General features: G+C 40.9%; 5 protein-coding genes across 15 annotated transcripts; 4 read left to right on the forward strand and 1 right to left on the reverse strand.

Moving 5' to 3' along the window:
• Window positions 1-59911: 59911 nt before the first annotated feature.
• Window positions 59912-77071, forward strand: CSRP2 (cysteine and glycine rich protein 2). Its single transcript, XM_033162460.1, has 6 exons — window positions 59912-60053; window positions 70139-70257; window positions 73146-73314; window positions 75033-75162; window positions 75525-75618; window positions 76061-77071. The coding sequence occupies exons 2-6, from the start codon at window positions 70146-70148 to the stop codon at window positions 76135-76137; spliced, it is 582 nt and encodes a 193-aa protein (XP_033018351.1). The 5' UTR covers window positions 59912-60053; window positions 70139-70145; the 3' UTR covers window positions 76138-77071.
• A 3476-nt stretch (window positions 77072-80547) lies between these two features.
• On the reverse strand, window positions 80548-127176 carry ZDHHC17 (zinc finger DHHC-type palmitoyltransferase 17). 2 transcript variants are annotated; one of them, XM_033163112.1, is made up of 17 exons: window positions 127054-127176; window positions 115935-116038; window positions 113427-113549; window positions 111563-111640; window positions 109839-109983; window positions 106978-107042; window positions 105383-105545; window positions 96625-96750; window positions 96123-96265; window positions 94049-94149; window positions 89973-90097; window positions 88831-88893; window positions 86872-86965; window positions 85925-86008; window positions 85622-85779; window positions 83756-83850; window positions 80548-81808 (listed from the first exon to the last, which is right to left on the reverse strand). In XM_033163112.1, exons 1-17 carry the CDS (start codon window positions 127114-127116, stop codon window positions 81670-81672), a joined length of 1869 nt encoding a protein of 622 aa, XP_033019003.1. In that variant the 5' UTR covers window positions 127117-127176; the 3' UTR covers window positions 80548-81669. The 2 variants fall into 2 exon arrangements, with proteins under 2 accessions (XP_033019003.1, XP_033019002.1); XM_033163111.1 differs by having other exon boundaries at window positions 88828-88893.
• A 22223-nt stretch (window positions 127177-149399) lies between these two features.
• On the forward strand, window positions 149400-217156 carry OSBPL8 (oxysterol binding protein like 8). Of its 5 annotated transcripts, none has more exons than XM_033162698.1 (24): window positions 149400-149556; window positions 162979-163066; window positions 167738-167774; window positions 172949-173086; window positions 188490-188560; window positions 190493-190588; window positions 192404-192505; window positions 193596-193799; window positions 196113-196197; window positions 196998-197166; window positions 200876-201101; window positions 202034-202218; window positions 202895-202976; window positions 204579-204677; window positions 205903-205999; window positions 206268-206366; window positions 207592-207689; window positions 208979-209068; window positions 209561-209697; window positions 209974-210159; window positions 210463-210550; window positions 211251-211350; window positions 211624-211726; window positions 212878-217156. In XM_033162698.1, the coding sequence occupies exons 2-24, from the start codon at window positions 163025-163027 to the stop codon at window positions 213011-213013; spliced, it is 2670 nt and encodes an 889-aa protein (XP_033018589.1). In that variant the 5' UTR covers window positions 149400-149556; window positions 162979-163024; the 3' UTR covers window positions 213014-217156. The 5 variants fall into 5 exon arrangements, with proteins under 5 accessions (XP_033018589.1, XP_033018592.1, XP_033018593.1 ...); XM_033162701.1 differs by lacking the exon at window positions 149400-149556 and adding an exon at window positions 165614-165670; XM_033162702.1 differs by lacking the exons at window positions 149400-149556; window positions 167738-167774.
• Window positions 217157-253357: 36201 nt separating this feature from the next.
• On the forward strand, window positions 253358-278609 carry NAP1L1 (nucleosome assembly protein 1 like 1). Of its 4 annotated transcripts, none has more exons than XM_033161489.1 (15): window positions 253358-253484; window positions 262850-262888; window positions 264662-264786; window positions 265405-265507; window positions 270970-271111; window positions 271288-271368; window positions 272308-272436; window positions 273408-273479; window positions 274455-274594; window positions 276404-276549; window positions 276654-276673; window positions 277035-277157; window positions 277704-277736; window positions 277873-277923; window positions 278045-278609. In XM_033161489.1, exons 2-15 carry the CDS (start codon window positions 262872-262874, stop codon window positions 278078-278080), a joined length of 1218 nt encoding a protein of 405 aa, XP_033017380.1. In that variant the 5' UTR covers window positions 253358-253484; window positions 262850-262871; the 3' UTR covers window positions 278081-278609. The 4 variants fall into 4 exon arrangements, with proteins under 4 accessions (XP_033017380.1, XP_033017381.1, XP_033017382.1 ...); XM_033161490.1 differs by having other exon boundaries at window positions 272311-272436; XM_033161491.1 differs by having other exon boundaries at window positions 264698-264786.
• A 4777-nt stretch (window positions 278610-283386) lies between these two features.
• Window positions 283387-286763, forward strand: PHLDA1 (pleckstrin homology like domain family A member 1). 3 transcript variants are annotated; one of them, XM_033161478.1, is made up of 2 exons: window positions 283387-284180; window positions 285704-286763. In XM_033161478.1, exons 1-2 carry the CDS (start codon window positions 283873-283875, stop codon window positions 285828-285830), a joined length of 435 nt encoding a protein of 144 aa, XP_033017369.1. In that variant the 5' UTR covers window positions 283387-283872; the 3' UTR covers window positions 285831-286763. The 3 variants fall into 3 exon arrangements, with proteins under 3 accessions (XP_033017369.1, XP_033017368.1, XP_033017367.1); XM_033161477.1 differs by having other exon boundaries at window positions 283389-284176; XM_033161476.1 differs by having other exon boundaries at window positions 283395-284411.
• Window positions 286764-288358: the final 1595 nt, after the last annotated feature.

Consider the following 288358-nt stretch of genomic DNA (forward strand, 5'->3'; position numbering starts at 1 on the left):
CTTTTACAAACACACTATCCTGCTTAAGTATGCAGGCTAGGCCAAGGGGGACCTCTTAAGTAAAAAAAGAAAAGAAAAAAGTGTAGGAGCCGGTGCTTCTTTGCTACAACATTGAAGTATTGCAACTTCAGAAAAACAGACTTTTGTGGAGTACTTGAATGTTATTGATGTACAGTTTCCCGTGCGCTTGTTAAAAGCGGAGACGTCTGATAACTTACAGTAGGAGTGAATGTATTCATGTGAAATACTTTAAGACCAAAACAACTGTGAAGTTTAAAATATTTCAGTGGGGTTTGTATTAGTGAACTTCATAGTTTCTCTGTGTCCTCGTTTTCTGCACAAAACATACCAGCTAATTATCAATTGGCACAAAGGCCTGTCCCCAGCACTGTAGGGGGTGTAATAGGTTTCTTCAAGAATAAGGAGTCTCTGAAGTGTGTATGGTAGAAATTCATCCCTAGTTTAAATATACAGTGGTACCTCAGTTCTCGAGCTTAATCCGTTCCGCGAGTGTTCGACTCCCGAAACTGTTTGAAAACTAAGGCGCTTCCTGCAGTCAAGCGGAAACCGCATGGGACGTTCGGCTTCCCAAAAACATTCACAAACCGGAACACTTTCAGGTTTGCTGCGTCCAGGAGCCAATTTGTTCAGGAGCCAAGCCGTTCGAGAACCAAGGTACCACTGTAGTGCAATTCTATACATACAGCGGTACCTCTGGTTATGGATTTAATTCGTTTCGGGATGCTATGCGCACCCAGAAAAATCTGTAACTAGAGACAACGCTTCTGGGCGCGAGGCACGATAGAGCGCTTCAGAGCACCTCACATGTGCACAGTGCACAAAGCACTTCTGTGCATGCGCGAGCGGCGGAACCTGGAAGTATACACTTCGGGTTTGCCGCAGCTGTAACCTGAAGATTCCGTAACCTGGAGGTTACGCAACACGAGGTACCACTTATCTACTTGGAAATATGCCCCAATGAATAGAATGGGATTTACTGCCAGGTAAGTATAGGATTGCAGTCACAATCCCATATATATACAGTGGTACCTCAATTTTCAAGCGACTCAGAAGCCAAGCGTTTCGGAAGCCGAACACTGAAAACCCAGAAGTAATTGGTTCCATTTTCGAATGCGCCTCAGAAGTCGAATGGTTTCTGCTGCATTTTTTTTTCTCCATTGACTTTGCCGACCGCCCTTTGTGCCTCGGTTGTCAAAGGTTTTGGGAGTCGAACAGTCTTCCGGAACAGATTATGTTCAACAACCGAGATACCACTGTATTTTTTCTTATTGAGCCAGGGTTCAATATATGGCAATGCATGGAGAGCGCCTGTTCTGTATTTCTGCCACTGGCTCTGAAGCTTGCAAGAAATTGTCGTTAGTCGGGCTGATTTGCCTATAATGTGGACTTGTATGAATTACACAATAACAGATCTAGTTTTCATCAGGATAATCCTTTGAGCATGGTATTTATGGCATGAGTGGCTGCTGAGGAAAGATTGGATTTATGACAGAAAGAAATAGAGGATCTGTAGCCCAGCATGGAAATAGAAAAATTATAGAGTGATCAGTGAAAGGGTTAACCGTGGGCCACTCTTCATTTACTTACACTATAGAAAGGAAACAAGTCAGTTTAGAGTCTGCTGCTGGAAATGGTTTAACTTTTACAAATTAACTGGGCAGTGCATACTTTTGCATTTATTTCACCAGTTTCATAGACTTAACGTGACACTCATTACTGATTTTAAAAGAAAATTCATCATGATGTTTTTCATTTTTTAATCAAGTAAATAGATAGTGTGGCTGGCTCTTCTTTTTTTTTACCTAGGGATGACTTTGTAGCCATGATGTACGTTTCTTGAGGTCAGAAAAGTTTCCTGAACTTTTCGTTTCACCAGGTTTAAGAAAGGACAATGGTTTTGTGTGACAATATATTTTGGTTCATTTAGTTTTGAATAATGAATGTGTTATGAAAATTAATTAATTAATTATAGAGCTGCAAAATAATTTGGAAATATTGTATCTTTATGTTAGAATAGACCATTAACAGCCTTACAAGGAGTGTAGCGCAACTTAATGTTTCTTAAATCTCTTTAGTTCAATCACAATAAGAGATAGAAGAACATGAAGGAAGAGGACCTTAAAAAATCTTTTTACACTACAGAATTTTCATGTTTTTGTGACTTTTACCCAATGCATTGTTTTATTCACCCACATTCAAGTTTTCCCAAGTGTGGTGTAATCTTCTGTTTAGTAACAACTGTTGCCAAGCATAACTGCGGCAGGTGCCTGACTTACTGGTGTACTCAAGTCTGTACCGCTTTTGCTCAAAGGATACTGTTTCTCTTAACAGAAAGATAGCTGATGTGCCTGCTCTTAATTAGTAACCCCTCCTCCATAGGCATTACATGTGGCAACAAAGGGGTGGTTTTCAGTGATTAAGGCCGACGAAAAACTCTTGATTCTAAAACATTAAAACGAGAATATGTCTTGTTTTTCCATGATCAATAGAACTATACATTCAGTAGCCAATACAGTAGTACCTCAGAAGCTGAACGCCTTGTGACTCAAAACGTTTTGGCTCCCAAACCCGCAAACCCAGAAGTGAGTGTTCTGGTTTGTGAACATTCTTTGGAATCCGAACGCCCGACATGGGTTGTACAGCCAATCGGAAGCCGCGCCTTGGTTTCTGAATCTTTTAGAAGTTGAACAGAGTTCTGGGATGGATTCTGTTCAACTTCCGAGGTATGACCACTTGCTTTCTTGAGCATCTTTTTGCTGTGTTGGTGACGGGATAGGAAGCAGGGGGGGGGGTGAATTCCTTCTATTGCCACAGCTTCTTTTGAGCATCCTTGTTTGAACATCCAGCATCACAGAACTACTGGGGGGGGAAAGCTATCTGTAAAGGCACGAACATCTGCAAACCGCTGCCACTTTATCCCTAGGCTGGAAGTTTAAGACTGTAGGCTGCACTAGGCTTGCAGCTACCTCTGCCAGCTGCATTTGCAAGCGAGGGGTGGGGAGGAGAGTGAGGCTAAAGATACTCTGGTTGCGTGAACTGGAGAATCGGCTAGAGTCAAATTTTCTGTGCACCAGCATGAAGTGAGACCTGTTGCATATAGCTAGCGAGAGGGGAATCAGATTTGGTGGCAGCCAAAGTGGGTGTGTGAACAGGCCACAAGGTTTGCTTCTCGGGCCGACCTTTTTACTATTAAAAGACTGGTTGTAAACAGAAGCAAGTGTGAAACTGCAGCTTTGGGTGGTGAAAGCAGGAGCCTGCAGGTCTGGCGACCCAGAATGCAGTGTTTGTCTTATGACTCATGTAACTCCTGTTTCACGGAATCTGTGGCAAAGCTGCTTCAACCGAGGCAAGCATTTCATTTGCACTGACGCAAAGTGCTCATGCACTGACTTGTGCAGCATTTCAGGGCTTGTGAAAAACCTTAACTCTGGTACTATGGCACTAACCCGTTCGCAGGGGGGAGAGTGTGTGTATAACTTATACTTGAATAATATACCACGTTTACATATCTCAGTTCCTTTTGTAAAAGGTGCTATTTCTGTATTTAAAAAGCTGTATTGTTTTTGATAATGTAAAGCTGCTTCATGTTTATAACATTGCACTGCTAGTTTATTATCTTGGTATTAACGTCTCAATTGCTTGTGGGTCTTCACTGGTTAGAAATTACGCTCTGCCTGTCTTAGGTTCTTTGCTACACTCTGCATTCAAAACTATTAAGAGCACACACTATTTGAACGGGGGGGGGGAAGCATATTTTTATACTTAAATTAGATAACTCCTAATCTTTGTAAAATAATAAACATAAAGCCAAAAGTAAAAGGGACTGCTTCTTTTTGTTTCTTGCAAAAGTGCCAGCCACTATGTATTTAATAATTCCTCAGCTCTGAACACAGTTGATCACAGCGATCCCATGCATTTCTTCCCTCTGACAGCCAAATGAGATGTACCGGTAGTTCAAGGTGTCCATTATAAGGTCTCCTGACATTTCTCCCCACCACAACCACTTTTTTTATTAAAAGTATCTTACATAGGCATCCACTACTTTATTGGCCTAAATTGTACCTTCCCCCATATTTTCTGCAGAGAAGCAAACAGCAATGGGGCGGGGAGGAACATGCAATCCTGCTCACCTTGAATCGGGTTAGTAATGGTGCTGCTGCTTAGCTTAATGGGAAGTGGAGGGGTCAGTGCAGTGCAAATGCACAGGCAGGAGCACCCAGTTGGCTCTGCTGGCAGATTTGCACTAGGCTACCATTGCCTAGTCCCCCCCCCTTCTATCTCCCATTAAGCAGTGGCAACCAACTGCAGGTCAGGAGAGTGGAGATGCCCAACCATGCCGTCCACTACTGAATTCAGGCTTACAAAACGGCATGGAATGATGGATTTAAAAGTGCAACCCACCCTTAGTACTGTATCTTTAGTCCAATTTATGTGCCCCTATAGTGCCCCCCCCCCCCGGCAAATACAAATGTTACTAGGCTCCTAGTAGCTGTTCATTCCCTGGTTAGAAGATTATCTAGATCAGGTATTGGCAAGGTTTTCTGGCCATGGGCCGGATCAAGCCCGTGGAGATAATCCGTGGGCCGGACATGGGCAGCGTGATGTCGGAAATCACGCCTGAAGCGGTTTTTGGCGTCTGGACATGCACAGACATGGTTTCTGGTATCTGCGCATGTGCAGATAAAATTTCCAGCACCCCTCAGCAAGTCGCCGCGCTGCGCTTCTTTAGCGCAGCGCATGGGGCTTGCCAAGTGGGTGGCTCAGTTTGTGGGCCGGTAAAACGGCCTTCGTAGGCTGCAGGTTGCCGACCTCTGATCTAGATTTTATCACGCAGCCATGGATGGAATGCTTGCAGAAAACCTAAGGGCAAATTCCAAGTTGGGTTATTAACTATTCTTATTTTATTTTTTTTGTTTATAATCCAGGAACTGGGATTCACTGTGGCTCAAAAACATGGATAATATAATACACAGAAAGCTAAAAACATAAAAGAGAACAGCGAAAAAGTAATGATATAAAAATTATCAATTCTTGTAAACGAATCTAGTACAGTGGAACCTTGGTTCTCGAACTTAATCCGTTCCGGGAGTCTGTTCAACTCCTGAAACTGTTTGAAAACCAAGGCGCAGCTTCCAATTGGCTACAGGAGCTTCCTGCACTGAAGCAGAAGCCGCATTGGATGTTCGGCTTCCGAAAAATGTTCACAAACCGCAACACTTATTTTTGGGTTTGTGGCGTTCAGGAGCCAAGGTACCACTGTACATAAACAGCACAGTGCTATTAAAAGTTCTTTTTAGCACTGCCTCCTGGTGGAGTACAGAGTCAGGTTTAAGGTGCTGGTTTTGACCTTTAAAGCCCTATGCTGCCTAGGACCCTCATACCTACTGGACCGCCTCTCCATGGAGGACCTTAAGGTCCATAAATAACAACAGTTTGCAAGCCCCAAGGAGGTTAGATTGGCCTCAACCAGGGTCACAGCCTTTTCAGCTCTGGCCCCAGCCTGGTGGAACACCCTACCGCAGGAGATCGGGGCCCTGCGGGATTTGTCATCTTTCCACAGGGCCTGCAAGACGGAGCTGTTCCACGTGGCCTTTGGGTTGGACTCAGTCTAACCCCCCCCCCTTTTATGGAATCCCTTATATGGGGTTTTGTATATAAATTTTCCCTCGGCTCTTTTTGCTGGCCCATGAATAGTTGACCCCAGTGAATATTTGACGTTTTCTCCCCTTATGGCTTTGATCTATGGGCTACCACTAAAACGAGGCTGCATTTTAAACTATTCAAATTTATATTTCAATCAACTGTTTGTTTGGGTTTTGGTTTTTGTTTTTAATGTTTTTGCTGTATTTATATTCGGTGTTAGCTGCCCTGAGCCCGGTCTTGGCCACGGAGGGTGGGGTATAAATAAAAATATTATTAGGTCCGTTCCCTAAAGCATGCTGAAATTTAAAAAAAAATCACCTGCCAGCAATGAGGGAGCTAGTCTGGCCTCTTGAGGAAGGGCATCCCAAAGCCTGGAGAGCAGCCACCGAGAAGGCCCTCTCCCACATCCCCACCTGTGATGGTGAAAGGGCAGAGATACGGGCCTCCTCTGAAGATCTCTCAGCCCAGGCAGGTTCCTATATAATAATATGGTCTTTCAGGTAGCCTGGGCCTAAGCCAGGTGGCTTCATAACCAGCCCTTTGAATTGTGCCTGGAAATATACTGCTACATGCCACCCCCAAGCTCCACAGCAGTGTGATATTCCAGGGAGTTCCAGGCACACTTGACAGCAAGTCTTGTGTTTCCTTTTGGACAATGAGGCACAGTGGAGACTGTGGTGTCTTTATGATATATGGTTGGTTTACATGTTTATACAACCCAAGAGGGCCCCTGATTGTCCCATAAGGACAGCAGCATCCTTGCCCTGCCACTTGCGTTGCTCCCTCAAGCCACATCTCTTGCTAACCTATTCCCCGGCTTTTTGTAACTGGGAGAGGCCAGATTCCCTTTTAATCCTCTTGTTAACAACCCTTTGCCCCCAGGCTAACTCATCAAAGGAAATCATCTTACATGTTAATTTCCTAGGCCTAGAAGTGTCTAATACACAATTTAGGAAGCTTGCCTATGGAATTAGTCTTTCTCGCATACTAATTTAGGAATTAGAAATGTCTAGTACACACTAGCCTTGATTACATTCCAAGACTTGGGGGTCTCATACATAGCTTTAACACAAGCCTTAATTAAATTCTAGCATCTACAAGTCCTATAGCAATATATATCCAAGGACAGTCAAGTTTTTGCCAGCACCACAGGCTGGGTTACATAATGATCCTAAAAGAAACCTAGGCAAAGAACACATAAGACTTGTCAAAGAAGCGCAGCACATTTTCTTTGAACAAAGTTTCTTAACCCGTAGGCTGCATACTCACAATATATTTAAAGCACGTTACTTCCTCCGAAGAATCCTGGGTAATGTAGTTTTACTCTTACAGTGTTACAATTCTCAGCAACCTTAGCAAACTACAACTCCCAGGATTCCTTGGGAGAAGTCATGTGCTGTAAACATTTGGTTTAGTTTAGCCTGCAGTTACCCTACATGTATGTTGACAAATCTAATACCTGACAAGAAAAGCTCCCTAAAGTGTGAAACTGCAACATTGTCATTGTTTTGAGGCCTGTGTTAATTGTGTGTGTATGCTCTAGATATTGGGCTCTGGAGAAAAATGAGTATTTAGATCAAATGAGACATGAGGCTTCCAAGAGTTCTGTTCTCTTTTTCTTGTACCACTCCCCATTCAAAGAATTTGTCTTGGTTCACCACATGATGGCAGTAGTGCTTGTGTGACAAACTGGAAAACTAAACATGCATATTTTTAAAAGGGCTGAGAAACATCTTAGTTTGGGTATTTCTGGGTGACCCTCTATAATTTTTAGCAACATCTCCTTTGGCTATCCTGCAGCTCTAAGCCTCAGACCAATTGCAATCATTTCTTTGTGCATACTTTATTTCCTGATTTTTTTTAAAAAAAATTATTTTTAATAATAAAATGAAAACCAAAAGTAGACCATGCTGGTCCATAAGAAAAAAAACCCTCTAAAATCTTTGTTTGTATGGTACTTTGAAAACCACTTAGAAGCCAATCTTAGCATTGAACAGCAAATAAATACCAGTGTGGTGTAGTGGTTAAGAGCGGTAGACTTGTAATCTGGAGAACCAGGTTCCTGTCTCCACTCCTCCACATGCAGCTGCTGGGTGGCCTTGGGCTAGTCACACTTCTTTGAAGTCTCTCAGCCCCACTCACCTCACAGAGTGTTTGTTGTGGGTGGAGGAAGGGAAAGGAGAATGTTAGCCGCTTTGAGACTCCTTCGGGTAGTGATAAAGCGGGATATCAAATCCAAACTCTTCCTCCTCCTCCTCCTACCAACCAAAACATCACAAAATTGGGACAAGCTTTTGAGCTCTTTTTTAAAACAAACAGATACAGTGACTAGTAAGATACAGTTACAGGTAGGTAGCTGTGATGGTCTGCCATAGTCAAAACAAAATAAAATAAAAAATAAAAAATCCTTCCAGTAACACCTTAGAGACCAACTAAGTTTGTTCTTGGTATGAGCTTATGTGTGCTTAGTTGGTCTCTTAAGAGCTTAGTTGGTCTCTAAGGTGCTACTGAAAGGATTTATTTATTTATTTAGTAAGATACAGGTTAACAACAGTAGCAGATATGGGTACAATGGTACCTCGGGTTACAAACTTAATTCATTCCAGAGGTCTATTCTTAACCCAAAACTGTTCTTAACCTGAGGCATGCTTTCACTAATGGGGCCTCCCGCTGTGCCATCGGCACACAATTTCCATTCTCATTCTGGGGCAAAGTTCGTAACCCGAGGTACTACTTTCGGGTTAGCAGAGTTTGTAACCCAAAGCGTTTGTAACCCGAGGTGTTTGTAACCCGATGTACCAATGTATTAACATTAGCATTATCACACATGCAATGTTGTGTGGAGCATGCTGTCCGTTCGTTTTCTTCAATTCTCTCAAAACGTCCTGTCTACGGGCTGTGTTTTTGTTGCAATGACAACGTGCCAGGTGACATCAATGGAACTTCTGTACTGTTTTTGCTAGGGGTTCCAACTTGAATACAATATAGGGGGGCAGGTAAGCCCCCGCCTTGCATAATCAAATCACATGACACTGCATGCACGCTATTTGAATCGCAATGCCCATCAACTTTTTTTTGGGGGGGGGGGTTGTTCCTATGGGTTTGGCATTCCTACAGCTGGGGATATACCCCCTCCAGTTTTGCACAGGCTATGTGACCTAGAGTGCTTGCAATGGTTTGAATTCAGCTGTAGTAAAAGCCAGTGCGAGATTATCATTTCTCTAACCCACCAAAACATAGTTTGCTTGAAACTGCTCCCACAAAGAAATCTGAAACCAAGAGTTTTTTGTGAAGTGGGGGAGGGGGGAACTACTTAATAGTCTAGTCTGGACTTTAGCAGCACCAAATTGCTTCTCTTAATGCAATTTCCAGGAGAACTTTTGTGCAATCTTTACAGAAAGTAGCATATTCGTGCTTGCCTGTGCTTGGAAACGTATCAGCTAATTTCATTCGAATGAACTGAATGTAGCACAATGCTTCTGCATCTCTTATTTTCATTCCCCATTTTATTGGCCCATTGATTCCATATAATAACATCCCTTGGTGCTGTAGGTGAAGCCATGGGCTGTGTCAGCAATAACCCATAAATCAATTTGAGAACTGATGAAGACATTGGAAACCTCTAAAGTCCCACACATTATGACAGGGTCATCAAATTTATAACAAAGCAGTGCAGCTGCTCACACAGGAATCAAAACTTGAATGGCTATAATTAAGCACCAACTTAATAGTCAACTGTCTCCTTTTGCATAAATTGCTAAATGTTGGAAAATGTTAGAAAATACATTTCACATAAGAACTTTGATCGTAAATATGCCTGACTTTTAGAGTCCCTTCTTGACCAACATGTACTTCCTTTAAACATGATCAAAGCACCCAAGAAGAATAAACTGTAAGAAAGGATTTCTAAGTCTTTACATATCTAGAAGAACTTGAGATTGCTTGCTAAAGTTCTATGCTGCAGTAAATATATTAATTAATTTGAGTATTTTATGCTGATAGTCAAATATATATGTAGGGGTTTACAAAATACAACAATAAAACAGCATCCAATAAACCTGACAAATCAAATCAATAAACCAGCCACAGTAAACTGCAGTAGAATCAGCACAACCAACAGGACGAAAAACAACAACAACAGGGAAGAGGCTACCACAAAGGAGGCCCTATATTTCCTTCCTCCACTGTGGGGATCCTACATACAATTTATTACATGCATATTATATCTCTCCAGAATTGCAGTAAGCTTGCCCTCTGTAATGTTGGGCTTTCTTGTGTTTGCAATTATGGAGGGATATAATTTCTTGAGGATCATTTTTCTAAATATTCTGAGCCCAGTGCTGGATTGAATCACATTCAGGTGTCTCAAATTCTGCTGTACTGGAGGATCACTTTGCTGTCATAACTAATGTGAAAGATGCATTCCAATGCTCTAATCCAGCAAAGGAGGAATGAATAAAACACCTGCCTTATACTGAGTCAGACCATCTCACTTAGCATTGTCTACACAGGGCACTGGCCTCTGGTTCCTCCCCCAGTTAGCTAAAGCTAGAAAAATAGCTTTTGTATGCTGATTCCTTTGTTGCGTATGCATGTCCAGATGCTCATCTGCATTGCAAGGTGTGTTTGGAGTTGAATCATCAATGCACAATAAAATACAAGGAATGGGGGACACACATTTTCAGAGGCAGTGGAATACAGATAGGAATGCACATCTCCAAGCAGTATAAACGGAGAAATCGAGCAAATTCCACTCAGGCATTTTTCCAGATTCTGAACAAATAGGTGCACTAATGTGAATGTCACAGTGTTACCCTATCTCTAAACCCTTGCAGCATAAATTCTGTCTCCGCCATGCTAAAATATTCCAACAAGCTTCAGTTTCTCTGATTGCGAACATACCAGCAGCAAGAACAGGCCACAAATGATTACTTCTCATTGTTCCACTCTGTAAGAAACTTGCAATTTTTCATGTTTTGTGAACAATTGAAAATTCAATATGCTTTAAAAAAAAAAAAACTTTCTCCTGACATATATTCTATGAGACTATCAGTCTCCAAAGAACTGCAATAAATAGGCTCAGCATGGAGCAGCCGATTTGTGTTTAGAATTTGGAGCAGCCATAAGATAATGCATTCAGGCTTCCAAATGTGTAAAGATTTATCATAGTTTCCCCAGAGCACTTTGGGGGTTGGGTTACAAGGAGAATATAGAGAAGGTTTGGAATGTATTTGTGCTACAAGGTGGGCCAAGTTTCTGTCCTCTCTGCTTAAAGCTGCAATTATTTATCAGGTCCACTGATCCAATTTTAGTTGTTTAATAATGTGATGCACCATAATCAAGCAGTTACAGCCATAAGCTTTTCCTCTGAGCGAAAAGTTGAATGCCTCAGAGGTTTGTTTGTTTGCTCGTAGCAAATGTTTACGACCCACTCTTCATCTATATGGAGACCAGGGCAGGGTACAAAACATAACAGAAAAATAACCCACTGATTCATAAAACATAACACTACATATAAAATGGACGGACCATCAAACAAACAGGGCAGCTACAAACAACAGACCAAGTTAAACAATGATAGTTGATGCTGCTTACTCTATGAAAAGATCACAGAAGAAGAATAAAATTCTTGCTTCTCTGGCAGTCCTCAGTTATAGAGCTTTTGGAAATTTGTCAAGGGTTTCACCCAACTAGTTGTAGTCTAGCAATATATGGAGCCCCACAGGTCCTCAACACATATAGCTGAGTATCCGAGCCAGAGCACATGATTTATCATAAGTCAGCTATGGGCAAACAAAATCATGTGCTATGCTCAGATTTGGGTTATGATGGTCTTCTGCCAGCACACGGATGTGTTTCCCCCTGACTACTTTGGCACCAAACATATTCAATTCAAATCAATGAAGGGGTTTTACTCATTGGGGACATCATCCACTGATAACATATCCTCAATGAGCAAGGTTGAAGAGGACCGGATCTGTGGAGAACTCCTCTGTTTATACTCAGCCCATTCATTTCAATGGATCTTGTACACCAAATGTTTTCATACTGCCTTAAGGTATGTCGGGTCTGCAAATGGAGAGGAGTGGGAACTGGTTTCTTTCAACTGTTTGCTCTGAATATAAAACATATTAAGTAAAGAATGTCAGGTGACCTCAGTGTGCCTATTAAAAAAAAATCTTTTCTACATATTGTATGGATTATGGCCCACCCATAATACTTCTGAAAATGAAAGCTGATTGAAAATGGTAGTTCCAGAAAACTACAACAGTGCACTCTGCAATTTCTTAACATGAACATTCGAAAATCCATTTGAAGGTATAAAAATGAGACGTTGCCAGCTCTAACCCACCTTTCTCATAACCCTGTGTGTCCACAGAGAATGCCTGTTGGATCAAACAATTTTCAGCTGGCATTAATCACATCTTATTCAGGCGGTTTCTCTCCTTCCCCTTTTACCTTCACAACAACTAGTGAGAGGTAGGCTAGATTAAAGGATGATGACTGGTTTAGGATCACTCAGTGACTTTTCTGACCTTAACATGGACTAGAGAGCTTGGGTCGCCTCAGTCCTAATTCAACTCTCCAACCACTATACCATAATTGCAAGGTATTCATCACCTCCTATCTCTGGTCACCTAACCAACCAGGAGTCTTCCTTATTCTGGAAATTCTTCACTGTCGAAGGGCCTTCCGTTTGTTGAGAGCAGGGCTTGGTTTGAGCCCCACAAGCATGTGAGTGTCTTCTGCTCACTTCCTTTAGCACAAACGTGGAGTAAATGCAATCATAGTCTTGCTCATTTTGCTTAGGGAGTATGAAACAATAGCTCTCAACAAGATTTCAATAGCTCTCAACGATATTTCTTATTGCTTCCTTGTGCTGAAACAGTCTACTAGCAGCATATTAAACTAAACCATGCTGAAACACCAAGGCCAAAGTCCAACAGCTGACTTTTAAAACAATTCTTGCCAATATTCTCACAGATTCAGCACTAGATAAATGCACACATTTTAAACTTATTTTCTTTTAATGGTTGTTCCTGGTTCTAAATGGGATTTTGCTGCTAGCCAGGGAAATTAAATGCTGCAGGATGCATGAATCATTCCTTACAGAAATGATTTCTAGCAAATCATGTTGAGGCTTGGAGAGGATAACTTTTCCCTTGTGTCCTGTATTTTTCTTTTAAATGATCCAGGTAATTGATTGTTTTAATTAATGGCTGCAATTACTAACGAAATTAGGATAAAATATGGGAACGTGCAAGAGATTGGTGGAGCAAGTAGCACAAAGCGTCACAGATATGCAGCCGGCCCAGAGCCAATGGTGCCCTTCTGCATTCTGAGGGTTTTCTGCTAGGTGCAGCATGTGTGAGCTTCATTAACTATGAACCCCCAAAATTGGGATCCCCTCCAAACCTGTGTCAAAGTTTTATAGTCGTTTTGCAGCAAAATTAACCCCCTGCATACCTATGGATCATAGGTATCAGCCAAAACCCCAACATTGCACAATTCACTCAAAAAACTTTGGCACAGGTTTGGAGGGGGATCCCAAATTTTGGGGTCTCAGCCTTCCCTGCCAGTATAGAGTCATTCTCAGCTTATTCTATGGCATGGAGGCTAGGAATTGCACTGTAACTAGCCTCCAGGCCATAGGAAGGGCATGGAGATATCTACTCACACCTAATCAGCACATCTCCCTTGCTAAGAAAAAGCATGACTGGCTAGCCACCATAACTTTGCCTGGACATTTTTAAGGTTATCACCCACACCTTGAATTGTGCCTAAAAGCTGACATCCACATTTCTCTACAGATAAGGGGCAGGTGGGAACTTTCCAATATATATTTTATATAGCTTATGAAAGTTCATATGGAGAGAAGTGCTAGCTAAAATATCCTGGAGCCAGGCCATAAAAGGCTTTATAAATCAAAAGTAGCACCACAAATCGTGCCGAGCAGATAATCAGTAACCACCGCAGTTGCCACAAAGGTGGCCTTTCACAGCAGCCCTGACCTAAAGACATAAAGCAGCTGAAACATTTCCAATTGCTTTTTCTCCCTAGAGGGGCAAGGGGAAAGGGAAAGAATCCTTCATCTCTTTGGATCAGGCTGCTGCAATCACAAAAGCAAAGTCAGAACGAAGGTGGCAGCAGCCTGGATATGTTATCACTGTCTCCTTACCTGTTACTGTAGATGATGACGATGATGACGATGATTTCTATACCACCCTATCTATACCTGTAGATATCAGGGTGGTTAACAACATAAAATTTCAATATAAAAAACAAAACAAAATACACAATAAAAATATGAACAAAAACAAACCAACACAGGAGTACCTTGATTCTCAAACTTAATCCGTTCTGGAAGTCCGCTCTAAAACCAAAGCGTTCCAAAACCAAGGTGTGCTTTCCCATAGGATTAATCCATTCCAGACTTTTAAAAACAACCCCTAAAACAACAATTTAACATGAATTTTACTATCCAACAAGACCATTGATCCATAAAATGAAAGCAATAATCAACGTACTGTACTATAAAATAAACAAGACAGTATTATAGATGATAAAAATTAAAATTACTTTTTTTCCTTACCTGCACTGATGATAGTCGTTGTTTGGATGGGGGCTTTTATCCATTTCCACAGTCACACAATTAATCAATCAGTAGCTGAACTGGGTTCCACACAGTCACAAAAACAAATTAACCGAAAAAGCTCAAAAACAAACAAATAGCAAAAACAAAAGCGCCAAGCTTAATCTGTTCTGGAAATCCATTTGACTTCCAAAATGCTCAAAAACCAAGGTGCAGCTTCTGATAGGTGCAGGCACCCCGGAAACAATAGCCGACAGCCACATCGGATGTTCGGTTTCCGAAAAACGTTCGAAAACCGGAACACTCACTTCCAGGTTTTCGGTGTTTGGGAACCAAGGCGTTTGAGTACCAAGGCATTTGAGAACCAAGATACCACTGTAATCCCTCCTGCAACCAGTGCTATTCTTCTAGAAAAAGAGGTGTCAGAACTCACCATGAATGCCTCCCTTGTTCTCTTATAATGACAATGACACCCACCTGAGAGGAGCCAGAACTGAGTTCTGGTGAACTCCAACTGAAAAAAAAAGCCCTGTCCACAACCCATTTAAAAGGGCATTGGGTGTCAATTAGCCAAAGGCCTAGTTAAAGACGCATGTCTTTGCTTGGCGCCTAAAGGTATATAATGAAGGTGTCAACCGAACCTCTCTGGGGGAGCCACTGCAGAAAAGCCACTTTTGAACCAACTTGCATCATCGAAGTAATTTTCAGTCTCATGTTGTTGGGCTTAGCAGACAAAGTGAGCCTGAGTAGCTGGAGCAGTTCACACTCTGGGAAAAAAGGCATGAATGATGGCAGCAAGACCCCCCTGGCACAACCTGTAGACGATGGTACCCTGTATCCATCTCTTGCAGGATGTGTCCAAAACTTTCCACACCAAACCAGTTATGAAAACCAAGGTCTGCTGATGAGATGAGCGACAGAAAAGACAAAAGAAGTCACCAACTGGAATCAGGCTTTTGCTTTTTTCCCCTGGTGTTGCAGCCTCCTAAATGCAGACTGTTCCTGGAACTTTAATCACAAAGCGTATAAAATCAAAACAAGCTCTTTTGTCACCAGGCGGATATTCATCAGCATTACTTTGTTATGTAAAGTGCCTCAGGCAGTGGTGAAGATTGATCTTGCTGCCTTTATGTGGCTGTTAACTGTGGTGTTCTTCCCCCTGCTGTCAGGCAAAACAAACAGGGGCGGGGTGGGGGTGGGGGTGGGAAAGAACCACACACCGAGAGAGAGAGAGAAAGTCTGGTAAAACAAGCCTCTGGTGTCATTGGGAGCCACTGGCATGGATAGTTACAACAAAGAGTTACTCTGCTTAGCTCTGCTTCTCCGACAAGCTTCTGACACAATAATCCATCCTTAATTCATGGATGTTGAGCACAACCACCCTTTTGCCTCCGGAGCTACAGGCAAGTTATCAAAACATGATCCTGCAAACACATTTCCCCCCCCTGGTGGCATTGTCCTCTGAGTCCTTGTAGCACCACCAGGGGGCTGAATGTGGCACTCGCTTGCTGTTCAGCTTTGCTTCTGCACTAGCAGAGAAGTTAAATGTATTTTCTTTATCATTCAGAGGAAATGCGTACACTATTACAGTGAGGGGAGCAGCCTTGCAAACCTGATCCTTTAAAATGGCTTCGGCATGGTGAGAAGACAAATAAAAGTTTGTTATTTTGTACTTTTTATAGCACATATTTTTGGATGCTCAATATGACAAACAGGTCTTCCCACCTCCATTTTGCTCATAATGCAACAACTATGAAATTAACTATCAATTTTCCTTAAGTTTAGATTTTTACTCTCTTGCGGTGGTTATATTTTTAGAGATCCTTGATCATCTATCAAGTCATATGAAAAACTATCTAGCACTACTAACACATTTACCAAAAACATATACATTAATTAGATAATAATGTATTGCAGTGTAAATCTATGTCTATGGCTATTGATGTTTGATTATTTTTGAAAAATACTTTCTAAATGTCATAAAGAATTCTTAGCTATAAATAATATACCAGGCACCTGATTTTAAACAACATGGTGCTGAGTTTCCATTTGACAGAAAACATTATCGAATTTTAAATGTATCACACTTCGCTGAAATGCAGTTCAATTTTTAAATGTAATCTAAAACATCTCGATTACATTAGACATTGGCATGGAGGCAAATTCTGTCTCCTAAGAATATTTAATTAGAGTAAATCACATTCCATCTCAGAAATGGAACAAAAACACACCTGGGGAATGGAGGAGACTGTTTCATGAGTGATACAGGAGAAGGAAGCGAGAAGGCAGAATTAGCTACCAATGGCTACTATTCAAAGTGGCTATGGTTTCCCCCAGTTCTCAGAGATACTTTGCCTTTTAATACCAGTTGCTGGGAATCACAAGTGGAGCAGGTACTACTAAACTGAAGTCCTTCTGGGCTTCCAATAGGCATCTGGTTGGCCACTGTGAAAACAGTGGGCCTCTGGCTTGATCCAGCAGAATTATTCGTATGTTCTTATCTCTTTAAACTAAGCATCAGATGCTCTTATATGTGTCGATTTCCAAGTGAGAAGGCTTTCTCTGTTGTGATATGACCTCGGAGAGACTCACTGGTCATTCCAGCACCAGATGAACACTTTTTTAATCTCCCAGGTTTCAAAACAATAAGCTGTGAGTGTACTATTTTGAACCTCTCTTTATTTTTCTCTCTGCTGGGAATGTTAAGGCTGCAGGCTGTTTTATGATATTGGTGGGTTTTTAAAAATTGTATTTTATCATGTTATGCTTCTGAGCGGTTATTGAGCGGCCTTCTATAAATATAGTAAATGAAATAATGAAATAAATCATGACCATTTTCTGATGTCTGCTGAAAGCTGCTTAGGGGATAAATCCCGGAACTGAAAATATATACAGTATATATTAAGCCCAAAGAGATACAGTTAAGGATTTGATATCAAGACACATTAATTGCACATGTGCCATGGGATTTAAATATATCATGGCATCCAATGGTACAGTACAAGCAAAACACTGAACATAGTTTGTAAAAAGGCAAGGAGAGCGTTAAAAGGAATAAAGGCGTTATTTTTCAACAGTTTTTCAAGACTTCACAAGCTAGTTAAACAAACAGATAAAAGAGACCTAGAAAGGAAGCATATCCTATCACCAAAGAGCCATTTTAAATAGTAAAAATATACATCTGGTAAGAAAAGAAGGAAATGCGTATTTTGTACATTCTGTAAACTTCTGTGCTAGTGTGAAAGTTGATATCAGAACAGAGAAGTCCCATATATCCTGCAAATGATAACAATTCAAACAAACAATCTGAAAGCCACCCGCACGCTCCTCCCTACTCTTATGAACACTGACATGAATGCCTTCAGAAATGTAGAAGCAGTTTGTCTTTGGAGATTTATAGAGTGGGTCTATATTATATTTATATTATGTAATTTCTTCTGTAACAACCAATCTGTATTGCAAAGGCACATAATTTGCATGGGCGAATTTACAACTCTGTTGTGTCTTTCAAACTCCGCTCCCTTTGTTCTTTAAATACATGGTTCCAACATTTTTTATTTATTTACATTTCTACCCCACCATTCCTCCAATCAGGTAGCTAACATGGCGTCCATATTGTTGAACCAGAACTCCCATCAGCCCCCATATGACCCCAGTAAGTCAGGGATATGAGGAGTAGTAGTCCCACAACATGTTTTAGATTATGTTTGCAATATTTTTTTAGCGACAAGGTCATAGCTGTCAACTTTCCCTTTTTTGCGGGAAATTCCCTTATTCCAGTGCCGTTTCCCAATGCAAAAAAAAAGTAAGGTTGACAGCTATGGATAAGGTTATCTTTTTTGAAAAGTGCTTTGAGGTTCTCTACAATCAAGCGGTATATAAAATTTATGAAACAAACCAACCAACCACAGCTGTAGGGCACCGTGTTGGCTGTCCCCGCACTATCTTCTGACAATGTTGTTGGTTGCTGTGGGAGAGACCAAAGAATGCAGTGCACATTCTAAACCAATATATGCGTAGGTTTTCTATTTGCGCTGCAGATCAAACCAGTCATGTGAAAGCAACTTTGGCCTGTGGGTGGTGTCTGAATGGACTATGCATTGTAGTAATGCTACAGTATGTAGGGAAAAGAACCAGTGGAAATGCAAGAGAGGAATAAACAGAAGCTAGGATTTATTTCAGAGACAGGAGGAAGCAAGAAGGACAACTCAGGTAGGTATACAATGTAAAGTTAAGCCACAGAACAGGAATGAACAGGATCCAGTAATGGCATTAGACTTAGTAACAGCATTAAAAGTCTCTTTGATGTGTGTCTCGCTACACAGTCCTGGGATGTGCAGATCTGTGCCTCAGGCTCTGTCACACAAACCCTGGTTGTATACAGCCGTGAGGGAGCAGAAGGTGACTGCCGTTCTCTCCATGGTTCCTTTCTACTGCCCTTTCTTCTGTAATCTCCTTATTCTCTCTGTCTATGCTAATATTCAACTCTCCTGGGAATCACCTCCCAGTCTCCTCAGACCCATCCCTTCTGGGCAGCTGGAAAAGGGTAGAAAAGGTTTCTGCTATAGTTATCCCACAGAGAGGCTGCACCAAACAGGATTACACTTACAAATGAGCTATGCTAATTTGAAATAAATGAGTTCTATGTGATGATATCTCAGATATCACCACCGTTTTGTACATGTGTAGGGAATGAGAAACCAAGGTAGGGTTTCAGGAAAATGTTACTGGAATGAAATTCTCCCTCTCTCTCTCTCTCTCACACACACACACAGGGCAAGTGTGTTTGTGTACACACACACTTATCCTAAATTCCACTGAAATCAATAGGAGTTTCAACAAAATATGTTTAGAATTGTCGTGCTACTTTTCAAGCAAGGGGTAGGGCCAGTAATGTCAAAAGCAGTTTTGTCAGAATATAGGCACTGGAAAAATATATTCCGCAATCGCAAATCAAGGCTCACAATCTGCCCAGTGGGGCATATATGACGTGTGCATTTCTCCAGCAGTAACCCAACATTAATACCACCGCATGGCAAAGCACTTTTGAAATTGAGGGGGGAATTAAAAACTTATTGTGGGTGGTGGGGCTGCTGTTCAAGGAATCAAGCCTAAATCCCACTGAGCGCTCCCAGGCTTTCCGACTGCTAAAGCAGCTCTCTGGATTGTGGCCATGGAGTTTTACAAGACTGAAAGCCTGCTTCGGGTCTCTTTCCGCCACTTGTTCCATTTTTATTTTTATTTTGGAAGAAAGGACAAACCCTCCTTTTTGTCTTGTCTGCCTCACAGAACTCCACTCAGTGAGTCAGAAACCTGTTACCATCATATGTAATGCTTCCTGCAGCTTGAAAGGTTTTTAAGGCCTTCTTCCTGCCTTTTATATCTGGCAGCATGATTTTAACAGAGCTGCCTTTGTTGGCTTCTTTCCTTATCTTACTCATGCACAGGTATTCTCTACCTCCATCAACAGAACTGGGTGTTTCTTGTACCAAAAAGAATGCTGGCGTTCCCTTCACCTCCACTTGCCTTCTGCCACACAGTTCAAGGAATCTTTTCAGTCAGGCTGGCACCTGAGCGATTCTGTTCACACCTGTCTCCCTGGATGCTCTGGCCTCATTTTAACCAGCAGGCTTGTTTTTCAAAAGAGTTTCCATCTTAATCACCTTGCAGGTATTTTTATTTTACCACTGCAATAAAACAACAACCACAGCCCTGTAAATAAGCCCACAGGGGCTAAAAGCCCAATTCACACAACTACTCTAACGCCCCCTTATAGCCATACCGCCTAACAGAGCAAGGTTTAAGAAAGGTGCAGAGGAGGGAGAAGGAGGCATCCGAGAGTCACAATTTTCAGCTTTGTGATGAGGATTGAAGGAGAGAAGAGTCTCAATTCCTAAACTGGCTAGTAGCATTTTTTATGGGCATATCTGAACTTAATAATCAGCACAACAGCAATATGTTATTGCTGTCTGATAGCTGTTGGGGTACTGAAAGTTTCTAAAGTTATGATTGCAAGAGAGAATTTGTTATCTAAAATGTGGATCTTCTTCCTGGTATCCAGGCAGGTAAGTGAGGAGAGAGATTAGCCTGTCTTTGGGGCCTTTCTGGCAGGAGCCCCAAGGCATTCCAACTTCTTGTCTGTTTGCTGTAGGGAGGGAAGAGAAGGCAGGAGAGATGTTTCATTAACATTTTATTTCCTGGCTTTCAAAATAAGTCCTCTGTCTGATGCTTTTTGTTTGTTTGATTAAATATAAATTCAAAAAGTAATAACGGGAAAGAACGACAATGTTGTGCAGTGCGCATTTTACACAAATGAGACAGCATTCAATGGATTTAGCAAGAGCTGACTTCCTGACTTCCTTTTTTTGCCTCTTGAACCTGAAATGAAGCTTCCTTCTTAGGTGTAGGCTACCATTCTTACCTGGTGCGCCTTCGTTACATATCTTTAGGTGCTAAGCAAAAGCATTCCTTAACTCCCAGGCCTTTGGCTAATTAAACAACCTAAGGCCTTTTGAGCTGGAGGAGGGAGAGATAATTGTTTTTATTTGTTACAATGGTATGCATTTCTGTGTGTTTGTATTGTAAACTGCCCTGAGATCCTCAGATAAAGAGTAGTATAGAAATTTAACAATAAAAATAGCAAAAGCTGCCTTTTAGGGGTACCATCTCCTCACTCCTGCTGTATCTGTGGATCCTCGTAAAGATGCCGACAGGACATGGAAGTACAACAACCATGGCATGTGAAGGTTGTTTTGCACTTGCGGTAATCCTTGGATAAGGATTATAGGCCAGGCCTGTACAGCAGGGATGTGGAACCTGTGTCTCTCAAGCTCTTGTTGGACTACAACTCCCATAGGCCATGCTGGCTGAGTCTGAGAGGACTTGGGAGTCTAAGAACCTCTGGACAGCCACGTGTTTCTCATTCCTGTTATCCAGAACCCTGTACAGTGGTACCTCGGGTTAAGAACTTACCGTAATTCGTTCTTAACCTGAAACTGTTCTTAACCTGAGGTACTATTTCTGGGTTAGCGGAGTCTGTAACCTGAAGTGTTTGTAACCTGAAGTGTCTGTAAACCGAGGTACTACTGTACTAGCCAGAAACAGACTTAGCACCAGTGTTGCAGTTCATTAAGGCTCAGGATTTGAATATATCTGTCCTCTGCTTCCAAAGTGATTTACAGTGGTGCCTCGCAAGATGAAATTAATTCGTTCCGCGTGTCGTTTCGTATTGTGAAATTTTCGTCTTGCGAAACGTGATTTCCCATAGGAATACATTGTGCGGGGGGGGACGGGACCGCAAAACGTTTTCATCTTGCGAAGCACGACCATAGAGAAATTTGTCTTGCGGGTCACCTGAAAAACCGCAAAACCCTCTCGTCTAGCGAGTTTTTCGTTGCGCAAGGCATTCGTCTTGCGAGGTACCACTGTAAAGTCATGTCTGAAACCCATGGCATAAACAACACACATAAATCATAAATCAGTCACATAAATCTGAGCAGGATTGAAGCCGGGATTATTTCTACACAAGAAAACAATAATATTTCCAAGATGAACATTTTAATATGAATCAAACGTATTTCAACTAAAATATGCTGTATTAGGATACATGTACATGCAAATATAGGCATAGACATGTACACATATATAGAGTTCAGTATGTTATATGACAATGATACTTGCTAGACTGATAAGTGAAAATCACTTCCAGAATTGTGTCAGTTTGTAATTCTGCATGATTGATGACTCAGTTATAAAGAGGACGTCTCTAGTTTACGCTAATCAGTCAGCACAGCACAGCTTCAACTCATTCCATTTTATTTTAAGCACAGTGAAATGCCCTCTTAAAGAAAAGCTCATAGGGAGCTGTTTCATGGTTATATACTTTTGACATTTATTAACTTGAAGCCAATTCATAGGTCACTTTTTTCCGACGCTGAGATTAACGTTCACCTCATTAAAAGCACCATGTGAAATGTTCCTTGAGAAAAGCCCCACAATCATCTGTTTCACTCCCACCATGCACTGGGAATCCAATATGGATATTGATTTCTCAAGGTGTATACCTGTATTGAGAACAGCCAGCTATGCAGCTAAGTAGAGCTTAAGATTTCTGAAAAAAATACTTTTCCCTGTCAGAAAAAAACACTGAATTTTCAGAGCATTTCACAAAACATGCAAACTGCATTTTAAGATTTATCGCAAGTATCAAACCAGAACAAAACCCATGAATTAGAAAGACCCTAAAATGAAAAACTTGAAAATAAATAGGGCTTTTTACCGCAACTTTATAAGGAGACAAACTTACTGGCGGTACTGCTAGTTAAAATTGCTGAAGGATAAGTACTGGTGATACAGCCTCCAGTGATATTTCCTTTAAAAGAGGGTAGCTCTTTTTTTTAAATCTTGCTCCCATATCTTTAACAGCACCCTAACATACAAAAATTAAAAAAGAGAATGAAACTATGCAGAAACCTTCATCAACTAACTTTCTCTGTTTCTGGCTGCTATTAAATGCCCAGGAACAGGGCCAGTAAAAACCTGGCAAACCTAGTTAAATTGCAGTTGCTGTTAAGATAAAAAACAAATCCTTTCCTTACCCAGTCTATAGCCTAAAAACATAAAGAATGCTTCCTACATGAAAAGTTTATGGGTCCAAGCAAAATATTCCAAATGTTTGGATAATGGCTGCTATAATCCCACTACATATTCCCTATCATGGTTTTTAATATGTTGTGGGAATCTGTGTTAATCAAAACTTCTACCTGTTTCACCATGTTTACTATTATAAAGTTAAAGAGATGTTTGGGGAGATGGAAAATTCAGTTAGTCAGTTCGGTTAATTGTGTCTAGCAAAGAGCCATCACGCACATAAAAATAGTAAGAACAATAATACTACTGCTCATAGTGATTTACATTTCTACTCCCCGACCTTTAGTAGGAGATGGATAATTTTTTATTTTATTTTTTAGTCTTTAATGTATTTTTATTAAAGATTTTCTTGATTTACAAAAGTATGTGCAATGTCTCTCTCTCTTACCCCCCCCCCTGTAACTTTTTTTTACAAATCGGTTTCATTTGTCGAGACATTAGAAAGAAAAGGGGGGAAGAGGTGGAGGGGGAAGGAGATGGAGAATTGAGAATTACATATTACACATGAATGGCATATTACCAAGCTAACTAGTACTGTATAACATATTCAATACAGTGGTACCTCAGGTTAAGAACTTAATTCGTTCTGGAGGTCCATTCTTAACCTGAAACTGTTCTTAACCCGAGGTACCACTTTAGCTAATGGGACCTCCTGCTGCTGCTGTGCCGCCGCTGCGCGATTTCTGTTCTCATCCTGGGGTAAAGTTCTTAACCTCAGGTACTATTTCTGGGTTAGTGGAGTCTGTAACCTGAAGCATCTGTAACCTGAAGCGCCTGTAACCCGAGGTACCACTGTATAGGTATTTCACATATCTAACAGGACTCGAAAAGTTCAACACTGGAGGCAAGTACCCTGGAAAAATATGGCTTAATTCAACCCCCTTGGCTGGTGCATGGTAAAAACAGTTCTCCAGGGCTATCTGGAAAATGTAAAGGGTGGCCAGATCCAGCTGTCCAGTACTGCTCAGAGCACTGCTGTTGCCACTTACCATCACTGCCGATTATCTCCACCAAAGCCTAACACTGGAATGCTGGGAGAGGCCCCATGAGAGGACACTTTGCCCAGGACTCCCTCAAACCTGGAGCCAACTGCATTTGTATTACACTGCAATTATTGACACATTTTTCTACCTAAATGTTTCTGATGTTCTCCAGAAACAGAGGGCTGTGTGCCTTCTGCTCTGTTTGTTGTATACTGTAGCTTAGCATTCACATGCAGCATAGCCAGATATCCTCCAGGGCATTAGTGAATAATAATTAAGCGTTTTAAAGAAAAGGTGTGTGTGAAAGAATAGTACATGTGGAAACCATCAATGCAAGCCTTCCCACAATTTGGCTACCTTTACTAGAATAATACTGAAAGATACTTCTCTTCTGAGCAGACTATGCCCCTCTTACTTTCCACCCACCATATTTTAATACTAAAGAGCTGCTCAATAATTCCTGCAAATGGTGTGTGTGCCATCTGCATCAGTAGAGGCCTGCCCCCTGCAACACTGTTCTCCCAATTGAAATTTCAAGGAAAGTTGGTTAAACTCCCCACTGTCCACAGCTCAAATCCACACCCTTTCCTGCCTCCCCCCCACTTGTATTTTTCTTCCATTTGTACTTAAAGAGACTCCTGGAGATACCGGTATTTCCATCAACATCCTGTTCTCTGGCCAATTTGTTGTCTGCACCACTCAGCCAAACTGAATCCAAAACTATATTGCTAAGGCCAAGACAGTCCCTCCCATCCATCTCCAGGCAGAAAAAGCACTTGTTTGTAGCATAAATGGTTTTTTTACTTAAATCGTTTTGGAAAAGCCTTATTCTGAGATGGTGGAGGGAAAGATGCCTGAAGGATTGCACCCAGATGATGAGCAGAGGGTTCAATCCTGCTGAGTTTCATGTGGTGTGTGGTTTGTGTTCTCCTGCCGGGTACAGGCACATACAGCCAAAGCTTGCTATTTCTGCACAGCATGCCACCACCTGACAGCTCCATGAAGTCCAAACTGGAGCAGTCTGGGGCTGTCTTCATTCGACTTGGCCAAAGCCCAAATCCATCCAAATCAACCCAATTTGGTTCAGGATTTGGCCGAATCCAGTGCCCACACCCCTTTAAGAATTCTGGGCACTGTTGTTTACCCCTCACAGAACTACAACTCCCAGCAACTCTGAACAAGCCATCTTGCAATCCTGTACGTATGCATTGGAATTCAGCAAGGCCTGCTTCTGAGTAGTGTATGGTTATTGTGATGTCTCTAGAAATTGTGACATCTGTTGTAAACTATTAGGTATTTATACAACTGAAATGTTTAAGTGTTCACTAGCCTTTCTTTGCATAGGTGGAGGACAGGGAGAGAACCAGAACAGCAGGAGGCCACAATAATTTTTTCTGCCAGGAGAGAAGCAACTGTGGCAGCAGAGACCACTTCTGAACCCAAGTAAGACACCTTGCAGTTTAATTAGGTGCTGAGTACAACTGCCAACTGCTTAGGTGGCTACAGTATCTTTGCAAGGGAGGAGGTTGGGGAGAAAACCAGAATAACTGAGCCACATCTCTGTGAGATCCTATAGCAGGGGTAGGCAACCTAAGGCCCTGGGTCCGGATCCGGCCCAATCGCCTTCTAAATCCAGCCCGCGGATGGTCCGGGAATCATGGTGTTTTTACATGAGTAGAATGTGTCCTTTTATTTAAAATGCATCTCTGGGTTATTTGTGGGGCATAGGAATTTGTTCATCCCCCCCCAAAAAAGAGTCTGGCCCCCCACAAGGTCTGAGGGACAGTGGACCGGCCCCCTGCTGGAAAAGTTTGCTGACCCCTGTCCTAGAGCACTGCCAGGTCTACTGATTGCCCGCCACCACTGGTTTGCATGCATGTTTATGTCCATGTGTATGTCTATACTGATAATTATTCATTTACTCCAACCATTTGGGTTTGGGCCCTCAGGCAGAAAAAGGCTGGAAAATTTCAGCTTTGAACATTTCAATAAAAAGACATCACAATCTCTTTGGCTGTTGCAGGGATTCCTTGTTTTGCACATATGCAGTTCCTTTGAAAGGCTCTTTCTATTCATATACCGTAGGAACAGTAGGGAGTTGTTTGTATATGAATCTGTTATGCTAATGATGTAACTTTCACTAGATATTCTGCACTAATGGAAGATTTCTGTAAACTGCAGTGAAACAACAAGCCACACCATTCATAATTCCATGGTCAAAAGTACTGATGCGCACATTTATAACATCACATTAAGACCTCAGTGTTTGTTTGTTTGTTTGTTTGTTTGTTTGTTTGTTTGTTTGCTTGTTTACTAAAAACCCAACAACCTGGAGACAGCCCTCACACCTGTAAAAAGCACAAGCCTCCATTTTGTCTGTTACAATAACTAAGGACTGGTAACATTTGCTCTTGAACCATTCGGGTGATTCCCCCTCCCCAGAAAAAGTGCATAAATACCTGCATGTCTATCCAGGACAGAAAAGGACAGTGAAGGGTAAATAATTGAGGGAATGAGAGAAGGGAAAGCACTTCCAGATACATTTTGTCAAGTTCTGCCTGTTGGTGTGGATGTCAAACAGATGATTAGGAATAAATATTTAAAACTGTGGTTGGGTGGGTGGGTGGTTGGGTGGGGAGCAAATGTTTCAAAACTAATATGCCAATCACATGCATATTGAAAACGAATATCTGGACAATTCGTTTTCATTATAAAGCCTCCATGCACACTGTGTGAGAAAAGGTACCTCAAATATGAAGAAGTTATACTGCCTGTGCAACCTATCCTGCAAGGCTGAATGAGCCCAGGCTGAAACCCGCTAGAGTTTATAGGCTACAGCCTGAATTTTCTTTATTCGCTATACAGCAAAATTCAATTAATTAATTAATTAATTATGCAGTAAGATAATCCCTGATACATTGTGGGACTGCACTGTAAGCGGTCTTTCTGAAGCTCTATGTCCTGTGCAAGAGAACTGCATTAAGCAGTTTTTCTACTGGATCTAAACCTATAGTGACAGGTGTTATTTGGCACTCCAGCATTTCTTGTCATCCCAAACACATTTGTTTGATTGGAGCTTTGTACTGTGGCGCTGGAGGAATGACCTGCCCGCCTTTTGATGGGAAAAGTGATCAAAATACGCAACTTAATACTGTAAGGACAAATGGCAAAAAATAATTTAACAGAAATGGTGCTTTTCAAGGATGGACTTTCTTGAATAATCTTTTTAAAGGATTTTGAGGATTTACAGCAGGCTATTTCACAAATTACACCTTCAACCTCTATTTCACACAAAAAAGGTCCCTTTCATTAGAGGATTTAATGACTGCTAAGATTCATTAGCAAAGGTAATTTTGGCCTAATTAGCCCTCTAATGTATCTGTTATCCCTTGCAGGAATATGCCCTTAGAAATTAGTAAAATGGCTTATAATTTATGTTAATCACCTTAATCTGATTTGTCTTTAATTATACATGCAGTGGGGGATCTAATAAGAAAATGAAGGGTATTCTGGAAAGGTCCAAAACTTATGTAAATTAGAATAGAAGCAGTATTTTATTTCTTCTTAAAAGGGAATGTGTGGGATGTGCGTTTTAAGCGAAGAATAGTAGTTCAGTTGCGGAAATGTAAAGCAACTTTGTTACAATGACTTTGCTGTGTTGAGTTTGGCTTATAAATATTATAATCATACTTAAGAATTGGAATTTTTTACAGTATGATCATTCAGCCCACTTTATGTACGTTATCTGGTAATCTTTGTTAGGGCGCCAACAAGTTGGCGTGCTGAAGTGCAGCAGTCAGTCAGATAAGCCAAGGTCGAACAGTCCGGGTCAGAAGCCAGCTGAAGTCAGGTATCAGTATGGGGTCAGGAGAAGCCGAAGTCAGAACAGTCCAAGTCAGGAAGCAGCCAAGTCAGTCAGAGAAAAGCCAGGAGCCAGGAACAAGCCGAGGGTCAGGAACAAGCCAGGAGTCAGGAACAAGCCGAGGGTCAGGAACAAGCCAGGAATCAGGAACAGAACGAGCAAGAGCAACCACGCACTCAGCATATCAGTTGCAGGTGCTAGTGAAGGGAGGAGCTAGCCTTTCTTAAGTAGTTGTCCTGCAACCACGTCTCTTACGAGTTGCAGCTGCCTCTAATTGTTCCCTGCGTCTCTCAGCTCTACGCTCTACAGCTGAGAAGGGAGGAGGGGAAGGGCTGTTTCTCTCCTCACAAGGGCCTGATTCTGGCTCGACTTCCTCCTCCTCCTGTTCTGGTCTTTCTCCCTCTCCATCTGACTCTTCCTCTTCCGAGGAGTGCCGCCACCAGTCTTCTCCAGGTACGAACTCCTCCATTTCCCCAGGTTCTTCCGTGGTTGCAGCCTCACCAGGGGGGGATTGCCACCACTCCTCCTCATCTGGCTCAACCCTGACAATCTTGTTGTAAAGGGATGAAAGTTCCCCAAGTGCGTAATTAACATTCTGTTTTAGCATTTGAGTAGTAGGAAGTTCTGGAAAATTTAGCAGTTTGTGACGTAAATAGTTACCATCAGTTCTATAAACTAGACCTCACAGACAGATATGTTTCATACTGCCATTGGAGTATGAATGGAGGTCATTATCAAAACTCTGCTACGAGCACTTCCCCCAGGCGAAAAATTTATTCCAGGAAAAGAAAATTGCATTAAATATGGAACTGTAACATCTGGCTAGTTTATGGAGTCAAAGAAGTCATAGGTACACATATATAGATCATCTACTTTTATTTATGGTAAGGCTCCTGTGTCCTTTTCTGCAGAAATTCAGCAAGCCATTTTTCAGTTGTGCCAAGAAAAGCATCATTTGCCGAACTGCTTCTTGTGATATAGACACTAAAGATACAGAATCCCTACCTGGTAAAAAGTACACATGTACACTGATTTATTATTAAATGTCTATCCCACCCTTCCCTCCCAAAGGAGCCCAAGTGGCAACCTTGCAGTCAGGATTGGTGACTTTGGTGGGGTGTACATGAATGTTGAAATGAGTACACAGCTAGAAGGTAGAGCCAAAACAAGAGAGACTCACGGCAAGAACCAGGGGCGTAGCTAGGTAAATTGGTACCCGGGGGCAAAAAAAAAATTGTCACCCCCCCCCAGGCATGCGAAGGTCAGGTAGTACCCGGTGCAGAAAATTTCTTGTCAACCCCCCCCCCATTTATTCCCCCCCCCCCGCAAAAATGGTTTTACGTTATTTCATATTTTCTTACAAAGGAATAACAAATAATAATAATAATAATAATAATAATAATAATAATAATAATAATCTTTTATTTATATCCCACCCTCCCCGGCCAAAGTCGGGCTCAGGGTGGCTAACATCAGATACTGGTACATAACATTGGTATAAAATCAAACAATAATTAAATTACCTCCTAAAAACATCTCAAAGTCTAATTAGATGGCTTTCCACAGGGTTAGGGTTGGGAACAGTAAGTGTTCTCTGAACTGAAATTTCAGCCTTCATGACATAGGAAAACAGCCAAGTGAACAGCTATTTTGGTGGAGGAGGGTCAAGATATTAACCAAAATGCATGAAATTTCTTATATAGCTATATAATTCCTTTTTTTTTATAAGAATTTATTGACCTTTTTCTTATAACAACATATACCCACACCCACACCTACAATTAAACAAATACAAAACAAATACATTGATAAAACAAATACAAACAGTGTCAAGTTTTCTTGTTGCATCTTTTCTTTAAAAAGAAAATTTCTATTTCCATATCTTGACCATTGACTTCCCCTGCCCTTTCTCCTTCGAGTTCATATCCTTAATCTATTTTATAACCATTTCTCCTGAAATTCAAATTCAATTATATAGTTACACACAATTATATATTCAACATTTAACTAACAATGCATCATCATAGTAATATCTCATCATAATTCTTCTTCCATTGAAATCTTCACCAATCATTTATATCATATCTATCTCTTCTATCCTTTAAACTGCTGCTAATAACATAGTAACTCAAAATATCTCCTTTCATATTCAAACAAAAAATAAAACAGAAAGATTGTTGACAGTATTCACCCTCCGATTTCAAAATTCCATGACAGGCTACTTCAAATTTTACTTAGTGTTTCACCCCACACCCCCTCTGTCCATTATTCTTCTCCTGGTGGCATCAACACTGAATTTCCCTGTGGCTTCCCTCTCCAAGCGTCCACAGATCCAGGCACAGTCCAAAACTCTCCTTGCCACGAGCTCCAGGATGTCCATCTTGTCGTCTCTCAGCTTCTCCGGTTCTTTGTAGCATTCCTTTTCTTCTTGTAAAAACCATAATTCTCTGTCCCTGGCCCCCGAGCTCACACCTCGGGGACTGGATATAACAAATCTTACCGTCGCCTTGGGACTGCCACCCCCAAAAGGCGAGTTTCTTCTCCGAAGTAGCTCACTCATTTCTCTCCATCTTCCCAGACATCCTCTCAGCTCTTTGGCAAGACTTTCTTCCAAAGTGTTAAAAGTTTTAATAGCCTCCTCTGTGGGCAATTGGTTCTCTTTCAGACCCCCACACAAGACTTTGACTTTCCTGTACAGCAGTTCCACCTTCAAAGCAGTGAGCCTCTGTTCGTCCGTTAGTCCAGAGTTCAGTACCAGTTCAAGGACGAAGCCCAGCATACTGGTAGAGGGGGAGGAAGTGGGTATCAAATTTCTACTCCTGCCTCTCTGTTCATCGCCATTTTCCTAAACTGGAGCGCAGATACCGCAACTTTAAATGGAGATATTTTCCACTAATTTACTTCCCAAGAAAAAAGTTTGCCAGTCTCATGTATCAATTTTAAGCACATTGTAGCAGTCCTGTAGCAGCAGTTGCTCAAATTGGTTAGCTTCTTTAACTCGAAGGGAAGAAGGCAGGCTGCCTTTCTCCTTCCCCCCGGATCGTTCCAAAAGCTCGATTTCTGGTCAAATTAGTTACTCACGACCACCGGGTTCCTTTGGCTCCATTCTTCAAAGGTAGAACTAAGACGCTCACCGCGGGCTTTGTCGCCGCATTTGCATCCCGGTTGGGGCATATCCCCGTAAGCCCGGCTCCGTTGTCCCTTCACCCCCACTCCCCCTTTACAGGGGGGGCAAGGGAAGGGTTCGGAGCCTCCGTGGGCGCAGCCGGGGAGCCCAGGGTGCGGGACGCTCTTCCCGCACCCCAACCGGAGCCCCGCTTTGCGGTTGCGGGGCTCCTAACCCCCGGGATGGATCGGGCGCCTCGCAGCCGAAGCAGCCCCGACCACCCGCTATGGCGTCGCCAGCCGGAAGTCATAGCTATATAATTCCTAGTATAGTAAAATAAGACCTTCGGAGCAGGCATTTTCAAAAATTCAAAAAAAAAATCAATCCCCCCCCCAAAAATGTTCCTTGATAATTTGTCACCCCCTCCATTATGGAACCAGGGGTGGACCGCCCCCCTCGCCCCCCCTTGCTTACGCCCCTGGCAAGAACAAACTGCCCTCACCTGGGCAGGGAATCACTGTCAACCTTTTCCAGCTCCAACTGCTGGCTTTTGCTCCATGCTGAGTTTTGACGTGCGTTTCAAAGGGCTTTTCCTTCTGCTGCTCCCTTTGCCATTGTATTCCTTTCTCAGTTATTTCCATTAAGTGCAGTCCACAGAAGGTCAAGGAAAGCCAAAGGCAAGCAGGAACCGATGGCTGCCAAACCAGAGTAAACGGTTCATGCTCTGAGGAGGGGCCACTTGCTTTTTATTCTTTGCAGAACCATTTGAACTGGGTATGGGGAATGTAGACAGAGGACTGCACTTTGGATGACATCTGCTAATCTCTTCAAGAGAGTGAAATATGCAACAGGAACTGCAGTAAGTTTGCAATCCATCAGTAATTTTTCTTTGCTTACTTTGTTGTCGTCATGATGTGCCATTGCACACTTGCCAATTTGGCATTAGACAATGCTGTTCCTTTGATTACCACCAAAACAAACAGAATCGTCATATTTGAATAATATTTCTTACATACACAAGAATTTGTTTCAGTTACAGGTAGGTAGCCGTGTTAGTCTGCCACAGTCAAAACAAAATAATAATAAAAATTCCTTCCAGTAGCCTTAGAGATCAACTAAGTTTGTTCTTGGTATGAGCTTTCATGTGCATGCACACTTCTTCAGATACCTCGAAAGCAGACGAAGCTTATACCAAGAACAAACTTAGTTGGTCTCTAAGGTGCTACTGGAAGGAATTTTTTATTTTATTTTGTTAAGAATTTGTTTATAAGTGAATAATTGCAATGCTGCTCTAGTGTTCTATGTGTGTTAAACATAACACAGAGAACAGCAGATATATTTTTCTAAAAACAATAAAACAATACAAAGTCAACACATGTGGCAGAGACCCATTCAATCAGCTGGGAAAGCCCATCAGAACCAAAATGTCTTCAGTTGTTTTCAGAAACCATTGCACCTGTTGTATCTCAACAGAAATGCTATTCCACAGAACTAATAATGTACAAATAATGAATGAAGTTTTAACAAACATTATTTTCATTTATTCATTTCTTTATTTTTCGGGCCTTTATAAGGAGAAGGTGGTGGTAGTAGCGGTAATTTTATTCTTTGTACCCCACCCATCTGACTTGGTTGCCCCAGCCACACATTGAGCCTGCAACCTTTGGCACACTTGGAAGTTAATTCCATTGAATGGAATGAGATTTACACTTAGCCCTGTGTAACCATGTGTAGGCTTATGCAGTGCAGTTGAAATAGAATATCGGCCAGTGGGCTCCCCAAGTGTCTACAGGTGGCAGTCTTTGTGGAGCTGCAGTCAGGTTTCCAGTTGACAGAAGAACCCCAAGAAACCAAGGTGACTTTGTTGTTGTTGTTCAGTCGTTCAGTCGTGTCCGACTCTTCGTGACCCCATGGACCAGAGCACGCCAGGCATGCCTATCCTTCACTGCCTCTCGCAGTTTGGCCATGCTTTCCCAAAGAAAGTCTAGTAAGGAATTTGTATAGTTCTGAAAGCTAATCACATCTCCTGAGGCCGTTCACATGCTGGATTGTCCCAGAAGTTCCACTGTGCAAACTTAAGCACCACAGATTTATGAAAAATCAGAATACAAGCACAGCTGTGGTAGATGTGAGTAACTGTAGATGGCATTTGGCATTGCTGTTAGCGGTTGTTATTGTTCTCAGTATTACTAGGTTTTACCAGATAGGCTGTGGAAAACTTGTGCCTTTGGGAATCCATTTACTTGGAGCCTTTGTCTAGGCAACATGACCATTAGTGGCGAATTCTCCTTCACTCCTTTATTAACAGCAGTACTATTAATAAAGTCCAATATTATGCATGTCGTGGTGATGTCATAGGGGAAATCTGTGAAAAGCCAGTATTTGCATGGCCAGCAACAGTGTTAACAAAAGGCAGTGCTGTGTGGCAGTAGGGCTGTAGCATCTCATAACTTGGCAAATGTGAACCAATTAAACGTCCCTTTACCCTGTGAGGTACATCTATAAGCAGTTTAGCTCTCTAAGTAAATTAATCCCAATGGCTAATCTGTTAATCCTGGTGCTCGCCAGTCATTTTCTGCTAAGCACATTGCTCTCCAATCTAACACCAGTATTAGTGGCACATCAGAGAGAGGACAGATTCAATATTGCCTGCAGGGGCTTGGAAAAGATCCTTACATGCAGAAATTCTTGAGGGGAGGGAGCAGGGCTCCAGAGCCAAAGAGTATTAGCAGTTAGGCTGGGCTTCCAAGCTGGCAGCAAGCACAGGCCTTGGATTCAATACTGGTGAATACCAAAGAGAAGACAGGGTTCCAGAATGGTGCGATAAGAACAAATATTGTCTAGGAACCATTGCATTATTTTATTATGTCTTTTGGGCATCAGATGTGTATAATCTACATGTTATCTTAGCAAATGTAAATGTTAAATATGTGTTTCTCAGTCACTCCATGATGGAGATAATTCCTTCTTCTTCTTTGGCAATCACTTGTAGCCAAGTAAGATTGTCTTCCATGAAAACAGTCTTAAACGTGAGTCTGTGACTGTGGAGGCCAATTCTGGATCCACTTGTCCTTCCACAGTGGGGTCATAGGTTTCCGGGTGGGAATTGATCACGGTGAGGGTTTGCCAGATGTGCCTTCCTCTTAGCTCGTTTCTTCTTTTCGTTCTGAGTTTGTGCTTCTTCAAAGTCTGCAACACCTTTGTTAAAGGCTGTTCTTCAGTTGGAGCACTCGCTCGCAGGCCAGTGGTTCCAAGTAATCAGTGCTTATACTAAATTTTTTTAGATTGTGCAGTGGAATTCCCCCCCTACTCTTCCCATGCATACCCCACATTCTTCCCAAATCTGCTGCTGAGGCTTGGGAGGAACCCAGAACAGTTTAACATGGGAGAGGAGAAGAAGTTCCATTATGCAGCCAAATGTCCTTGGCTGATGGGATGAGTTACTTGAAAACCTCACAATGTTTTGTTTTGTTGTTTAAATTATTTGTATTGTTCCTTTCTATTATTTGTAGCATCTCTCACTCCCCTGATTGGTTCAACACTAACACTTATTCCAACCTGGTATAAGGCAATTTACTTTGAAAGATCCTGATGAGCAACACTTTGGTTTTAAGAAATACATATCGGCAGCATGAGCGAGCCAATATTAAACAGTTTTAATGCCCTATATAAGTGTGTCCATAAATCTCCCATTAAAATAAATGGGATTTATACGTGTTTGGGATAGATTATGGTTGGCACACAGGCAGTAGTTTCACTTGTTTTATTTTATTTCCTTAATGGGATTATATGCAATTTAATCAACAAATACCTCTAAGCAGCTTACATAAAACAATATAAAATATTCATTAAAAATACCAATAAAAGCAAACATGAAAAGCAAACATTTGTGCTAAACTTTACTTGCTTAACAAAGCATTTGTTAGCGGGAGCCAAAACAAAACAAAACAGAGAAGCTGTCTACCTAATATTCATAGGCACGGAGCTCAAGAGAGCAGGTGCTGCCACGCTGAAGGATTGATTCCTTGCAAGTGTGGAACTGTATGTGACACTTGTTTTAGGCATTATGTTTGAAAAGAAGGAAAACAGATGCAGAAGCCACTTGGGTCTCCTCTTCCCACTTCCCATGCAGCTTTTAAAGCACTATTATAATAAGCTGTACTTGGTAGGTGTCAGACTACTTTAGACTGGGGTGGAAATAATTTCACAGGGATTTCTGTCTATCTTGCCTTTAGTGCTTCACACAAGAAGTTGATAGTGGACATTCAAGGGGAATTATGCAATTAGCACTTCTCTTTTGAGTTAAGCTGAAGTCTCTCTCTGTGTTAAAACAAACAAACAAACAAACAAACAAACAAACAAACAAACAAACCCCAAAGCAATCTAATTCTTCACTGAACAGAGGAGGAATAGTATTTGCTTTATCACTACAACAGAGGAGGAATTTTAGCATTTCTAGATACAGGAGGGAGGCGGGAATTCCCCTCGAACACTCCTGATGTCAACCGCTCCTGTCAGTAATTTGATTAATGTGGAACCTACAAAGGCAACAATGTAGCCCGGAAATCTTTATTAGCTGTCACTTGCTACCTCAAAGTTAATGATTGTTAATGATTTATTAACAATTGTTCCAACCCCAAAATGAGTTCCTCTAGCAATTGGATGAAATTATATAGGAAATTACTATGCTGTGGCACATCAGATAATTGATTCCCCAAGCGTACATTTAGAGATGTAAATTGCACAGGAAAAAGCAGCATAACCATTACCAGAACTAATGACTCCTGGAACTTGTGATCTTGTTTACCTTTCATTTTGTGCTTCTGGAACAGACCCATGTAACAGCCATGAAAGGCGGCATTATGTGGAGCAACATCTGATGAAGGCCATCAGTTTAGCTCGGGTCCATCTCCTGACTAGGAGAGAATAGTCTTTTCATGCTACCTGGCAGATGTCAGGACAAGATGCATAATTGCAGGGGCACTTTAAAAAGAACATTTCTGCTCTAATAAAAACTACAGAATGGGATGGGCTATTCATCAGGTCGTTTTTGCCTACATATTAAGCAACAATACTGCACAAAGATCAAAGTCTATTATCTGGATTGTTGTGTTCTCTACATATTGCTATGAGTTTGGGGGACAGGGCTGAATGCTTCCCCCCACCCTTCTAATTCCTGGATCCAGCACTGATTCAATTGCTGGAATAGTCAGGCCAGCCTGGTAATAGCCTGCTAAAGTTGGATCATTAAGGGAAACAAAGGAATGACTCTGTGCCAGAGGGCAAATTAATGGGTCTCCATCCCTCAACTGTCAGTTAGAAAGACAAAAGGCCAGAGTTTGCTGCAATGTGAGCTAGAAGCTGGGGGGGGGGACAGGACTACACAACAACAAGCAAATGATCAGAGAGCCGTGGCTGATTTCTGCTTGAATCAAAGGAAGAATGAACTGGGAGAAGCAGGAACCTCTTTGGGTGTTAATACTGTGAACTCCTCCATCGTAGGCTCAGGTTATATACAAAGGTAAAGGTACCCCTGAAAGTTAGGTCCAGTCGCCGACAAATCTGGGGTTGCGCGCTCATCTCGCTCTATAGGCCAAGGGAGCCAGCGTTTGTCTGCAGACAGCTTCCAGGTAATGTGGCCAGCATGACTAAACCACTTCCGGTGAACCAGAACAGTGCACGGAAACGCCATTTACCTTCCCGCCAGAGCAGTACCTATTTATCTACTTGCACTTGACATGCTTTCGAACTGCTAGGTGGGCAGGAGCCGGGATTGAGCAACGGTAGTTCACCCCGTTGCAGGGATTCGAACTGACGACCTTCCAATTGGCAAGCCCTAGGCTCTGTGGTTTAGACCACAGTGCCACCCGCGTGGTGTGTGTGTGTGTGTAAATAAACCATGTATCATAAAGACACCACACTCTCCGCTGTGCCTCATTCCCAAAAGGAAACACAGACCCTGGGTAAGCACCTGGAACCCCTGGAATTTCACACAGCTCTGAGATTGGGGTGGGTTATTGCCCTTTTAGATGTTTAGCTTCCATTACATGTAATGAACTAGTCCATGATGAATGCTGGCAGAATGTTTTTTCCCCATCTAGCTGTGCAGAATGTTTCCCCCCCATCTAGCTGTTGAAATCTGTAAGGGCTAGCAGAACATAGGTAGCTTACAAAGCTGCCTGAACCCGCCTGCACATGTCTGTCTGCACTGGAGGTTCAGCTGTGTGTTCCTCCTCCATCTGAGGTACCATTGATGGTCATGAGGGACAGAGTCTTTCTGGTAGTTGCACCCAGCTTGTAGAACACCTGACTATGAGAATTCACTAGCCTCTTCTCTATATGTCCTCAAGTGCAACTTGTGCTTTTTTAGATGTGCCTTTCTGTGATGAAAGCAACTATTTGTATTTGTGGTTATGATGTTATCTTGTTGTTTTTAATACTTGCTATTGCCACTCATGCTGCTGTTCCACAACAATATACAACCTTGTGCAGACTTACCTGGGAGTAAGTCCACTAAAGTTAGACTTCTTTCTGAGTAAACATGTATGGAATGCTGCTATGTTTTTATGTTTGTCAACTTTCCTTTGGCTTTTAACATTATTAACCACCCTCGGTGGTCCCATGGTAGCAGACTAAACATATTTTAATAAATGAAAATAAAATATCTAAATATTATATAAAGTGCTACATAAATTGGAGAAAAATTAAGAAATATGAAAAACTGCAATATGTAAATCCAAAATAAGAAGAAACATATAAAGGTTTTCATCATGCAATTGGATCTTGTTTAGCAAAATTGGTTCCTGAACTGAAAGGTGAGTCCCACAGGGGAAAAAATCTTCAGATTATTCCACCGCTTCCAGCAAGCATTGTTAAAACATGTCAGCTGTAGTTTTAGCAAAGGCTGCCTGGCTCTGGTATTTATAAGAGCTTCAAGGGAAACTTGCTGGAAGTGAATAAAAGGCATATGAAAAAGAATCACAGCTAAAGAAACTGAACTTAACTGAACTTTTAAACACTGATCAGCCGAGGAACTACCGTAATTTGTGCTGCAATCCTATCAACATTTAATTTGTAGATGGCAGGTGCAACAATTCTGCTCTGAAGTAGGCCCTTTTGAGTTCCATTGTTATTATTTTCTCCAAGGAGCTCAGTGGGATATATGGTTCTCCCACACTACCCTAATTTTATCCCCACCACAACCCTTTGGGTTTGGTTAGACTGATGATGATTACTCCAAGGGCACCCAGTAAGTTCCTTGGGTGTCTTCTGTCCTAATCCAGCACTCTTAACTGGTACATCAGTAAACATCTTAGAAGCCTGTTTTGGCATTAAGCAGCATATCAATTAATAATAAATAATAACCACACTGCTTTGACTTTCTACCAAACTCCAGAATTAGTTGTAGGCATCGTGACCATGGAGTCAGATTCCTCATCTTCAGGGGATGAGGGCAAGGACTCTGAAGCAGAAGGGGAGAGGTCAGCCCTAGAAATATGTCCACCAGAGGAGCCATTGGTGCTGTTGTCATGGGCCTGATACAGCATTGTATTCCTCAGACTTGGAAGACTCCAGTGCCAAAGGCCCAGTCAGACCAGAGTTTCTCCTGCCCTGTCACAGTAGGTGATGACAGAGAAGGCTGAAAAGCAGAATGTTGCAGGAAAGGTGGTGCCAACAGTTAGGCTGCACCTACTGCTACTTATCTTGTAAGGGGTCAGTTTCAGCTTGCTCCTTGCTGGAGCTCTGCTTTTGCATGTTTCATAATATGGTGCAGCACCTTGTCTCTTGCCTGCTCCTTGCCTTATGCCCAGTTTGAGTCCAACCTTGCCTCAAGTCAATGCTTGCCTTGTGACGGTAAGTTCTATCCCTGACCTGGAGCCCATCAAGGGTGTGCAGGAGGAATCAGAAAAAATGCCTCAATAATGCCTCCATAAAAATAGAAGATCACAAAAGCTAACCAGTTTGTGCGAGTTCCCTAGCTCTAGGCCAAATTACAACCCATGTCCAATTGCATATAAATATAGTTTATTACAGAAGTGCAGTTGGATGGATCAGGTAGCAAATGGAAAAGCTTCATAGTAAATCACAGCAAATGTAAACTTCTAGGCAAGGAGTGGGGAACCTTTGCCCCTCTAAAATGCTGCTGAATCCCATAATCCCTGACCCTTCTTTAAAGTGAGGAAAAAATACCCTTTTCTATAGTGGTTGCTGACCCTACGGGCCTGTTCACAAGTTCACACTATTCTATTTTTTGCTAATACTCTCTTATTACAATAAGCATGCTTGAATTATTAACAGGTAGTATTCTTTGATTGCTTAAAGTGCTATTTTTGGGGACATGCCCAGGTCTCAATGTCGAAAGAGACCAGAGGGAGTGTCAGGGTTGTATGTGGGAACTTCAGGCTTGCATGTCGTCTTGCGCGATCCATAACACTTTCCCTAGCATAGTATTCACTGCCACACGTTGGGTCATCATTTCCCTGTCTCCCTCCATAAAGATCTGTTTCATCAGCTGTACACTGCAGATTTTAAAAAATCCTCCCACCTCCAACCAACGAACAGCAGTGGCTGGACAAGGAGGAGGAGGGAGGCGATTATTGAATATACTCAGCTGATGAGTGCAGAAAGCTGGAAGCCACCCTGAAAATTAAGCCCAATGTCAGCTCAATTCCCTTTTATTACCATGCTCCTTCCCAAGTATAGGCGTGTCTGCTTAACACACAGCATCATTCCATTTCCTCTGCTCTGTTTTTCTAGCTCAGTTTTCCCCACTTGGCTGACATAGCCTGGACATTTACTTTTGTGTGTGCATCAGCTCAAATATTTGATTGTTTTTGTAACTTGGAACAATATATTTGCGCTAAGATAACTGTTCCCTCATTTGAAACTGTTGCCTTCTTAATTTGTATTATATATTTTCTTTAAAAAAAAAAGTTGTAGAAAAATTGTATCTGAAGAAGACAGAACTTTGAAGAAATCCCACTGTTTTTCCAACTTTCATTTTCAGAGTCTGCTCAGTGGGAATGGGAGGGATCAATTCAAGAAAATGTGAACAGATCATCACTAAACTGGAAATCACACACAATTCCCTCAATATCAGGAAGCAGCACCAAGCTTGGAATATAGCTGAAATTCATAAAATGAGTGACATCCAGATTGATCACTGGGATAAAGTTCAAGGAAACAAGCTTAATTGGAGTCTGCTTTGTGAAAACTAAATAAAACTGACAGTCCTGAAATGACAACTTCAGACAAACAGCAACAGTTGTTGCACCAGTGAAGAATACAAAAAAGTAGGTTGGCCAATGAACTGGGCTATATCCTGCACTCCATGCTCAGTTTATTAGTAGAAATAGTTTCTAGGTCAATTCACATGGCAGAAGTGCTTGGGATATGGAAACTGTACTAGGGGTCAGGAAGCTGCGTTCCTAGTGGCACTTCCAAACCTATTTCACATCCCCTTTGGCAATTAGGATTAATATCTGTTCAGGAAACTGAAGCCATACTCAGACTATATGCACTGAAAATAATGAGCTTAAATTAAGCCCATTGACTTTACTGGTCCTGTTAAGAGTAGGACTAACATTGAGCATCACCCACATTTTGAAATAGAGTTTACTGGAATAGACTTATTCCTAATTATTGTGTGTTTGTGTTTAATATGAAGTCTGTATATTGTTTTATTATCTATCTCAGGGGTAGGCAACCTAAGGCCCGTGGGCTGGATGCGGCCCAATCACCTTCTCAATCTGGTCTGCGGACCGCCCGGGAATCAGCGTGTTTTTACATGAGTAGAATGTGTCCTTTTATTTAAAATGCATATCTGGGTTATTTGTGGGGCATAGGAATTGGTTCATTTCCCCCCCTCCCCCCAAAAATATAGTCCGGCCCACAACATGGTCTGAGGGACAGTGGACTGGCCCACGGCTGAAAAGGGTTGCTGACCCCTGATCTACTGGTATCTGGCTAAGATTGATTCAAGGGCCCTGCAGAATCTTCTTCACCACCCTCTTTCACTACTTGCTTTGCAAATTGTACGGGGAGTCCTGTCCACAGGAAACAAAAGCTATAAAATTTCCTTCTGGCCTAGAGCAATAGGGTCTGAGATGTCTGGAAATAACTTAAATGTGTATCTGATACTGAAAGAGTAGCAAGATTGACAGTTGCTACTCCCGAAATAATGAATACTGGCATTGCAAGGAAACTGGTACATTATTACATGGTTCCTGAAGACACCGTGCACATAAACCTTCCAAGACCCCAGCTAATAAAAGTACACCTAATACTGTTTGTGGGAGGGAGTGTTCAGAATAGTCAAAGCCCTGGCGTATCATAGCAAATCTAAAGTCAACAGAAAGTCAGAAACAGAACAAAGGAAATTCATAAATAGCTGCGTCTAGTGCCAAAAAAATTTTTAAAAATGGAAGACTTTATCTATTTTCCCAAAAGTACAGTGCTCTGTATTTTGAGCAGCAATGGAAAGTATCTCATTTTTGCCAACAATAATAGACACCTTTAATCAAATATAATCCCTTCCCTATGACTTACGATATATGGCTACTTAAGACAAAATACAGCAGGCATGTCTACGTTCTATAACCTTAATTACCTATATAGTCATATTTAAAACATAATAATTCATGATTATGCTTCATCTGTGTTTTGCATTATACATTTATTTGTCCAGATAGTATTCGGTATTTTTTTTATAACTGAAATGGAAACAGGGACTTTCAGTCCCTTTAAAGAAGCAGGGGGGGAAATGAACTGTTGCAAGCAGATGTGAACAATGTAGTGACTTGCTCTGAAATATTTGAAATTGTAAATGAATCTCTCCCTTTCAGTTCCTTAGAAAAAAGAGAGTCATTCAAAACTGTGAAAGAGAAGAAAAAGGATATGGGCTACATGGTGAACTGAGTCAGCATTCAGCAGAGGAATAAGAGGGCATGAACCTAAGGTAAGAATAGTTCCCAGCTCTGAGGAGAGAAAAAAACATTGGAACAAAGGCTGAATTGCTTTCAGAATGGAAATTGCCACAGGTCCTCATAGGTTATCACTGCAGTGACCCTGGGGTTTGTGGCTATCATTGCTAGAAGTGTCATTTGTAACCTATGTGCTAGATCTGGGGTTCATAGTCCTATGTGGACATTAATGCTCCTGCGTTACTCAACACAGCAGCAAGGAGTTACTGAGTAACCCTGACCCCGATCCTTTGTGTGAAGAGTGCAACCATCTGTTGTGATGGGGCTTCAGTGCAGACTGCTGTATGTGGCAAAGGCTTTTACATAAATGGGAAGCATGACAGGGGCGTACCCAGGATCAAAACTGGGGGGGGGGGCAAGCCATGGTCGCTCAGGTTGTGACATTTCAGCACGGAAAAGCTGCCTCAACCGATCCTCATGAGGCTTGGTTTCCAGACCGTTCATCATCCTGGTCACCCTCCTCTGCTCACCTTCCAGCTGCTCAATATCCTTCTTCAACTAGCCTGCACTGACTGGCAGCAGCTCTCCCAGGTTTCAGATGGGGGGGGGGACACACATTCCCAGCCCCCCCCCCCCCGGAGATGCCGCCCAGGACAGAAGACCTGCATGCAAAGCAGGTGGTCCAATCCTGTGCTATGGAGACCCCTAGGCTGCCTTGAAGGATGTGGGGATGGTCTCCCTTTGGAAATGGGGCTGCAGGAAGAAGGATATGAAATGCCGACGTGAATCTGCCGAGAGAAGATGCAGTCCAGTTGCAGGTGGAACAGAAGGTGCCTCCAAGTTCTGACAGAGAAGCATCATCTCTCAGGAGGGGCCAGGTCCAGGTGGGGGTGGGGGTTGCCACGGTGACAAGAACCTGCCTTTCTTTGTGACATCTCTTGCTTTTCCCTTAAAAGCCACTGACCTGCAGGCAGCCATTGTGGGTTAGTGAGGAGAGGAGAGAGGAGAGAGGTGGTGGTGGTGGTGGTTGTAGACGAGGAGAGGTGTTGATTTGCTTGGTACTTTTATTTTTATTTTTATTTTTATTTATTACTTTTATTTTATTCATTTTATTTTATTAATTTTTTTTAATTAATTTTTTCACTTTTTTATTTTAACGCTTTTATTTTACATTTTATTTTATTTTTTGTTCTTTATTTTCATTATTTCATTTTAACTTTTTCATTTAACTTTTTTATTTTACTTTTGGTTCTTTATTTTCATATTTTCATATTTTTATTTTTATTCTGTGTGCATTTGTGCACATTTTGTATATATTTTGTTTATAGAGGTTTAGTTAGGGGTAAGTGTAGGGTTAGGGTGGGGGGTTAGGCTTACGCTTAGGGCTGGGTTTGGGGTGGGGGTGGTGGTTGGGTCAGAATTAGGCTTGGGTGGGGATTTTAGATAGTTAGATAGTTTATAGGAGGGTGGGAATTTCCCGTAAAGAAGATGTGCAGGCTGTAAGTAGCATTCCTTTGCTTTCTCTTGGTCTCCTGGGGGCGGGGGGGGGGCAGTCCTGGGGTCCCATGCACAGCTTTAGCTCTCTAGTCCACCAGGGACCTTCATGGCTGAGTGGGGATTCGAACCCTGCTCTCCCATGTCCTCCTAGTCCAGCCCTCCAACCACTACACCTCTGCCTGGCTCGATTGTGCATCTCTCCAACTGCCCTACAACATCGGCCTTCTGCCCCTTCCTGGGGGTCTCTCTGGCTCCAAGGAAGACTCCACCACCTTCCTCATGTTCTGCTCCTCTTCTGGGACACCGTGATGCTTAGAGGACACTCCTAGGGGTCTCTTCCCTCTCTAGGAAGGGCAGGGCTGTCCTAAGAAGATGAGGCATAGCAGCCCTTTAACAGCGGGCAATGCTTGTCTTTCCTCAGGCTACAGCTCTTGAACCCATAGCACTTGGGACCTCCTTTCTCTCTCTGCCATCCCTTCGTGCTCTGGGCCGCCTCTTTCCATCTCTGGTGATGCCCTTTCAGGTCACACAACTGCAGAGATATGGCAGGAATTGGTCCAGTTGCCCCTCCTCACACACAACCCCCCCCCCAAGAATTGGGGCTGATGTCTTCTGAGACGCTCTCTCTGCTCGTCTCTTCTAGGCTCAGGTGCTTAAGACGCCTGATGGGCCGCAGCAACAGGGTGGCCCCCCTGCAAGGCCCAGAGCAGCCTGTGCCATCAGGTGAGCAAGTGGCCCTCCTTTTGGGGACAAAGGAGGGCAGGAATGGGCTAGGGGGCTGCTAGTAAAAAGATGCACAGAGCCAGATGGCTGGATCCGACCCAAGGTCCATTAGGGCCAATGTCTGGAAACCCAACCCCCCCACCCAGCAACCACCCCAGAAGGGGGCTGGGCTGCGGGGCAAGGCAGGGGGCAGTTGTCAGCGGGAGGGGCACCTTCCCTAGGGAGCCATGTTCTGGGGGCAGGAGGTCAGGATTGGTGTCCCTCCCCTGTGGTAGGACTTGGAATCCAGGAGAAAACTCTTGGAAAAGCCTTGCCAGGGGCTCGGGGATAAACTCACCTGTCCCCATGTCCTTCTCTTTGCAGATGTGCTGGGATTCTCCATCCCTTCCCTAGAGGTGAGTATTGGATAAAACGAGAGCAGGGAGTGGATCCCTCAGACCTGCCCCCCCCCACTGCCCGGGCTCTTTGCCCCCCACTCTGCACTCTCAGCTGCAGAGGAGCCCTCCCCCCACAAGGAACTGACAGCCTGGCTTTTAAATTTCAGCTGCTGGACGAAGACCAGATCTATCTGCTGGAGATCATCCAGGATTGTCAGGCAGCTCGGCTCAGGGGGCTCCGAACCCTGAAGTACTCCAAGGAGGAGACAGCCAAAGCCATTCTGGTGAGTGATGGGTGGTGTGAGGGACCCCCATGGGGAGGGAGGGGCAGAGAGGGGCTGGCGTTTGGGGTTGGAGCTGTCCTCTGGAGACTCCCGGAAGGAGCTGACTTTCCTCCTCTGCTCTCTTCCAGAAGATCCTTGGCCACTTGGAGTGCTTCAGGGATCGCCCCTGAGCCTGGCCCTGGCCTTCGAGGCGCTCCTCCAGCTAAGGTGAGGGCGGTCTTTGGGGTGGGCAGGATTGCAGGGGGTGGGGGGCAGAACTCCAGGGGGAGCTCTGGGTGGGCAAGAGCAAGCAGGAGGGAGAAGGGGGCAAGGGAGGAGGCAGTGTCTAACCCCTTCCCTTTCTCTCTCCAGTTTTATGAGACCCCATTTCAGCCACGCTACTATCAGTGCTATCCTGCACAAGACAATTGAAGCTGTACTGGGGGGACAGGAGGAGGACAAAGAGGTATGTCCTCTGCACTGACTTCCCTTTGCTCATCTCTTTCATCTTCTCACACCCTTACAAGATTTAACCCAGCACTCAACCTCTCTTCTCTCTTTTCCCGCAGGAACTGAAGAGGCCATTCGAGAGTCTGCTGCGGGGTCTGCTCCTAGAAGCCCCTAATCCTGGCACCCTCCTCCAGCTTCTTACTGTAAGTGTCCTGATGGCATCAGGAGTGGTTTTAGGGTTGCCCCCCGTCCCTTACCCAACTGACGGTCCCATTTCTTGCCTCCTGCAGGACCTCAGATATTACACCTTTTGGGGAAGCGAGGACGAAAGGAAGTTAGCGGGCAGCAGCATATCCCTGCTGCTGGCCGTTTCACGAAGATTTCCCAAACTCCGAGTAAGTATCTTGCCTTTCTGTATTCATTTCTTTGGTTGCTTCCATCCCCCCAAGAGTACACCCCCAGCAACTTTTAATGCAGAAGATGCAGTGTGTATTCCTGGGTGCCAGGATGAGGCCAGAGGCTTTTTCTGCCCCCTTTCCTGGTGCTGCCCTTCCCCATCTGCCCAGGAGGCTGCAGGGCCCAGGGAGGTCCTCTGGGGCAAGGGATTGGGCCCAAACCATAGGGAGACCTGTCCTTCCTGGTGTGGAGTGAGGTTCGTGGTGTCATCTGACTCAGATTTTTCTTTCCTCTGCAGCATACAATAATTCGGCCGGAGCTAGCATGTTTCCGAAAGAATCTAAAAGAAGGTAAGCCCCACACCTTGGGGACAGTGAACCTCCTTGTCCCTTGTTTGCCCAAGACACACTTCCCATGTCTTCTTGCTGGGAATCCTGCAGGTCCTGCTCCCTGCCTGGCAGGCCTTTCCCACCTGGCCTTGGAGGGCAGCGCCCAGACTGACTCCAGCTACAAAAAGCAGACAGGACTGAACAGAGTTTCTCTCTTTTTTTCATTTTCTTCCATCCAGATGACATAATCATCGAAGACATAATCATCGAATCATCGGGGTATAAATAAAATTATTATTATTATTATTATTATTATTATTAAGGAAGCGGTTTTGAAAAATAAAGGCGGGAGAGGAGGGCACTGATTTTGACACCGAAGAGGACTCTTTAAAAATATTTTTAAAAATAGGGAGGGAGGGGACGCAGTTCAACTGGGGTGGGGAAGCCTGTGCCTGTGCCTGCAAACGGGGAGCCCCATGGCAAGGACTTGGGGGGTGTCAAGGACAAAAAGGTGCTGGAGGAAGGGTTCCCCCCCCCCCGGGTTGCCATGTGAGAGATCTCAAACTCTCTTAGAAACCAAGGCTGAGGGAGGGAAAGAGGCGGCAGCCGGCATGGCCAGGAAGCCAGCGCGGGGGGGGGCTTCTTCCCCCAAGGCTGAGGCGAGCGGGTGAGACCTCCAGCAGCAGCAGGTCCGCCGCTCTCCACCGACTCTGGTGGGGCTGACTCCCTGCGCCCCCAGTGGCAGCTTCAGGAACTGCAGGGCTATTTCCCAGCTCTGTTCAGCTGTCGGCTCTACCCTGGAGTCCCGGTCTACTCGGCTCTTCCCTGGAGTTCCGGTCTACTCCAAACGGACGCCGATCATTTTTGCTTCTGGGGGGGGGTAGCTTGCTTCTAGGGGGGCATCTGCCCCCCCATGGGTACGCCCATGAAGCATGAGCAACTGGAGTTCTGGGTCACATCGATGCCTTTACACATACAACTGTACGCAGAAAGTCTGTCACTAAAAACCATCAAGCTCTTCATACAAAGATTAAAGGGCAGGTGTATCTTGGCATGTCCCCCCTCTCCAGTTTTGAGTAACAGGATCATTAAGGCCTGGCTACTGATATACTTTGGTTTCTGTGGGTGCCCTTCCAAATGGTTAGCCTTACTCCGTCTTGCACAGTGAGAAGAGTGACCATCAAGTGCTTCGGGTAGTTGTTACTAAGGGTACAGTTGAGATTACTCTCAACATTATCTTAAACAAGAAGTGTCAACTTAACCGCTGAATCTTGTAGACAATCAGGATTTTTTTTTTTCCTGTCCAGGAAATGAGGGGGGAAATTCTTCTTACAAACTAAAAAAAGAAGAAGGGGGGAATCTAGTATTCATTTGGGAACAACCTCCAACTGAACCCGGAAAGAAGCACTCTAACTACACAGTTGAGAATTGATCTGGCTAAGGTAGGTAATTGAACTTGGAATGTACAAAGCGCAGCAGCAAATTTGTTGTTGTTCAGTCGTTCAGTCGTGTCCGACTCTTCGTGACCCCATGGACCAGAGCACGCCAGGCACGCCTATCCTTCACTGCCTCCCGCAGTTTGGCCAAACTCATGTTAGTAGCTTCGAGAACACTGTCCAACCATCTCATCCTCTGTCGTCCCCTTCTCCTTGTGCCCTCCATCTTTCCCAACATCAGGGTCTTTTCTAGGGAGTCTTCTCTTCTCATGAGGTGGCCAAAGTACTGGAGCCTCAACTTCAGGATCTGTCCTTCTAGTGAGTACTCAGGGCTGATTTCTTTGAGAATGGATAGGTTTGATCTTCTTGCAGTCCATGGGACTCTCAAGAGTCTCCTCCAGCACCATAATTCAAAAGCATCAATTCTTCGGCGATCAGCCTTCTTTATGGTCCAGCTCTCACTTCCATACATTACTACTGGGAAAACCATAGCTTTAACTATACGGACCTTTGTCGGCAAGGTGATGTCTTTGCTTTTTAAGATGTTGTCTAGGTTTGTCATTGCTTTTCTCCCAAGAAGCAGGCGTCTTCTAATTTCGTGACTGCTGTCACCATCTGCAGTGATCATGGAACCCAAGAAAGTGAAATCTCTCACTGCCTCCATTTCTTCCCCTTCTATTTGCCAGGAGGTGATGGGACCAGTGGCCATGATCTTAGTTTTTTTGATGTTGAGCTTCAGACCATATTTAGCGCTCTCCTCTTTCACCCTCATTAAAAGGTTCTTTAATTCCTCCTCACTTTCTGCCATCAGGGTAGTATCATCAGCATATCTGAGGTTGTTGATATTTTTTCCGGCAATCTTAATTCCGGTTTGGGATTCATCCAGTCCAGCCTTTCGCATGATGAATTCTGCATATAAGTTAAATAAGCAGGAAGACAATATACAGCCTTGTCGTACTCCTTTCCCAATTTTGAACCAATCAGTTGTTCCATATCCAGTTCTAACTGTAGCTTCTTGTCCCACATAAAGATTTATCAGGAGACAAATGAGGTGATCTGGCACTCCCATTTCTTTAAGAACTTGCCATAGTTTGCTGTGGTCGACACAGTCAAATGCTTTTGCGTAGTCAATGAAGCAGAAGTAGATGTTTTTCTGGAACTCTCTAGCTTTCTCCATAATCCAGCGCATGTTTGCAATTTGGTCTCTGGTTCCTCTGCCCCTTCGAAATCCAGCTTGCACTTCTGGGAGTTCTCGGTCCACATACTGCTTAAGCCTGCCTTGTAGAATTTTAAGCATAACCTTGCTAGCGTGTGAAATGAGTGCAATTGTGCGGTGGTTGGAGCATTCTTTGGCACTGCCCTTCTTTGGGATTGGGATGTAGACTGATCTTCTCCAATGTATACTGATCTTCTTGCTGAACTGAGGATCCATCCCCAAGATAAACAAGCTAATGATTCATTTTAAGAAGGTAAAAGCATGGAACAGTACAGCCCTGCCTTATCAGATTAAGGCCCATCTAATCTACCACCCACAGTGGCCAACCAGATGGATGTCTCTGGGAAGCCCAGAAGGCAGGACATGCATGCATGTCTTATTTTAGCAGCAGCAAATACAGACTCTCATTGGAGAAGCAGTGAGAGTAACAGGATTTACAAATTAAATGAAGCTTGGTTTTTATTGGGAAATAGGGGACGAATGCCATAAGCCATGAAGAAAAGGATAAACGACACCAAAGGAGGGAACAGTTTGTGTGTGTGTGTATCCAACGAAGAACTAAAATGAAACAATGGGTCATACGTGATACAAATAGAAAGCAAAGGGAGGAACAAAGAAAGCAGTACATATTAACCCACGTATGAAAAGCAATACAACGAAGCTCATAAAGTGTATATATACCTTTAACACTAGAACATCCTAAAATAAGACATGCATGCATGTCCTGCCTTCTGGGCTTCCCAGAGACATCCATCTGGTTGGCCACTGTGGGTGGTAGATTAGATGGGCCTTAATCTGATAAGGCAGGGCTGTACTGTTCCATGCTTTTACCTTCTTAAAATGAATCATTAGCTTGTTTATCTTGGGGATGGATCCTCAGTTCAGCAAGGTGTGCTAGAATCGAGATCCTCTAAAACAAAAATCCATTTTCCAGCACACCTGTGAAACACAGTTGTAGCAGAAAATTCTATGACCCTGTATTGTGTGTCCAGTAGGATGGTTAGAATGTGATTGTCTGAAACATCTGGATTTGTTTGTTTTCCAAATATCGCTTAAGATAGTTCCAAGGGAGGAAAAGGAGAAGGGGAAAGAAACAATAGAAAGGAAGTAATTAGAAAAATCTATGGAGAGTTCTGAGAATTGCCGCTAGTGTGGTGGCTCTATTCATTTTTACTCAGAAATAAGTCCCACTGAGTTCATTAGGGCTACTCCCAGGTAAGTGTGAAAAGAACTGCTGCTGGAAAATTGGATGAAGAGCAACAAAAGAAATATTGTGGACTGTTGTTTTGGATTGTAGCCTAAAGCGGGGGGAAACAGAATAGGGAGAATAATAGCTCAAAAACATTTCCAGGGAATGTAAACCATATTTCCAAAGGATTGGTGAGCAAAAGAACTTTTATTTAAACTGTCAGCATTTATTTTGACCAAGAGCTTCAGCAGAAAGCCTGCAATACTCTGCACACCTGGGGATTTTGAGTAAATGAGACTTTATTATGCATGTATCAAAGGCTATTCAATGTTCTTCCTGCAACATCAGCTTCCATAAACTTTACATTTGCACAAATTTATTTTGCTTTCAGGGAATACACTTCTTACAGGTGAAGGTAATAGAAAGTCTATAGATCACTCAGCAATTTATTAAACCTTTTAGGTGACAGTGAAGGTAACGCACATGCAGGCAGCTGGAAAAAGATAGCATCGGATAATGTTCAGACACCAAAGCTAGCATACGGTCAAGTGTGCAGGCCAAATGCCTTCCAAAATAAATGTGTTCCAAAATATGATAAAAAGGTTTCTGAACACACGGTCTGAGTTTGGAAGATGAAGCTCAGACATCCTATCTGGTAGGGTTGCCATAGTGGAAGAGAATGAACAAAGAAATTGCTGACCCTTCATCACCCAAGATGAGGGGGTGTGACCTACCGGTAATCAAACCTAGCCAAAATAGCATGTTCTATCTTAACCCTGGTTTATATGAGGCTAAATTTCCCCAGGCCAGACAGTCCAGATTCTGAGTGAAGGCATTCCCAGAATGATATAACTGCACAACCCTGAGTTGGGAGATTCAGAAGTAGAGATCCAACTTTTGGCAGGTGCGCACAATGTAAATCAGTAGCTGCCCAGGGCAGTTCAAGGACTGCATTTAATAATTTGGTTACCCCATGTCCTGACTGAGAGGTACAAACACTGACCCGTGGCAGCTTCTGATGTTTAATACTGCAAAGACTTTCCATCTCCAACAAGTAAATAGCAGCATGACCAAATAGCAGTGCAAGTGTATCTTAAAATATTGTTCTGTGCTATCCCTTTTGTTGTTTAGCCTACTGAACATTTATACAATTAGAAATTATTTCCACAGAAACTGCATTTGCTCTATTTTCTTCTGAGCACTCTCTATACAAGTTTTTCCAGCTACAGAGAAATGCACTGTACATGCTCTGATCAGCCACAGAAAGCTGCCTTTGTACAGCATTATAGGAGTAAGTGTTACATAACTATTCCCTTTCCTAAGTGGATGGCATTGCTGGAGGACAATTACTGAGCAAAGTGTTGAAAACAGATTATCATCAGTACACAAAAGAAGCTCTCACTGTCCTTGTCACTCTTCGGCTACTCCAGTTCTCTTCACAGTAAGGGGAAATTGTTGCCAAGGTGGTGCTTTGACAAGTCCTCTTTTTGGTACAAAGCTGTTTTACCTCAATATCTGAGTCAAGAAGTAGAGCATTGTATAAACTGCAGGGAACAGAAGTTTCCGTGGGGTGTAGTGGCTTGTATGTGGGACCATGACTCAGGAGCCCTAGGTTCAAATCTCCACTGGGTCATGAAACTCACTTTGAGCCTGTCTGTGTCTGCCTGTCTTTCTCAGCGGTAGGTTAAAATGAGGGGTGGGAAACCATGTACACATCCAGAACACCTTGGACGAAGACAAGTTGTCATCTGGCTCGCCAGCAAGGGAACATCAACCCGCTGCTCCTTCTTCTGTCACTAGGTGGTGAAACAGAAGTAAGTCAGTTTAAGACTGTAGTACTACCAGCTTTCACTAGCTCCTGAGTTATTTCACTGGGCAGCCTCCTCACTTGAGGCCAAACTAAGTCTTTGAACGCCCTGGGTGCCCGAGCACACAAAAAATTTCCCTTGAAGAGGCTGAGCACCCATGAATGCTGCATGGCACCCATAGCCCCAGGCACCCACAGCCATGGGACCAAGTTGGCACTTCTGTCTTTGAGCAACAGGTCTTGTCCCTGCTGCACAACAGTAGTTCCTACACCCCCATCCTCCTGCATGACCAAGCACTTAAGCTGCTGGTAGTAGTCCTATTGACCCCTCGGGGCAGAGTTTTATCCTTCCAGATCTCCAGATAGGGCTGTGTACCTGCATCTCAAAGCAGCCTCCAGAAAAAGCTTTGTCTCTTCTCTCCTTTATTTCCTCTCCACCTACTCCCTCTGGCTTCCTCTGTATTCTAAGGCAATTTAAATGGCCCAGCACTGGTGAGCAGCCGCCTGTGTCCACTGTTCTGTTATGCAGCCTCTTGACTAATATAGACAGTAGACCCACTTTCCTTAAATCAGTTTTGTGGATGGCAGCCACTTGTGCTCAAATCACAGCTTTTTAGAAGGATACTGGGGGAAGACAGCATGATTAACTAAAAGTGGAGCCAAGGATTGGCACTTGTGGATTTCTTTTAAGGAAGCCATCACCTTTTCGCCCATAATCCAAGACCTGACAGGCCACATTAATGTAGAGCGGAGTATGTTTGCCTCTACTCCACACAATATTTTTCCTGCTGAAGAGGCATACTTTCCCAGGGTATACTGAAAGTATAGAAGCCGATATAAACAGGTAACTTAGCCAAGACCTTCCTAAACAAGATTAAAGCTGTTAACATGTGTACACCACCAGAATAACTGCCTTTTAGAAAGAAGTGGTGCTATTTCCCCTTCCCCTTCAAAGCAGTGGTTAAGATTAGCAAGTGTTGAATTATGCTGCAAAGGGATTTTGAACTACAGTATATCTTCCTTGTATCAGGAAATGCCAGCGTCCCATATGCCCACTATAAGGCTAACATGCATGTCAGAAATGTCTGAGGAAAACTAGATATTATAGAATCATAGAATTGTAGAGTTAGAAGGGACCACATGGGTGATCTGGTCCAACCCGCCTAATACCCATGATATCGGTTCTATTATCTAAAGTTACAGATATTTAATTTAAGCTGTGCAGTGGAACCAATCTTAATAGGTCCCTATTATCATCATTATTATCCCACCACTTTCCCTGACAGGGGCTCAAGGTGACTTACATAATAACAGCTAAAAACTTGGGGTTTGTCATTAAAAATAATTGAACACACATATATAAATCTGTTAAAAACATACAGCTAATTACAATAAAGACAGCACAGTATCAGCCTTTCATTAATAGCAGTCATTTCCCCAAAGCCTGTTGGAATAAAAAGGTCTTCACCTGCTGGCAAAAGGGCAAAGAGAGAGTTCCAAAGTTTGGGTGCAACCACTGAGAAGGCCCTACATTCTTACCAAGCATTCCTGTGAGTGTGGCAGGACCAAGAGAAGGACCAATAAATCTCAGAACCCAGGCAGGTTTGTATGAGGGAATGCAGTACCTGTATTTCAGATAGCTTGTACCTAAGCCTTATAGGGCTTTATAGATCATCATCAGCACTTTCAATTGCGCCTGGAAACAGACTGATATAGGCTGTGGCACTGTGGTAACAAGGGAGTTGCATGCTCCCTGTAACTCGCCCCGGACAACAATCTGGCTGATGCACTTTAAGTCAGTTGAACTGCAGTAACTAAATTATCACAATTAGCAGCAGAATTGGGCAATTTCAGAGAGATTAAGTTTTAGTCCAGGAGCTAGCAACCTTTAACCTGGAGGGAGAGAAGAAGAGCAAGCAGAGAAACATTGGGGGGGGAGGCCTATAACAGATGGAGGGGCCGTTATGTAAACAGTCTATCAGACCTCTGACGAGAGCAATCTATACCCACCCCAAAAGCCTGCTGATGAGAGGCAAGAGGGAGAGAAAACAGTTGAGAGAGAGAAAAGATGGCTCTGGCCAGTTCTGGCTGCTGACTTTTGCCATACATCCAGCTTCTAACAGTGTTACAACCTAATGCAGTCTTAGACTAAGGTCCTCTCCAGACAACCTGTTTATTGAGCTTTCATCCTGATTTGCTTGTACAGAGTGATGCCCTCCCTGTGGAACTCCCCCCCCCCACTTCCGATGTCAAGGAGATGAAGAATTACACAACTTTTAGAAGACACCTGAAGGCAGCCCTGTATCAGGAGGTTTTTTATAACAACAACAACAACAACAACAACAACAACAACAACAACAACAACAACAACAAATTATTTATACCCTGCCCATCTGGCTGGGTTTTCCCAGCCACTCTGGGCAGCTTCGAACAAAATATTTAAAATACATTAAAACATCAGTCATTAAAAACTTCCCTAAACAGGGTTGCCTTCAGATGTCTTCCAAAAGTCAAATAGTTGTTTATTTCTTTGACATCTGGTGGGAGGGCGTTCCACAGGGCGGGTGCCACTACCGAGAAGGCCCTCTGCCTAGTTCCCTGTAACTTCACTCCTCACAGTGAGGGAACTGCTAGAAGGCCTTCGGAGCTGGACCTCAGTGTCTGGGCTGAATGCTGGGGGTGGAGACGCTCCTTTTTAATGTTTGATGTTTTTATTATGTTTTTAGATATGCTGTAAGCTGCCCAGTGTGGCTGGGGAAAGCCAGCCAGATGTGTGGGGTATAAATAATAAAATTCATCCCACATTCTTTCATCCCACGTTTTTAAAAATGCATTTCCCCATCACTTTCAACAAAGTGGGTTTGTTGCATTAGGATGACAGAGACCTTTAATAAACATCAACCATACACACCTAAAGTTCCAGCATGTGCTTTAATACCTACCGCAAAACAGTCACACCCTGGAGACTCCCCCCCTCCCCGAAAAAGGTTATTCATCACTGTACAATATTAAAGTGATATAATAAAACAAGCTCAACTTTTTAGAGGAATAACTTGTCCTAAATTATATTCCCTATTGTGAATGATTACTGGAGGTATTGAAATTCTGTGGAACAGGTTCCTTCAATGGAGCTTGTGTTGGGCTAAGCTTTTCAAAGAGCTCCGTCCAGGGTTCTCTGATCTTTAATTTAATAACCTCCTTATTTTGCTGTGCTTATCACATTCAGGTGCCATGATAGCATCTGTACCTGCAGTCTGCACGACACATTGTTTCTCTAATTGCATTTAGGATTACATATAAATTGCATGCTGCTCTCCCCTTCTTAGATATACCTGCTAGCATCTCAAGTGGAGTTTAAACTACGGGCAAATAATAATAATAAAGAATTTTAAAAAGCTCTCATCTCTCTAAACATGCTTCCCAAGTTGCTGAAATAGTTTTTCTTTAACTTTGTACTCAATACATTTAACAAGCAGCTCTGTTCTTCATGAGGATGTAAGTTTTGTTACCGACAGAATCATTCACCTTTTAGCCCAGTTTACTGGCATTCTTTTGTCACGTTTAGCATTTTACTGTACCCTGTGTGATGGATGCTAAGATATAAAGAGCACCATATTAATTGAAACAAGTTTGTAAATCAACCTGGAGAACTCCGGAACCGATAACAGATTTGAAATTAATCCAATCTATATAATTGCCTTGCTTTTAACAAGGTTGTGTCCATGCTAGAGACCTTTTGTTACCACTGAGGCATTGCCTTTTTTGTAGTCACCTAAATGTGGAATTAAAACAGAGGTTCTTCACAGCACTGTCCCAGAATTTAGAGGCTTTTATGATGTTTACCTTGGCCTTAAACTGAGAGTAGGAGTAGGAGCCCACTGAGCCTAGAGCTGTGGTGATACCAGCTGAGGAACTTGACTTAGGGCTGCAGATGCACCAAACAGTGGCTGGAGCACACCAAGATGGTAGTCACAAAAAGGCCAGTGTGGTGTAGTGGTTAAGAGCAGTAGACTCATAATCTGGGGAACCGGGTTCGCGTCTCCACTCCTCCACATGCAGCTGCTGGGTGACCTTGGGCTAGTCACACTTCTTTGAAGTCTCTCAGCCCCAATCACCTCACAGAGCGTTTGTTGTGGGGGAGGAAGGGAAAGGAGAATGTTAGCCGCTTTGAGATTCCTTCGGGTAGTGATAAAGTGGGATAACAAATCCAAACTCCTCCTTCTCTTCTTCTTCTTCTTCTTCTTCTTCTTCTTCTTCTTCTTCTTCTTCTTCTTCTTCTTTTCTTCCCTTTGCTAGATGGATGGGGTAACTTTCAGTGGCTGTGCGTGTACTGTAGCTTTAAAAGCACATCCAATACACATTACTTCCCTCAAATAATTCGGTGCACTGTAGTTAAGAGTTGCTTGGAACTGTAACTCTGTGAAGGGTAAACTACAGTGCCCAGAATTATTTGGGGGGGGGGGTTGTGCTTTAAAGGTACAGTGTGTACATGGCCAACAACTCATCATCCTATGAAAATGGGACTATTCTGCAAAATTCTGCAATGGAAGTGGGCAGGCCACCAACAGTTGCTCCTTGGTGGGATACCAAAAATGGCTGCAGGTCTAAATTTACCAGGGTTCTTTAAATTTTCATCTTTCCACAGCAGGACAAGTGATGTGAATTTTACCCTGACTTGAGATTTATACTCAAATACTCTGGACCTTTGCTATTAATTTTGTACATCTCCCTTAAATGTATCATAAATAGGAAACAAAACAGCTTGTTCAGGAGCTTCCCAGGTGCATAGAACACACACAAATATAATATTTTAGAGTGAAAAGCATATTAGCGTTCATCCTTATTATCCCTATGCCTTTTATACACCAATCCATTCATTGTTTATATAAATGTGATTACTCTGGTCTCTGCAATTCAACTCCCCCCCCCCAATAAATAATAATCCTTCACTTAGGGACGCGGGTGGCGCTGTGGGTTAAACTACAGAGCCTAGGGCTTGCTGATCAGAAGGTCGGCGGTTTGAATCCCTGTGACAGGGTGAGCTCCCATTGCTCGGTCCCAGCTCCTGCCAACCTAGCAGTTCGGAAGCACGTCAAAGTGCAAGTAGATAAATAGGTACCACTCCGGTGGGAAGGTAAACATGCGCTGCTCTGGTTGGCCAGAAGCGGCTTAGTCATGCTGGCCACATGACCCGGAAGCTGTACGCCGGCTCCCTCGGCCAGTAACGTGAGATGAGCACCGCAACCCCAGAGTCGGACATGACTGGACCTAATGGTCAGGGGTCCCTTTACCTTTAGAGCAATTACATGTTTTGTATGAAAATACTTACCCTCAACGGAAGACAATAGTTTTCTATTGCGGCATGATTCAGAAGTTATGCCTGTGTGACAAAATAAAACAAAAAGAGCTTTGTGTTTAGAAATACTCAGCTGATACAAAGACTGATCCTCAAAAGCTCTGTTGGCACCACTCTCTACGGACTGAATTAGGGCTTTTTAGTATATCAAGAAGATAAGTCTAGCTGCAGGGCAGGTAGACTTACTGTGTGTGGCAGGGGAGGAGGAGCCACATTCCTGATCTAATCTCTAATTCTTTTTATTTAATTAATTCTTAAATTAATTTGCTGCTGTGCAAAGACCCTACCTGTTCACAAGATGGTAGGGCATTGTTCCTTGGGAAAGGACAACAATATTTATATTTACGTTTTTCAAAGGGCTGGATGAGCACTCCTCAAATCTTGCTTTTAAGAATGGATGCTAGACTCTAAAGAAACCTTTTCCAACTTGGTGCCATCCAGATTTTGAACTGTGGCCAAGCTGGCAGGGGGTGAGGGAAGTTATAGTGCAAAACGTTTAGAGGGCACAAGTATAAAGAATACCGCTATAGAGACTGAAGCAGGGACATAACCATCTGCCATCTCAGACCAAAGGGAAAGGCTGCGGCTCAGTAGAGTATCTGCTTTGCATACAGAAGATCCCAGGTTCAATCCCAGGCATCTCCACAGGACTAAGAAGCCAGAGAGCTGCTGCCAGTCAGTGTAGGCGAAACTGGCCCAAAGGGACAATGGTCTGTCTTGGCCTAAGGCCAAGGGGTCGGCAATTTTTTTTTAGCCACGGGCTGGTCCACTGTCCCTCAGACCTTGTGGCAGGCTGGAAGCGGCACTGGGGGGGGAGCTGGAAGAAGAGGCAAGGGGGGACAAGTAGTCCTCCTCCCCTGACCCAGCCGTTGCGCTTACCTTCCCATGGGCTGCTGCCGCTGCCACCACCACTGCTACTGCTGCTTCTTGTGGGTAGGCAGAGGGAGCTCGTCTGCTCCGCTTTCTGGCCCACAGGAGCACCAGGGAAGCGGAGGAGGAGGGAAGATGAGCAGCGCGAAAGGGCTGGCTCCGGAGAAGGGCTGCTTAAAATGGCGCTCAGCCAGCTCAGCCCAGCCCCCTTCCTCCTCTAGGCAGGGCAGGGAGAAGCCAGGAGGAGGGCGCAGTGGCATTCCAAGCTGCTTGGCTGCCGGGAGTGGCAAGCGAAGCAGCACCCCCTGGGGCGGGGCGGGGCGCGCACGCCATGACGTCACGACATATGCATCATGACGTCACGGCGCGTGCGCGGCATCTCCACCCAGGATAGCGGCAGGTACCCATTCTGCGGCTGCAGCGCGCAAGCAGCAGCACAGACAAGAGAGCCAGTGTGGTGTAGTGGTTAAGAGCGGTAGACTCGTAATCTGGGGAACCGGGTTCGTGTCTCCACTCCTCCACATGCAGCTGCTGGGTGACCTTGGGCTAGTCGCACTTCTTTGAAGTCTCTCAGCCCCACTCACCTCACAGAGTGTTTGTTGTGGGGGAGGAAGGGAAAGGAGAATGTTAGCCGCTTTGAGACTCCTTCGGGTAGTGAAAAGCGGGATATCAAATCCAAACTCTTCTTCTTCTGTGATGCTGCTCGCGCGCTGCAGTTTTACAAGTTGCCGCGTGAGCAGCCACCGCAGAAGGGGTGCCAGGCAGCGGCTTGGGAGTCGTGGAGGGGTGGCACCGAGTGTCACCCTCCCCCCAGGCTCAGTGCAGTGGCGGCCGGGCTGGCTTGCCCGCTCACTCGCGCGGCACAGGGCTCAGCCTGTCACCCCACCTCCTGAATGGAAGGGGGTGGTATTGGCGGCACTCCGCTCACGCTCGCCCGTTTCTTTGTTCTGGGCCGGCCCTGAAGGAAGAAGCACGCACGCGTGAGCAGGCAAGCCAGCCCGGCGAGGCTGGCCGTGTGACACTCGCTCGTTTGGCCGCCGATTTGTTATTCCTGCGGCAGGAATAACTCGCGCACACGGCCATCCTGAAGGCAATTGGGCCTGATCCAGCCCCCAGGCCTTAGTTTGCAGACCCCTGGCCTAAGGCATCTTCCTAGGTCTCATCTAGTTACATTTGTTTTGCAATTGAACTGTTACACAAGTTGCTCAGAGAGTGTTACGTTTTGAGGCAGTTTACAAATATTGTAAATATGCAATAATAAGAACAATAGTCTAGCACGGTGCTTGCCACAATGGCCAACCAGGTCCCTTCAGGAAGGCCACAAGCGGGGTCCTGCTGTCACTTGCTTGTCCCCAAGAAACACCTTTGATTTGTCTTCTGGTATTTGAGGAGAAAGGTACCTCCATAATTTTGAGACAACTGACAGATGTCAAACGAAGGAAGAACATTTTTGTCTGTATTAAAGATTTTATTTTTTAAGCTACAGGTAGGTAGCCGTGTTGGTCTGCCATAGTAAAAATAAAATAAAATAAAAAATCCTTCCAGTAGCACCTTAAATACCAACTAAGTTTGTTCTTGGTATGAGCTTTGTTTCGTGTGCATCTGAAGAAGTGCGCATGTACGCGAAAGCTCATACCAAGAACAAACTTAGTTGGTCTCTAAGGTGCTACTGGAAGGAATTTTTTATTTTTTATTTTTAAGCTGTAAGCCTAACAAAGAAAAGACATTCTGAGTTGAGCCACAAATTCGAATCTTTATTTCCAGCGGGCAGTCAACACTCAAATGGAGAAGAGAGCATAATTTCCCTTGTCCAGCAGGAAAAAAGACCCCCACCACAAATTCCAACTACTAGACACAAGACAATTTTTTATTTCATGGGGAGCTTTATAATATAGAGAAGTCTGGATCTTCAGGAAAGGCTCTGCTTTGGAAAGCAAGGCATGTCGAGCTTCCTCAGCCCTCCCCCTCAAGTCTGTACTGTAAAAGGAGAAAACATCAAAGGCCTATTTCTAATGGGCAGGCGGTGGAGGGCCGTCAGAACGCTCGCGCGCGGGGGAAAGCGAAACGGGAGCGAGCGAGGGAAGGCAGCTCTTTGGCTAGGGCGCGCAGGGCTCCTAGGCGTCGGCCGCTTGAACGCGCAGGGCGGGGCCTCGCGGGCCGCGGAAAGAGAAAGGGCGGCCCAAAGGGAAAGGGGCTTGCCCAGCTACGCTCCGTCGCAGCACCGCCCCCTTGTGGGACGCTATAAACAGCTGCAAGGGAAACCCGGCTGGCTTCTGTGGGGCGCGCGCTTGTCGCACTTGTGGCGGAGTTGGTGGGAAGCCCTGGGAGAAAGAGTTTCCGAAGCAGCTGGTGGCCGCGCGCCCAGGTAAGACGCGGCGGCGGCGGCGCTTCCTCAGCGGCTCGCTTGATTTTGTTCCCCTTCTGTGTTCGTCCTCCACAGTCTCGTCTTCCTGCACAGGCTGGGCGCTTCGCTTTCCTAGGTTTTAACGGGGGGGGGGGCACGCTGGGCTGGCGCCTCTGGGTTACCTTGTGCCATCTCTTTCGGAAGCGGGTGTCCAAAGCGACTGGAAATCTCCTGGCGGTGGGATATCCACGACCCCTGGAGCTGGGACGCCCGGCTCTGTTGCTCCGCGCGTGTGGATGCTCCTGCTGCTCTTCTGCGGGGGGAAGAAGAGGAGTATAAATCTCTGCACATGCTCAGAGAAGCGAGTTGGGTTCAGTGCATTCCCGTGTTTCCGTGGGCTCTCTTGGAATGGACGGCTCATAACCCTAGTCAGAGGCAATTTTATCTTCTTCCCCTTCTCCTGCCACTTCTCCCCACTTTGCGCAGCCATCGCAGTTCATTGAAGCCGGGTGTTAACCCAGCTGTAAGCTGTGCTTCTCTCAACGCTTTACATATAGTGCCCAGCAGGGCCCAGTGTATCTGGAAAGGTGAACGTTTCTGAATTGAACCCATTTTATGGCAGCCTTTTTCTTCTGCTCCCGAGCACCTTTTGGAAAAGTTTCACTGGGAACTTCGGGTGGGGTGAGATAATAGGTTAAATGAATCTGTTTAACTCTTGCTTGGAAGCTGCTCTGTTTCCCAGCTCCCTGTGCTCATTTGTAAAGTAACTGCCACTAAGTGGCTTATTGGTGAGAAAGCAGGAAAACTACTCGGCACACTTCTTGTTTCTAAATGATGCTAAGTCTAGTGATGTGAGCTAGCAGTTTATCTGGAAACGGTTTCCCTTTAATGTGCATTGGGTAGAGTCTCTTGGGGACAACTATGGATAGTTGGCTGCTCTCCTGTTAATAAAGCAATTCTTAAAAACTTGTTCAGGTTGGCCCTGCATACTAATCTATAATGGAAGAAACTACTGCTTGGTAACTATCCATGTTATGCTGTAGGTATTCTGCTTCATTTATACATCTTGTTGAACAATCTTTGGGCAGTTTGTTTTTCCAAGTTTGTGAAATGGCTCTTTTAATAGGGATGGATTAATTAGGAAAAGACCAGCTACGTGTCATAAACCCCTTAGTGCAAAGCTAAATGCTGTAGGTAATGGGATTTAGTTGCAAGTCACATGCCCTGACAGCAAGTTCAAGTCACCTGCTTGCTAATTGTCTTGACCCCAAAATTAGCTACTGCCAGGTTGAAGATATGCTAGTGGCAGGTTTTTAGTCTTCTAAAAATGAGTGTACAGCTGTTGACATAAGAAGTGGAACAGAATTGTTGCAAAATCCATTTACAGTAGGTGACTCTGGAGACTTTTTATTCCAGTGTCTGGATATATAGAATTTAGAATGTATAAATGTTTATTGGCAATATGCCGTTGTAGTAGTAATCTTGGCCAGTATACAGTATTCTGCTTTTCAAGAAGCCCTTTTATGAGAGGCAAAATGTATAACTCTCCCTCGCTGCAAGGTTTTGGTAAACTTAATGCAATACCCCTTCTTCTACACTTTTAAACCATTTTCTTTGGGTTTTGTTTGAAATTGTTGTAAGCAGCTCTGAATTGCTTTTTGACTGAAGAGCAGTGGTACAAAATATTGTAACAGATAATAATAGATGCAAGAGTTATGGCTTTTGGGTTTATAACCCCATAATTGCTTAATTACTGCTAGGGCGGAATGCCCCATTTTTTGCAACAGATTTTTATTTCTTCAACACCTACTGTAGAACAGGTTCTGTCATGAACTGCGGGAGTCAGGAGGATGGAAATGGAAAACTGAATCCCATTTGCACTTGAAGGTAGTTGCATAATTCCTTGGCTCTGTCATGCCTGATTCTTCAAACTTGTTTAACAGCCTGGATACTATCCTGTAGAACAGCGTAGAATATTTTCTAGCCTAGATTGCCTTCTCTGTGGCTGCTGTTGGATTAGCACTCTTAAAGTTACTCTAACGCTTTTAAAGTTTAACAATTAATATATTTACATTTTTTTTTGTTTTTTAAGCATTTTTACCTTGCCTTCTGTCACACTCAAGGCAGTTTACAATGCAAAATTATATGCCACAACTTAAAATAACAAAAACACAGACATAGTAGCACCACAATGTTGTATGGACAAACAGAATCAAATGTGTGAGGATTACTACCTGTAGAATTACTGAGATCTAGAATCTGTAAGGAGTTAGACAGGGTCATTCTTTTCTAGCACAGCAAATAGTGCACCCCTCCAAGCTGGGAGAACTGGCATTGAAATGGTAAATACATAAGACAAATTCATTGAGAATAAAGCTCTCAATGACCACTAGCTATGCTGGTTCCCCCTTCTGAAATTAGCAATGGAAGCTTCCTCCTTGGTGGAAAAAAAACAGTAGCTTCATGAGGACAGGGAGGTATTCCTCAGAATGACAGCATAAGGCGAGGGTTTTTTTATGCATCCTGTAATCTTGGTCCTGATCTTGCAGCTGTTACTTATCTTTCTGTTAAATATGCATGTTAATTGCAGTTATTCAAGTAAGGTTGCATCTAGTTTAGCCCTGAGAAATGCCAACTTGCTGAAGATCTCCTACTGAACTCTTTGCCAAAGCTGGCTTCTTGTTGCGTGTCGAGACCCCAAAGCCGCCCTCCCGGGAATGAAATAAAAACACCAGGACACAGAATATAAGGTTAATGTGATTGGGTAAAAATTTGGCCACAACTTTATTGGTTACAGCATGTGAGCGGTATTGGCTTAGGCATTGAGTGGACCTGACTATATCTGACTCCTGCCCGCAGAGCAGGAAGTCCAGTAAGGGTAAACCACTGATAAGGGGAGCCCCGTCGATTCAGACCAACTCGAGTTCCCCTTGGGTTCCAATGGGGTCGTGGCATGGCCCTAGCCCCGCCCCGGGCTTCGGACAAGATCCCACACCCCCGGATTCCTTTAACGGACTACCCTTAAGCTTGGAGGGGCAGGCGATGGCCCGGCCTCCCCTCCCCCAACATTAGGTCACTCAATGCCTAACCGCCACCTTACAAAGTTGTGACGATTGCTAAGTGGTAGGCGAAAACCAAATGGCCCAGCCAATCTGCCAAGTGGAAAAATTCCTACCAGGCCCCCGACAAGGGCAGGCGACCAACCGAAGTCCAAAGCAAGGCCATAGGGTGAAACCTGCCTACAGGGAAGGGAGGGAGGGTGGGAGATCCGAGGAAGCGAGCCGAAAGGAGGTCTCTCGGCTCGCGCCTCTCCTTTTGAAAGGGAGCCCCCGGCCACGCCCCCAGCCGGCTGATTGGCCGGTTGCCTGCTGACGCGGCCGGGGACTCCTCCGAGCAGCGAGGGACAAAGTCCCCTGCCCACAGGAAGTGTGGAGAGCGGCTCTGCGGTCCACCGCAACTCCTCCCCACGAGGAGGTGGAGCGGATTTCCCAAATCATATGTACTGCTGAATGCAACTGCACTAGCAGACACTTTCTGCTTACTAGGAATTTCAGAGTAGTTCTAGAGTTAGAATCCACAATAGATCTCTTCTGTAGATTTTTCAAATGGAGCAAGTTGTGTTCCAAGATCGCTTGATGGTTTCCGAAGTCTCTCCTGCAAGTGGTTCGTGAGTGCCGCCTTCTTGTAGACCTGCATTATTATTTATTATTTAGTTAACTTTCTGTACCAACCCTCATCCGAGGATCATAGGATTGTTTACAATATAAAAACACAAAAATATAAAACATACTGACAAACAGAAATAATACCCTCCCAGTTTAAAAAGCCATAGGTTGCTTAATTAGCCAAAGACCGGAGAGAAGAGGAATGCTTTTGTCTGGCACCTAAAAATATGTAACTAAGGTACCAGGCGAGCCTCCATGGGGAGAGCATTCCACAAATGGAAAACAGTTACAAGAAGGGGAGATTGGCAATTGGCTAGTAATTAGATTGCCCACCTAGCAGTTCGAAAGCATGTCAAAGTGCAAGTAGATAAATAGGTACCGCTCCGGCGGGAAGGTAAACGGCGTTTCCGTGTGCTGCTCTGGTTCTCCAGAAATGGCTTTGTCATGCTGGCCACATGACCCGGAAGCTGTCTGTGGACAAACGCTGGCTCCCTCGGCCTATGGAGCAAGATGAGCGCCGCAACCCCAGAGTCGGACACGACTGGACCTAATGGTCAGGGGTCCCTTTACCTTTACCTTTACCACTGCCTCCTTCAAGCAGGCAAGGACCCCCTGTCTCACCAGGAAGCATTAATAATCTCCCTGGCCTAGTCAGCTGTCTCCTCACTACTAGTTGCTATCAGCCAAGGGGCTGACTGATCCCAAGCACCTTATCCATCCTTACTGAAACCCAACATAACCAAACTAGACAGTGCTCTGGACATTTCTTGAGATTCACTTGTGGTAACATTGGAGTCAAGTTCCAAGCGGATGCAAGTGATTTTCTCTTTAAAATGCTTTGCAAACAAGTGACAGCGAGCCACCATCTGTTCAAGCACCTCCTTCAGACCAGACTGTAAAAGGCCTCATACTATCTGGAAAAGCTCCGGTGGACGCCATAGTTTGCTGCCTTCACTGCAACTAGGTAGGTTTGATGAAGAGTCCACACCAGTGTTAGATTGCATTCGACTGGAGTTTTCCTCCATTTGTGTTCAAGCTGTCTTCCAGCTTGTTTTCATTGCCTGAAGCTATGGAGTATACTAAGGAGCCAAAAGGGCTCTACAAAGCAGGAGAGGTTGCTCAGGAGTGATCATGTCAACAACTCGAGCCATTTGAATGTACCAGAGATCAGCCAGCACTTTTGACAGGAGTGCAAATCATAGCAGCCGGAAAATTCCACAGAGCTGTCTGGAAACCCGTTGGATCCATCAGCCTCTGAAGGGTGGACCATCCTATTAGGCCTATGCAGAAGGAAAAGGTGCTGGAAGCCTAATTCTCAACAGGAAGTGATGTGACCATGACAAGGGATTGTGATATCAATAGCACCCTCTTTCTGCCCAGCAGAGAAAACCAGGTCCAGAGTGTTGCCTGCTACATGCAGTGGCCAATGGCATGTTGGGACAGCCCCATGGTCATCATGGCAGCCACCCCAGAGCCAGTCACCTTGGCATGGATGTTGAAGTCCTCCAAAACTAGCAGTCTGGGAGTCCTCAATATCTCCTCTGAGACTAGTTCTGGCAGTTCAGGCAGGGAGACTGCCAGGCAGCGAGGTAGGTGGCATTATTGAATACTGCTTGACAGGTGTATCAAAGCACTGTATTGTTAGGGAAAGGATTTGAAGAATAGTAGCTTAGAACTCCATGCTGCAGAGCACAATTGGTTCCACATCATGCAAAGGTGTTCCTAAATGTACTTTGGGCATGCCATTACTAGCTGAGGGCACATTAGAGAAACAAATTAGTAACTGAATCAGAAGCGGAAACAAAGCCGGATGTATATTAAACACATTCATATTGAGTGTAAAGCCCAAGTACAGATATTGGTGTTAATAATGGATGTTCACCAAGTGCCCTCCATTAAAATCTTTGGGAGGGGTGGAAATATACACCTTCCAATTCAGTTGCCATTGTTTAAATAGGCTTATTAGAAGTCAACTCCCCTGGGATCTGTTGACAAAATTGGTTCAACGCCATTATTTCCTCTTCTGTACCAAAATGAGTATTTACACAGACATATTGTATAGCGGTTGTTCAGTTCTGAGAGGCTGCGTCAGTGCATTTGCCACATGTGCTTATATGCATGCAAATATAAATGCAAAAGTTTCCCAGTGCAATCTTGTTCTGATGACTTGCTCTGTTTGTGGAATGAGTACCAAAAGCAGGGCCAGCCTACTCAGAGAATCATTTATATCAGGCACGTCCAACAGGTAGATCATGATCTACCAGTAGATCACTGGGTGTCTGTGGTAGATCACTGGCTCCCGCTAAAGAAGCTCAACAAGTTTGGCTCCCGTAAAAGAAGCTCTGCACCCCTAAAAAGCATCGCTTTCCACCTCCCTAAAAAAAGTTCAACAACTATGACCTGAACCCCTAAAAAGGGGGTAGATCACTGCCAGTTTTTAACTCTGTGAGTAGATCGCAGTCTCTTGGGAGTTGGCCACCCCTGGTTTATATGAAAAGAGAAATAGTCAGACCAGGCAGTTGCCAATTTTTTTGCTATTTCTGGGTCCATTACTGTTACTATTATTGTACACATTTGTAGACAACTTTATGGCATAAAACTATAAACGTATAGGGTAAAATACAGAATAAAATACAGAAGCACAATAAAACCAATTCAACAAACTCTTAAAAACAACAGCATTTCATGAAAATGGAGAATTGATCTTTCATAAATGACTGGGTGACACCTCAAGGAAAGCTTTCCTAAACAAAAAATGTATTCAGTAGGTGCCTAAATATCATAATGCTACGTGCCTGTCTGATTGCGGCTGAAAAATGAATCCAGAGAGTTGGGGCTAAAAGCCCAGTGCAGACTAATTGAACCTCTGTGTCAGACACATTATATTCTCAGCAGTATCCTATTGGAGGAGCACAGTTGCTGGGCGGGAGTATCTTGGGCAAGTCGATGTCTTAGAAATTCTTGTCTCAAGGTTAGGGCACTAAATATTAAAAACAAGACCTTGAATTGTGCCTGGTAGCATTTTGGCAGCTAGTGCAGCTCCTTCAGCAGAGGATCTGTGCTGTTGATGGGGTACCGCAGTCTAGCTGCTGCATTCTGTACCAGCTGCAGCTTCTAGGTTTAGTCCAAGTGAAGCCCCACGTAGAGCACACAGCAATAATCCAGCCTTGAGGTTACCAGTGCCAAGGTGAATTCCTTAGAGTATGTGGTCTTTAAAGTGGAAGGAAATGAACTTATACATACACATTAAAGTTGGTTGCCAACAAAGGAACAACAGAATCCCAGTTAAAATAAAGTTCCTAGTGGGTTTACTGTTTAGGAGATGCTATAAAGTGGGAAGGAATCTTATACTGCAAAGTTCTGGAGAAAGGAATGCAGTTTATATCCGTCTTAGGGTCCTGTTTGCTATGATTGATATCAGCTGCTACATGGTAGTGCAGCCAAACCCATGGATAAATGTAATGGAATCCCGACATTTTAGATTCCAGTGGTGCCAAGAATGACAAAATAACAGTAGGCCTATATGTCATAAGTAACGGTTTCAACCTCATCTTGACGACTATATAATGCCAAATCCTGGAAAAGCAGTATTAAACTCTTGAGGACTCTTAAAGGGATGTGCTAAGTAGTTAAAATTAATGTTGCTACCTAAAATGGAGCTACTAGGATCATGCAGAAGAAGACTTGTAATTGCTGGGTAGGGAATGCACTAAAATGTCCTGATCTGGATTAATCATTAATCTTCTTTTCCTACATTCCAAGAATTGTTTACTCTAGACAATGGGCACTTAGCTGTGCAGCTCTGCTTTGTAAGATTTTCTGGGTCACTCTCTCCATAACGACTAGTCACTAAGCTGAACTTGGGTGCAAGCTATCTGAAAAAGCTAATAGAACAGCAATGATTTATAGAAAGATTCTTTCATTTGTACACTTAAAGGAGTTGGCTGCTGTTGTTTTTCGCTGCTTATCCAAAATCATTAGGAGTTGGGCCAGGTTCACAATGAGACCCAACGCGCACACACGGAACTGTGTATCAGCGCAGCCTTGTCTGCAAGGGAGCAGCTCCAGTATTTCAGCTACACAAAATGTGTTCTTGAAGCATCAGCGTCAACGGAAGTGGTTGCAGTTGCTATTTCATCTGTGAATTTCTGTCTTGCATTGTCTGGTTTGTCCAAAGGGCTATTTGTTGATGGGTGACAGCAGAAAGAGCTGTTAGATAAGGATGTGTGGATAGGTATCATTATTTTCTGGTGACTGGAATGCTGTGCCCCTTGAAACTTTACTAAGTAAGAGGTTAATTTGAGAGAAGGCGATTTTAACCAGTTAGTTGTTAAAGTTGTGAAGGACACAATGGTGTCCTTAACATGATTAAATAAAATAAGATTCCTAATAGAGGAAAAATGAGATTGTAACAGACATCACAATCGGCTTCAAAATTTAGTACAGTCGTACCTTGGATCCCAAATGCCTGCAACTCGAACATTTTGGCTCCCGAATGCTGCAGACCTGGAAGTGAGTGTTCTGGTTTGAGAACGTTCTTTGGAACCCGAACGTCCGATGCTGCTTCCACGGCTTCCGGTTGAGTGCAGGAAGCTCCTGCAGCTAATTGGAAGTCGCCCCTTTGTTGTTGAACATTTTCAGAAGTTGAATGGACTTCAGGAACGGATTCCATTCGACAACCAAAGTACAACTGTAGTAGAGTGAAATCGAAAAACTTTCCATTCAAAAATTAATGCCCCATGGAAGACGGGCAAACAAGATTGCCTTATCAGTGGCTCGGAGGGAGTTTAGCTTCATTGAGTATCAATCGTTTGAGGCCAGGATATCTTGGGGGCAATTGCTGCTTCCAGTGTGGATTTCACTTGACTTAGACTCTTCTAGTTGTCTCTCTCACCCACTAGACAAATGTTCAGCGGGACAGATGTTCTCTCTGCCCACATTGCCCTTGCTAAGCATGCAGGAACTGTGTTTCAACAGGCAAATTAAAAGATTTTTTAAAGCACCTTTTATTATTTTTTCCTTGTTTGTTCTTGAGCTGTGTGTTAAAATGGAAAACAAAGGTCACCATTTTGTCACATAGAGGTGTTCCATTTACCAATATTAAAGGTTTACACCTTTCTAAGCAAATACCCACTCCAGGCAGCTTGCAATATTTTAAAATGTTTGTTTTCCTTTTTACGCTTTCTTGCTGTCTGCTAACCCCCACTAGAGGATAGAAACTGGCTTTGTGTTTTTGAGGCATTTCTCTCAAAACTAATCTGTGTCCTTGATCAGTAAAGTTTAATAACGTTCCTTGCTCCTTTCCACTCCCAAATACATTTTCTTTTGAGACTTCAGGATCTGCTCATGGTTCCAGCTTGCATCCTTCTCTCTTCTGTGGAAGAGGGAGCTGTGGAGAGTTTACTGATGTTGGATTAGGAAGACTGCACCAGAGACATTTAGGAGAATGGACCATTTGCTATTGTCCCTTGCACCCCTCCAGTGGGTATGGTGCTGCACATGTTCACTTCCTCTGCTGAGTGGAAAATAGATGTGTGTGAGAGAACATGCACTGGGGCATACTGTTTCTGGTTCCAGTTGTGTGAATGAGGGTGAGGTTACTCCCCTGCTTTCTGAGCATGATGGAGTTGTCTGGAAGAATTGCTGCACTCCAGTGGATACTCCCAGCTCTGCTTTCATCACATTGCTATAATCATTCTCTTACACAGAATATCTATGGAATGTTGTGAGAAATCTATGCAAGACAAATGATTTGTTCCCTTAAACCTAATATGAAGGCTTTGCTGTTTGAGAAATGTATGAAAACTTAACTCAGCCTGCAGTTACTCCAGGCTGTAACTCCCAAATCCCCCCCTCCCCAACCTCTCTCCGCCCCGCCTTCCCCCCAGCAGCAAGATGTCTATGACAAAAGTGTCTCTCACTAAATGTAAATAAATTGTGAAAAAGATTCTTAGGAATTGAAAATGGAGACGATAGACATATCCTTCCCTGTTCATTTGTTTTGTAACACACACAAAAATCCTTTGTTGTTGTTGTTGTTGTTGTTGTTTAGTCGTTTAGTTCTGTCCGACTCTTTGTGACCCCATGGACCAGAGCACGCCAGGCACTCCTGTTTTCCACTGCCTCCCGCAGTTTGGTCAGACACATGTTGGTAGCTTTGAGAACACTGTCCAACCATCTCGTCCTCTGTCGTCCCCTTCTCCTTGTGCCCTCAATCTTTCCCAACATCAGGGTCTTTTCCAGGGAGTCTTCTCTTCTCATGAGGTGGCCAAAGTATTGGAGCCTTAATAAAACTTAAAACCAAAACTGATGGTGTGGAAGTTGGAGGGGGAAATTAAGATCATTCTAGAAAAGTTATTATTGTCTACAAATGTTAACAAAGCTCCTGCTGTGGAAACACAACCTTTACCTTGTTGCTAATTGCTAGCATCTCTTTTGCAGACTCAAAATGCCAAACTGGGGAGGTGGCAACAAGTGTGGGGCCTGTGGCAGAACAGTGTACCATGCAGAAGAAGTTCAATGTGATGGGAGAAGCTTCCACAGATGCTGCTTTCTTTGCAGTAAGTACTCTTTTCAGTTGAAACAGTGAATGGGCAGTGCAAGTTGTGAGCAGCAGGACCACAATTTTTGCTACTCAGCTCCAAAGACAGACATCTTATGGCTTCAAGAAGCAAAGAGTGTAAAATACCAAGCACTATCTATGCTGCCTTGAGCAATCTTGAGTTCCTTTCTTCCCAGGATGATTCGAGAGGACTGTATCTTAAGCAGAGGAATGCAGTAGCCTTTGTCAGGAGGGCATTTTCAGACACTGCATGACCACCACAGGAAGTGGACCTACTTGCATGTCTCATATAATTGAGCACATGAACAATAAGAAGCTGCTCTAGCTGTTCTTTGGAAGAGAAGTGGACCGGCTCTGTCTAGTACTGAGAGTATTAAAAGGACTGGAATTAGCAGGACTCAAGACTGAGCTATATAACCATCTTTGCTAATGAAAGGTTTAGGTCAGTAGTCGGCAGGTTATGGTCCTCCAGATGTGTTGGGGCTGCAACTTCTATAGGCCTCAGCAAGCATGGCCAATGGAGTTGTAGTCTCAGAACATATGGAGGGCCACAGGTTCCCCATGCCTGGTTTAGGTTTTCACTTTGCTGCACATTGGTCACTTCAAATCAAGGCCATCATTTCAGTTGGCTCTGAGCTGAATTTATATTCTAAGATTAAGCATGTTAACAAAATACCAAGTTTAATCCATAAAAATGCCTATTTCACACTGTAAGCTGTTCCAGCAGTTTACATTTTAAAGATCATTTTGTGAGAATTCATTAGTTGGCTCTCTTCCTCATCCATACCAAATAAGTTAATTGAATGATCTGGTTGATTTTCTATTTCAGCACAGTGGAGCCAAAATTCTGTTGGGCTTTGGCACAGGAGGCTGTTGATTGTCTTAAATGAGCAGAGTCTATGTGATTATGTTTCAGGCCAACAGCTTATTGAAGAATTGCATTTTTGTACTAAAAAGCTTGTTCATTAGATACTAAGCAAAGGATTGCATCATATAACTGCTTTGTGATGCAGCTGCCACAAAGAAGAGCAATACTGTTGTGACATTAAATGTGGATTGTAGTTTACCCTAGCTCATGTCATGAAATTAGTAAGAGCAACAAGCAATTTGGGTGGGGGAGGCAGGGCCTGGAATTTTCAGTAGCTGCACTTCAGCAAAAGCAGGGCAGTTGATAACAGCTGTCAAACCTCATGGTAGCAAGAAAGTCAATGAGCTAAGCAGCAAGGCTGAGAAGGTAACAGAATAAACTCAAACTATTTGCAGTTTAGTTTCAGGATTGCTTCTTCCAGTTTAGGCTTAGACATGGAAAATATGAAGGAATACGTTTCTGAGGATGCATAAAGAACTCAGCTGTGAAGGAATTGGTTATCTCATTTGGCCTCTACAAATCTGGGACTAAAGGCGAGAGCCCTCCTAGTAAGAAGGTGTGACTTTTCCTGACAACTCTTTTCATGAAACTAAACGGTGTCTTGTGAGATAATCATGGAACACATTGTACACTACACAATTCGACTACAGGAGTCAAAACCCAAAGTGTGGCACTGCTCTGCTTCAAAAGGAAGCAAAAACGCACACAGTAGAATCTAGTTCTGTAATGCAGTGACTCACATTTGATGTGGAATAGTGATGGGCAGACTAGATGTGAGCAGAAATTCATTTCTATCTTCGTAACTTTTGCAATGCCAGTTAAAAGGTGGGTATTTTAATTGGGTGTGAGGAATGGCTAGTGCTGGTGTCAATCCTCTATGCTGTGATCTTGACTGCATTTGTGCACCTATTGTTATGTCACATTATGTCCTGATTGTTGTTGTTGTTTAGTCGTGTCCAACTCTTCGTGACCCCATGGATACAGAACTGATACAGACCATTAAATGCAAAAGCTCTTGCAGTCTTACAGATCAATATACAGTGGTACCTCCCAAGACGAATGCCTCGCTAAACGAAAAACTCGCTAGACAAAAGGCATTCGCTAACGAAAGGGTGACTCCCAAGACGAATTTTCCTATGGCCACGACTCGCAAAACGAAAACGTTTTGCGTCCCCCCCCGTAAAACCATGCTTCCTCCGACCTTGCTTTGCAAGACGAAATTTCCGCTATACAACAACACTCGCGGAATGAATTAATTTCATCTTGCGAGGCACCACTGTATATTTTTTTTCTTACTAGGCGAGTTCTGAACTGCCTGTTTCTGGTGATATGCAAAAACAATACTGAATTTTGAAGTGCTGTTAACTAAAGCATGTTGCCCTGAAGTAAACTTCTTGCATGTGAATGGTGGAGAGCACATGGACTCCGTTGTGCTGAGTGCTCATATAGAACTGCCCATATTTTCTCATTAACAGAGAAATTCTGGCCTCATTCCCAGGAAACAAAACAAGCAACTTAAAACTGTAAAAGCAGAAATAGTTTACTAATGGCATTTCAGGACATGGATTTAAGTTGGGCCAGTATTCCCAGTAAGTCCCTCAAATGAAGTACCTGTAGAAAGTGCACCAATTATTATTTTTTAGTGCCTCTAGTTATAGATACTTTGTAAAGTAAAAGTGGGAACTGTTGCATAATTAAACATGTTGTGTGGTTTTAAAAAAGCAGGAGGAAAAATTGCTGACCTCAGTTCCTGGCTTCTTTTGCAGCCTTGTTAATTAAACTGCATCAAGCTTCCATTCTGTAAATGTCACAGTTATGAATGGGAAGGAGGGACAAGTCCCTCCATAGAGCAAAATATAATCCAGCAATTCAAACGTTTCCCTCTTTTCATTTTTCAGTAGTCCGCTAAGGTTTAAGAACTACCAGAGGCACATCTCCCCCCCGGCACTTGATGTTCCTTTCTGTTAATAAATAGGCATCAGTTTCTTGAAGAAGCAAATTATTTCTTTCTTTTCCAGTGGTCTGCCGGAAAAACTTAGACAGCACAACAGTAGCCATCCATGACGAAGAGGTCTACTGCAAATCATGCTATGGAAAGAAGTATGGTCCAAAAGGCTATGGCTATGGCCAAGGAGCAGGAACTCTTAATATGGACAGAGGGGAGAGGCTGGGCATCAAGCATGACAAGTAAGTATAACTTGCATTCTACTTGAGCTACTTGTAAATGCAGCTGGCAGTTTGACCCTACAGGAAACAGCCTGCAGCCATGCTTTTGTCATGTCTGTATTGTGTATTGTCCCTAAGCAAAATGGTGGAATGGTAAAGTTCACTCTGATTATATAACTAAGCCTTGGTTATTAGAAGCTGTCCAGGGAACAAACATCTCTGGAAACAAGTCAACCCTGGTTTGCTCTCTGTGTGTAATAGTGATTCAGTTTTCTCAGAAAGCTGTTTATTGTGCAAGTGTTTTTTTTTATTATGGCAAGTGTTTTATAATTAAAGGTCTACATCTTAAATCAGTTACAGGTAGGTAGCCGTGTTGGTCTGTCATAGTCAAAACAAAATAAAATAAAAAAATTCCTTCCAGTAGCACCTTACAGACCTTGGTCTCTAAGGTGCTACTGGAAGGAATTTTTTATTTTATTTTGATCTTAAATCAGGTTATGTTACTTTAGAATCTTATGAATATCCAGCCTAATTTATAAGATGAGGCAAACCAATGACTAATTCACATGTGATACCAAACCATGGTTTGGGCACAATGAGAATTGTGCTTGTGTGCACTTCCTCTTCTCTTTATGCACTCTGATTCAGTTGCTTCCTCTTGAATCAAAACCTGTGCACATTGGCTTGTGCAACAGCAGCAGCAGTTATGGCTTCAGTAAGCCAGGAGCATTGGGGGTGGGTAGTAATTACGAGCAAGGCTTGGTATTTCATTTGAACAGTCTCAACATGTTGGATGCTGAGCAGCTCCTTCTGTTCAGATGAAGGCTTCAAAGCCTTGATATTATGCCTCAGATGAATTTATAGTTCTCAAGGCTATAGAGCACCTTCACTGTAAAATGAAAAGCCATGATGCAGTCCACCACAACCTCATTGATTGTAGTAGGATTTTCAGGGCCCTCTAAATGGGTAAGAATACTTGGCTGGTGAAGGCACCTCCCCAAATGACAGGGGATTTGTTCTAAAGACGAACAAGCCACAAGGCAAAAAGAAACTCAGATCTGTAGAAGGGCTGCATTTTAAAGAATACAGGGAATGCTGTGGCAGTCTTTATCATAGCCAGAGCTTCAGGCACAAACAAGGCTGTATTGATGTGGGCTTTCGATAAAAGTTGTTTTTATAAATTCCAGTGAACTTTAAAGCAAAAATCCCGATGTGAGGCACTCTTAAATAAGTACCTACATTTTTAGCAGTGCATATTTGTAATCCTAGCCATTATTCAAACTAAGGGATAATTTGCGAACGTTGTTGTTGTTCAGTCGTGTCCGACTCTTCGTGACCCCATGGACCAGAGCACGCCAGGCACACCTATCCTTCACAATTTGCGAACATGGCCATCTTTAAAAACCTCTTTCATATTACAGGTGCAAATTGAGGGGAAATCATTACAACAGCATTGTGAGAGTTCAGTAGGCCAGCATATAGAAGTAATAACTATGGGCTAGTATGCATCTACACCAGGTTATTGGTTTGTGGGGTTTCCCATCTGTTGTTTTTATTATGTATTTTGTATTTTTATGCTGATGAACCGCCCTTTGATCTATGGATTAAGGGCAGGACACAAATTTAATAAATAATAATAATTATTATTATTATTATTATTATTATTATTATTATTATTATTATTAATGGATTCCACTGAAATGGGATATTCACGCTATGGCACCTTTACTTTATTTTAGTGCACCTTCTCACCGACCTACAACAAGTCCAAATACTTCAAAGTTTGCCCAAAAATTTGGAGGAGCAGAGAAATGTTCCAGGTGTGGTGATTCTGTGTATGCAGCAGAGAAAGTAATAGGAGCTGGAAAGGTAAGGTGGCATATTGTTGCAAAAACCTTGCCAATCAACACTGACATTTTTCATATTCATTAATTGTAGATAAAATCTTGAGTTGTTAAGAGTAGCTTGCTCTCTTACAAGAGGTAAGCAAGTAGATCTCTTTGAAGAGGAGATATGCAGTCTTGAGACAGTGGCCAGCAGAATTCAGTTTCTCAAACATTTGTAGTTAAGTGCTCTTTACTAATGGATCAAGCTCATATGAATAGCAATATAACTCTAAGAAGACAACTTTTTTTGGGGGGGGGGTAATGTCTACTTGAAAATAAAGGCTTGGAATTTTTGTAATGGTGCAATACAGAAGCCTAAAATAAATGTGCTCTCTTTCTATCTAGCCTTGGCACAAAAACTGCTTTCGCTGTGCCAAGTGCGGGAAAAGTCTTGAATCAACAACTCTGACAGAGAAGGACGGTGAAATCTATTGCAAAGGTAAGAGGTTAAAGGCAAAGGGCATAAAAATTGCTTGTTCCGGTGAAGAGTCATATGGTTTGATTCCAGGAAGGGGGGGGGCAACTGACAAAGGAATCTATTCTGCAACTTTTCTTTAAGTGGATAAATATTTTCTCACCTTCATTATTCTCCCAACTATCATTTAAATTATCAGGTTTTCAACTAAGGAAATAATTTTAATCAATGCTGTGGATGGTGTAGGGGCAACCATTTTACACCAGCCAAAAGGATTTGTATAGCAGTTTCCTTCTTTCAGAAGTGACAGCTCTATAGGTATAAAGGAATAGTTTTGCCCTTGATAACAATAGAAACTCATTTTTAAAAAATGTTCTGTAAATCTGCTCACTTGAGTACCTGATTTTATTATTTCACCAGTACAACTTCTAGAATTGAACTGATAGTCTACTATTTATCCTTGCAGGTTGTTATGCGAAGAACTTTGGCCCCAAAGGATTTGGCTATGGGCAGGGAGCTGGTGCTCTGGTTCATGCTCAATGATTCGTTAGTGCCATTGCACTGAAATGGTTCTATAGTTACAACTTAAATGCCACTAATTACTGTGAAACTGATAACTAGTGTCCTATGCCGTTGCTTGTCTTAAAAGTATTGCGTTTTCTCAAGCCTTAAAAGCACACCTTGTACATGCACTGTCAACTGGCTTCAGCAAAGCTTTTGTGCTTAGATGATTAGTGTGTCAAAAGGCCCCCTGGAGAAAATTGTTCTGTTTCTACTGCCTACAGATCTGCATCTTCCGGTATATATTGCTTTGCCTGCAACATTTGAAGCATGGTATGAGTTGCTTGCTGCCTAAACAAGCACTTCATCAGGTAATGGGAAGACTGGAAGTAAAAAAAAACATGTTAATCCATTATAGCCAAGTCTGTAATTGTAGATTTGCAGTAGCCTTGCTCAGGCATTGACCTTCCCAATTATGCTCATTGGTCTTGCCTACTCCACGTTGGAGAAGTAACTTCTAAAGCAGGAACCCACTCTACTCATGGAGTCCATGATTTAGAATCCTAGTGTTACTCCACTTAGTATAGCAGGTTCCCTTCTAGGGAATGATGGGATAATGGCAGAGTTAAGGCCAATAAGCTGACAACCACCCATCCCTTGCTCTGCCCCTTTTGCAGTTTTATAGGGGACTATGCACTATGTTAACTGCCCATCTCAGTAGTTTCACAGACAAGATGTGAGGTACCTTGAATTCAGAAAGGCAACAACTTCTACAGCAGATACCTCAGTTGCATTTTTAGATCTCTGCTCTGGCTATTCTAATTCATGGTATCCTAAAGAGAAACTTGGGGGAAAACCCATGGCTTGACTCACAAGGAAGTTCCCTCCCCTCTCCTTCCCTATTCCCATTTCAGCTGTGCGTGCTGTTTGGGAAGAGGTTGGATGGAGCACAGGGGGAACTCTATGAACTCATGTTTACTATAAGATCTATGATAAATACTGCTGTTAAGAGAACATTAAGAGTCTGGAGTAACTTCCAGAAAGCCTCAAATCTTGTTATTACTCTTTTAATGCTGATGTTCTGAATTGCTTGTAGAGTTAGCCCTACAGCTATTGCTGATCTATCCATAATTGGCCAGGGTTATCACATTTTGGAATATACACAGTAACAAAAATGTGATTTGTGATTCAGACTTCTGCAAACAGACCAGCACTTCCAACCAGTTACTAGGGTGTCTTCAAGTTTGTGGATGAGGCAGTTCATCAAGGCATTAATTTCTGGGGAAAGGGGAAGCAGCAGACAGGACAGTAACTAGAAAGCATAGGGAAACAAAGGTTTCACTTGTTAAAGAGTTTATTCTTGTGTTATAGACAAAAACCATTTTTGTCAGATTTTATTCATTTAGTAATTTGTTCCCATATCCCTGCTCCATGGTACACTTCACTACAGAGATTTTAGACACCTAAGTATATATGGGCTTTGCTATTTTTGCAGTATGAACTGGGATAATGGACATCTTATTTCAAGCCAAGATGCTATTTTGCTTTTGTTAATCATGCAAGTTTGCTTGGTATGCTTATGTACATGTGGGTCATTTTGAAGCAAGGATAAAGTATGCATGTCTCAACAATAAATGGTTAGGCTGCCAAACAAATGACTTCATATCTCCTTTCAACGTCAACTGTGTGCACAGCACAATTCTGAACAAGGATCCCCAAATCAGAGTACTAATTATTATTTAACTCTCTGTTCTTACAACCATATAATTAACAAATCTAGGCCAAGGGCATACAGCTTTGGCAAAATGATAAAATACAATAATAAGAGCAAGAAATGCTTATGCAATAGTAACACGTAAAGCTATTTTCAATACTTAACCAGTCATTTTGGCCAAACTGCATCTACCTGACAAACTTAGAGATCTGGTCTTCTGGATCTAAGCACCACAGTAAGTAAGTGTTACTATTCTTTCATAGTAAAAAGCAGCACTGTCTCCCACCTCAGAAATTCTTCTTTTGCCTCCCCAGCTTTCAGTTCAGGCTGGGGGTGCAAAAGAAGAGACATGGCTTTAACTTTGAATCACCTCACTCCACGTGATCAGGTGGGTGCAGTGCAGGGCCTGGACCAGTAGTTCTCGATTCAGCTAGCCCACCCCTGCTGTAGAGCATAATTGCTATTAAAGCCTTCCTGCATGAACTTGGCTCTCAAAGGCTGGGGGAGGAGGGAAAGTACAAAGTTGGTTTAAGAATAACTGGTGGATCAGAGCTTTCCAAACTGTCTCACAACATGTTAGTGTGTAGGTGTTTTGCGTGAACGCTCCCCACACTCCTCCAGAGGCTGGAAAACCAAATGACTGTGTGGTGAAATGATGCATGTCTACAAAATGTCACCAACATGAAAAATTGGTAAGGTTTTGCTGTAGGGACTACTTAACTCCAATGCTGGGGGGGGAAATGCTCCGCTAGTCTTCTTACTGAGGTAGCAATGGGCTCTTTGGAGTAACCTCCTAATTAGCAGAAAAGGAGCCGATCTCCTAAGGAGAGTAAGTTCCTGAGCAGGAGAACAAGAAACTTGCTGAAATAAAGACAAATACTAACATCTAGGAGACAAGTATTTATTTGATTAATAACTTACAAAAAATGACAATTTTAATTTATGTAAGGAGTGCTATTTTTATTAAACATTTTACAGATTTTGTTCACCATGTAATACATCAACATTTTGACAGTAGTAAAATAATGCTTGGCACAGTTATAAATAAGGTAAATTAAAAAAATACTCAGTTTTAAACAATGATGCTCTTATGCATATTACCTGTTAAAACAACTTAGGAGAGCATTGAGAAACTTAAAACCTGCAAAAAAGAAAATAGCCTATCTAGGGCAGAAACAAATTTTTCATTTGCTTGTTCTGAATAGATAAATGACTATCTATCTGGTATATTTGGATCACTTTCATGCAGCCCTCTAGAATGATGTGGTCTGCTGCAATAAATAATAGAGTTCTTGGTAGAAAAAAAAAATGCTGCATAGATACTCCCCACCCCAAATCTGCCATATTTCAGAAAATACCCCTCAGTATTTCAGACTACTAGAATTATTCTAGCTGCCTCAGATGTAGAACTTTCTTCTGGGCAATTCTAACTCCATTATATTTTCTTTTTGCCAATTTTGCAGCATACAGTTAAGCAAAATTTACACCAAGTATTTTGGCTCAACTGAAGTAGGATTTATTTTCACTATCAAGGACACAATTATTTGTACAAGGAATCCATATGGTACACATTACTGTAACTTGCAAAAGAAATATAGATGTATGTTATACAGATTTTTCTGGAGCTATGAAATATATTTAGCAAATAGATTACGGAGGGCTTTCAACATCAGATGAGATTCTGCAGAGCTACACTTTCTCCAAAAGGGAGTCAACTCTATGTAATGTAAAATAAGAAATAGATGGCTCTGCTCAAACATGTTCAGCTTGAAACTAAAGTTTACAAGAAATGTTGTAAGAATAATATATTCTTATTATAGTTCTAAGTTGTATCTGACAAAATGGCACAGGCCTCTTTTGCCATCCCTGCACCCAACTTCATTCTCTTTCCCACAAAAATAGTGTGTCAAAGACAAGGTTGAATTTTTCCAGTATTAAGCATTCAAGTACACTAATGTTGCACTTCTGTAAATCTTGATATCTGGTACTTGCAAACTATGCACACCTGGTGATCAAAGAAAGAGCTAGAGGGAAAATGCCTACTTGAAAATACTGAACACCAACTATTTACAGTTTCACTGCTCCTCTTACTAAGGCAAGGGGCGGGAATACCACTAGATTGCTTTAATACCTGTAATCTGCATATTACAGGAAATGCTAGTTTTGCCAAGCATCAAACATGCAGTGAAGTTGCAGGGTACAGTGCCTATTAACAGCAATATTGATCATTACTAACAAGCCCATTAGATATCTTCCTACATTTTTGGTTGGATAAAATGAAATGAGCAGCTTTTAAATATACTAACACGCGCGCACACGCACACACACTCACAAAGAGAAAACTATTTGATAAATTATGTATATACAGATAAACATTCTTTACACTGGTCTCGATCATCTGTATTAAGGTCCCCTCCCCAAATCCCCCTCACAGGATTCTCGAACCACTATGTTGCTACAGCACTTAAAAAGAGAACTTAACAGATTTTTCAAGTCTCTCTGTAAACAATAGTTAAGGAAGCAGTGAATAATTCACAAGGAATATATATAGAAATGCTGTAACATAAAATCAGTGCATCACATTCAACAACATAAAACTCTTCTGGAATGCAACTTCATACCACTCCTTACCTTTCAAATATATCTGGTTCTGGTAACTTTGAGACAAACAAAAAGTTTATGGTAATGGCAAGTGGGAAAACACCCTTTTCTCCAAGAAGCCATGAAATGTTTTTCCCCCACTTAAATCTGCTACAAAGGAATTATAACTTTCTTTAGCTTGAACGCCATCATTTTATGTAAAGCAAAAGAGTTATTTGTTAATCAGTTTTTACTTCTCCAGCAGCCACATTTAATTTAACTGCAGTCATATCCTTCCCCACCCCACCCCCCATTACTGAGAGTTGGTCCTTTCACTCTTTGGTTCCACCTACATGACTTCGCACATCTTCAAACGCTCCAATGACTGTAGACTACATCATGCAGAACTGTACCTACTACTTAGGTACCAGAATTTCACTGACTGCATATATTATACGTCTTTATTTAGTTTTTGCAGATTATTATGCTATATTTTAGTTTGTGGTCTAATTTTCAAAAGTCGTATCATGCACCTAAGTAGGGCTTTATACTGGACAAGAGAGATGTAATTTTGTGCAACTTCACCCACCCTCCCCGAATATACATCTTCACACAAGGCTTATTACGAGTAATTCAATATATCGGAAACAAGACAGCTTTAACAGCCAACAGCCATTACATTACGTAACAGTTTTGTGACTAACATCCTTCTGTGTCCTGCTTCCAACAACTTCACGCTTTATGGTGGATTCCCAATAAGACCACATGATTCTTCGGAGTACTGAATGCACATTTTCAATGCACATAATACTATAGCAAATCTGTACAAAAATTCCATTACAGGAAATATAATACATTGATCTCAAAGTCTGGCTGCTTTGTAAAATTTGACTTTAATTCCAATGAAATTGTTCAAATTATGAAATAAATATTTAATGTTCAGCCCAGCATGACTTTAGTATGTTTGTATTTTAACAATCTCATGCTCCATTGTGAAAGCAGTTAAAAGGAAATAAAATGGCGTGAATATGTCTTTGTGAATCATTCCCACGGTAAGGACAGTTAAAATCCCTTTCTCATCTTCCTCCTCGTTGTCAGGATTGGCAGTTTATTCTGTCCTTTGATTACATCTGTTAATAAAACTGATGTAGAGAAGGTACCATTAGATTCACCGTTAGCTCTATTCATAGCATGCTACTGTTCAAGGGATGTGGATTTGAGAGAAACAAATTTTCAGGCACCACTCAGATACGATATGCTCACAGGTTTGGAGGTGGGTGTTACACTAGCTGGTAGCCACTTCCAGTTGTTTGGTCATATTCTATTGTATACTGCCTTGTCCAGTCCACAATAACAGGACGAAAAAGACCGCAGCATCTGAATTCAAAGAAGTCTATAATGTTTCTTATGCATCCATGGCTAAAAAATACAAAACAAAAACAGTTACATAAATATATGTTAGTCCAGCAAGTGCAACGATGTTAGTCAACATTAAGGAGGATTTCCTCCACCACCACCCCATACATATAACTGTGCTTGTTGATACTTACAGAAACATTCACTGCTACCGAGGAGTGAAAAGCATCAGCTATCAACCAAGAAGCCACACAGGGTTCTAAACTCTCAATAGGAAGCTTTAGGCAAGCTATGGTTTCTTGGCTTCAGTTTATCTGCCCCCTTTATAACGGGGATAATACTTCTGACCTAGTGTATTGGGAAGGACGGATAACATAGCACATGTAAGAAATTACAAATACCCAGTTTAATTGGCTAGAACTGAGTGAATTCAAGGTTCTGATGGAACACAATTCACATATCTAATGTGGTTGCACAGTCTGGCTACTCCTACAAGTGAGGGTATGATCATGATTTCATCAGATATTCTATGTCTCTGGATATGGTCATGTTCCCCCTAAAACAGCTTTCCAAACTTTTTTTGTTAGTGACACACTTTTTAGACATGCATTATTTTGCAGCACAGTAATTCAGTTTCCGTGAATTACGTTTATGTGCGCTGCTCTGGTTCACCAGAAGTGGCTTAGTCATGCTGGCCACATGACCCAGAAGCTGTACGCCGGCTCCCCTGGCCAGTAATGAGAGATGAGCGCCGCAACCTCAGAGTCGGACACGACTGGACCTAATGGTCAGGGGTCCCCTTACCTTTAAGTCAGTTTTATAACAAACTGGAGGTTAAACTATCCCATTTCCCCAGGAGGAGCGTAGGGAGTGTTTGCATGGCACACCTACACATTGCAGCTGACACACTAATGTGTTGCGACACACGGTTTAAAAAGCTCTGCCCTAAAAGTTCAGGTCTGTGGTTTGCGGGTTCTCATGGATCAATTACTATCGCCAGAGACAAAAGTGGTCTCAATGTCTTGAGTGCCTTTATAGCGCTGTCTGATGGCCCACTCCATATCCTTCTTCTGAATATGGATAATCCGGCTTCAGTGGCTTCCTCCTTTGTAACCTCATTTAGACAACTACTGGAAAACTGTCATATGTAGGGCTGCCTTCGAAGACAGTCCAGAAACTGCAGCCTGTGCAACCAGACTGCTGATTTCTTTTACTTTCTGATGTTATTAGATTGCTGCTGTTTGATCATACTATTGGTGCCCTTAATTCCAAAGTAAGAAAGATACACAAGAGGAAGAATAAGGCAGGGTGAACGGGACAAAGAGGTTTGGGGAAAGAAGTAGGAGTCTTTGTCAATTATTAATGGGATCGTAGAGAAGAGAAAACGGGACCAAATTAGGAAAAGAGAAAGCAGATGTCTGAAGTATTTTTTTCTAAGAAATAATCTTTCATTTATTATGTTTATTTTGAAAGTTACTAGGTAGCTAGGATTTTTTGTGCACGTCAGTACTAATGGCGTAATTGCTTCCAAGAGAATCCAAGTATGTGAACAATATGAAATGATAAATATTTGCATATGCACTCATATGCATGAGGGAGAGAGAAAATGAACTGTATGCTTTTTAGTTTTAGGATTTTTTGTTTTGTTTTGAATTTGGGGGTGCTAAAAGAGAAATGTGTTTCTGCTCATGTTCCAGTTATTTGTTTAAGGAAGTTGTAGTCCACATTTCAATTTGTATAAAATTCCCCGAGCAGGTAATTATACAACAAAAATACTTCAATACCCTTCAAACAGTTTCCCCAATCAAGATCACACCCCTAACTCAGCTGCTTTCCTGGGAACATGTGGAAAGAGATTCACATCTTCTGTGGCTACCGTTTAGGGAAGGGGGGAAACAACCCAGCACACAGAATCCGTTCACATGTGCCATTTAAGCTTTCCCTCACTTGTGAATACCACCTGTATGTTTGTATAAACACATTTCCATGTTTCTTTATCTATGTACTTACTTAAATGGGCTTTCGATAGATGTTGTTGTAACTTTAAAGTGCTTATATCGTCTTGCATTCATCCTTTCATTTGTAGTAATACCTAAACAAGAGATCTGGGAGAAATGGAGGAAGGGAAGTATTCAGAATCTTTGAAGATGTAGTATATAAACCCGCTAAAGGAGGCATGGGGAACTTCCAGCCCCTAAGTCTTATTAGGCCTGGCACAGGTCCCAATTTGGTCCACAAGGTGGTTCCACCATGTCCATCTGCCCACACCTGATATCATATATGCATCAGGTGTGGGGCAGGTAGAGATGCAGCTGCCAATGTACAATAGGGAGCCTTAAAGCACTTTCCCAAATGCTAATTAGCAAGGGAGACTTACTATCACCACCAATCGACTGTCTACTGGGATTAGCAAGCCTGCTGGGATAGATTGTGCTATGCAGCTTCCCATGGGGTACTCCACAGCACAGCAAACTGGCTGTTGAACTTGATAGTGCAGCGAATCCAAATGGCCTTGAAGTGAGAACCTATCAGCTGACAGGTTAGTGACTTAAAGCCCACTGGAATAAGATGCACTATTAAAACCCCTATAGGGAAATCTATAGCATAGGCAATCCCTGCAGAAAGTGAAGGTTGAAGCGAGAACTGATTTGCTGTAACTTCAAGACCACCTTTGACAACTTAGTACAAAGATGCTAATGGAGTTTGCTGTTAGTGCACAAAAAACCTCTTTGATACACTGGATGTATACTGATGGTTGCTCTGAACCATAACCATGATGAACTTAATAATAACTGAGTTAACAGGTTCAATGATTTATTTTCAAAAACAGTCAAGCAGTAACTTTGGGCCTGCTAAAGAGAAAGTTTACTATAAGATTATACTCTGTCCATGTTAACATTTTCCTATTCCTACCCGACAAAACATTGTTAATGTTACATTACTTTGCCTATTATTTTGAGACACTGACACAAATAGGCTGTGGTTGGATTAACATAGTATATTTTAATAATCCAAGATAAGAAAGAGCTTAACTCCTCCATTTCTGCAAGTGAGGGAACATGCCAGGAAGTCCCAGTTAACAATAGTTTCTTTTTGTGTCTTAATTGCTTCTTTTTATGTCTTAATTGCTGACCCTCATTATCTAAGCAAACCCTCACCCCCAAACACTAATGGCTACTTGGATCAATTTCTTTAGTGAGACTTTGTGTGTTCTGAACTTGCCGGGGGGGGGGGGGAGTCTTTATTGACTGTGTAAAAACAGTCAATTGCATTTCAGTGATGCAAATTCCTTGCCAGCAGAACAGCTGCATTCAATATGTACTTGACGCCAAGTCTTTTCTATTCTCCTGTGTGTTTCTGTCACTCATGATCATTTATGATAAAAGATACATGAAAACAGATTTGAAACTAGCCACTTTTTTCTTCTTCAACATTTTTGTATACCAAACTCAACCAAGTTCCATAGTGCTGGCAATCAAACCTGGTGGCACCCAAAGGCTTGGGAAATAAGTGTATTTCAAGTTTGATGCTTTGGATTGAAGAGAGAAACGGCCAAGGGTTTCAATATGCATTCAGATCCTCACATATGCAAAGGAATTAACCCCCGGTTTCTCAGGAAGGGTTCTGTCAGCAGAATGAGGAGGTAAGCAATTTTCAGTGATTTCCCATCTCCTCTGCAGCCCTCCCTCAACCCCAAATCTGCTCTGGAGAATCTCCCATCCCTCTGAAGCAGATTTAGGAGGCTGTATGCAAGGGGAAGGGTGGGGAAATTAAAGTTCTCTTGTCCCTATTCAACTGGCCTTACTGCTTTACTGTCAGTGAGCAACACTGCTGAATGCAACCCTGCTTGTTTGCATATTAAGTGCTTTCTCCTACCTGATACATCTGACACATTAGCAGCACAGCCACCCACATGAAGTGAAACACGCTATTCAAAAACATCCAGAACATCCAAGGTGAACAGGTGGCTATTTGTGTAATATATGTCCAAAATCCATCTGCTGTGTAAGTAGTGTGACAGTGGATTCCCCAGTCTGGAATTAAAAAATACGTATCATTGGATAAAGGTATAGGTCAACAATAAAGGTATAGGTCAATGTTCACACAGAACATGCAGATTGCAGGCACAGTAGGACTTAAAATAGGCATTAAGAAAATGGTTCAGGAAACAATACTCACAAGAGATACATCCATAAATCATCCAGCAAATCATGAATAGTAAAAAGAATAGATAGCCCATGAAATAACGATGGTTGCCAGCTCCTGAGAAGAAAGAATGCAAGTAAATGTATTTGTTTTTAATGCCGTTTTAACAAGAGACCAGAAAGGGTGTTTCTAGTAATACAGAATATATAAAGCATAGCTTTCCCTGCCACAAGACTAGTAGAAGAGTCGTATTTCAGCACGGCAATTCAGTTCATCACATGCTTTGCAAATAAAGCACAAGCTCCCCTGGGGAAAGAATTAGGAAGTATTCAAGAAGTAAATAAGTAAGTGAGCATAAATATGCAATATGCAAATATACAATATAAAGCTGACCTTCAGCCCAGTAACCTTTTCTCCTCCAAAATAAAACTATTTCATTTGTTTATGAATACTAATATTACCCTGAAATTTATTTATTTGAATATTTATAAACCACAAACAAAAAAACAAAAGTGGTACACAATAAAACCATTAATGCATCATCAAACTGTAAAAGAAAAAAAGAGCAACAAATCAGTTCTCTAAAAATGCTCAGGCATTCTGTTGAGATGAATCCAGTTGGAAGTGCTTCAAATGCAAAGCTTAAAGACTGTGTCTTATCTTCATAGTCACTAAGTTTTGTGACCATACTTGCTTCAAGATCACCTACCAAACATTCACATGAAAAATCTGCCCCCTGCTCTCTGCTGTATTCATTTGCTATACTGCTTTAGCTCCCAGTGATGAAGACCATTGGAGGTCAAGAGGCTGGCTGAGCTTGCTTATGTTTCTAAACTATAGAATAAAAAATGTTCGGCATCTTCTTGGTCTGATAGCAGTGAATACATGAATACTAAGAAACCGTGCTATGCTAAATGCACATACTATTTGAGATTGAAAGCTGAAGGCGATGGAATTTTCTATTCCTTATCAGTACTTACCTACGCAGTTACCAACCCAGGGGCAGTGATGATCAAACTTGGCTATACATCGATTGCACACACCACAGTGTTTGGACCTCACCGGTTTCCGTATCTGTTCAACAGATTTTTATATGCATACAATGTAACACGCTTTTCATATTATCAATCTTTAATATGAATTTTGAACACAATGTTGCTATTGTTGTTGCTTCTACTATTCATGCATGTCATAATACCAAGAATTTAAGAATGTAACCACGTGGAGACTGTAGTTCTAGCTTCACCTAGCAAAAACATACCTCCCTTACTTTAACTTTCCTCTAAACAGAAGCTTTGTATTTGTCACCTACACTCACTAGACAAGTCTTATATACTATACAAATGTCTTACAGCATTTGCAAAAGCCAATCTCAATTAAATTGAAACCCAAGAAAGTTCTCCTTTCCATTGCAAAACAGAATTTCCCACTGTTCTGTTTACTGCCGACACTGAAACTCTGAATTAGAGATCAAAGAAACTGATGACGATAGCTTGCAGTTTACAAAATATTAAGTAAGTATTTTGGTGATTTTTATTGTCTGCAGTTAGATCAGCTACTTATGGGTGGATGCATAAATAATTTGTATTCCATATAGAAAAAACTGAGCATTAACACTGTTGTAATGCTGTAGGTGAAAACATTTCATCAAATGTCAGCACACAAAATACATTTTATCCTGAGAATGACACCTACAACATTTAACATTTGCATTTTAAAAAATTGTGTATCTATCAAGTAATAAACACATTTGTCTGAAATACAAAATACTCAGATCTGTAGCCAAGACTATCTTATCAATGTCCCAAAGTAAGAGAACACTTATCTTTCACCATATCTCAAGTTCTTAAAAGATTTTCATACAGAGCAACAAGTTTTTAAATACCATTGTAGTATCAAATAATTTATGCAACATGATATATGGTATTTAGTTTTAAAGGTTTTATATTAAAGAGTCCAGAGTTGCATGAATTTAGATTCTGGATAGGAATATGTATCATAACAATCTCACAATTCCTGTATATTTTGAGAACATTATTATATGAAGCACATTCTGCTTACTTCATTACAGATGTTTTAGATAAGGCAAAACTTTTACTTAAGTGACAGTTGATAATAACTAACATTGATATTTACTTTATACACATCACAAACTGAACAACTAAATTTTCCTACAAAATATCCAGTATAAGATGTGTGTGTATCTACAATAGCACTGTAAATTTAATCTAAAGTTGTTAATGGAAGTATTTTCATGGTTTTGCTCTACAGATGGAGATCTATGCACTTTTTGATTTAGTCACAATCTCACAATTCAGTCCTGTTCTCTCTCCTGTTTTTAGGATTCTAATCTAGGGTTGTCATTAAGATACATAGGAACAACAAGAACCATAAGAATTACTAGGAACTCTTGTATTGCTCCTGCTAAATACTTTGGTAGTGGGAAGTCTTACCACAGGGAGTGGCAACAGATACCGTAGCACACATAGAACATATCTAGAACATATCTTTTTCTATTTGAAGGTCTGGAACAGTTTGCTGCCCAGATTTCTATACTGACTTAAGAGAGCCACTGTATTTTGATTATAAAAACCTGTGGGTGTTTTAAGTTAAGCTTCTACCCAAATCCATCTGAACTTGTGTCAAGGACATCCCACTGGAATACAGAGTCCTAACTCCGGTGGGACAGGGACTCCAGTAAGGCATTTTGATATCCTGCTTTCTTCTGGATCCATCACAACCACACTATGGACTTGCCTTTTCCTATCCCTAGGAAGCATGGCATTCATATGCCCAAATACTGGCTTAGTATTTTAGTTGGCAGAGGCTCACTTATACCCTGTATGAATATCGCAAGGTCAAAGAATACACTCATTTTCTAAACAGACATGATGTTAAAATTGGTAATTTAATTACATGTAAGCAAAAAAGCATACTACCAAACAGGTACTGCAGAATATACTGAGGTCCAGACTTCCTGTCTCTGCAAGTTCCACTATTGTCTGAAGAAAAGCAAAAATAAGAATATTTAATCATTTAAGAACCATATTCATACATGCTTCGTAAGTCGACTCTATTCGACAGACTTATGTCATAAAACAATTTGTTAGCCTTCAAGGTGCCAGGAGATTCTTGGCTGTTATTACTGCAAAAGCTACCCCACTGGAAATCCCAACTTCTATCAACACACTCTGATTAGTTTAACACCATCTCAAGCTTGGGCAAAAAGATCTTAATGCCATTTTATTCACATCAAAGAAATTCAGTTCTGCCCCACTTGCCTCTAAGATACAAGGGGACTCTATCCAGCAGCAAGATCAGTAGTTTCTAGCTGCTTCTCAAGATTGCACCAGCATTAGGGCCGTTAGGCCACTCCAGTAACAGGCATACCCTTTCCAACCTCAAAAATGAATCCCCTTGCATTCAGCTGTTACTACCACCCTATGTTCTGCTGCGGAGACATGAAGAGGATAGCTGGGATACATTAATATCTCCCAATACACAGGAAGGAGACTCTACAGCCTAGTCTTCTTCTGGACATGCTGGTTTCCTTTCAAGGATGACATCTTCACCTTCATTTTCAACTGGTCCAAAAACAATTACATCATGTGATGAATAATCTGTCTGGGCTTAACCTTCAAGGTACCACAACTATTTCCACAATTATTTCTTGGAAGTTAAAATGCAGACTTGAGGGGTTGTGTGTGTGTGTGTGTGTGTGTGTGTAAGAGAGAGAGAGAGAATGTGTGTGTATCCACACACACACACACAGAGAGAGAGAGAGAGAGAGAGAGAGTTAGTTTTAAACAAACACCAGAAATATCTGGTTGACGTCATTTACTCTGCTTAAGACTACAATTACCTCTGATGTTCTCAAATGGAAGAACTTGGCAAAACAGAGACAGAAACAATTTTCAGCGACTCTCTGTCTCCTCTGCAACCCCCTGTGTCCCTCTGCGGGAGGCTGGGCGGGGGACACTTTCCTGTAATTGCTTTGATTAGAAAACACTTTGAGTGTGGACATAGAAAATCTAAACAACATCTTCAACCATTAACAAGAATGGACTGTTTTGCTTTTTACCTTTTTCTTTTGTTCTTCTGTGGCTTTAATTATTCCTGGGTCTGATTTCCAAGATTTTCCAAAATTGTAGAAAAGTGCAACACTATTAGCAAGAAATGGAAGGTGGATGAACACAAAATTTAGATGTATTAAATGTTAAGGAATTTAAATATGTTTGTTTCCTGTTAAAAAGAGTTATTATCTAAAAATAAGAACAGAATTCTGCAATACACTTTTTTGTTGCTAATGCATTTCACAGGGAATATACTAGATGCATGTCAAGACATCTAATAATCCTTTTTTGTCATTATATGCTGTTCAAGTGTGTCATCTTTTCTTAATTTGTTTGATAGCTCCAAAATTAACAGTGCAACATTATACATGTTCTCTCAAAAGTCTTGCTGAATTCAGTTGAGCTTATTTCCTACTCAATGTGTTTAGGATTGCAGCTTTTGTATATCTTTAAATCATTTTCTGGCAGAAAACATTCAAATGGTCAACCATTTTTAAATATATTTTTTACTGTTTATGCCTATTAGTGGCCTGAAATTCCAGCTAAATCACAAAAAAACTTTATAATAAAAGAGATTATACAGGGAATGATGATACAATAATAATCTCTTTTGGGGGGATGGATTACATTCATGTTAAAGATTCCTCCTCTTCTTCCCCTCTTAATAATTTACTGAAAAAAGGAACATGTACTTTATCTGGAAATGAAAGTGTTGGAATGAATTGCAGCCCCTTGGATCCCAGCCCCCCCCCCCCCAGTATTTGAATTCCAGCTGCTTCACAATTTGAAGTTAACTTTGTTAATACCTAGGTATCTGTATTTTGTTCACATTAATTTGCACATAGTAAAAGCTAATTATATTTTAACAGATTTAAATATATTCTACCATGAAATTACAAATGGCCCCAGTAGAAACTTTTTTGCTTCAGTGCCTCAGCATTTATACACTCCATTGCCAAGGGAATGGTAAGCTCTGAACACACACACTTAAAACCTATTTAGCTAACATCACAAATTTCAATGGTAACCCATCAGTTTCAAGTACAAATATTACACATTGGAAAATATTTTTAGCATATGTAAAGGGGTTCCATAGCACTAAAATCAATGTGGGAAAGAGTTCCCTGAAGTTAGAAAGCCTGAAAACCACTGTGTTGCTGCAGATCATCAACAAATTACTGACATCAAGAAAACAATGAGCCTTAAACTTACAAGCCTGGTTTGCACATTAGTGCCAAACACACAACATGTTGGTGCAACATGGCTGAAACTGTGGGTGCTTCGTTCCCTGCTTGTTCCTGCCATGCTGCTAAGTGTTATGTCTGGATCCAGACTCATGGTCTGTTTCTCTCAAACAAGCCATGAGCCATTACCAAGGCTTGTTCCTGGCTTTACATTCATAGCTTGTTTGGACAGAAACAAACTGTAACCTCAGATTCAGATAAACAGGGCAGTCTTTAGCAGATGTGGCGCTGGGGTGTATCTGCCCAGCGCCCCAAATTACCATGGATGGGGGGGATGAAGCTGCGTACTGCCAGCCATCGGGGGGGGGGGATGCAACTCTCCCCCATGCCACTGTGGGAGAGCAATCCCCACAGACTTGGGAGGGAAGCTGCGTGCCCGCCAGCCATATGGTTGGCGGGGCGCAGCTGGTGGGTGTGCAGGGAAAGGGGACAGCATCAGCAAAGCCGCACAGCTCCCCCACTCACTGGGGCGCCCCTGAGAGGCCGGTGCCCTGGCGCAACGCACCACTAAACCCTATGGGAAAGACAAAACACTAAGTCAAACCATGCACTTGTTTCTCAGCAGCCTGGTAGGAGGGAGGGGGAGCACACTGTATGTTCACATTAAACCATACTTGATTTAATGTGATATGCAAAGAAAGCCATGGTCACTTAAGCCCATTAGGCAAGACATAAATTTCAATTGGACTTCCATCACCTTTGTGTAGAAAAATGTCATTATAACAGGGCTTTTTAAGTCTCATGCAGTTAAAGCTCCCAAAAGAATATGGTACAGTTGTACCATGGAAGTCGAAAGGAATCCGTTCCGGAAGCCTGTCTGACTTCCAAAATGTTTGAAAACCAAAGTGTGGCTTCTGATTGGCTGCAGGAAGCTCCTGCAGCCAATCGGAAGCCATGGAAGTCCAGTCAGATGTTTGGCTTCCAAAAATAGTTCGCAAACAGAAAGAGTCACTTCCGGGTTTGCGGCGTTCGGGAGCCAAAACATTCGAAAACTAAGCTGTTTGAAAACCAAGGTACGACTACATGTTTTAATAAGTAAAAGCATTCATTTCAATTACTAAACCACATGTCTAGACCACTAAAAAGAAGCTAGCAGAGAAAACGGTACTGTATTATGTTCTACTATGAAAAGGCTAGATGCCCTTAATTGACTGTCTGGCATTAAACCTCTGACAGAGAGATGCTTTCAAAACTGGACAGTATGTTCCTGTGACTAAGAAGCAAGAGATAGGTCCAAGCCAAAGGGAGAGATTATATGATTTCCCCCCTACCCTTGTACGGTCACATTTGCCTGCTTTTAGTGCTCTACACAATGTGCTAACAGAACTGCCTCTGTGGTTGGGCCTCTGAGTTTATGTAAGTGGGGAGAGTTAAGAAGACTTTGCTACATGAAATGCAGACATCTTGAAAAGCACTTGCTTTAACAGCAATAGTGGACAACATACCGTTTATCCTAATAATGGTGAGGAAAGTATGTAAGAGTACTGAGGGGGATCGCATGGTATCATCCAACACAAATTTCTCTCTTTTATAGGTTGACTTTCCTGCTGTTGTAGACTATTATTGAAGCTAACCAGATTCCCTCTTATGTAAGGTTTATAAAACAGTATCAAAGCCTGTTTTGATGCAAGGTTAGAAGGCAATCCTAGATAGCACAGAAATAACTAAGCAGACCTCAAGAGTCCCAAGTGGAATTGCAATGAATCCAAAATATTACTTTTCATCATAATTCTAGTGACAAGTTAAAGGTCAATTCTAGATATTTAAATTAACCAATCTGGATGCCCTTTTATTTCTGATCAAAACATATTCCAGAAGCAGATTTATTAAAGGCTGCCACAGAGACATTTAGTCAGATATCACATTATTCTTCCTACAGAGAAGAAAAAAGGCACTGTTCTCTGATGTAATTGGTTTCATCAAACTGTAAGACATATGAGAATAAATTCTTACCCTGACCACAATTTTTCTATTTCATTCTATAAAACAGAGCACATGTCATCCCCCCCACCCCAACAAATTGCAGACAAGCTGACTGACAGCAGAACTTGAATGGCTAGAAGAACTAATAACGGAGGCTGGCAACATTAATCAGTTAAAGTAAACTGACATGTAGGATTTAGAGGGAACTGTTCTGGCAGCACCCACATCGCAAATGTAGTATCTACTTGTACTCTGCTATAATGTCATTAAATGTTCATAAATATTAACTTCAGAAGAAGCCAGTAATCGGGATATGACAATCAGCACAGCTACTGAGAAAGCAAAGTCAACACGAGCAAGAAGGAAACACTTATATAGAGCCAAAGAAAATGAAGAGATTGAAAGCAAGGGGGTAGAAGACTAGGACTAAATATTGCTAGGTTTAAGGACTTGTTCAAAAACATCTTATTTTAACTTATTTTGCCACAAATCATAAAACCTGTGAGCTTGTGTTTTGAGTAATTTAACAAATGGGTATACACATATTCAATTAACCATGTTGTCTGGAGGTAATGGGAATCCAACAACAGATTCCCCATCCCTGCTTTATGTAATTAAGTCTGTCCTCTTCAATCTGTATGTCCTACTATCTGCTTTTACTTGTTTCATCTGGCCCAGTCCCCTTTTACTTACTGTCATACTTCACTCCCTCTCGTGTTTGCTTATCTCCTGCTTCAGCTTCACTGAAGTCCCTTAACAATTTTCCATGACCTGTCTGAACCATAAAACTTCCACATCCTCTTGCTAAAACTTCAATTTCTTAAAATTCTAGCCTCTTAATTTTATTGAATGTGAGCACCTGAATATAACCCACTAAAATGAAAAAATTCAAATGCTGAGCACAATATAAAGGATATCGTTCCAAAACCAGAAAAACCATGTCACATACATCCAGAATTTTGTTGCTAGGTAGATTCCAAGAGGCAGTGCACTATGCATTGAGTGATCAAAGAATGATCTGTGAAACAAAGAAAATAATAGGTTATTACATATTCAAATATGGGAGTGCTAGCTCATTCATAAACAAGTAAATATAGCCTTATTTTTAAAAAACAAAGAAACAAACAATAGAGCTTTAAATAACCTGTCCATTTGCTACAAAAGGTCTTAATAATCTAAATTACTCAACAACCAGCAAGCACTTTTTTAGACCTCAGAATGTTGCAAGAGTTCATAATTACAGTGGTACCTCAGGTTACAGATGCTTCAGGTTACAGACTCCACTAACCCAGAAATAGTACCATGGGTTAAGAACTTTACTTCAGGATGAGAACAGAAATCGCGTGGCGGCGGCGTGGCAGCAGTGGAAGGCCCCATTAGCTAAAGTGGTACCTCAGGTTAAGAACAGTTTCAGATTAAGAACAGACCTCCAGAACGAATTAAGTTCGTAACCAGAGGTACCACTGTACTAGGTTCAGGACATGAATCTGCTCTGTTTGTAATGTTCAAATGAAGAAGATTTTACATATGCATGATCAGAGTTCAGGATGACCAGGCTGCTTTGTAAGCATGTTCACAAATGTTGTTAACCACTACACTAAATTATTAATTTAAATTACAGTGGTACCTCGGGTTACAGACGCTTCAGGTTACAGACTCCACTAACCCAGAAATAGTACCTCGGGTTAAGAACTTTGCTTCAGGATGAGAACAGAAATCACGCGGCGGCGGCAGCGGGAGGCCCCATTAGCTAAAGTGGTACCTAGGTTAAGAATGGACCTCCAGAACAAATTAAGTTCTTAACAAGAGGGGCCACTATATGTGATTGCCTGAACAGACAGACTTTTGGGGGGGTTGTAATTTTTGCTTTTTCGGTCAATTTTCCCAACTGTTACTTGTATACATATTACATATGCTGTCCCCTAACCAGGTCTAAAACAGTTTCATACTCCTGCTTGTATGTGTTTTGTCAAAGGAGATTTGGAAATAAAGTTTTCTTCTAAAGCCACATTTTGACAGCAGTTAAAAATAAGGCTGAACAGCACACTCAGCAAAACTCAAAATGATAGTTATTTTAACAGACTTTGAAGCAAAAGCCAAACCCAGACCATGAGCTGTAGTAATATAATCTCTTATACTTACACAAGAGATTCCAGTGTTTAAAATATTTATCTGACATGTGCTATATTACACTGACAATAAATAAATTTAAGATATTCAACCATGCAAACTATCTTTGTTTAATAATGTTCTTACTATGAATGCATTTCTCTTTGCCATTAAAATTAGAGTCATTAAAATTAAGAGGCATATACAGGCTATCATTGTGTTGCACAGGGTTTCTGCTCCGAACCCCAGTGCTTGTCAGTGGAGCCCGTGTATGCCCACCTCGCTCCTTTTGTGATGTTTTGGGCTACTTCTGGTTTCGGAGCCATCCACATATGCACAATCAAGTGACATTCGAACACGCCTAAACTGGGCATTGCCTGTAATAATTTTTGTCTTTTTTATCCACTCACTGAATACTAAGATCCCCTTTAAAAAATCCAAAAATATCCTCCTTAAAGAAGTCTGCTTATTACAGACCATTAAATTATAGAAATAGAAGAGTAGGGTGTTTTCATTTCTATAGAAAATAACCTAATCATTTTATAGAGGGATTTCAATATTTGGTTTGTGAAAGAGGAAACATTACTGTTGGGCAGACAGACACATTTTCATACAACACAACTAGTTGATGATTCATAATGTGACATTTAAGGTTATTTTTGCTCTTCAATCTAGCACAGTAGGTCTCCTATAAACTAACTGGAAGGCAGGATGGAAGGGCATCAAAACACAATTTTCCTTACTTATCCTGAACAGTAATTTAATGGAAGAGTGAATTAGGTAAAACATTTTCACCCAAGAATGGGGGCTTTTATACATCTGTCAGTATTTTATGTAAAACCAAACTATCTACTTCAACATATTCCCTAATTAAATACTTACTTGGAAAGAAATTGAACCATAGCCCAAACACCACCATACATTAGTCCTTTAATGAGCCAAGAATCAATATCTAGGTCGGCTATAAAGCCAACCAGCCAAATAACTAGGAAAGGTGTTCCCAGCATCACCTTCTGACGAAATTCCTACATAAAAAGACAAACAACAATTAATTATCCTGGATATTTATGAACTGTATAAAAAGTTAGTGCTTCATTTTAACATTCAGATACTTCATAGCAAGTTTAATATGTACGAAGAGGGATTTCTCCTGCAAGACTAGGAAGGATCCTAGAGTCAGAAAAATGCAAGATGCCTAGGATTGGTCAATCACTTCTCACTGCAGTGAGAGGAGAATGGCAAATTTGGGGGTGGGAGAGACACATGAGTCCAAGACTCCCAATACCTCCTGGTACAAACTGTAGTGGGGTGTCATCTAAGCAGGGTCAGAAATTATTTTTAAAAGAACATATTACATGAGTCATCACTTAAAGATTCTTCTCACCTTATCAGCCCTCAGCTTTCTGAGAAATGATGGATTGTCATATCCCTTTGCCTGCCTTGCCTCCTGTAGATGGTTTATCATCCAAACATTTTTTCTTTGCTTTGCTAAATCAAGTGGTGATTCACCCTGTCAAGAGTATGACAGATTAACAATTTTTAAAAGGAAAAAAGCACAACAATTTCACTTTTAGAAATAGTAACTTAAGCATTTAAAACTACTTAAGAGTTTTAAAACATGTTATATTACTATGTTGTTGTTCTTATAAAGCATTATTTTGGTTAATTTATTTTATGCCATGGAGAGTTACTTTCTTCCAATGTTTTCTCAGTTTCATCAAATGAAATAAAATCTTTGCTATTTATGTGTACTGAAACAATGAGTTCATTCATTATCCATAGTGTGCATATGTAATAATTAATGGGAGTTTAAAAGTTGCTTAGCTCTCTAGTATGGAACAAGAGGTTCTCCCTCAAATATTAACAAGCAGCAATATCCATTCATGGAATTTCATAAACAGTGAACAATGCTTATTGCTTAGTTATCAATGCCATGTACATTCAGTTGATGCAGATGTTCAACCTGTACCTTTTGTGGACTGCATGGGTAGGTCTGTATTAGATTGTTGTTCTGATGCACTTACATGCAGTGAAAAATAAAAATTATACTTACTTACCCTACTCCTACGAGATTTTCACATTGTGGATTGAACACTTTGATGGGTAGAGTCCCACACACCTAGGTTCTATCAGCATGTTCTATATATCTTTTACTGTTTACAGATTACACAATTGTAGGATTCTATGTATGTAAGCCCTAAACCAGGTGGTTGTTGGAAGCCTTTGATGGGGACCCAGAGCTAATCAGGATTACTCAAATTCAAAGAGAGTGTTCCTCTTGAGTTCAGGCATGCTCTCTGGCTTGCCTGAACTCAGCACTAAACAGGTGGTCCTGCTTACTGCTGGCTCCATTATTTTAGCATTGTTCCAGGTTTAATGAAGGTGGGAGATACTTCAGAGAGAAGGTTGGCAAACCACTCTCTGAGTGCCCCCACCCTGTTAAATGTCCTGGAACACTGTTAAAAGCAGGGTGGGATGTGCTTCAGAGAGTGATTTGCTAAGCATTCTCTGAAGCTCCTCTTGCCCTCCTTTAAATTGCTCCAGCAAGGGATTTTGACAGGCAGGTGAGGCAGTGTATGCAGACGGAACATATGCATGCGTGGATCTGGCACACACATTAAAAGCACCTGAAAACAGGTAGGTTTTTCACAATTCACTAATACAACTACCACTGAAAGTCTAAAAAAATGAAACAAACTAATGTAATGATTGCAGATACCTGGTTGGCAGTTTGTACTATTCACTGAGCATTCAGAAGTACCTTTACTAGCCAAGCAATGACGGATTTTTATAATCTCTTCCCCAATTCAGAAGGTTGAACAAAATGTCCTATAATAGGTACCTATCTATAGCTATTTTAGGCAAATGTGATTCTCCAGTCTCCCCCCCCCCCCGTGTGTATGCACTGCTAACAATTTGTGGTCGCTTCCCTGAGCAGGCCCCACCCACTTTGCGTAAAATAGCCATGTCAAAGGACAAAGATATGTGAAGTTATGACTCCAAATGCATGAGTTTAGAGCAAGGTAATTCCTTTAGATCACTCTATTGTAGAAATCCTCCCCATCTAAAAAGCAAAAGAAAACCCCAAACTGAAAATTGCCTCACAATATATGGAGTTGTACCCTAAATCTATCACAGTGATTTCTTACAGGACCGTACTGCTGATTTACACCTCAAGAAAGAAAGAAAAGGTTGTGACTGTTCTTTTAGTATAGAGGAGGCAAAAAACAACCAACTGAAGGTACCTCCAGCTCCAGTTTTGCACTCCTCCACTCTTCTACTGAAGGTAACTCCCCTCCTAAACAAAGCATTCATGGAGGCTTGAAAAATGGCTGAATCCTCCATCGTTCGGCCCCCGCCTAAAAAAAAATGAGACAGGAACCAGAAACTGAAAAATCACCCAAGGAAAGGCAAATAGCCTTTGAGACAAGAGTACAAATGCCAAGGAGTACACGTTTGAATACCAGCATCAGTAGAGACTAGACACCTAATCAGAGTTAGGCATTTAATTTCTACTGATAGGATTTGTGCACCAAAACCTAATGGGTGACTTGGAAATTTAGCCCAATGATCATCACTAGGGAATTTGAAAGCAGCAAAAACCAGGCAACAATATTTATTGGTCTCCAAAGGAAGAGTTTCCTTCCACTTCAACAGTGTATTGAAGCAGCTTAGGCCACAAAGATATCAATTTACCAAACAGGACTTTCCCCAGCAGAAGCAGAAGAAATGAGCTCAAAAGCAGCTAATGCCCTGCTAGTCAGTACATCCACTCATTTCCTACATTTGCACAGCTTTGGAAACAATTATCAATGATACAGGGTGAGTCTTTTAAAAGAGGCCCCATGGAACATGTGCATTCTGTATCCACGGGGCCTCTTTTAAAGGACTCACCCTATAGATAGATAGATAGATATGAAAGAGAGAGAGAGAGAGAGAGAGAGAGAGCATATAAATCAACTAACCAAATCTGAGGCTTCTCTCAATAATATGAAGCCATGGATGGGGAACCCTCCAGAGCAGATGGGGGGAGAGGGGCAGGGAATGGAGGACTGCCAAAAATTCCCTCCCTCCCAGTTCTGCTGACAGAAGCCTTATTGTCAGCTGTGTGACTGGATACAATAGGTGACTCTTAAAATTAGAATTACAGGTTACTTTTAGAGGGATAGCTAGAGTTGCAAAACCAAAGTTAAAAGTAGCTATGTTTGCCTTTCTTTCAAATATATTGCAGGAAAAGACCACTATATATTAATTACGAAAATGTACCGTAAATGAGATCTGAATCACCAAAAAGCTTCCTAACATAAGCTTCTAGTGTACATTTGCATTTTTACCTAGCAAGTTATTTAAAGCCACTCCTGTAGCACATTCACTATTAGTATGCATACTTTCCTATTATTTTTCCTGGTCCTGCCCCCATAATCACAATATCCAAGGTAAAAGGAAATAAAATTATATCCAAACTCAGGACCTAAATTAGATCACACCAAGATACCTCTCATATTAGTTTTTTTAAAAAAGAAAAAAAAAGAGGTAGCATGCTTTTGCTCACTTCGGTGCCCTGATGTCTATCTAACAAAGGCACAATACTGCCTGTTCAAAAATAAATTTATGTTACTGAAGTCATGATGTACTTGCTATCCAATCAAAAAGGCAGGCTTTTATTTTTATTTTTAAGTGTTAAGTTTAAAAGTGTCTCAGAGGAGACGTTCCAGTAAAAACAAAGAATTCTGTAAGTTAAGGGCATAATTTATTATAACTTATCACGCCTTTCAAGGATCAAGGGGGGGGGGACACCCTTAAAAGGCTAAAGAATGACAGTAACTTTATCCCTACAACTTCAGCTGAGTGTCAGAAGGCATAGCCAGAAATAAAGCAACAGTTACAAAAAACGTTATTACTCCCCTCAAAGGGTATACCACAGCTGAAGGGGTATATGATCTGCCACCCTGCTGCAGTGCTTAAGATTCCACAGGCTTCCTCTTGTTACAAACAACCAGCAACATGTTTGTATCTCTTACAATTTAGAGAGGGGGAAAGAGAGAAAAAATACTTAAACCCACCCCGAGGCCCTGGGACAGGCAGAAAGCCAAGATGACACTCATGAAAAAACTGAGATAACCTACAAGGAAGAAGCTTGCCAAAGTACCCTACTACTCACTTGACTATTTCATTACATACTTCTATTATACACTGGCCAAGGTACCCAGCCATATGCCTAGAAACTCTATGCTAAAACTAAAAACAGCTATTTGGTTTCAACCCAATCAAATCGAAATGACATTCCTGACAGCTTAAAAGGCAAATTCAGGCAGAGAGAATATCCAACTTTTCACTCATTTCTCACCGCAGCCTGGGGAAGTTTGCTTTTCTCTGTCAAATCCCTCTGATAACCACATGTAGTGTGAAACACACACAAGAAAGCTAACAGTCAATTTAAAGAAGTTTATTAAGGATGGTGGTAAGGGAACAAAGAGGAAAGGGAGAATGGTGCTTTTAGGAAATAAGGAAAACCTTTTCGAAAAACAGGCTAAGCCTATGATCTGTATACTCACAAAGCTAGGGCCTTCATCATAAATAATGCAGCATCTTGGGTGGTCAGAGGGGAGGGTGATGGATGACAGAATGTTGGTAACATTCCAGTTTTTAGGGTTCTCAACCCAAGTAACATTTGACTGACAGGTGGCTTTAAACAGCCAATCAGATAAGTGGCACACAGCCAAGAAAGGTGTTACCACATTTGGGAAGTTGGGAGATGGGGCTGATACAACCTTAATGACTGCCAGATTTAGCCAACTTCCCTGCTAGATAACAGGCTTTCCTCAGTTTGTGTATTTGGACTTGGTGTGGAGCTACATGGTATGTCTGCCTCTATGTCAGCATTGGCAGAGGTGGATGGTGGCAGCACTGGCCATACTGAGTTCTCCCACCACCAAACTCAAACACATCTTCACTGCAAAAGCAGTGATGAGTTGCCTCACACCAGAGGCTGGCAGCACAACTACCACTGGGAGCAAGGACAGTCCTACTACCAGAACCACCAAGAGTTCTCTTATTGTTAAGCAGGAGGCAAGGCTGTGCCACTGGCTAATACTGGCAAGGTCAGCCTGTAAGGTGTGGAACTTGAGCAGGGTATCCCAGAGGAGATGTCAGATGCAGTGTATATCTCACCTGTCACCTGGGAGCAGCCAGACTGCCTCAGTGGGACAGATGGGAAGCACGGATCACTCCCAACAACCAGCTTGATCAGTCACCTCCTACCGCTGAACTGTGCTGCTTGGTCGTTTTAAGAACAACTGCTTAAGAATTAATGACTGACCTTTATTCCCCCCCCCTTCCTTCCCCTTGTGCACCATATTTTTGTAGATTGCAAGCCTGTAGCCTTGTTTTAATTGATTTTATATATGCCACTCTAGAAGCCCTTTTAGCTGAAAAGCAAGCTACAAATTTTAATAATAATGATGATGATCTTCAGTATCCTTTCCTCAAGAGAGGCAGCAGCATGGCAGTGGTGGGCACTGGGGAGGAAAAGGAACAGCAACCAGCAATTCTCTCTCCTATACTACCACCACTCATCCTGTGAAAAACCACCAGCCCATCACACTGAGCACAAGAGATGGGATTACTTTGAGCTGGCAGTGGACCCAAACTATGCCATCTGCCTGCACTGCAAGAAGCAGCTGAGTAGGAGGAAGGCTCCAAGGCATTGCTTCACCAGCAACTTTATAATGTACTTGCATAGGCAGCACCAGTCCTCTTGATTAGGGAAGAGGCAGAGCCCAACAAGTCAATCAGGAAGGGCAAGAGGTGCACACGGCAGAGTGACTCTCAAGCTGCCTCCACCCACCCCACAAACACGCAAAAAAGCAGCAGCTCAGGCAGTAACAATGCAGGATACGCAGTAGGGAAGTATGGATCCACCAGATGAATGCTTCCAATTCCCATGCCAACCTACTACTCAAATCACTTTTCTTGCCACTTTGTGTGCACTGCTACCTGGGTACCCATAAACAAAACCACTAGGAGAAAACTAAATCCCTTCAGCTGCCCCACCCTCAAAAAATCAACTTTAAAGGCGGTTAGTACAAAAACCTTCTTGTCTACAATTTGGCAGTTTCTAAACCTAGGGGGCCTCATACCTCCCCTTTTCATAACAATTGCTGACAAAACACTAGGGGGAACAGAGGGAATCTTTTTCTTTTAGCCATCTCCCGAAACTCTACTCTTTGCAGGAAGAGTCATCCCCTCAGAAAGGAACAAATTTTATCCGATTCTGTTAAAAAAATAACACTGAAGATTGTCTATAAATACAATTTAAAGGAGCGCAGCACTAAATCTCCTGGACCTATTTGCCTGTATTTGCAGGCTTTATCCACTCTGAATAGGCTACAACACCTGCAAATTTTACATCCAGTTCTGTCAAAAGGGGGAAAAAGAAAGGTACCAGTTAAAGGTTTCCTGATTTGTTTGCTCATACCATAAAGGGAGATTTGAAGTAAAAAGCTTATTCAGACCTGAGATACAATCAAAGATGGTCACTGTGTCACTTCAACTGAATTACTCTTTTTGAAGACAAATGCCCCGAGAAGTCAAAAGCAGCTCACAACACATAGTTCTCAATAGCTAAGAGTTCAAGGAGTCACCTCTTTTCATATTGCATAAATCCAATTCTGCATTAATATATATCAGTGTTTTATTGAGAGTAGGATCGGTATACTTTTTAGACATCCTAAAAAAGTAAATCAGCAACTAGCTCTGCAGGCTACTCAGCCAAGGGAAGGCAATTATGAATCCTTCTCCATTGCCTTCTTTGCTTCTCTTCCCAGCCTTCTTTATACGGCCCAGAGGGAAAGAGAGGGAAAAGGCCACTTTCAAACTTTTGCAACCTCCTTTCTCCTTCCCTCACCCTGGGGCATTTGAGGTAACACGGGATGAGTCATTGTGCAAGAGTTCTAAAGATGGGATAGGGAAGAAAAAACGAGTAAAGGTGTATATTCTTTACTCTTGCAATACTTGCTTTGCAATTTCAAAAGCACAAAGCAGCAACAGGTCACCTCAGGAGTCTGAATTTTGCTGGCTGCAACTAGTACTTGCCTGTACCCTACAAGTAGGCCTCCTATATGTCTGGAAAATTCCTGACATACCAGGAAATTGGGACACCTAAAATGGCGTCCTGGGGGATTTTTTTGAATTTTAAGAGATGTCTGAAATTTCCCATACGTATGGAAACCCAGTTTTTTATTTATGTTTTCTGCCCCCCCCAAGTAGTGGAAGAAACGTCCCCTCTTATGTGGGAGACCCAAAGCACGCTTCATGCCCCCAGCCTCCCCACACGCAGCAGCCCCAGCTGAGGAGGAGGAGGGGAGTGCAGAGGACAGTGGAAAGAGGGCAAGAGCAGCCCCAAGCACCCACCAACCACCGGGAGAGGAAAACAAAGATGACTCAATTATCCTGCCTCCACCTTCCTCCTCCCTCAAGAGCTGCTGCATTACCTTCTCAAAGCTGCCATGGCTGCTGCCTGGAGGAAGACAATCACTCCCCTTTTCAGGATGCAGAGCAGGAGGCAAGGAGTCTGTCTAAAAGGGAACAGGACACCTGTGGCTACTTTGCTCTGGAGCAGGTCCAAAGGAACTTATCTCCACAGTCCACCACCCTCCCAAAGCAGGGAGGGGGTGGAACTCTCAACAAAGAATCTCCCTTTCTTTCCCTGCTAGAAGAAGAAGAAGAATCAGCTCTTGGAGATGCTTGGGGTGATTTATTGTTTTTTGGGGGGAAGCCATGCCACTGCCCCCTTCCTCCTGGTTTTTTTTCCTTTAGGAGTGTCAGGAATTTTACTTTGTGAAATATGGCAAGCCTACCTGCTGTCCTAGATGCATTTAGATTACAATAGCTGTGTATTCTTAATAGGTGGCAATATTTTGTATCAACCCATCAATATTTTTACCAACAGGCAGTGTAGCAAAACCAATGTGTACTGTCCATCGTGCACAGATTAGGGTGTAGAGAAAACACAGACATATGTTTACTCTACCCTGGGTCTATTAAGGATAAGGAAAAGAGAAAAACAACAGGTAAAAGGAACAAAACAGCATGGGCTGGAAAAATATGGCAGAATACCTACAATTTTGCACAATACTTGCAAACAAAGAGAGAGAGCTTTTAATCCTCAATAGTGAGTCAACAAAAGGCACAAAGATACATAATTTCTTCTACTGTACTGACTGGAAGGGAAGGATTATTTATCTTCCTGGTGCAATCAAGTGTAAGTGGCCTGCCACTGCCTTCCAAGAGATACCTGCTTCAATTTTTTGAGAACTATTAGCCTGCAGCATTTTACTAATATTATGAATAGGAGCTTTCAGTTCAAGTATCTGACCACTTTTGTTTATTCTTTCTTCCAAAAATTTCAAAGACTAAATCAAATATTCTCCCTGCAACTCTTATCTGCCAAGATGGAGAAAGCTTCCTGAGTTTGCTCTATAACGTATTAATATGGTACTTTATTTATGTATGTGGTTACATGTTCTTATATGTTGTTTCTTTTTATTGGTATTCCATTGCTTCATAAGAAAAAGTATGTCTGCAGAAAGGTACCATGGCATACTGCTGCTTGCCATTATGGTAACTGAAGAGAAAACACAAATGTTCCAAACTAGAGGAGCTGTATTTAGGGAGATCTAGAAGTGAACGAAAACATATTGACAGTATAATGTTTTAAGTGAAAATTGTTTTGTAGGAAAGCAATGTTATAAACACTGGGTTGTATCCAACTGGGTTTAGGTTAGTCATTAATTTAACTTGGTTTATTCAGAGAATAACCAATGTTGGATACAACTGGGGTGGCAGGAAACTAAGTGGGAAAGTGCTCAAGGAGATAAGGGAGTTAAACCAGCCCAATCCAAGTGTCATGGGAGCTCAAAGGACAAAGGTGGAGTACTAAAACATGAAATGGTAGGGACTGAGGGTAGAAAAGCATAGCAGTGAGCATGGGTTTAGAGTAAGAGGAAAGAGGGTTTATGGATGTACAGGATGCAAGTGGGAGAACCTCCCATAGTTGTATGATCAGGAGTACCTGATTTTCACATGGATCAGAACCAACCAACCGAGTGTGCAGGTTTCTGTTAAAACAAACATAGATTTACCTTGATATTTTGGGCATCAACATTTGCTCCAGCTTCTAGAAGAAGACTAATCACTGTGGTATTTCCTGCTAGCACTGCCCAATGTAGTGCTGTGTTCTTATGATATTTGTCTCCCAGATTCACTGAAACGTTAAAAGTAAGTAGCAACCGAGTGGGGTCCACACTGCAAAATAAAAGCAAAATTAAATCCATAAAAACATGGACTTATCATTATCTTCATATTAAACCAGGGATCAGATCCCCTTGGAGATAATTTATTTAATCAATACTAATCAGATTTCTTTCTCCAGTATTAAAAGCACTAATGAGCAGGGGGAGGGGATTTTCTTCCATGGAACTCTATAAAATAAGAGTTAATGATTAGGGTTGGTTTTTTTACTCTCTGAGGCAACATTTTATACAGAGAGCCCTAATTCCTAGAAGCAATAAAAAGGTCATTAGCAATTTTAAGACAAGACTAGATATTTGATCTGCATTGCATGAATTAATATTCTTCCCCCTCCTTATCTCAGATGCCCAAGGGTCAATTTCAACATGAAATCACAAAAATGACATTTCATCTTATATCTAGGATATTAACAGAGAGAGGGAGTGAGAACACATAGTTCAGTGGTCCCCAAACTGCTATGTGCTAGATGACGTATGATTCTTAAATGTATTGTATTACTTATTTTATTTCTTATATTGTATTTTATTTCATTGTATTACAATTTGAATTCCATAGAATTAAAATTGTGTGTTCTTCACAGCCCCAGACCATAGTCTGAAAACCCCTAACCTGGACCTGCCTTCAAATTGTGATGCGCCTTCTTTCGAAAACAGTATTACTATTTAGCCTTTTCAAAAGTTTTATTTTTCTTAACACAGATAATACTGGTGATAGTTCAATCTGAATAATATTTGACTACTCAGAAAACACAAAAAAAAATAGCCAGCTTCTGCTCAGAGTAGACTACTGAAATTAGCAAGGCTAGGTTAGTTACGTTCAACACTTTTTTTCAGCCAGAGCTCACCAGAACTCAGTTACAGCACCTTTCAGGTAGGTTCCATTGCCATTATAAGAGAACAAGGGAGGTGTTCATGGTGAGTTCCAGCACATCTTTTTCTAGAAAAAAAGCACTGATTATGTCCATTCATTTCAAAAGGGTTTATTGTGAGTACGTTTAATGTTGGATGTAGTCCAAAGATTTTGACTCTTCTCCATAATAATCTAAAGTTGGGACCGAATCAAATTTTGAAAATGGGGGTAGGTGCACTGAACCTAGAAAATACCTTGTGTCTATCTCTGAAGATGATAACTGGAAGGAAAGTGTGTAAAAAATCCACTTTGTGTGAATGCCACAAAGACAGATTATTTTCAACATATGTCAACAAAATATGCTAGGAATGTTGGTCCCAATGTGACATTTCTGTAATGCTGAATCAGTTTTCCTGCTCATGAATTCTTAGAAATAAAGCTCCCTTTACTAAAATAACAAAAAAGATTACTGGTAACCAACTCTATTGTAAAAACATATTACATATTTTGTATAGTTTATTCTATTTGATTAGTACAAAAAGCTTCAGATTGGTCTAGTTTTGAATGAGCAAATTACCTGTGTGTTCTATAAGCTGCCCACATCAAAGGAGTCATTCCATTTTGATCCATCATATCTACATCCTGATGAAAACAGCAACAGTAATCAGACATGAACATTTATTGAAGTTGAAGAAAAAATATCAAGGACAGACTTTCAGATGTCTAGTCTGGAAGGGGTCAATAAATCATTATAAACCAGAGGTAGGAACCTGTGGCCCTTTGGATGTTGTTGGACTCCCAACTTACATAAGCCCCAGTCACCATAACCAATGGCCCCAGATGATGTGCACTGTAGTCCAGGAACATCTGGAGGACCACATGTTTAAAATCTGTGTTAAATGGTGTACTACAGTGATGTAAATAAGCAAATATTTTAAATAGTGAGGTTTTCACACACTGCAAAATGCATAATAAACCACATTGTATGCATGTAATGTAAGAGATCGAACATCATAATATATGCTACAGCACCATCTGCTGTTACAACTCTGCCATTTTTGCAAATGAACTACCCAAATAATAATATGTACATCTTCCAATCAGAATTAACAATGAAGTAGGAGGAATGAAATAATCACATTGGGCAGGAGTCAAGGAAATGTTCAACTGGTTCTGTGGACCCACTTCTGTTTCTTGAACAGAAGGCTTCCATGCCATGTTTCAAATAGCTTTCAAAGAGGAGGGAACCTTGATATACATCACAGTGTCTTGTGCAATGTAAGAAAGTTAAGAATCAAGAATATTCCACTCTATAGGTACAAGAGTTTGGCAGCTTGACTAAAGGAATCTTTGGATTGAACAATAATCTGAAATTCCTCGTGTTTAACAATATCATATTGGTTAAAGTTAATCTACAGTTCAATTCTTGTAAGAGTCACAGATGCTTCAGAAATAATCTGCATAAGCAGGGATAAACTCGAAAACCATGAAGATTTGATACAGGTCCATTAGATGTAACTTTCAGCCCTGCTTGTCCCATGATAACGAATGCTTTTCAACTTGTGCAGCTCAAGGACGTGGAGAGGATCTTTGGAAATCTGAGACTTACCAGATCCCTGCCCTTCCTGGTTCATTAAAGGGCCAGTGGGTCATGGGCCGAGTGGATAAAGGGAGTGGTCAATGTCTCGCTTAAAACAAGGTAGGGTCTCAGCATGCCTAAAGATGGCATTTATAAGACCTATATTTATTGAAAAAGCCCTCCTTGAATCCCACTATATTGGATAATTACTGGCAAGTTTCCAATATCCCATTTATGGGCAAGGTACTGGAATGTGTGATTGTATCTCAGCTCCAGGGGTTTCTTGATGAGATGGATTATCTAGATCCATTTCAATATGGTTTCAGTCCTGGTTATGGGATACAGACAGCTTTTGTCACCTTGATGGATGACTTACTACAGGGAATTGAACTGGGGGAATGTCCTTGTTGATTCTGCTCAACCTCAACTCTTACTGCTAAACCATGGTGCTGCATCTGCACAGACCTTATATTTCATACATACATTTTATTAAGCAGATGCACTATCAAGAATACAAATCTAAGAAAAATATACAGCAATCAGCAGCAGGAAAAAAATTGTGATGCATCACGGTCTGTATCTGACCATGTTGTACTCAAAACTGCCCATCAGAATAGACCCACTAAAGCTCATTAATGTCAATGGGTTTATTAAGAGTATAACTTGGTCAGACACAACCCAATAGATTGCATCCAACCAAGTTGTACTTGGAATAAGCCATGTTAACTAACATTGGATACAATATCATTAACACTTCTGAGGAGAAAATACATTTGAATTATAGCTACCTACCCACACATACATACCCTTTAGATCTAGGTAAACCAGAGACATACATGAACAATTGAACATTGAAATTTTACCTAGATATACTCTATTTTCCTTCCCATTCCGTTTTCTTTTTAAGACTGCACTTTCAGGCAGGGACTGCTTTATCTTTTAATTACAGGTGGGTAGCCGTGTTGGTCTGCCATAGTCAAAACAAAATCGAAAATTCTTTCTAGTAGCACCTTAGAGACCAACTGAGTTAGTTGCTGGTATGAGCTTTCGTGTGCATGCACACGAAAGCTCATACCAGCAACTAACTCAGTTGGTCTCTAAGGTGCTACTAGAAAGAATTTTCGATTTTGTTTTATCTTTTAATATAAGTGCAACACTTAAAAAGCTTACTACCTTATAACTGCTTGTTATCATATTCTTCATCATCATCATCAATGAAAAGGAGAACAAATTAGTGTTTAATAGTAGAATGTCTTGGCAAAAAAAAAATGTCAAAAAATTTAGCTCCACCTAATTAAATTATGTAATAATACAGTGGTACCTCCAGTTGCGGACGGGATGCAGTCAGATCCTGAGGTTTCCGCAACTGGAGGGACCACTTCTGTGCATGCACGGCAACAGACTGCTTCTGTGCATGGTGCAGTAGAGTGCTTATGCACATGCGCACGCAGCGCAACACTTCTGGGTTTGTCGCTTTCACAACCTGAAATTTATGTTACCCAAGGGTAATGTAAGCCAAGGTGCTACTGTATGTGATCCTTGAAAAATGAAGAGCTCAGAGAGAAATATGGAGGTCCTACTGCATAGGTGTGGTACAACTGATCAAGCGCTTTTATTCAAACAATACAAAATTGATGGTGCAATCCTAAGCATGATTAATTCAGAAACAACTTTTACTGAGTTAAACAGGACTTACTTTGAGGTAAGTGTGCAAAGAATCACAGCTCTAATAGTAGCTTATTAATCTGGAGAACAACTTCATTTTGTGATATATAAAGATGTGTTTTAAAAACCCAGGAAGACTGGGTTTTTAGATTCTACCACCACTAAAAACTACAGAAAGTTAAGTACATACATACCTGCCCCTTGGCTATTAAATAAGCAACTATAGAGGTATGTCCAAACTGAGCTGCCAAGTGAATACAACTGCATCCTTCCCCATCAATTAATGATGGATCTGCACCATATTTCATTAGCTGTACAACCATTGATAAATGACCCTGTCTGAAATAATAAGAATATAAGATTGAAAAAGCTTTAGACTGTAGTAAACCACATTAAGAACTTTACATTGACAAACATTAAGGTTCAACAAAACAAGAACTCAAAAACAGGGTTTGTATGTATTTTGAATCCTAGTTAAGCAACATAGGTTTATTTTTATTTTGGTACAAAAAAATGCACATATAGAAGGAAGCAAACATGTATCTGATCCCCTGATATCTGGCAGGGTCATCTATCCACTAGACACTTTGTCCTAAGTTAAGGAAGACAACAGGGTTCCACAAGTAGAAAGATGCAATGGAAAAAAACCAGTGCAAACTCATAAGAGCAAGGTCATTTCGACGCCATAAATGTAAAGCAATCTTATACCACTTTAACAGCCATGACTCTAAGAATCCTGAGAACTGCAGTTTGTTGTGGGTGCTGGGAATTGTAGTTCTGGGAGGTGCCTCCAAACAACTCTCAGCACTCATAACAAACTGCAGCTCCCAGGAGTTTTGTGACAGGGCAAGCCATGTTTGCCAAAGTGGTATAAGAGTGCTTTAAAAGTATGGCGAGGATGTGACCTGAATAAGCCACACAATGCAATAGATGTATTTGGAGCACATCTGTGCCAGCTGTTTATTCGAGTCACACATTCCTGGGTGGATAGCACTCTACTTTTGGGTTTTGTTCCAAGAACTCAAAAACATCCTCTCACCCCAATTTTTTTAACTGCTCAAGAATAAACTACTTTAAATTTACTTAGTCAACTTGTCAACTTGTCAAAACCACACAGAAGAATTTTATATGGAGTATTTCTAGTCATTAAGAATTTGGGCAACCGAGCACCTGGAAGTTCTGTCTTTCTGTAACTTAACCAATCTGTTTTTAAAACTTCTACATTGTTTTTTTTTGTCTATGCTCATGATAGATTTTTAAATATTTTGTTTTTAATAGTATACAAATATATTCATACTATCTATAAACACACTATCTATAAATAAAATCAAGAGAAGGGCATGAGTGAAAGTGCCTTTCTGTCACTGTTGTTCCCCAGCAATTGATAATCAACAGCATGCTGCCTCCAATCCTGAAGGCAATATATAATCATCATTAATATTAGCCATTGATAGCCTTATCCCCCATTAATTTGCTTAATGCCCTTTTAAAGCGATCCAAGTTGGTGGCGATTACTGCATCTTTTGGCAATAAAAGCCTTAGTTTAACTATGCACCGTCAAAAAGTACTTCTTTTTGTCTGCCCTGACTCACCTACCATTCAACATCACTGGATGAACCAGATTCTAGCATGATGACAGAACGGGAAAAAAAATCTTCATATCCATTTTCTTCACACCCTGCATAATTTTATTTGCACCTATCATGCCTGCCCCGACCCCTTATCTCCCCCCCTCAACTAAGAAACCCCAAACTTGTAACCTTTCTACACAAGGAAATTTCTCCAGCCCCTTGATCATGTTGGTTGCATTGGCCACATCTTTTCCAGCTCTTCAATGCCCTCTCTGAGATGCATTGATTAATAATCAACAACTTTCCTCTGACAAAACAGAAGAGAAAAACACTGAAATCTTCCCCACCTTGTTGCCCAGTGAAGTGGTGTGGAGTTCAGGTCCCCTCCTAGCTGGTCAACAATAGCACCTTTTGATATGTAGTATCTGCAGTCATAAAACAGGTGCAAATGTAGTAATGCAAGATAGTAATTAAAGACAAGGTTATAAAGAGGTGTAACACATTAAGGGCAACTATGGAAATGAATATAATTTCACAGCTTGCCCAGTAATTATGTTCTCCTTTATAACAGTGGCTTAAGATTAAGGAGAAACCAGGTACTTTTAAAGTGACTAGAGGTTAAATAACATATTTATAATTATCATTTATTTTAATATACAGCAATTAACTAATGAAAAAAGTTTTGACATGGGAGAGTATCCATGCTATCAGCATTACTTTTTGACTGAGGAAAGAAAATCACACCACACACAAGTCCATATCCACTGTAGAGAGGAAACACTGCAATTTAAAACATCACAACTCAAGGAGCATCCTCAGAAGTCTTACGGGCAGTGTAAAGCCAGTGTCCAGCATCAACCTCCTTGTACATTGAGGTCATCTGCAATATGATGAGGTGGATGATGACTGGAGAAAGGATATTTTCAGTTGTGACAAACCATTTATGGAATTTCTCCCCCAAGAATGCTTGCCTGATGCCTATGCATCTATCTCTTCAGTGTCAAAACACCTTTCTATTCTTTTGGGGCCTTAAAAGCAATGTTTTTCATTTGTTGGTTTTTCTACATTTATTTTATTTTTTAATAATGGTCTCCCTATTGTGCTTTCTTGAGGTTTTTTGTTATTGTTCATAGATTATATACACAGTGTGTGTGTGTGTGTGTGTGTGTGTGGAATCTTATGAATAAAATATCAGAAGTTGCATTTCCATAGAGCTCGTTAATATGAGCAAACTGGTATCTACAGTTCTAGTGAATTCCATAGCTATCAGGAGGCAGCATAAAAAGTCTGTTGATGGTCCACCTCCCCTCAGCACTAACCAGTGTTCCTGTGATTCTCTGATGACCTGCCTAACAGCAGATCCTTTTCAGATCAGTTAACACAGGTAATGGAACATCACTGCACAGGAAAACTGAAATATACTGTTAAATGACAACCAAAAGCCATAAGTAATGTTGACTTCACTTTTGATATCTTATTTATGTATTTGGAAATAATTATAAACTATTAATCAGAGCAGTATGCATCGTAAAATTGCAGTTAAAACACACCTAACATCTTCAAAACTATTTAAAAACAATATACATGAAATAATTATCATTACCACACAGATAAAATCAATAGGTAAGGAGTTGCAAAGGATATGTACTGCTACACTAAAACAGCGACTCCTTGCAAATGCAGAACAAATACTATGTGGCACTTGTAAAAGTGGAAGTTCTGCAGATATAAGCAGTCAACTAGGCATGTGTGGGCAATGTGATTCTTGAAGTAAACTGGCCCTAAGTTGTTAAGGCCTTTATATACAATTAGTAAAACCTTGAATTTGGACCAGAAACAAACTGGCAGCCAGTGCAAATCTTTGAGCACATGTGTAATAAGTTGACAGAATCTCACTTCCATCAATAATCACGATGCAGCGTTCTGCACTAACTGCAGTTTCCAGATCAGCCACAAGGCAAGCTCCACATAAAAGTGCACTGTAGTAATGCAACCTTGAAGGAACCAATGTGGCCAAGAAGGGCCACACTCTTATACCTGCAGAAGTTGGTAGAATGAAGCTTTGGGGAGTGACACAAAACCATGCAGTATAAAAAGTCATAGCTATTTAAATTACTTGGCTTTAATGCACTCATTTATTCTAATATAGCAGGGTTTTATTGATGTATGCTTCTAATGATGAATTCATTTTGGTAGGAGAGTACTACTTACTTCACTAAATCTAATCTGTTGTTGATTGCAGCCCAGTGAAGAAGTGTAACATTTTCTTTATCTGGTTGCCGTACATCATAGCCCGCTTCCACCAACTCTCGACAACGTTCATAAATTCCATACCTAGACAAAATATTCCAATATGATAATCAGATATTTTGGACTAATAAAGACAAAGCAGATCTGAATCCTAATATCTTATTTTATATATACCGCATCTGTGATTTTAAAAACAGAGGACACAATCTATAAAAAATACCAGTGTGTCCCCATGGAGCTCAGTTACCTTATTTTCCTTCCTCAAATGTTCCTTGGTGCAAGCTGTAGTTTATTCACAATCTACCCTTCACATACTTCCAAGGTCCCAGATGTCAAGTTGTGCTTGCCCTTCACAATCAATTATTTCAATAAAAACTGAATACATTTTCAGTATTGAAACCAAGGTGAGGCCAAATTTGTTGGTCATATTAGATTAATCATAGTAATAATGTATATTTTATGATACTATTACAAGCAAATGGAGCAAGATCTAATTAAGTCATACCTGGAGTAAACCTACTGAAATAAGTGAAAATTTACCTGCCCATTGAGTTCAATAGTTCTACACCAAGTAGGACAAACATTGGATATCACCCATGATTAATTACCCTTAACTACATTTCTGCTCTTCAGGTACGTTTTCTATAAATGTGTATATGTATAGAAAGAGACACATAAATATTTGAACACATAAACATATTCCACTGCAACTATGTTAAAGTACAGTGCATGTAATTCTCAAATACAGGAGTTCTCAACAGCAAAAGCACCAGTACTCCATAAAATGAAAAGAAAAAAAGGCTCTTCAGCTGAATATACAGTAGATCTGCAACTTGCGGTATGTGGCGGTTATGTTCCAGAGATTGCGCCTAAAGCCAAAATTACGTATTGTCAAAACCCATTTGATTCAATGGCAAGTGGGATTGCCAAAATCATTTTTCCCCAAACCCCACCCTCTTTCTTTTCTTCTTTTTTGCCACGCAGGTAACATTGAATGTGCACAAATTAAATGCATGCAAGTTGCAGGCTTACTGTACCACACTTTAAGTATCCTAACTTGTGTCTTGTAAAACTCCGTACTACTTCCACAGTTTAGACAAAATGGTTTTCAGGTTTACTTTTACATATACAAATGCAAAATTGAGGTTTACTTTGCATAACTAAAGCAAAAGTAACATAAACCTTCAATCTACTATAAACCATTAATTTTGGGCTTTACTATTAACTAAATGCACAATCTTAGCTTGTTCAGGGACAGAAAAAAAGAAAAATAGTGTTCAGATATTAAAACTGTTGCTATTTTGGGGCAAAACATTAGATGGTGCTCACTTCCACATTTCCACATTTCTCTTAAGTATGAAACAGCTTTTACCAATATCCTAAGGTAAAACACTATCATCACCATTTATATTTGCATGAAATCTTCTTCCAGCTGTTATCCAGTTTAACTTACAACCTGAAACTGGATCTTGGGAACAGAAGGGAGATAATTCATCTTCAATTTTATCTCATTTTCCTCTTTAAGTTATCACATTTGTAGGACAAACACATTTATTCTAGTATTACAGCTATGGGAAGAACAATGCATATTCTGCATGACTGTGATTCTATTAAGTAAATCTTAACACTAGACTGTGAAGAGAGGGGAAATACAGAAGAGATTAAATACAAGTTCCTCTTCTCTTGGAACTTCCATTATTAAAACTGCTGTTGGTGGCTCTCTGCATAGGTACCTGCTTGAATGAAGAGATATGATTCATGTTAAGTATAATCACACCTGAGAAATGAGAGAAGGCAGAAAAATAGCTACATCCATCAAGGTGTACTGTTTCCATGGTGTAGTGCAGGGGTCACCAATGTATCACCTTCAAGCACTAGTGTGCCTGCCAATACAGTACTTCCTATGTCTGCAAAAGGTCTCAGTAACTCTCAAAGCTCCACAATGCACAAGTGACTGTTTGCTCTTTATTTGTTTCTGCTTGTGATGGGTTAGTCTCTCCTACACTGAACACAGCCCCTTAAACATGTCCACATTTCAGTGGATACCAGGATTGGGCACCTACCCACCCATCTTCCTACTTTCTCACTTTAACAGTTGGTAGCAACAGCTGCAGCATTAGGAGAGTAATAGGGCAAAAGCAAAATGGCTGCTGTCTTTGCAGTGTTAAGTAGCTGGCAGGAAGAGGGTAGTAGGGGTGGCGAACAGAGGACTGGTGAAATGTAACTGGGCAAATACTCTGTGGTGCTTTTATTCTAATTATTTTAACACTCACATTATTGGATTCTTAAACTGAAGCTACAAACAAGACTGAAGTGTGTTTGCATACGCATTCTTTCCCCCACAGACTTTTCAAGAAGTACCAGTCCAAAACTGCTGTTCCGTTCCTCAAAATCTTTATGCAGACATTTTTAGAGGATTGTTTTCCACATGGTGCCAATATAGACAAGCTGTCAAATAAACCCACTTACTGTGTAGCTTTGACGATATCCCATGTGCTATAATCATCAATGTGACTTTTGCGCCCAAGTGATTCACTGTATCCATGGGTATAATGTGCTTGAGGCTTGATTTCCTACAAAAAGAAGTTCATTACACTATTAGATTCATTTTAAGATTTCTAAAACAGAAGAAAAGCTCTGCTGCATCAGGCAATTGGTCCATCCATTCCAGCATGCTGTTTCCCCAGAGTGGTTGCAGCTAACCCCCTCTTAACTATGGGCTAATTTATGGTTATTTAAAGTCTGGCACTTGGATACTTGGGGAAGTTAAGCAGAAAAAGATTTTGTTTTAGAGCAAAACTGGTAAAACATAAAGTGTGCCAGGAGATAGAATTTTATCAAGAAACAGTTAAACTTATACTGTATATCTTAAATTCAGTGGATGTTACAGACTTCTAAACAAGATAGTAAATGCACAGTTTTTTCAGCTAATTATATAGGTGTTACAGCTTAGCTCCTAATACTTGGGTTCCTAAACAAGGTCGTTCTTTCTGTGAGTTTCCCAATCTTCTTTAATCACACTCCTGAGGCTTCTCTAGTAGTAAAACAGACCAAGGGATCACCACACCCCTCCAACTGGTTTAGGATTCTTCTCTTTCTCTATCCCCTTCTTACTGAATGGAGTAAAGCTGAGCTATGGAACTCCTTGCCATGAGGAAAACACTATGGCAAAGCAATATCCAAAGATGGATTAGATCTCAGTACAAAATGGTGTCAGTAATTCTCAACTGATTATGCCACATTTTGCTTCCATCTGCTGTTATGTTGAGACTGGCTGTGTCACTGCATCGCCATTTTGTGACTGCTGGGCATCAGCAATTTTCAGCCACCTCTAGTGGGCCCTAGACAACCCCTGACTTAAAAGAATTATTTCAACAATTCTATGTTGATTTCAGTGCAGTTTATACTATTTAAGGCATTGGTTACTAAATAGCAACCTGTGTTAGTTACGAGAGTAAATAAGGTATATATGAACAATCTGCAAGTGTTGTCATTTGACAGAAAATGGATTTAGATTTAACAGATGCACTAGCTTCTAGGGGAAATAATAAAAAAATCCACAGTTTGGAAATGTCACAAAAATTTTCAAGTTCTCCGTGAACTCTTCCATCAGGCTAGATGTCACACAAAGCAGGGAGTATGGCTAGTAAAAAGCTTGTCACACTTGTGTGTGACTTTTCAGTTTGTCCTAATAAAGATACTGTCTAACTATAGATTTTGGAATTTATTCTCATGGACCAACACAACTAGCTTTAATTTTTTTATGTAGATTTTAGGAAACCATTTTGGTTTGCTTGATAACTACCAGTAGGAAGGAAATACACAGTTACACAGCAGAAACAGAATATCTTCATCTATTGCATTGTGCCACAGCTTTCCAAACTTCCAGGCTTTCTATGTAACGGAACCCTTCAACAAAATTGGAAACCACAACCAATGCCACTTATGAATTCACAAAACAGACTGATGGAAAAGATTCTACAGCATTCTATTAGCCACTCCTAATTTAGGGAAGGGATGCAGGTGGCGCTGTGGGTCTAAACCACTGAGCCTAGGGCTTGCTGATCAGAAGGTCGGCGGTTTGAATCCCCGCGACAGGGTGAGCTCCCGTTGCTCGGTCCCTGCTCCTGCCAACCTAGCAGCTTGAAAGCACGTCAAAGTGCAAGTAGATATATACCGGTAGGTACCGCTCCGGTGGGAAGGTAAACAGCGTTTCTGTGCGCTGCTCTGGTTTTGCCAGAAGCGGCTTAGTTATGCTGGCCACATGACCCGGAAAAACTGTCTGTGGACAAACGTTGGCTCCCTCGGCCAGTAAAGCGAGATGAGTGCTGCAACCCCAGAGTCGTTCACGACTGGACTTAACTGTAAGGGGTCCTTTACCTTTACCTTTACAATTTAGGTAAAGTTGTGAACAATAAAATGGGCCAATCCCTACATACAATGGAGATTTAGTATGAGCCACTGCTTCCCTTATATGCATACTTCAGTAAGATAACCCAGGTTCTTCTGCTGCTGGATAATTTAGAAGGGTGCCTGGCAGCTGAATTATTTGGCAACAATCTCTTCATTTCAATTATAGATGATAACCAATCCTTCAGGATGAGAAATCCATCTAATGTCTAGTAACAAATATTCAAATTCAGTTGGGAGAAGCTGCAAATGTAAAGCAGACTGCATTTTGCAAGTACCTAAAGGAACATCTTGATTCTACTTCCTAAGGAAATGGAAAAACACTGCATCGTTGTTTTCATTTTTCTATACAGAGCACCAAGAATGACTCAATCTATTATAATTCCAGGATCTTCTTACTCTTGCTGGTGACCACAAAAAGTGACACTAATCAATACATTATTGCATTAAGCCTATTGGAGATGAGGTGCCACTAGGCAGAGTTGTGGCTACTACCTTTATAACTGTACTGTATGTATAGCAGCTGCGTATGTAAACTCATCCTCCTCTTCCAGTGCATCGGATGCCCAGAAAACAACTACCACAACAACTAGCACATCCCAAACCCTTCCAACAAAGCAGGGTGTGTGGGAAAGAGTACAGAGCACACTGAGCTGAGGAGCTCTCACAGTCACCATCAATGTGTGTTGAAGTAGAAGTGAAAAGACGGGAAGGAAAGGCTTGCCCTGGCCAGCTACTGCTAGGAAGGTGCTAAGCATGCAAGCATCCTCTGCCTTCTTGTAGTCGTACCTTGGAAGCCGAATGGAATCTGTTCTGGAAGTCCGTTCGACTTCTAAAACGTTTGACTTCCAGCAGACAATCGGAAGCCACAAAAGCCCCGCCGGACATTCGGCTTCCAAAAGAATGTTCGCAAACCGGAACACTCACTTCCGGGTTTGTGGCATTCAGGAGCCAAAATGTTCGACTGCTAAGGCGTTCATCAACCAAGGTACGACTGTATCTTCCCACGGTCCAAAAAGAGTGAGGTGGAATCAAAACTGATATATACATCAATCAAAATGGAAGGTAGTTGCATGCAGATACTGTATGTGGAAAAGTCAGCCAGACTGCAAGCAGGAAACAGTGGCTCAGTTTGCATGTCATTATGAAATAAAGTTAATCATTTACTGGGAATGTGCTGATTTCATCTGCTTTGCTCCTCCTCATAATACAAAACAATAGGGGAATTTTATTCAGCAAGAATCAGTGATTTAACTAACTGATTAATCCTGCACATTCTCCAATATGCTTATGCTGTTTTTACATAACAAAGGGATGGACAGATGCATGACCAGAGCTTTTAATCCAAACACTGCATTTGGAGGTCAGAAAGATCATGTGATTTCATGCACAGCTGGCAAGGAATAAGCTGTCACTTTTTTTTTAATGGACCATTCAGATTAGTTAAATTTTACTCATTCAAGCTGAAATACACATGCATTAAAACCAATGGGAGATCTTCTCTATTGACTTAACCAGTCCATAGAATCTGCAGTGTCAATCTATGGTGTTTTTTTTAAAGTATTACAAGGGTCAAGTATTCTTGTCAAACTGTTTTTCTATACTTACACAAAAACTTTAAACATTTGTTTACTGAGAACACCTCTTTAACAGCATATGGATTTAGTTAAATTTCTAAGAATATAATTTGTTCATGTAGCATAAATTTCAATGGGGGAAATATAACAAAGACTTTACCAAAAAAAAACCCTGGGAATAATAGAATCCACAGTTAAGCATGCTTAAATCTTGTTGATTTCAGTATGATTTACAGGTGCTCAACTCTGTAGTGTATTATTACCATTCTCAGCAGCTAGCCAGACCAAGGCATTTTACTAAATGGTTTTTAGAAGAAAAACTTGTGTAGTCATCCCAGAACAACAGTAAAAGATGGAAGCAGAAAACTTTCGTATTTATTGAAATGTGGCCAATTCTCCTATGCTTCAAATCTCTGTCAAATTGAGCAATCTACACTTTAACCTCATCCTAGTCCTAATCTGTTATATGGAGACAAAAATACCATTTTTTTTTACAAACTGCTAAAAAGTGTTTGGATTAGAGAAAGTTATCAGCAGTCTCCAGCAAAAACTGAAATCTGCATCCTTCCCCATCATAAAGCAGACCAAGCTACTTGCAAAATGACAAAGAGACTGCTGTCTGTTGTCCTACCCATCCAGAGATGTAGATCTTTGATGTTCCATTGTCCTATTCCAGTGTTTCTCAAACTTGAGTCTTTGGCTACTGTTGAACTACAACTCCCATCATCCTTAGCTAGGAAGACCAGTGGTCAGGGAGAGTGGAGTGGAGACCCAACAACAAATGGAGTGGAGATCCAAGTTTGAGAAACGTTGTCCTATTCCATTGCCCCACCAGAACCATCCTACTCTCTACTGTAGGTCTTCAGAAATGGGAGGCAGTGGGGGTTGGAAAGCGGGAAAAGTTATGAAGCAGCTACACAACTAGAAAAGGAAGTTGGGGAAAATGGAAGAGACACGTGGATAAAAGAGGAGGGTTCTTCCATCTCTACATACACCACACAAAATTACAAGCAGTATCACACAGTCTTTAATATGCCACAGGAAACCCTGTGTTAAACACAAAGAGCTATGTGAAGAATTAGAACAGCTGCTGGTGTTGTTTCACAGCCATTTGCACACAAAGAATTCCTGGTACATTCACACAGGTAAATTATCCAGCGATTCTTTTGATTCCACTTGAGCAGCAGCCTGCACACATGCAAAAACCTATTTGGGTTTTAGTTTCACTTTTCTAGTTCAACACACACGAACAGCTTTGGATCCATTCATCACATTTTCTTTAAATCAGTGCAACCTATTTGACATAAAAGCAACTGTCCAGCAGGGAACAATGGAAAGGCCACTGAAAAACTTTATGGCATGCACCAATGTTTTGTGCACATAGGCTAATGAATGTTTTACAAGCCAACTCTTAATAATTTCTGCTTCAGAAAATATATACTAGAGATGAGGCACAGTAACTCTTACAAGAATTAAACAGTACCTTGCAGGGATAGTTCTTACACTGCAGACATGGGCTGGAGCTACCAAGTTTAGACAGAGGATCTTAGTCACATTTGTTAAATAAATACAAGTGTTTATCAAGACTACTTACTATCTCATGAACCATGTTTGAAGTTGTTTGTAGAACAAAATAGCATGAATATCCTATGTGCTAATGATACTCAGTCCCGTTGTATCTCAGGTGAGGCCTAAACCAGGGTCCAGATGCAGAAATGGACTGGATGAGAGCCAATAAGCTGAAACTGAATCCTGGCAAGACTATAGGGGGGTGGATTCCAATCCAGGAGTTGGGTAATGAACCCAACCTATTTTAGATGGAGTTGCACTCCCTGTAAAGGACTGCACATGCCATTTGAGAGTGCACCGTGACTCTTCTTTGTTCATAGGAGTCCAGGTGGCTATGGTGACTAGGAGTGCCTTCTACTGGATTTGGCTGGTATATCAAATGCTCCAAGTCTTGGACCATGACAGCCTGGCTTCTGTGACCTATGCACTGGTAACTTCTAGAATGGATTACTATAATGCCCTCAATGCAAAGTTACCTTTGAGGTTGGTTTGGAAGCTGCAGTTGGTGCAGGATGCTGCAGTGAGGTTACTTAGTGGAGCGTCCTACTGTGCACATACTGTACCACTCATTAAGGAGTTGCAGTGACTGTCAATGAACTACTGGGTCAACTTCAAGGTTTTGGTTTTAACCTATAAAGCTCTGAAAAATACCTGCAGGAGCCCTACTACCTTGCTTAAGCACTGTGCTCAACTGCAGAGGTCCTCTTTGTTTTTTTGTATTTTTTAGAAGACTGCTCGGGATTTATTAGTTTCCATCAGACAAGTACAAAACAAGAATTAAGTGTCAATAAGGCTCTGTTGGATAGGGAGAGGGGGAGAAGATAAAGCTGCATTGACAAAAAAAAATTGTAGAAAAGGATGGTACAGAAGATTTCCCCCCCCCTTTTGTTGCCATTTTTGCTTTTATAAAAAACCTACATCTAAGTAGTACTCAAAGCAGCCTGCTCTACTCTACAGGAAGGGGGAGTGGAAAATGGGTTATGCCTCCTAGTGCTCAAGTCAGAAGTGTCCGGCCAGGGAGAGGCAGCCTCCTTATGCAGTGGGACCCACATTTGGTTTGCTGGGCTCGCTGGCGTAGCGCTTCCTCATCACACCCTGAGCCAGGCCACATGTAATCATGCAGTTCACCACCTTTAAAGTTCCTTAGTTCTCTGGGGATTCCGACACAGTTGTCATGACTGGGTGGGTCATCTTTCCAAAGAAGCTGGCCCACCAGTGCCCAAGGTCAGACTTGGGGAGACCTGGATGACACCCCCATATTCAGCACTTCCACAGGAGCTGTTGCTGGAAGTGGAACCCAGATGCCTTTGGTAGCAATCATGGGTTGCCACAAGGGAGCCGCTTGGTCAGGCATAGGCAAACTCGGCCCTCCAGATGTTTTGGGACAGCTCCCATCATCCTTAGCTAACAGGACCAGTGGTCAGGGATGATGGGAGTTGTAGTCCCAAAGCATCTGGAGGGCCGAGTTTGCTGATGCCTGTGCTTGGCAGTATTGCTGCCTGATTGTTTGTTCTTGTGCAAGTTGTAAACCCTTCAATACTTAATGATGTGCTCAGCAAAATCCTAGCCGTTTCAGACCACAGGTGACCTGGCTCCGGGGGGGGGGGGATGCTAGGTGCAAAGGAGATACTAGGAGTACACTCCGCGTGCACACAAAAACACTGAGGTGTATATGGATTTCAGAGGCCCTCTTTGTTGTGCCACAATCTTGTTTAGTGGCAACTAGTGGGAGGGTATGGCCTCCACAGCTGCCCACTTCCGATAGAATTACTTCTTTTTGGAGCTACAATAAGCACAAATGCTGAGGATATTTCTGTGTTTGTTAAAAAATATACCTGTACACTCAAGGCTCTTCTGATGTTTAATGTCAGGAATTAATTAATGGTGTGGGACTTTTTCATTCTAGCTAATCACCAGTCATCCGCAGCACAGCGTTAGGGCTTCCATGCTATTGACTCAAAAGCAAGAGTCACTCAATTTTGCACTTTTTAGGGTGTTTAAAAATGTACAAACTTACGTTTTAATTCTGCATTTAAGAATGTGTGCATTTATTTAGTGTCAGTTACTACTGTCACAAGTGCTACTACAGTCAATCATGATCACGTACCACCTGGAGGTTAATAAGAATGGCAGGATTTAAATAAACATTCACAATTTTATGGACAGGGAACAAATATTGTAACAAAAGGAAAATATGATATATTGGGGGGAAACATCAGAATATAATAATGAGGATAATAAATCAGAAATGGAAGTTGAAGGAAGTCCAAAGGGAGGGAGGGGGAGATGTTATACAAACTGTATATTATGGATATATTTGTGATGAGAAAAAAGAAAATCAATAAAAAATTTAAAAATAAAATAAAAAATAAGAAGTGTTATCCTGATATCAGCTGAGACCCACTCCTTCCATTAAAACCTCTATTCACAGTTCCATTTACTTGGCAGTCTCACACCATTTCTGTGTCTACAGTCCATATGCTCCATCTCTATAATTACCTCTGAAGTTGTGAGACTGGAACAAAATATTCTTATCTGCCTCTGCCAGGTCTCATATCAGAAAAAGCAACAAAAGAGCCCTGCTGGATCAAACCAAACACCTAACCAGTCCAACACTCTTTTTACAGGGGCCAACTACCATGCCTATAGCAAGCAAGACCCAAGTGGAGCAGTACTCTCCCCATATGTGATGCCCAGCAACTGGCATCAGGTATAGTGCCTCTGACAGTGGAGGTAGAACATAGCCATCATGACTAATAGTTATTAACAGATCAATCCACCATGAATTTGTCTAATCCTTTATTAAACCCATTCAAGTTGGTGGCCATTCCTTTATCATTTTGTCATTATATACCCATCATTAAAATTATTTAGCTATCATTAAACAACATTTAATTACCGGATAGCCTTTAAATGTATCATATGTGGCTTTCTCAACAAAAGACTACTTGTAGTGGAGCATGAAAATAACTACACAGAAAAAGAATTAATTCATTAATTGTAGATACAAAGGTCTGTATAGTTAAAGCTATGGTTTTCCCAGTAGTGATGTATGGAAGTGAGAGCTAGACCATAAACAAGGCTAATCGCTGAAGAACTGATGCTTTTGAATTATGGTGCTGGAGGAGACTCTTGAGAGTCCCATGGACTGCAAAAAGATCAAACGTATCCATTCTTAAGGAAATCAGCCCCGAGTGCTCACTGGAAGGACAGATCCTGAAGCTGAGGCTCCAATACTTTGGCCACCTCATGAGAAGAGAAGACTCCCTGGAAAAGACCCTGATGTTGGGAAAGATTGAGGGCACAAGGAGAAGGGGACGACAGAGGACAAGATGGTTGGACAGTGTTCTCGAAGCTACCAACATGAGTCTGTCCAAACTACGGGAGGCAGTGAAAGACAGGAGTGCCTGGCGTGCTCTGGTCCATGGGTCATGAAAAGTCGGACACGACTAAACAACAACTACACTGCTGACAACACAGGCCCAGATACTACAATCAAAAATTGTTTTATTTTCCCTTTTCTTTTTTGACATTTTGTGACTGTGTTCAGGGATCATGCTAAACTACAGTTTAGTATGATGGGAATGAGCTGCAGTGAGCCTTAGACTCAAGGCAGCAATAGTTCTGAATATCAGTTGCTGGAAACCACAAAAGGGGAATGCTCTTGTACTTGAATCCTGATTGCAGGTTTCCCACAGGCAGTCACTATGAGAACAGAATACTGGACTAGACGGGCCATTGGCCTGATCCAGCAGGGTCTTCTTATGTTCTTACATGCTCCATCATTCCCATTCTTCCTCTGGCACAGCTGCATCAAGTTTGGAAGCTTTTGCTTCTTCTTTTTTAACCACAGTTTGCTGTATTGTACAAACTAACAAGCAGTGATTAATGTTAACTCTTTGTCTGAAACAAGCTAACATCCAACACAGTTCATTGGCTCATGTTCATGTTGGCACTCTCAATGGCAAAGTTCCTAAGTAGTGGATTGTGTTGATGTTTCTAGAGGTGCTGGGCACGTATCTGCTATTTATATGCCATTTTAAAATTTTCTTATTGTGTTCCACTCACCTGCTTCCAGGGCTGACCATACACACACTATGGTGGTGATTGGAGTATAGGACTGCTATGTAAAATACTCCCAAGTACATGGCATTTTCTTAGCCATGTCCTGCTACTATTTTATTTGTTTTTACAATAAATATTTTATTGTATACCTTCAATTACATTATTTTCATTGATGAAATCAAAAGGAAGAAAAGGATGATCAGATTTAAGATACAGTCTTAGACAAATGCTCAATAAGTTGACTAAGAAAAATCCCTTCTGCTCAGTAAAAAACAAACCCAAACACCCCCTGATATTTGGCACACCTTTTAGTGACATAATGTTTCATAATTAACCAAAGCATGTCCTTCACTATACTACGCAAAAAGCAGCTACAAACCTACAAAAATGGCCTTCAAGACCATAGGGCTGCAGCCCTATAAAGTGATTAGATTTTGAGTACTGTACTAGAATATTGACAAGTTAAAGTTTCAAAATAAGATGACTACCAAGGGATTTTCTTGGCACAGGTTATCTCTGCTACTGTTCCACCACCAGCATCTAAACAGCAAAATATAGTATGTCCATGATATACTGGAAGAATAGTCTTTCTGGGGCAGGAAAGACTGGATTTTAAAAATGTAGAAGACATATAAATCTTCCAAAGAAAGGAAAGCACAATGGACAGAGAAACAGTTGGAGATTTTTATTTTTTTTAAAAAAAAAGTGCACTGGCATTTTTTAGTACAATGGCAGGTAACTGAGAAACAACTAAGGCACCTATTAATGACAACATAGAGCACTATTCATTAGGTGCCCATAACACCACTGCAGTCATCTTCCTGATAGTCACGCTTATGAGAGTAGAAAAGAAATTGGTGTTTCCCAGGAACTGATTGCCTAGAAGCCAGTAAATCTTACAAAGATTTCTAGTCTTTGTAAGTCTGTAACTAATTAGTCTGTAACTAATGCAACTTCCAGAAACTGTGTTAATCTGTCAGAGAGAAAAACATAACTTTGTAACACCTTTGAAAGCTAACAAATATATTATGTCTTAAAAACCAACAAATACATTACGCCTTTAAAAAATTAACAAAAGTTTATCCAATAATAAATATGCCAATCTTCAGAGAGCTACCACACTCTTTGTTGTTCCCCTAATTTATATTGTAAATATAAGCTGTAAGCCACAATAGGCCCCAAACTGTACAGTGAAAAGGGAGAAAGGAGATCAATGACCCCACAAAAAGTGTGCATGCACACGAAAGCTCATACCAATAACAAACTTAGTTGGTCTCTCTAAGGTGCTGGAAGGAATTCCTTTTACCGAAACAGGCAGAGAACAGCCAAACCAGAAAGCTGCCCTGGGGGCCCCTAAATTGTGCAACTGCGCGCTTGGGCCATTAGCAGGTTCAAAAGCCTTTTTTCAGCGTTTTACTAGAGGAGTGTGATACTTCTCTCTTGAGGTTTTTGAGTCTCAGGACACCCCCTTTTCTTCTTCTTTTTTTAAAGTAAACTCAAAGCACCTGCAGTGCCCTCGCTCCTTTATGTATGATTAAGAGAAGGCGGTTCACGGGGTACGGATTACCCAGAAGGACACCCCCTCCATCCAGTTTCCACCCCAAATATCCTTGAGGGAATCGGAATTAACGAAAGCAGGGGGGACAGGGCAAAGCCTCGTCTTCTACCTACCCACCCCTGCTGGGCACTAGGGAGCTTGCCTGCACAGCCTGTTCCCTTCCCCTTCCCCCGCCCGCAGCCCGGCCCAGGCGCACCCGCCGCCGCCGCCGCTTCTCCCTCCCAGACAATCCTGCCCGCGCCTCCGGGCCAACCTCCGCCCCCGCCTGGGAAAGGAGTGCCAAGAGGAGGGCGGAGGCCTCCGCTGCCGCCGCCACTTTCCGCTCCTCCTCCTCCTCCTCGCCGCCACCCAGCTTCTTCTCCAGGCTGACGGGGTTGCGAGGAAGGCCTTAAAGCCAGCAGGGCCTCACCTCAGGGTGCAGGATAGGGACGCAGCCCGCTTCTTTCTCGTACTCCTCCAGAGGCGCCGCCATCTTGGTGCGAACGCGCCTCCCGCTGCATGCCGGGTAACGCGCTCCCTCGCGACCTCACTCCTGCTCTCTCGCGCTCTGCGCCGGTGGAAGCGGCGGGGGGGGGGGAGGGGACGGGACGGATGGGCCGCCAGACGGGGAGAGCCGAGGCGCGAGAGAGGAAGCGAACGCTCTCCAGTAGTAGCCGCTGGGAGCCGCTCACGCCTGTGCTTTTGCTGCGTTTGGATTCCAGATAGGGCCCTAGACTGGGGTGGGGGGAAGGCCGCCTAAGTCCACCCCATAGCTGTCAAGTTTCGGATTTGAAAATAAGGGATCAGCACCCTCACCTGTCCCTGGGACGGTCTACGGTTCTCAGGGAGAGTCCACGCCGTGGTAATCCTCCCAGGCTACAAATTAATTTACTGTACACCAGGCTACACACTATCATCTTTCCCCACTTTCATATGTGGGATTTGACTGGAGTAACACATGACTGGAAAGGTTTGCAGTTCCACAAACATAGGTGTGCACTGCCTCAAAATTTGCACACCTGTCAACACAACCACATAGGCATTTTCCACAACAGCTCCACAGCACAAATCCCTTCTGCAGGCAGGCACCCGTGCACAAGAAATGCGCTTCGCTCCCCACAGCGGACCCATGCTCCCTCGCCCTCTCGAATTTCCCTTCTGCAAGCTGCATCCATGGATAGAACATCGCACCTAAATATTTCCATTCCGCACAATGCGCAGCATTTGCACGACCCCCTCCTGACAGCACCACACATAGCTTGATGGGCACATGTGCAACCCCCACCCCCACCCACCCCCAAAATATATAGCCAATCACTCTCCTTCAGCCTAGCCTGCTTCACATGTTGGATTAAGATGCAAAATTCTAATGACAAACTTGTATCTGTCCTTGGATAAAATTTCTTCTAGGTGCCCAGTATCCTTTAAATTTATTAATGAAAACTTGGGACTCCTCCAGACGACCTGTTTATTGAGCATTCATCCAGATTTGCTTGCCAGGTATACAGCAATGCACATTTATCCCAAATTCATCCTGATTTATATGTTCCACTTGCACATCCTACCCTTTTCAGTGCAGTTCACCAACATTTTCCTAACTCCAACCAAGTGTTTGGAAGTGGTGATGGCTGGATGTGGGGAAATAAACTGATGCTGAATTCAGAAAAGGCAGAGAGGCAAGCTGGAGTCCAGAAAACTCCAGGAGGAGTAGGAGGAACTGGAAGAACCTGGGTGCCCAATGAACTGCAGTCTTTGTGTGAAGAAAGGAGCCATCCTGAGTCTCTAAAGGGGTAAGTGTAGACAGAGAAGCAGATCTCATTAAGTAGACCCTTTTACCTCAGTATTTAGTTATGTAGAAATGTGGGAAAAATCTGGAAGGAAAAAAACAAGAAAGATTCTACCTTCTTCATGCCTGTTCCAGAAAAATGCGGAGTCTGAGCTGCCAGGAGAAAAACTGCCTTGCTTGAATAAGTATAGTAAGGCTTACTGCTTGCAGGACAGCTCTTGAATGTGATCACTGGTATGGACTGAGGCCTTTACAGTGTGCTGTAATACCTAATGCCTAATAGCTTTTGAATTCTGAATTCTCTGTGGCTGTGTCTACTTGTATAAGGAAGATGACAACAGTGGAAATGGCCGCAAATCCTTTTGACAATGCACCTGCCCAGAGATGCCCAACACAACAGTACATTTTTTTTTTTACTATTTTTTTTGAACCTGGGGTCCCCAACATGGAACCTATGGGCACCATTACACTCTCAGGTACTCCCCTTGGCATCTACCAAGACTGCCTTTCACTCACAATTTGATTTTTGTTTTAAAAAATAGTTTTGTGGGGATTGGTTGGGGGGTTGCCTGCACTTTTGTCTGCGTTTTGTTAGTCTGGGAAGGGATGATGCTGAGCATCACCAGATTTTCTGCTGTGAAATGGTTATTTTGTGGTGCCCACAAAAGTTTCTTGTGCCCCCAAAAGTTGGGAGCCTTTGCTTTCTACCCTGCCATCACTATAGGGAATCTGCCTTAACTGCAGCTTAATATTGCAAGCTCACCTATTGGACAAATTGAGCATTTATCCAAGGCACTGCCAGTGGTGGGATACTGACTGAGCACCCATATTTACAGCCTTTATGCCGACTGAATGACTGGAGGTTTTTACAGCAGCAATTTTGTTTTGTAAAACCAGGTGGGATGTGAGAAGACATTCTGGGACAGAGCAACAGTTCCAGGGATCAGCACTTGTCCAGTGTCTCAAGGACCACCAGAACTGTCACATTTACAGTATGCTGTTCTAGTGTAGTAAGACTATGACGGAATTAAGTAATGGAGAGCTGCATTGTTCTGACTGAATTGTTCAGTTTAAGCTTCTGCTTAGCTACCGGTAAGTGATCTAAAACCTATTTTTGAAATAATAATAACCACAATGCTTTTTCATTAATTGCATTGGAGTTTGGTGGGCCTTCCTCCTCATTTTCTATGCTGTTTTCCTCCACATTTGTGAAGAGTGGGCTCTTACATAATTTGTATTATGCTATAATGCATTATGCTTATGAGCTTAAAAAGTAACCCGGATGATCCACCTCTTTATTACTCGGTGCTTATCTCACATTGAATCTAACGTAAGAGCACGGGGGTGGGGGATATATATATATATAATGCCAAAGCTGTAGGTGTAAAAAAAAAAATTGTAACTATAACCGAAACAAAATAGGAAATTCTTTCCGGTAGCACCTTAGAGACCAACTGAGTTTGTTCTTGGTATGAGCTTTCGTGTGCATGCACACTTCTTCAGATATCTTCAGGTATCTGAAGAAGTGTGCATGCACACGAAAGCTCATACCAAGAACAAACTCAGTTCGTCTCTAAGGTGCTACCGGAAAGAATTTCCTATTTTGTTTCGACTATGGCAGACCAACACGGCTACCCACCTGTAACTGTAACTATAACGACATTGAAGAAATTGTTAAACAGAAGTAGGCAACTGTATTTGCCAATAGGTTACTTGTGAAAAAAGGCAGCAGGCCAAGCCTTGCCATCCCTGCCTCTGAAGTGCAAGCATTTCCCTATAATTCATATTGATTTGGTGAAAGCACAGCAGCTACCCAAAGCCCTTTGCGTCTTCACCTTTTGGGGCAATCGGCAATCAAAGACCTGGATGCACACACTACAGCCACTGGCATGTTACTCATTCAAGAAACTCTGAGCTGCTGGACCATTCTCTGCTTTGTGAGGAGTGAGGAGGTGGTGATAGGCTGGGAATGACTTGCTTGTAAACTTCCTGTAGGCCAAAGGTGGGGAACAGAATCTGTCGATCCCACTCACAAGAGCCTGATATGGGGCTATGGACCTGGCAATCACAAAGGAATATTTTTTCCTTTGTGGATGCAGCTCGAGATCCTTTGCATTGCAGTCTTGAATTAAAGTAGGTGATTCCAAGGAAGAATCAATAACATCTGCTAACTTCAAGAGAATGTTTTAACTTGCACCACTTTGTTTGAAGGTGTAACATGATGCCAGGTGGAGAGGGGTGCATGGGACCAACCTCTAAATAAGCCTAAGGTTTAAAGCCAGGTTTGTTCCTTCCCCACCAAGCCCCAGCCACCTTCAGTTTTTCCTGTTGAACCACTAACGTCACAGTGAAGTTTACAGTCATGCTGGCATTATGTAATGCCTTCACAAAAGAATTGCAACAGCAGTCTACATCTACAACGCCCATTATATCTTTGTGTTGCACCCAGCAAGAGGATTCCTCCCCCCCCCCCACAATCCTGTTCTCTTCTAGTAAGTGTAACTTGAAGAAAGGATTGCACTGTTAGGTTTTTAGAGATCTCATATTTATTTATATTTATTTATATTTATATATATTTATTTGATATGTTGGTTGCCATTGTATTTTAGCTGTTGTGTTCAGTTGTAATCTTATTATGATTATGTTAACAACTCGGTGCATTTTATGTGTCTGGGAAGCATATAAATTTAAGAAACTATAGATCTTGAAAGTAGAATCTATGTCTTTTTCTTGATGGAGTTCCTTTGTCAATTTCACTCCAAATGGTATCTGACAAGCCCCATACTAGTCCTATGGGATTTGAATAATGTTTTAAACTCTTTTTACCCATCTCTTTCATCTAATGGGAGGAAGATCTGTCTAACAGCCAGCTTTGTTTCAGCACCCTCCATAGTAGATCTTATCAAATATATGTCAAAGCCTTTGCTGAAGTCATGACAGCTGAAAGCTCCCTTCTCATATGTCTGCATTTTACAGCTGTGATTTCCATTATTTGAACTGGAAACTGTCTTCATAACCTGGGTACTACAGGCTGTAAAATTATAAAAGAGTCCTTAAAATTAAAAATGAATAGATTGCATCTCTGGATAAACACCTTCTGTCTGTATAGGAAGGCTGATAGGTATTTACTTTTAATGTTTTTTGTTAGTGTCTGGATGCTTTGCTAACACACAGTATACATGCAATCAACATTTTCTCACTTTACTTGTGACGATTACAGGTGTCAAGATGTACTGGCAAATTTAGATTTTAAATCAGGGTTTCCACAATGTATACCAAGGGCATTTTTAGAAGTAGCACCAATAACTTTCTGTTTCCAGAGCATCACTCCTATCAATAATATGAAATTGAAAATGGAAAGATTATTTTAAAATGGAAAGTCATTTTAAAAGGTTGTCTGTCTGTCTGTCTGTTTAGGAGAGTTATATCCTGCTTTTTTACTTGAGTCCTCAAAGTGGCTAACAGCATTTATAAAACATAGCAGATACATTAAACTCCACTGAAGCAGTGTTCAAAAATATAAAACAAACAAAACAAAAAATCCAGGACTCTCAGTCACCTTCCCCTGGCCAAAGGAACCAAGTACCACCCATCCTACCACACTAGTCCAATGGAACACAGAGCAGGGCAGGTGGAAGGCTGGGGAACAGAGAAGTGCCCATCTAGGGTTGGCCCTTAAGGATTGCAGTTCTCATAAAGTGGGTGGAGTTCAAGAGATGGACTGGAGGCAGAAGGCCTTGGTCCACCTCTGTTAAGAGTTAGGTTGCTCACTCGGACATCTTCACGGTGCTACTGCCTTCCCCAAACCACTCGCCACCCCACCAGTCTGCTATGTAGTGGAAGAGCTCCGAGGAGTAGATGCAAGATTTCCATATTGTGTATATTCCATATTGTGTGGAATGGACCTCTTGATAAGATGGTATCTGGAAGATGCTTTCTCCTGCAGAGTAGAGTGATCACAGAATCATAGAACTGTAAATTTGGAAGGGACCATGAGGGACATCTAGTCCAAGCCCCTGCAATACAGGAATCTTTTTGCCCAACATGGGGCTCAGACCCACAACCCTGAGATTATGAGTCTCATTCTCTTACCAACTGAGCTATCCCACTGCCCTCAAGTTGAGTATCAGTTGAGTGTATAAGGAATGAGAGCATCTTTCAGGTATTCTGGTCTCAAGTCAGTGGTGTAGCAATGGGGGGGGGGCGGTCCACTCCCGGTGCCACGTCTCCAGGGGTGACAAGGCATGCGGTTTGCCGGCAGCAGCGCTCCAGCGCCATACGGACGGTGCCGGGATCCTCTGCTTGCGGATGCAGCCACAAACAGAGAATCCTCCATTCGCGGCTATAGCAGCGAGGGAGGGATCCCACCGCCATCCATACGGCGCTGGAGCAGCGGCAGCGGCAATCCGCTATGTATAGCGCATGTGCGGCGGTGTTACGTACGCCGCACATGCGCTGTACATAGCGGGTTGCTGGCGCCACTGCTCCAGCGCCGTATGGGCGGTGCCGGGATCCTCTGCTCGCGGCTGCAGCTGCATATAGAGGATCCTCCGTTCGCGGCTGCAGCCACAAGCAGAGGATCCCGGCATCGTCCGTATGGCGCTGGAGCGCTGGCACCCCACTACATAGCGCGCATGTGTGATGCGATGCTGTGCATGCGCGCTATGTAGCGAGGCCCCGCCCCCAGGTGCATGGCATGTTTGCCGCTCCAGGTGCCCGAGCGGCTTCCTACGCCACTGTCTCAAGTTGTATAGTTTTGTACACCAAGCCCAATACTTTGAATGTAGCCTAATTGCTGACTGGCTGCCAATGCAAATTGTGGATTATAGCACTTAAATTACAGGTGGGTATCCGTGTTGGTCTGCCATAGTCAAAACAAAATAAAATAAAAAATTCTTTCCAGTAGCACCTTAGAGACCAACTAAGTTTGTTCTTGGTATGAGCTTTTGTGTGCATGCACACTTCTTCAGATGCACTTAAATTGTATGTATTTCAGTAGTTTACCATATCCAGAGAAGGCCAGTTTGTAGCACATCAGTAAATAAAGACAACAGAGTTGGCACAAGACAATTTGTTGCCTGTGGCACATCAAGCTATGAAGCCCACCTACCTCAAGTCAAGGTGCAGTATCCAAAGCTGGTCAAGTAATTTTGGCACCTGAGGCAGAAAACTGTCTGTAATAATAATATGACAGATAGCAATTTGCTATTCTTTTTGACACCCAAAAACAGCTACCTGAGGCAACTGTCTCATTCTGCCTAATGGTAGGAGCATCCCTTTTAATCTTTTAAAAAATGTCACTTTACAACCTTTACGATCTGCTTCTTTTTCATTCCCAGTAATTAGGCCAGCATCACTGCAGCCGCTCCAGGCAATGACAGGCAGGGGCTAGCCAGTGTGTGCTGTGGTCCAGCCCATGCTCTATTCAGGCACAAAGCCTCATTGTTAGCTGGAAAGTGGTAATTCATTTGAATAAATGCAATGTAAGGTGTTGTTTTTCTTTGGACAGGGTACAATCTTCTGTTGAACATATATAAAGTCTCTGTTTACTGTTTGCCATCTAAAGATTGTACTTTCAACACCATGTTTCAATATCCATTTCTTCCTGTTCTCTGTTGAAGGAAATCCTGTGTTTGTAGAGGAAGCTTGTCGCAATCCATCACAGCTATGCATGCAAGGAGTGAGGTTTGATTCACACAAGCAATTGTGTTTGCCACAGCTACACAGGTGTTGCACCAGCATCTCCTCTCAGTAAATGTGTGTAGTGTGAAAGGCAGACATTTCCAAAATAATAATAATATTATAATAATTTATTATTTATACCCCGCCCATCTGGCATGCATCAAGAATCCTGGCGTGTCTTCTTGAATATTTAAGGAGATGGATTCAAGGTTCAAAGCAATGTAAGGAAAGATTATACCCTCCATAAATTATTAAGACAATCCTTTATTGTGTCTGTCAATGTTACTGAGAATAGCCTGCCACCTGCTGGACTGTGGAATAGAGAAATACTTTCTCTCTGCAACTTCTGGACAATAGCAGGAGTGAGGAACTGGATGAAGCGAGCTTCATGGCTGAGTAGAGATCTCCCCCCACCCCCAAACACAGGTCACACTGGTCCTAGTCTAAACCAGGATCAAGTTGCTGTCCTGACATATCGACAAATTGTGACTTCAACAAACCACCATTTAGATCTTTAGCTTTAGATCTCTTCTTCCTGCACATGATGGACAAGGAACAGCATGCAAGTCCAAGTCTCATACTGGCTTGTTCTTATAACAGCAAAACCACAATTACTTGTTAAGTCTCTCTTAATACTCAATAAGCCATATACTATAAGCTAATTGCGGTCAATTTTTAGACTCTTAGGCTGCGATCCTATACTGTAGTGTGCAGAAACCTACCTGGGAGTAAACCCCATTGAAATCAATGGAACTTCTGAATAGATTGTGCTGTTGAACAATTTAATGGTCTCACTCCTTTTTCACTCTTCTTACCCCAATTTTCATCCCTCCATTGGGCATTGGGTTTCTCCAAGCCCTGGTTCAAATTCCAGCTGTCTCATTGCAGTGATGCTGCTAGCTACTTAAATGGGTTAGAGATTCTCCTTTTTGTAGGAGTGATTGTTTGTATGTTCCAAACAATAAACAACCTGTACTGGATTTAATTGGTTAAACACAATGGCAAACTGAAAAATAAAATATTCTTCTGAACAAAAGGAATGACTAATATAGTCCATTATATTTGTATAAATTACTAGCTGGCCCAGCCATGCGTTGCGGTGGCTTTTTTGTGAAATGGAAAAGGAAGATCTATATATATATAAATGTAAACTGTCCATGCCCACAGCTTCTCCCGTTGAATTTCTGCCTGCCTCCTCTCCGTATTTCCCCCCGTTTCTTCCTCCCTCCACATAGCTTCTCCCGTTGAATTTCCACCTGCCTCCTCTTCATCTTCCCCCCATTTCTGACTGCCTCCACACAGCTTCTTCCGTTGAATTTCCGCCTGCCTCCTCGCCATCTTTCCCCCCCGTTTCTGCTTGCTACCTTCCCCTCCTCCGCACTTTCCCTGGTCACCCTGAAACTCTGTTGCTTACTGCTGTATAATTCCAAATGGAGCTAGTGTTCTGGAAAGTGGCTGTCGATTGCTGTGGGCTGGGAAGGCGCGCACGCACACGCAGACGGCTTCTTCGGGGGTTGGTGGCCTCCATTTTTGCCCCGCATTACCATAGCAACCTGGCCTCGCAACGCAGCTCTATCGCGCCCCCCGCCCCCGCCTATCTGCGAACAGCTGCCTGCTTGTTATGCGTTGTCGGGCCCCTTAAGGCGGTGGCTGAAAGTTAGGCTGCAAATGGCGGACAGCCGTTTGAGGAGGCGGCTGTAAGTTGTCGCCTCGGGAGTTGGGTGGCGCCTTTCTATTGGTCGCTGGTTGTGATGTCAGTGCTGTTGCTGGTGACATCTAATAGGTGCGCCTATTTTTTTGCATTTATTCTTTATTTTACGTATGTCAGGTGTGGGTTTTTTGAAATTTAATTATCCTGATGGTCATGGAATGCTGTGTCCTAATTTGATGCTGTTTGGTCCAGCGGTTACGGAGCAAGTTGGTAACACCCGCGCATGCAATGGGAACATTTATATATATATATATATATATATATATATATATATATATATATATATATATATATTATAGATTCTGACAGACATTGGTGCCAACTATATTGGAAATGCATTGAGCATAGTGGGGGGAAACCTCACTACTAAAAACATCTAATCAATAAAGATGCAACTTCTGTACATAGCAATATTTTGTTTATGTAAGCAAGTACTACAGATAGTATGCCCCCAAGGGGGGGGAGCTGTAAGTGAAAAAGACTGTCAGAGGCTGCTTGTTATCATCTCCATCCAGCTGCAAAGAGAAGATTAATTCTTCCACCTGGCTGAAACATGCAAAATGCAGAGGGTTCCCTCTGTAGTGAAAAAAAGAAGCTGAATGCTGATGCAAGCAACACACTGATAATTGGAATAGTGAGAGTTGCTTGAAATCTGGGTTGGGTTTCCCTGCTGCTTTATAACACATAGAAAGCATGCTCAAGAGAACATCATACTACAGACAGCCTGCAGAAAATTCAAACAATTTTCTCTCCAGTAGTGATGTAAACATAATAGCCAACTGAATCACTGACAGTTTCAGTGTCTCTTGGAAGACCTTTTGATGCCCACAGGCCAATGCTGCTTCTTATTTTTATTTTATTAGCCAGTCACTTTAATGATTCTCTGTATTGTTTTTAATGGTGTTTTCTGTTGTACATCACCCCAATCTTTTATGAAATGACAATACATTAATACTTTTATAAATAACTTTATATAGAAGGGCCATGACTCATTTGCAAATTTCTGCAGATCATCAACAGAAAATCTAAATAGTAAAACAAGAAAAGAGACGTCACTGACTTAATTGAACCAACAATATGGCCATCAATTGTTACCGGTCCAAAGATGTGAATAAATGCAGTAATGCAACAAATAATGGAATACTCCCACTTAAAAAAAAAATATGGTGCTGAAGCAGCAGCAAATCGAGGGGCTTTGAAATGAGTGTGCACAACAGCACTTACTTTTGTGGAGCTTTTCACCATGTTGAATTGCCAACTTTCAGATTGAAAAATCAAATCTCACACAACTGCAGCACAGCAGTCGAGTAGTATAAAAGAATGAAGCAGCAGCTGCCAATTCATAGCATCAATAAAGGGTGTTGTTGAGGAAAACCCACAAAGGGACATCATTTAAAGTAAACAATGTTTAAAAGTGGGTTGCTGAGCTTTGCGATAGCAGCAACATGGTTGACTACCCTGTTGTGAAAACCCACACCATTTTTAAAATGGAAAGTTATCAGCAAATTACTTTGTGAACCTGCATGAAAAAGTAGAAGTCTCCAAGCAGATGTTCTGCAGCGCTGATGGGCTATTTTCTAATTGACTTCTACTAATTCCTATCAGATTGCTGTAAGGTTCTTGTTGGATAAAATCTGAACGAGAAAGTCTGGGCTTAGTGACGCCAAGTTGTAAAAAAAAACCCTCCTCCACTCACTCGCATTATCAGGAAAGCTGATATATGCATTGGCACAAACTTAATTGCAAACTTAGAGAGCAAGGGGGAACAGAGCATTGTGCCTTGGGATTTAGCAGGGAAAGCAAATCTTATCTCTATTCCGAATTTTCTTACTTTACTCCTCTTGTGGAACCCAAAACAATCACAGACACATGGATTGTATTGGAGAATATGTTTTCATTTACAATGTCAATGATATCAACGTGGGGTGGAGAGAAATCAAGTCTTCCTATTGCTACTCCAGAATACTATTTATCTAAATGGATAGCCTGACCTATCCAGAAGACTCAAGGCAGGTACCCAAAGCATAAGCTTTCTAGTAAAAAATAATGCATCATGATCTGGCATGATGACTGATAAGAAGCAATCAAAATAAGGGAATTAAAGGGGACTGGGTAAAATCCAGCTGGGATTTCAGGATGGAAAACCCTAGTAATGTAATGGGGAAGGTTCTGGTAAGAGGTAGACTGTGGCATATAAACAAGCAAGGATGACTCATATGGAAGGTTTTACCTTGTGTATAGTCCGCCTGAATGGATTTCCCTATCAAGAACAAAGTTTATGGCAAGTGGCTTCTTGTTGCTTTGCACATGCTACTGTTTCATATGGTCTACATTTCTACAGAATTTCTGTGTGGTAGAGGAAGCTTGCGCCTTGCATATGAAAGTGATCTTTAGTTCACCAGTACCTTATTACCATTATTGCAACATAGTTTTCTAGTGAGTCAAATGAACTTTATGGATCCTCATGATCTTACTGGCAAGAAGGTCAAGCACAGATAAATCAATAGCAAGACTATAAATAAGGTCAACCCCATCTTTGGTTCACCTCTGAGCACAAAATGGAAGCTAACAGTGAAAGACTCATAACAGTTTCCATGTTTATCCCATATAAGATGAGGCAAAAATAGCAGTACTCTGAGGCCAATGTCACTGATTAATTGGCTTTTGAAATATGTAATTTCACTGACACAGCTACAGCTCTAATAGTGACTGTGCTGGGCATCCCAACAAGCTTAATCTATTATCAAACAAATGTAACACAGGATATTACTAACTCAAAGCCACAGCTCTTTGCTATCAAGATGAGTATGCTACAGGTAAGTAAGGATACAAATATTTAATGTGAAAACATCACAAACCCATTTTCAACACAGCTAAATTATGATAAAACAGATTTTAAAGAACAGATACTTGAGTCTAGCAGTTGAAACAGGAGGAGAAGCAGATGTACTCTGTGTCTTTGCTGCCAAGCAATTCATCTCATCAAGGCTCTCAAATTAATAATCTGCTGCAACAGCTAAATATAATATGAAGGAAATGTCATGTGCTATGAGCAAGTAAGTCTTTGTGCAGGTGGAGGTGACTGTATTTGACTGGGGAAACAGGGAATGTGGCATGATAAATGTTGGTGAGAAAAAAACGTTTTGTTTTAGCTGTAGCTAAAATAGATTGTTTTGGAGGAAAGGACCTCTTTTTGGTACTGGATAATGGAAAACTAGAATTATTTTGCTGAATTGTCAGAAATGATAACTGTGCCGAAATCAGATAATGTCCATCATAGAATTCAGATGAGAGCCATGGCACTCCTTTAAAAAACACCAAAAAAAACCCAATGTAATAATCTTATATTCAGCTTTCAGAAGCAGATAGAATTAAAACAATGTTCTATAATAATTTTTTTATTATGAAAAGAGGTTGTGTTTATAGCAGCTAAATAGAAAAAAAGACCTAAGGATATGTTAAAGGTCAAGGATATTTATTTATACGGTATATTTAGCATCTACTGGTTAGGTTAATCACTCAATCAAAACACAGCTAAACAATGATGAATTTGTATGCATTTACTTAGCCATGTGAAATTGTTTCAGAAATTTTTGTATAGTACCAAGCCAGCATACAAAATACCTTAGTAATGAGATATATTGTGTATTTAATGGTGGAAATCTCAAGGTCCCGTGTCAACAAAAACAAAAGATTTGTGTTCCTACATAAGCCTTGTCCATAAGGCATGCTCACACAGAATCTTTCTCAAGTTCCTGTTCCATGCTCTAGAATGGAACATAATGAAGTATCCAGAAAAACACTATGACCTAGATTTTGCAGCTCCATGCCCTGTGTGGCCCAAACTGTGCTGTTCATTATTTTCTGGCCTGATTCAGACATAATGTTAAGCCATAGTTGAGTGATCTGGGAATTAACCTGCCTGAGCCCTGAGCATATCCCCATGTTCATCTCCTTTGGTGAGACAAGGAGGTTGGAAACATCTGCTTCCTAGTTCAAACTAACTGCAGATTGTCATTATGTTGAACTCTGAAACTGAGATTAGTTTAAACACCCACCCAACCCTTTTTCTCTCTTGAGATCATCACAACCTCACAGCATTTATTTCCCTCTTTTTAAAGTATCTTGAAAAAGAGAAAAAAAACTAAACATTGTGGGATGGTGATAATACCCAATCAAATAATTATTTAGATCCCTGTAAGGACTGCTGACCCTTGATGCAATCCAGAAAAACTATTTAAGTCAAATATGCTTAAATGACATTACAGTAAATATTGTGGGTTGTTGTTACAGGTATGTTGGTCTGCCATAGTCAAAACATTAAAAAAAAAAAAATCCTTCCAGTAGCACCTTAGAGACCAACCATGTTTGTTCTTGGTATGAGCTTTCGTGTGCATGCACACTTCTGGGTTGTATTCAACTAAGTTTTACTCAAGAGTAGACTCACTTAAATTAATGGACCTAATATATGTTCATTAATTTCAGTGGGTCTGCTCTGAATAAAATTTAGTTGAATACCACCCTCTATGATTCTGGCTTAATTTATTCTGGAAGTAATTCATTAAATGCCTTGTAGAGGTCAACTGGAAACTTCAGAGAGTATGTGTTCTGTATCAAAAATACTGGTTAGATAACCACAGCTTTTAAATCCAGCACTGTTTTAAGTCAGAACAAGAACTAGAGTCTAGCTCACAAAAGATGCAACCTGGGACCATGCCCCATTCTTATTTAGAGTACTGTATCTGATTCACTTATACCGGTAAATAGACTGAAGGAAGCCTAACCAATTGCCAGCATAAGCTCCAGGACCATCCTGTGTGAGTAATGAGTCAAAAGTAATTCTAGTGTAGCCATATGTCCTAGTTCATAGATGACAGTTCCCTGTTTAAAGGACTGTCAAGTCTGAGTCCATTAAAGTACCATTAAAAAGGGGCTTGTAGTTATTCATCATCACTTAATCACTTGGACAACACACCGAGAAGGCATTCAGTCATCTGTTCAGTGTCTTCCCTATGGTGGTGAGGTTGTTGCATTTCTATTTAAATTATAGTAATTATTTCTAAATTTCCATCAAGACCTATACATGGGCCCATGCAGGTATTTTGCAAATCTGTGTCCTCTATTTTTGGCAGGGGGTGGGGGAGTGATGCATTTCCTCTCTTTTTCTTTGGTGATGCTTAAGTAGCTATCTGAAATGTGTTAACTGGGGTGTACTCCCAGGTGTGCATAGGACTGCAGCCTGGCTCACACATACTTTAGCTAATAATTGGTTTTTTATGATGGAGAAATAGCATGGTTGTGTCTCCAATCTCCCACACAAATAATATCACTTGCAACCTGAGTGCTCCAAGCACTGACCATGTAGAGAGCCTATTCATGTGGTTTTTCACCCCTCTCTCAAGAGACCTTTCCAATAAATGTAAGGTGGGGAGAAGAATCACACAATTAGGACTTTCATGCAATCAGTCTTTCACATGAGTGCCCAGCTCCCAGATGACATTATCTGCTTATGGAGGGTTGGTGTGCTTCTGCTCCATGGCATGATGCTGTTTACCAACCTAGGTACGTATAAAATGAGGTTTATGAGAAAAGACACTGGGTTCAGTCAAATGATAGTTACTTAAAACACACCTGTGTTGGCCAATGGGTGTAGGCTAATCAGACACCCAAGCCAAGGCTTTTGGCAGGTGTATTTGTATAATACACAAGTTCAAACAAGCTTGTCATGTTTATCCTTTACATTTTCACATGTACATGCAAAATCATTTTACCTTACAAATGCAGTATATGAAGCAGACCTGAGAGTTTACTGCAAAACTTCAAGCTGCCAACCTCTTCCATTTTTTTGTCCAGAAAAAGGCAGTGGTTAAAGTAAGTACTATTATTATTTTTGTCCTAGGCTGAAGTCTTTCCAAGTAGAGCTTCTTAATTTACCTCTCTTCTTCAGCAATTCTTCTGTCAGGGATGACAGAAGAGATTGCCTGCGGACTACAAAATGGAATTTTTTAAAAATGGCTCAGATAGAGCTACTTCTTAGCCAGGAAGTAATTTTTCATTCATGTTATCATTCATTCTCATCTTTTTAATTTGTTCCAATCCTTCACGGTCCCTCACCCCCCGTGTACAGATGTCCATTTTCATCATATATCTGATGCAGTAGACGAGTATATAAAAGCTCATGTCCTAGTAAACAAGGGCTGAGGAATCTCAGATCTGCTCTGCATCCTTCTCAAGTATTTTTGCCTGGCTCTAATGTGTCATTGAACTGCAATAATGCTTCTTGCTTGCCTGGGTGAAAGATGTGCATGTGAGCGGTGTGTATAGAAACTGCTAACACTTGCATAACTGGAATGTAGTTTTCTGCACAAAGGTAGGAGTCACTCTGCCCACTTTTTGCCTCTGACCCTGCCTACCAGTGGCATGCAGTCTCCACAATGTAATAAAACCTTGGGCTGAAAAAGTTTCCCCACTCCTGTCACAAACCAATTCATATCTGAAGTGTTCCAAGATACATTTGTGTGCTTTTTTCATCAAAAACATAGTACAATAATAAATGGCCTCCATGTTCCCTGGTTACAGCTGAGAAGCCAGCAATCTCAGCTTTTCAGTGCCTTCACTTTTGGAATTTGTCTTTTCCTCTTGTGTATGAAATATCCCAAAGGAATCCTACTGAATTCAGAAAGGCAAGGATGAGTAGAAGCATTCAGAAGTGAGCTTATTCCAATGCAGTAATACTAAATATCCATGACTGGAGAAAGGTAAGCAGGACTTTCATAGTGGTTTCCAGTGGCAAATCAGTGCAACAAGGGAGATAAAAGAACACAAAAGCACAACAGAAAATAAAGCTTGAGCCCAAGAGATATTTATTTACAATGTTTTTCTACTTTGTCACTAGACCTCATGATGGTTTGGGGTCCACCAATCCGTTTTATTAGTACAAAGAGTTTCAACATGTTGCCAAGTTAGTCACGGAATCTAAAGGGATTTGAGTGTGGTTGTCCCACATCAAAGAGTATGCTGTTGTATTAGTGTTGATTCTGGATTTCGTAAAATTTCACTGTTAGCTAGCAAATATTAACTGCCACATTGGAAGTGCGTAAAAAATTAAATAATGTATTTTCCTTCAGTGAGATACTGAAATCTTTACGGAAGGAAGCATTAAGTCTTAATGAGGGAGACAGTGCACTCAAGGGCTTTCTCCCTTTCCTGTGGCTGCAATCCAATGAAACTGACCTGGGAAAAGGCCTAGTTGAACTTAGTGGAACTTGTTTCTGAGTAAGCATACACAGAATTGGGTTGTAAAAGCTGTGTCCACTCACCACTGGGATATTCCTGGAATGAGGGCAGCCAGCGGCCTTCCCTCTGCCTTTATTAGCCACACCAAACAGGCAAAAGTTTTACTAATGTAAAAATGCAGTGGGGACAAAAACCCACTGGTTATATTCTGCTTGCCTTGTGTTTTTTAAAGTCACAGTAGATTTCTCCTCCCCAAACAGGCAACTTTAGCACATAGCCTTTTGAGTTGAAAAGGCGAACAGGGAAGTTATGTATGTATTTGTTGCCAGTCAAAAGCACATTTTCCCCACTTTTCCTTATTTATATTGTGTACGTCTGTCTATTTGTTTCATGGATTGACTAATAGGGTGGTTTCCAGCTGTATTTCTAAGTAGTTGTGGCTGCTGGTTGTCTTCTTCCCACGGATCCTCATCCACACAATCTAACTACTTTGAAAAATTCTATGTATTAGACTTTGACATTTCAGGATCTGAAAGGCTGAGGCTCTTGGCTTCTCAGTTCTGTGTTGCCAGGGACTATAAATGTATTTATTATATTGTGCTTTTGTTAGAAGTGTAACTCATGCTGATGAAATAAAGAGATGAAATCACACCACTCAGGTCTAATGTGATTTATTTATTAAGTCATGTGAACTAAATTTTGCTCTTCCCTCATTATGAGTAATTATTTTAACAGTTGCTCTAAGACTCAATTTTTCTAATCCACACAACCCAGCAGTATTAAGAGAATGGAATCTACTTTGTGATAGAATTAATGAATGTGCCCAACTCAGCAACAGTCCCTTCTACTTTTGTTAATCAATATTATACAGTACTGAAGATCTGTTGGCTGAGGGATTACAGCTGGAACATTCAGTTGGCAGAAAATGGGAGTCATGAGTGTGTCATGATGAAGTAGCAGGCCTCTTAAACACAACTGTCATTTAGTGCTATAAAACGAGACTGCAAAAAAGGCCTCGCCTTGGAGCTCTGCGGCTTACAAAGCACAGGAGCTAAAGAGGTCCAAAAAGCATTACAGTACTATGAAACGCAGGATCCCCTGGCATACATAACACCGAGTGGCACAGGGGAGGAGTACACTTACATGGGACCGACAAACATTCAGTGTTCAGCCACACCCTCATCAAAGGTATGACTTTACACTAGCCCCAGACCCAGGAGAGAAAAAAATCCATTCCAAATCATTGCATTCAGTGCAATGGGAGATATTCCCCTCTTATTCTCTTAGGCTACTCCAAAGTTGTGGTTGTGGGGAGCATGAAGAAGATTGGAATGCTTGTAAGGGCGCTTTGGAATTGAAAGTAGTATTGTTGGCATTGCCACTAGGGTTGATGAATTGTGGGTGCTCTGGCAATATTTGCTTGCTGTGTGTTATGACATGGGGACATGTTCCCACTGTTGAGAGTTCATGTCAGTGTTGCATGTGGGCAACGTCGCTGGAATGGTCCCTGATTGGTGGGCTGTGGAAATGTTTGGTTTTCTGGTTGTGTGTTTTCATCCTCCTCTCCCAGACTTAGCATGCATTGAATGTTAAATGCTGCTCATCTGGCATTGTGCTTAGTGTATGTCTGGTTCTGGTGCAATGTGAGAAGAGAATTGCTCTGTCCGGTTTCTTGCTTGCTTTTGTTCTGATCAGTTTCACTTAAGTAGTATGCTTAGGCATTTAGGTCTCCAATGAAGTTTCATAAACATTATTATTCTCAATTAGAAGATTAGCATTGCATCACTTGAGCTACTAGATGAGAGCAGAACACCCATGCAGATGTTAGTCAGCAACTCCTCTACAACTTAATTAAATCTAAATAGGTTAGCCAAAGCTAAACATTATGGAACTATTTTTTAACAGCCTTTTAATTTCAAAATATTATATACAATTTATTTTAAAAATTGTTTGTAGTATCTCCTAAGGAACAGGATCTGAATGAATTCCTAATATCAATGGTTGCTGGGCTGTCCAATTTTCTTCTTAGGTTGAACTGATACAGTACAAACAACATCTAAATGGCATCCAGCACAACAAAGTGAGCCCTGCCCAACTATTTTCTCAAAAGCCCTTTAAACGCTCACAGGTTAATATATTTAGCAATTTCTACTTGTGCATCTAATAATCCATCCTTGTCTCACACCCTCTTGAGAAAACAGTATAGTGGTACCTTGGTTCTCAAACTTAATCCGTTCTAGAAGTCCGTTCAATTTCCAAAATGTTTGACAACCAAAGTGCGCTTTCCCATAGAAAGTAATGCAAAATGGATTAATCCGTTCCTGACAATTAAAAACAAACCCTGAAACAGCAATTTAACATGAATTTTACTATCTAACGAGACCACTGATCCATAAAATGAAAGCAATAAACAATGTATTATACTGTAAAATAAATAAAACAGTATTGTACATGATAAAAATGAAAATGTAATTTTTTCTTATCTGCACTGATGATAGTCATTGTTTGGATGGGGAGGTTGGGGTCCTCTTCGGTGACCCCTCTCCTGCCATTCATTCCTTTGCTTTTTTTAAACCACTGACACCTGGTTCAGACCCACTAATTCTTTTCCTCACTAAAAAAATTCAATTGAGAGTTGCTTTTTCCGATGTTTTAAAAATTGTCTAAAGTGAGACATAACATTATCATTGAAAGTGTAAGTGGCATGAATTACAGCAGCTTTATCAGGGTGATATTTTTCAACAAAAGTTTGCACGTCAGCCCATTTTGCAAGCATTTCTTTGATCACTGCAGTAGATACACTTTCTCTGCTCTCCTCCTGCTCTGAAGGTATTTCCTCAGTTGCCGCCTGTTGCTGCTCCGTCAGAATGTTTTGAAGTTCTTCTGTGGTGAGCTCAGTCTTGTGGTCCTCCACTAACTCCTCCACATCACCACTACTAGCTGAACTGGGTTCCACACAGTCACAAAAACAAATAACCCGAAAAAGTTGCAAAAACAAAATCGCCAAATATAAGCTCCAAATATCACCTCTGTGTTGCGTGGGTGCTCGGGACTCGCCAGCCAACAGACCTCAGCAGAAGCACTCAGAATGGAAGCGTAGCATGTTTGGCTTCCAAAAATAGTTTGCAAACCAAAGCATTTCTGGGTTTGCGGTGTTTGGGTTCTGATTTGTTCATCAACTAAGCCATTTGAGAACCAAGTGTCGCGGGCACTTCGCCCTGTACAGCCACCCCCGGACGTTTCACGGTCTATGAGTGCTGCACCAACGACAAATGGTCTCCAGCTGCAACCCACCAGACTACTGGCTGGAACCTGCTTACTTCATTTACCACAGACGAGGATATTGTGAACAAAGAAGTTGTTTATTGAGTACAAAAGCTTGTGGTTGCTGATAAATAAAAGGATGTTCAATAAGCTTATAACGGTTGTCCTATACCGGCCTATTACCTCTAAATGATACCGGCCTATTACCTCTAACAAATAACTAAATACCAATAACAACACGTTTCACAATCTGTTTACCCTCTCTGCTAACTTCCACCTCAGACTCTTAAACTCCCAGCTCTCACTCCTGACTCACGCTCTGCTCAACTAACTCAACTCTCCTTCTGACTCTCCACACTTCTAACTCCCTTCTAACTCTCACACTTCTAACTCTCCACATGTCTAACTCTCCCACTGACCACAGGGAGGGGTGTTTTATACCCAGGCTGAGCCCGCCCCTAAGGGTTCTAACTGTCACAAAATTTAACCCCTACCTGGCATTGGGCTAGTTCTCCACACCAAGGTTCCACTGTATTCCACTTCCATCTAAAAGACAAGATAATTGGGACAGGGAAGGTAGATTCATTGACCATCTTCTCCCCCTCCATAGCTCACAAGCTGAAGCCATCTAAAGATACCAGTAGGGAGTTAGCAAATCTATTGAAATCTTACACTTGGAGAGCATTTAATGTTTGACTCTTGGGAAGATTTCTTTTATGTGGGAGTTTTATTTATAGAGGTTTGCTTTAAGGGAAGAATTATTAATAAAATACACTGAAGATAGCAAAACCTGTCTTCAAGGAACAGAACTGTGATGTAAACAAACAATAGAATCAGATAATGAAGCCTTTGTGCTGCAGTCATATCACAAAGGAAAAACAGAAAAATGCTTACTGAAAAGGTTGCTGAGCTGGAAAGCTTGTTATAAAGCCCAAAACGCAGAACAGTTTTCTGAATTATGAGTCTATAGGTGTCAAGCAACCTTTTAGTCCACAGTAAAAGCTGTGACAACCCATCCTATTAAGCTGTCCAGGATGTTAATTTACTATCTCAGCCTTATTCAACAGGGACCTTCCAGAAATTTTGGACAATTTCCATTGCCCTGACCATTAGCCATGCTGGCTGGGGCTGATGCCAGTTGTGGTCCAAAACATCTGGAGGGTACCTGGTTGGGGATGCTGCTCTAATTGCAACCTGGCACGGCAGTTCATTTTACCACCTCCTACTACTGCATTTAGATCCAGCCTCTCTTCTACATGTTATGTAAAGCCAGCCTCACTTAAGCTAGTGCTTGTGAGCAGGGAAGGAGCAGTTTCTTAATTCTTTCCCTTCACATATTAGTGGAAACACTAAAAACACCTGCTCACCTTATATGCTTTAATATCTGGTGGCACTTCCTTGTCTCTAATCTATATTTTAATTCTGTATAGCTGCTCTCAGCAGTATAAATTAGCCCAATAAAACAGTGGTTTTCAAACAGTTAATAAAAAGAAAGCAAACAGTCTCTTGGGAGCTCTCCCCACCCCTTTCCGGAAACCTTTGACAAAAACTCAACTTGGTAGCCCATCTCGAAGAAGGAAAACTCTGTGAAACTTTTATTTCTACAAACCGCACCACAGTAGGTGGGTGTCCAGTAACTACGGTAACAATCATCAATCGGTCACAAACTATAGTGTACAATCCAAGCCTATCCTATCAAGAGAGGTGTGCCTAAACCCCCTGAACTCAATAGGCTTAAGCACACATAACTCTTCTCAGGCTTTTAGTCTTAAGCAGCCATCACTAAGCCATCCATGTCCATTACACAAGTATATTTAGCTATTAAGCTACATATAAAAGTAGGTGGGGGGGGGCAGTGTTGAGAATCAGGCACCCAAAGAGTATGCTTCCAGATTAGTGTGGTTTGTCCAAAAGATGCAGTTTTAAGAAGTTTCTGGGGTGGGGTGGGGGGGTTAAATTCAACTGTACAGCACAGGAGGGGGCTGCAAGATCAAACACAAAGAACTCCGATAATGATTTCAGCTATGTATAGGAAGTAGCAGCTAGCTGGATAGTTACAGAACCGTATGTCTTGCTAATTTTAAGGGGTTACGGTAACATAATTTCAGGTCCCGGATGAATGAGCAAAAATTTGCTTTTAGCAACAGTTCAGATTTTACATAAAACATTTGAAGAAGTGTGCATGCATACGAAAGTATCTGAAGAAGTGTGCATGCACACGAAAGCTCACACCAAGAACAAACTTGGTCTCTAAGGTGCTACTGGAAGGATTTTTTTATTTTTTATTCTGTTTTTACATAAAACATTGTTTAATGGAAGAAAACTAATGTGGACTGTTTGAAAAAAACAAAAAACGATTATTCCAGTTTATTCCACATCTTCCCTAGTAATACCTAGTAATGCAGTTCCAGAGGTTCTGATGGGAGGGAGACGGGGGTGTGCTGATCTGGGATAAATGTCCTGCTGCGACGACTGCAGCAAGAGCTTTAAAAAATTGCCTTTTCTGTCTATGGTGGCGCCCTGGGCATCCCCACCCCGAAGTCCTGAGCTGCTTGCCCCTGGAGAAAGAAAAGAAGAGAGCGTGTGTCTGTGTGTGTATATCCGTGCGTGAGAACTGGGGCCAAGTACGTATTCTCTCGCCAGGCTGCTCTGCGCAGGGACATCGGGAGACAAAAAGGGCGTGCCCACAGCGCGAGGCCTTTCTGCTCGCCCTGCATGTAGCTCTGCAGAACCAGAGGATTAAAAAAAAACACAACAAGAAACCAGAGGGCGGCGTCTCCGCCTGTTACTTCAGCGCCGTGCCCAGGATCCCCTATCACGTGATCCCCGAGAAGGGCGTGGTTGCGCGCGAAAGGCTCCCTCCTCCCCCGCCCCTCCCGCCCTCCGCGCGCCGGTCCCCTTCCACAGCAGGCTCTGTGCGCAGGAGGCGATAGAGAGGTAGCGCGGCGGCCGTTGATGAGAGAATCAAGCGGCGACTCCGAACCTGCAACGGCAGCGAGTCCGCGAGGAAGAGTGAGGAGGGGAGGGGGAGAAGAGCGAGCAGGCGGGCGCGCGGCCGACCGTCTTCAGTCAGCGCGAGCGGCGGCGTGAGGGGGGGGGGGGAGAAGGCAGCGCTTCCCTCAGCGACGTTCCGCTTTTCTCCTCCTCAAGCCATCTCTGGTCGCTCTGGCCCGGCCCCTCTCTCCGGGGGTGGCACGTCCGCGGGACGGAGGGGGTCACTCCGCCCCTTCGCCCGGGGACCCCTGGGAACCGAGGTAAGAAGGACGGGTGGGGGGCGTTGCCTTAGCGAGCCGTGGGGCGCCCTTGTCCCATTGGGCGTTTGCTGGCCCAGAGTGAGGATGCGCGGCGGTGGGGAAGGCGGGGGGGCGGCGGCTGCGCATTCAGACGAGCGTCTCTGGGAGGGGGGTCCCGGGTTGGGCACGGCGCGGCGTGACCTTGGGCACGTCTCAAAGCCCTGGCTGTTTGGGCAGCAGTCACGAAGGCGAGAGGGGACTCCGTTCCTGCCGGTGCTGCTGTCATAAAAAAGTTAAAGAGCTGTTGTGGCCCAAGGGAGCGGGGGTGGAAGCGATGGAAACTGGCAACTACTGGGAGTGAGTCCTAATTCTTATATCTGCTCTCTGGTCTCACCCACGTGGGTTTTATCTCTGTAACAATAGGTCAGGTGGATAAAGGTTCCGGACAAGGCACATTTTAATATGCCGTACCCTACTTCAATTCATCATATTTATATATTCGGTTTATAACACGTGTTTTCAGTTTTCTGTAACTTCCTGTAAATAGAGGGGCAATCAGGCAATTTTTCTCTGGCTTCCTCCGCCTATAACTGAGGGTGCCAGTTACCCTGCCCCTCTGCAGAGCTGCTAAGGGATATATATGTAGCAAATTTGCAGGTGGAGGGGAATTGAAAGGTGCTGCAAGAGGCTTAAGCATGAAATCCAGGCAATAGGGTGGTGCCATATAAGTTGCAAAGTAATCACACCCTACCTTGTTGTTGTCATTGCCAATTGGCAGTCCCACAACTTGACATGGATTTTTCAGTACTTGCTTTTCTTCCTCTAATTAGTCAAGCCTGTACAAGTGGGTTGGTCAGTTGTTTACTAGGAGTCTGAGCGTATGACAGCAGCTGGGTTATTTATTCTGCAGTTGAGTATGTATTATGCGCTGCTAAATAATTATGAATGCAATTTCTAGTTGGTTCTATGCAAATTTACCTGCCAGCACACCTCTCTAATTTATATAGTGCTTGTTTCTGAAGGGGTATATGGGTGTTGTGGGGAATAATGGAGTGTTGTGGTGGGGAATGCTACCTCTAGTGGGACACATTGTGCCCTTTGTCTCCACCCTGCACTCAGTTCTCACCTGTGGCTCCTAGAAGCTGTCAGCATGTGACAGTGACCACACCCAGGGAACAGCTTCAACTGGCCTGCTAAACCAGGTGAGTATAACTGATGTGTCTCAAACCCTCAGTGAGTTAGGGACTTCCCCTACTTTCAAAGACAGGCTCCGGCCATAGCTGTCAACTTTCCCCCTTTTTAAAGGGAAATCCCCTTATTCCGAATAGGATTCCTCGCAAGAAAAGGGAAAAGTTGACAGCTGTGGCTCCAGCAGATTGAGAGGATGAGACCAGTAACGGGTCCAGTGTTCAAGAAAGTGGTTTCTTCATGTGCTGCAGAGGGAAGTGATTGGCAGATGGGACTTGTCAACCTTGGAAGGTAACCCATCTAGGAGAAGGAAAACTGTGATTCTAAACTTCTGCTGCTTTGCGGGATATCTTTGGGAGATGAAAAGGCTAAGGAGTAAATACTATAAAAATCTGGAGTGGAGTTCCTAAGACAATTGGATGGTGCCTTGTACACCTCCTTCTGTCAACTCCTGCAGCCAAGCTGGTGCTAAACGTACAGTATTACTTGCCTTTCCTTTGGACCACATCAAGTCCAAGAGGAGGGATCTTTTCTTCTGGACAGTCCAGGACCTCCATACACACTGCTCAGGCTTGCGTCCCAGGGAGGTCACTCAGGTGCTGCTAACGCAGCGGTTTGACTTCAACCCCGGAGGTGCACTTTATTGTCTCTGGAGACAGACAGATGCCAACAACATGTTTCTAAATAGGCCATGATTCTGTTCACACTTTAGATTTTGTGATTGGTGTTATAGAAACAGAGCTGAATCAATAGAAGCTATCCCTCAGTTCTTTGGTGCACCCTTGCACCATCCAGAAATTCTGCAGCTACAGAAAACAATGGAAAAATGAGTTGTAAAACATCTGAGGAAAGGATGACTTGTTGCAAGGTCAGAAGACCAGCTAGACATTCAGTATATGGCCTGCAGTTGTGTTTGGAAAGATTGGGCAATTTTTTTAAGTACTAAGTCAGGTTTAAGAATACTCTATACAGTAGTTGGTTTGACTGTTTAAAATAACATCCCCTGTGCTGATGCTGCGTCAATCCTAGCAAACATAAACATGCCTTTTGTACTCACTGCAGGTGCAGGAGGATATATTTTTGTGGTGAATCCAGCATGATGCATGCATGCATACCTAATTTGCCAGTTGTCGTGGCAATGAACAGGTCTCTGTTTGCATGAATCTGTAGAGGCAGGGCTGTTTTACTGGCAGTGTCACCAACTTGAGGTAGGTTGCAAGTGCAAGGGTTTTACAGCCTTTTATTTGGGAACCTCACCAGAATCTAGCTTCTGGATACTTAAGCTGTTAAAAAATAACATAAAAAATGCAGTGTGGGGTATGAAAGGAAAAAGGCAACAGGAAGTTTAATAGGGGTGGGGAAAAGAGAATTACCAGTATCAGCAGTGATGATAGCAAGTAAGGAGTATTGGGATCTTTTAAATCCCATTTTCGACATCGCTGACTGCTCGTGCTTGACTCTGGAAATGAGGCTAGCTCCAGTTTCTGGTGGTTCATTACCACTGGCTCACCTTTTATAAATTAAACAGCATTGATTACTGTATTGTGTACATGATCCAGTGACTTCTTCTGTTACAACTGGGATGCATATAACAACAGACATTTATTTATTTGTGGATATATCGCCTTTCTGCCCTAATAATGGCCCCAAGACAGGTTACAAAAGTTAAAATGAAATAAAAACCAATTTAAACAGTATCAGAGTTAGAATATCAAAAACCAAAAAGAGCAAAGTTAAACTTTCAGTCTCAAATTAAAAAACAAAACGAATGTAGAATAAAAAATACAGTACATAGCCCACCCTCATGTCATGGGGGCCAGTGATGGAGACCGTCTAACCTTCCTAGTAAGAGAATTCCATAGCAGTGTGCTGCCACAGAAAAGGCCCTGTCCCATATTTCTGCTAACTAACCCTTTGTTGGTGATAGGGTATACAGCAGTGTCTTGGATTATCTTATCTGACAGGCAGGTTCATATGGAAGAAGGGAATATTTCAAATGTATTGGCCCTGTTTAGGGTTTCAGTGGTAAATATTAGCACCTTGAATTGAGCTGTAAAAAATGGATCTTATTTACATACAAATCTCTTTAGTCTGGTCAACTAATACTGTTTTGTGAAGAGGGCAGTTTAAAGTGATTAAAACCTTAATCCTGATTTTTGTGAACTTTTGATCTAGATCACTTCTGCTTCATGGTTCTGTGTAACTAAAAAACTTGCACATTTCCATGCCAACACAAGTTTATTGAATTTAATAAAGAGACTGCTTTGTCTGTTTTGTTTTTGGTAACTACAGAGACCATACAGCTGTGGTAGAATACTTCAGCATAGACAGTTATAATAGTGGTTGTCTTCAAAATAATTGTACAAGAGACAGGATTTTGAGTGTGTTCATGCAAGTGTATGTTTCTGTGATTGCCTAGGTGCTTTGAGGGCTGACTGTCGGAAAGAGCTATGCGTCCTTCAATAATATGTGCATTTATCTCCTTTGCCCCACATTTACTGCATTCCTTCTATTCTTCCTGCTGCCTCATTTCTTTAGTAACAGTTATTGTATATGTTTCTTTGTTGGATACCCCAGTAAAGATTTTTTCGTTCATTGTTGGATGTCTTTCTGAGGTATATCTTTCCCCACTGGGGTTTCTTTCTCAGAAATCTCAGTAATTTTACTCCTGTATAGCAAAAACGTTTTTCTTTCCTATTTGAGAACAGACAGGATTTTCTTGTACAAATTCAGTTTCAGTATGATTTAATCTGTGACTCTACCTCCAGTATCCTTTTTCCAAGTTCTACTTTTTCAAGTATGTCAGAATCAGCTTATGATTGGGAAGTCTGTCGGCTGACATTTGCTTTTCTATTACACATTGCCTTTAATATATCTGGGAGCCTTGACAGATGCAGGGTTTTTAAAAATCTTTTTTTACTGTAAAATGATTTCTTGGAGTACTATAATTCCATTAGAAATTTTGCAAACATTTTCGTTTCCTGTGGAGTAATTTTACTTTGTTACATTTTTTTCAAGGTCTCTCAGTCCTAAAAAATCTCATGAAAACTAGTCATTTCACATATGTTGCACACATTCAAGTGATTTGTTTTCTTTATTTACCGTGCTGGCATTTTTGTGAATCCCCAAAAGGATGCAACTGGATCTTCGCTCTCTGAAGAACAGAACTCTAAACCAAAAACAAATATTGGTTGGTTTCACTGCTGTGCAAATATCTGTAGCAGCCAACAGAACAATGTGCTAGTTTAATTTTAGACTACAGCTCAGTCGTCTAGAGTGTGCAATTTAAATACTGTGTGCACTAAAAAAACACCCTTTCACTGAATTACACAGATCAGATTCCTATCTGATATAAAATGTAACATTTCATTAAAAAATATGTAGTTACCCAGATTTGCTCCTGATTCCCTAAATATGATGGTTTTCAGATAATATTTTTGTATAATAGTTTTCTCTAGTGGTCAGAGATAAATTAGTGTGCCACATATACCACCACTGTTCTATTGTTTACTCTTTTCATATGCAGAGTTACTAGGCAAATATTCTGCAAACTAGAGTGTATGAGTGCCTTTGGAACCATGCACTCCTTGTCTTAATATTATTTTGTATTCCTCTACTTTCCTCCCAATTCTTACAATTCTCAAATGGTTTTTTCCTTTGGGGATTCTATCTGTACTAGTGATTTGAGGACTGTCTGTAAACTTACTTTATTTATCAGGTCTTCAAGATCTTATTCTACTTTTGCCGCCTTTAGAAATGATTTGGGAAATGGTTGCCTTGGCTGACTTGCATAGATTATTTAGAAAAATTTACACTTGCTACGATATCTTATCAAAGATCCTGCAGCACTGTTGTTCAAACTGCAGATTCAATTAGCAGTGAGAAGGTTTGTTGCCAGTTTAAAAACATTAGTTTTAAGTGTGGAAAGCTGAAAAAGGCATGTGACACAGTTTGCAAACTGAGCTTAATGTGCTGTAATATACACAGATAATTTTATGTTATGCTAACAGACTCATCCTATTTATTTATTTATAATGTTAACTAACATGGAATATTATTGCAGTGGCTTACAAAAATAGTGAAATGCTTATACAAATAAATAAAAATACAGTAATTCTAAACTAAATCAGTTATAAGTAAAAATGAACTAGCTGTCTATAAAACTCATTAAAAATTAGCAGCTGACAGCCTTCTTGATTTTTTTATTTTGCTTTATCAACTTTGTGAGAGGTAAGAGAAGTAAGGCAAGTGGATATCATGATTGAGTAAGCTACCACAAAGAAGGCCCAAGTCCACATGGTGTTGTGAGTCACCTGGAGAATTCCTGGAGAGGGTGGTATCATTCAAAGGAGGAAGGAGAGGAGGTCAGGCACCTGGAGGAATCCAATCTGGACAAGGCCTCTAGTGGATTGGGGTTTGATGATTCAGGAACCCAAGAAATGGGTGGTCCAGGGGAAGTTGGGGGATGAAGAGGTTCAGATCCACAGGAGGGCTCAAGTGAATTGCCTGTGGGCCTCCTGAAGGCTTCAGTATTTGCAAGTGAGCTGGCTTGAGAGCCTTTTCCTGTTAGGGAGTGGCTGTCTGCTTTGAGAGAGGCACCTGGGTAGAAAATGGATAGTGAGCCAGCTTTGATGCCTTCATCTTCAAGAGCACCTGCTCAAGACAGTGCTGCATGCCCAGTCTGCTCAGAGGTGTACCCATTTGCTTGGCCAGTCTTTAGACTTGGGCTGCTTGCTGCACAAATAGTCAAGCCCATGCATTCATAAGCAGAGTCTAGGATATGTGTCACTTGTTGGATAAACGTCTTAGCAATACCTAGTCATGCACCTTAGAGGTCTTCTGTGCTTTATGACATTGTAACCTGTAGGCTCAAGTTTGTGCACCGTACTGAATTGCTAAATAAAACCTTTAAACAACCCGCTTGTGGTGACAGTGTGAGTTCCAAGTCCAATGATGGGGACCAGGATATATAGCTGCACTCCAGGAAAAGTGCTCCAAAGCAAATGCCAGTAGATTTTAGACAATCTTAAAAGTATGTCTTGGAGGTTCTCTTTCTAGTAAAGTCATTGTTATGTGGTTCTGTTCCTCTGTTTAAAATTGTATAAAGCTAGTTGTTGACTAAGGATTTGTAAAGTTGAAAGCAGTGGTGACTACCTTTTGCTTCTTACTATCCTGTTTCTGCTTATGGTGTCTTGTTCTGCATATGTTAGCTGCTCTTGTTTCATTTCCATTCTCTCATTTTCATCTTGACACTGCTTTTATTTTACTATCTTTGCCCACTTGTTACAGAAGTGAAAGAAAGTGGTTACTGGCCATTTAAAAGATTTTGGTGTGTATTATTTGAGGCAGAGTAGAATGAATCTATAATTTGTAGCATTTGTAGTAATAGTGATCTCCTAATTCTACATATGAATTCCTCCCTCCTTTTCCCCAGCTGCCGCTTCATCTGAAGGCTTTTGCAGCAGAGGTGCTGTGTGGGGCATTCTCTCCCCGGAGATGCTAATCTGATGTCAAATTTAATGACCTTTTGGCACTAAAGATCTTTTATTTATCTTGATCTTTAAAAATCTTTAATTCTTACAATTCTGCTATCTGCTGATGGTTTTATTTATCTGTTATTAAAATCTCTGCAATGGCTAAGAGAAAGGCTGTGTCAAGACCTCACTAACCTAGTGCAATATTTTGTCAGTGGTATTCAGTTTCTGCTAGGAAAGAATTTGTGAGTTGCTCACTAGTTTGCCCACAGCTATGTATTTTCAGGACCAAGCAGGATCAAAGGTTACACAGATTATTTGAATTTGTTTAAAATGTTCGCAGGTTGCTCAAGAAACTGCCTAGAGGTATGGTTGTTTCTCCTTTGCAGAAAGTCTCCAGTTCACTGCAAGAGACTTCCATGTTCTTTTTTATTGTTAGTGAAATTTTCAGCATACAATACAATAAAAAACAATGGAGACTCACTTAGGCTGTTCTTCTGCTGTCTTGTTGCTATTATATCTCTTGTAGCCTGCTCATCATGTCCACAGCTTGGACTGTGCTCCATAGTAAGGTAAAGGTAAATGATCCCTGGATGGTTAAGTCCACCCAAAGGCGACTATGGAGTGTGGCACTAATCACAGACAGCTTTCCGGGTCATGTGGCCAGCATGACTAAACTGCTTCTGGTGCAACGGACACAGCGACGGAAGCTAGAGCATGCAGAAATGCCTTTTATCTTATTTTATTTTATTTTTAAAATTTCTATACCACTTTATATTTTTAATAAAAATCTCAAAGCTGTTTACAGCATACTAATACAATAAAACAATAGCTGGGTGGTGTTCCTCTGGCCTCATGAGGAGCCTCTTTTTTGGGGCTGGTTGGTGTGGCCCCACCCCCTAGGCCAGGTGGAAAGGGCCTTGCAGGGAGTGGCCTTCCCGCCGCAGCGGTACCTATTTATCTACTTGCACTGCTAGGTTGGCAGAAGCTGGGACATAGCAACAGGAGCTCACCCTCTTGCATGGATTCGAACTGCCAACTTTCCGATCAGCAAGCCCAAGAGGCTCAGTGATTTAAACCACAGCACCACCCATGTCCCTTACTCCTCCATAGTATTTCTGTATGGTGAAGAGTAAAAAGCAGTGTGATTTGTTCTGAACTCTGAAATATGAGAGGAACTCATTTTTGTTTAACCCAAGCAAAATGGCTCCTTAATGGGGTAAAACCTATTTACCTGGTTCACAAAAATTATATACTGCTTGATTGTATTAAAAAAAAACCCTCAAAGCTTATATTTATGAGCTATGGGAGTCAAAAGCAGTGTGCTATGCAGCTGAGCAATCCTGAGACATTAACTTTGGCATTGTCTCTTTTCTGTTCATACATTTATCTGCTAAATAATTTGGCCTGAAAATAGAAGCTGCATATTGCTACAAGCCTCCTGGTCTTTCAGCTTATTGTGGGAGCTGCCGCATGCCAGAGTTGTTATGAAGAGTCAGTCTACTGTTGGCAAAGGAGATGTAAAATATGTCCTCCTGGAAATTCCCTTTGCTACCGTACTTGGTTGCTAAGTGATCATCTTTATGGGCATAGGAATTCTGCTCTCTACCTTCGTGACAGGGTAGTGGAGCTCTTAGAAATGGGGTATCGTGAATAGGTGACATATATACAAAGTACTTCTTTGCACATAGCATATGGGATGCCTTTTTGGAATGACTGCTTAACATTATTGTCACAAAATATGTCTGTGATTTGGTACTCTGATTCATTGCCCAATTAACACATGACAGCCTCTCGTTCTTACCTTTCTATTTGTTTTGATAAACTGGAAAACTTGATTTTCAGTAAATCCAAAGAAGCCCAAGGCTGTAACTGGGCTACCTTAATTATTAGCCTTTCCAGTAGTTTATTTAGTTTATCCAAAGGGGTTATATCATTTATTGGTAATATTATCTTCCTTAAAGCTAGTTCTTGTTTATAGTCTTACCTTCTTCTTGATAGATTTTTTAATCAGTAATTTTTTTTCATTAATTACAATAATAAATTGAAACATTGCTGACTTTGATCAGTGATAGTGTGAAAGCTTTAACATCTAATATTTCAGCAGTTATTTGTGTTGAAAATCATAGTATAGCCACAATGTAGGAGCAGTTTTGTCAGAAATAATTACTTTCTGACGTTTCCACATTTATTCCACATTGTTACTGCTTCCATTATAACAGTTTGAATGAATTTGTGGGGTACGACTCCAAAGTCACCATGTTTAATCATGTATTTAACTTGTTTGCAGCACTCAAATCAAGCTTGCTCATTGTAGTTCCTTGGGTCATTTTGAAGCCCATAAGGGACTGACTTTAAATATAGCAGTGAGAAAAACAAGCAGCCATGTCTTCTTTACTGAAATTATTTGACCACTAGGGCTGCTTATTTCTGAATTATCTATATCAGGTTGGCCCAACTTTTCATACCAAGTGGACTGCAAGAGTACTTTGACACAGAATTCGTGGGCCACACACAGACTTTTTGTGGGGGTGAAGGAGGGGTGAGGCCTAAATTTGATGCCCCCCCCCCAGTCCTTGTGCTGCCCTCAGTGCTGCCTTGCAGATAAGCAGAAGTATTTGGAAGTATTCTTAAGGAAAGGGAAGTAACATTATTGCCAGGTAACAGGGAAGGTTGTATTATGATAACTTTACTGCGTGTGAGACTGTTGGATATCATTTTTAGATTTCTGTTTTTCCTATGTGCTATTTAAAAGCTCAGTAAAAACATTTTAAAAATGGAAGATTGTGAATAGAGAAGCAACTTTTGCTTGAAACTACTCTTGAGTAAATGAGCTTATGTCACATCTGAGTGAATAAAAAACATTGTAATTATGCAGACTTCCGTAGTACTAAATGGATAAGATGACAGTGCAAGTTTCATAAATGTGGTAAGCCATGGGATTCACAGTAAATACATATTGCTACATATTGCAACCTCTGGCTGACAAAGGGTGTTTTTACTACAGTGTTAGGAATTTGCCTAATGGTTAGGTATGGGACAAATAGGGAAAGAATTCAAATATTTGTTCCTCTGCTTCTGCAGAATGCAATATGACAATTTGCATTTTCATGTTTTGGGACTGAATGATTATGCAGGTTAATTATAAACAGTATATAGAAATAGGTGGCAGTTGCATGTTGAAAGCGTTGGAGGTGTTACTTCATTTTCTTCTCACTTAAGCCTTAATTGCTGAATGAGGAAAATACTTGTAAATGCCCATCTGTTGGATGAGTGACTGTAGTATTTTTTTCCCATTTATAAATTTGAATTTTACATTTCTATCTAAGTAAAGTTAAGCATAAATAACTTTGGCTAAGAGAGCATGTATCATTGTTTAGAATTGTCTTTATTTTTAGAATATACAGCCAAAATTTTTGCCTGCAGAATCTTCTCTCTGTAACTGATTGGAGAAGAAATATATGTTACATGACCAAGCAGTGACTATTTTGAAGTCCTTTGCTGGGGATGGTGGAGACTTCGTTTGACCCACATTTTAAGCAAACTGACTTAAATCACAACCCCTGGAATAATACACTGATTGGAATATAAGTATCTTCAGTTTTTGCACTTCTTTAAATTTTGTGATACAGTTCTCAGCTTTAAAAAGTGTAAACATATTTTATAAATGCATATTTTAGGATAAAATACGTTTAGAATGCATACCTTGAGATTAAATACATTTAAAAATACATATTTTGGTATAGATTTTGTGGTTTAAATGTGAGGCTGGAATAAACCAATGAATCCCTACCCTTCCCCAAATGTATAAGTCCTGTGTCCTAAGCAAATGACTAAACTTTAAAACTTTGAAATAACAGGAAATTTGGCCATTCTATTTTAGTATGTATAATTTAATTCAAATTTCATTTTGGTGGCCATATAGGTTTGGTATGTTCCAGAAGGCAATATCAAATTCACCCCCCCCCCCTCCTTCTTTACATAGATAACCTATGGGGGTAGATCCTGTGGTTGAACTGTGGTGGAGTTACAGCAAAATGCACGGATGCATGAACTTGTAGCATAACACATTGCTGGGTGGGGTGGGGGAGTTGGTAACATTATCATGGCCTCCACTACTGTTCGGAACAAAACAATCAGAGCTATACCTGTTCTGTGCAATACGTATGAGCCCTTACCTCTAAAAGTTAAATTCAGCTGAAGTTTTCTTTAGGCCCAGTGCAGACATTAGCGTCTGCATCTGATAATGATAGTGTTCACATGCTTTTTCTAACTCTTCCCTCTCCCTTTGTGTGTGTCCACCTTTGATGGAATTTTCCTGGTTTCTTTAATCCACAGTTTTCTAGGAAATTTGAACAAAAAACAAAACAAAACAAAAAAAACTGGTTTAGGGCTCATTTCAAACCAGGATTTGATTCTAATTTCAGGTCTTGGTTTGGAGGAAGCCTTAAAACTACTGTTCATGATTCAGACAACACAAGAAACCGTGGCTTCACAAACCAGGTGCCTTAATCAATGTTGAGTGTATGATGGAAGGTGGGAAGGGGAAGGAATAACTAGAAAGGTACAAGGCTTGTTCCTGAATTGATAAACAGTGGTTCATTGGAGTGGGATCTTTATACCGCAACTGGACCTCAATCTCCAATGCTATGTGGCACTTGCACAGTTTTACATTCCTTATTCATTAAATCATTTGTCATACACTATTCCATTATTTACAACTCTCTAGGTAACCTGTTCCATACTTTTTTCATTTTGTCTTACATACAAAATCTGTATATTTTGTTTGTAGTTGTTAACTATACATGTAGAATTCTGTCATTATAAATTTCCAATAAATAATTTTAAGGTCCAGTTGTGAGGTTCAGTTCAATCTGCTGATTTTCTCATAATCCATACATCTTATCAATATCTTTCTAGAATTTTGTGTGCTATCAGAGAGAGTGAAAGAAACATTTCCTGCTAGGATGCATTTCTTTTACCATCTTGCTGCTTTGATCTTAAGGATTTAAAGAATCTTATTTCTGTTATGGTGTTTCTGTTGTTGCTAACATCAATAACAAAATTATTTGGCTTCTTTTATAGGGGAGGGGTGGATTTCTAAACTGTGTCCATACTAGTCTCTGTCAGTAGTTCTTATACAATGGCAAGCAGTTCACATCATGGCTGCAGATACTGTAGACCAGTTATTGAGGATGGCATATACAGGATTGTGGGAATTTAATTGGCATTGATAATGATGATGAAATGGTACTTGGAAACTTCTTAAACAGAAGTGATTTATATGCAAATTGGTTACAGTAGGTATGGGAAACCTTTTTCAGCCTGAGGGCCACATCCCCTTATAGCTAACCTTATGGGGGGGCCACATGCCTGTTTTAGATGAAGCCATTGCAGAAAGTAGATGGTGCCATTCCGTCTCTTGTACACACACACGCATTCATGCAACCCCACACATAGCACCCACTCACCCCTCCTCTCTTTCACTTAACACACCACATGGAGCTTTAGCTTTTTTAAAAACAAAATTGCTGGAGGGCTGTGTTATTTCCATGGAGATTGCATCAGATGAAGAAGGGTTGAGCTTTCCTTCCTCAGTTGTAACCCCCAACTTCCCAGTGCACCAATTATGCTTAAAACAGCTTTCTATGTTTCCCCCAGTTTTTGCTCCTATAACGTCTTGAGGGGAGGTCCTTTCATGATTTCCCAAAAGCTAATAACATCAGCTACAATAGTGGTTTTCAAACATTTTTCTCTGGGCCACACTTTCAGGAAAAAAATTTGCTCGTGCAACACCAACTTTTTTATGGATAAGAAATACATTGGAAAGCAAAAAGAAACAGCTCCTAACAGTGCTTGATTTATAACACGGGACACAATTACTTTGTAATATGATCCTGGGACACCCAGAAAGTATAAAGCACGAATCATTCCCAAAATATAATTATAAACAAGCCTCTTACATATGTACCTTAAGTATTTATACAAACTCAATGAGAGATGTGAGCTTGTAGTATCACTTGATTAGGGTTGCCATATTTCGAAAGTTAAAATCCAGAAGCAAAAGTTGCTGAGGTTTTTTTGAGTTATTTTTTAGGAAATTCACACAAAAAGGGCTGCCATATGCCCAGATTTTCCTGGACATTTTAATCACTTTCTGAAAAATCCACCCGGATACTATTTTCGGATGACGAATCCCAAATGTATGGCAGCCCTACACTTGATGTTCTTGCTCTCGTTTTGAAAAGATACCTATCCATATTCTGCAAATTAAAAAAACAACTATTTTGATACTATATGCTATATTACACTGAAATGTTTAAATATTTCTTTGATTGCCCTTGAATTTTCCCGCCACACTTGCCATCCTCTCCTGCCACACCAGTGTGGCTTGCCACACTCTTTGACAACCACTGAACTACAAAGAATTCTGAAATCGATTCTAGCCTATTCATTGTATCATCAGCTTATTTTCATCAACTTACTGATTTAAATTGAGAGTCAAGTCATCTTCACAAGGCCTATTACTGAATAACGATCTGTATCCATTTAGCTATCGTGTAAATACTTTGGAGCACAAAATTTGCTCACCTTTTCTTTATTTTCTAACTAAGTCAGCAGTATATCACCTACAAATACTGCTTTCTTATTTATTTTTAGAAATAAATTGTATTGGTGGTGAACAATGTGTCCTGCTGGGTTACTCATCAAAGGTAATTCATTCAGTTGCAATATGTTACCTATATTCACAGTTAATTTTAGGTGTGTTTTTTCTTGATAGATACAGAATGGAAGTACTTTAAGTGAAAGACAAGTTCTGCTTCATTATGGAGACAACTAGCTTTGAAGGGGAGCCGGATAGAACTTTGGTAAGTAATTTTGTACATAGTGACTGGCAATGGTTAAATCCTAAACAAAGGGCATTTCCTCAGGCAGCCATGTAGCTTCACAACCAACTAATATTGCAATCCTAAACATGTCTACTCAGAAGTAATTCCATTGAGTTCAGGGGGACTTAATCTCAGGTAAGTGGGAATAGGAGTGCCCCTTCCCTTTTACAATAAACATCAACAATTTTCCCCACTGGGAAGGTGCGTAAAAGAGAGTTACTTGAGGAAAGGTTTGAGCACATGTCATCAGAAGAATTCCCTACCCTCAAAAAAGAAAAAAAAGAGGGAAATGCTTTGATGGTTTTGTTCTTTTGGTAGCACCTAATTTAAACCACAAAAGCAGATGAATTTTAGTAGAAAGTGTAGAGTAGAACCTTGCAGTGTTCCACAACTTGCATGTCTACAATTTAAAAACTTCCCAACAAATTGTCTATCAAATATACTTTTTATAAACTTGCAGTTTGCTTGCTTTTCCCCTTTTCACACTTCTGATTGAATTTAAACCAGCCATCACCAACCTAGTGCCCTCCAGATCTCTTGGACTAAAACTCTCATCAGCATGGCTGGGCTGGCAGGAGCTGTAGTCCCAAACTTCTGGAGGGCACCAGGTTGGTGATGGCTGGTTTAAACTGGTCCAGTAGAAAACTCATGTTGAACCTGGTAGGAAATAAGAAATAACAGGGTTACACAAGAAGCAGAATATATAACAACTGCAACAGGAAATGGTAGTGGTAGATAAAGAATTGTGAAAGCAACCGCCTTCCATTATGTGGTAGTTTGCAAAGATTTGGAATATTGTTAGAACAGAAAAAAACATAGAAGAACCATAGAAGATCTCAGTGTTAAACAAAATGCCATTCTGCTGCTTTTCCTGAACTATGTGGAAGGTAAGAGTGTGAGGTAACACAACCAAATTGGAATATACTTCTTAATTTAAAGCTTCAATTTAATGATATTGTGGCCAGGACAAAAAAAATAATCAAAGGCAAATAAATGCCATTGACTAGTGAAATTATTCATTTTTTCTGCCTCTAATGGATGTGACTGTATTCTAGGCTCACCAGAATCAGCTTGAGATTTAGAAAAATGTTTAAATGAACAAGTGAAAGAAATAACTAAATCTCTAATTAGGTAAGCAACATGATAGAAAATGTTGAATCCCAGTTTCTGAAAAAGTCCTTTTCTTCTATATAAATTATTATATTCAACAAGTAAACTGCTACATTGTAAGAGTTTGAAAAACTAAATTCTTGCTTATTTCCTACATAATATGAACTGCAATTTTTATATGTCAAATTGTAGTTCAGCTCTTTTAATTAGTTTGAGGCAGTACAACATATATAGGGATTTTTTTTTTCCACGAGTACAATATAGCAGTAGCAGACCTCAGTAGACTTGTGTGTTAGCCTGTTGCTTAGGAGCTCCTTGAAAGTAATTAGCTATGCAGTGCTGAAATATTTACATACTGGCCATTACAATAATCTTGGACGATCAGCTTTTATCTGCTTCACTCAGCTTTCCCATTTCAGTGCTTCTCTTGTTGGCATTTGTTCAGTTGTGCAGGCTTGTGGAGGTCTTAGTGGCTAGACTATCCTCTGTTCTATTTTATCATGTAAGTACTGATAATATAGTTGCTCCATTGTAAGACTCATCTGAGTCATTTATGCTTAAGATGCTATTTCTGTCTTTCTCCTCCTCTTTCCTTCAAAGCATTGCATGAGAGATGACATGTAGTTTTCACAATGAGCTTGGAAGACATTCGTTTAGCAAGTGATTATTCCAGTTGATTTGCAACACTTCATCTATTGTTTCATAACAGTTTGACTTGCCATTATTATTATTTAAATCTATAACTGTAAAATAAAAGTCTGTTAAAATGTGTAGCATTGCTCTCAGATGTGTTATGCTAACTTCCAACAGTCCCAAAGTGCCTCCATAACATTATCAGGGCAAACATATTCCATAATCTTGAACATTATTTAATTATGTTATCGCCAATGCAAGGCAAAAGTTCTCTTGTAGCGAGTTGTTTTTCAAACTTTTCATATACTGAACTTGCTTATAACCTTTTATCTGCAATACGGGACATAGTCCTGATCATTATTTTTATTTTTGACTGTGTGCAGATCTTCCTACTTTTCTTAGCAAAAGTGTTGCTAGTTTAACCCACTTCAAAGTGGGTCATGATCAATTTTTCAAACATGGGGAGCTGCCTTATAAAGCCTAACTAAGAACCACCTAGTTCAGGGGTAACCAGTGTGGTGTCCTTTAGATGTTGGACTACAACTCCCCACTCCCCTAAGCCCTCACCAACAACTAGTAGGTTACCCCTGATCTAGCTTACTATTGTCTGCACTGACTGACAATAGCTTTCTAGGATTCCAGACAGAGATGTTTCTCATCCCTATCTGGAGGTTTTAGGGATTGATCCTGAGAACAAAGCACATAGTCTACAAAGCACTGAGCTATGGTAACCCCCCCCCAAAAAAAACTTGATTTAATATGGTACGTTTTCTTTTCCTTTAGTAGAGATAACAGACAGGAATCTTTAAACAGAGAAGGAAGTATTTTAATAGATTTGAGGTAAGGTTTTTAGTTAACACCATAGTTTAAGCATAATGAATTTCAGATGCATACTGAATATTATTATTATAGTAATTAGCATTAATGTCATAGTGATGTTCATTGGTTGCTTCAAAGAACATGTAAATATTCAGCCATGCAACTATTTAGGCATTTGCTTTTTAAGGTAGGTACGAATGAAGTTTAGACTATATAGCAGATCTTTCACTTTTAACAAAAGAACACCTCCAAAAGGACACTATTTTAAAAATCATACATTTCTGATTTTATCATGATTTTTTTTCTTTTTCCACTAAAGTACTGAATGACAAAGAATTGTTAGACACATGTGTATCTGACTTTCCCATATCTATAAGGGCCAAAAGAGATGTGTGTGATGGTCTGTGTTTCTTTTTATATTAAAAGTAACCATGGGAGAAAGACTACACTACCCTCTCTCCAGAATTTATTGTTCAAAATCCCCCACAGCTAATTTTCTTCCCTAAGGAAGAACTCCCCCTACCCCTGTACTCATCTCTACCCTCCCCCTCTCCAGTAGAAAAGCAGCTGGGGGAGACATGTTTGAACAAGGGGAGGAGAGACCTCTGCTTAGACTGACAGCCTTTTAGAGCAACTCTTGCTAACAGTTTTGATGTACTATTAGTAGTGGTTTGTGCCTGTCAGGTTTTAAATACATTGGTACCTCTAGTTGCGGACTTAATCCATTTTGGGGTGCCGTTCGCACCCCCAAAAGTCCGCAACTAGAGCACCTCTTCTGTGCATGTGTGTGGCGCAATTGAGTGCTTGTGCGCAAAGTGTGCAGATCGCAGACCGTTTCTGCTCATGCACAGGCAGCGAACCCGGAAGTAAACACTTCCGGGTTTGCCGCGTTCGTAAGCTGAAAGTCCGTAACAAGAGCAGAACGCAACACGAGGTATGACTGTAATTTAAATGCATGGTGCAATTTAAAAACAATTCTTAATAATAACAAATAATATTGTATAATTATATCAGTATGTAATTTTATATAATTCAAGTGGGACCTGCAACAAAGGGTTGTAGAATATCCCGTCTATGAGAGGAGTTTTATTCAGAGCTCTAGCTGAATGGAAATGGGAATCTTCTCATGATATTCAGGTTGCATTTTATATCATGCTAAAACCACATGCCAGTTTAGGGGTACCCAGGAGAGGTTGTGTAGCAACAAATGGAAATTGGAGTTGCTCAGAAAGAACATTTGGTGCTGCTGCTGCTGCTGCTTGGAGCAGTTTCCTCACTTTGCCTAATGTTAGGGTTGGCCTTGACTTATTTCACAGTAGTTGAAGGAAGGGAGTATTTTTTAACCTTGCATATTATTCCTCAAACGTTCTTCTCACCCACTCCCCCAAGGCTGCCTATGGACTACCCCCCACCTCACCCCCCCCCCATTTTTGGGTTACCCTGTTTTGCTTCCAAATTGATATTTATTCAACTACCTCAGTTTGCTATTGGAAGAAATTATTATGCCTAGTTGAAATCCATATTTTTAATAATATACTTGACAATATTGTATACATCTCGTTTCCCTCATTAGAGTAAGATTCCATTCTAACTCACTATATTTGATGTGGTATTATACAGTAGAATTTAGTTAGCTGTTGTCGACTGAAGGTAAAGACTTGATTTTCAGTTCTGCTGCTACTTTCTACTATTAATAGATTGAATGAAAGTTAAACTTCCTTTATTGTAAAAGGCATCCCTTTTACAGTGGAAGTTGGTGTGTTATGTGATTGGATAAATGGAAAATAATTTTGAAAAGTATTTGTACTTCTGGAGAAATTAGTCATTCATTAACTGTAGCAAAGCTAATAATGGCCTGTTGCTAAGCACACTTGCTTTGTTTTCTCTTTTTTTTGGTGCTGTGTTGTTCTTAAGAAAATTAATCAGGACTGATGTGCATTTTTTATTTTTAGTTTCAAACTAACATGCTGTTTCCCTTTTTCTCTCTTGCCTTTAATTGTGGCTGCCTCTGCTGTATTCCCCCTCTCCATTTTTGGCCTTGCTGCTTTTGTCTGCTGTTCTGCGTACTCAATTGCACATCACCTCAAGCATCATGATGAGATCAAAGACTGCCAGGGATCCTCAAGTAAGTAAATGATTTCTGCTACAACACGTGAAGAGCTATATTCTCATGTTCCCATATCATGACATGATTAGGTTCTTCCACTAGACAAACACTGTCAAGTGCTGAGCTTTTAATGAATGGTCAGACACAAAGTAGCTGAACTACAGAAACTGCACATTTGTGTGCAAGCACATGTGTGTGTACATACGCACAAGCTTAAGTCTGCTGTGAATTAAGAAAATATACAAAGAAGAATGTGAAAATAGTAGGGGCCTTAGGTTTTTTGAAAGTTGGAAAACTAAATTTAAATCATTCTCAAAATGGAACACGTATATATGGCTCTGTTGATTAGAGTATAATTTAGTCTGTTCTGTAGTGACTAGTAACCTTGTTCTGTTGGCGATAATCTCCCTGTTTTAATAGCAAAGTGGAAGCTAGTAGCCATCCAAGTGATAGTAAACAAATAAAAGATCCTGCAAATAGATAAAGCACAGAATTGGGTTGTTCTGTATTGACTTGCTGTCTTAAATATCTTCAGCTATATTTGATTAGCTGTTTTTTATTTAATTGACTATTTAAATTTACAGTACTAAGATTCTCTTGTGGGGTTATATCTCCGTATTCTGATTTTATTACAGCAGTGCTGTTGCTTGATGAAGGAAATCTTATTCAATTAATCATCTGAGTTTTGCTTTAAATCTGCATAAGTTTGCATGTGAATAATGCAATAGTTCTGAAGAAAATTTGATCGGCCCAGTTCACATGACCCAGTAAGCCAAACTATGGTTGTGGGACTGCACAGACTTTTGGAGAAGTCACAGATGCTTTGCTTCTCCCAGCCTTTTTTATTCCCATGTTTAGCATGCCACCGAAACCCAAGTGTGTGGTGAAGTTCTCTCCTAACTAGCCACGAGCTGTAGCCAGGGTTTATTCTAGTCTACAACTCAAAATTAACAAAATGAGAGCTTAATTGTGAGCCCAGGTTTGAACACCACACTTTGCCAAACCATGGATTAGCTCAGTGCAATGTGGGAATAAACAAGGACTGGAGAGAGAAGCAAAGAGGAACGAGCTCCTCTCCAGGAGCCTATGCAGTCCTTTTAAGCTCTAATTGGCTTACTGTGTAATGCAAAGAATCATGGCATTATTTGGTGGCTAAACAGTGTGTTACTTGATTTAAGCTTTTTTAAAAGTGTGCATAATGCTGCTGCTTGTGTTTTGTAGAGAAAGCAGCTGAGAGGCCTTTATTCAGTACCATGTTCCTGATCCAGACCAGGGGTTCTTGCTAGTTTCCTGCCCAAAATTATGGGTGGTCTGCACTGGGGATAGAACCCAATATTGGAGAGATAAATGAAAAATATATAGGCAGCTATCAAATGTTTCTCCTGGGAGTATAAATAAGCAGTATTTAACACTACTGTTGGAATACAATTAAAAGGAGCTGCCTGTTAAAGCCTTCTCAGATAGCTGACACCATTCTGTTGAAGAGCTCTTCTCTTAACTAATTGTAACACACTACTATAGTGAGCAAGGTTGGCAAGCGCCTTTTTGTACTGGAAAAGTATTGAGACATCATATGTAGAGACTGAGATCTAAAGTTCCACACAACTAGTTCCATTATGTGAATTTCTGTTTTGAATTTGTACTTCTTAAACAGTTTAGGCACTTTGGTCATTTAAAAAAAGCAAAGTATATAGTTGCAGCAATCAATATATCTGCTCTTAACTGAATTTCTGCTGTGTGAACATTGCATTTACTCAACATTCAAACACCAATATTTTGTCACTTGTTCTCGCCCAATCCCAGCTTCTCAGTTGAGATTGCCAGGGAAGTGCTGAATGGAATGCAGTCATAAGTGCATTGTGGGGCTCCTATTGGATAGTGTCTAGTCACAACCGGGTGGGGGGGTGAAATACACAAATTTTAGCCTTGCACAGGGTGCCATATTTTCAAAGTTTGCCCCTGCTCAGATGTTGCATCAGCAGCAGTTGGTCTTAGACTGAGCCCTATATAGGAGCAGCAGTTCTGTCTCACATGGAAGTTCCACCTTCACTGAAAGGTGCCTCTTCAGTAAATCATGTTACGGGAAGTGAGGGGTGAGAGTTTGGATTCCTATTTTTCTGGTTTATGTTAGTGTCTGGGATCTCTTCTCAGTATCCACATTCAATGAGTGTGACTGCAAGTTGAGAAAAGGATTTCCCTTCCTTGCCTAGCAGATTGTACCCCAAGGAATGGGGAACCTGTTAAACATCAACTCTCATCAACCCCAGCGAGCGTAGCCAGTGGTCAGCTATGATGACAGTTGTATAGTCTAGCAACGTCTGAAGGCCACAGATTCCCCACCAATGCGGTAGCTCAGCTCACTTGTTCTTTGAACGCAAGTGGGCTTCAAGCAAATAAAACCTTTTATGGTTGCTTAATATCATCTCCGAAGGAACTCCTATCCAAGACTTTACCTCATAACTAGATACTTAATCCTTCTAGTGGGCTAGGCCTACTGCTTTTAAGTATGAGACCAAACTAGGTGTATTTCTTATTATAATTACTGCCCACATTAGGCTTATATTAAAGAGCCATGGGAGTCATTCTGTAATTAAGGTGTGAGACAATCTATTAAAACCACAAATTCTGTTCCTTTATAAAAATCAATGACTCATATTACCCATATGAAATTTGAAATGGAGGATTCGGGGAGGGGGGTGGGCTGCAAGCCTTTCAAAGTTCGGAATGAAAAATCAAGTACTGTACATATTTTAATTCATTTCCCTTCCCTAAAGTCTTGTGTGCTCAGTGTTATAATGTTTTTCATTGCTACATTGAATCAATGAAGAAAAGTGTAGTTTGTGTCATATATACAGAGTGGCAACTGCCACTAGGGGATGCAGTGGTTATATTGCTGTGTTTATAACTGGGACAGGGTTGGGTAGTTTAGTAAGAAGAGAACAGATATGCAGGACCAGCTCAAGTCAACCTAGGCAAGATAAATCTCTACTGACCCCCTGCTTTCCCAAAGGAAAGAGGTTGAACTGAGTGGGAAGCAAAGGATAGGTGGTTGCTGTGTGTGAAAGAGGCTGAGGAAAACGAGATTTTGCTCAATCTCCAGGAAGAATAGGAGGTTCTGGCAAAGGGAGATCTGAGGATTCTTTTTTAAATTTTGCAGATAAATCAGTGGCTTAACCTGTCATGTCAGGATCTTCTCTACGGTAGTCTTGGTAATTACCCCCTAATTATCATTGAGGGGGTAAAATCTCTGAGATGTTCTGCTTCTAAGTGCATGTGGTGAATTGCAGAATCAAATGTTCCCCCATCGGAAAAATATTTAATACCCCATGCAACTTTCTCCCTGATACCTGCTTTTTTTATGTGGATGGGATTTACTTTTATCCTAAAATATTCAACATGTGAGTTTCCACTTGGAAGTGGTACATCTCAGGCATTCTACTAACTCATTGAGAACTAGGATGCTTTCATGCCTATGTGTGTTGTATAGCTGTATGTTGGAGTCATTTAATTAGATATTTTGTACATACACAACACTTTGGTGTGCTTGTGGAGGATCCAGCCTGTATGGTTGTATACCTATATGGTTGAAGCCTGTTGGATTTTATATCCCAGCAAGTATTTTATATAAAATGGAGCTGACCTTCTAGGTAGTTCAGCCAGTTTGGGTAATCATTTGTCAATAAGCTCCAGCAGAAACATTACAAAAAGAAAAGGAACATGTTCCACAGATTCTACCTCTTGGTTATTATGAGTAAAAGCTACACAGTGTTTAAATACATGCATACTCCTAAAATACTCCTAAAATAAACAGCTAACTGAAAAGGAGCATAATAAAAAAAAGTCTAAGGAACAAGATGAGCAGGTTGCAGATGAGTAAGACAAAAGGTCTGGAAAAGAAATCTCCCTTAGAATTTGCTTTACCCAAGCTTTTGCTTTGGTACATTGTATGGCTTTATTTTTGGTCTTATCTCTGGTCTGTTGACCCCAATAAATTTATGGTGAATATTTTAATATTGAGAGTGTGGTATTTTCCAAGAGCAGAACAGAATCACTACTGGTGGAAAAATCGAAGAAATGTGTACTTTCATAGTGAAGTCTCTAGAGGGCAATGTAGCAGTACTGAAAGATTTAAAAAGTGGGGGCTTTGAAGCAACATGGCATGACATCAGAACGTGCAATTCTTATTAACAAAAAGACAGCAGCATCTCAAAAATAAACAGGTATGTTTTATTAGATTGGACGTTGATGCTCTATAAAAGCTATACTCTTTTGGGATTGAATCTGTGAATGGGTGTTAAGATGTTTTGGGCATTACTTAAGTTGTTAATTAAAAGGTGTACAACTCTAAGACATAACTTTTTCATTTGTTGAACATGGAAGGATCTGTCCAGTTTGTTGGTACCACTATTTGGTTAGCTTTAGAAATTTAATATTGGGAATGTTTGGTCTAATGGTTATAGGAAGATGTGATTAATAGTATAAGTAGGACTCAAAATGCTGCGCAAAAGAAATTCTGAAATAGATATTGGAAGAATTTTTATAGACCTCTGGATTGGGAAGCAGCTGTGTTCATAGGCTTGTGCCTGAAATTATATTTTAAAGTTATCAGAGTGTCATGGGATAACCACATGGGGCAGCAAATCCCATATTCATATGTCTTTACTCATGAAATGGTGTAGGGAGTGAGGAATAGCATTTCCATTGTGAGGACTAATGTGTCCACCCTGATCTTCCTGCTCTTATATCCAATGCATCCCTGCCCATGATTTTACCTTGTCCAGCTTCAGCTCCTGAAGAAATCCTGCTTTCTCAAAAGATGCCACCCTTTTCTCCTATATTTGCCACCATTTCCCAGAACAACTGTGCATTCCTACTTTCCTTTAAATCCTTCCTCAAATCCCACCATTTGTGAAGCCAGTGGTGTAAGCCTCTCATTCCCATGCCATACTGTAACTTGGCCTAAGCTCAACAACTCTGGGGCATCCTCCCCCCAAAAAAGCTCAACTCTGGTAGACCACTGCCAGTTTTTTTTAACTGGAAGTAGATCGCATTCTCTTGGGAGTTGGACGTGCCTGCTATATACCCTGCCTTCGGTTTGCCCCCCTCCTTTGTTTCTCCTTGTGCATGGACCTGTACTCTGTAAAACACCATGTGCAGTGAATAATTAATTAATAATCCTCTTTGTTTTTCAGGTGTGGTAACAAACAATGATGAAGCTCATGTTCTGAGTCCAGGAAAGATGAGCCAGCGTCAAGGAAAAGAAGGCTATCTTACTCCAACCAAAGATCTACAGCAGCCATCATTTAGTCCAGGAACAGTCCATGGCCAGGGTAAGAAGCATTTCATTAGATGATTGGAATGTCAAACTGGATAAAGGGTGGAATTCAATCTAGCCCTGAATAGATTGTTTCATCAGCGGAAGCATTTCTGCCTGTCTGATTGAATAATCCCCTCCTCTCCCCCTGCCCCATGCTATTCCGGGAGTTCTCCCAACCTTCCAGAGCAGATCTGGGATAAGAGGAGGGAGGAAAGCTTCATTGTGCCAATGGGAGCCCTTGCACAGGCTTCCACTAGTGGAATGGGTTAGCTGAAAACAGCCCATAGTGTCTTCAATAGTTACTGCAGTACTTGCAGCAAATGTGTTCTTCTACATGTCAGTAAAAACTGTTTAAAAATGTGGAATCCTTTGGATGAGCTGAAAATTGTTCTCTGTTTTTTGCCTCTCATCTGGTTCAGAAAATAATTTCTTACCTTAATAAATGTGTAAGTTTATGTCTTTCCTTTTCAGTCTGCTGTTTGTATGCATGTTAAAAGCATTTGTAAGACAGTTTTATACACCATTAATGGCTATTCAATTTTCTGAATTTTTTAAATAGAATGAAGAGTCAAAAGGTTAAATTTGGGAATTTGTGCTTTGTACTGCTTGACATTCCTTGCAGTTTGTGAACAGTTTCCACTCTTGCGATTCAGATTTCAATTGATTAGAATGATTCTTAGTAACAGAGAACACCAATTGGTTGAATTAATACCCTCTACATAAATTAGGGGGTGGGACCAGATGTTGGTGGATTACAAATATACTCATCCCTTACCATTGAACGACCATTGACTGGGGTGATGGGAAATATCATCCAGTAACATCTGGATCCTTGCAGATTTGCCTGCCTTTTGCTAACTCTTCTTTGAATTGAGGAAGAGCAATTACACTTTTGGGGAATCTTTTCTCCAGCTTTCTGATACACGAATTGATAAAGAGAGAAACCTTAACTTGTGCTGTTGTGCTGCTCATTTTTTTGTAGCAGAGATTATGCTTGCCAGGTTTCCAAGCCAAATGCAAGCTGAATAAACTACCAAGAAAATGAAAATATTTTAAATTTTCTAATTCCAAATAGTTTTTGTTTCTTTTCAAAATCATAGTAAGATGGGTTGTAAAGAGGCATTATGATGATTTTAGAGAATAATTAGCTAGAATGTGTCTGTTTGGTGCCCTTACTTGCCCTTTCTTCCTTTTATCAGTTGTCACTTCTAGCCCCTATGGCTAGTGACCCTTGGCTTTTTATTGCAGTTGTCTGTAGAATAATATATGTGTGTGCATATTGTTGTAAACTTATGGAGCCTTTTTGGACAAAACTTGAAGAGAATGAGCAGGTAAAGCAAGCTGAACTTGGTATATAGAAAGTTGCAAGTCGTTTCTTTCTTCCTGTAACATTTCAGATTACTTAGAATAGTGATAGTCAACATTGGGCTCTCCAGAGATTGTTAGACTACAACTCCCATAAGCAGCAGCTAGTGTGACCAGTACAACATCTGGAGTGTTCCATGTTGGTATCCCTGATCAGTATTATAATTTATTTCTAGTATGCTTCATGGTTCATTATTCTTAAATAACAACAACTGTTTTGTCCCAGCAACCTGGTCTGAAGCTCATTGTGTTGCTTAAGCATTTCCTGAGTGAGGACACTTGTAGTCTGTTGCCATTTTCAGGTGACCCTTCCAAGTCTACAATTCTATGATTATTCTTTTCAAAGCTGTTCCTTACTGCTTCACTCTGCCTTGGCACAGCGCCATCCTCACAAAAACAGAGTATCAAACAAAAATGAAATGCCTGTGAGTGATAGGTCGAAGTAGGGCTTGATATTTACTGAGCAAAGCAGAACAATTTGTTTTCATGAGATGAAAATGAAATGCCTGTGTAAATATTAACATTTGAGAAGTGATCAAATTGGTTCGTCACTTACATACAGACGCCTCCTTAAACTATGTCTCTGGCAGATGTATTGATCAGTTGAGATGTAAACTATATAGTTAACATCTTTATACCAAATGATACCAAAATTTAATATTACCATACTTAATACAGGGAAATTCAGTATTCACAACATTTTGTGAAAATGTCATTCTGACATGTAGTATTTTTTCAATGAATTTAAAAAATATATATCATTGATTTTTATTCCATCTGCTTTTGCTCCCTGGATCCTCTGGGACTGATTTAGAGTCATTGGAAGGACACACAGCCATATACATAACATGGTTGCTTTGTTAACAGGCTCTCACAGCTTAGAGATGAAGTAAAAATCTGCCAGTTTTGCAGAACTGTATCCTCAATGTCATACAACTTTCCAAGTGGTGCAGTCCAAGGGAAAATTACATCTATTCACCTTGCGCTGCATTATAACTTTCCCAGACCCAGTGACATGTCTCATTTTTGTCACCACCCTCCCTGTGTTTCCCTCTTTAGATTGCAAATTCACTTGTGAGACCAATTACGTTCTTCCACCCAAAATGGCAGGACCCCCCCTCTATCCACAGTACTTTCATGGGTCATCCTATAAGTTTTTTATTTGTCACTGCTCTCAGAATAGGTCATCCTTGGATCCATACATTATGAATGAACTAACTATGCTCCTCCTCACAGTAGTGGTAGCCAAAGGGGCATGCTGTGTTCTCAGAGAGTAGTTTCATTTCAGTTCCTTCACCAATACTAAGCTTATGCTTTGGTGTAATCCATGTTTACAGATAGCAGGACAACTGGGTTTACTGAGATCAGCTGTATTGGTGTTTATATGCTGGAAGTTTTCATTTTCTGTTACATTCCTCTCAAGAGGGTTTGGTATCTAGTGTGCATAGGTATTTTTTATTTGTTAAGTACAAGAAAGACTTATCAAGTCCTCCAGGATTGTTACAGACTCTGAGGCAGTACCATACTTTTTCAAATACAAGTATTGCTAGCTTACTGTGGAAGGAAGGCTGAATGTAGTCTTGTAAGAGAAAAATAGAGCCGATGTTAATTGATTCTTGTTCTCAAGCTTTTTTTCTCTCTGACTACTTTATTATTATTAATCAAATCAAAGCACATAGCACAACTCATATTTAAGGGCACTTTTTCTTTAGCAACAGCATAATCAAATTAGCATAATATTTTGAAAATAATGGATTTCCCTGTCTGATAATCCAGTTGAGTCAAAACAACCTTGATCTCCATCAGAAAAAAAAATCAAGTGCAGGACCAAGCACTGTTCTGCAACACTTTTTTTTATTTGTGTCCCATTTGTTTTATAAAAATATTGTAAAAATGACAATAAACTTAAATTCTAAAATGTTAATTTCTGTTGTTCTCCTGTTTAAGTTTTTCTTAGAGATTGTGGCTGCTCAACTAACCATTTTAACCTTCTCTAATACATTAAGTAGGCAGGAACATTTATATTGCTACTGTACAGCTGATGTCCAACATTTTAGACAACTATGTTTGTAAAATGCCTGCTTAAATATTGCTAATTTTAAATTGGTTAACATTTATCAAGCTAGCAGAAAGCCAGCTCCATCTACTATATGGAAATTAAGAACAGTGTATAGTTGATTCACATGTCTTTGAATGTACCGGTAGTACAATGCCTTTGAGTCATTATCATGCATGTTGCCGCATTTGCAATCTCAACAAGCTCTGTACATATGTATCTTGACTGGTGTATAATGTAATACAGCAACTCATTGACTAAAATGTATTCTGCATTCTAAGTGAAGAAAATGATTTTATTGTGAGTAGAATTGTGGGTGCCAAGGGATAAGGGAACAGTCCTTAAACTGGGAAGAACAACAGACCTAAGGAATTCTTACAGTATTGTAGTTTTGGGTCAATCTGTCTAACACTACTATAGGGGAATGGAATGGAATGGGTTTTTGTCAAATGTAGGTATTTTGGGAAATTTTATTTAAGGACTTTTATGCCACCATTTCATAAAAAATATCAGGCGGTCTACACTCGAAAACATAGAATATCATTCAGAAATTAAAATAAATATGCAGATAATCATTCAGGTGACAGACTAATAAAAAAATTAAACAACTGTAGGCACAAAACATCTCTGTTAGAAGAGTGTTCCATGGACTAGCAACACAAAATGCCCAACTTCTAATTGTAGTCATTCAGTCCTTTGTAACATTGGGGACAATTAACAGTGCTCCGCCAGATGATTTCAGTGGTTCTGAAGGTACACTGGACCCAATTATTTAAGGGCTTTGTACAGGCAACTCTCAACTTGCGTGGGGGTTACGTTTCAGGGATAGCACAAAAAGCCAAAATTGCATGCAACTCAAAGATTTTCACTAGTTCCTAGAAAAGTATGTAAACTAAATATTTTAAACAACTTCCTCTTTCCTTTCAACTTGATGTTTTATTTCCTCAGAACACTGGGGGAGAACATTGGACTAGAATATTTTTCATTTTCCTTTCAAACCATTATATCTACTTTGATATCTACTGTGCTTGCACAGTGTAAGATCCATTTAACACTAAAATATGTGAAGGTTGTATCCACATGTCCTGTGACATGCATGTTGCATATGCTTCCTGCAGCTCTAACTATTCCATTCTTCTCAAATGGGATCCCTTTTATATACCACTCTTTAAAAGATTGCCACCTTATGGGGTTTTTGTTGATAATGACTGGGAGTGGAACCAAGTTAAAGAGTAGTCATTTAGATGCTGTGCAATACAGAATGGAGCATTTCAGACACGGCACAGCAAGGATCCAGGATTTCAGTTTTTTCTTAATTTTGTAATTAAGGTTACGAAGACCTGCGCTTTAGTAGCAATAGTACTATATATATGAATCAGATCAAATCAGGCTGCAGTTTCCCTTGCCCCACTGGGTGACAGGGCAATGCAATGGTAGATGTGTTTTATTTAGTTTGGACTTTTGTTACAATGTGCTTACACTGTTTTCTCAACAGTGTAAGCACATTGTAACAAAAGTCCAAACTAAATAAAACACAAATTTATAGAATTACACATGGTTTGGAGGAAGTAGATAGAGAAAAGTTTTTTCTCATTACTCTAGAACTCATGGATTTTCAGTGAAGCTGAATGTTGGAAGATTCAGGACAGATAAAAGAAAGTACTTCATGGCAGCACACTATGGAACTAGCCCCTACAGGAGGCAGTGATGGCCACCAACCTAAAAGAAGATTAGACAAATTCATGAAGGAGAGGGCTATTAATAGCTGCTAGCTATGATGGCTATGCTTTGCCTGCACAGTTGGAGGCAGTAATGTTTCTGAATACCAGTTGCTGGAAACCACCGGAGGGGAGAATCCGGCTTGCAGGTTCCCCACAGGCATCCGGTTGGCTGCTGTGAGAACATAATACCATTGACCTAATCCAGCAGGCTCTTATGTTCTTATACCAGGCCTCATATTTATCTAACCTCTCCTTCATGATAAGCAAGCTCTCTGTGGGTTATTTGGGGCTTGTCTGTTTTGCTGAAACTGTCTAAACTAGTTTTAAAGTATCTACCAGAATGCATTGAGCAGAATTGTGTGTGCTGTGTCCAACCATTTTGATTGGGCATTAGCAGAGGAACCCTATGTGTTAAAGCAAGGGTTCCCAGACTAAGGCCTGGGGGCCAGATGCGGCATAATCACCTTCTAAATCCGGCCCGCGGATGGTCCGGGAATCAGCGTGTTTTTACATGAGTAGAATGTGTGCTTTTATTTAAAATGCATCTCTGGGTTATTTGTGGGGCCTGCCTGGTGTTTTTACATGAGTAGAATGTGTGCTTTTATTTAAAATGCATCTCTGGGTTATTTGTGGGGTATAGGAATTCGTTCATATATTTTTTCCAAAATATAGTCCAGCCCCCCCCCAAGGTCTGAGGGACAGTGGACCGGCCCCCTGCTGAAAATGTTTGCTGACCCCCGTGTTAAAGGCATCTGAATATGCATAGAGCAGTGGCAAGGCTGCTGCTGAGATCCTGTTTTCCTCTCTATATGTATTTGTTCATCCTGGATATATAATTAGAATAGAGCTTTTTGTCTTGGCTTTTTGTTCTCTTGTTGTGAAGAAAGGACTTGTCAACAAACCTTTCTTTAGGAATTAAATTTGTCCAGTTTGACCCATTTGAGCCTAATCTGTTGTCCTTGTAATTCAGAGGTCTTGCTTGGGATAAAATAACTGAAACCTGAGTAGTCAACAAGTGTGTGGGAGGAGCTGTGGAATAGAGCAGTTTGAGATGCAAGTCTACAGCCAAGCAAGCTGCGTTTATAAAAAGTGCCTGAGCTGTAGCCCGATGTACTAAGAGGAACTGTGCTTCAGGAGAAATTGAGATTGCATTGATACTGTCAACCTTGGGAATACTAGTTTTTGGGTTGTAAAACAGTTTGCCATTCTTGTAATATACAGTTGTTTTGGGTTTTGGATTTCCATTTGGGTGACTTGGAGACACATCTCTAAAGGCAAGTATATCTCTAAATATCTTTTTTAAGTTGGATTGCATATTATACAGCAGTAGCTTGATGGCTACTAGGAGCTGACTTTGTTTTCCAAACAAACTCATTGCATGAGGAAGGCCACATGTTGCACATAGATGTAGGTAATGCGGATTTAATTACAGGTTTCTTTCTTATGGTAGGTTTGTTGATGTAATAAGATTGTGTGTTGTCGTGTTTAATCATTTTAACCGGAAGAGTGGCTTGACAGTAGTGTGACTAATAAGCTGACTCTCCACCCCACCACCACCTCAGGATGAACACAGAGTCACAAATTGATTTTGTGAACTGTCTTGGATATCTTAAATATCTGACACGTTCTAATATCTGTTGCTGTTACAGCAGCAAAAGGATTATTTTTTTGGTGCAGGTTTCAAAAAGCCCTTATATTTCAAGTTGAACATATGTCAAGGTTATGTCCTATTTTGCTTTTATTTCAGCTTATGTTTATTATTTTGAAGTAGAAAATTTGCATTTTTAACATGAAATTGAACTTTAATGTATTTCTAGATTAAAATTCGTTGATAGCCATATTAAGGAATGCAGCATATGTATAGCAATATGCCATGTTACAGTACAATTAGGGCTATATGTAAAAATAACTAGTACTGTTGGGATTCAAACTAATCTGAATAGCTGTCGGGAACAGAGCACCAAATGTATTTTGAAAATGAGCAATGATGTTTAATTTCAATAGTTTAAAAGCACCAGTTATTGGGAAACAACTAGGAGGAAGAGTTGTTGTACTGTACTCATGACTTGTTTGTAGACTTCCATATAGTCATCTAGTCAGCCGCTGTGAGAACAGAATACTGGACTAGGTAGACTTTTGATCTGTTCCGACAAGGTTCTTTAATTATTCCTATAATAATTATTCCTATAATAAAAATGACTTCAATCATGCTGAATATCAAAACTGGTGATGTTCAGTAATGACCCCCTAGGGAATCATTTTTTGGAAGCTGTTCTTTTAGATGCAAATAAGCGATGAACAATAATATGTGAACGTTATTTCTGCATAACTGAAAACCATAGGCATGTCATCGTTACAAAAAAGTGTATAAATACACCAGAAACTCTCAACATTTTCAGCTACACTGATTTTTGTAATACTTAAAGGGAGAAACAAAAGGAAAAAGAAAGATTATCAGTTACGGAAGCTTAGTGTTCTAGCCAAATGGTTATAGTGATTTTTGTGGCAAAGCTCATGCCAAGAGAGTGACTTAGCAATGCTGAATATCTTTGTAATAACCTTATTTTGTATATAATGACACCAAAATGACTCTGCTTGTTAGGTATTCTGCATCAGTGTTGCTCACCCCCATAGCCAAGACTCTTGTTCTTGATCTTGTTAGCTACAGTCTTGTAGCGAAGAATCTTCATCAGTTCAATCTTTGTGCAAGTAACAAGCAGTGTTGGGTGGGCATTCCCAAAGCAGGACCTGCAGACATCAGGGTCTGCAGTTCCATGCCCAGGAGAAAGGGAAAGTTGGAGGAGAGAAAGGAGTGACCATCATTGGTACAGTCATGATAGAGTTTATGGGGAAGATTCTGAGATGGGGGCAGGGGTTGGAGGGGGGGGTTAATCTGGAGAGGGTGATCTTATGTGGGAGGCATTTTGTGAATGGTTATGCATCAATGGCAGTGATTTTGTGGTTGTACCCTTGTCAGTTTTTCAAAATTCTGAATGTATCCTCAGGTCCAAAAAGATTAGGGAACCCTGGTATAAGGCTTTGAAAGTAATGGATAACACATTTTGATTATTTTGACTGATCACTTTCTGTATTCATAGCCTTAATGACCCTGCAATCCTTACAATTACTTTGCTCTTTGGGCTTCATTAGACAGAGAATCTTGTATGGTTTTGTCTCACTGGCTGAACAGTACCATCATAATAGTGAATCCTGAATTTTCAAGATAGCAGTCACCAGAGTGGTTGAAGGGATTCCCCCCTTTTATTCTTTTACCAGCAACCACTGCAATTTTTTTTTTACTTGGAATACGATTACTTCTGTGCATACAATAATTGACACCCATTTGTTTTTTCCAATATCCTGTGCAGAAACGATACTGTTAATTGTGTTTTCTGTGGAGTTTAAACATGCCTCAGTTGCATTTTAATGAGGTTTTGGAACAGTAGCCTATTTTCTTACAGCACAATCCTAACCATGTCTACTTAAAAGTATGTCCTATTGAATTTGAGGGGCCTTACTCCCAAATAAGTGTGGTTAGGATTGCAGCCTTAAATGATCCAATGGTAAGATAACTTGTTTTTGTGGCCCTGAAACTTTGCATTGCGTAAGTCGCCATGTTTCAGTATTCAAACCTTATACTTTTACTGGAGTAAACAGGTGCATATATAAATGTAACAAATAAAATAATAATTGTTAAGTAGCTATCATTGTTGATTACCTTCTTGAATTCATCTTGGAGGAGCATCAATGATAATTTTTGCTGCTCTGCATGCATCTCTGTCTCAAATTGCTGTTCTTCTGGCTTTGTCTTCATTTTGTCCCTGCCAGACCACAAGATGGAGGATGCTTTACCTTTACTATTTTTAATGAAGACTTTTCAAAATATTAACCCTTTCCCTATAACATTAGATGTAATTGCATTGATAGGCAGCATATACATGTCAAAGAATGAAATAAGTTTTGTTGTGAAAGAGTGCTGAGCCCCTTTTCTCCTCTAGAATCTTATGACTGCTGTGAGGTTCTTATGCCTTTCAGTGCACCATGCATTTGAGTAAGAAATATGAATTAACAGAGGAAGTAGCAAAAATAAATAAATCCCAAGAATGGATGTTTGCCAAAACCTGTGTGTTGTGGGTTATGGGAAAGAATAATAGAATATTGTTGGCACGGAAATGTGTTTCCACAGTGTAAAAAAAAAAAGTCTGCAAAGAGAACCATCATATTGTCATAAGAATACGCAATGGAAACAAATCACATTGCACTTTGTTCCTGCTGTCTTCCTGATGTAGAGAATGCTCAGGAGGGTGGGACAGCAAAAGAGGAAGGGAAGATAGAGATAAATAAAGAGATCAATAAAGAGATCAGAAAGAAGAAAAGGATAGATAGTGAGGAAGTTAGGCCTGGGAATTTGGAGCAGGGATATAAGGAAAGGGAGAAAGACATGTAGAGGTAAAGCTGATATAAGGCTGATATAAAAAAGACTTGACAATGGAAATTGATACAAGGAGGATATATGTAAAAGTTCACCACTATAGACGTGACAAATTTATTTAATAAATAAACAAAAGCTTAAGTTTGCACAATACAGTATTGTTCTGCTATTAGCTTTGGCCTGGAGATTTAAAAGTGGCAATTTTGTGTCTTTGTTGTACTGTTTCAGACTACAAGTGAGGGCTCACATGATGGAAAGCTGCTCAGTACTCAAGTTTAAAAACAACAACAACAACACACACCTTGCCTATAGAAAGCTAGATGTTGCAAAGAAGGATTACAGTGTAGCCTTGCCCCTGGTATGGTGGCCTTCTGTGTGTCAGAATTTTTTGTCATAATGGAACATTCCATCTTGCAAGTAAGTCTGTTTCTACAGCTAAAATCAGAACATCACAGGCATGTATATATCTCGGCAAAACTAGGTCCGAGTGTGAACTGCCTTTCCAAGCAGGCATGCCAAATCACCAGGTGATTAGAGACAGAAATAAGTTCCAATAATAGGGATTAGTATGAGTTCAACATGTGACGCATGAGGAAAAATCTGTAGAAAATACTGGTGTTGTAGCATAGATGTAAAAAAACAACCAAAACAAAACAATCTTCTGCTTCAGAATATTGAATCAAAATTACATTACTTAATAATGATGATGCTTTCTCGCCATATATCTTCTTATTCATGTTTATCTATTATTATTATTATTATTTATTTATTACGTGTACCACGCCCATCTTGACTGGGTTGCCTCAGCCACTCTGGGCAGCTTCCAACAGAATATAAAACATACACAATACACCAGACATGAAAAGCTTCCCGAAAGAGGGCTGCCTTCAGATATCTATGGGAGGTCGTACAATTTGTTATCTCTTTGACATCTGATGGGAGGGCGTTCCACAGGGCGGGTGCCACTACCAAGAAGGTCCTCTGCCTGGTCCCCTGTAACTTCACATCTCGCAGTGAGGGAACCGCCAGAAGGCCCTCGGAACCTGGACCTAAGTGTCCGGGCTGAACAATGGGGGCGGAGACCCTGTTTTTTTGAGTAGTTAAACCATCTGACACAGATTTGGGGTGCACTCATTTTTGAATGTTTACTGTCCATTAGTGTTTGCATGGCTAACAAGAGTATATAGGGAAAGAGGCACTTACCAAGGAGGGTCAGTGACAAGAGAGAGGGGAGGGAGGGAGGGGTGCTTAATCCTCCCATGCAGGGTGATTTATTTTCACAAATGTTCTTGGTTTTCTCTCTGTTGAGCTTATTTCCAGTTTCATGGCCTAGCTGGGGAGACACAAATTTTAAATAGCCAGTTGGGGTGTGTGTGTGGATTTGTAGGGTAGAACTGGTGGACGGAGAACGGGTTAAATACTACTGTTCCCCAACCCCACTGATTCTCTTCTTCAGGTGCCTCCTTTTCCCACTTTGGTGTTGCTAAGGAAACCATTGTTTCTCTTGTAACCTCTAGTTCCGTCCTTAGATCCCTACGCTCAAGAAGAGGTTCTGTGGGTGTGTTAATATTATAATATGTATCATTATAATAAATAGTGAAACTGCACTTTTCTTCTTCTTAACTAGCATGACATTTCCCATTATTAAAGAGAAAAAAATATAATGTGGGCCTTTGTGGTACAAAGGTTATAACAGATTGTACCTATGAGAACTAAGCTCTGTCATAGCTTTCAGTTAACAGTTTTCTAGCAGTTAAAGGGATCTAAGCTGTTTCCATATGTTGGCTTATATGGATTTCACATACAGCGTCAGATATTGAGAGTGAGATACATGACGGGTATCCAAAGCAGAATATCTTACTGCGGAATGTTGGCACTGTCTAGCTTCTATACTGGAAAAGCAGGCAGGAGGGAAAGGAGTCTAATAATAGGATGTGTGTGACCTTCTGTGTGAGCTCAGAGGATGAGGATTCCCCATCAGGTCAGGGAGGGATGTATTAGTGGTTTGTGTTCTGTTAATGGGTCAGAACATTTGGTAATGAAAAGCAGGAGATCCAAAAGAATACTAATAGAATGATGGTGGGGCCTTCTTTTACACACACACACACACACACACACACACTCTTTGCCATTTTGGGAGACAGTAATTGAAAAGCAGGATAAAAATATAGTAAACTAAATTAATATATTTTTTATTGTATGGCTTAAACTTGACAGTTGCCAGATTTAAACTGAAATGTTTTTTTTAAAAAATCTGTTATATGGTACAAATAGTTGGATCCAAGTCATTTCTGTTTTGTTATTCAATAAGATTAAATAGTTTGAAATCTTAAGAATTTTCTTGATCATCTGATATAAGAAAAGTATTTTATTGGTTTATTCCCCCCCCCCCCAACTGGACAAGCTTTTAGATTTCTTGCTATATTTCATTTCGTGAATTCAGGTAAAATGATGGCTTTAAAAAAACATCTTAGATCTCAGCTATAGAATATCTGGGGAGTTTTTTAAATGACTTATCAAAGCAAGGGGAAATTGATTTGAAAGGGTTTTTTGTTTTTTTAAAAAAGAATGTTGTATAAAGTTAGACATTTGAATGGAAAGCAGGCAAAACTGACCAACTAACTAATTTGCATGATGAGCAGGTGAAGCAATCAAATGCTTGCAAAATTTTGAATGAAATGTTAAGCATAAATTCAGTTTCAATTGTTTCCATTAAAAGAGTTAGCCTGTGGTTTCTAAAGATAACATTTTATTGAGTATTGTTGTTGAAAACATGTCAAACTATTTAATGAAAAAGTGACCCCTTTCTCTAGAGTTGTTAATTATTCTCTGGAGTTGTTAATTATATTAAAAAGCAAAGTCATAAATAAACACTAAATGATATGAGTTAGTCTCTGCCTTCTAAAATGTACCCTTAATGTACCTATTAATACTGCATTCAGATCAGAGCCATTTATGTGAGTTCTTGCTGGAAAATGCTATTTAATCCACAATAAAAAGTACTGAAAATAAATGGGTTTCCATTTAATGGAAATTCCTTCTCTGATTCTCAGTAGTACTCTTAATTTTCTTGAGTGAATTTTAGAAATATACTCATAATTGTTCTGTGTGCAATAAAATAGAGCTTGAATGATTAGGCAGCAAAACAATTTCTTTAATAACTCCTCCATTCTGATGTACTTTGTCATGACAGTTTTCTGGTGCCTGCAAAACAATGAGGAGTAACAGCTTGTCTCGGGGCATGCTGACTGAAATATGACATGTTATTGATGGAGGAATGGTAGCAGCTTGGATTGAATTCATAAACATCTCTTAGCTTGGTTACAAAGTTCAACAGCCTCTGGCATCTCTCCTTGTTCAAACTGTGCACATGGCACTTGATCTTTGTGGGTCTTGCATGCTGCTAATCTGAGTGTGAAGGGAAAAGACTTTCTGCAACGTTCTTATTCCCATCATCCTTCTGAATGAAAATAATCATTATACAGAGCATCTAACTCATGAAGGCAGAAGGTCCACAGCGACGTAGGTTTTCTTCATGTGCTGGAGTTTCGCTGCCTCCACGGGCTGATGGTCGGAAACTTATCCGGAATGCTTCATTCGGAGGATACAATGCACTTTCACCAGTCTTCCGAGGTTTGTTTTGTCTCACTTTTTAATGTTCTCATGAAAATATTTCTTGTAAAAGCTTCTACAAATACTACTTTTTTTAAAAAGCAATTTTCTAAGCTGAAAAAGCAGCTAGATTCACGTTGAATAAAATAAAATGAGATTTGGAAATAATGATTCATGGTTGGCATGTGTTCTCGGGCAGCGCTTTCTTTAAGTTCAGCATAAAGAACAGAGTGCTTCATTGTAGATTGTGTGTGATTGTACGTGATGATGATGATGATATATAATGAGAATGATATTTGACTGAATATGGGTGGTGTTTTTCTTACCTACAATTTAAGAGAATTTTCAGCATACTGGAATCTACAACCAAATGATTTTCAAATAAACGGAACATGGCTTCTAATTAGGTGCAGGTCCTTTTGAAATCTGGAGTAGAGAACATAGCAGGATTTTTGACTGTTAGAAGTAGTCTTAAAATGTAATATTTGAGGCCATGTTGATCGGTGTTATGTGCTTTAATGCTTACATTCCTGAATAATAACTTGGAAATACTCATAATGTTGTATATCTAGTTTGCATTGGTTCTAATGGACTTGATCAGTCTTGAAAATGCACAATTGCAAGGTTACTGTAAATGTGTGAGTTAGTACTACTGTAAAAATTGGTTTAAGACAATTGCAACCTTCCAGCTAATTTAATTTTAATGTACATATTAGTTGTCTACCTCTTCTTAGTTAGGAGTTTCAACACAAACATTTCTGGAAACTAGAAATAATGCTCCCTCTTTTCATGTTTTTTGTGTGTGTATGTAATAAACGTTTATACAACGTAACAAAGGACGAGTAGATTTGCTGTACTTGTATAACTGCAGCTTCAGTCACTTATTGCAGAGTTCTGAATGTAACTACAACATTGCATGTTTCCTTTTCATAGATTGGTTTTCAGGATATCTAAACCAAGCCAGTAAGTTGCATAACGACTCTCGTAAGGATGTATGTTGTTATTTTTACTGAGTTTTTGCCATATCTTACTGAAAGTCCAGTTTGGCATTTAGAGTGGTTTAATGACAAAGTGAGATGCATGTGTGCTAGATCTCAAATGCAAGGCAGTGTAGTTAACTTGGGTACTGCAACCTTACCTTAATTATAGCCTTTTACGTGAATTACCTGGGTGAGGGAAACACAATATCTGTTAATTTGAATTTCATGCTGTTGAATATGTCAGTAGTTGGCATTTGATTCACATTCCTTCTTTCTTTTTTAAAACCAGTTTATGTGCGTGTAACTTGCTCACTGACGTTGTATGAAGAGTAGACCTAGACATTAATTGTGGTGTCATGAGCCCCATTCTCTAGACATATCACAAGGTACACGAATGCTTGGAGCAGTAAGATGTTGCAACTGGCCCTTGCCCCTTGGCCATACAAATGTCCAAAGAAAGGCTGTGCATGTAGAAGTTGCTGCCAAATCTCAGTTAATTGTTCTAGGGAATTTCCCAAGTTCCTGGTAAGTTTACCAGGAAGATAACATTTTGAAGCTAATACTTTCCTGAGGAATTTCTGATTAACATAGTGAATGCACTTGCCGCTTTGAAGTTTGTAGTTCCTCAGATCTGCCTTTTGTAACACAAGGAATAGAAATGGCTTGTTAGCACTACTCTCCTTACTTGGCTTTGCACAAGCTCTGCTTTATTCTGTTTTATGCTCCATTGATTAGTTCACATCCCTGGATGTGTGTGGTGGTATGGTGTGAATATGATGATGCATAATCCTAGTTGCTTACTCGATCATGAATTTATTATTAGGTTCCACTTCCATCTTATTTTTCTGATGCCTGATGAGAAGGCTTTGCATTGTTGGAGCTGCTGTAACTTGGGGGTGGGCTCGCAAGCCAGTTCTCCTGTGGACTGAAACTCTCTGTGCTTGTCTATGTTGCGCTACGTGCTACTAGTAGTTGGATATTTTCATATAACTGAGTAATTGAGGTACCTCTGAATGCCTGGAAGGTAAAATACAAATTTATTAAATTGGGACAGGGTTGATAACTACCATTCATGTTTTGAACTTTGTAGGTTGGGAACATAACCGCTTTTGGACCCTAGGTCTCACACAACATGGCTTTAATATTAAACAAAAAAAAAATCCTAGTTGTAAAGGAATTACAAAAACATTCAACATTAATGGCATATGGAATACACTGAATTTTTGCAACCATTTCAATTTCTCTTCAAGGTTTTGACAGAGGGAAGGATGATGCATCACAAAGTAAAGATGATTCTACACAATCAATGTCAAAAAGCAAGGTAAGCACCTTAACTTTCAGACAGCATAGTTCAGTCTGATGCATCTAAGTGAGCTTTGATACATGGTTGTAATTAATTTAATCTTTTCCATGCCTAAAAAAGTGAGGGCTGCTCAGGAGATGCAGTGGGCCTTTGGTGAATTCTATTAGCTACTTGGTTAAGTATGAGGCATATTATTTTAGATAAACTAGCTATAGCTGGCAATAGGCACTGGAGCCTCCAGTGACAAGGTAGAATCCACAAGTAAACCTGCAACTTATGTGCATTTAACTTGTGCATATTCAGCTTTACATGCATATCAATTAAAAAATAGAATAGGGGCGGGGTTCTGGGGGAAATGACTTTGGCAATCCCCTCTGCCGTTGAATCCAATGAATTTTGACTATACATGATTTTGGCTTTAGGCGCAATCCCCGGAACATAACCCCCGGGTAAGTTGTGGGTTCTACTGTACTACATGCTATATGTTTTATGGTGAGTGCAACTCACACTTGAACAAGATACAAACTACCTTCTGAACAGCTTCATCTGCTTCTGTTGGAAAAGATATAGAGCAGAGTGCCTTGATGATGACTCACCCAAAATCGTTTGATGATGGCACCCAGTGACTTCACTTAGGTGTTAAACAGAATTGATCACCACAATATAATTGCCATGGGAACAAACAGAAATCTCCCAGAGCGGTTCTCTAAACTTGGCCCATCAAATAGGGAGAGAACCACAGTAATATACTGCCTCCAACTTCAGCCTCATGGAGCCAGTCCATGAGGATACCATGGTCAATGGTATGAAAAGCCGTTGAGAGATCAAGGAGAATCAACAAGGTTGGAGTTCCTCTCCTGATACAAATAAAAAGCCAATGTGATCAAAGCTTTCACTGTGCCAAACCCAGGTTAAGAAAGTATGTACTTTCTTATGTGTACATGTGACTGAGCTTGGTGGATTGGAGCTTTTGTCTCATCTTCTTGAGATTGGTGGGTGTTTATGTATGTGCTCTCTCTCTATCCTTCCCTCCTTCCCTCTTGTCTGTCTCTGAAAACTTAGTAAAATAGGTTTTTTTGGGGGGGGGGGATAGCCTTAAATTTAGCCAGAAGATTTGGCTGGTTCCTGGGCATCTCAGTATTAGACAATTTGTGTCAATAAAACATTTTTTGCTATACAGGGTAACAAATGCCTTGTAACTCATCCAAAGTTTATTTTTAGTCAGTACAAGATGCTGAGAAGTTCCTAATGAGTTAACTTGGTTACATTATCAACCAATGTTGAGTGATGATAGACTGCTAGAATAGCTCTGCAACTCTGCAGGCTTCACCTGTCGTTCTCAACCACTTTTCTCTCCAAGGTATTGGGTGGCACATGCAGAGAAACCATTTTTAGAACTTTCAAGGCAGGATAAATAAAAACCATGTGATGTCACATGTTTAATAAAGAATTATTTTCAGTGGTAAAGGCACTTAAGTGAGGTGAAGTTATGGATCTCAAGAAGTATGGTGTTTGGGGGAAAGCAGGCTGTAATGATGTATTTGAATAACACCAATATAACAAATTCAGGAAGCAGATCTTAGTCTGGAGAAATTCTGTATTTTCCTTGATGGGCCAGGGGGTAAGTAAGTGCATAGGTGGCAGTGGACAAGAAAAGCTATTTGTGTTTGCGTGTGTAAAGCTCAGTGGGCAATGTCAAGTTTTAGACTCCTTTCTTCAAACTGGGTTATTGTTAAATGATATGACAGGAGAAGACAACGTTTTGAAGTACCACATGAAGGATTCATTTACAAGCTCTTTCTATGCCTTGATTAAGTGAAGCAACATAAAGGGAGCGAGCAGCAACCTGAAAAACTCGTGGTTTCTATATTTCACTTGAAGTTAGTCTGACCGAACAGCAACTGCTCTAAACCTTCATTAATTATTTTCTTGGGTCATGTATATTTTCAGTCGGAATCTAAGCTTTACAATGGCTCTGAGAAGGACATCACTGCCTCCTCCCCCAGCTCATCTACTACCAAACTCACAAAGAAGGAGTCTCTTAAGGTGAGTTGCGTTCCAGAATAGAAAACCTACCGTCTCCAGCCTTTTGGCTATGGAATACGACACCTCTCAGTGGCCTCAGAAGATAAATGTGAGGTACACAGTAACTTTAAAGAAATGCTAGAAAATTCCAAGATGTGCTGCTGTTACTTCAACCAATGTCATAATTTTCTTCAGAATTCACTGTGTTTTTCTAGCCCAAACATAGTCTTCTAGTTCTAGAGTGTGGGAGAGGACGCAAAAGAAGCTAAATTACTTTTTGCCCTCTGTAGGCCTGGTTCTCATTGAGTTTGTAAGTCTATTTTTGCGCTCAATTTCATGCAGGTATTATTCAACCTTATTAACTCCCACCTGTGGTCTAAAATGGTATAGCCCAGACTTCACCACCTTTGTAAAAACTAGGCTACAGATAAAGTATATATGGTGTGCTGGTTGCTGCTGCTAGGGATGCACAGAAGCTGACCACCACTTTCAACGTGGCATGACTTGTTTCTGCTGGAAATATTAAATGTGTTACCAGTCCATTACTACTTTGCTGAGTGAAAAGAGTTCCATGGATTCCACCCCACTGCCTCTCATTTTATTTATTTAATATGTAACATATTTATATCCTGCCAAGTTGGAATTGAAGGCGGCTTAGAACATTTAAAAACACCAGTCATAGAATAAAGAATGATAAAAACTAACTGCTTAAAAAACAATACTTAAAATGCATCACTATATATCTAAAACTAGCAATTAAAATTTGAACTGGCAGCAGCAGCCCAGTCATCAGCATTGTCCGCACCTTAGTTTACAAATGCATAAAGCCTTTACTGCAAAAGTAAATTGTTGCTTCCTTGCCTGAACAGAAGCAGGAGCCAAGCCAAGCCACACTGATCATATCACGAAGAATAAACTTTCTTTGCTGATTCTCTGTCCACAGCACTGCTGAGGATCGAATAAGACCCAGAGGGTTCTTGCTAGGCAGAGTAGAGACTCTGATATGTGCTTATGGCCTGGTGTGTGCCTCAAAGCCATGTGGATCTTATGAGGGGGAAAGAAACATTGTTTGCTGATCAGATCAGCTAGGAAGCTGGGTCTCTATTCTGCCTAGCAAGAGGCGAGGTGTGTGCCTTAAACCTGCATAACAAAAGCAAGAGCAAAGCCACATGGATATTTGCTGATGGAATCTCCCTGCCTTGGCAGGGAAGCTTATTGCTATGCTGGGTTTGTCTTTTGCCTTGCAGGTTGTGCAGGCAGAAAGCAGCTTTTACTTCAAAGTAAAGCCCTTTACTCTGCAACTCCAGCTGGGAGGCGGCAGGGGCTTATGCCTTGCAAATTGGGCAGGCAGGAAACATGGCCATTTACTTTGAAGTAAAGTGTTGCTTCCTGCCTGCAAGCTGGGCAGTGCATTCTCAATATATTACAGGGTAAAAAAATAATGAAACCTTTATTGCTGTCTGGAGTTCATAGCAGTAAGAGACAAAATATCAATATATCACCCACCCCTACTTCAGGTCTCCAGATGTTGCTGAACTCCCTTCATCCCTGACCATTGGTCATGCTGGCTGGGGCTGATGGGGGTTGTAGAGTTAATATCTGAAGGATCTCATGTCCCCCATTCCTGCTTTATGTGAAATTGGTTTGAAGGAAGCATTATGTAATGCCACTTCTTCTGATAGATAAACAGCTGTCCTAAAACTGCTCCATTTTCTTCATACTTTTATGAATTGAACTAAGCATGTTGCAGTTCGTTTTGACCTTTGCCTTTAAAGCTCCATGACTTCCATTTTCTTAAATTTCTTACCTTCTGAATTTATTGTTCATAATTTACAGGTTCAAAAGAAAAATTACAGGGAAGAGAAGAAAAGAGCCACAAAAGAACTACTTAGCACAATCACAGACCCATCAGTCATTGTTATGGCTGACTGGCTGAAGGTCAGGAATTATGTGCAATATTGAGTGAAAGTTGTAGCTGTTGTTTATTTGTCAGAATGTAAAAGAATTCAGATCCTAGTTGGTTGCTGATTGATGTTTACCACTAGGAAAAACTCCATTAATTATATCCCAGAGGCTCAGTACTTGATGCATAGGGAACCAATGGGGACACCTTGCCTCTGCTTTACAGTGGTTGCCATGGCTACATCTGTCTGCAGTGACTAATTGAATTGGTGATCGCTTTATATGAAATACAATGTGAATTATGAGAGATTCCTCTGGAAACAGGAAACTGTTACTTTAAAACAGATTCCTTCTTGCAGACTCACCAAGCCACATTACATACATGATAGCATAAAGCTGGAAGTTTCAAATGTGTGAATTTCAATGATGTTATGAATAGCTCCAGAAAGAGGACGTAAAAGTAGCACGGGTATCAAATAATCTAAGCTGCTTAATGTCAGTGTGTTTCTTGCATGTCGCAGGAGAATTAAATTACTTCTGCTGATCAATAAAATATTCCACCTGGACTCTTGTTGTTTGTGCCTTGTTACATTTGTATCCTGCTCTTCTCAAAGGCAATGTTTTATCCTCAAACCCATGAAAGTTAAATTAGGTTGAGAGAGTGATTTGTTCAAGGCTACAAAGTGATATTCATTTCTGATTAGGGATTTGAACTTGCATTTCATATTTCAAGTACATTCCCTAACCAGTAGTCTCTACTGGTGTCAGTTGAGATATATTCTGCAGGCATGGGAATCACCCCAAGTTTCTGTATATTTACATATGTAAAATAACTTCTGACATAGTAAATTAGTTTTCATTTTAAAGAATACTGTCTGCATGGTGCAGTTGATATCCTTTGGTAATTTGATTTACTAGTTATGCTCAATTAACAGTATACAAACATTAAGATGTGGTGTGCCTATAAGTATTTGTGTGAGATTTGAATAGCTCTTCTTCATTTTTGCGATTCTGAACTGGTTGTGTATATAGTAAGAAGGGTCTTGCTGCCTGGCCAGGAGGGATTGGGACTGAAATGTACTTAAAATGCACATAAAATTAAAAGTCTCTCTTTTTTTCTGTTAAGATTCGAGGTACACTGAAAAGCTGGACCAAACTTTGGTGTGTGTTGAAACCTGGAGTACTGCTTATTTACAAAACTCCCAAAAATGGCCAGTGGGTGGGAACAGTACTTCTGAACGCTTGTGAACTCATTGAGCGGCCTTCAAAAAAGGATGGATTTTGTTTCAAACTTTTCCATCCTTTGGAGCAATCCATCTGGGCTGTTAAGGTAAGTGAATATGTATTCTTAATGCAGGTGGTGTTGAATAGAACATTACACCAATGACACATTAAACCTATCTGCATTGTTAAATATTAATGATCTCAGTGTGCTTTCAGTTGTCAGCTTAGCTATCCCTTTGCTAAATTTGCTTGATTTTCTGACATCCCAAAGCCCTGAGCAATGTGGTTGCATTAGAGAAGTATTCACTCTCTACATAATCCTGTGTGGTCTTTATTGTGAAAGCAGCCACTAATCATAATCTTTGCCCATATAAAATGTGCACAGTAATGCTGGGTAACAGCTCCTGAATCCCTAATGGTACCTTTTTTATTATCTTGTAGGCATTAGGATAATCTATTTTCATTCTCTCGGGCCTTTTAATGATTTGTGCTTTAAAATCGTATTGGGAAGATTCTCTTTTAAAACATCAAAATTTGCCACATTTTTACTTTGCTGTTTTATGTTCCTATTTTATTGTGAGAATTATGTTTGTTACTTTTTATTGGTCTAATGTATATTTGTATTATTTTGCTTAAAATTACATTGTAAACTTAACTGGGATTACTAAGTGTAAGGCGGTTAGTGGCTGCTCATGAGTAACCAGGCTGATGCAAAAACTTCTGGAACTGAGTTCCTTTATTGTGCAGATATTTACAGTGCAGCTAAAGAAAGAACGTCCAGCTCATCCTTCTGCAGAGTCCGGGAATGACCCCTTCCGGTTCTTCACCCAGCATAAAAGGCGCGGGATGCGGAACCCCCGCCTCCCCCCTCTGCGTCTTTCCCCCCTGTGCAAAAGGGGAGACGGAAGGGGTGCTTCACCTCCTGTTTTTGCTTGGTGCGAAGGCTCTCTTCCCCTGTCACAGCCCCGGGCCCCGGCTCCCATTTCCTGTTTCCATCTCACCCTTCCCACTAGAGGAATTACTGCTCCTACCACTGGACGAAGATGAAGAGCTCAGCACCGGAGACGGGGGCTCGCGATGCTGATAAAGCCCTGGCACCTTCTTGGCTTCCAGCGAGGGCAGTCTCCTGACACTAAGAGATTATATAAGAGAGGGTGGATCCAATAGGAGGCTAGAAGATTGTATCTGGAGAGGACAAAGTGCCTCCATACCCCACCTAGAGTCCACTTAAAAATGGGTTAGCAGCAGAAATCAGCCCTGGATATTAGGAACAAAGGCATCACCTGAATTATATGTACCTCCATCCCCAAGACCACCAAAAAGGGCCCAATCCATTTGTGGATGGATCTCTTGTGAGAAGCCATAATTACACTTGTGAGGTTTGGATCTCTTGATACACGAGGCAGTATAACTTCTATGCCTTTTGGCTCTGCTACTGAATATTCTGGATGCTAACCAGTAAACCCAACCAAAATGTTTGGGCGGTTGGATGGGGCAACTCCCCTGTGAGGAAAGGTTGTGACTTCTTCATACAGTGTATCATTAACTATGGAACTCGCTTCTACAGGGGGAAGTCATGGTCATCAATTTAGATGGTTTTTTATGAATAATTAATTAATTAATGGAGGAGAAGGCTGTCAACAGCTACTGGCCATGATGGCTATGCTCCACCTCCACTGCCAGATGCAGCAGTTGTTGGGAGTCGCAGGTGGGGCAGCGTGCTCTTGTACTCAGGTCCTGCTTGTGTGCTCCCCACAGGCAGCTGGATTACCACTTTGAGAACAGGATACTGGATTAGATGGCCATTGACCTGATCCAGCAGACTCTTCTTATGTACTAAGTTGTAGTGTCCTCTGTCCACCCCCTCCTGTTTATCTACACACATTTGGGAGTCCATGAGCTTCAAATGAGGATCATTCCAACTCTCCAGACTGAAATGTGTGACGTTTTTGTTGTAGCTGAACTACCTTCCAATTTCTCAACAGTGATTGAAGAAAGGAAGCGTACAGATGGTGTTGGCTGTGCCTTTATTCTTTGCCAGCTGCATGTTCTCCTTAAATGTATTATTGCTGTCATTTCTTTCTTGCTTCCCAACCCAACATAAATGAGTAATCAGAGTTTTTAAATGCCACCAATATTTTGGCCTCTACAATGTTTTTTCTTTAAAAAAAAATACAGGAGTGAGTGGGAGAAGCACCTGGAAATTTTAGTTCTAAAGACCTTTTAAGAGGATGGGGATCCAAAATAGGGGATTTTTTTTTATTAATCTGAAGAGCAGATTCCAGTGAAGTATGACCATTGGTCACATAGAGTTATTGCAATAGCAATTGCTGATTGACCGAGGATCCTAGATATTTCATTAAAATTGTGCCTTCAAATTAATCTAAAATGCTTGCATCTATATTGTTTGTATTTTAAGGGTCCTAAAGGTGAAACTGTTGGATCCATAACACAACCATTACCCAGCAGCTACTTGATCATCCGAGCAGCTTCAGAATCAGATGGTAAATAAAAGCACATTCTGTAAATAACATTTTCTGCGAAGGGCAACACAGTAAATCCTAATGTGATTAAACAGTTTCAGGAAATATTTTTTTTTACCAGCAACACCCATGTGTAGCCCAGATGTTTTTTGTCCCCAGATTTCTTTTTCTCAAAGTATTCACAGTAGGATAAATATGGATTAAAAATATGAAAACCAGAGCTTGGTAATACAAAGATAGTGCAATATAGGTACAGCTTCCCTGCAGAAGACTTCAGCCTTATAAGACTTATAAGGCACATCTGGTCTAATGTACATGACTCATTGATTCTGTGGCTATATATTCAGATTCCCGCCTGGGCAGTGAGACTTCCTCTTCTCCGCCACTGCTCCATAGGTGGTTTTTTGTTTTTGTTTTTAGTGGGGGGAACCTCAAGAACAGATGGGAGGGGGGATGTGCAGAAATTGAAGAGGGAGAGGAACTCCTTGTGCTAACGGGGGAAGACTTTTTTGAATACAGCCCACAGTTCAGTGCCCCCCCCCCCGGTATATCAAAGCTATTAGTGCTGCAGTCCCAAGCATACATGAATAAAATCATGTCCTATTGAAGTAAATGAGACTTAACCAAAAATAAAGTTGGAATCTGACTATAAGATGTGTTGAAAGAGCACAGATAATCATTTCTGGTCTTGAGAGGTCAGATATAAAATCTTAGTTCTGTGCTTTAAAGGTACACACATATGAAATGCAGATCTAGCATACTATTCAAATGGTGAACTCAGTAACATGGGGTATTATACTAACAAAAATATTTATTTTTAGGTAGGTGTTGGATGGATGCATTGGAGCTGGCTTTGAAGTGTTCAGGTTTGCTCAAGCGCACAATGGTTAGAGAAGGTAAAGAGCATGAAGTGACCTTAACAGATGGTGCACACGTGTCTTTCTATGGTCTGCTACGTGCAAACAACGTGCATAGTAGTGAAAGCTTCCCGTAAGTTGGTCAGATTTATAACCTTTATTGTGGTGGTGATGGTGGGGGTCATTAAGCCTTTTCCAAGTTTAAATTCTTATTGTCATCTGAATAGTTTTCCAATGTTTTCTTTTATTGGTCCTCCAACTACAGTTACAATTCATGAGGGGGTGGGACGCTTGATAGTTTTCACTTTTTAAAGGCCATCTGTATGTGTTCTTCACTAACTTGCTATACTGCTCTTGAGGTGCATTTGTGCAGCATTATGGGAGCATTTGTGCAGCATTATGTCTCAACCAAGCCAATGAGTTCTGTTCTGTAGTTGCTGATATATGAAAATACTTGGGGGGGGGGGAATAAAACCTGTGACTAGATTGGTTGCTGTTTCATGAATTGCATGATAAGAAATAAAAAAAAACAAAAAAAAAAACCTTCCAGTAGCACCTTAGAGAAGGATTTTTTTATTTTTTATTTCGTTTTGACTATGGCAGACCAACACGGCTACCTACCTGTAAATGATAAGAAATAGTGTCTCTTTCTGCCTACAATGCGTGTTTACTTTTCTTACTGTCTTGGCAAAACTGCTGCTTGCTAACTGAAAATATCACTAGAATTTTTAAATAAGCACACAAAAGGCACATGGTATGAAAATAATGGTATCTAAAAGTAGGTTTTTAGTTTCTTTATATATTCACATGTTAACCTATTGAGTACAGATATGCTTAAGGATGCAATTGTGTTCATATATGTGCTAGTTTAAGGTTGTGGAAGAGCATAAGATGGAGGGAAGAGACATTTTCATCCTTCCCTTTTTCTTTTACACCACCCGCCTCATATTCTTCTCATAGGCTGGTGGAGACCTTTCCTGGAGGGCAGTGTTTGAAACTCCCATTGTTCTCTGCACATTTTGTGACGGGGAAGTTCATTAATGCGCAAGCAGTTTCTGAGCTCTGGGTGCAGTACTGCACCTAAGATTTCGGATTAAAACTGCAGAGTGGAAGGAAAGGAGGACCTTTTTCTTACTCCCCACTTCCAGCTACTCTCTGAAGACTGCAGAAGAAACCCTCTTAAGAATATTAGGGGCAGGGGAAGGACTATACCAGAGGTCAGCAACCTTTTTCAGCCGTGGGTCGGTCCACTGTCCTTAAGACTATGTGGTGGGCCGGACTATATTTTTTTTTGGGGGGGGGGGGAATGAACAAATTCCTATGCCCCACAAATAACCCAGAGATGCATTTTAAATAAAAGGACACATTCTGCTCATGTAAAAACACGCTGATTTGCGGATCGTCTGCGAGCCAGACTGAGAAGGTGTGAGGGATCCTATCCCCGATCCCTCCCCTTCAATGCTTCCCCAACAGTGACTCTCCCTAGGTTTCACTGACAACTAGGATGAATCCTAAAGTGTTCATATGGGAGATGTCTCTGGGGTACCTCAGGGCTCTACGTTTGAAAACCTCTTGCCACCTATGGGATCTCCCTACCAGTGTTCCCAACTACAGCAGTTTGCCTTCCCTTTAAGCAACTACGTGGCACCTTTGGCTTCACTGTCCAGCCCTCTGTATGACAGGAGAATAAGCAAACCGTTTCCTCTTCCACAGGAAAACTTTGTTCTCTCCTCTTAGTCACACCTCTTAAGGTACGGATACACTGCCAGAGTCAACGAACGTTGAAACACATTTAACTTTATTAGGTAACTTGAAAACATGGATGTACAGGGTTATTACTGTTACAAATCTTCTTCTCATGTAATTCAGCTTGGTTATAATATAGCAATGGTAAAGACCTTTCCTCCCATCCCCCAAAGCCTAACCTCTCATTATCTCTCTCCAACCCTCTAACCCCCCTGACCAACTGCCATTCTCCCCTTTTTAAAGGGCGAAAAGTCCCGCCTCCTGCGAGTGAGCCGCCAGTCACATAGAGTGTATGTTAACTCCTAACACGCTGGGCTCCTGACCATACCCTGCCTAAGGGCAGATCCGTTACAGAAGGCGATTGGGCCGGATCCGGCTCCCGGGCCTTAGTTTGCCTACCCATGACCTAGACATTCCGTTGTTGCACCCATAAGCTAGGTTTAAGGTGCTTTCATAACTCAGTTTCTAACACTGCTAGCGGGTCCCTCTAGACAAGGTAAATGAACAAATAAATGACTTAAAAGCCGTCTCCGGCCCTGCACCCTTCATCAATGTTACAATTCTTTTTTGCTGTTCCCTGCTAACAGAATAATGTTTTCCTTTTTAAAAAAAAAAAGTTCCCCCAGGAACAAAACAATTATCAGTATTATAGAGCTGACTTGTAGGGGGGCCTGGGAAATGGAATTTCGTGGCCATTTCTACCATACCTTGAGGCTATACAGGTAGCCCCCAGTTTACAAGGGGGTTACGTTCTGAGGCATCACACACGTCGGTGAAATCGTGTATATTTGAAGGCCATTGGAAAAGCCTGCAAACACCCAATTCTGCCCCCTGCCCTGCTTTTTTAGTAACATTTCAGTGATGTCTTTATGACATTTCCTGATCACTTCCATATACATGTGGGATGTAAACACAGAGCAGCCAAACACAACACTCCTAGAGAGGACATGAAGGTAACTCAGTCCTCTAGGCTTAACTTCCTGGTTACCTGGACTGAGTTACAGGAACCACAAGTAGGTGTGGTCTTACCTGGGAGGAAGATCCCAAAGAAGACTGTCCATTTTGCCTCATTATACACAGTTGCACACATATTGAACGTGCAAATATGGGGAGCTGCCTGTAATAATCTCCCTCCCAAACACATTTAAATAGCTAAGTACCACCAGTTCTGGAATAGGGCTTGCGCCCGTAGTAAACATTCATCATGATATGGAACTGGTTTGCTATTGTTTTACCAGAAGTTATGAAACAGCTACAAATAGAAACTATTGCCACACACCTACTACTCCTCTTCAGCTCACTTGTTATGTTTCAGTCACTCAGTACAACTGCAGGAGCAACAAACTACAGAGCGGTGATTGGTTGAATTAGCTGTGAGTCACAATGCTGGTACTTACCAGTGGCTTGAACTGCTAAAAGACCCCACACTGTGACTGTAGCAGCACTCAATTCAAAGATAAATTATTGCAATGATTTCTTTAATTGCCGTGTTGTAGCTGTACAAACATTTCTGTATTAACTCATATTGATGTATTTTGCAAGAAATGCTATATATTTTACTACTAAAATGTTATCTACAATTTTAATTGGCAAGCTTAGTACATTCTTAATTTGATCACTACCTATGTATGTGTGAGTATAAATGTAAATGTATTTTAAACAGCTAAAATGGAAAGTATGGATCGTTTCTCTCAGTCTATGGGGTAAGGTCTGCTATAAAACCTAAGCAAAAACATACAATTGCAGTCTAAGCTGTAGTAATTGTAGTTCTTTTTATATGCATAGTTACTTGGTTAGTGATAAAGTAATGATGCTATAGCATAAACAGAGGTAAAACCATATGGAAAAGGTTAGGAATTGAAGTTGCATAAATTAAAACTTGGGATAGATTCCAGCCAAATTTAAGTGTTCCTATGTCCCACTCATTTAAATGTGCTTTTAATTTTTCCATTAAGAGAGACTGAAAAGTGCTTAAATTTGACTTTATCATGCCTAATGTTTACTGAACTGACCACTCAAAAGCCATACGTCGAGTTGAGTTGCTAAATTGTATAAAGGAAAGCCCCATGATTGAAACCTATCTCTTCCTTTTTTAGGCTAAATGATAGTGAAATGGAAAGGCATCACTTCAAAGATCCAGATCTGTATTCTGATAAATCAGATAGGGAAAACGATCATGATCGTGATGAATCGGATAATGATGGCTTGGGAGAAAGTGACACTGACACATCTGAGCGGCAGGATGACTCATACATTGACCCTGAACCTGATCATATCAAGGAAACAACGTATTTGGAAGAAGTTCATGAAGAGCTTGGAGAGGTAAAAAAAAAGTGTTTTTATGCAGTAGTAATGTTTTGAATATTTTGAAACTAAAATTGTACCTTGGAAAGGCCTCACATAGTCAGTTTGGCAACATTTGAATTGCAAAATGGTTTCCTTTTTAACACACACTTTCTTGTCTAATGTCCATCCCTCTAGCTGTAGGTCAGTTTTCAGACCATTGGTAGATTAATTGCTTTGGTAGGTTAATTTTTAAAGCATATCTAAGCATAAGAGGCCACCATAAAAAGTAAAAGAAACTGGTAGGATTTGGCCAAGGGACTATGGCTGGCTAAAGTTGATGCAGATTTAGAAATAATTTGACACATCAAAACGCTAAGAGCCATCCATTCACCTGAACTGACCCAAAGGTAAACAGAGATTATTCTAGATTGACAACTGATAAGAGCAGCGAGGACATGCCCAAGGGCATTAATCAAGGTAAAACAAAAAATTTGAATCTCATGGTTGAGTTGGAAGTTGTAGCGTGTTGCAGGTTATCTATCCTTGGTTTGATAAATAGCTGTTTGGTGTTTTTTTAAAAAATAGTTCATGTTTCCTAAGTGCAGCATGTGAATTGCTTCACATGTTATATTTTGGCCCTTGCTCATTCAGGGTTGCAGGTTCCGGGTTTTAATTTAAAAAACAAAACAAAAAACTGCTTAGGGATAAATTGCTCAGAGTTAAGTCAATTGGAGTGCTTTCTCTTAAGTTGTTCTTTGGCACATTATGTATGTTTGATGGGTGGGTAAAGCAAGTTTACTGATAAACATGGGCCCTGACCAATGCAAAATAAATATGAATTCATCCCACATCATAGAGAAGGCATTGTCAATTTTGAACCACAGTGAATGAAACCAAATACCTTCTGCAAACGTGCTCTTTCAATTAGTATCATGTTTATGTTCTATTCTGCTTTGTTTTTGCTGAAGGCAGGAGAAGCTTCCCAAACAGAAACAGTATCAGAAGAGAACAAAAGCTTGATATGGACATTACTAAAACAAGTACGCCCAGGAATGGACCTCTCCAAGGTGGTGCTGCCCACGTTTATTTTGGAAACTCGTTCTTTCTTGGATAAACTCTCTGATTACTACTATCATGCAGACTTCTTATCTGAGTGAGTTGATTTCATTACTCTACAATAAAAATTAACGATGTATCCAATCAGTATTTTGTTTTCAGAAGCATTTTTTAACATTGCTTTCTTAATAAGTTGTAAAACATGTCAGGCCTGCAATAAATCATGCTTCTAGCCCCTGGAATTTTCCCATCTTTTGTGTATCTGAAGGAGTGTCTGTTCCCACACCAACCTTCCCATGTCTTGAGAGCATCAAGAAAGGTGCTTATCCAAGTACTGCCTTTAGTTAGAGGTTCGTTATGGTTTTTACAAGGTAGAGGGCCTTTTATGCTTTAGACTTTGCCCCGACTTTAGCGTAAGGACTTCACACAGCAAATTTTTCAGTGTTATGAGAAGGCTTTCTTATTTGCTCAGGCATTTTAGCATTGATATTATTTCTAGGTTGTAAACGAGATTTTTTTTTTAGTTTTAACTTGTTTTGTCTTCTGCCTTGTTATATATATTTACTGGCTTTAAATTGTATTTCCATCTTGTATTTGAATTTGTTCCTTTTCACGCTTTTGTACACTGCTCTTTATTGTGTACAGACAAGATCTGCTTTTTACTCTATCTACATGTTAATAGTTTTGAAATTTTCTTGTATGTTGTTATTTAATTAAAATAAAGACTGTCCAAAAAAAGTACTTAGATTTGCCTAATAAATCTTGTTTTCTAGAGCTGCCCTTGAAGAGAATGCTTACAATCGTATGAAACAAGTTGTGAAATGGTATTTGTCAGGATTCTACAAAAAGCCAAAGGTAACACTTTCCAAACACTTTTTGTGGTAGCAAATCCCTTCCCTTTTCACTCTTTTTCCTTGACCCCACCCCCATAACACTGTGGTGCAGATCACAATTTGCCTATATACTCATGTAAGCCAGATGGGCGGGGTATAAATAATAAATTACTACTACTACTACTACTACTACTACTACTACTACTGGATACTAGTATAATAAGCCTGTAGGGTGGTGGCTTTATTCATGGTGTTTGTTGGTTATATCTGTAGCTGGCAGGGTGGGTTAAAGAGGGCCCTTTTCTGCCACTCTTCACCTTCCTGAATTAAAAATTTAATTTAATTAAAAAGGTCTTCTGTGACCATGAACACTTTTTGCCATGACCATGCTCACTATACCATGTGGCTTCTGGAGGGTGGGCCATTGGTCAGTTTTACCCTCAGCCCCAAAATAGTGACAGCTCTTGCGGGAGCTTAAGGGTGAGAATAATGGTTGTGCAGTGTAAAATATAGCACAGTAGTTGTGTTAGCAGTAGCTTGTTGTGCAGCAAGTTGTACATCAGGAAGTATCAGGGCTACAGCAGTCTGTTGCGCAACCACAACAGTGTGGTCTAGTGGTTAAAAGCGGTAGACTCGTAATCTGGGGAACCGGGTTCGTGTCTCTACTCCTCCACATGCAGCTGCTGGGTGACCTTGGGCTAGTCACACTTCTTTGAAGTCTCTCAGCCCCACTCACCTCACAGAGTGTTTGTTGTGGGGGAGGAAGGGAAAGGAGAATGTTAGCCGCTTTGAGACTCCTTCGGGTAGTGAAAAGCGGGATATCAAATCCAAACTCTTCTTCTTCTTCTTCTTCACCTGCGAGAACCATCCTGACTTTCTGTCCTCCTGCACAAACCATTCTGCTAGCACAACTAATACACAGCAATCAGTACATATAGTCCTCTATGTTAAGAAAGGCATACTTTTTGCACATTATTTTTTCTCCCTGAACACTTGTAATCAGTCATCTCTGTGTCTGGTTGACTGACTCCTCAGACACCAAATAGGTGCTATGGCAAAGGTCCCTGTGAAATACATGCCATATGGAGAGTTGGCGTGGCATAGTGTTGAACTGAGATATGGGAGACCAGGGTTCAAAGCCCCACTCAGCCACGAAGCTCACTGGTGACCTTGGGCCAGCCACAGTGTCTCAGCCTAACTACGTGATAATAATATGGGGAGAGGGAGAACCATGCACACCACTTAGAGCTCCTTGGAGCAAATGTGGATTAAAAATGCAATCAATCAAATACTTAACTAGTACATGGTCAAATCAATACACAATGCTGCTGCCTGTGCTTTTGATGTGAGTACTGTGGTACTAAAGTGCAAAGTTGGCAGGCAATGTTGTCTAGTGATTTGACTACTGGACTGATTTAATAAAATGTAATGTGAGTCACAGAAATGCATTTCCATAGTTGCTGTGCCTCTATGTGCCCTACAAATATGAAATTTACCATAGTGTATCCTGAGAGAGAATGTCACCGTAGGGCTTTCCTTTAAATACTTACAAATTGAAAACTATCAGGCCCTTCTTTTTTCAGTTGGAATGTATTTTCTTACCAAAAATTGTCTCTCTTTTCAGGGACTTAAAAAACCCTACAACCCTATCCTCGGTGAGACCTTCCGTTGCTTGTGGGTTCACCCAAGAACAAATAGCAAGACTTATTATATAGCTGAACAGGTATTACCAAAGATGTAACAAACATGTTTTATTAAGAACTACCAGCATTTCTTCAAGTTTTGTATTTATTTATAGTGTCATCAAATAAATGAAGATGACCAGAGGAGAGCTTGGCATAATAGAACCATAACATTTCTATTTTAGCATGTTTTACTTTTTCCTTCTTTCCGGTTTCCGGTTTTAGGGATATCAGGTAGATTATGGTTCTTATTATTTTAGGCATAGGGCTCTTTCCTATGTTGAAGGAAACACCAAAAGGACAAGTGACTCATTTTTCTCTTCAGATCATATAAATCTTTCATGCAGTGGTGTACAGGACTGCAATTTTTATGGTGGAAGACCCATCAGACTTGGGATATACATCAAACATATTTTCCAAAAGAATCTTAACTGCACAGATTAGACAGATTCTATTGCTGATGGCATTGATTCCAAAATATTCCATGTGACACTGTGGATATCTCCTTCAAATGTCAGCAGGAATCTCTCAGCCAACTTCATCCCAAGTCTTTGTTGAGGATAAATTTGAGTGCTAGGTGATGTTTTGAAACCTGTAAACTTGTTTCACAAAGTTAGATAATCTGAAGACAAGCGTTGTGGTGATATATGTGGCTATATGCAGGGCATGCACAGTCAACTCACTTGAGAACTGACTTGTGAAGTTTGAGAGTGGTTCTCTATTTTTGGATACGACTTGTTTGTACTTCCCACCTTAATTAAGAATACAGTTCTCAAATTTTATAGCCCATGTGTAAATATTCTTTTGGGATATATGTTTGAGTATCTCAAGTTTGATGGGTTCTCTACAACAGAGTAGAGTTTATGAGTGAAATGCTAATTCAAGGTCAAAATAATAAGTAATTGTTAAGAAAAGATGGTGGCTATGTCTAGTAGTAAAACTGGTGCCTGAAATGCAATAGTGAGGTATGTGCATGTGTACCTCAGTTTGACTCACTTGTAACTATTACTTTCTCTTTAACAATAAGCCACTTATCAGCAGTCATAACTACTGCAGGTTTCTGGTTAGTTCTTTGGTTTAATTATGTTGATGTCATGTTTTTGCACAAGTTTCTCCAATAATACTTGGTGTATAGCTGTATATTTGGTGAATTACATCCACTTGCCTAGAGATTAGGATTCCAAATTATAATTCTTCTGCACCCTTGTTGCCACAGATTTTCACAGCAACTCACCTGCTTATATTGAATTATGTTGCTTTCAACAGGTATCTCATCATCCTCCAATATCTGCCTTCTATGTAAGCAATCGAAAGGATGGATTTTGCCTTAGTGGTAATATCTTGGCCAAATCCAAATTTTATGGTAAGATCTTGTGTTAGTTTTTTCAGTGTCTACAAAAATGTGCCTATTTTTGATGATGAAAGTGTGTTAAATAATAAGAATTTGATTAATGCAGTGATGAAAATGAATTAAAATAGCTTTCTCTCCACAAAAAGAGTGCCATAGTGTTGTTCTTCTAAATGAATATTAGTCTACAGAATTTTCTGTGAGGACACTATTTGGTTGTGTAAATCTTCTATACACTCTCTGGATGTGCTTCTTTGAATCTTAATATTTTATTGTCTTTCAGGAAATTCATTATCTGCCATTCTGGATGGTGAAGGACGACTGCTTTTCCTAAACAGAGGAGAGGAATATGTAATGACCATGCCATATGCACATTGTAAAGGTAAAAATACCAGTTTGGCCAATCCAACCTACTTACTATGCATTCTTGCTACAAGTGCTTTCCCTGCCTTCTGGCAAGCACAGATAGCTTGAGAATGAGACCGACTTGTATGGTGATTTGTATGGCGGTGTGATTAAGTGAAGAAACTGGAGAAGAAATGACTACTGTTTCTTGGTTTGCTCATAACCATAACTCAGGGAGAAAAATGATTGCTTTAAAAAACCTGTTGCTTGTTTTGGCCCATGAGAAATCATGGACCAGAGTGTGACCCAATGTTCACACACACAAAAAATCAATTTTTGTGGGAATTTGGTCCTTCCCTAATATGGCAGACACATTCTGTCTGCTTTCTTCCATTTACAGTCTTGCCAACTTTGAATCCTGCTTCTAAAATGCAAAAATCCTTTAAATAAATATTTAATTGTGCTGCACAAAGGCCACTTCTTCCTTCATCGGTGCCCTTTATTTCATGTAAGATTGAGTAATGGGGTATACATGATAGATGGAACTTAAAATATGCTAAAACCCTCCTACTCGATGCAAAAGTGAGCCCTCTCTGTGAAAGAACAGTCCAGATAGTTTGCATCATTTCTAAAAGAAGATTAGGGTTGTGAGTCTCCAAGGGGAGAGAAATTGATAGCTGTAGGTCATATTGAGCTTTGCACAGTGCTGGGACATTTGGAGGGCATTCTCTGTATACCTAAGAACAGGACAATGAAGGACACAGTGATACATACAGTGAATGATAGCAAACATTGGTCACACACAGAGCAGACTCATTAAAATCAGCGGAGTTACTCCGTATATGGTGCTGTTGGTTATCACACACTAGTTATGCGTATCTGAACTTATAAACAATTTGAATTTCTGCAGAGAAGATAAAGCAGTAGAATAAATGTCTTCTAAATAATTACTTCCAATAAGTAATGTCTTCCAGTGAGGATTTTAGTGTTTTTGAATTTAACCAGCTGAAGATTTCTGCTGACTTTGTTGCTTGAGGGCTATGAGCCTTTGATAGACAGTGGCTTTTTAAAGAAAAGGATTAGCCATGTTGGTGGATTTTTCCTCTTGTTATCCATCTTGCTGTCAGTTAATTTTTCTTGCAATGTAACAAAAGGCATGGCTTTAGTATACCATCTTTCATTATATTGTAGATAGAAATGGAAGTACAAAATAGAGGTAGCTTTGTAACAGAAATAGAATTAAAACAAGTTCTTTCTTACAGGAATTCTGTATGGCACAATGACTTTAGAGCTTGGAGGAACTGTTAGCATCACATGTGAGAAAACTGGATACAGTGCAGCACTTGAATTCAAGCTAAAGGTTAGTCAAACCTGTTTATAGGCACCAGAGGATTTAGCATTAGAAAATGGGTAGAGATGTAATTCATACAGAGTAGTGCATTTATTCTTTTGGTTCTGCAGAGGAAATGAGACCTCTTTTATTGGCCTAGTTTATTTTTGAACTGCTGGAAGCAACCTTTGAATATTAGTGGGGATGGTGATAATCACCATAATAAACACTCCATGCCCTGCAATTCTTTCCACACTTACCTATTGAACTTAATGAGACGTATTTCTGAGTAAACAGCACAACCCTAAGCATATTACAGTTTTGAACAAAAAAAAATCACCCTCTGGTTTTTTAAAAAAAATATCTGACCCAAAGTTAGCTGTATTTATTAAATCAGTAGAATAGTTCATAACATTTATTTAGAAACTATGCAGAAAAACAAGACTTGTATATTAATCCATTCATTTTGACCAGAGATGGGGAACCTGCTGCCTCCCAGATGGTGTTGGACGCCAATTGCCATCAGCCCAGCCAGGGATTATGGGAACTGTAGTCCAACGGCATCCAGAGGCCATAGATCCCCCAGCACTGATTTAAATAAAAATGAAGTAGTAAATTAAATACTTCTGTAGCTCAGATATAGTGCCATAGTTATTAGTTGCGCTAGTCATGATGTGTTCTGTGCACTTCCAGCATAATTTTTCTTTGTGGATAATTTTCTTATAATATCTCTCAAGGAATGGAAGAAAAGTTCAGTATTTGATGCTACTTAGTTCTGGGGGAATGATGACAGACATTATCTTTGAAATAAGTTAGGCTGACATTTCAGAAACCTCTTAGCAGCTTTTAGTAGCCTGATTTGCTTGTCACACAAAATCCTACTTTAAATAAACAGTACATTGATGTGAATGAGCAGCATGCTGGTGCACACTGCTCAGAAGTCCCCAAAGAACTGTTCTCCTACTGCTGTCATTTTCTGCAGACCAGACATGCCAGAATCTGGCTTGTTGTGTCCTCTGAACATGAGCTTTTGGTTGGTTTCCCACCAAACAAACCACAAGCAGTAGAACAAATATTGGTTTCCGCTCATGATTTGGGAATAAGCAAACCATGTGCCTGGGTTCAGAAGACATGGCAAGCCCCCCTTTGGCTTACTTCATCTGCAGCACAATAGGTGTAAGGAAGGAGCACTATGGGAACTTTTACATTAAACCATTATTTGTTTTAAAATACTGGCATAATGCGATGTGTTAACTGAGACATTATCTTATAAAGTTCTACACAGCATTATCAAGCATCTAATCTTTTCTCTTTAACAGCCATTTTTGGGCAGCAATGACAGTGTTAATCAGATAATGGGGAAAATTAAACTGGGAAAAGAAGTGCTAGCTACTCTGGAAGGCCACTGGGTGAGTAGCATATTTCTTTTCAAATGTTGGGTAGCCCTTTAAAATTTCCCTTACATTCATTGAATTATTGGTACGTAATGCTGTTAAGAATGACACATTCCACCCCAATCCCCCTTTGATTACCCTAATTGCCGTTCAGATCGAATATTTATTGTACCTTTTCAGATGCCTTTCAAAGATTTGAATTTCCACTTCAAATTCTTTGTTTTCTAGATTCCCTTGGTAGCAAAAAGTTTTGCATAAGTACTACATCTAAGGTCAAAACCTGACTGAAAGTAAATCAGGTTCGCTTAAATCAAGTTCCTCTTGCTGAAATAAGAGATCTATTTCCAGATTTGACTTTAAATTGTCCCCAACCACGTATGCCAAACTGGCAGAACAAACCTCATGGTTGCAAAAAGTGACTTTCTGAAGGAAGTCTTTGTTCTTATTGACTTTGTAAGATTGTTTACTCTTTGACTACAAAGTAATCTAATATGTTAAACATTACAGGACAGTGAAGTTATTATTAGGGACAAAAAGACAGATGTTTCAGAGACATTCTGGAATCCAACACCTGAGATCAGACAGCGCAGATTAAGAAGATACACAGTGAAGTTTGAGGAGCAAGGTGACTTTGAGTCAGAGAAGTAAGTTCATATTAAACCTGTTTTCTTATAGATTAATACATAGCAAGAATCATGCAGCTAATGGCTGGAAGCAGGAAGGGTGGAGGGTGAAAAACATAGTACAGCAAAAAATACAGGAACTTGAGTTGGAATAAATTGGAGAAATAATTTCTAAAATAGGTAATTAATTGAAATCAAGCTTATGTGGTAATTGTAAGTACAGCAGAAATAAACTTGCAATGAATATATTTGGACCAGTGTCTGATTCTTAACAGTTGTATTACTTGTATGTGCTAGACTTTGGCAACATGTGACCCGAGCTATAAATAGCAAAGACCAATCAGAAGCAACTCAGGAGAAATGTATTCTTGAAGAAGCACAGAGAAAGGCTGCAAAAGAAAGGAAACTTGCAGATGAAGAGTGGGTATGCAAACTGTTTGAGCCAGATGCACTCACAGGGGAATGGAACTACAGATATGCAGAGTAAGTTTTGGTTTGTTTTCCCTTTCTACTTGGGATACTAGCAAACAATTTTGAAACAGCTTGTCACATACTACATACCTGGATATAGTTCTGACTGGTAATATGATCCTTCATGCAGATATATATAATGTTTTCCTTTAGATGAAGAGACCCTCCAAATCAGACAAGATGCATATTCCAGTCTTGATCTTCTTCATGAAATGCTAGTACCTTGCATTTTGAAAAGAAACAGGATGATTTTTTTTTTGTCTTTTTGAGTAGACTTGCTTAACTTGCATTGTGTTGATTCTCTGTTGCCCACAGCACAAGACCTTGGGATCCACTGAATGATATGATACAGTTTGAAAAAGATTGTGCTATCCTAACAAAAGTCAGACATCGGACACCAATGGTAAGCTCTTGTATGATATTAAGTGGGCAAGTAAAAAACTGCAGATTATCCTTTAGAATGCAAAGTCCAATATTTGTTTCATGGCCAATTGCCTTGGAGAGATTAAAATTGTAATGAAATCCTTCCTTCTTACCTGATGATAAGCAAGGAAAGTTCACTGTTAGCAGAACTGTAGAAGCTAAATGGCAGTCAGCATAACTCCTTCCCATCCTTACCTTGCATTTCAAACATAAAAGCTGGTTGTTGATTTCTCCTCCTTCTCCCTGGGTTTAATGGTATTGCAAGCCCAAAAGGAAAGGCCTCATTACTGGAAACAGTATTATTTCACTTCATTCACAGTCTTTTATAAATCCTTGTATCTCTCAAAATTATCAATAGAATCTCCAGCACCAAGCCCCCAGAGGCTTTGGTCTCAAAGAGCAAATTAGCAATACCCAGATCACTAACCCTATGAAGGAGAAGCTCTCTTTCTTCCACATACCTCAAACAGTCTCATATAACATGGTCAGATGTTTCTTCCACCCCACAAAGTTCACAACAACCAGAGTCAAGCCCTCCAACCTTACAGAGACCACTCTTTAGAGCACAATGCCTCTTCAAAATTATGAACAGAATGAACTCTTTCTAATATCAAAGCAGGTTGTCACAGCAAGTGTTTTATCTGTCTTGTTACTGAGCAGATAAGTCTTATGAATTGCAGGTTAGTGTTGCAAAAATAAAGAGGTCTGCAAAATCGAAGAAAGGGGAAAGTGGCTTCTCATCGCCAGAACCTGATAATCAGGACTCCTCTGGTAGTGAAGGTAAGTTCACACTATCCTTTTTTCTTTTTGGATAGAATGCAGTAGTAGATACATGCCTTTACTTTGTTCTCCTTTAGACCAAAGAAAAGAGGTTGAGTTGTAAAATGGTGCATTTATTTTAGGATTGGGAACAGGTTTTTTTTTGTCCTGAATTATGAAAGGCAGAAAAAAGAGAAAAGTTGCCTGATTTTGTTTGGTGAACTAAAAGCATTTGCCTTCTTTAAAGATTTCCATTCTTTAACCTGTCTTGCGTTATTTGAATTACTTCTGAAGCGCAACCCAAACACAGTGCAAGAATCCGAAAGAAGACGCTAGACCTTGGTGAATTGCAAAGTGCCATTGAATCTATAAGACAGACACAAGAAGACATTAGAAGGTGTGTATTTTTGAAAGTTTTTCTGTCTGTTTTTACCACGAGTGCTTTGTTCAAAATAAAAACACCACTTATTTATAAGTGAATCAACTGCTAAATAAATACATTATATCAAATCATCCTCACAGGTCATCAGTTCTCAAAGGTGTAAATCAGACTGCTTTAGTGAGGCATGCCCAGTTTCTTAGATGAACGCATTATAATCTCCGAACTTTCTTTAACCAGTTTCTTTGTACTTGTGGGGTGGACCAGGAATTCACTAGTTTTATTGTGTCTCTATCTTTGTTTTGTTCAGTAGTAGGAAAATTCCATGTTTGTTTCATGGAGTACTTGTCTCAGGTGCCTCAGTACATCCTTTAGATCTGCACAATATTCATCCTCTATTTTGTTTCCTGTGTTTGTCTTGGCCAAAACAAGACAACATTCGATCATAAGATCTCTTAGGTTCTTAAGAATATTTATCAGGCATTTTTGCCTATGGCATGAGAGTTAATATCTAGGTCTAATATTCCACATTGAAGAAGTGGATTACCAGAAATTTCTATATTATTATTATTATGGTAGATTAACTAAAACTTTAGTTGATAGATCTACTACTGAAACTTATTAAAGCTTCACAGACCAAAAATGTGAGTCTGTTTTAGCTTTCAAAATAAGGAGTCGATCTAATGTGTGTTTCTCGCCAAATCCCTTTGAAATTAATGGCAACTGTATAGGAGCATTGCTTAGAGGATAGTCACTTGGTATTTCTTTTTGTTCAGTTTTTACCGTCCCTAAAATAGTTGTCTTTTGCTTTACTCATGCCCCAAATAGCCAAATATATGCTTTTGCAAAAGTTACTTTGGAGTAGAAATTTCCAAATATTACACTGTTGGAGCTTGTAGAAGTTGGGCCCACATATTTGTGCCAGCTCTAAAGTGAACCCCACCCCCTTTGGTCCCACATTTTTAGAACTTGGGGTTTCATCCCGAGGCTCTAATTGTGGCCTCTGATACTGGTGAAAACCAATACTGTAGGAATTTCTAAAATAGCTGGAACAAATCCTGATCTAATTGCCATGTAGTCAGTATGTGACATTTTAATAACTTCTGTGTTACTGATTTCAGAATTAGCAACATTATGAATTCACCTCCTTTGTTCATACATTTTTGCAGGGACATCACAGCTCTCAGAACCAGAATGACTTCAAGCTCACAGACTCCAGATAATAACTTCTTTAACTTCAAGCACTATGTCTTCATTTTACTGATGATTCTCCTGCAGCTTGGAATCAATTACTGGTTTAAATAGAATGACTGGACAGATGAATATATGAAGTGGAAATATCATGTTCTTCGTGGGACCATATTTTCATCTTGGTTTGGCGTCAAATAAGGCAATATTATCTAAAACACAGGGACACAGAAGATTTAAGTCTTGGCCTTAAAAGGCTGTGCTCACAAGGAGCAATGTCCGTTATATTCCGTCCTATCCAGATGACATGGACAATGCTTACATACCAGAACCTTTCTCTTTGCATCTTTAAAACGCTGAATAACTGCCTTGCATATTCTAAAGTGTTGTAGACTGCTCTGATAAATACCAGTACAGAATATAGCAGTCTGGGAATTCAAAAACACATATCTTTCTTCACTGTAATCATATAATCTCCAGTGGTCATATTAACAAAACAAGTGAATTCTAACCTAAAACGTCTTCAGAGTTTAGTGGGAATTATGGTCTTCATACATTCATTAGGAAAATTATATCCAGTGATACTCATTTGGAAACTTAATAGTGGTAAAAAGATTAAACTACTCAGTTGTTCATTGCCATTAAAAGATGTTTACGCAGTTAGTCCAACATTTCATTAATCGCACATTTCTGTGATTGTTACTTATCTGCTGTTTTCCTTAGTTCATGAAAATGGAATTCCATTGATCGCATTAGTGAATTTAGGAGAAATACCATTAGAACAGTCCAAAGAGTGAGCTTTGTGTGCTCAGCAACATTTAATTCATTTCTTCCTAAACAGCATTGTCTGTTGGCAAATTGCAAGGTGCTGTATTATACAGTGAAACTCATTATGTTGAGGTGCAGACAGTGGAAGCCGTGATTACTGTTGGGGTAGAAAAACAGTTCTATTGGATACCAGAAAAGACTTTCTAGGATAATGAAGCATCAGCATGGTTTTCAACAAACATTGGGTTTAATGGAGCCATTTAAGCCATCTGAATGTAATTGTGTCTGAACAGTTATGCTATAATATACAGTCTTGGCTAGCAACCTCAGTGTTTCAAGAATAAATCCCTGGAGCCAAGTAATTCCCACACATTGCTGTTTATAAACTTTTTCTTTGAGGGGGCCTAGATCCTAGCGCTCACTGTAAGTGAAAAAACCCAGTCTTCAAATCTTACTGAATTCTTTCAAATTTCCAAAAGACAAAAATCTGTTCAAAACCAATTTTTAGTCCTGATATTCTGCTTGTTTACATGACATATATAGTACGAATTTAAGATGCAAGGCAACATGCAGAAAAGTAGGGTGTCCCAGTTTTCAGTGATCTTATTTTACAGCAAATATAAATTCTTTCAGTAAGACATGCGTATGTGGCATGCTATCGATCAATTTAGCAGTCAAATGTTATATAAGAACCTATCAGTTTACTATTTTTGTTATGTAGTCTAAAACAACTTAAGCAGAGTAAGATAACCTGTATTCAAATCTTTCTGGTTTAATATTTGCATATGTCCAGCCCAAGATGGAGAACTTGTGGCCCTCCAGATGTTGTTGGACTCTTAACTCCCATCATTTCTGGCTGTAAAAGTGAAGAGTTAAGAGCCCAGCAATATTTGGACAGGCTTCCCATCCTGGTCTTACCTGTCGTTCAGGTCTTTCCCTTTTGTTATGCCTTGTGGACTTTTTGCCAAATCCAAATTTAAAATATCATCTTTAAATACATATCAAATAGTGCACATTTAACACACAATTCCATAACAGTGTATTAACAGGTTTCTAGTGCTGCAAATCAAAAGTTAAGATTTAATGTGGTTGTAGCAGATTGTTTAGTCTGCATAGCTGGATGCCTTACAGATTGCCTGGGATGCTGTCATAGTTACAAATACAAGTTGGTAGAAGGTCTCCGGTGACAGTAGCACCACCAAATATTTATGCTGAGGTTGATGATCTATATGTATCAGTGAGCATTTGGGACAACTAGCTGTTCATACACTGCAATACCCAGTGGTCAAAACTGTTATGTTAACTTGCTTTCACTGGACTTTGGCCCCTGTCTGCTTAATGTGCATAACTAATATATTCTATGTCTGCCTGCTTGTTCCTATGTTCTGTTCGTGCATTTGTTTTGTAGAACTGGAAATCATATTCAATTGCTTTATTCTTTGGGGCATTTCTTTATTTATTTGCTTTTAAGAAAACTTTCTGTGGCAAAGTTAAATCACAAGAGTCCTGTCTTCTCCTGTCTCAAGTATAAAAAGCACAGCTCTTAAAATTTAAATTCCTGCTTTGCTCCTTTACAGAATTCCTTGGGTGAGCAAAACAAAGGAATTTATTGCCTGATTAATTTTTTTATACAATGTGGTTGATTATAGGCCTAGTTTGTTCATATATAATATTTAGCTATGTGTATATGACCTTAAATTCCTTCAGACCGACTGTTTTCTGCACATAGTTATAAAAACCCTGATTGTACAGTTTGTAGAACTCTGAAGGCAATGACGTCCCTGTTAATTTTTAGTATTTAAAGCAGAGCACTTGATTTCTCACTTGATTGTGTATATTTTATGTACAGAAGTAGAAAATATTCAGAATTGCTTGTTACTGCCATATTTATGGCTGTTTGTTTAAAAGAAATGCACTATAAGCCTTTAATATGCCATGTAACCATTAACATACCTAAAAAGAAACTAAATGTGTTGGGTGTAAAGTAGTAAATAGAGTTCTGGCAATACACAAAAACTTGTAACTCACGTGTTAGGTTAGTTTTTAACTATTAAGCATCCCTTATAGGAGTACAGCATGCTTCTTTTTCATGAAAAGTTCATTCTAACAGCTAACCTGTATGTATCGAAGGATGTTACAGTTCACTGCCCTCCTGTGCCTTTGGGGAAAAACTTCTTGCCAATTCAATATTAATGAAATGGAATGAGAGTTAAATACATTCATCTCATCTACCACGATGGTAGTTACTTGCTTTAACAACTCTTTCTTCGTGGTTTTTATCCTATTGTAAATAGAATACTTAACTGCTAAACTCTTGTGACTGCTATGTTTCTACTGTATCCTCAATTTTTGGACATCTTTTGAGAGCAGGCCATCAGAAACTTGAGTATTGTAATAGTGCCTTGATGGAATTCACACAGAGATGAGGTGTGTTTATGATAACAAGGTTGTGCCATATCTATTCATTAAACTTGGAAGTTGCTATATTTCCAATATTAACTTTCAGACAAACAATTTGAAAAAGATATGGTACATTTATTGAAGAACACATCAGATTTTTTTTCTTTGAATAACTAGTAATGACTAGGACCCAACAAGATCTCCAGATTTTGGAGTGTGTCTTCTTGTACAATGAAGCTGCAATGCTTTGTTTGTGATACTACAAAAATAGCCATAATAAAAATCATAATATCACAGACATATTATTTTGGCTTCACTTTGGTTTTCATGGGTCAAAACATTCTGAGAAAATAAACCTTTGTGAACAAAAGTGTGTGTGGGATGTGAGGAGGAAAATTACTAAGAATTGAAAGAAAATTAGGTCTCCAATTCTTGATGGAGCTTGTGGAAAAGAACACTTCCAATCAAATAGCTTCCTTGTGTGAACCAAAAAACACTTTTAGTGGATTTAAACTTTGGCTCAAATCTGGAAAGCACTTTTAAATATAAAGCCTTCTGCTATTCTTGAACTCTTGTTCACATTCTTTAGTTTTTGAGCTTCACACAGTTCCCACCACATTTTTTTTTTTACTTTAACACATTGCTTGGATTTTTATACTGTTACACTTTTTTAACTGAAAATGGGCTGTTTTACTAAAGCTGTACAGACCAGTGGTTAATCCAGTGCATACAATATATGTAAGGAAAAGTAAGAAGTTACGTCAGACAATGTGAATGTTAATGCACATATTTTATATATATAGAGAGAAGAAAATCCTATTCATGAAAGTTTTTTGTTTCTACATATCATGTAAAGTAGCATTATTATTGCACTGTTTTCTTTTTTTAAAAAAAAATCATGCTGCATGCAGTGTGATAAGAGAAGCAAGTAATTCCTTTAAAAAAAAAGTGGAAATTGTGTGTTGCATGCTTAAATGTACAGCTGAGTTCCAACTTGTTTAAAAGGCCATTTGTAAATTTAAAGCTCTACCATTGGTCAATAGTTTTGTACACTTGAAGAAATAAAATAAAGAGCTGTGATCAAGAACAGTACACTTGAGTTGTTTTGTATGGCTAAAACCAGCACCTAAAACTCGTTGCTACTCTTGAGAAGACTCATTTATAATTTGAAGTTAAAATATTGAGTAAAAAAAACCCTGCTACTACAAATTTTTCAGCAGAACCATTTCAAAGCCTGCCAACATGGATGCAATTGGTAGGTCGAGGGGTAAACAAAAGACCAGCATTAGAAGTTCCAGTTTTTCAGTGCAGTGCTTGGAGATAATGGCTCCGTCTTGCCCACCTCCTCAACGGCCCCTGGAACAGAAGTTAACTGGGCTGTTGTCAAGCTGGATGGAAGACGACAGTGTGGAAGCTCAAGAGCTTGGTTTGTTGAAATGTAGGGCTTTGACCTTGCTGCTTAAAAAAAAGTAATTATTTTTATTCAGTTTTTATAACAGCAGTACATTAAATAAGAATAACCACCAACCTTTGTAGCAAATTAGATCCGAGTGCCAAAAAAGTCATGCTATTATACTGTACAAGAAAGTAAATAATTACTAACATTGCAAACATCCCTTTGCTTGCTGTTATACGATGAGAAACTAATATTTTTTTTAATTAAGTAAAATGTAATACAGCCTCCAAAAACAAACCCATTAGGTTATCGCATCATATTACATACCGTAATATAAAAGCATTAATGGTCAGTGTAGGCTCTCCGCAGACAGAGAAACATATACAGTGCTTTTTTTCTGGGGGGACGCATACCCCTAAACATTTTGTGACTCGTAACAGGAGAAGAAACTATTTTTTTAAAAGTTACTTTCTTCTCTAGCACAGTGAATCATCAGTTCCATTGCTACCCCCAATGGCAGCCTCATTTCCTGTCATGGTGTTTCCTGAGTCTCGGACGGAAGTGAGCTTTTAATGTGTGAAGCAGTGTGGAATGTGGATGTGTGGTGTTTTACTGATGAAAGTTTGGCCTCATTGAAGGGCAGTATTTCAATATGAGTAATGCATGTTCTTTGTACTTTTCTTGATTTACTGGATTTATTTTCCCCAATTTGAACTATGAAATGGTGGTTTTCTTGAGTCAAAATGAGAGTACCCCCTAAACATCTTTTTATTTTTTTTGAAGAAGCACTGCATTTACACTGGTACCTTGGTTTACAAACTTAACCTGTTCCGGAAGTCCGTTCTTAAACCAAGGCGTGCTTTCCCGTAGCAGCAGGGGACTCAATTTACACTTAATAGGAAGCGAAACATGTTCTTATTCCAAGGCAAAGTTCACAAACCAAAACACCTACTTCTGGGTTTGAAGGGTTCTTAATCCAATTTGTTCATAAACTAAGCTGTTCTTAAACTAAAGTACCACTGTATAATACTAAAAATAAATAAAATTAAAATAAATCACCAGTGCTCCCACTGTTTTTCAACCCAAGTGCTGCTATCCAACTAGGGAGCTTTTAAAGGGTGGTGTATAAATCTAATAAATAACAACAGCAAGGTAGGTTAGGCTGAGAGGCAATGACTGGCCCAGGGTCACCCCGTGAGTTTCATTGGGATTTGAACCCTAGTCTCTCAGGTCTTAGTCCAACTGCTGAAAATGTGCCCACTTGAGCAAACCTTTATCTGTCTGGTCTGCTCTTTCTGGGGGAGATTTATCCCCCTCAAAATCAACATTAGGCTTTTCGAATCTGGACCGCAGAAACCAATGAAACACACGAAGGACAATAACATCAAAATAATACAATGAAGTGTGAAACGACAGGAAAACGTTAATGACTGTGTAAAAGGAAAGATCCTGAAGTTAAGGCTCCAGTACTTTGGCCACCTCATGAGAAGAGAAGACTGCCTAGAAAAGACCCTGATGTTGGGAAAGATGGAGGGCACAAGGAGAAGGGGACAACAGAGGATGAGATGGTTGGACAGTGTTCTCAAAGCTACTAACATGAGTTTGGCCAAACTGCGAGAGGCAGTGAAGGATAGGCGTGCCTGGCGTGCTCTGGTCCATGGGGTCACGAAGAGTCGGACACGACTGAACGACTGAAGAACAACAACAACAACAAAAGGAAAGGAAAGAATGGCTTGTCCATTTTAGAGTGTTTTGTCAGTAGACAAGAGCTTTTTGCAAGTCACAGAAAATTAATTGTTCAGGCCTTCCTAGGCTTCTTAGTGACTGGGACAACTCAGTCAGATGGTTGGGGTACAAATTAATAATAATATAATATAATAATAATAATAATAATAATAATAATAATAATAATAATAATAATAATAATGGCAGTGTTTACTATGGAACTACCTCAGGATTTTGCCAGCTTCTACTGCCTGGTGCTAAGAGAAGTGTTTGGGTTGGTTTGATGAAGCGGCCTGCTCTTCAGCTGCACTCTGTTACTTGCTTTGGGTTGGTATTTCGTGTTCTTGAGCAATGTGCTTGTGCTTTCCAGAGCACTGAAAATGCTACAGTAAATGGTCAGAATGATAAATACGACTCAGGGTTGTAAGGAGAAAGCCTGAAAATCGCAAGGTATGCATGACAGTTGCTCATCAGTGCTTCTAATTAGTGTTCAAGCACATATTCTGCAGTGAGACACTGTTGTGTCAACAAAAAAACAAAACAAAACTGGGAGAGTTAAATCTGCTAGGAAAATAGTATGTGCACACACAGATAATCAGAAGTTCTCCTCTATTGCTCTGTCCTTTGCAGATTTACAACATGATCCTATGTACTCAGTGCTAAAATAACTGAAAATGGCAGTGTTTGGAAGGCTTACCAAGCTGTATCGAACTGTGAATATTTAGCAGAAATGGATGAGAATGAACCATTTGTACATGCATCCTTATATAGCAGTAGTAACAAAAGATGCCAGTTCCAAACTCACAGCAGCCACTCACCAGAAAAATAGCTGGAATGGAAACATCCGTGCACATGCACTTAAAAATAAGAAGATAATTGTAAAAGCAATATCCAGAGCAATTCCCACAAGGAAGCTCTGTTTTGCCAGTAGAGGGTATCTTTGAGTTGCTGATACATTGCTGTCTGTCTTGCTATGCAAAGCAGTGCAAATGCTGGCAACTGCTGATATGCTGCTAAACATTTGAAAAACATCTAGAGGGTGTAGTCAAAACAAAATAAAAAATAAAAAATAAAAAATTCCTTCCAGTAGCACCTTAGAGACCAACTAAGTTTGTTCTTGGTATAAGCTTTCGTGTGCATGCACACTTCTTCAGATACACTGAAACAGAAGTCACCAGACCCTTATATATAGTGTAGAAAAGGAACACTTAGTTAGCTTTGCCTCAAAGTCAGCGATGCTCTTGGAAAATAATCAACAGATCTGGACACATTTTATAAACACCTTTTTTACTTTATTTAGCTTATGTATTTCCCTCACCCGAGCTGCGTGCAAGCAGGCAAAGACTACGCCTGCATTACCTGCTACTGCTTCTCCCTCTTCAGTTCTCGCCTGGTCCTAGGAGACAGTGAAGCAGTGGAGGTGGGGGTGGCAGTAGCAGCAGCAGGAGGGGGGGGAGGTGTGGAAGCCTTTACACCAGCCTGACCTATCTTTCCCTACTTCTGCACCCATTCTTCACTCTCCAATCCTGCAGCTTCTCCTGCCTCTGCCTCTTGTCTCCTGGCTGTCACAGGCTCCCCTAGATCACTGATCCCTTCTTCCAAGTCAGGATCCAACCTCCCTTCTCTTGGTGCCCACTCCTCAGTATCCAGCCAGTCTGTGACAGGCATTAAAAGGGGGGCGACCCTATCATGCCTGCAGTAAAGGTAAAGGGACCCCTGACCATTAGGTCCAGTCGTGTCCGACTCTGGGGTTGCGGCTCATCTCGCATTACTGGCCGAGGGAGCCGGTGTACAGCTTCAGGGTCATGTGGCCAGCATGACTAAGCCACTTCTGGCGAACCAGAGCAGCGCACGGAAACGCCGTTTACCTTCCCACCGGAGTGGTACCTATTTATCTACTTGCACTTCGACGTGCTTTCAAACTGCAGGTTGGCAGTACCTATCTGCTAATTAATGGCAGGCATCAGTGTCCCTTTTGTTCTGGAGAGGGGATATTATTTATTTCCTTTTTGAAGGCATGTTATTTGATCAAATATGTTAAACAGATGTGGATTTCCCCATCTCTCTCTCTCTGTGTGTGTGTGTTGGTGGCCTATGGAGCTGAGCAATGAAGATTCAGCAGTAGTTTATTATTTATTCATTTTTTTAAAATTGTATACTGCTGTGTCATTAAAATATATATCAAAGCAGCAATAAAAAATGTAAAACTATACAATAAAAACCTAAATTTAAAATTTAGCTGTATTTATGCCCTGGCTACTAACTAAAGTTTATAGAGGCAGCTTACAATATATTTAATAAACAATAAAACAGACAACTACAGTAGTCACCACAGCAGGGCAAAGGTGTATGCAGTGCTTTTTTTCTATAAAAAAAAATGTTTAGGGGGTACTCTCATTTTCCTACTCATAATGAAATACTGCCTCTCAGTGAGGCCAAACCTGGGTTCACAAAATGTTTAAGGCTTTGCGTACCCCTGTGCCCCCCCCCCCGAAAAAGCACTGGGTGTGCCCCAGCACATGCCATTCTGCAGCTGAATCTCCTGGCTTTTGAAGCAGATAGGTGTTAGCCCCACATAAGCCATGCCTTCTCCACTGGATCGCTGTTGCTGATGTCTCTCATAGCCACAGCCCTGGTGGCAGATGCAGTACATCCCTTCCTCCCGGTTATCAGATCTAAGAAGGGAAGCCTCTCATTAAATTCTGCTGCCCCTCTGTTTTCTTTATTACTCTCAAGAGAAGAGCAGCCTTTCAAGAATTTTCATTCTACTTACCAAGCAGCCTCTTTGCCTGCCCATCTGAGCTGTCACTTATCCTTCTTCTCTACATAAGCAGAGCAAATTCATTAGGATGCACGGCTCTGCCTTTCATGTTGCATCCTATTTGTTTCTTCACCTTCACTGGAATTAAGCAGCTCTTGAAATCTAGGCAATTCAGAACAAGCTGTAACGAGGATATCTGGCACAAACATGCACTCGGGAGGAACGCTCCCATCTGTTATCATCTGCATTCACAATTGTTTTGAAGCGGAAACCGCGGCGGTGTTAAATCTTCTGCCTCAGTTCTGAGATGAGCAATATAAATCGGGGAACCCTTGCACACCAATATATGAAACTCCAACGACGTGGATGTAATCAAAATTCTATGAGCTTCATGCTAGCAGAATCATAAGATGGGAACGAAAGAAGGATGCAAGTAAGTCTGCTTTCCATCACACAGTTGGATCAAAAACAGTTTTCTCCTTTGAAATTACTCGAATCAGTCCCAGGAAAGTAAAGTTCGACTGCCTTCTTGGGTACATACAGAACTTCTAATCAGCAAAAGACAGAAAACTTCAATGAACACCCAATTCCCTGTGTTCAAAACAACACATACCAAGTCAGATGGAATAGGTGTTCTGAATTTCTCCAAAAATGTATTTATTCTGCCGACACAACATCTGTTGATGGATGTTGGGGGATTCCTTTTCACAATCACATTCCCTTAAGAACGTGGTGTTTCATAGGTCAAGTTTCACCATATCCGGAAAGATAGGTAAGAGTTGTTCCCTAGAAGAAGAAAAAGGAAGAGTGCAAGGCTACCAACACTTACATATTAAAAACTGTTTAAACTTAGAGTGTATTCCTCCTCTCCAGCTCTAGATCTAACATCACATGAGATTAAGAAAAAGAATTTAAAGAGATAACAGAGAGAGAGAGAGAGAGAGAGAGAGAGAGAGAGAGAGAGAGAGTAGCTCCCTCTCCAGGAATATTCCTAGATAAAGTAGTTAAAATATTTGGGGCACAGATCATGACATAAATTTGCATGTATCCATTTGTATGTATAGATGCGAATGTAAGCTGATTTTCTGAGTGGGTGGCAGGGGAGTCCAGCTGTTAGGATGTACTCTGAGCTATGAGTATCTGCAGGTTTTTCTGGGCCTGGTACACTTCGGGTGTTTCCAGGCAATCTATTTATTGAGCATTATTTTTACTTGATTTAAGGTATGTTAGGTGATGTTACGTCAGAGCGAGTGTTTTCCCACACTTCCCAGTGCATTTCGTCCTCATTTTCCTTACCGCAAGAAGCCAGATAGTTCGCTTGTTGCGCAACAGCTTCAAATCCATTCTAATTTTGCAACCTGAATTTCCTTCTCTGTGATCGGATCCCACCCACAAATAGTGACAAGTCTGGAAATGCCCTGCATGTAATGGATTGAGCCCTCCACAGGACCTCTCAGTCTTATTAGCAAGAACTGCTGCTAATGCACATGTTAAAACTAAAGCAAAGGCTTCTGGGTCAATTAAGATGAAGAGTGGCTGTCGTTTCACTGACACTGCAGTTACTAGTGCACTCAGATACCCTATAAGCAATATTATTTGGGGGGGGGAGTTGGAAAACAGGAAGGGTCAGGAGACCTCAGGTCTAGCAAAAAAGATATTGGTTTTGAGAGCACTGGACCACCCCATAACATAGCCCCTGTTCTCCTCCATCATTGCATGTTTACTTATACTACTTGGAGCAAGCTGAGGGTTAGAGGTACTGTAGCAAGAGATGGAAAATTATCCCCATTGCTTCACAAAGTACTTGCACGAAGCTTAAGGGCAGATAACAAATCTCTCTTTGAAATGATGAAGTTGATGGCGACTGGCTAGGTCAGCATCACCACAGCATGATTTGCACCTGCCATTTTAGTGCAATAAAGAGCTCTAAATGTAGGTCCTAGAATGAGATCTGAGATCTCCCCTGTCACTGAGATCTATTAGAAGCAAATATTCCTAGGGCATAAGAGAGACCAGATTTCCCTGTCTGAGTATAGGTTGCTGGGAGATGCATCTAAAAGAAATGCTCTCAGGGAAGTTTCCCCCCTTCAAGTTCAACTTGTCAGTATTTTGCAGGAGGGATTCGAGCATATATCAGAACTTTAAGCACATTTAAAGTTAAAGCACTCTATTGCCCTAGAGCAGCAAGTCCCCTTTAAAAAAAAAAAAAAAAAGATCTTTTTGCAGTTTGGAAAGTGTGAACAGCAAGGAAACGGGTAAAAAGTGGGACTTATTCCCAGGTACGTGTGCAAGATTGCAATCCTATGCACACCTACCAAGAGGGAGCAAGCTCCTTTGTACACTGTAGGACTTATTTCTAAGGGAACTCCCACAGGACTGTGTTGCAAAATCCACTAATGCAAACAAATCAATAACCACCAACTTGGATGGCTTTCAAAGAGAATTAGACAAATTCGTAGATGATAGGCTATCAACGACAAGCAACCCATGATGGCTACACTCTGCCTCCATGGTCAGAGACAGGAGTGCTTCTCAATACCGATTGCTGGAAACCGCAGAAGGTTAGTGGTCTTGTGCTCAGGTCCTGGTTGCAGGTTTCGCTATGCATCTGGTTGACTGCTGTGATACAGGACACAGGACTAGATGGGCCATTGGCCTGATCCAGCAGGCTCTTCTTATGTTCTTTTCTCTATTTACTGCACTGTACTTACTTTTTATTCTAGGGATTAATAATATTTTGAATTCAATGCAAAATATGCACCAGAGGGGAATTATTAGCAATTCACTAATGTGTGCACTCCAATAACCAGCTCGAGACATGGAATTCATAATAGTATGGCAAACAAAAACAAAAAAGAATATCTAGGCAAGTATTCACAATTCAAACAAAGACCGAACGCAGAATACAAATACAAATATCCATTACGGTTTTGAGAACGGAGATGAAAAGGCTCAATATTTGCTAGGCATTAAATTGAATGATGATTGTGGAAGGAGCGATCGTAAAAGGATTGGTCGCAGCAGCTGAAAGTGAAATCAGTTATGTAACGATGCTGTGATTTGCTAAGAGCAATGCTTTCAAATCCCTCCCTCCCACCAAACTTAATGGTGTGATCTTTCTTGTTGCTATGCAGCAAGGCTACTGTAAAAGAATTGTGAGCAATGAAAAAGATATGGCCTAATTTTGCTAATGATTACTGGAGTCCTCCTAATGACCTCTCTTTAGCAGTATGTGCCTAAGTTCTGCCCTGATCCAGATTTTTTTTTTTTACTAGCAACCCCACTCCAGCACAACAACACAGTATTTATCTCCCTAGCTACATTAAAAAATAAATAAATCTGACAGTAGAGTCACAACAACATCTGTTTAATAGATGGTTGTAGTATGATAGCACTCTAAAGCTAATCCATTCATCTTGATTAAGTCATGCTTCCAATAAGAAATAAGAAGATCTAAAGTCCTTTCAATATACAGTATATATTTGTGTTTTCTTGAAGGTGCATAGATGAAACTCACTTCTAGACAACCTGTTTACTCAGCACTCATCCTGATTTATTTGTATAAAGTTTTCAGGGAGGTTATTGAGCAGCTAGTTAGTTCCAGCTGCTTATTGAGCACGCAATCTGATTTGTTTGTGGGGAGGTTATACAGTGTCACATCAAGCAATTTTTATTCTGCATTTTCCTGCCACCTCTCTTCCTACAAAATCCACTCTAGTGCATTCATCCCACTTTAATACTTGAATTTAATACCTGAATTTGCTGGTATTTTATTTAGTTGCTTTTGTAAAATAATGACAGTCTGTAAACCCCTTAGGTTGTTGTTCATCTAAACCCATGGTTCCCAACGTGGGGCACACACCCCATGGGGGGGGCAATTTGATTTTTAAGGGTGGGCAATTTGAGAATGAGTTAGACCAAGTTAATAGCCTTTGGGGCTTCCTCCACTTGAATAGGAGTTCACTTTTTGAATAACAAGAATTACATGTCACAGGGGGCGGGCATCAGGATTTTAGGTGGGGCATGGCCAAAAAAAGCTTGTGAACCACTGATCTAAACTATCTGAGAAGCACTGAAATTAGATATGTATCTTCCAATTGCTTGATATAATCACCCTGTGACTGTTATCAGAGTTAACCACATGTTTGTTTAGTCACATTCCTTATAGTGGGGTGGGATTGCGGAAAATAATGCCAATATATTTTGCATCTGGCAGGCAACCAATGCGCTGCTTTGGTTTCAGATAGTACATAGGTAGATGACTTTTTTCAGCTCTCCCACCCCACTATTAGATACAGAGAGGCTGACAGAAGTAAACTATAACTGGCAACCCTTGATACAGTAGACAGGACCTTTTTTTCTAAACAACTGTAAAGAAGCTGTTATACAACTGCACCTAAAGAATAAATTCTGTGCTGGACAATTGAAAAACTGTGCTGGACAATTATCGGCCAGCTGCTAATAGTGATGGTGGCAGAACAACCACAGACATTCTTGGAAGACACCAATGATCTTAAACCATTTCAGTCCAAATTCAGATCTGGCTTTGGGACCCAATCAGTCAGTCACCGTGATGAATGGCTTTTATCAAGAGAGGGGCACTGCAACCCTGTTGATGATGCTTGACTTCTCGGAGGTGTTCAATACCAACACTCTCCTGGACTGACTCTGTAGGATGGGAATTGGTGGCACTGAACTTCAGTGGTTCCGTTCCCACCTGCAAAAATGTTAATAGAGAGTAGCTTTGGATCGTGCTCCTTCCAACCTTCTAGCAAGAGTAGCCCTTTGAAATTTGAGAACTGGACTTTGCTATGACATGGGACTCGCTTAGCCATGGATTAATTCCATGGTGTTTCACAAGGTTTCCAGGCTGGGCACCACCTTGGCAGCTCCAGTCACATGAGCCCTTCCAATACAACTATCACTCAACCTGGATTGGAGGCAACCATTGGCTAGAAAGGCCCGAGGCCATTGGCAGGTGTGGCCTTTAACCATTACAGCAGTAGGATGGATGAAACCACAATCCAGCAGGTTTCATATGAAATGCAACACTGATGTCAGCTGATGGGGAATAAGTCTGATATCTGCAGGCTAGATTCAGCTATATTCAGCCTTGTAGGGGGCCCCTTCTCAAGCACTTCCCCACTCGACACACCATCTCCTGGCAGCCCCAGATTCAGGATTTGGGCTTCAGCCAAATCCAGTGCAAGGCCCAAGTAAATCTCCCAAGCCCAAATTAAGCGAAGCACATTGAACATGTATCCCTCATGTGGGGTTTTCTTTTCCCTGCACAGTTTAGGTTTAATGATATCTGTTAGCTCATGGAGCCATTTTGAAAGAGCAAGCCTACTTTCCAACCCCAGTTTAAGACACAGTGTTGCTGTTTCTAGCAGCTAAAATAGAGAGATCCCACAGCTACAAAGTAGAGAAAGTTAATATACAGATAAAAACCTCTCCTACGAAGCTCAAAAGGGAGATCGGGAGCTTTGAAATGCTAATAATTGGATAGGATGTAAGACAAGTTCCAGGGGAATGCATCTCTAAAGCCATCGAGCTGATTTTATATTGCTTAATAAATTTATGAGGCACCAATTTCACCCGCTAAGCATTCTTTTTTTGCTAACTTGCTGAGAGAAAGAATTCCTGTCTGGTACAGCTTAAATTGAAAAATATAAATGAAACTGAAGCCATGTTCTACAGGTATGTTATTTTGTCATTATTACTGAATGCTAAATATTATTCAGTGCTTACAATAATTGCCCTGAACAATATCCACAGGGGAAGAAAATGCTCTAAAGTGTTGATTCTGCATTCCTCCCCCCAACCTTCGGTTAGCACTGGGGTGCCTAATCCCTGGACCTCCAGATGTTGCTGGATTTCATACGCCCCTTATTTTTAGACCATACTGGCTGGGGTTGATGGGAGTTAGAATCTAGCAACACCTGGAGGGCCGCAGGTTAGGCATCCTTGGTCTAGACCAGTGGCTTTCAATCAGTGTGCCGTGGCACCCTGGGGTGCCTTAAATGATGGTCATGGGTCCTGTGGGCAACACTGTCCTAGGGGACAGTGAGGGAGGGATGGAGGAGGTTCTGCTGGCCTCCTCCCTTCAGGCACCATCCTCTTTCTCTGCCCCTAGCGCGCCCTGTCCATCCTCCCCCTACTCCAACTGCTCAAACCCCTCACCATCCTCCATCTCCTGCCTTGCGGAAGAACGAAACCCCACAAATCACTACCCTGTCTTTCATTATCTCTTCTGGGTAGATTACAGTCAGAGTTACTACTGGATTTTGTCCAAAGACAAGCACATTTGGAGGGTCCCATGTAGACAGAACACGTGTAGGAATTTTAAGGGAAATTAAAAGAATTGTGGTAAATTAAACTGCACATTGTGGTTTTATGTCTGGTATGATTTCACGTCCCCTGGAATAGCAAGTTTAGGGCAGAAGCATAAAAAAGAAGGGCTGTGAGAGATATGAGTTTAACTGAATGAAACTAGTAATGCTATCTCTGCTATGGTGTTTCCAGAATATAAAAGTGTATATGACCACCACAATGAGGTTAATCAGATGATAAGAACAGGACATGAAGGAGAAAAGTACAGGACTAGCCAGCCCCTGGGAGATTTTTTAAATGTCTTTCATAAGTGTCCATTATGACCAATTATTTATGCATATATAAATTAGAAAATTTCTATATTGGAAATGCTTTAGGAACATTGCCTACCAAAATGAATAAAATAGTGGGTTGTAAAACTGTTTCCTCTAATGCCTCACAATTTCATTTTGTGGAAGTAGAAATTGTTTTGCATGTCTCTCAAAAGAAATGAAAACTCTGTATGGTACACGGTGATGCTTTTGTGGTTGGCCACAGAGTGCTGGTTCAGAGTGCTGCAATGAACAAGACGTCCTCACATTTTTGCTCCGCACAGACACAGGAGTAGGGTGGGAGAAGAAACTCAGTTCAGTTTGCATTTAAAGGAAAACTGAATTCACCTGCTCTTCGTGAAACATGATGCCAACCAAAATGCAACTGCTCTTCAAAATTCACTCTTCTCCAAATTTTGCAATGCAGTTCTGCAGCCAAGTTATATGTAGAAAAATGAATTTACTAGGGAAGTGTGCATAAAAATGTGCACATTGGATAAAAAAAAACATACAAAATGCATCGCTTTAGGGAAATTGCTTGCAAAACTGTGTGTATTAGGCAAAATTGCACTCCAAAGTGTATGTTAAGAGAGATTCACACTAAAATTCAAATGCATTTTCATTATGACTTTTTAAAAATATCACAAACAGATGTGGAGAATTGAACTTAAGTTTGAAAAAATTAGAAACCATGAAAAATAGAAATACCGTGTTTCTCCTAAAATAAGACACCGTCTTATATTTTTTTTCGCTCAACAAAACACAGTATGGCTTATTTTCAGGGCATGTCTTATTTTAACCGCGTTGCATCGGTATGCTGCATAGCCACGCCTCTCCAGGCTGTTTTAATGGGAGGTACCACGTCACTATGGCTTATTTTCGGGGTATGGCTTATTTTTGGGGAATGGCTTATATTTCGTAAATGCATAGAAATCCTGCCATGGCTTATTTTATGGCTATGTCTTATTTTAGGAGAAACAGGGTATAGGTTTGTCCATCCCTATACAGGAGCCTTAATCTCCGCAACAATGCTAGTTTGCCAATGGAGGGAGCTGTTGGTCTGATCTTTTCCATGTTTCAGTGCTGCCACTGCAGGTGGCAAGAGGACACAGTTGCAGATACCAGCTCAACTAGGATAGACACTGAGTCAACCAGGTCCCATTTGATCCTATAAAGCTGCTCAGGCCTATTTGAACATACACACAAGAAGTCCAAGACAGGAAGCTGCCTTATGCTCAGTATTGATATTGACTAGAAACAGCTCTCCAGGACAGACAGGCATTTTTCTCATCCTTACGTGGTGCTCAAAGGTTGTGGATATGAGCCCCATGCTGGCTAATACAAGTGAGGGTGAGGCCTCTGCATTTTCAGGCAAGTGTACCTCCTGGGCTAAAGATGGAGACTGTGGTCAGCTCCTGTTGCCATGCAAAGCTCTAGCAACCCTCTGGAGCAGGAGTGGCCAATGTTGTGCCTTCCAGATGTTGCTGGCCCCCAGCACCCATCAGCCCCAACCAAGGGTCGGGGGTGATGGGAGTTGTAGTCCAGCAACATCTGAAGGGAACCACTTCTGCTACCCTTGCCCTAGAGGCAAACTGCTTAGACAATGGTTTGGATTCAGGCCTAGTCCTGTTTAGAATGGGCCTATTGAAATCAACAGGATTTAGGCTAATCACAACTAGCTTATGTCCCATAGTTATCAGTGGATCTGTTCTGACTAAGTTGGAATCCAGCCTAAAATGGGCTCTAGTACAATAGCTTTTTAGATGCACAGCAAATATTCTATTTCAGCTTCTTAGAATCATAGAATCATAGAGTTGGAAGAGACCACAAGGGCCATCCAGTCCAACCCCCCGCCAAGCAGGAAACACCATCAAAGCATTCCTGACAGATGGCTGTCAAGCCTCCGCTTAAAGACCTCCAAAGAAGGAGACTCCACCACACTCCTTGGCAGCAAATTCCACTGTCAAACAGCTCTTATTGTCAGGAAGTTCTTCCTAATGTTTAGGTGGAATCTTCTTTCTTGTAGTTTGAATCCATTGCCCCATGTCCGCTTCTCTGGAGCAGCAGAAAACAACCTTTCTCCCTCCTCTATATGACATCCTTTTATATATTTGAACATGGCTATCATATCACCCCTTAACCTTCTCTTCTCCAGGCTAAACATACCCAGCCGTTCCTCATAAGGCATTGTTTCCAGGCCTTTGACCATTTTGGTTGCCCTCCTCTGGACACGTTCCAGCTTGTCAGTATCCTTCTTGAACTGTGGTGCCCAGAACTGGACACAGTATTCCAGGTGAGGTCTGACCAGAGCAGAATACAGTGGTACTATTACTTCCCTTGATCTAGATGCTATACTCCTATTGATGCAGCCCAGAATTGCATTGGCTTTTTTAGCTGCTGCATCACACTGTTGACTCATGTCAAGTTTATGGTCTACCAAGACTCCTAGATCCTTTTCACATGTACTGCTCTCAAGACAAGTTGCATTCTTCCCAGATGCAACTGAGATGCTTAAAGTTTACTGACTAGCTTATTGTCATTTGTCTCTGTATTGATAGTTTTAAAGGTCTTCTATTTAGTTATTTAGTTAGGTAGCAGCGTGCCTGTTTTAACAGAATGCTCTCCATTTTATGGTAGACTTTATGTTCCTCCCTTTCTTTGACCTGGGTACAGAGATTTGTGTATGTGGTGGTATAATAGCATGGATTAATAAGGATTAACGGGCTCAGGTTCTCCAGAAGGTGAAGTGCCTTGGATTGATTGAGAGTGTCCAATCCGGGCTTGTCTGGGCTGTAGAGAATCCAGGTGATACAGAGGAAAGGGGAAGCAGGAAACTGGAGGTGGGAACTTCATGGTTTATTTTCCTATCCATCCAGCTACTGTTAAAACATTTATGTTGAAATGCTTTGGAAAGAGAACATTGCTTTGCATTGAGGCATTAGAGAAAGCGTTCCAATTCTCAAGAAACTGATGGTGCCAGCAGGTTTGTTTGCAAGGACTGCATTCTCAATAAGCATGCATGTATCTTTTTCCTGACTATTCTCTTATTTAAAAGGCCATACTGCTTGTGCATTAGCCTGGTAGGCATCGTGAATATTGTGCTATCATGCGTTGTTCCTTCAAACCACAAATATATTATTACTGTTATGCCAAGTATATTCCTATGACTTCTTCAGCTTTAGTTTCTCGTCACCTTGTTGCTCCTGAGGACAAAGGAAACATTTCAGCAAGATAAATGTAATTGGACTTGCCTCACTTGCCTGACCCAGCAGAAAGATGATTCCTGTTTCCAGCCTGCAACAAAGAAAATACCTAATTTAGCAGTGGTGACATAATCTGCACCAACTCTGAAGTCTGGAAAGGATTTCTGAAGCCAGGTAGGCTTGAATATGCAAGGGGTCCAATTCATTTATTGTTCTAGAAGAGCATTTCTCAAGGTGTGATCCTCATGGCTCACAAGCCGACCCAGGCACTATTTCAGATTTCAGGATCTGGCTAAGCCTTCCAGATGCCCTCCAGATGTTTCTGATTGCAATACCCATCAGCCCCAACCAGCATGGCTGTGCAGGCAATGACTGATGGGAGTTGCAGCTGAAAATATATGGATGGCAGCAAGCTGGGGAAGGCTGATCTAGAGGCACAGCTGCCCTCAGTCCACAGCTCTAATTAAAACTGCAAATTTTTCATGTAATGATGTGGGTGGCACATATGGCCCTAGAACCATATATTCTCTTTCTTGATCTTGTTTTTGTTTTACCCATGCTATCTCTCAAACTTCAGAGAAGACTAACAATTCAAAAAGTATACTAGCATTTAAATATATTCACTGTAAAGCATACATGCATGCAAAAGACAAGCAACCCTCAAGCTGTTACTGTGCTCCCTCATTTTACCTGGCTTTTGAAGGTAATTCTAAAGGAGAGACGTGTTGGTGGTGGCAGCACCTCAATTCTCAGTTGAGAGAAGGCGCCATTGAGAAGCTACCCTCCACTAACCATAGGCATGACACTGAGAGAAAGGAAAGGGAGCAATCTCAGAGTTGCCATCTGGGAATCTATAAGGTAAAATCAGAACGGTGACTGGAACGCTACTGCAAAGTAATACGCCTCTTAAATCTGCCTTGTTAAAAATTGGATTGACATACTAGTTGAAGTCTCTGAACAGATTTCGAGGGCAACCACACCTCTAGCCGCAATAATTTCTGGAGAATCTAAAGGCATGAAGGATTATGATAGCAAGGTCCTTAAAAATTGAAAGCCAATATCCCAACTTTCTCTCCAAGTTGACTCTGTGGTGCCTTTTTATCTACTGCTGCTTTCAGGTGTTCAAGATGGCTGGGGAAGCACAATGAGCAACTTCTGTTATGCAGTCATAACATTTCTGTCAGGCCTCATCAAGAGTATGCTTCTGGTTGTCAGATGTCAAGACATGGGTGCAGTCCAAATAGGCAAGGCTGAGGCCCGAACCAGCAAGACAGGGGCCCAAGGGCAAAGGCAGGTGTAATCCAAACAGGCATAGTCATAAGTTGAGTCCCAAATGAGGGAGGGCACTAGGAGTATGAAGCCATTCATAACAATAAGTTGCTGTGGGACTGATGGACCAACTCCTGAAGCCAGGGCTTCATAGGCCAAGGTGAGTCAAGATTGGCCTGTTTGGGGGGGGGATGTCACCTGATGATTACTGCTGCCTAGGTGACCGTCTTTCCCTGCAGCATATAGGTTTGCAGGAAAGGCAGTGTACTGGTGGTGTAGGAGGCAAGGTGCCAATTGCTGAGTGTCCCAGTTCAACCCTCACTCCTTTGTCACCCTCCAGTTTCATGGCAGGAATGTGCTAGATTGTATAAAGAGCATATATGCACGCAGCCTTTCCCCAAAAGATTTAGTATTGTTATGGGCCACACCAATCCCCAAGCGGTGTCAGATTCCAGGGGTCTTGGCATTTAACTAGGTTTTGTGTTTCCTTTGGGAGAAATGAGGCACAGCGGAGACTACAGTGTCTTTAAGATTACTGTATATAGTTTTATTTACACATATATACACCTTAGCTTTGATGGAGAGTGTTCAGAATACTGCACCCCAATATTGTCGTCTCTTGTTGCTTCTCCCATAGCTTCAGCAAGCTTGGGTTCAGAGAAGAAGCCAGCCATGCTCCCTGGTCTCTGGGTACAGCCTCTCCCTGCCAGCCCTCATGGAGATCTGCCCACTTCCTGCTTCTTCCTCCCAAAATCCCTAAGCAGAAGGCATAATGATGACAGTGACATATGACCAATAGAGTTTACCAAGGTATGCATGCATCATGTTAAGTTACCGTATCCCAAATTCTCAGTATTTGCCCATTCTCTGGGTTCACTGTACAAGTGCTGGTACAGTATATGCACCTTCTAGTGACGTTTTCAACACCGATGTGCCTTGTGGTTTTGTTAGTGTATACTGTAGTTTCTTACAGAGAAGAGAAGCAGTTTTAAAGAAATGAACACCTCATTTACCTGCTTAAATGAGTGCTCATGTGATGACCAAGTGGTAGGGTCATGCTGGCTGGATAGGCATGAGCTGTTCATGCCTTGACTTCCATGCAACTAGGACTCATCATGTACTCCATCACACGTCTGGTGCATTAAATGGGCTTTAGAAGTATTTAAAAGTATGAGCTGAGGAGTTCCCAGTTCAAAGCTTGGACGAGCAAGTAGCCATATGCAATTCACCATCTCAGCCTCAGAATCCCACCACTGAACCTGCAATACGGGGAGCATTATATTAACCTACCATACAAGGTTGTTGAAAGGATTACGTAGATGATACACGTGAAATGCTATGAATATTCAAAGTACTGTATGAATGCTAACTTTTGCCTAATCCATATCCTTAATTGGGCTAAAAATGGATCAGAGAGGAAAGGGATGCTCTTACAGAAATGCAATTGATCCAAAGGCACAGGACACTTTAAAACAGACCACAGCCAAGCACTTGGATTTAGCATTTGATCCATACTGTTACAGAGGATGAACTGTGCGAGTTGACTTCAAAGCACTATTATTGCTCATGCTTTTAGGAAGACAACTCTGCGGCGAGTGCTTTCAGCTTTTGTAGCAAGGAGGGTTTTTTTGTTTTTTGTTTTTTTGGCAGATGTCAAATAAAAGAAGACTGCATTTTTAAATCAAAGGAACCGTTTCCAGCATGGAGGGGAAAGTAGGCTAATCAGTTAAGTATCGGCAAACAACTTGGCCCAGCAGTCTTAATGCTCCCAGGAAGATGAATCAGTAAAGTTTGATCTACTTTCCCATCCATCAAGTAGAGAGCAAAACAACTACTTTGACAACAAAAAGCAGAGTCATGATTGCAGATATGTCCTACTTTATTGCTCAGCCTCTACATTAATAGTCTCAGATTCGAGTTGTAGGCGAGAGAATACATAACTAAATGCAACTGATGCTAAGACTAACTGAATGGCACAAGTGACATTTTTTCTTTTTCATTGGTATATGATTTCAGAGATGTACATACATGCTGGACATTATAACCCCATCAAACATGCTTTGATCAATGATTGGTGGGGAAAGGGTTACACTCTCCTGTTTCCCTTCTCTTCCTTTATTTAAGAAAGGCACCTTACCAAAGCTGCTTTTCCATTTAAACAAAAACAGAAACATGCATTGTGGTGTGTGCAAAAGGCACTTGGTCCCTGAGATCTGTGGATATGCTAATACACAGAAGGTGAGACCTAGTGATCCATGCAGCTGTTGTCATGACACACCACCCACACTGAGCATTAATTTCCAAGGCTATTGCTCTGCATCAGGGGTTGCTTATGCAATATGTAATCAGTCACTCCTTCTCTAAATAGAGCAGTATAAACTCACAGTGATCGGGACTCTTAGATGGCAAGAGATTTCAACTCTTGGTTCCATCATGATGGTCAGAACAATGTATGGTCTTGTCCATCTGGGATTTGTTTTGTTGGGCAGTGAATATTCAACATGTATGGAAATATAATATGGGATTGTGCTGCCTTCTGGATGTCTCAGGAGTGAATGGCAGATGCTAGCAATATCACTCAATTGGATGCGAGAATTCAAGCAAATAGAAACCATCTCTTTGCTCTCCTCTGTGATCTATCCTGGTGAATTCTATTTATACATTTTTATTACTAAGTCCTGACATTTAAAACAAGAGAGACTGAACTCTGGTCCAGGATAGCTCTCTCTCTCTGTGTGTGTATGTGTGTGTGTACACACACACACACACACACACCGTCGGCTTTATTCACAACATGTGAAGTCAAAATTAAAAGCATGAATTCCAGGATCTTTCTATGGCAGCTGCAAAAGCAAATGTATCCCATAAGCAGCTTTTTGTTAATGGCCCACATATCAGGAATCTCTCTCTATCTCTCTTTCTGGTCATGTCCAGATGACTTGTTTATTCCTGTCTGCAGGAAGGTTAGATGACATGGTGTCAAGCAAGTGTTGTGCACACTTTGTTCAGTGCATTTCCCCATCCCTTTCCCCATCTGACAATGCCCAATTCTTTTGGGGAAGCAGGCTTGTTGTGCAAGTGTGGCACTCCAGTTAAGGAAGCCTTTAATTTTACTCTCTGGTTGAATTATTCCTGCAGTCTAACAAAGGCTTAGCAAAGGCTTAAACAAAGGACCCTGTAGTCCTATAATTCCTTCTCAACTGCCCTAGAGGTCCACAGCTCCCTCTTTTCTCAGCGTTCACTTGAAAAGCTGAATGCTAGGAGCTGCAGACATAAGAGACATGCCTTGCTCTGTGCTGGGTCCAAAGCTGTGAGGAATGGAGAAGCAAGATCCTTTAGGGTGTTAATGCTGTGTTAATACTCCCATCTGATGCTCACTTCGTATATATGTGTAAATAAAACCATATATCCTGAAGACACCACAGTCTCCACTGACCTTCATTCCAAGGAAGCTGAATGCTGGGTAAAGCACCCGGAACTTCTGGAGTCTCTCACTAGGAAGATTGGGGTGGAGTGTAATGGATACTACTGGCGAGAGGACAAGTTTTGTTGCCATTTTCCATGGTTGTACATGGTTGTTTATACTTGGAAAAAAAATACACGTATGCTTTAAAACACAACACAACACAACACAACACAACACAAAACACCGAGCATTTATATATAAATGCTGTGCTATGTTGCTCACAGCTGATGGTCTGTTAATTGATATCTGAATAAGGAAGGAAAGAAGAACGCCTAATTCTGAGGTATTGAACGCCTTGGGCCCAACTCTTCTTTGTTGGGCAACAATGGAACAAAACTAACATTAACCGTGCACTTCAAAACCGGTCATATATGGCTGTCTAAGGGGCCTCCCCTTCAAGGCCAAGTAAATCCAGGGTCTAAAACTACCTAGCTGCTCTGCTGCTTCCAGTGTCGATGGAGCAACGCTGATTTTTCCTCTACCAAAAAAAGCTATGCAAATGTTTAACAGGAGTCCATAGAGGATGTGGCTGCTGAAAGATGCTTCAGGCTGAACTGTGTCCATGACAGGGCTCTGTCAAAATCTTTTAATGTTAACAGTTGGAAGGGGAACTGTGCATCTGGTAAAGCCTTTCATGCTAAATGCATTTTCAATGAGATAAAAGTAAGATTAATGTATGATGATTTTGCAAAGCTCCTCATAATTCTGGAATTGTAAGAAGAGGCCTCTTAGAACACAAATAACCCAGCAATTTTCCACATACGGCAACAACCATTTCAGAAACCCATGAGACTAATCCTAGTGAGAGGAGATGTGAGCTTAGTTTCCCCTGTGAAATTCATTAGATTGCATTAGAACAATGGTTCGCAAACTTTGGGCTACAGGTTTCATCATGAAGGCACCCTATGGGTGATTGGTAGTTAAGGATGGGTGAATCTGCCAACTTTGGTTTCTCTTTGTTTCTCACTTTTCCAATCTGAAGTTTTGGCTCTCCATGTTTGCACATCCAATTGTGATTTATTCATTTTTTGTTGTTGTTAAAAAACAACAACTCACCAGCATTTTAATGCAATTCTTTTTGTATGTGACTTGGCCTAATATACACATTGCAAATCATTTTCACTAATACATGCATTTTAAAGCGCACTTTGCCTTAGTATGTGCATTTTTGAACCCATTGGCAGGAGAACTGAATTAAGAAATTCAGACAAGTACAACTTTGGAAAGATAACTTTGTTTCAGTTCACATATTGTTTTGAGAAAGGCAAATTAAATACATTTGCCTTTAAATGCTAACTGAATCCAATTTCTCCTCACCACTGTTTGTAATAGAAGATCTGGGTCCATTTTACTCTTTGCCCACCCAGCTCACAAAATCCTTGGCTGTCCTGCTGGAAAAGTAGGCCATGATCCTCCAAAACGGAACTCATCACAGGGATTTCCAGATGATTGGTTTAATAAGCCCTCGTGGCAGTTCCCCCAAGTCACTATGATACTCTGTAAATATTCTGAACTTAAAAACAAAAACAGGAATTCAATGCTAATGGCAATATACTCACATCCAAAAGTCTACCTAAAATGCTCCATTGGCTTTTTCATTGGTCACTTGTGTGTGCAGAGTGTCCAACTGTGTTTCTGCTCCCCACAATCTTCTCCCTTTGCCCAGCTTGTGTGAGTTTCTGCTTCTCAGTTAAGAAGGGATGGGTTGGGGAGGGGAACCTGGGATCACACATCAGCTGCTCTACATTGCAAAGTATGATAAGATAATTCTTCAGCAAATATATATGGTATTTTTACAGATGTACAATTAGGGGTGTGGGGGGAGAAATTCCATTCAGTTAACATATAAAGGCAAATCTACCCAATTCTCATTTTCGGAAACAATACGAGAACCAAAACACAACCATTTTTCGAAATTCATTCTTATATGAATTCTGCAATTCAGTCCTCCAGCCAAGAAATGTGTACAAAATTTCAATCTCTCCCCCTGCTCTGCAGCCTGATGGAATGTCTGTAGCCAGGTGACCACTCAGGAAAAGCCAGCCCCCAAGTCGATGGAATAGCTCTGCTTCCACTCTGATAGGCAGTCTGATAGAATGCTTCTCCATTAACATAGCATGTCATTACATTCAAAATTCTCCCACTCCACCTCACTGGCTGCTACTTGAGCAGGGAGCTCTGAGTGCAATGATGTCACCATAACATGAATCTTCTTCAACTAAACATTATTGGGGAAATGTAGGTAGGCGATAAGGAGCTATTGTTCTCTTAACCTCTAGTTTTAGGGCACTAGTTCAGACCTTATAAAATCTAGTTTAGGTCTCAGGTTTCAGCCACTATTTGAGACTTAATTGCCCTTTACTACTTTTCCCTGTATCTCTGCATATTGCTTTTTGAATGGAGATTGTTAACAGCTTTGCATGCAGCATAAACAAATTAATTTTGCCTCTATTGCTCTAATGCAAGGGAGGGAGGGAGGGAGATTCAGCAATAGCTGAACATTCGGAAGAATCTTCAGCTGAATCCTTACACTTGCTGTGACTGAACCAACTTGCTCTAATTAAGCAAATGCCTCTTTGCAAATGAATAATGAAGGATTTTATACTAAAATTAAATTTTAATATCTGAGTAACTAAAGGCAGTGTTTGTGTAATGAGGGATTACATGTTCAGCTCTTAAGCATTAAGGATGTAATGTTTGCTTAAAATACAGCAAAAAGTCTTCTACATGACTTGCTACAATCACTTAATTAAATGGGCTTTCATAGGATTTACCTGCAGCACATATGGGGTGGTGGTGTTTAAAATCCCACAATTATCTGCATGCTTAACTAGCCAGTGAAGTATTCAATACAGTCAGCTACTTCATGTTCATTATAACTGAAAAGGGCTGGATGCCCAACAAAGAGCAGGAAAGTATCTGAAAATGTGTCTCAAGACAAATGGGATTCAGCATACAAAGATACCATTCTTTGTTGGTGTCTATCGCTGTTGGACAGCATTGCTCAAATAACTCATTCCCTCCCCAACCCCTTCTACTGCCTTTTTAGCCATAACACTCCAGATCTGGAAAACTCCCGCCTGTAAACTTTGGTTGTTCCCGACTGAATATTTTTTGGTGGCAACTGAAGGCCTCTGTCTTAGTAGGCCTTTGGAAAACAGTGTGCTCAGAATGAACAATTGTAATGTTTTGTGACTATTGGTTTTAAAATGTATTTGTTATATCTGTTTATTGCCTTTGTGCTGACCTGCTACAAGAGCCCATGTGTGTGGAATGGGGGCAGGGTCGTCTTAAGCATATCCGGCGCTGTGGTGCAAAGATCTCTCCGGCGCCCCCTCTTTCCCAGAGTTGCTGACCTTTTTTTAGGGAGGACAGCACTGCTGGCGACGTGCCCAGCTTTGTGGGGCTGGTGGAGGTGAGCAGTGGCTGCAGGGCAGCTCCTCCAGTGGGGAAGAGGTGGAGCCTGGACGCAGTGGCTCCCAGCTCAGCTGGCTGCTTTGTGCCATGGTGGCCATGGCAGGCAGAGTGGTGTGGCACTGCTTCGGCACGGCATGGCGGAGGTGGACGAGGGTGGTGAGCTAGTGCCGGGAGCCGCCGCGTCCAGCCTCCGCCCCTTCTCTGGCGCCCTCCAGAACTTGGCGCCCTGTGCCACTATCCTCTATGGGTAAGATGCCCCTGAATTGGGGGTGGCGGCAGCTATAAAACCTATAAATGAACAAAAAGACATCTTACTTGGTATTGAAGACATCATGTCTGCATTGGTCAAAAGTTCATTTTTTGTTGTATATTCTTAGAAGGGGTGTGGCTGTGGGGATTGCCATGAAGAGTAATGGCACTTCAGAATTTACCACTGCTCCAAAGAGGATTTGTCCTCTGAAGTGATGGCGAGACTCCAGTGATGTGATAATCAATGTGCTGCCCTTCAGATGATGTTGTGCTACAGCTCCCCTGTTATCCCTGACCATTCACCATCTTGGCTGGGGCTGGTGGGAGTTGTGCTCCACAACACCTGAAGGCACCACTTGCTTGCTCCATAGGCCCTCCTGATATTACCTCACCAGTGTGGGGCAGCCCTGTAGAGAGAACTGTGCTGTAATTATTTTAACTGTTTTATTTTATGCTTTGATCCCTCTTCTTTACCTAATATGACCGCAGGTGCGCAAGCAGTTTATATAATGCTTGCTAGAAGTGCACCCACATGTTATTTTATTCCTCAGCTGCTTCAGATGACTGGGCATTTTTCTTATCAGGTTTCTTCTGATCAGAAGTGATAGAACTAGATTGTTCTTCCACACTGGAGACCTTTAGCACTGCTGAAGCATTGCTTTGCTTCAGTTAGCTGGAATGGGCCTATGCTATAAGGACCTTGAAAGGCAGGTTAGAAATATTATAAATACATAATACTAGCATTCAACACAGCACTTAATAAAGATTGTATTATCTAATGATTCATTTCCCCATGTTCAAGAGCTTTCTAAAATAAGAAAGTCCCATTCAGCAAAAGTCATTTCTAACAATAATTTCAAAGTTTTCTCTGTGCAGTTCTTGCCTATTCTGTTTTTATTTCTGTTGATCATGGTTGGGGTAGTGATATATAGTGTATAGCAGCGATATATAGCCTTTTAATTGCCCTAATCCACCTTCACAGCTATCTAAGGCGACTGCCCTCAGCACATCATGTGGTAGTGAATTTCACAGTCTATGTGCTGTGAGGAAAAAGTACTCAATTCTGGCTGTCCTGAAACTCACACCATTCAACACCATTCAGGTTCCTTGGGATGACCCTAGGTTTTTACGCTACGACAATTAAGAGAAATTATTCAGTTGACAATAAAAAGACTATTCATCAGTAATCCACCAGCCATTGGCAATAATTTGTTTGTTTGCTTGCTTATTAGAATAGGCTGAACCTGCAAACAGGAGACTTCTAATCCAAGGTACAGGAGCTCTGAAAGGCACAGGAGCCCTGAAACTAACAGCTTGTTGCCTGCACTGGACAGGCTGATGCTGCAATTGTGTTTTGTTGCACACACAAATAACGCAGGAGTGCAACACAGAAAACATTGGACTGCAATGGTTTGATAGCAATGTTTGCATACTCCATAAAAAGCGAATGAGCTAAACGTGGCAACTTTTGAGAATCTGTGGGGAAGCAACCCTAGTTGTAAGATTGTTCGATGAACCCAGTTTCAGAGAGTGAGGTATCTGTTGTGGCGTGCGAGGCTTTTATGGTGCTTGTGGATTGCTAAGTTTAATACTAGTTCCCAAAATGCTCAGTTACAAAGGATAGTTCTAGAGAGAAAGGCAGCTATTATTCATATGCCTGCTAAGTAGGCCAAGACAGAGGAATTCTAAAATAATGTATTCTGTATATTCTTGCCTAAAAAGAGACTTTTATAATTGGGTTTATCTGTTCTCGAAGTTATCTGTATCTGTTATCTGTATCTGTTCTCGAAGCTACCAACATGAGTCTGACTAAACTGCGGGAGGCAGTGGAAGACAGGAGTGCCTGGTGTGCTCTGGTCCATGGGGTCACGAAGAGTCGGACACGACTAAATGACTGAACAACAACAACAAGTAAAAGAAGAAACAAAAAGGGTGTGTGGGTGGGTGTATATATTTAATGCAATCAGCAAATAACTGCTATAAAACTATAGGAAATACATAAAATATGATTGTGTTACTGTGAACTCATTTTTTAAATAAAGTGCATGCATCATTGTGCGAGATCCTAATAGTAAGTTCTTCTCTCTCATAATGATTAGTAATGCATTCAAAAGGAACACATTTACATTTTGCCACCACACTATGAATTCATTTCAGAAACTAATATCACAGCTGGATGATAGCATATTACTATACCTGTAGGACCATCATTCTTTCATATTTTAACTCAAAAGCTATGCCAAATGCAAATATACCTATTCTTGAGTCCTATCACAATAATTCAAGCTTTTTATAATACAACTGAGCAGGAAAGTCAAGCCTTTCATCCACCTGTTACTTCCTTGGTTATTGTAAGAACATACCTGGATTTTAAAATATGGCCGTTTGGAGATGCTTGATTTCCTTTATAGGCCATCTGATGATTTTAGTAGACATAATAGCATAGCTTTACTGAAGGAATTAATTGCATAGTCTTCTGTTATATCACTTATAAATTGTCTCTCCAGATGTGCAAACTCCTTGCAACCTGTGGCTTAGGTAGCCCAATGCACAGAATACCTCCAGAGGCACTGTCTGTAAAACAAATAAATAAAAAATCTGCCTTTTACATTGACATTGAGACCATGAAGATGTAATGCGCTGACTTGTGGCTTTGTCTCAGTGGTCTGTCAGATTGTATTCATTCATTCTGGAATAAGGACTCCCAAAGTGGTTTATAAATGATAGTCATGAGACAGTCCCTGCCCTCAGAGTGACAATCTAAAAGACATGGCACAAAAGGAAAAGGGATTGAGCAGGAGGAGAAAATAGGCAAACTCAAGACACGGTTCCTTACGTTTCAGAGTTTGACCAGGTAGAACTAAGTGATTTCAAGGAGATAAGCCAAAAATTGCTGGTCTTGCAGCAGAGGGGGCCCTGGAGACCCAGCCAGATGGGCGGGGTACAAATAATAAATTATTATTATCATTACAATATCACCTCACTCCCTCTCCCATACAATTTTAACCCATACTGGAATACCAATAGTTTTTCTAAAAACCTTAAGACTATGTGGTACTGTACATGCAGGGGTGGGAGAAGAGAAACACTTCCCAGGCCAGGGACTGTGTGTGCATCGTTGATTGGTTACACACAACCACTGTCTCTAAATACTATTTTCAGCGTAAGCTCTCTCTTCACACACACTGTGGGATCTCAGCTCTTTTTAAGATAATTCTCAGAAAACAAGACACCTTCTTTCTTCTCATTTCCAGATACTTGTCAAAAAGAAACATAGTCCACAATTCGCAAGCTGACTAGTGAACAGCAACAGTGAACCCATTTTGACTTGCCTGGAAAACATTTATTTATTTATTTATTTATTTGTTTGTTTAAATGGCTGCCTTGGAAGCTCTTTTGAGGGAGACAATTGAGGCTTTCACCTAAGAAAGTTGCAAGGAGGGACCAAATAGGCATAGTGGTATGTAATCCTGACTGGCCTTATGAGGTAAGGCGAGGCATCCACCTTGGGCAGATGTTGGACGACATGAAAAGGTAGCAAATTGTCAAGCTCTTTACACTGTAATTATTGCACTTTATTGCCAGGGAGTAGAAGAGATGCTTGTGGGGTTTTCTGTCTCAGGGGCCCAAATAACTTGGTCTGGGGTGGGGTACTATGCATCTTCATTTGTTGGGGGGACATGGTGCCATTTGTCTGAGGCAAGCAAAATAGCTTGGCCAGCTCTGGCTCCTCCCTTTCCCTTCAATTTGCACCTTCCTCCTCTGTAGCAAAGGAAGGAAATGGGAGCAAAGGAAGCTCCCAGCCAGGACAGTATTCAACACATTCAGGTATTTATTTCAGTAATGATATATTTCAAATATATTCTTTGTCCACTGGGCAAGCAGAAATGCTTTCACTGATGGAACAATCTCCTTACGTTGAATTATACCCAATTATTTTTCCTTTTGTAAGTGAGCCCAGAGTTTCTTGTCTTTGGTGATTTCTGAAACTTCCAAACACTTAAAATGTGACTTGTTGTTTGTTTTTTAATCATATGGGTCAATGAAGGCAGATAGTGATATTGGTTTCTCTCCCCCCCTTCACCCTTGCAGAACACACATGCAGATCCATAATAACAAATTGAGGACCAGTAGAGGTCAAGAAAAAATAACTGGCAAATCCAAATTGATGATAGACTGGAACCAATAGGGTTCACACATCCATCCCATAATAATACATTTGCAGAGCAAATATTGTGCGGACTAGAAGTTAAGTGAATGAACCCCTCGCTTGGATTTTGTCCTGCCAAACAGCCTCCCTGTCTCTCTAGATGTGTGTGGTCACAATGGGCAAAGTGGCTTGCACAGCAGTTAGGACTACAGTTGTAGTCCAGCACATCTTGAGTGCATGAGGATGAGTAAGGCTCTTCTATGGTGTGTACTAGCTTGGCCCCTTCCAGCTTATTTTGCTTCTCTCCATGGCTACAAAAATAGATTCCTGCAGGGTTATTTTCTATCAGCATAGGTATCTGATAGCCAGAGTGAGTCAGAAAGAAATGCCATCCTTGACATTTCTGATACACCGCATAAAGATGCTGAGTAACATCAATTAGCTTTATTACAGGCAGACAATACACCTTAAAAATGCACTAGGATAAGGTGAATCTTAATGCAATAGCTATTTTATTCAAGTATAGTAACGTACACAAAGGAGACCATTGCTTCAGGTGCAAGGTGTACACTTGCATATGGCATAGATCCTGTTCAGCTACGAGTTTGTCTCGCTGGATTGTTGCTGTTGAACTGTTGTGCAGTCATTTTCCTGGACCTTGGGGTATGCATAGGATGATAATAACTTACTAAGTGAGCACATCTGGGCAAACTCTAACTAACCTACCCTATCTCAGCTTAACCAACCACATAGATTGTTGTGCTAAAAAAAGGGCTAGAGAGAACCATGTATGCAATGTGTGGGGAACCTTTTGCCCTCCAGATGTTGATGAATTACAACTCCCCTCATCTCTGGCCACTGGTCATACTTTCTGGGGCTGATAAGAGTTCTAATTCAGCAACATTTGGAAGGCCAAAGGTCCCTCACTTCTGAACTTTATGGAATAAGACATATCATGTTGTGTGTTTCCTGGCCTCACCAGTCAATGATATGAAGTGGGCAATCATGCACAGAAATATAATCTTTTTTATACTTAACTATGTAAAATGAAATTTGACTTTAATACAAAGCTCCATTTGAGAATAAACTTCAGTATGAAAGAATCCACTATTTCAAACTGAATACTCAGAGAATATTCAGAGAAAATTAGCATTTAAATTTTGGACGGTGAACTATTTTAGGAAACCCTCCAGATTGCCTTTAACTTATATACTGTTCTGTAAGACTACAAAACAAATTTTCTACCACCAAGAGAGGAGTTAAAAAGCTTTTTATTCCACTGTGTAGTTTCTTCAGTTGTAAGCCACCTTAAGGACCACTTAAATGAAAAGATGGGATATAAATCTTTAAAATAAACAATAAATCTTTGAACTCAGTTTGAGATGTGATGCCAGAGGGCTGAGATTTCAATGCTAAATATTAATCTGAGCATGGCTCACTGCAGTTAAAATAATAAAGCAAAAAGGCAGTGAATTAATCAAACTTCAAAAATAGAGCCTACTGAATTATAACACCAATTAATAATTTATGATAGCAGCACATGATACGACAGTTCCCAGATCAGAGAGACCAAAGAAGAGAAGAGGCATTTGATAAGCTTTGGATAAAGATAGAAACTGATCCAGCAAGTTTTAAAAGGTGAACTTTCCACACAATATCAAGTAGGGTGTTTTTTTTTTGCCGAGTAAGAGCCTGAGAGCCAACTGAGCTTTCTTCCTGAGGAAATCTTAAGGATCTACAGTTCAGCCAGTGGCTTCTTAGTAGTTTGCAGCCAAGAGAAGGTGAGATGTTTCGAAGACAGTAAAATAAGGTAGAGCTTACCCACTGCTCTTATTCAATCTGTTTTCAGGACTCCACAGGAGTACGTACAGTATATGAAAATGTAGCTACTGTACTTCTTTCGGTGTATTTGAAGCTGCAGAGTTTATTGTCTGCCAATAAGCATTCAAGTCTTGAACCTGTCCATCCAAACCTAGAGAGCGAAGGTGGACATGCACCTCCTCTGCAAATGCCCCTTTTTCCCCCTTCTGCTGGAAAAAAACCACCCTATTGGTAGCAGATGGCCAAAGCGGGAATCACAGCTGCTGATTGAGCCCAACAAGCCCTATCTGCTTTCCACCTCTTTCTTCTGAGACATGCTGCAAGTGGCAAGGTTTTGTGACTGTAATAACCTATTTGACATGGAAAGAAGAGTTTTATGACATCATATCACATTCATCTCACCCACCCGTAATGCTACCACTGAATCCAACATAATTGAGACAAGGTCAGTGCAAGCATGTGGAGGTTCTTGTGTAAGTACATGTCTGTCTTTTGTAGATATTTACTGAAGCATTATCCATTGGATTTTAGCACAACGAATGCAAATTTGCTTACTCATTTGCCGTGCATAGTCTAGTGCCTTCTATCTTGAGGTCATTCTTCTGTTGCAGAGATACTGCATTTCTGAGCGACAGAATGTGTTGTATTTCGTACCTGATGAAATGTGATGCTTTCCTGGCTTAGACAGTGCATCCATCGCTGGAATGCTGTTGCACAACTGGCATGCCATTTAACTAATACTGTCTATGATGACATAACTCTGAACGATATCTGGAAAGGTTTACAGCCAAGGGAACTTTACAAGGTGCTGCTTATCGTCTGAGCTTTCTTTTCTAACTAAATGCAAGCTGTACGCCAGGTATGGGAATCTTTGGGCTCCCACTTGTTGCTGAACTATAACTCCCATCATCCCATGCCATTAGAGTGTTCAACAACACCTGGAGGTCCAAATGTTTCCCACACCTGCTGTGCATCATAAAGTAAGTTTAATAGGAAGAGTATTGCAATCCAGTCCTAGAATTCAGTCCATTAGACTCTGAATTTGAAAACCTGACAAAATGTAATGCTAATCATTACAAAAATGTTCAGTTTGATAAATTCATGTTTCTGCGCAACTGCGGCAGAACTTGCAAATGGAAATATGTGAAACAATTGTTGTGGGTAAGTTACTGCAGGTCAGTTCATCTTTCCCCCTTTCAGGCATTCCCCTTTCCTTTGCTCTCTAGCATTTAAACTGTACACATAAACACCGAGCATGTTTCTATATTGTACATGCCTCACCAGCACATCGATCTTATTTTTTTATGAATCACTTTCAGTTTATTGTGTAATATCTGCAGTTCCAATTGCAGTAATTTGGACAGTACTAGGATGATATAGGTATTGATCCTGAAACACAGTAAATATTTTGTATCATATGATTTAGATGAGTCTGTTTTACTCAGACTGAATAGCACTGTAGACACTGAGAAAACAAATTTATACAGCAAAATTCTTTCAATCAATACTGTGTCATCTAGAACTGACTCATATCTAACCCATCACCTTCTGCTCAGTCTGACATTGAAGTCTCCCAGTCCTATTTCTATGATGTCTGTTACCAATTTATACTGTCGCATCTTGTAAAATAACTGCTCAGGCTCTGTTTCTCTAACATCTACTGTATCTCTCCAGTTACCCTTTATTCTCCTCTCATATTACTATCCCAAAACCTGATTAGAACAGTTGCTTGTAGCCCTGTGATCATCCCAAGGCAAATCTATTTTGACTTGGTTTTTGCTAACACCCAGAGACCATGATAGTGCCAGGCTCGCTGGCTACCCCCATGCCTTCATTCAAAAATGCATCCTTCCAATGCTTCTTTTCATTAAAGAAACAAACAAACCCTGTCAAGTTTCATCAGAGGTATTTGCATAAAATATGCAGTTTGACCCAGAGGAGGACTGTGTCACACTTTAGTATTGTTATCCAAAGCTACTAAAATGCACTGTTTTGCATCTTATGCCACTTTCTGATTTTCTCTATGTACTGTACTCCCTGTGTGCATAATTAATCCTTGTGGTGTTAAGGCAAGAATCATGGTTTGTCCCTGAAGAGTTGAAAAACTAGTGAGAAATAGATACTTTAAAGAAACTCGTATTTATGTAAAAAAAAAAAAATGTATAATCACATTTCAACTTTTCATTCCACCCCATACCACAGTCTTGTTCTCTTTTCTTTTCTTCTCATGATGTTCCAAGAGATTCCACCTATATTTCTCTTTTTTCGCTAATGCAGAAGAAACAAGTGAAAACAGAAAGATGGGTGGGAATCTTGTTTAAACTTACATGGGGAACTGAATCCCCTGCAATGTGATAGCATCACTGGGGCTCTATTAAACTATAATCTAACTCGTTTCCTGATGAATCACTAATCTGCCTCAGCTCTAAAAATATCAGCCAGGAAGTAAAGAACAATAGGGAAGGTACTGTGAGCCCTTCACTGAATTACTATCTTGATTATATATGTAACATTTTCATTGCCAAGAAAAAGTGAGCATGTCATGTTTGATGCCCCACAACTGCCATAGAAAAAATATATCTTCCAAACAGACTGTTTACTGAGCCATCAATTTCTCTAGCACAATGCTGGCACCATTTATTACAAATCACAATGTAAGATTCAAAGAAACCTTAAATAATCCATATGCTAATGTCACCAAGCTCAATGAATGAACATGCTCTGATCCTGCAGCTTTAAGAATTGTGTTAGTGGCAAAATTCACTAAGTGGCACAGCTTTTCCCATCACAAAGCCACAGTGATGGAAGAAGTCATGCCCATGATACAGTTGTCTATCCACTGTAACACTTTTGGATCAATTTTATACACACTTCATCAATAATTCCTACTGCGTTCTGATCATCTGAACATGGTACTGTAATTGTAAATACGAAACTGGAACCACCCGCAGATCAAATTAAACCTTGAGACCGTGAGCCATGCTATATGATTATAAAGGTAAAATATTGCCCACAAACTGCAATGTAACGCCCAGAAGGGTAACCATGTTGGTCTGCTGCAGAAAAAAGGGCAAAGAGCACCTAAAGCCTCTCAGACTTCTAATAACCACAAAAGTTCATGCCATATCAAGTTGGTTAGTCTTTCAGGTGCTGCAAGACTGCTTATCCTTTTTTTGCTACAAGTTAACTAAAACTGGGAAGGTATTGTATGTTGCAATTGTGAAAGCATCTGAATATGTCTCTCTGCAGTCAGTTCAGTTATGAGTTCTGTAATATATTCAGTCCTATTAATACTCACTTTATTCTGGTAAAGGTCAACCGTAAGGCTGGAATCCTGCCTGGAAAGTATAAGACGCTCTGAACAAAATGGCATTTACTTCTGAGTTAAAATGCATAGAATTGGGTGAATACTTGCTGGTCCACTGCAGAAAAAGCAGGTTTTTGTTTCAATAGTGCACAGCATTCTTCATTTTTGGGCGCTTCCATGCTAGCCATTTACTTCATGCTTGCAGTGTCCCAGGCACTCATTTGTAGGTATATTTCCACACGACGTCATGCTGGAGTTGAGCATGTCCTGATTCAAACCCCTCCCCCACCTAACATATTATATAGCTTTACCTAAGGGGGGGGGGAGATAAGACCAGTAAAATCACAAAAACTAGAGAATTCAAAGTGAAACTATTTTATATTGTTGTAAATCGCCCTGTGATCTTTGGATAATTCAGATGCAGCTCTCTCTCTCTCTCTCTCTCTCTCTCACACACACACACACACACACAGAGAGAGAGAGAGAGAGAGAGAGAGAGAGTCCTGTGTGAGTTATTGTGCCGCCAATAATAGAGGCACACCAGGTTTTTCAATGAAGCATAAGTCCAACTCCACCATGAAAGAAAACATTCAGGTCCAGCCGTCACCTCCATCCACTACCATAGGTGCTGCATGAGTTATAAGTGTGGGCAGACAGTGACAACTGTACAACAGTGAGCTTCATGTGGGCATACAATGCCAAAATTCCTGCTGTACTTTGTGATTTGTACATACGCTCAATGAGGTGAAGCAGATAGTCAGTGGGAAGCATTAAGAAAGGGGGAGGGCCTATCATATGCAAAACAGGCACACTGAGTCATGCACTGGTGTGGAGAGGACACAGCAGACGTAAATACTTAAAATTCAAAAAGGTGTGTGCCATTCCCGATCCAGATTAAAGCAGAACAAGGGGAGAAAGTAGCTGGCAGAAGGCTTCTGTGTAGAAGTACCCTTAATAATTACTGCTTCACAAAGCGGAGGGCTGAATCCTGAAACAAAGTCACTGCTGGTGCTGAGTCCTACTGCAAATTAAGGCTTGATGGAGTATGTCAGGAGTATTTTGAGCCTAACTGCTCAGTAGTAGAAAGCAGCAGGGCTCCAGCTTGCTTTGAAACCATCTAGGGGTTATTGCTCCTGATTCACCAGATGTGAATTAGGCTGTGGCTGTTCAAGGGGGTGAAGGGAATGCACTCTTTGGGCTCACAAACACTCTGTGATGGTGGTATCAGCATTGTTAAGGCATTTCTACAACAGATAAAAAGCTGGACATAGTATATATGCAGTTCAGGAAACTGATCAGAAGAAATGTCTGAATATGAGACTCCCCACAATACCTAACACTAAGAAATCAAGATGTTAAGTCCGAGCACTGCAAATTTCTCCTGTCTTCTGTTCTCACCTTGGTCCCCTCCTGTCTATTCAGTACTCTGCTTTGACATGCAACACCTCTGCTTAGAATCTTCATAGCCTCGTCCCTTTCTGATTGCTCTGCTTTTGAATCCTGTACATCCCTGCCTATTTATTTACTTATGTCCAGGACAAAGTATCTAGGTGAACATAACATATCCATAAAACTGCAAAAATACTTAGCCAATACCTGGACAATGATGCACAATAACTGATGGTTGAGCTATACATCTTAAAAATCCTTAAGCAGGCTTAAGTAGCCATCTGAAATGAAATGATTCTTGCTAAAGAGTAGTAGGCAAGAAGTTTAGTGTGTGCAGACAATAAATGTCCTCTGCTTTGTAGAAGCAAGGCAAACATCACGTGGCACCCTTAACTGTGCCTTTCTGGCTGAATATAACGATGGAGCAGATTTATATGTGGCAAGGCAGTGCCTCAGTTAACTGGTCCCAACCTGTTCAGGGTTTTATATATTTCTAGCAGTACCTGGAATTTGGTCCATTAACATTTAGACAACCAATGCAGATCCTTATGCAGAAGTGCTATATACTGTTGATGGGAATCCCCCACCAGCAGCCAGACTGCTGCATTTTACACAAATTGTGGCTTCTACACCAAACACAAGGGAAGTCCCACATAAAGTACAGGTAGTAGCATACCGTAATTTTGAGATTACCAATGCATGAAGCACAGTGACCAAGCTATCATGATCCAGGAATGGCTGCAGTTGTCTTAACATATGAAGTTTATAGAAGGTGCTCCTAGCCACTAAGACCACTTGGGCCTCTGGTGATAAAGATGGTTGCAGAAGGACCTCAACACTTCAGACCTGTTTCCTTAGCACAGGGGTCAGTAAACTTTTTCAGCAGGGGGCCGGTCCACTGTCCCTCAGACCTTGTGGGGGGCCAGACTATATTTTGAAAAAAAATATGAATGAATTCCTATGTCCACAAATAACCCAGAGATGCGTTTTAAACAAAAGCACACATTCTACTCATGTAAAAACACCCTGATTCCCGGACCGTCCGCAGGCTGGATTCAGAAGGCAATTGGGCCACATCCAGCCCTCGGGCCTTAGTTTGGGGACCCCTGCCTTAGCATAACCCCATCGAGGACAGGAACTTTACCTGTCTCCTAAACGCAGAAACCACTCACCCACTGTGCCTCCATCTTACTGGGACTCAAACTCTGTTTATTGGCCCCCATCCATCCCACCACTGCATCCTGGCATTGGTCCAGGGCTTGCAGTCTCACCTGATTCAGATGTTACAGAGGAGAGCTGAGTGTCATCAGCATACTGATGATTTCCCACCCGAAAATTCCTAATGAAGCCCCCAACAGATTTATATACCTATTTAAAAGCATTGGTGATAAAATGGCGCCCTATGACCTTTACTCATCCATCCCCATAATCCTCAATTGTCCCAAGTCTCCTACTTTCTCAAATGAGTCCATCCTTTGTCCGTTGCTGACCCTTTGGCCTACAACTGACACCCAGAAGGACACTGCATTATTTCCTTGAAATCTCTCTCAAAACTCACTTTTTTGAGCGAAGCCTGGGCAATTAATTTCACACTGACCTGAAATCAAGCTTAAGTACTAAAATAAACACATTTTATACTCCTGGCTCCATCTTCCTCTGCTGCTGCCTGCCCTGTATCAAACTGGAAACTCTTCCAAGCAGAGATGTGTCTTCTTATATTTTGTAATGCACTGTGTCTGTGGATGGTACCGATGATGACAATGATAATGGTGAACAGGTCAACATGGCAATATTGACCAAGTCAGCGCCAAAATGGGACAGAAAGGAAGATGGGATCTCACTCTCTAACACCCACCCGTACCCACAGAGTGTATATATGCTGTGTATAGCGCGTGCGCATGTGTTTGAGTGTGACCCCTTCCCACCTCCTCTCTGTACACACGATGGATGCAAGCGCACAGAAGAAACGCAGGCAGGATGTGCTTGAAGCGCTGCTCAGTCTGTGGCCAGGATTAGCCAGGCAGGACGTCACGCAGGGCCGAAGGGAACCACCCAAGGCGCGCCCCAAGCTCTCAGCTCTCCCTTCCTTGCCGGGCTCGCGGCGCTGCAATCCTCCCTCCCCTTTTACTTCCTCGCCCCCACCCTCCAACTCCACGCACACGCTCCACACACCCAAGCGCGCTCGCCCTCTGTTGTTTGTCCCAGGGAACCCGGGACCACGTGGCTTGCCTGTGGAGTGCCCAAGGCCTGGCTGGCTCGCGCCCGGGACCGGTGGTTGGCTGGGACTTTGGTTTGGCGGGCTGATTGGCGGGCGAGAGAGAGAGAGAGAGAGAGAAAAAGAGGTGAGAGTAAGAAGAGTCCGCGGGTTGTCACTAGGCAGCAAGGCTCGCCGTTCCAAGGCGCGCGCACGCACGGGGTTGCCTGGAGACAGGGGCGCGCGGGAAGAGGAAGGGGAGGGGAAGGACAGAGAGGAGGAGGAGGGAGAGGAGGGGGAGGGGGGGATGTTACGTGGTGACGTTAATTCTATATGAGCGCGAGCGGCGGGAGCTCGGGTCTTTTTACCGCCAGCCGCGCGGCGCTTCTCCCTCGCTCCTGAGTCACTGCGAGACCCGGCCTCGCGCAGGTAGGTAAACGGGGCGCGTGGGCTCGGAGGGTGGGGGGCTCCCTGTTACAATAGGAGGCGGTTGGTAGCGAGGGAGGGATGGAGGGAGGGGGAGCCTCTGCCCTGACTTGGAGGGGATCTCGCGCTCTTCTCTGAGGCGGAGGAAAGGAGGGAGGGGGAGAAAATGGTCAGGGAGGGAGCGGAGGCGGCCCCCTTCTCTGGCGGCCCCTCCGCTGGCGGGGAACGTTCTCGGTGGGGCGGCGTGGGGGGGCAGTACGTGCGGGGAAAGGGCCGCCCGCCCGCCCTCTCCGCTTCTTCCTCGGGGCGAGGCTGCGGTCAAGCGGGCCGCCCCGGCTTGGCCTAGTCTGGCCGGCTGAGCCACAGGCGAGCACGTGGGGACAAGACGGGGTTCTGGCTCGGCGGCCTCTGCCTCCCGCCCGCCCGCCCGCCTGCCTCGGGCATGTTGAGGAGAAAGGAGCCGCGGCGCTGTTGTGCCGAAACGTAAATAAGCCTCGCGGCGACTGTGGCGGGCTGGGAGAGCGGAGGAGCGGCGGGAGGGAAGCGGAGGGCCCGATGGGGAAGGGGAGGCACCGCGCCTGGGCAGGGCTTGAAGTGTGTGTGTGTGGAAGGGGCGCTTGTGGCGGGAAGGTTGAGAGTCCCTCCACGCTCCCTTCTGTTCGGAGGAGAGGTGAGACCGGCCGAAGCAGCTCTGGGAGGGCTGGGTGCTGCTCGAAGAAAGGATTCCCCCCGGTGGAGCCTGGCCTGGCTGCGTTCGCCAGGTAGTAAACAACCGCTGGCCTCGGTTTCCTGCATTTTGTATGCTCTTCTTGTCACTCTTGGGAGATCGAAAGGCTGCAGGGTGAGTGTTTGTGAATAAAAATGGGCGTTTTGCTCTTTTTGAGGTGTCAACTAAGTGTAACAAATAACCGGCAGTTTCTGGGGGTAGTTGTTCTGCCTTTAAATTGTTCCAAACGTCCTTTATTTGGTGTTTTTTTTAAAGGTGCCACAAAACCCGAGGTTTTCTTTTTACATGGTTAGTTTACAGTCGCTTGGGTGGGTTGCACTGAAGACGAGAGGGCACGGGGAATGACGCTGGGAGGGGGCAGGGCGGCTTAGGGTCTTGAATGTACTGCCCACTGCCGCCTTGGTTTTCAACTGGCAGATGGATCATCGCACGTGGGTTGCGTCTGATCCAAGGTGGGTCTGTTCTTGAAGCGGTGGGTTGTGGGCACGGGGAGGGTTGCTACGTAAAATATTAAAAGAAGGGTCTGAGTTGTGGGTTAGGTTAAAAGTGGGTCTGAAAAGGCAGCAAAAGACGGATTTGTCTCTGTAATGATAGGCTGGCTAAGTGGAAAAACTTGTGGAACGAAGACCTTGGTTGTTTTCTGTAGGCTTTGTTAACATCCAGCAACAGCCTGTAGAGATGGTCAGATAAGTGCTGAGAAGGCCTGGCACTCAGCTGGAGTTGGTGGCTTTTCTTAAATTGTAAATACCAAGCAAAGCAGGCTTTAAAATTGGCTTGGATTCCAAACAGTGGGTTTCAAGGTTCATATTTACCTTGAAGATCTCATTGAACAATGGATGTTGAGTTTTTCACAAACAGGCATTTTAAAGATCAAAAGTGCCCTTCTGGGCTCCATGTTGTGTGCCTGACCTAATCTTAAATTTTGTGTATGGACGCTAATGTCATTTTTTGTGGCCTTAGTATATTTGCTACAGCAGTATAGGCTGGGTAAAAACATGTAGATTTGTTGGTTAACTCAAGCAAGTCACCAGTCTCTGCTTTAGTTACTCTTCTGTAAGATGGGAATATTAAGGTGTTTGAGGGTGGATTTGCAGAATTGTAAAGCACTTTGTTCCCCATGTTATTCAGATATTCATAGCAGGCAGTGATAAAACATTCAGAATAACAAAGTCTCAGTTTAATCAGTTTAACAGATTCCCGTTGTGTGTGTTTTAATAGAGGTCTAAAGCTGGAATTCTTTTAGCAGTTAATTAGGAGCAAGCTCTGGTGAACTTGGTGGGACTTACTTCTGAGTAGACATATATAGGATTGTGCTGTTAGTGAATGCATTGTGGCTTAATTCCACATAGGTGTGTGTAGGATTAACCATGCTTGGCTTGCAGACGTGGGTGGCGCTGTGGGTTAAACCACAGAGTCTAGGGCTTGCTGATCAGAAGGTCGGCGGTTCGAATCCCCACGATGGGGTGAGCTCCCGTTGCTTGGTCCCAGCTCCTGCCCACCTAGCAGTTCGAAAGCACATCAAAAGTGCAAGTAGATAAATAGGTACCGCTCTGGCGGGAAGGTAAATGGTGTTTCTGTGCGCTGCTCTGCTTCGCCAGAAGCAGCTTTGTCATGCTGGCCACATGACCCGGAAGCTGTACACCGGCTCCCTCGGCCAGTAACGCGAGATGAGCACTGCAACCCCAGAGTCGGACACAACTGGACCTAATGGTCTGGGGTCCCTTTACCTTTACCACTGTGTAGTTCAAATAAAAATTGCAAAATTGACCCTTCAGGTGTTCCTGTGCTTCAGGATTTAATAAAGTGTGATTTAATAAAGTAAATAATAAACATTCACACTTAAGATGGAGGAGAGTTGCTCTTCAGGACTAGGTAAAGGGGTTATGTTTAAAGTGATGGTGGTTACATTGGGTATTTCTTAGGACCCTCAAGATGGTGAAATGTGTATTTCAACAATGCTATGTGCATTGAAATTCATTTGAGATTGATAGTCCTATGTAGGTGCTGTGCCCATAAGTAAGAGGTATTGCAATATGGCATGGAAGATCCCTGTTTCCCTTCCCCTGTGACAGTGCATGCACAGATGCTGTGTGTCTAGGTGCAAAGGCAAATGGAAGAGCCCTGTATTATTTTTATCTTGTTCAGCTGTTTGCATACCTTAACCTATGGGTGAGGGGAGCTGAATAGGAGTATTGGAGTTCTGCACAGACCTCCATTTTTTGTGTTCCCTTGAATGTGTGCCATGAGGATGCAGGGCACTTGTGCATGAGGGGGGGGAATCCCTCTGCATGTGCTTGTGGTCTGCTTTGAGGTTTCTATCTTACTTTGTCTCGGAAGGTTGCAAATGGCACCATGCATGTACCTTTAAATGAATGACAATCCTAGTTTACCTTAGTACAGTGACTTCACCAGACTCATAGCATCAACAGAAGTGATACTTAATGAAACTTGTGTATCAGGGTCAATGCATGGAAGTTAGACTGCATTTTGGAACTATAGTACAGGGATGTAATAATTTTATCCAGCCAAGTAGAGAAAAGGGGTATGTGGCTCTAGTGCATCCCTATCTACTATAAAACTGCTTAATATGGGAAAAAATAGTTGAAAGAAGGTCACATTAGGTAGATTAGCAGCAAACTATGCATAATGTTGACAGAGAGAACTGGCCAAACACTGAGACCAAAATACAGCCACACCTGTTAGGATGCTGTTCTGCCTTTAGTTCATATTACTCTTCTATGTCTGAACTCTTATTTGTTCTTTAGCAGTTCTTTTTTGTTGACAAAGTAACTCCAGGTCTCTTTTTACCATTTTGAAAGCAGCACTTTTTACACTTTGATGACCAATGTATGTATTTCTGCTAGTCTTTTTAACGTACTGGTAGCACAGTACAATGTCACATCTTGTTCTATTCATCAGTAAGGTCTCCTGATACGAGTTTGTTTTCACAGTTCAATTAAGTATAAAATCATTTCCCTTACAATTTGATCCTTCTCTATTGATTATATTGGCAGGAATTCTATTTTTATGTTGTAGTAAGGATTGTGTGAGCTGTGACCAAAATGTTTGGGGAAAGTCACAGAAAACAAGGAGGGGGCACTTGGATGCCTCTGTCTTTCAGTTCCCTTGAATACCAGGAAGGGAATATAATGTGTGAAAGTTTGAGGTGGAGGAATTAGTTGCATACTGTTCCTCAAGTTGTCCTTTGCCTTTGTCTACTTCTAGAAGCTAGCCCCCTTTGCATTAAAATGTCTGTTGGAACATTTAACCTAGTGCATTTTGATTGAATGGATCTGAGAGGGTTCTAGTGTATTGCTCTTGAATATACTTTGTTACTTCTCAATGACTGGCAGCAGTCCCTTGTTCAGTTTGAAAGCCCTAGGAAATAGTTGGTTGTCAGATATATGGACTACAACTTGTAACATTCCCAGCTAGGATTGAACAACAGACTTGTTTGAATCCCAAACTGAATCAGACTGATTTGTGCTGAATCTGGATAGGGTCAAGGCAGCTTATAGAACATGTCAGGTAGACCCAAATTGATTTGTAGTGATATGTGCTGATCTGGAGCTCAAAACAGTTTATCAAAACTCCAGATAGACTGTCTCCAAAGTGGTGCAATTATTACAACATCATATAAGGAGAACATCCAGGTGAGGTAGGAGCGGGAGGGGAGCAGGACATTGCTCATTAAGGGTCAGAATCTCATCCAGCATTGTCTCTTAGGAGTTCTGACTCTTAGAAGTAGTTTGGTGGCATTTATGTTCTTTTTCCTGCACAGTACTCTACCTATCCTTAGGCTTATTCATTTTCCATTCTTTCTTGGTGAATCCCAGTCCCATACCTACACAATAACATAAACATATTTGTCTTTGTCTTAGCTACTTAAGCAGTGTCACACACCCCTCCCATTTGGACCCTAGTTTTTTAAGGCTAGGTTGGCATTTTTTTTTACATCAGTGTTCTGTTTTCTGTGTCTCATTATTTGTGTTTTTGTGTCGGTAAGTCTTGTAAGTACATTGTGTGCAGTCGGTGCACTAGGAGCACACACATAGTATAATAGTGCATACATCAGCATTTTAATTTTTTTTTCAAAAAAGCAAACTTCAAAGGTGGCTAGCACAAAACCCCTAGAGCTACAGTACTAGTCTTATATTTGGCAGGGTTAATCTCCTTTTGAGCAGCTATTCTATCTCCAGATTTCATGCACCTAGGTGAAAAAAAAGTTATGGCCATTTTGATTTCCTGGTGCAAGTGAATTGGGAATACAGTGGTACCTCGGGTTACGAACTGTCCTGCTTATGAACGCTTCAGGTTACGAACTCCGCAAACCTGGAAGTAGGTGTTCTGGGTTGCGAACTTTGCCCCTGGATACGAACGTAATCTGCTTCCAGGGCCATGGGAGGCCTATGTAGGGAATGTGCACCTTGGGTTAAGAATTGACTTCCAGAACGAATTATGGTAAGTTCGTAACCCAAGGTACCACTGTACAAGTTTTGGATTTTGGGTAGTGTAGTATATGAGCTGTGTCTTCTATGGGGCATCTGCTGAAATAATTTTCTGTGTGAGATACTGTCATCTTAAAGGATGTAATGGCAGTAATAAAGTTTGGATCATTACTGATTTTTACTTAATGGGACCTGGTTGTTACATCATAGAAATATTAATTTTCAGGGTGTTTTATCTTGAGGTCTGCATACTATTTCTATTTCTCAGTAATACATATTTTAGTTGCTCACAGTACTGATGGTTTTTATTTTCACTTTATTGATTTATTTTCTATTTACTAACTGGGAATATTAGTGTTGTTTATGCTAGGGTACAGCAGCATACAAATCTTATCTCTGGCATGTTGTAGTAATTTTCAGTATTTTTTTCATAAGTATATCCAAGTACTATTTTATGCATAAACTAGATATGAATCTAGTAGCATCAGCATGCTTGTAAATTAACTTCTGCTCATTCAAGTGGGACTTACCCTTCCTTTTGGTCCCCTGCAGACCCCATGTGCCCCCGAAATCTGCTCTGGATGTTGGGTGACCCTCAAGAGCTGATGGGAAGATAGTAGGGGACTGCAGAGGGAGACCATCTTAACATGTACATAAAATATTTGGGAAAAATTGTTCCAAATATTTTTAAGTCTCTTTTAGGAAATACATTTTATCTCCCCCATGGTTTCAGAAACTAATATTTCTACACCATTTAATGTTTGAATGGTGTTCTTTAGTACATTTCGGTTGACATACCATTGTAGCAAATTGCCCTGTCAAATATGTACGTGTTTTCTCTAAAAAGAGAAATTCATATGAAAATAATAGATAGAATTAACATTTGAAGCAACTTTGTCTGGCGATCCTTTGTGTTTAGCCAAATATGCTGTCTTGCATTCAGCTTCATTTTCATTTCTTAAGCTGCCTTTAGACTTCAAACCATAAGGTATATATAACAATACTTTTTCTCCCTCTCTGCCCAAGAACATCTCAGATAAGATTTGCTTCAAAGCTAAAGAGAAGGTACCATGCTTATGTTAATTATCCTTTTCTAGCAAGTTGTAGCTAACAGAGCAATGACAAAGTCTGAATGTTATTGTTTGACTTTTGTTTGAAATACATTAACTTCCGCAGATTGCTTTCTAAAGAATAAACTTGTACCAGGAATAGTTTTATAGAAGGCCATCCAACTACAATGTTTTCACTGAGTAAGACAGCTACTGTCACAAACTTGAAATTTACTCCGCATCCACCCAAGAGTTCAAAGAGGAAACGTACAGTCCAATTGAAGGCAGCATAATTTCAAGGGAGGGGAGGGGGAAATCATTGTTATGTCTTTCTTTACCCCACGTCTTTGTAGACTTGAGCATTGTGCAGATTGGCTGACACACATAATTTTACCCCCAAGAAAAATCTAGCCATGGTTTTGCACTTTAAAAAGCTTATGTATATGTCATGGTCTTTTTAAAAATAATAATACATGGACAGCCTGCATGCATGAAAAATGCAGGAAGTGGCAGGGCTCATGCCTAACCCAACTTTTTGTTAGCAAGTGTTCATATTCTGACATTTCAGTATGAAACAGGATGTTCATTTGGCTGAGAACCTGCTTCCATTGTATTACATCTATTTTCACTTCTTCCATTAATATAGAAGTGCTTTTGTAACTTAATTCCTCATATCAATATTTTAGTTGTCTTCCAAGTTTAACCTAAGTGTATTTAATTGTGCTTAAGAAATGAGAGTTTGAACTTTGGGTTTGGTCTTTATAAGCAGCTGTTCTGATCATCATTGGTAAAGCCTGATGACACTACCAAGCAAGGTTTCAGAGTGTGCCCTGGCATTGTCAGCATGTCTTGCTACTTTGTGCCAGCAACTCTGGCAAGGCAGAAAACTGTTCTGGAATCTCAGTTGAAGGTCTCTTGAATATCACTGCTGCTTCTGTCCTAGTGCTAGGGTGAAAATACTTGATAGAGAATTCTGATAGAGAATTCCAATGAGAGATTAAATGACTTGCTCTGCAGTGCAGAAGGAATGAATGATGGAGAAACTGTAGTTCTGGAAGATTCGTGGATATTAGGGTTTTTGATGAGGGGCAGAATCATTTATTGAATACCACTGTTGAAAATGTGGTAATGTCACATCCTTGCGGATACATGTTTGTCAAGAATAAATGAGAACTTTCAATAATTTCCACATGCTTTTAACCCCCAGCATGCAAGGCTCGGTTGTACATACTTTATGAATCTACTCTCTTTCCCATCTCTTAGTCACTCTTCTTTTTATCCTTACATATTTTTATTTTAAAAGAAAATGGAAGTTGCTGGTTGCAACTCATCCCTGGGATGCAATCATTGATCAGGTAGGGCCTGATTATAGTGAAGAATCAGGCACTCTTGATAAATCCTATGCCATGCCACTGTTGCTTCTATACTTGCACTCCAACCATAAGAACAGTTACTCCTGTGCTCCAGGGGGCTCAGTTGAAGTTCTTCCATGGCCTTTGTTACTCCCATTTAAGATGCATCTGATGGCTTGGCTTGCAGAGCATCTACTCTGAGTGAAGAGCAGTGTTTGTAATTCACCAAGCTCATTTTGCACCTGGCCATTGGCCACTTGCAACCACATGAAGATGCCTGGGGTGACTGACATCTTCACCATCTGGAAGTCCAGGCCTAGAGTTCATTGGATCTGGACTGTTTTAACACACTTCTGCCATATCCTGTAGAATTCTATAAATTCTATTTTATCTGCACAGTTGGAATAAATTTCTGCTTTTTCTGTGCAGCTTGAGCAGGAGCAGTAAACAACGTTAGTTAAATGTTGTTGCTTGTCTTCACTTACTCCACCCCATTGCCCTGCTTACAATTGTGAAGAATATCCCTACGTTATGAATGATCTGTGTCACCATTCATTAAGGAAAAAATGGTTATGCTGGGCATTGGAGTCATGAAGTCAGCAATGTGCTGGGAGATTGGAACTTCTCCTTTTATCAGTGTGTTGCTTGTCTGCAAGGTGCTTTGAAGTCCAACTTCAGGACCTCAAAGCACCAAACATCAAATCACCTTACATAATTTTTGACACCACTTATTTTGGTCCACAGACCTAGAACATTTCCACACTTCTGCTGTAAGAAAGCATTTTATCAAGTTGTAGATGGAAATTGCTGACAGCAACTTCCTTAACAATACATTTTTCTTTTGCCAGCATAGTCACAGGGATCCTGCAGTTATATCCATGCAGTTCACACCTGAATTCCGTAGAGTCACCACAATTTTTCTCATGCTGATAATGCACAATGCTGCAATTTGTCCCCCAAAATGTATATATCATGAGATGTGAGAAGAAACACCCTAAGATTATGAAATCAAAATAGTATTTAAAATAGTATTTAAACATAGTATTTAAACATAGTATTTAAAGTTGTGCTTCCAGATAACATGAAATACTGTCATATAAAAGGTTTTGTATCATGCAGAAGCCTTCAAATCTTGTATCTTCATCTGCTGAATCTTAGGCCTGTGACACTGGGTACAGGATTATTTCATAGGAGTATGGAAGGATGTGACCAAATAGGTGATCTGGGTGAGAGTGGTTTGTGAAAAGAAGGAAATGGACAGCGGAGAAGGAATTGAAATGGGACATGCCTCACATAGCCAAAAACAGCTGGAAGTTGGAGACCTTACAATAAATGGTGGCAGGTTGAGTGATCAGCCCTGGTGAGACTACTATGTTAAGTTTTCCATGCAGAAGCCTTTTAAGTGGTCTCCCATCTGATGGCTGCAGTGGAAGAATTTGCCTTAAATAGTACTGTCTCTTGACTGACAAATAGTCCTGAAATTCAGAATGTGCACAAACCTAGCAATACTAAAACCTTTTGTATATGATTTTGGGGTGGGAATACAAAGTTTAAACACATTGGACTGCAGTAGTAGTAATGTCTTACAACCATTAGCTTTTTCAAGCAGTCTCCCACTTTAGTTGTAATGTTAGAATATGAAATGATTGACAGTATGACAAAACTTCAGACTGACTATCTGTTTCCCAAAGGCATTATAAAAGGGTCCAATCCTGTTTTATTATTTTATTCTGTTTATTTTATTGTTTGAGCTGCAACTAAATGTAAAGTAATGTTTTCTGTTCTTTTCTAGAGGTTTTCTGAGGTCTGGGAAAATGGCAGACATTGACAAGTAAGCATGCTTAATTTTGGCTAATGTGTCATTTTATCTTTAAAATGTTCTATTGTGTGAAATCTGCAATTGTGTTCTTTCTTACAAGGGCATATATAGTTAGCAGAAAACAATGTTCTAGGTCTTACAGTTAATATAAATTTGTAAATTCATAGGCAATACTTTCTAATCCTAGACTTAGTTCAAATACTTATCCAAGGACCAGTAGTGATTATGTTGGAGGAGCAAATAAATACAGCTTATTTTGACCATGCACATGATGCAACTTTAGGCAGTCCACGTGGAGGGACATACCTGATCTGCACAGTTCTCCCTACTCAAATTTTGTTGTGTATCAGACCTGCATGTAAGGGCTCTCTTGGTGCTTTTCCCATATCAAAACACATTAAATGTTATTGCACATTTATGCAAAGCATATACTATATTCATAGTAAACTTTACTTGGGACTTAGGGTCATATCCAGCAGGTTTGACTGAATAATAGCAATTTAATTGTGCATATGGATCCTGGTCCCTTAAAAGGTTGGCAATAATTATAAACCACATACATGGACTCAAAAAGTGCTGGTCATTTCTTATGTACCTATTTGCAAGCAGGCTTGTGGTTTACCCAATAGACGTACATATCAGGTGCAAACTAGAGAACATTGCATGCCTTCAGTCCTGTCACAGTGAGGACAGGGTGTCAGAACTCCCATTGTAGTGTGCATTTGGGATGTTTAACATGTCTAAAGTCAGCAGTGTTGCTTTTGGATCTGTCTGTTTTCTCTTCAGTTAGGACAATAATGTTAAATCGGAAAGACAGTGTTGTCTTACCTCCTCCTGAAAATGTCAGTTGCAGTTGCTTTTGATGCTAAAGGCAAGGTAGTGCACAGTTGAGGAAAGATGCAAGTAGAAACATTTATGCAAGGAAGGTAGAACATCAACTAATTTTCAGTATGTCTATGAAGAAAATGGATTGTAAGTTGTGAATACAAATTTTACTTCATCCCCTACCTCAATAAAGTTTAAAAATTGAACAGTCAACTTGTAGAAGTCTGATTCTAATAATTTATCACCTTTGGAGGGTCTGGTCAAATCTTTGTTCTGTTGCTCACCAGTTAAGCTGTGCTGTGGCTCTCAGTCCAGAAGTATTAGTGTGGCTTATTATCAGGATGTGACCATTATAGAGTACAGTTATGCTCAATGTCCTGATGCCAAAGGGTTTGAAAAGTTATATCCTTCCTTCTGCTTGTGATAGATCTCTGGTGTAAATAATATCTTAAAATACTTTTCACTAAATTTTTCTTTTGGCAAAAGGTCACATAATTTATCTGCTTTACACTGCACCTAACACCTTCCAATAACATACATGCAATTACAAACTATCCAAAGGTTCTCTGTATAGCTGGAGTAAGTGCACATATCTCCTCTTTCTCCAGTGATAATTGCTTTTTAAATCAAACTGGAGGGAAAGTTAGGATATTGGGGATAAGAAATCATTGTCCATATCTGTCATGCACAGTGCCTCTTATGGATCATGAATATACACCTTAATAGAACAGTGTTTGTCTCTGATTATACTGGCTTTTTGGAGGTTGCATGTGCTTTTGCAATGAGAGCCTTAAAAAACACAAGTCCCTGCCAACTTAGAGATAACATATGGGATGTGCATTAGGGAAATTGTTTGAAAGACTTTAGCTTCTGGGCATTTTCTGAACTTTAATACGCTAGATCAAATCTGAATTGGTAGCTTGCTAGATATACTTTCATACTAATTTTTTTGGGTTAAAGAGATTCAAATTCCTGTTTTGACTTGGGATTTAATAGCAAAGAACAGGCTGAGCTGGACCAGCAAGATATGGAAGATGTTGAAGAGGTAGAAGAGGAAGAAACTGGAGAGGATGCTAACAGTAAAGGTAAGGGGAAAATGAGCCCAGGCAAAGGTTTTTCTGTAGGCATAATGGAAGGAGTGCTTTTCTTGATTCAGTCTAATACCTGCTGGTTAAATATTCACCTTCAGCAGATCTTGCCATTCAGAAGAAAAACAAATTGATTGTTTAGTGCAATGCTTACCTTAAATGTTTTAGGCAAAATTGTCCTTGTATTAAATGCTAGTGTGATTTTTGTCTCCCATTTCATAATCTAGCTTTTCCTGTGCATGCTTACTTGGAGGCAAGTATTGCTGCCCAAGTAGTGTGTATAGGATTGCTGTCTTTATAAACATAGATATTTAGCATTTAATTTTGCGACTCTTGAGGTGTGTGTTAGACCTTATGTATCCTAATTATATGCGCTGCCTCTTTTGATTACTTAACATGGGAGGTAGACATTTAAAAATAGTTATCCTTCTGCTATTACATTAGATCTGTTCAGGCAGGTTTTTTTGACCCTTGACTTCTAGACAATAAGTAATGCAAAATCTTGACATTTTATGTTATATCTTTTGGTAAAATCTGAATTGCAAGCACTGGGCTAAAATTTCAGAATGGGGTAGTATAATAGTGTTGTTTTAAAACTTCTTTTGTTTTGTTAAGCACGCCAGCTGACTGTACAAATGATGCAGAATCCTCAAATTCTTGCAGCCCTTCAAGAAAGACTTGATGGTCTGGTTGGAACACCTACAGGATATATAGAGAGGTAGAGTGTTCTGCAGTTACCTATATTAATTCCTCTTTGTTTGTTCTTACCTCTTTAATAGATCAAATTGTTTGCATTATGTTAAATGGTCATTGTTCTGCAATATTAAGTACAGTTAGAAATAGTGATGTTGGATGGTAGTCTAAAATAGGACATAACAATCTGGTTGAGAGTAATAGTGACTGATGCTTCAGAAAACTTAACTAATTAAGGCTGCAGTTATATATATATATATATATTGCTTGAGAATAAGTCTAACTGAACTCAGTTGGGCATGGAAACAATTGCACTTTTAGTATTGAAGATCAGAATGTGGTTGCTGAACCACATTATCTGTTTTGTGGGTGTTGTATGTTTGAGCAGTCTATACAGATATTTCATTTTTGAGACACATACAGAGTTTGTTTCCTTTGAAATTTGCAGAGCATATTTGTGTTCTCCATATTGCACATTCTGCCCCTCTTGAGTAACTTCTGATTTATCTGAGGTTACACTGACTCCTGGAAAAAATCATTATAAAATTTTCTTGGTATGCATTTTGTAAGAGTGTGGATGGAAGACTGAAACCGATTGACCATACTGCTGAAAATTCACAACCCATTTCATGCTTCAGGTATAAAAGTGAATGTTGTGTCATTGTAATAGGCCCCAGGTCCACTGCTTTCCACACAATGGAGAGTCACAAGTTTTTGGTAGGTAGGTAGTACAATTAGTAACAATCCTCACGGCTGAGTGGGCAGTGATCTCCATCACTAGCATTTTGTGGACTACTTCAGAAAAAGTATTAATGTAGTTACACTACCTTCAGCTCATCTGCAAGATTGGACTGATGGATGCTGGGAAGAATATACTGCCTTTAGGTTAGAAGAAGGAAACGATTTTCAAATGTTATGTCCTTTAGATAAATCCAAAATGTGAGAATTACTTTTTAAAAAGGAAAAAAGGTATGCATTTGAATAGAGCTTCAATAAAGAAAGTTTCTCACTTTTTTGGAAGACATCTGTACAAGTGTTGTCCCCAAGAAGCACCTGGATTCCCCCCCCCCCCACATTCCTTTCTTTTTACATGCCAGTGTCTATAATGATTCCCTGATAACTGTTTTTCTGAATAAAAAAATGTATGGGAAGCTGCCATTTTGGCCACAGAATGAGATATGTTTGGTTTGTTACCTCCAGGCTTTTTCTGTTCCAAAAAGCCTCTTAGGTGTCACATAAGCATTTTCCCATCCCGAGGTGCCACATAAGCATTTTACTTCTATGCAAGCGTAAAAGTGGAATTCTGTAGGAAGGGAGCAACTGGGCAGTCAGTTTGGATCAGAAATGGCAAGCAAGGAAAAGGTCAAGTACCCTAGAGCTGCTGCTCTGAATAAAAAAAGTCCCCACACCATCTAATCGCTGGCCACAATTGCTCTCACATCTGCTATGAACTTGCTTTCTTTTCTCTCGTAGCATATTTAAGTAACCTGCAAGGTCCTTGATCCAAGATCAGCAAGTCCTTACTGAGTTTCATGCTGTGCTTTCACTGAGATACTATACCTTTTTGAGAGCGTTTTCAAAAAGCCAGCACTTCATCACTTCAAGTACAGTAGCTCATCCCTAAAGCTTATATAGCATGTCAACTAAAGCATTTGAAGCAAAATAAATTAACAGGAGTACTGTGTTTGAGCTTTGTCTAATACTTGCATGTTTGCTTGATCTTTAAAGTTTTTGTAGATGTCTTTTGCATTTCATACTTGTTATCGCCTCTGAATATGAACTAGAAGGGCAGGTTTGGACTACTTATCTATATAATATGCAATGTATTTCTTGCCTAAATTGATTCAAGAGAAGCTACTCTCTGTTACACAAACTGACAGATGGAGAATTGGGAGCCTTTTCTCCTTTTTTGTTTTCCTATACATGCTCGTTTGTCTCTCCCCCCTTTTTTTCTTTTGTTCTTATATGGATTAGGTTTTTTTTTATCTTGTATAACAAAAAGAGAAACCACCCACAATAATTATAACCATCGAGTAATGATAACTCTGGTAGCAAGTTAAAGTCCCTGGTAGCAAGTTAAAGGAAAATCATCTTCATCAGATTTTTAATTTATTACTGTAACTTTTACTCCTGTGTCAGTTTTTAATTTGATCTAGTACACTGAAATATAGTCTCCCATATCAAGCTATAGAAATATTGCTCACCTATGTCATTTCCTGTTTGTAAGTAGTCAGCCACTGTCCCCTGGCCAGCTGATATAACTGGCTGGTGCCCCATAATCCCTGACCATTTACCATACTGGCTAGGACTGGTGGTAGCTGTAGTCCAAGCATCTGAGGGCACAGTGTTAACTACCCTTAGGCTGGCCCAACTGCTACTCAGTTATTGGGGCGCCCACCTGTCAATCACCTGTTGTTATTAAACCATTGGGTGACAGCATAAGATGGGCTCACTATCAGCGTTGATTAGCTTATTGAAACTGACAGTGAACCCCATTTGGTCCATTTACAGGCAGTGTTTGGATTCAAACCATGTCTGGAGACAGGACATTTCCCCCCACTGCAAACCTGTCTGTAAAGAGTCTGCCGAGGACAAATGTCACTTGCCTTTGATTTGTAACAGCATACTCATGCAAACAGGGGCTCTTGGTGGGTGTGCAGTATGAAAAATGCAAAGGAACAAGAAGTTTTCTATGTCATTTGTTGGTCTCTCTTTTTTCAACCCAACGTAAAGAAATTTAACTGAAGCCAAACAAAAACAGGTATCTCATTAAAAAAAGGTGGGGAAACACAGCTTCCGCTTTTAATATTCTTTACAAATATTTAAATGCTTTTCTCTTGACCATAAATTAAAGGTAACAAACATTGTTACCTCCAGGTGTTGTTTGGCTGCAAATCATATCTGATGAAAGTTAAAGTCCAGCAAAATCTGGATGCTCCCCCTCCTTAAACCCATCCTTTGACCAGCTGTGAGTTGCTGTTTTGGAATTCCTGTTGTAAAAAAGGCTCTTCAGTAGTTTAATTACTCCACAGTGCCTCAGAAGCAAAAATTATTGGTATTAGATTTCTGGAAAAAAGAGTATTGCATACACATTTAGATAAAAAATACCCATCAATACAGCCCTATTTTTGTATGATTTAATAGGGAGCATTTATTAAGAACCTGATTTCTTGTTATGTAAAGAGGAATTGTTGTATTTCCCCCCTTTTTGTGTGTGTTTACTAATTCCCCCTGCTTTTGTGATTGACCAGTATAGGCCACATTAGTCCAAACAGAGTAGGCAGCAAAGTTACCCAATTTTTAAAAAAGATAGACACAGTAGAGTGTCCCATTGATTGCAACAGGATATATCGCCATGTGTATTTTGGGAGTGTTGCTGTACTTAAGAAGCATTCACTTAGGGTTCCCCCCCCCCCCCGGTTTCTAGAAGAATATTGCTTACCCCTTTTTAAAATAGCCTTCACAGCAAACCTGGTTCTCACTTCTGCAGCTTGTAAAATTGCTTTAGTAGTGTGTGGCAATCTTTTTTTCTTTTCTGGATTTGGTAGTGCTTCAAAACATTTCACATTACAAAAAATAGGATATAAATAACTGAAGCAAGGATAATATGCAAACGCTAAGTTATATATAGTGATCAAATTTAGAAATAATTACTAGAATTTCAATTTCATAGACTTCTGTGCCAAATAATTGCCTATCTAAAATTCCCCACCCATTGACCACCTTGTCTCAGTAAGAACTGGAGTCCTCTCCTGGATGTCAGGAGTTGGGCATCCAGGAAGGTGGCTAGTGGCCTGAATTTGAAAGAAGGCACATGTCCACTCACATTCATTACTGAAATGAAGTTATCTGAATGGGTTTCTGTAAGAAGCTGTAGTTTTGGAATCGATATTGAAATACGCAACTTTCATACTATGTATCAACTTGGTGTGAACAGGTACAACAATATAAAATTATCCTTGAATTTTACTGGCTTGCAGCTTTATAAGGTTTTGCTTCCAAATTCTACCTGATAGGTGTCACCATGCTATTTATTACAAAGCATACCTAATACTGACATAGCTTGTAATGTTAAGCAGTTGTGTGCTGGTGTATGAATCCTCGGGATCATGTAACAGATTGTTTTTATCCAACTCTGACAACAGTAAACTCTATATAAATAAATACTAGATAGAGCTTTGAATTTGGAGCTTTTGCTTACTAACTGTCCTTAAGTCCACCCAAGGCTAACTTAAAATATGAAAATGAGAGGGGAATGGGGAAAAAGTAGGTGTATAATGTTAATATTTTGAGTGAAATATCAGTGCAGGAACTTCTATCACTATTGTTGCATATGTTTGTGTGTGCATGTATGTATAGACGTTCTTTTTAAACAAGTCTAATCTATTCAAGAAATGGAAAGTTTTGTCCTAAGCATTGGTGCTGCAGGGTTTAAGCAGTTGGCTATTGGACACGCTTGGTGAGACAGCAGTATTGGGGAAGTTAAGGAACTGATCATGCTGTACTTCTCCCGTGTCTTCTGCTTGTATATGACCAGGTGCCAGAGGCATGCTTAAGTCTTGACTAGTGATCTTTGGAAAGTTGACATGTGCAAAAGCACATCTGAAGTTGCTTAAACAGTGTAAGGCTAGGGGGCATGATGAGTCGGGTAAAGGTGGCCCAGGCTAGACTCGATCCAGGATACTTCAGTATCTGGGATTGACCCTGTTAAATTGTTATCCTTGTCAAAAATTAAAATTACCAGCTCAGAATACTATAATAGATCTTTGCTTTCTGTGCCTAGTTGTTGCCAGAATTCACTTTTACTTCAGTATGTGCTGAATTATTAAAGAAAACTGGGTTGTTTGAATCCTGAGAATTCCTAAATTCTCTAAATGTTCAACACTCAGCCAAATCCTTTATCCTAAAATCAGCTGACCTGAGCAGCATTTTTAATGTGTTTACTCAACTTTTCAGTTGAGTTACTGTCATGTCACTTTAACATTTGAACTGCATGGAGTGCACTCAATATACTACTTGCAAAAAAGTCACAGATAGTTGTTTAATCTGTTTTTTCAGGTGCTAAATTAAGTTATTTAAAAAGTTTCTAAAACATATATACACCTTGAATTCTGAAATTTCAGTTGATAATTGATACTAACAATGGTGTTCAAATTGAACAGTATTTTCCACAAAGAAATATGGTTGACCTACAAGTATGTCAGAAACACTTAAGGAATTTCCTGGGAGGGGCGATTATGGGATTTATCTTGTTCTATATGTAAGTGATTCAGAATTGATTTAGAATTGATATTGTATATGTTAATATCCATAAAACCTTCAAAAATAAAAATCACTCTTGTGCTAATATCACAATTTTGCTCTGCTATTGTTCTTGGAAATAAAAGTTAACAGCATAATCCAACCTGTTTAAAGGAAACATTATTAGGAGAATGAAGCCACATGATTGTCATTGATGTAACAATGCAGTATTATTTCCCCCCTCAGCTTGCCTAAAGTAGTTAAGAGACGTGTAAATGCACTCAAGAATCTTCAAGTTAAATGTGCACAGATAGAAGCAAAATTCTATGAAGAAGTCCATGAATTGGAAAGGAAATATGCTGCTCTTTATCAGCCCTTGTTTGACAAGGTAATCTTTATACTTCTACCTCTAGGGATGAGAGTTTAATTGTGCAGAGTCAAATGGGACCAAATTCCCACTGGTTCAGTAATTCTGCAACCTTTTATTTGCAAAAAAAGAGACTTGTTTGTTGCTTTTGTTGGGTGTTGGGTCAAACTGAATAAACAAACAATTTACTCTTCCAGAGGAGTGAAATCATCAATGCAGTTTATGAACCTACTGAAGAAGAATGTGAATGGAAAACAGATGTTGAAGAAGAAATTTCAGTGAGTACTTAAATATGATTGGGGGTGGGATTAATTGTGTATTTGTGCTTTACAAGTTTGAAGTACTGTAGACTTATTCTGGTAATAAATGCAGACAAGTCATTCAATTTATAACTCTGTAAAGTAGTCTTTGTTTGCCCCCTTGATTGTCTAGTAAACATTTTGATTGGGTTGATGTTGTTTTGTATTGGATTTATATAGCAGCCCACTAATAAACATTTCCTGGGTGTCTTAAAACAATTAAACACAGTGACCCGGTTCACATGTGGCTCTAAGATAAAACATGGCTTAGTGCAAACGTGGATTCCCAAAGAGCAGAATGTAGCTGCTGCACTCTTCCCTGGTCCTCCTGCTGCCATGAGCTGCTAAGCCATGCTTCATCTTAGTGTGCTGTGTACACTAAGGATTCATGGTTTGCCTCCTCCAGAGAAACCACGTGCTTGTAACCAAATTTTGTTTGGGGGTTTATAACTGATTGGTTTGTCTGGAATGAGACAAACAAAGATCCTCGGTTCAGACAGCACATCATACCATGGTTTAGCTCACACCAGTACAGTAGCAGAAGGACCAGTGGAGAGCGCATTCACACTAAGTCATGATTAGGCTTACTATTATATGCATACTGAACCAATATATAAAAAAGTAATTTAAACAAGACAGCCAAAAATCTTCCTGTACAGATGCAGCATAAAACATTTTACAACTCCTATTTAAAACAGTTAAAATGTTCTGATATCCTATCTGTGCCTTGAGAGGTTCTGTGTAGCTTTAAATAGTAAGATGCCTATCTTACATAAATATTGGAGTATACAGCCACTAATCTGATAGTATTTGATTGAAGATTTTCCTGTTTGTTGTGGTTACTAGTATAACACTAGATCTCTTGGTTAGCGTGCAGCACTCAAATTTTAGAAAGAGTAACTTCTTAATTTTAACAAGGAGGAAATGAAAGAGAAAGCCAAGCTTGAAGAAGAGAAAAAAGACGAAGAAAAAGATGACCCTAAAGGAATTCCTGAATTTTGGCTGACTGTGTTCAAGAATGTTGACTTACTCAGTGATATGGTTCAGGTAAAAGAATCTTTTAACTTCTTGTAATTTTGCTGGTAAGCTAAGGGTTGCATCCAATGTTGTCCTGCTTAGAGTAGACCCACTGAAAATTATGGGCATGACTAACCCAAGTTCACTGATTTAGGTGGGTCCACTCACAGTAGAATTTAGTTCCAGACTCTAAGGAGCCTGGTTTCTTTTCTGGAATTCAGCTTTAGTTTCTAGTAATCCAGTAAACCATTTTTTCTGAAAAAACATTCAGAAAGAATAGATCATTTGTCTTGCCTTTACGTAGTCAAAATTCTACACCATAAGAACATGACATAGGTGTCTTAGATCAGTTTACAATGGAATCTCTTCCAATATTTTGTTCCTAACAGTGTTTCAGTAGTGCCTTTTGGGAAACCCACAAGTAGGGGGTGAAGGGTGCAGCCATTTAAAGTTGGTCCCCAGTATCTCATATTTGGTGGCATACTGCCTCTGAACATGGATGACCCAGTTAATTTCATGGACATCAAGTGCTAATCTAAAAGCTTTTTAAACTAGTGGTCCTGGCTACATGCTGTGGCAGTGAATTCCTCTTAAGTTTCTGAACTTTCTACCACCTATGTTGAATGTTATTCAGCTGCCATTGGTCTCACATGAGTCTACATTAGAAGCCACCATAAGGGCTAAAATTAACATGTCATACAACAAACACTGTTTATTGAAAAGCTGGATACCTCACTCAATATCACATTCCACATTTGCATCAAATTGCAAAGGACATACAGCCCTGGGCATGTGGTATGCTTTTTAATTTCTCGGAAGGTTGTGTTTTATGAGAGTACTTGTTCGATGGTTGCCACTACCTGGAGAACTAGCTTTATGATTTAAATAGGGATTTATGAATCAAATGATCACCCCAGATTTTTGGTATTTGCTTCGTTTTGCTATGTTACACTGCTCTTTCCTATTTTGTAGCTACATGATAATTGTCATGTTTTTTGTAGGAACATGATGAACCAATTCTGAAACACTTGAAAGATATTAAAGTGAAGTTTTCAGAGGCTGGGCAGCCTATGGTAAGTTCTTGATGAGAGTGCATTGAATATTGAGATAGAAAAACTATGCTTCTGTTCAGTACCATTCAGTAATCAACTGCAACACTTGAAAATTTTGCAATCTATTCTACGCTTGTAGTAGCCATAAACTTTATGGTCCACATGACTTGTTAGCTGAAACTAAGGGTTTAGTTACATATGTAGGATTTTGATAATCATGAAAAAAAAGACTTACGGTATCTCTGATTGGCAGCTGAATGTGTGGACTGGCTTCATTTGAAAAGGATATATTATGAATATGGATATGTGAAGATTCCATAAGAACTTCTTTATAAAGATCTATATTTCCAGTTGGGCATTGCTAAATGAGAGCTTTACTGAAAATGGGATCCCACCAGTATAAGTTCCCTGAAAAAATGGGGAACACAAATGAATGCCATACAGAAAATGAAATGTACATTTATGTGTTTGTTTTGCAAAATTGAAGTATAACAGTTTTGTTACACTTTTGAAGTATAACAAAACATTGTGTAGACCTGCTTTCCCCAACTTGATACCCTCCTGATGTTTTAGACTCCAACTCCTAACCCTAACCCAGCCAACCCCCTGCTGGCTGAGACAGATGGAAGTTACAGTCAGAATCATAGAATTGGAAGGAACCCATAAAATTCTAATCCAGCCCCCTGCAGTTCAGGAATATGCAGCCGTCCCTTACGGGGACTGAACCTGCAACCTTGGTGTTACCTGCACCACACTCTGACCAGCTGAGCCATTCAGCTGATGTGTCCAAAACATCTGGAGGACATTGAAGTTGTAGAAGGCTGCTCTATCCAATGTATCCATTTGAGCAAGGAATAGAACTTAAGCAACACTGTTTGCTGCTTCATTGTACTAAAGTAATTCCATTGTTTTGACATACTGGATAGCTGACCTGCGGTGCTTAATGATGCATCATTCACTTCTTTCTAACAGTCTTTCTATTTATTTTTTTAAAAGACTTTCACATTAGAGTTCCACTTTGAACCCAATGAATATTTCACAAATGACGTGGTGACAAAAACATACAGAATGAGGTCAGAACCTGATGATTCTGATCCTTTCTCCTTCGATGGACCAGAAATTATGGGTTGCACAGGGTAAGTGTGATGTTCTCTTAAAAGAAGTGGTTGACAGTCTTCCATAACATGAGACGGCCCAGTTTGCATGTATTCTTAGCCAAACTCTTTGCAGGCTCCTCAAAAGGAGATAGCAGCCCAGTAGTTTTGCTACTATGCTGAGCCAAGCTGTGGTTTTGCTTAGCATCCTGTTCAAATTCACATTCATAGTTTAGCTCTCTCCAGGCAAACCAAGAGCTATAACAAAAGTTTACCTGCTTGGTTTACCAGCATGTTTGCAAATGAGGACAAAATCTGTAGTATATTGTAAGAATATATACAAGTTAAGTATGACAATCCAGTAAATTAAAAAAGCGAGGCAAAGAAAAACAAAGAGTAACATAAATTCCATTAATAGCAGCTGCTATTAAGCTCTCAAGTAAAATAAGAGGATTTTTTTAGCTGTCAACCTAAAGGCTAGCAAGTAGGTACCTGACAAATAAACATAGAGTTTTACATAGGCAGTGTGCTATCACATGAAAAGAACTTTCACTTGTTGTCACCTACCTTGCCTCTGAAAGTGGGGGCACCCAAATCAGGGCCTCTGTTAAGTCAGTATGGATGTTTATGAATGTGTGCCTGCTTACTTCACAATGTAAATTTGCTTTAGTACAATAGATGATTATTTTAATGGACACAAAATGTTTTAACTTGTGAATGTCCATGCTCTACACCCAGCAATCGCAGTGCAGAAAATGACAAACATTTAAACCTGGTACAAACCATTTCACTAAAGTGTAATTAAATTCACAGATATTTCCTGACTCTTAACTCATGACCAAAATCCAGCTCATTACATTTTAATTAGCAATTTTCTCTCTCCTAACCTCTAGGAATATTAATGCCTGGCCTATATGCTGAATTCCTTTAAAAGGATGTTTGGGTTTAGTTTGAGATTGCTCACTTTTTGATTTAGGGCCTTGTGCATTGCTTTGAAGTCAGGTTCTTCTGATCCTGGTATTTGAACCAGAGTTATAAACCTAATTTCTGGTAGTTGAATGGTGCTTGTTATCCTGCCTGTGCACGATCATCACTTCAGTGACGAGTGCCTAGATACTAATCCAGCCAGGTTTGTCTTATCAACCTAAAGACAAAACTAACTTGTATTGCAACATGTTAAAAGGAAGTTACTTAAAAACATCTGTATGTTCAAAGATGGTTACTTAAAAACATCCAGACCACCTCTGCATAGGCAGAGGAATCCCCACCCCAGCATGTTCAGCATTACTTGAAGTAATTAGTGGCAGAGTTTCAAACTTTGATACCACAGTGCTGCCTACAATACACTTTGAGAGGCTTTATGGAGAAGATTCAAATAGGGGGGTTTAAGGGTAAGGGATCAGGGCAGCCTATTGGAGGACTGAATGTCCTGGAACAAGAGAGACCCCACAGCCTTTCAGCTCAGATGTATTGCAGGTGGGATATGTGTTGAAATACTGTATGATGAGAGAACTCATTTTCAAACCACGTACTTTGCAGTTTTATGATTCCCCCCCCCCCCATGAACCGCTCTGAGACCTGCAGGTATAGGGCAGTATATAAATTCAATAAATATTAGTAATGTTCAGAGGGAAAGAAAAATGTAATTGATTCATTTAATTCAGGTGTTATTTTCTTCGTCGTACTAGACAGCTCTGGAAAAAATAGCATAAGAACAGGCCTAACACTGGCTTGTTATTCATAGGATTGAATTGGACTCCAACCCCACAAGCACTTAACTGCCAGTGTTCTAAAGTAGCTGAAATACTTGTATAAGGATATCCTTGATTTATTAATTAAATTTTCTCACAGGTGCCAAATAGATTGGAAAAAGGGAAAAAATGTTACTTTGAAAACTATCAAAAAGAAACAGAAGCACAAGGGGCGTGGAACAGTTAGAACAGTGACAAAAACAGTTTCCAATGATTCTTTCTTCAATTTTTTCAGTCCCCCTGAAGGTAAATGGTTTCTGATGTTTTTTATTATTATTACAGTAAAATCTGAATATTGTGGATTTTTAAATATAAGTATAATCCTATATCTTACTACTTTTCCTTTGCAGTTCCTGAAAGTGGAGACTTGGTAAGTCCCTCTAGTTTAATTTCCTAATAAATATAACTTGGAAAATATTTAAGATAAAAGCAGTAGCAAGAGATAAATTTTAGGCTTCTTTAAGATAATTTGAAATGATTTAAGCAATATTTCAAGTTTTCAGACCCAAATTAAATGTGTTATTTCTAATGACTGAAATTGAAAATTCAGCACTCAGTCGGGGCACAAATAAAGATTTATTTATTTTTTTGCAGATAATGAATTAATTTTGCAATCTGTCATAAATAATTGGGAAGAATATGGCTTTAGACAAATTTTGTGTCATAGAATGGTATCATTTTCTTTCCTAAATACAAATTCAGAGAGTTTTGAATTCATATTACCTGTGCAGGATGATGATGCTGAAGCAATTCTGGCAGCTGATTTTGAAATTGGTCACTTTCTACGGGAGCGCATAGTTCCACGATCAGTATTGTATTTCACAGGAGAAGCCATTGAGGATGATGAGGATGATGTAAGTGGTGCTTGTTTTCAGCTATGCCAATATTACCTTGGAATAGTAGCTGTACCTAAAGGCTTTAACGGAGCTATAACTTACCACACAGCCTTCATTAATTATAATAGAATTAGACATAGAACAAAGTGTGTGTTATGTTACGGTGCTAGATTGTACAATTACACGTAGGGCTGAATTTCAGGCTGGGTGCTTTATGTTCTTCATGCAAGAGCTTGTTTTTAGAACACATAAAGTACAAATTGGGACACAATCAGAATGAAACCCCCCCCCCCCCAGCAGGCACAATAATTAGATGTCAAAGCGATTTGGGTTTAGAGTGCAGATTTTGTTTTCATGCTAAGGTTTAAGTGTATGTAGAATTGCGGCATTAATTGGGTTTTTGCTGAAAGTTCCCATGCTTTACAAAGTGCTCCTGTTCAATGTAAATTAATATTGTATGTCTGCAAATACCTGCAACTCAAAAGCTCTAACGTGCAGAGTAATGTCCTTAAAGCTACTGTCCTACTATTATCTTATTTTTTGTCTCCCTCCTTCTCCCCCCAGTATGACGAAGAGGGTGAGGAGGCAGATGATGAGGTGAGTTTCATGGAGGTTTAACTGGTTTCATTAAAAACGTAGCCCAAGGGTGCTTACGAATCCTGGAATGTCAGGCTCTCACCTTTGCTCTTTATGACACCAAGTGTGCATTCAATGTATGTCCTGTATATTTCAGGAAGGGGAAGAAGAAGCGGATGAGGAAAATGATCCAGATTATGACCCCAAGGTAAGTAATTGATGTGTATGATCTTTGTAAATAATTTCCCTCCAATAAAGTTATCAAAGTCCTGTAGCACAGCTGTGGTCTTCACACTGATATGTTTGTTGGTGTGTTTTTTCTTCAACAGAAGGATCAAAACCCAGCAGAATGCAAGCAGCAGTGAAACAGTGTGTATGTGGCCTTGAGGATTATCTGCACTGTAATAGCCTAAACACAACTATTAGTTACTTACAGCCTTATGTTTTGTATCTTGGTAGAATTAAGTAAACAATTTGTTAAAAACAAACTGACAGAACCAGTTTAAAATGTAGGTTCCTTGTACCTAGCATTTTAATAGTACTTTTCTGCCAAAATGTAGAATGCAGTAAATCCCTAAAGCATGAATAGTTAATTCATTGCTATATATAGTTTGGTTCTTGTGAAGTCTGTTGTCATGTAGCTATTAGACTGCAGCTGTGAAGATACCAGAACTGTTGATGGAGACCAATCTTTGCCTCCTTTCCTGAAGAACCAACTAAATCTGTCAATTTCCATCAAGACCACATTGGACGTTCATAACTGTCTGCTTGTTTATGCTCTAGGTTTTTGTATTTTGTGATGGTGACCTACAGGAAAAAAAAAAAAAACTAGAGACATCATATTAAGGTTGTTTACCACTGGGGTGTGAATAAACCTAGTATTTTCAGAAATTAGTTGTATGCCTGTGTACTTTTTTATTTAAAAAAATCTCACAAGTATATCACTGTAGGATGTTTTTGCTGAACAGGACCAGCCCCTGAGGGTTATGTGCACAAGCACCATTGAAATGCCTCCAGGGTTGTACTCCTGCACAAGTTTGTTTCAGTAGGCTTGCATAAACTATCTCAAAGGACTTTTGCACCACAACTGTAGCACTTTCCTGCCTAGAAACTTTGAAGATCCAGTAATAATATAACTTTTTAACTGCCTTGTCCCCTTAAAAGTAGGACAGGAGAACCTCTGACCATCCATATTTTTTGGACTCCTATCCCAACCAAGCATGATCAGTGGTCGAGAATGATGGGAATTGTAGTTGAACATCTGGAAGGCTATAGGTTCCCCATTCCCGGTTTGTTCAAATAAGGTTATAGGATTAGGTACTTCTCTCTGACATGTTTCACAGAGGGTACGCATCTTCAATTACTCCTTTCTTAAAAGTTTAACGTGGTCTTTACTTGTAGCTGAATTGAGATTCATCCAAATCTCCAGTGTGCCCCAGATAGCAAAAAGAATATATTTTGTACGTCCAGTTTTGAGTTAAGCTGGTGGTTGTCTGACAAACTTCTCAGCTGTAAACTACTAACCAATGTTTATCAGACCATCCACCTGGAAGGTTGGCCAATTTAGGTATGCCATTTGCTTTTTCCTTCACTACTTATATTCCATCTGGATATGCGTTGGGGAGAAGTAAACTCTCACACCCAAAGTAATAAACATCCAGTCAGCTTGAAACTTTCCCAACTTTACAATTTGTCCAGGACTTCTTTTTTTTTAGAAGTGTGTCAAAACTAGTCAGACTCAGGATAATTGGGCAAACTCAGAGATGCAGAGTTTTGGTGAATGCTCTGAGGCTATTGATGCCCTACTTTCTATTGTAATTCTAGTGCCACCTGAAAAGATGCTTCTGAAAGATGGAAAAAACCCTTTTGCCTGGTACCTGATACAGCAGGAGGAACCACAGTCAGGAGGAACTGAATAGGAGTCCTAAGCCTTACAACAGAATTCTTTCTACAAAACAAGGATATATTTAGCCAGGGCCAGCCCACCTATGTGCATAACTGTCAACCTTTTCCTTTTTTTGCGGGAAATTCCCTTATTATAGCATTGGGAAACAGCAGGGAGGGTTGACAGCTATAGGCACATAGGCAAGATGAAGCAACTGCTTCAGGTGGCAGGGTCCACATGGGAAGCAGATCCTGATACTGAACTTTCTCTCCCCCCCCCCATGTAGATCTTTACTCACCCCTTCTTCCCTGGCAGGGAGGGAGCCACCATTTTGTGGTTTGCCTCAGGTGCCAAAATGTCTTGGGCCAGCCCTGTCTTTAGTACATGGCAGGTTTTTTCACATCAATACCACAATTGCCAGAACAGCAAGTTATATTTCACCACTTAAGAAACAAATGTATTTTCATACTACATACATATATTACTCCCACACTGCTGAATATATATCTTTTCCTGTTTACTGGAAGTATGTGTGAAGCAAACAAGCATGGGGGGATTCCCCAAAGGCTGTGCACAGTTAATGTGTGGAAAAGATTGAAACATTGCTTATTCAAAGGCAGTAGCTTCACTGTTTAGATGAGTTTTAGATTCTTATTACAGAGCATATTGATTCCTGTGTCAAAGCAGATTCAGTAGAAGAAACAGGTCTCAGAACCTGCAGCTTCCTTAGAAATGTTACCTCTTTTAGAGGAGGATGGGAGGTGCCTTCTGTTAGTACTCCCTCAAGTACCAGCTGTGAACCCAATAGCTGAATAACTTTCAGCTGGTTACAGGGTGGCTGCTGGGGTGGTCTGATGCAGTGCAACAGATTGTAGGCACAAGTTCACTAAAAAGGCTCTTTAACTGAACAAATTCAGTTTTAACTCAATGTTGCAGCATTCATCAAGGCTCCATTCCCTGTACATCTGGCCCAAGGTAAATAAGTTACATGTTCTGTTTGTGTATTTCTGGTAGCTATGCTTTTTCCACAAGGAACAAATTTGGCAAGTTTGTAGGAAAGGATAAAGACAGGCAGCCAACGCCTTTAAAATTACAGTTCGTTTTAAGTTCAGCATTTCCCAACACTAGTTTGGCAACTTCCATACACTTTGAGTTGTTTTTAAAGGAATTCATTTTGCACAGATTAATATGAGCAATTACATTTTGCAACATTCCTAACGGATGAAATATTTCAAGTGTGACATTTTAGAATGTTTTGTACATACCGCTACTATTTGACCACTGACACCTTTGGGTTACCTGACAAGTGAATGGAAAGTGCAGTAAGTATCTGAAGAAGTGTGCATGCACATGAAAGCTCATACCAAGAACAAACTTAGTTGGTCTCTAAGGTGCCACTGGAAGGAATTTTTTTATTTTTTATTTTGTTTTGAAAAGTAAATTATTCTAGCACAATTCTTCATTGGCCAAAACAACTTGATTTGATGTATGGGTTATATATATGTACATTGGGTACAGAAGACTTTTTGGGAGGTGGAGGGGAAACACTTTTACTACAGCACACGCAACAGTTCAAGTGAGAGCTATAGGTGTACCACATTTTTATGTTGAGCAGAAACACAAAATTTAGTTTGACACTAGAGGGCGTCTGTGTGCTACAGTATCCAAGGCTAAATTACTTAAGCTTGCTGCTTGTTTTGGTAATGCATCTGATATGAAGATGCAGACAAAGCTGGTTGAACTATGGTTTTTGAAAGTGCTAATCTAGCAGAACTTAGCCAGCCACAAATTCAAATAATGAGGTATCTATGTGTCTAAACATCATTTACTTCCATTATCATGGAACCTGAACATATTGAATAAGTATCCCTACCAAATGTATTCTGCTTGTATGAATGCTAAGACATTTTATATAGGACTGCCATGGTAGCTAGAGTGGTGCTGTTTCCTAATACAGGAATAATTCATTATATTAGACCTGCATATCATAAAGCCTTCCCCCACAGAGGAAATTAAATAAATGTTGAAGCTTGGAGTGGCAGAATGCTAACACACGCATTCAGAAGTGTATGAGGGAGTTGACCCCCATTTTTGCAGCCAGATGTTGCTGTTGAACTCTGCTATAACTAATAGAAACAAGGCTATGTAAGATGAGCAGAACAGCAAAAATGGAGGCTGACATAAAATGCCCAAGGAAAAGGGGATTTAACCACGCTTTAAGATCAGAAAGATCCGTGGACAAAAAAGAGAAATGGGAGTGAAAAGAAGGGGTGAGCTATGAGATGGGCAGAGAGGGAGAGGGTAAATTTGAGCGGGTTTTACAATTTTAACTACAAGCTTTGCTGCTTATAAACAATGTAGGCTCTCAAGTTATAAAAAGGGTCTGCAAAGGGATTTGATGCATTTGGACATCCTGGTATATTTTTAAGAAGGCATTATGAAATAGCTTCCCTTCCTTCACTAGCAAGGATTGTGCTGTAGCTTCCTTCAACATACCGGTATATTTTAGAGCTATTTTAGCAAAGGTATTTATAGAGAGGCTTCAGAAAGCATGACTTGCGCTCAGGGTGTTTTGATCCAAGTCTCAGCTGCTATGTTCACATGATTACGTAGATTTGTACACTTCCTTGACCGTTGACGGGTATAACTTGGGTGCAAGCAACAATTCTGCTTATTTTTCTAACGTGTTTTTTTCAGTCACAAAAGTGCTGGCTTGTATCGGATTCTTTCTTTGATTTTCCTGTTGTTGGTCTATCACTTGGTGCAAAGTAGAAGAATGCAGCCTTCCTCTGAAATAGATTTGAGTCACTGTCTTGTGAGTCCCTGAAAAAGATACCTCTAAAAGGCTTTCTCCAGCACTCCTGCTAAAACTACTCATTCTCTTACTATTCAGAGCAGTGCCTATAATCCCTGGCTATTAGCCACGGTGGCTGTGGGCTGATGGGAGTTGGAGTCCTCCAGCATCTAGAGGGCCATAGGTTCCCCATATCCAGTTTAGACCACAATAAGTTGGGGTTTATATTGGTTCCCCGCTCTGACCTATGGACACACCACCATGCCCTCAGCGTCAAACCACCTGCCTACTAAGGTGCCCTTCTCTCTTTTATTTTTAAGTGAGGAGTTTGGGTGCTTTCTTTGTTTTGTTAGGAGGTTGCCTGCTTCATTGTATGTATTGTCTGGGAAAGGTGTATGTTACCTGTTTTATGGGGGACGAGTGTCTGAGCATCACTCATTTGTCTGCGCAAAGAGCATTTAATTGATTTTCAAATGTCTCCCAAAAGATTGGGGATCTGCAGTTTGGGCTCTCACTTGCTAGCCAATGTAGGCTGCACAGTTGCCTTACAAGAAATAATGGTGCTATTTGGTGATCCTATGGGAAGGTGCATTGGATAGTGACTATGACACTCCTCTATATGTTCAGCCTTGAAACTGCGTATTTCTGCGTTCGGGCCCCTAGGAGTTTTAGTCTTCACATCAGCACATGTATCATATAAATGCCTCGGGGCGTTTTTTTCACACCCTGCGTGCCGCCCTCGATCCAATATAACGATCGCACTGCGGAAGAGTTCCGCCGTTGCAGAAATAAACAAAACTCTGTTATGGATGATTTCGTGAGGCACCCTTTTTTTTTTTTTTTAAAGGAAGCCCCGCGTCGTGACACAAGCAGCTCCTCAGCAGAACTGTTGCCTTCCGTCGGGAGGAGAAGTTGGGCGGGCAGGGAGGCGTCGGGAGGGCGGCCCTCCCTCCCTCCCCCTGTGAATCAGCTCCTGTGGGTGGCGCATTCTCCAGGGGGCGCCAGGACTCCAGCCTGCCTGCCGATGCCATTTAAAAAGTGCTCCAGCCCCGAGCGCGCCGGGATCCTCGCCTCCTCGAGTTTGAGGAGCGGAAATGGCCAGCGCGGGAGAAGCGCTTTGTTCTTTGGCGGCGCCGCGGCGGTTCGCGTGAGGCGCTACAGGCCTCTCTGGCGGGAGGGCAGCAGACGGAGAAGCGGGGAGGCGCGCCAGCCCTGAGGCGAAGGGTGTGCGAGCGAGAGCGCGGCGGGGCTTCCCTCTTCGGCCAGCCTCTTCTTCCGCGAGCGCCTTCGGCCCCCTTGACGCGCCCGGCTGGGGTGGAGGAACCGCGTTCAAAAGCAGCGCGAGCCCAGCAGCTTCCCTCAGTGGCTGCGAGGGACGCCCGGGCGTCGTCGGAGGCGGAGAAAAGGCTCCCGGGACCCCGAAGGCTCCTCTCCTTCCCCGGGTCTTGCGGGAACTTTGTTCCGGCGCCGGCGGGAGGATGCTGGAGGGCGGCTGCAAAGCCGTGAAGGAGGGCGTGCTGGAGAAGCGCAGCGACGGCTTGCTGCAGCTGTGGAAGAAGAAGCGCTGCATCCTCACCGAGGAAGGGCTCCTGCTCATCCCGCCCAAGCAGCAGCCGGAGCTGGCGGCGGCGGCGGCGGCGGCGGCGGCTCCTCCTGCTCCGCCGCCTGCTGCTCCTCTCCCCGGCCTGGAGACGACGACGAGCGCGGCGCCCTCCGTCGTCGCCAAGATCAAGGAGCTGCCCTTCTCCACCATGAAGACGGTGGACTGCGTGGAGCGCAAAGGCAAGTACGTGTACTTCACGGTAGTGATGGCCGAGGGCAAGGAGATCGACTTTCGGTGCCCGCAGGAGCAGGGCTGGAACGCCGAGATCACGCTGCAGCTGGTGCAGTACAAGAACCGCCAGGCCATCCTGGCCGTCAAGTCCACGCGGCAGAAGCAGCAGCACCTCGTCCAGCAGCACGGGCCGCGACTGCGGAGCGCCTCCAACTCCGCCTAGCCGGGCCCCAGCCAGGGCAGGTAGGAGCCGGCGCCCCCCTGGAGCCAGGCGGGGAGAGGGCAGCTTCCCAGCCGGGATCGACTGCTCTCCTGCCGCCGATCGACCCGCTCCCCTTGCAGCCCTTCCCCAGCGCCTCTCTGGAAAAAAAGCCTTTCCAGACGGATTCCCTAACAATCACCTCTCTCTGCCGTCTTAGTTTTGCCCGGCGAAAAGTACCGTGTGGGGTTGCAAACTCGTGTTGCTTTCCTGAAGCGCGCATCTGGATGGGCAGCCGCCCGCTTCACGCGCGCGATGTTTTGCTTAGAATCATAGAGTTGGAAGGGACCCTGAGGATCATCTAGTCCAATAGTAATAATAATAATAATAATAAATTTTATTCTTTATACCCTGCCCATCTGGCTGGGTTTCCCCAGCCACTCTGCACTGCAGGAATATGCTGCTGCCCCATGCATGGGGTCGAACCTGCAACCTTGGCGGTTATCAGCACCAGGCTGTAACCGGCTGAGCTGTCCCGCTGAGAGAAGTTGTGCATGAGTCTCAAGCATGAAAAACACGCTCCAATGCTCTCCTGTGGTTCGTGCACATGTGTGTTTCATTAGCTGTGCGTGTAAAAGAGAGAGAGAGATAAAGAGTCACTGAATGACTTTCATTCCTTTCCCTGCACAGAAATCCTCTTCTGTAATTAAGAGTAAGGCTTGAAGCGCTTGATTGGGTCCCTCTAGCAACCCTAGAGCTTGTTGTTTGTCTTGCTCGCTGGACTAATAGCCTCAGTGGACAGCTCTTCCGGCCCTTCTCAAACAGCATGTGTTTGCAGTGTGCCGTGGCATGATGGATTCTTGTGCAGATGCTAGATAAAGGCTGGCCCAAGTGCTTTGCCACCGGAGATGGAGCAAGAAATGCACCTAAAGTCAGTCAGGTGAATTTGCAACCATGAATTGCTGTGCTTTTGCGAACACCAAAAAAATATTTTAAAAACCCTGCCCATATCTGCAAATCATCCAGTTCACTTGTTGTCATGCTTCTCCTTCCAAGCAATGGGACTGAGAACAGTTAGTGACCCTGCATGTAACTGTCAAAGGAATTGGGGGTGGGGGTGGGGGTGGGGGTGGGGGTAGAACTAGCGTCTGCCTGGTGCTGAAGCCTAGTTGCGGAAATAGCTGCCACAGCCTCAGGTTGTTGCCTCTTCTTGCAAGGACACTTCACAAGAGACCCTGTTCTTTGTATTGTCACTGTTTTAGGTAGGAACTGTGTCCGTAGCTGTAAAAGAAGAATGCTGCTCAGTTATTCAGATCACTGTCCTGTGTTGTTATAGATGGAATTCAAGCAATGCTTCTGGAAGCAAGGTGGACCCTCTCCATCGATCACAACCTTGGCAAACAAAGGGACTGCAGACGCAAGGGAGAGCATCAGTTCTGCTGCTGGAGTCTTTCCACTTTTGATACTGCCCATGATTACTCCGGGGAAGCATTTAAACTCTTGTAACTTTGACTACTGCTTATGAAGATTTGAAAGGATTATTTGGCCTGCCGGGCCTCTAAAAATATAAGATTGTTGCTGCCATATTCCCTCCCCCCCAATCTGTTTTATTTTTTATGTTAATTTATTAGTGGAGACTTTTGCAAGGTATTTCTGAATGTAGGCCATTTAGAAAGGAATCACACACAGAGCATAGTTGCATTGGCTATATTGCTACACTTGAAGGGAGGAGGAAGGCAGAGGAGAGAAGGTGATGTTGGAGAAATGAAGAGATGTACCAGAATATGGACTTTACAACAAGCCCCCCCCCATGTCACTTTTTACATCCATTTTCCGTTGCCACAAGTGAGAGACTGTTATGAAACGAATGTGTGAAATATGTCCCGGAATAAGGAAAGCAATGACTTGGAACCTGATTTCTAGGTTGCTTTAATTTTTATTATATGTTCATTTGGAGAGTATTATATTTTGTATTCAGTAGTAAATGCATTTGGGTATGCCACTTGTATGTATTCCTGCTTCGTGAAGAGGCTAAGGAAATCTGACTTCATGATCAAGGATAATCAATTTAAAAATACAATCATGTTATGTTCTTTTATTCAGATAATAGAACCATGCAGAGAACTGTTCATTGCACTTCTTTGTTTAAGTTTGGGGCCCTGTCTGTAATGTTTCTCAGAGCTGTTACTTGATTCTGTTCATATAATTCTAAAACCTCTTCAAATGCTACACTAATCATCCCATCCAGTAAATGTCTTACTGTTTAACTGAGGAACTTTCCCATAATTCCTGTAACTGAGTTCCCTAGATGAGCCTCAGCGCAACATTTTCCATTGCCCCCTGCCATAGCCTCTAAGAACATAGGACATTTCAGTCAGGGAACAGTGCTTATTTTATTTTATTTTTAAAAAAACTAAGCAAAGATTCTGCTTTTGTTGTTGGTTTCTATTTACAGTCTTAATATGGAACAACAAGTAAGGCTTCTAATAACATTGTTTCTTTTCAAAAGTTATTTTTAAATCGGTTCATTCAGTTACAAGGAGCCTAACGTAGTTAATTGGATAAGGGAAGGCCTTGGGTTTTGCAAGCATGTGTTGAACTTAAATCAAACTTAACCTGTCCTGCATCAGGGGAAGACCTTGTTGGGCACCTGCTGATACTGAAAGCATAGGTTCCTCTGAGTACCCAAGACTGTTCTCCTCTTTGCTGTTAAAACCTGTTTGCCTCAGCATGCAAGCACTCTAGGTAGATATATGGATTGGGCAAGTGAATAGATTGCAGCAACAACCAGTGATGTCATTCAGAGAGGGACCTTATGAAACATGCCTTGCCCAAAGGTTTTCCAAAAGCCAACCCTGTTATAAAGGGTACCTTGTGGTTACTTTTATCATTTCCAAGTTAGTCTAAGTCTGCCAACAACAAATAATGAGAACTTACTCTGCTCCCATTGACAACAGATTAGTACTGCAGAGCACACTCTCTTAAGAACGCAGGCCTATGCATACTAATTCAGACAAGTTATGAATAGCCTGTCTTAGGCTTTGGTGATACCCAGTGTTCGTCATACTCTGAGTAGACCTATTGAAATCAACAGGCTTAAGTCTTGATTTCAGTGGATCTAATCTTCATGTCTGTTGACAGTATTCCTGGCTTCTTTCCTCAACATTATCTAAATAGTGTTTAAGTGTTTGTAAAATATATCACCCCGAAACACCAGTGGTTTCAGAAACAGGACTTACATGATTAGTTTTGCCAGTCTTCTTTTCCCACCCAAATCATTGAGAGCCCCTCTCTCCCTGTCTACCTCCACTTCCACTGTTTAATGTTATGGAATGGGGAATTGGACCAAAATATTAAATTCCATGCTCAATATCTTGAGGTTAACTGATGTTGTCATAAGTTCTCAATACAGTGGTACCTCTGGTTACAAACTTAATTCGTTCCGGAGGTCCGTTTTTAAACTGAAACTGTTCTTAACCTGAGGTACCACTTTAGCTAATGGGGCCTCCTGCTGCCACCAGCGTGTGATTTTGTTCTCATCCTGAGGTAAAGTTCTCAACCTGAGGAACTACTTCCGGGTTAGCGGAGTCTATAACACGAAGTGTTTGTAACCCGAGCTGTTTGTAACCTGAGGTACCACTGTATACTGTGTTTTTTAAAAAACGGTGGCAGAAGTCTTCAGTCATGCCAACTTTTGTTATTTTTCACAATGTATTGGAAAACAGTGGTGCTAGCTAAGCCTTGTAATGGCGGATTCAGCTGATGCTACTGCCTTTAATGCATGGCTGACTAGGCTAAAGGCCCACAGACATTACCCTCAGTCACCTCAGAACAAATTGTAGGAAAAATATGAGAAGTGTGAAGGAATCATGCTTATTCTGATATTCTGATAAACATCTTCACTTTTTGTGGCCTCCTGTTGGGCGTATCTTTAGGACAAACTTCTTTCCCATCCCAAGTTCATTTTTTTTTTTACTGAGAATATGTGACT

The sequence above is a fragment of the Lacerta agilis genome, chromosome 10 (assembly GCF_009819535.1).
Source record: "Lacerta agilis isolate rLacAgi1 chromosome 10, rLacAgi1.pri, whole genome shotgun sequence".
Classification (NCBI taxonomy): Eukaryota; Metazoa; Chordata; class Lepidosauria; order Squamata; family Lacertidae; genus Lacerta; species Lacerta agilis.

Coding starts and splice junctions, on each gene's coding strand:
- PHLDA1 (XM_033161476.1), top strand. CDS start 283,873: ATGCTGGAGGGCGGCTGCAAAGCCGTGAAGGAGGGCGTGCTGGAGAAG.
- OSBPL8 (XM_033162698.1), top strand. CDS start 163,025: ATGGAGACAACTAGCTTTGAAGGGGAGCCGGATAGAACTTTG. Junction 209,069..209,560: donor CTACTCTGGAAGGCCACTGG/GTGAGTAGCATA, acceptor TAAACATTACAG/GACAGTGAAGTTATTATTAG. Junction 211,351..211,623: donor GGACTCCTCTGGTAGTGAAG/GTAAGTTCACAC, acceptor TTACTTCTGAAG/CGCAACCCAAACACAGTGCA.
- CSRP2 (XM_033162460.1), top strand. CDS start 70,146: ATGCCAAACTGGGGAGGTGGCAACAAGTGTGGGGCCTGTGGCAGAACA. Junction 75,163..75,524: donor AAGTAATAGGAGCTGGAAAG/GTAAGGTGGCAT, acceptor CTTTCTATCTAG/CCTTGGCACAAAAACTGCTT. Junction 75,619..76,060: donor CGGTGAAATCTATTGCAAAG/GTAAGAGGTTAA, acceptor TTATCCTTGCAG/GTTGTTATGCGAAGAACTTT.
- ZDHHC17 (XM_033163111.1), bottom strand. CDS start 127,116: ATGGCGGCGCCTCTGGAGGAGTACGAGAAAGAAGCGGGCTGCGTCCCT. Junction 111,641..113,426: donor AACAGATTAGATTTAGTGAA/GTAAGTAGTACT, acceptor TTATGACTGCAG/ATACTACATATCAAAAGGTG. Junction 86,966..88,827: donor TCTGCAGTACCTGTTTGGTA/GTATGCTTTTTT, acceptor TCTGTTGAACAG/ATACGGAAACCGGTGAGGTC.
- NAP1L1 (XM_033161489.1), top strand. Junction 277,737..277,872: donor GTGAGGAGGCAGATGATGAG/GTGAGTTTCATG, acceptor TGTATATTTCAG/GAAGGGGAAGAAGAAGCGGA. Junction 277,924..278,044: donor ATCCAGATTATGACCCCAAG/GTAAGTAATTGA, acceptor TTTCTTCAACAG/AAGGATCAAAACCCAGCAGA.